Genomic DNA, 288,358 nt, shown 5'->3' on the forward strand with positions numbered 1-288,358 from the left:
GCACATGCACAAGGCTGGCTTCAGCCTTTCTGCTTACGGTGGCTCTGCCTCTCGTGCAAGGCAGGGGTGCACAAGGGAGCCCTTTGAGCACAGGTGCCCTTCCGGATGGGGGTGGGAGCCAGCATGGCTAGTGCCTTCCAGCCTGGGAGCCAAGGATGTCTCTACTGGAAATGGGGCGCATGGAGAGGCAGATGGTTCCCAGTTCTGGCTTGAAAATTGTCACTGGGTCCCAGAGTGCAGGTATTGCTCAATTGGGTGATAAAAACTCTTCTGGGAAGACTGTCTGTCTGACCCCAGATGCTGGAGGGATCCACATTGCACATGTGCGCACGTATATTCTCAGGAGCCATCCTCCACCCTGCTCGGGCAGAGATGGGGACAGGGAAAGTCCCTCGGTGCTGCCGGTGTTTGTGCGAGTGCTCTGTGTGTCTGTCTGTGTTACCTGTGCGGCTGGCAACTTACTGAACTCTACTGTACTGACCAACGTATGTGGTGTATAGGCGTGCTCTGCGGGCACGTGACAGCTGGGAGCACGTGCTCAGCCTCCCTGCTGGTTGGTCCTGGGGGCATGGAGCTGCAGCTGCCTCCCCACCACAAGATTTGGCAACTCCTAACCAGTGTATCCTCTGCTGCACCGGAGACTCATTTCCCACGGCCCCACCCAGTGTGATCCCGAGTGTGTCTGGAGCCGCGGCTTACCAGGACAGAGTTCTCCATTCTGCGGGAACAGGCTGCGTTCATGAACTCTTTGCTGAGAGGCACAGTTAGTAACCTGTGAAGATTTTTCTTGACCAATATCCAGTCATTCTTCTGCCTCCATCTGTTTGTTCCCTCCTTCTGTAATTTGTGCATCATTTGAAGACTGTATCAGTAATTATTTCCCCCAAGACATTCATAACCTCTTTAAATAGCTCAGAGCCAAAACCTGATCCCTGTGAATCAACCTCTGTAGCCACTTAATGAGTCCTGCTTATAATTACACTGAACTATTATTTAGATAACTTTTAACACACTTCATGTACAGTATGTAGGGGTTTTTTATTGTTTCACATTATTTATCAAGATACTGTACCATATCGTCAGAATAGCAATCCAAGAATATTACAGCAATGGTACCTTTATAAGTCTAATTTGTAGATGTCAAAAAATCCCTCCAGTTACTTTGACAGATCTGTTTTCCAGAAACCTGTGTTGATTTGCATTAATTAAATTACTCTCTTTTAATTCTTTATAAACTGAGTCCCATATTAGATGTTTCTTTTTTTTTTCTCAGACTGATTTTATGATGACAAGCTTATAACTAAATAGGTTATTCTATTTATTCCTTTTGAAATATTGGCACAACATTTGTTTTTCTTCCAGAGGTTTCCTGAATGTCCTCCATGTTTCCAATACTTTTGAAAATCAACCTTGACAGTGTAGAGAACTCCTCTGACACTTATGTTATAATTCTTTGATGCAAATTACATAGATACGCTGATGGTACATCCAAGTGAGAGGAAGAAAGTGCTTAACATCCTTCAGAGTAACTTTTGTAATGGAAATTTTTTATCATCTACTATGATGGGACTGTATTATCTGAATGCTTCCCAAAAGAGAAGAGAAATAGTAAAGGAAACCTTTTACTTTGCCCAATGGTAATCATTGTGGATTCATTATTTTTTATTTTATTCCATGTTCAAACACAAAGAAGCCATGCCCCAAGCAGAAAATTAGCCACATATTTTCTTTGCCCATTTGCTACCCTGGAGGCTTTGGGTCCATGACTTAGGACAGTATGTTGAAACATCTTTGCCATGATGGGCATGGATGGGAGGATTCCCAGGAGGCCTCCTGAAGCTCCACAGTCACATTAGCCCACAGCCAACACATAGCAGGGAAAGACACAGAAACATTAATTTCATTAAGCAGCTGAAGAGTTGCAATTACATTCAGCTCATTTCACTGTTTCTTTTTACATTATGGTTGGTCACATTTGCACTGGAACAAAACTGAAAAAGAAGCTGAATCAACAATCTAGACAAAATCCACTAACGGGTGTCTTTACCCTTCTCCATCCACCCTAGACCTGAAGTATGCATTACTCCTATCCACAGTGTGGAAACACAGCTCAACCACATTGCTTCCAGTTACCCTGGATTTACGTAGGGAAAGAGATTTTTTTTTTTTCCTCAGTCTTTAATACTTTTTATTATTCTGAGATGCTAACTTCGTATTGTGTTGATCAGAGGAAGTACACATAGTAATCCCGGGTGATTAAGCTCCATATTTGAAGGGATAAAAGAGAAAGAGGGATAAAGAAAAAAGGGATAAAAGAGAAAGAGGGATAAAGAAAAAAGGGATAAAAGAGCTGTCTCTTCTCTTTTTAAAGAGAATGGACAGCTAGGGATTTACGTGTATTCTAGATTTAGGAGCCATTCTTTCTTTGCTATTACAGGTTTTACTTTATTTTATATTAGCTTTTAGTCTTAATCAGAAGTTTGTCTTTGTAAAATTTACAGCAATAATTACAAAATGAAATTATTTGGAATATGGGTAAAATACAGCGTTTGGGTAAATTTGACATTTTCCTTTCAATGGTCACGAAGTTGTGCAGTTATAGTTACAATATTCCTGACAGCAATGGTCTTTTAAAAAACTAATTACAAACTGCTCACTTAAAATATTACATAATAAAATTAAAGAAAATTTCCTGTCAAAAAAATCCTAATATTTCCTCAATATTTCAAATCCCTGTTTGCATTCTGGCTTACAAGCTTTTATGACACAGATTTATATTTTTTTGGGGTGTGTTTTGTGATTAATTGCATCTGCAAAGCTCATGTCTGCTGATTGTTTACATCTGTAATCAGCTGTGAAATCAGACAACTAAAGGAGTTGAATAACTCAACTAGTTTACATGCACTTCCAAAAAACCCTGCAAGTACAAGAAGGGAAAAGTATCGTGCTATCATTACTGAACTATAATCAGAGTTCATGGCTATGCTTTGGATTTCAGAAAGGGGTATAACTGCGTAACGGTGATGATTCTTACTTCAAGCATTTTGGATGCACAGACAGTTCTGCTTTTCTGGCGCAAGGATCTCTGAGCACTGAAGACGGTTACTGATACCAAAGGGGATTCAGCGAGGTCTGAATTGCCATCTGGCCACTCTGCAGCGATCAGTCAATCACTGATCATAGGCGCATTTTGCTCATCATTGTTGATACCTTTTTCCTGTCTTTCCCCTCAGAGAACATGACTAATAGCAGCTATTTTATCATGTAGAAGCACTTCTAGCATACAATAGTCTAGTTATTCACCCTGACTGCACATGGCAAACGTGGCCCACGCAATGGGTTGGGTTTGTATTTCCAGGAGTCCCAGTGAATTAGTTTTAATCTTCAACACCAAAAGGGATTTGTGTTCAGATCACTAGAGATAACTGTGCCAGCATGCTGGGCTGTAAACCGAGAAATCTGAGGATGAGATTCACTGTAAAACAAAGATCTAGGCAGTGTTTCCCCAAAAGACCCTTTGATGGGGTGAAAAATTTTACCTTTTGACAAATAAATTCAGGATGTTTTTCATTTAATTAGTAGAATGCTCTTTTTCCCTTTTCATATTTGAAATGGCTTGTGTTTTCCCTAGGTACCTTTTAGGTCAGAATCCGATATCAAAGACAAGGTCTCTGTCTAATGCATAAGTGCTAATAACTGTGGTTACTTGGAATCTTTAGTTTTGAATGGATTGTCTAAAATTGTATCAGACATTTCTTTGGACATTTTACTTCCAAAGAGATGAGTTACTGAATAAAACAGATAAGAATAATAAATTTTTACTTTTTATACAGGTACAAACCTCAAATTTAAAAAAAAAATAATAAAAATGAATAATTTGGCAAGACTAGTTGAAACGTTTTTTAATTATCAAGGCAGGTAGGATATTTATCCAGACGAACGAACATCCATATATTTGAAGAGAACATTTATCGTAACACTTTTGATGTAAACCTAACAGAACTGAAAAATACTGTACCAAGAATGATACCTCAGCTGTAGAACCCAAAGGGAAGACGGTATTTAATCACTAGTATTAGAGTCACATACATGTTGATGACTTCTTACCTTCAAAGATGAATTCATATGAGTCATAGTGTTCAATGATGTCAAAAGTATTGACCTACTGTTAGGAATTTAAAATGTATTTTAATCCTTGCATTTAAGTTTTAGCACATGCAAAACCCAAGTGTTTTTATGGGGGAGGGGGAGGGGAAGAAGAATGTAAAAGGGGAGAAAGGGAGACGGGCTAAAAGGAAATTGCCTGCATATACTTGTGTAATGTACAGCCCATTTAACAGAGGATTTTATGAGATGCAATTATGTGTACCTCTCATGAGAGATATTTTTCTTCCATTCCAGCCATCACAGTCAAACAAGAAATGTGTATTGCACTCTTTCAGTCTTATCACTACCACTGAACCAGGTAGGAAGCTGGTATCATGATTTGTCATAAATCATCATAGTCTGCTGTATTGTTTTTAATTTTTTCTACAGAATTGTATGAACAATTCTACAGTACTTGTTAATTTACATCAATTAAATGTTGATGAATTTTGTCTAGCATCATGGCACAAAGCGGATTAGACATTTAGCTATAGAACAAATTCAGTGCAAAACAGTGTTGGAAGTCTTCCAGTAAAACCCAGCCCTCCTGGAGTCAGAGGTTTGTCTAGTCTCTATTCATTTGCCCCTAACCCGAGCTTAGAAACAGCATGGCTGAGAAAATACTTTTACTGGCACTGCGCTGAAGTGACTACTTTGTTCTGCAGTTACTTAACTCTTATAAAAAAAAAATGCAAAAAAACCCAAAACCAAACAGAAAACCAAAACCCAGCCAAACAAGAAAACCCCGAGTTAAAACCAAACTAAACCAAAAAACTAAGACATCTTAATAACAACCAACAAGGCCAATACTGTGCTAGAAACTTTACATGGCTTAATGGAAGGGTGTAAGCAGAAAGGTTTGTAAATTATTGAACTAAAAATGCAGGGAGTTATAAAAATATAAAAATCATAGTCAGACTAGAACTACAATAGCTCCCAATGGTCTTGGTCATGTTTGTGAGAGGGTATCTCAGGTACTTACTATGTAATCGTTCACAGATATACTCTCCCCAAACTGCAGTCTTTTGTATAGTAATCACAGCAATTATGAATTGATATAAATCAAGTCCAGATTATCTACAGAATAGCTAGATTGGGTACTGATGCACAGAAGCACAAAGGCAGCTGTAAATCTTAGACCAATCGGCTTGCTCTGAAAAGAAGCCTGCTTCGTGTTAGGCGCAGTGCTTTGCTAAACATCAGGCTCGGTAATCTACACCTGGTTCAGTGTCACTGGAGAAGGGAATGTTAAGCCTCCCTGTGGGGTGCTTATCCTAAGTGTTCAGTCCTTTAAGCATTCTCTCTCTTTAAAGAAGAATTTACAGCGATACGGCTTTACTTCCATTTCCTGGGGAAGGTCAGTAATCTAAGTAAATGTCACGGAGAAATATCCTGTATTTTTAAAGCCCATGGAGTCTCAGCTTGAAAGGAGAAGAGCCAAACAGATCTCATAATCATAAATGTCTTCCATGTCCGAACTGATGATTCATTTGACTGAGAAGGCTTGAGTCAACTAAGTGGGCAGTGTGCCATTCTGCTCCTCCCTCCCTTCCTTCCTTCCTCCCTTCCTTCCTTTCCGCCTTCCTTCCTTGAGCTACATTTGGCATTTCACTTCCCTTCAGCAAAATTTCACAAAGGTGTGAAAGGCACTGAAGATAAAGCACTCTCTGCTGAGTTTATAAGGAGTATTAATTTCATATCAGATACAGCAATGATTTTAAGAAGTGCACAGATGACAGCTCCTTTCACCCAGATGTCAAGAAGTCCTTCATGTGGGAAGAGGTTTACAAGCTATTCCTAATACAGTTGAGTCTTTACTAGAATATCAGGGCTGAAAGGACCTATGCCCTATATACAATTTCACAAACCACCTTCCTTCAACCATACCCACAAAAAATTAACAATAATTTCATACAATCACCATGGACTGTGTTTAGTACACTCCAGACACATAAATCCACTTCCAGACACAAAATCACAGAATCACAGAAACTTCAGAGTTGGAAGGGACCTCTAGAGATCATCTAGCCCAACTCCCCTGCTAAAGCAGGATTGCCTAGAGCACATCACTCAGGACTGCATCCTGAGTCAAGTCTTGAAAATCTCCAGAGAAGGGGACTCCACAACCTCCCTGGGCAGCCTGTTCCAGTGCTCTGTCACCCTCACCGTAAAGAAGTTTTTCCGTGTATTTGAACAGAACTTCCTATGTTCTAACTTGTGCCCGTTGCCCCTCATCCTGTCACTGGGAACCAATGAAAAGAGTCTGGCACCATCCTCCTTCAGCCCACCCTTTAGATACTTGTATGCCGTAATAAGGTCTCCCCTCAGCCTTCTCTTCTCCAGGCTAGAGAGTCCCAGCTCTCTCAGCCTTTCCTCATAAGGGAGATGCTCCAGTCCCTCAATCATCTTAGTTGCCCTACGCTGGACCTGCTCCAGTAGTTCCCTGTCCCTCTTGAACTGGGGAGCCCAAAACTGGATGCAGTATTCCAGTTGTGGCCTCACCAGTGCAGAGTAGAGGGGCAGAATGACCTCCCTCGACCTACTGGCTACACTCTTCCCTATGCAGCCCAGGATTCCATTGGCCTTTTTGGCAACAAGGGCACATTGTTGGCTCATGGATAATTTACTGTCTACCAGGACCCTCAGATCCTTCTCCTCAGAACTACTTCCCAGCAGGTCCACCCCTAACCTATACTGGTGCTTAGCATTCTTCCTCCCCAGGTGGAGGACCTTGCACTTGCTTTTGTTGAACCTCATTAGGTTCTTCTCTGCCCAGCTCTCCAGCCTGTCCAGGTCAAATTTCACAATGACACAAATTTCAGTTACGTATGTGCTCTGTAACTTTGATAAAATCATTACTAACCAGAGCTACCTAACATAGGCTAAGGAAACATAGGCATGGGATGAAAGTATATGATTAATAAATTTACTTAGAGTAAGACTTGCTTTAGAGAGGGAAAAAATCCACCATATTTTCCTGCCTCATAGTGCACTGAAAAACATAAAGTCAGTTTCCTAATGTGTTTGGTCTGAAGAAAGTGAACGCCACGGGTTTTACAATGTTTCAGATGAAGCCATCAATAAGAACAATGTTGAGGGCCAAAATCAATAAGTTTACAAGGTTGCAGTCATAGGCCACCAGGAAATCCATTTTGACTTAATCAGCTTTCCAATTTTTCAGTTAAAATATAGCACTTTTGGATCATATCCAAGCAACGAAGACACGGTAATAAAATGATTCAATACAGTTTGCACAGTCTTCAAAATTTTTAAATCAAGATGGTATTTTAGCAAAGATTAACACTTGGTTTCCCCCATCTTGTGTACCTCATTCCTCCCCCTTTTTTGGTATTGTAATGAAAGCTGTGCTCTCCCCGCTTCAAACTGTGGCTTATGACACCCATGTCTCTGTGGCTATTCTGCAGCAGGTTAAACATGTGAAATATTCCTGTGTGATGAATCTGTTTGCTGAAATTACATTCTGCTACAGCAAAAAGACATTTCACAAGGCACAACGCTAATGACCGATTTTCAGCATTTTCTGAAAAGGGAGAACATTCCTTTTTTTTTTTTTTTTCTCCCCACCCCCAGCCCAGTGTAGCACTTACCTCTCTTTCTTGAGCTTAACAACCACAGCCCAGTGCTTGAGGTGCCTGGTGTCTCAGCTGACTAAAGAGCATGAGAAGCTGCAGCTGGGGCAACCACTAAGAACTGCCGCGGTACTGGTATGTCACAGAGATGCTTGTTTGCATTTTTGGCCATGTATACCGATAATTTTCTGCAACTGAAGCCTAACTGCATTTCACATATTTTTTGTTTACCTCTAAAGTTCATATGCAATAGAGAAAACTGTGAGAACAGAGACAAAATTTGTGTGTCTGAATTTGTTATGCCAAAGCTCTACTTTGGTTACTAGCTAGAACTTCTCTCCTTTTCTTGGTCTTGGGCACCCTCTAGGAGAATCAAAGGAGGCTCAGAATGGTTGACCTGTGTGTGCCCTCCTCTTGCCCCTGTGCTTTTCTACCCTGCCTTTGGAAAAAGACATTAGGAATAAAACTATTTTATGGAACTATCACATTTACATTCTTCCCCAAAGAAGTTGCATCTTTGTGTGAGAAACCCATGGTGAGTCTGTTTTTCTATCAGTTGTAGATCTACATGATCCCCTACCAAACACTTCCTTCTCTCAGAAAGCAGGAACATGATCTGCACAATGAAACTCTAGTTTGGAGTTCCTAATTCTTTGATTTTATCACTTTTGAGTGTAAGTTAGCAGTTTTACCTGCAGGAATACAAAGATTTGGATTGGATACTGCTACTATTAGACACATTGCCCACATCCTAGGTATGTAGGTAGTAGTAATCAATTAAATAAATAGCAAGACATCCAGATGAGGCAGTGGAAACTGCTTTGTCAAATCTACTGGAACTTAATTAAATCTTTGTTCTCCAACTTCCAAATTTCTCTAAATGAGGGGGAGTTGCTGGCTATATAGTGTTATTGCTCTGAGAAATTAGGAGTAAATGACACCACGACGGTACACTTCTGTAAAGTAACCATGATATCAGACAAAAGACAGCTAAAAGTACATTTCCAATATCCCTTTCTATGAGCAAATTGCTCTAGTTGCCATAGGGGTGGTGTTGACTTCAAAGAAATTAAGAGTTCACTCCATCAATATGCAGTTTGAGATAAAGATGATGGAGAAAACTAGTATGCAGCAGTTTTTTCCAATTGCCTTCAAGATGATGACATGCTCTTCCAGTTTTGTAGTTGTAGCTTTGTAGTTGTTCAACAAATTCAGAATTTTGAAGTCAAAACTAAAACAATTTCACAATCTTACCATCATCTGAAGTGAGGCATCCACTGATATACTTTCTACTTTTATTTGTGCTCTGAGGCTCATCAAAGGTGATTTACACATCTTCTTTGATTCTGGATCCCAACTGCTTCATTTGCTTTAGACCTTAAGAAACATGCTTCAGAAGGTTGACTCTTACCTCTATAAATCCCAGTGCCTCATAACACAATGTCTTTGAATATGTTTTTGACCTGGGTTTTCCTTCTCTTAATGCAAAGGTTTTCCTTCCAGAATCACTGGTTTTACATTATTGCTAAGGACAAGTGGAAGACTCTTCTGTTTCCTTTTCCTTCATTTCATTGGAACGTTTGGTTCTACTTTATACCACAGGTTGCTTCCTTGTCTCCAGCTCCTTTCTTCTACCATTTTGTTTTTCTACATTAAATAATGCCCTCTCTGCTATCTTCTGAATCAAAGAAACCTTTGATATTGACAACAATCCTGTTAATATCCTACTTCATGCACCAGTTTCACATTGCAGATATTCTGGGGAAAGAGCTGCAAAGAGAGGGGTGAGAGCTGAAACGCTTCTCCCTGCTGACACTTCTTTTAATCACGAGAGTGAGCCAGCTCACAAAATTTTGAATATGATGGCTTAGAGCCCATAGGTCACCGGGCCAAAGAACAGAAGAGACCAACAGCCTTCCTTATGCTATCCCTCGCCATCTAAAATACATTATTTTTGTTGTAACTGAGCTACCCGGTGCAGACGCGGCCACCAGCACTCAGTGAGCCCTGCTGCCAGGGCAGGAGCCTCAGCTCTTGGAAGTTCTGGTAAGGGCTTTAGTTTGAGTTCTCATCTTCCATTTGTTCTCCACTTTAATAAGGCAATTACACCCACAATTTGTGAAGCGTCAGACAAAGGGAAGGTTAACATAAAGCGTGGATGACAGTCATGTTTCTCTTGGGACAGAGATGTGTTCTGAGAGAGCTCCTTTTCCTTCACTCCAGTCTTTCCATTTATTTCCACTGGCTTGGCAAAAAACCAGTTCCACCATCTCAATGTCAAAATACAGGAAGCTTGGTGAAGTTACAAAGTGGTAAAGTAGAAAAAAATAAATGGAAACAAATAAATTGGAAAAAAGGTTTCATATTTTTTTATTTTATTACTGTTTAATATATTTCTAATATTAAAACATTAGAATTCTAATATGAAAATATTAGAAACAAATTTTTCATATAGTCTATGGAATTATGGAATTTAGTGCCTAGCTAGCGTTTTTGGTGTCTAAATTTATCAAGATTAAAAAAAAAAAAAAGTGGATTTCTGTACGGATAACCAATATCTAGAGCTAGTAATAAAGCAGAAAATTTCAAACTGCATTCTCTAACTGGTAAAGATACGGATGAATCTAATACAGTGGAACATTACTTCATTTCTTCTTACTATGAAATTTCTTGCACCTTTGTCTGATTTATCTAGTTTAGCTTCTGCTGAAGACATTTTTTGAAATATACGCCACATGAGCTTGATTCTGGGCAGAGGTTTCTATGGTTTAACTATAGCATTCCTTAGAAAGACATCTAACCCAAATGAACATCTCAGCTTTTTCTGATCTTTATTGTAGAGGGCAAATGCCACGCTTCACAGCAGTCAGACTGCATTTTGAAACTAATCCTGTACCAACGCAACGAAGTTTCACCTGAATATATTCGATGAAACTCCTGTTTATGTATATCTTTGCAACCTGGAAATTCTAATCCCAGTGGAGATCCAGTAAAATGTAAAACCTAATTTACTTGTGAGGCAGAAAGGAGTTTAAGTTCCAGTACAACACTTCATACACAACTAACTTGCCTTTTCTTCCTTTCCCTCCCCACCCCACCCCCCCCAATATCTGTATTTTCATGGCTGAATTTAGCTCCATCTTACTGCACTGATCCTATTTTCCAACAGTAAAAACTTGGTCATAAAGTTTTGCCTTTATTTTGTGGAGGCTGGAATTCTTCTCAGGATATGCCTGAAGCACATGTTCCATATTAAGCCAAATAAAACTAAACATATCCTTAAAATTAAGCTGGTGCTTACTTTCTATGCTTAATAAAAATGAATTAAGCACGCGCTTCAGTATTTGTTGGGATTGAAGTCTGCTTGCTGAGTTAGGGGACAGAGTTTTTGGATTAGTTTTTAACAGTCCTCTTCATACAAACACAGATGGAGCATTCAAATGTCCTGATTGCTCACATGTCCTCATGATCGGTAGCCAGGATCTGGTATGGATTTTTTTAGTTCAGTTAGAACAGGACTTCATCTGCAAAGCAGCAGATGGAAGGAAGGGATCCAGGTTTTTAATCCTTTTTTTTTTTTTCTTTTTGAACAGATGTTGTTGAGATGATTGAGCTACAGAGCCACAAATCCAACCAAAAAGTGGGTAAAGAAATATATGCAAACATATGTTGATATTTGATATATGGTTAATCAGGCAGGCTACAGTCACCTGCTGCTGACATGAATATCCACCTCATATGATGGAGATGACAGGATTTTTAAGATTACTATAGATGAAGAATTTAATTTTGTGTACTCTTTTATTTCTCATTCAGTCATCAGAAAAGCTAACCACAACACTGACTTACTTCAACAACAGTCAAAGGGTTCAGCACAGGACCAGGAAGTTGGTCAACAGCAAGCAGTAAAGTACGTGGAAGGGAATTTTACTAAAAGGCGAGGAAAGTTATACTGTATGGCCCACGTTCACAGATTCCAATCTGGGGCAACAATCTCACTGACAACTGTCAATTGACTTACTAAACGTATGAAAAAATAAATGTATGAGATAGCATTTACTGTGAAGTGATACTTTTCTGACTATTAATTCTCAGCACAAGGTAAGGCTATTAAATTAGAATTGCAGGGTATGCTGATCTCATCATGGTGGTCATGATGAGTAATCCTGATTTTGTCAGTGATATATTTATTAATGTCTCTACATCTTTATAAAGAAAATTCAAGACTTCGATGACAGTTCCTTCGAAGCAAACTGTAAATGATATGTGCTTTTTTCATTTTTATTTTTTGTAAAACTCCTCAGTTAAATTAAATATATGCAACACTTTGAAAAAGTTACTAATTACAGCTTATTAAAGCTTGTTCTACCTTGTAACTTCCCTGTTGGAATTCAGCAATTATGAACGAAGGGGATCCCAACAGGCACCTGTTTTACACTTGAAAGCTCAGAATTATTGCTCTACAGTAACACTTTATGTTATGTACAGTAACAGGAGTACAGAGATCTTGTTAGGTTATATAGAGAGAAAATTAGGAAGGCAAAAACCCAGCCGGAGCTCAACTTGGCCACTAACATTAAGGACAACAAAAAACGTTTTTATAAATACATCAACAAAAAGAGAACCAGGGAGAATCTCCATCCCTTACTGGATGCAGGGGGGAAAGTTGCAACCAATGACGAGGAGAAGGCTGAGATACTTAATGCCTACTTTGCCTCCGTCTTCAATAGTCACACCAGCTATCCCCAGGGTGTTGAGCCTCCTGAGCTGGAAGATAAGGATGGAGAGCAGAACAACCCACCCATAATCCACGAGGAAGTAGTCAGTGATCTGCTTCTGCACCTAGACGTACATAAGTCTATGGGGCCGGATGGGATTCACCCAAGAGTACTCAGGGAGCTGGCAGCAGAGCTCACCAAGCCTCTCTCCATCATTTATCAACAATCTTGGTCAACAGGGGAGGTACCAGATGACTGGAGGGTGGCTAATGTGACGCCCATCTACAAGAAGGGTCGGAAGGAGGATCCGGGGAACCACAGGCCTGTCAGCCTGACCTCGGTACCAGGAAAGATCATGGAGAGGATCATCTTGAGTGAGCTCTCATGGCAAGCGCAGGGCAGCCAAGGGATCAGGGCCAGCCAGCATGGGTTTAGGAAAGGGAGGTCCCGCTTAACCAACCTGATCTCTTTCTATGACCATGTGACCCGCCTTCTGGATGCAGGGAAGGCTGTGGATGTTGTCTGTCTGGACTTTGGTAAGGCCTTTGACACCATCCCCCACAGCATTCTCCTGGAGAAGCTGGCGAATCATGGCATAGACAAGTGTACTCTTCGCTGGGTTAAAAACTGGCTGGATGGCCGTGCCCACAGAGTTGTGATTAATGGGGTGAAATCCTCTTGGCGGCCGGTCACCAGTGGTGTCCCTCAGGGCTCAGTTTTGGGGCCGGTTTTGTTTAATATCTTTATCAATGATCTGGATGAGGGGATTGAGTGCACCCTCAGCAAGTTTGCAGATGACACCAAACTAGGTGGGAGAGTTGATCTGCTTGAGGGTAGGAAGGCTCTACAGAGGGACCTGGACAGGCTGGATCGATGGGCCAAGGGCAACTGTATGAGGTTTAATAAGGCCAAGTGCCAGGTCCTGCATTTGGGTCACAACAACCCCAAGCAACGCTACAGGCTTGGGGAAGAGTGGCTGGAAAGCTGCCCAGCAGAAAAGGACCTGGGGGTGCTGGTGGACAGCCAGCTTAACAGGAGCCAGCAGTGTGCCCAGGTGGCCAAGAAGGCCAACGGCATTCTGGCTTGTATCAGGAATAGCGTGGCCAGCAGGAGCAGGGAAGTGATCATGCCTCTGTACTCGGCACTGGTGAGGCCTCACCTCGAGTCCTGTGTTCAGTTCTGGGCCCCTCTGTACAAGAGGGACAGTGAAGTGCTGGAGCGTGTCCAGAGGAGAGCTACCAGGCTGGTGAGGGGTCTGGAGACCAGGTCATATGAGGAGAGGCTGAGGGAGCTGGGCATGTTTAGCTTGGAGAAGAGGAGGCTGAGGGGAGACCTCATTGCCCTCTACAACTACCTGAAAGGAGGTTGGAGAGAGGTGAGTGTTGGCCTCTTCTCCCAGGTGAATAATGACAGGACCAGAGGAAGTGGTCTGAAGCTGCGTCAGGGGAGGTTTAGATTAGATATTAGGAAGAATTACTTTCCTGAAAGAGTGGTCAGGCACTGGAACAGCCTGCCCAGGGGGGTGGTTGAGTCACCATCCCTAGAGGTATTTAAGAAACATCTAGATGTGGCACTTCAGGGCATGCTCTAGTGGCAGACATTGTAGGGCTTTTTGTGTGTGTGAATGGTTGGACTCGATGATCTCAAAGGTCCTTTCCAACCATGAAGATTCTATGATTCTATGTAACGTAAGTCAAAGGAGAAATTATACAACAAAATTTCTGTTATCTTGTCTGTAAAGACCAGAAATGGAATTCATATTGGATGGGATGAGTTGTTGTCACTGGAGAAACAGTACTGACTGCACTATCCATTGGCCTAAAGAATTAACATAATATGCAAAATACCTACACTGAAACAGTATTTACCCTTTTTTCAAAAAAATGCTTCCAGATCCTTAGATGAAAAACATTTAACTGTAAACCATTATATTATACATACTAAAAATCTTCTGGTACCACCTAGGTCATATTTGACTGACCATATTGAATAAAATTTTCTTAATTATTACAGGTATGAACAGACTACAGTAACAGAAAATAATAACAGTCTACACAGAAGATGTAAAAGTTTGATTTTCTTTTAATCCAGGAGCAAAGACATGTAACGACACTCACCTTGAATACTGAAGTATCTATGATTTATTAATTTTTTTTCCTGACCAAAAAAACCCTTCTATCTAAAACAGTTAAACACCAGAAATGCCCAGAAAAATTTTGTAAGGAAGATCGAAGATAAACAGACGATATTAGAATAAAAAAATGAGGTCAGAGAAGTATTCTCATAATACATGGAAATTCCCTTATTTGACATAGTTCACGCTTCTTGTCTTTACAGAGTTTAATATTTTACCAAGATTTTGGAGTATTTTATGGACAGTCAACTCAAAACTTTGTTTTTTAAATGCTGAACACAATAATTCACTTTATAAAGCAGTCATAAAACCTACATAATACATAATTTTTCTTCTTTAGACGAAGTAAAAGACATTGCTTCCACCATGTCATACATGTACTCATGGGTTCCACCAAACCATGTCTACGTGTCTATCATTTTCTAAAGAGACCCTTACCCTGGTCTTGATGAGATGTCAGAGACAGACAGAAGTAAGAGGGACAGATGACAACATAAACATTTTGTGGAAATTATGGTAGCCAGGAAAATAAATTTTAAGTACTTAAATAAACCAAAAATACAACTTCTGTATTTTAAAAACAGATAGCAAAACTTTCTGTAGGGAACTTGGTAAAAAAAGGGCTCAAGAGGCAAGAATGGGTAAGTAAGGATGGACAGAGAAAGCCATTGGGATATGAAGGAATTAAGGCCATAACTTTATCAGAATTGAAGCAGGGAGACCGGATGGATTCATTTTACAAGAAAGAAATGGAAGGCTACATGGCAACATGGAAAATGAGAAGAATAAAAGGAAATGAAAGAAGGAAGGTGCAAAGCATTTTCGTTAAACAGCAGGATGAGATAACCTTGTATTGCTCCATGCCATTCACTATGGCATTCACCATGCCAAAAAAGACAATGACAAAATTATAGAATAATGGAGGTTGTAAGGGACCTCTGGAACTTGTCACATTCAACCTCCAAGAAGAAAATAAATTAAGAAAACATAAAAAGCACAACAGAAACCCTGCAAATAACGTCAAAAAAACCCCCCAAAAACAGACCACAGGATACAAAGGGGAACAGAGGGGCAAGTACAGGATGAGGAAATGGATAAACATGTTAATAGCGGTAACTGTATAAAAAAAAAAAAAGTAATGGGATAAAAGCCAATCCAGAACAGATTTCTGGTTAAGATCTAAACAGTAAGCCATTCAAGTGGAAACAGAACAAGGAGCTTCTATGATGTGCAGATATATTGGGTTTGCATGGCAAGGTTTTGGTAATGGGGAAGGCTACGAGGGTGGCTTCTGTGAGAAGCTGCTAGAAGCTTCTCCATATGTCCTATAGAGCCAATGCCAGCTGGCTCCAAGACGGACCTGCTGCTGGCCAAGGCCAAGCCCATCAGTGATGGTGGTAGCGCCTCTAGGATAACGCATTTAAGAAGAGGAAAAAAAAAAGGGCCATAGCAATGGCAGCCGGAGAGAGGAGTGAGAATATGTGAGAGAAACAACTCTGCAGACACCAACGTCAGTGAAGAAGGAGGGGGAGAAGGTGCTCCAGGTGCCAGAGCAGAGATTCCCCTGTAGCCTGTGATGAGGACCATGATGAGACAGGCTGTCCCCCCACAGCCCGTGCAGGTTAACAGTGGAACAGATATTCACCTGCAGCTTGTGAAGGATCCCATGCCAGAGCAGGTGGAGGTGCCTGAAGGAGATTGTGACTCTGTGGAGAGCCTGCGCTGGAGCAGGCTCCTGGCAGGACCTGGCATCCCATGGAGAGAGAAGTCCACACTGCAGCAGGTTTGCTGGCAGGACTTGTGACTCCGTGGGGGACTCATGTTGGAGCAGTCTGTTCCTGAAGGACTGCACCCTGTGGAAAGGACCCAAGCACAAGCAGTTCGTAGAGAACTGTAGCCTACGGGAAGGACCCGTGCTGGAGAAGTTCATGGAGAACCATCTCCCATGGGAGGGACCCCATGCTGGAGCAGGGGAACCATATGAGGAGTCCTCCTTCTGAGGAGGAAGGAGCGGCAGAGACAATGTGTGATGAACTGACTGCAACTCCCATTACCCATCTCCCTGTACTGCTGTGGGGGAGGAGGTATAGAATTTGTGAGCAAAGTTACGCCCGGGAAGAAGGGAGGGGTGGGGGGCAGGTGTTTTAAGATTTAGTTTTTATTTCTCATGATCCTACTCTGATTTGGTTGGTAATAAATTAACTTCCCTAAGTAGAATCTCTTTTGCCTGTGACGGTAACTGGTGAATGATCTCTCACTGTCTTTATCTGAGCCCACGAGCCTTTTGTTACATTTTTTCTCCCCTGCCCAGTTGAGGAGAGTGGCTGTGGGGGGCACCTGGCATCCAGCCAGAGTCAGCCCACCACAGCAGAGAACAAGGCTGGATTCACTTCACAAGACAAAATGCTGCTTTAATTTAGCATTTATCACGAGGACAAATTGTAAACATTCCAGTCAACTTTCAAAGGTACGGTGTGGAAGACTTGGTGTTAACAGGATTCTTGTGCTCTAGTTTTGAAGAAGAAAGGAAAAGATGCAAAACAATCATAAAATCATAACAAAATTTCATTCCACTTTCCTGATCCGCAGTCAAGTGCATGTTCATGGAGATTAGACATTAATCATATGCTGGTAAACCAAACAGTTCTGGTTTGAAATCCTCCATGGAGTTCAGCAGTAGTGTTGCCTCCTTTTTAAGGTCTGGATTTAATTTTTCATCTGGAATCATAACTACTTGCATTCCTGCTGCCAGGGCTCCTTTGACTCCAAGTGGTGCATCTTCAAACACAAGACACTGAGAAACAAGGAGGTGAGGGGAAAAAATTAAAAAATAATGTTACTATGAACTTTTAATGCTTTGATTTAAAAGAGAATGATCCCAAATAAAACTTATTAGGAAAGCTAAATTCAATTCCTGGTTTGACACCCCTAATTAGGACAAGGGCAACCTTCTCAATTTGAACATCTGCATGGTAATTAACCTTAAATTCACTTAAATTCAAAAAACCATCAACACACATACTTAAATCCTAGCAACTGGTTATCCAGATGTTTCTAGGTGATTTGTTTTATAGGGATGGGTTTAAGCACAAGCTTAAAGTTAAGCAAGTGCTTAAATACCTTTATGAGCAGGTAATTTAACTCTTCAAGACCAACTTTACAATCTGCAAAATGACAAAAACAATGCTCTCACTTACAAATGTGGCGTTTTCTACATACACAAGAGAGGGAAGATTACATTGCCTAGGTCAATATTAGGACTTTGGATGAGTGGAGAGTAAGACAGAAGATACTTGTCAGAATTCTTGCTCTATTTGCTTAATTCTTCCAAAGCAATGGTGAAAAGAAAATGAGCAATTATATTGGAAGGTTACTTTTAGAGAAAAGACAGTTCAGTCGGGTAAAAGTTCCATGGCTTACAACAGTCACAATCATTCAAGAGTGCAGTTTGGAAGCAAAGTTGTTAAAAACAATCAATAAATTGTTTATGTGAATTTTGTAGCTTAACATCAAAATATTAAATAATAAATATATAAATATATAACAAATCACCTAGTCTGAACTTTTATATAATATTAGATAATGCTTTAGAACATACATAATAAAACATCTCTTCCTGACATTACCCCGTCTTGAGTTTGAATTTCTGGTCATGGACAATCCAAAGCAACCTTCGGCATCTAACCATCCGAAAAATTCTGACCTACGCTCATGAGTGGTTTCTAACACTTCTGCAATTCAGACCATTTATTATCAATATTATTAGCACTGCTACGACTACAAATACCAAAATTACTGCCACAAATAATTTCAGTAATTCAACATAGGTGTTGGGATGGTTACTGCAGTTTTCTCCACACCCTTCAGACAGTGCAACTCTGCCTTATCACAAATTTCTCTCTCGTGCATTACGCCCCTCTCTACTGTCATTACTGATTTACCAAATCCATTCCTACATACACAGGATGGATTTTCTTCACAATACAATAGGCTGTGGCAACTAACACTGAATGGGTAAAAGTAATGTTTTGCTAAACTTAAAAGTTTAACTTTTGACTGAATCCAGATATGACGCACTGGGAGAACATACAATATCATACTGCATCTTTTAGGCTCTCTAACGCACAACTATTTCACTAGGGAAGATTAGGGATGCACAACATTTGTCTGTTCTGGCTGTGCTCTAAGAGAACCAAGTTGCAACCTGGAAAAACTTTACTATGTTCAAAGAAAACATTTGTGCAAGATGTATTAAATGTTTGCTCTGTATATACCCATCTGTATCAGAGACTGTGGAAGAGGAAGAGGGAATGAACCTTTTCTCTCTGCTTTCTTTTCTTTCTAAAGTACTGATTCTTGCCTGTCAACGTGCCAGCAAACACTTGTGAGTCTGCCAAGAGAAGGTAAGAGGTGCTTTCTACCTTGCACGTAATAAAGTAAAACTTAATTAATGATTTTTAGTAAGCCAATGGAATCGCACCAATCTCTTTTGTGCTCACTTCCTTTATACAGTCACCGAATTCCAGTTTGAACAATGTGATATTTTCAAATGTTGATCAATATCACTATTACTAATTACAAATATGTAACCAGCTGATCCTGCATAGCTTGGAACAATTGCTCTTAGAACAAAAGCATGGACCTGCCTCTAGGTTTTGTTCTTAAAAGTATCTTAGTTTGTGACCCTAGGCACTGTAAGGACAGTAAATGAAACCCTGACAGGCTTTGCCTGTTGAAGAGTAAGCTTAAATGTTGCACAGAACAGCATTATTAAGGCCTTTCAGAAACCTTTTCTAATCCAGCCCACACAAAGAAATGTACTTCACTGCTCTTCCTTGAAAGACCTAATTGACTTCCATGATGTCACTAAGCTTACCGTATGAGAGGAGCCGATGATTATGGAAGGCAATATGCATAACGAAAAGCTTAACTAATTCCCTGGAACTAGAAGCAATTAAAACTCTTAATTACCAAAGAAGCCAGGCAAATGACCCATAATTACAGTGGCTCTAATGTTACAGGAAGTAAGTGTACTAGGTCTTCCTCCAGCCTTTCTTGCTACTGACACTTACTGTCAACAGCACAGCAACATTTTTAATGGATGATGGAAGGTTTACAGAGGTTCACATACAAAATGGATTTATTAACTTTGCTGCACAGAGATGTTATAAACTGTTCACTGTCCTGGCCCACCCACATACTAAATTCAGAGATATGAAAGCAGCCAAGTTCTCCCCCATTTTGCCTAAGTATTGCAATATCAGCATCACTCCAGCTGAGAGAGACAGATGAGATTTATACAGACTTCAGCTGAGATTCTGGCTGCTTCTCTGCATTATTTCTAAAACTTGTGTCACTGATCAATACTACTGCTATGAGATCTCGCAAAAGGTCATACTAATATAGGACAGTGTTCACTTTGGAATGAACTAGATGCTTAAAAAAGTAAAGTAGTAAAGCATACTAATTTATATTTCACTCTGTGAATCTAGAAAAGAGAAATTAATCACTTAACCAAAGGAAGAAATAATAAAATCACTGCAGCACCTCATTACCTCATCTTCCGACATGAAATTTAAAAATATAAGAAAAGAGTGCTTGCTAGATTCTTGGTATGTACTTTAGACCCTCGCCAACCTATATAGTGTAAATGTCTGGACGGAATATTTATGTAACTAACAGGGATATCCATAAGTGTTATTGTTATTAGTGATAACCAAGAAGTCTGGAAGGACAAAAGATTAAAATCAGTTTTGAAATTAAGAATTTGAAAAACCTGTGTAGGTGATATATACACATGGGGAGTGCTTATCAAACGAATATCCTTGACCACATATGACACTACCTGTATCAATTCCAAAGCAGAATGATGAGATTAAAGATGGCGTAATTGATAACATAGAACTCATCTGCAAATTAAACACTACCATCTATCGTTCTATAAATTAAAAATGAAAAGAAATTTTCACTGTCTTTAAAATGGGTAAATATAGCCTCAAATTCTTTCATATTATAGTAGAATCACAGAACGGTTTGGGTTGGAAGGGACCGTAAAGATATCTAGTTCCAACCCCCTTGCCATGGGCAGGGACACCTCCCACTGCACCAGATTATTCAAAGCGCCATCCCACCCGGCCTTGAGCACTTCCAGGGATGAGGCATCCACAACTTCCCTGGGAAAAAGATTTTTCTTAGAAAAATCTTTCGTTTGCTGGTTCTGGTCTGGTCTGCTTAGGCCCTTAATCTCTGTGAAACATGCAGACATGGCGACTAAACCACCACATTTTAGCACTTTGTCTTCGAACCAGAGTCTTACTGGTGACAGTACTGAGTATTTAATTCCCTTTGATAAATAGAATGAGAAGAAAAGGAACAGAGTATATGTTTGTTCCTTTTCTTCCCTTTCTTTTAATATATTATTATTTTTACATTGTATTCTCCATATGCTCCATGAGAAACACATACTATGTAATTAATGAGAAAATATTAAACTCCAGTTTTCATTTTTTTTCTGTTACCACTGTTACATTTTCCCTGTGGTCTGTTCAAACTGAAGCCAACATGGTTAAGGCCTCCACTGGGCAAAATATACTTAAAAAAAACTTCAGTCCTTTTAAGTCTTACACAGAGCTAAGTTAAAACTACCCTGTCTTCTGAGGAACTACTGACAGAATCACTGTCCCACCATACATAAAACCCCATTTCAAACCCACTGCATTTATGTACTCTGACTTTAAAAAAACAAATTAAGAAAATAATCAACAGGCATTCTGGGGAAAAAGTCATCAAAAATTAAAGACTAATAATTAACGTTATTCCTCCCCCCTGCAAAAGGAGAAGAGAGTGTAATTTTGAGGTTTCAAATCACAGTTTCAAAAAGGGCTGGTAAGAACTCTGAGAGACTATCCCTATGTTCATTCTCCAACTTCTGTGCTTGGTTAGCAGGGATAGTAGAATATTATTGTATCTTCTGTCCTCAAATGACAGAGAAACATGACATACTATGTTTGGGATTTCTTACGGATTGCATATTGTACTTCTGTAACTTCTTTATTTATCATTGATTTTTTGCCATGTTCAAATCCACTGGTCAAAAGTGTGACGTGTTATTTGTAAAATTTGCACTCTGGAAACATTTGGTAACCTTATATATTAAATTACGTATGTATACATGCACAATGCAGTCTTCTATAAGCATTTAAGGCCTAATTCAAATTCCATCATAGCACTAAAAAAATCTCCATTGATTTCAAAGGGCATCAGAGTGAGCCTCAAAACACGCTGCAGGAGGAAATCCACTGAGTACAGCCTGCTCATGTTGATTTCAGAACAAGATTGTTCATCTCTGCAAACCAGAAGGCGGTCAGACCTTTCATTTCTACAGGTACCTTGTTGACTGCTCACTTCCAAAAGTATTTTTACTTTCCTCATTGTGAAAAACTAGCTAATACTCTGTGGTCATAATTCAAACCTAAGTAGTATCTAAGAAATAAATTATCAGTCTGAAAAATACTACTACTGCAATCATGGTTTTTGTTTTGTTCAAGAACTTTTATCTCTTTTTCCTTGAGGACTCAAATTTTCAGATTTTCAAAATAATTCCACTACTGACAAACTGTGTTATTAGTGTGAGTTACCCAGGAATTTTCAAGAACCACAACATAATTCAGAATATAACACAGACCCATCTATATACACCTTGCAAAATGTTGGGATGCTGAAAAGATGCTGTTTATCATTTATGGGAGGTTGTGGAAAGTCACAAAAAGAGAGGAAACACCATCAACTTTACTAACATGTCATAATACAGATGCTGGGCTATTTTTTTTTTTTTTTTAGGTACCTTGTGTTTTCTTTTTTCTATGCTTTGATATACAAAGTATCTAGGAACAAGGGGAAAATATATTTCTGGGTCATACATTAACCACCAGAGTTACTTAAACATTATTGAATAAATGCATTTTAAGCAGCTACAGTATTTGCAATTCTGACCTCCCACTGTGTTAACTCTCTGAAGAATTAACAAAACCCAATAATTAAATAACTTGATTAATGTATCTCTCCTAATGTTTGGACTTACACTCTTTCCAGAAATAGTTGTGAAAAGTCTCAGTAGCAATAGTGAATTACACTTCATTTTATTTTAAGGATATATGCCAATTTGACTAGCCGGGGATAACAGAGTCATATTAAACATGCTGTTTAAGAAAGTCATGCAGCTTCCATGCTCCATGACTTACTTCCATTAAGGAAAATGAGAAGTAAGCCAAGATGGTTTTAAATGCTATAACAAACGAACAAACAAGCTGGAAACTTATAATCAAATGAATTAAGCATCAGAGTATCCAGAATACTAACTACCAGCCACGATTCTTTATGATTTGATGATTCATATGAGAACTGTTTGGAAATTATACACACACATGCTTTTTAATTCAGATTTTTATTAACTTGCTACTAGGAGGACGTTGCAGACCCGAAGACTTATAAGATAAAACCAAAAATCATTAGCATAATTTAAAAAAAAAGGAAAAAATAAGGAAGCATGTTACATCTGCATGTAATTAGATCACTCTGCATTTCCAGCTCTTGCATAAATGCCACTTTACATTTCAGCCTACAGCAGCAGCTACTCTCTCACAAGCCAGTTCACAGGATGTTATCTTAAGGTGGGCCAGAAGGAGTAAAACGGTTTGGATGGGGAAGAAGAAGAAGAAATTTCAAATTTCTTGCTTGTTTTCAAGATTCGATCAAGTGAAAGAAAGTGCTTCTGTGAGTGACAGTCGGACCCAGACACAGTGGCTCTGTGAAGCAGGGAGAAGGTCACATTTACATGAGGGGTTACTCTGATCATTCCGGATGGCTGGAGCACTCTTTTCACAGAGGACTGTGTGTTTAGAGGACCGCACACTGGAACTTTGAATGGCAACTTGTGTTACAGGCCTCAAGAAATTCCCAGGCGTTTCTGAAACAGTGTCCAATTATCCTGGCAGCAGATATCTAACTCAATCAACTGCAGCTTGGATTAGCCATAGAAGAGTACTGTTCTTTTAACGAGGACATAGTGCAAATACTCAAGATGCTTTCTACTGAGACTACTCACACTACGTAACATGCTGGGTTTTTATGCCCCTTATCTCTAAAAGTGGCCTAAAAAGGAATTCTGTGCAATGAAATAGTTAATTTGTGCTGCCTTCCCTTCCACGCAGAAGTACCTTTACTAAAACTACTGACTTTCTTGACATGTAATACACAACATATTCAAGTAACTGCACCTTGCACGCAGAGCTCGGAACTGTAGGATAGTTTACACTGGAAGGGATCCCTGGATCCCTCTCTAAGGCCACTTAGAGACACACCTGCTCAATGCACATCCAGCCAGAGCAGGCTGCTCAGGGCCTTCACCAGGTGAGCTCTGAGTATCTTCAAGGATGGAGATTCCACACGCTTCCTGGGCAACCTGTTCCCATATTTCATCACCCCTACGGTGAAAACGGTTTGATGAGCATCTAGCAGGAGTTTCTTGTGTTCCAGCTTGTGCCTGTTGTCTACTGCACTATCACTCTGCACCTCAGAGAAGCAGGCAGCCGATTCTCATGGAGCCATCCAATTTTTTCAAGCAGTGTAATTTTTTTGGCAATAGTTTCTTTTTGTTCTATAATGTCTCCTTGAGCAGTGTTATTTTTCCATCCAGAAAGACCAGCCTGCATACTGAAATGTACCTTAATCTGTTTCATCATCATCTTAATTATTGTACAATCTTTGAAAGAAGTATTAATAACAACCCACATATGCTTCAAACATAAAGTCATTTCCTAATTTCTTCAGTAAAGAAAGAAATGGTGAGAAAAGGCATTCACCTTTAAACAGGTTTTCATTGGGAGTGAAAACAAGTCATGTAAAAGGTCTTTTTTTTTTCTATTCAGAATAAGTTTCTCATCGAACTGTACACGACACTGTGTCACCGGTCTGGAGTGACTTGGTGAGATGTAGCTTTAACTCTTTCTGATCAGGAAGAAAGCGGTTTTCTTTCAAACTTCAAACAGATGAAAGCTATCTTTTAGAGAATATTTAATATTATTGGCATAAAACTCCAAGCACAAAGCCACAAACTAACACCTTTAAGTAAACCAAACAAGACACTAAAAAAATTTTAATTTTCTACATATCTGAACTACAGGAAACAAATACTTATATTAAAAATGACAATTTTCTGTTCTCGATATAGATTTTCTAAGAGGAAGGTGGACAAAAAATGAAAAAGTAAGCTGGAAAAAATATTAATTCCATACTTGTTGAATTTGTGTATTTCAATCAGAAATAATGTCCAGCTGTCAACAGGGTATAAAGCTGACAGATGGCAGACTAATTTAAAAGGAAAACTACCACCTATCTGCCTGTAAATTGACCTCTCATGCGCAAAGTCCTCCAAACACTGCAACAGGCCATATGCTTAAGTGTAAACTACTTGCTCATTCAACACAATAATCATTTTATATAAAGAGTAAGAATCACCACTTACCTAATGAATCCACTGATACGAAGTATCCTGCATTTGCTCACCTTCAACAGTTTGAGTGAGGCTTTGGAAAAGGGATGAGGGTTGATTTCCCATTTAAGCTAAACGTCCATTTCTCTGTGACTGTTGGAATACTCTAAAGCTCTAAAGCTTGCTGCCATGTTACTGTGCCACTGCCTTACGGATTACAGATGCCCACACATAATATACATACACATTCACACAGAAAATAAGCAAATGCTACATAAATTTCATATGGACTCACAGAATCACAGGATCCCAGGATGACTGAGGTTGGAAGGGATCTCTGCAGGTCACCTGGTCCACCCCCCTGCTCAAGCAGGCACATCTACATCCAGTTGCCCAGGACCAGGTCCGGACAGCGTTTGAATATTTCCAAAGATGGACACTCCACCATCTCTCTGGGCATTCTCCACCAGCGCTCAGTCATCCTCATGATAAAGAAGTGTTTCCTGATGTTCAGAGGGAATGTCCTGTGTTTCAGTTTGTGCCCATTGCCTCTGGTCCTGTCACTGGACACCACTGAGAAGAACCTGGCCCCGCCCTCTTTGCACCCTCCCTTCAGGTATTTAGATACATTGCTAAGATACACGATGAGCCTTTTCTTCTCCAGGCTAAACAGTCCCAGCTCTCTCAGCCTTTCCTCATAAGGGAGATGCTCCAATCCCTCAATCATCTTTGTTGCCCTCTGCTGGACTCTCTCCAGTAGTTCCCTGCTCTCTTGAACTGGGGAGCCCAGAGCTGGACACAGTATTCCAGGTATGGTCTCACCAGTGTTGAGTAGAGGGGCAGGATCACCTCCCTCCACCTGCTGGCAACACTCCTCATCATCAGCGCCTTTGCCGCCATGGCACATCGATGGGTCATGGTCAACCTGGTGTCCAGCAGCCATCATAATTATCTTTTTTTTCTGAGAATATGAAATCAATTTGCTTGTCTTTCCTGTTAAAAGTGTGCAGCCACTCACTGGTCCAGAGACAGCCGGTACTGTAATGGAACTTCTAAATTTAAAGGTTTGAATGACAAATGTGCAAAAAATACAGACAAAACATATTGCTAAGTGACCATTACAGAACCTATGATAAGAATATAAAACAATCCATTAGGAAGTGTTTCAGTCACCCCAATACTGACATAAACACAATTCTTCACAGTTAAGTCAAAGGCAAACTGCCTTCTCTACAAATGCTTGCAGTCAACTTACAAACAAGCACCTGAATTACATTACGCATCCTTGTTTTGTGTAAAAAACTAAGTTGACTCTGCCTAAGCACAGGCCACCCCTTTTTTCTTCTTTTTAAAATCAAATTGTTTATATTTATATATTAGTTTATATATTAGTAGGACTACCATGGCATACCGCAAACAGTGATTTTACATTGCTCTAATCATGACAACACATGACCTGAAAGAAACCACCTCTAATACAGCAACACGATCAGTTCAGAAATAGACACTGCCACAGGTATTGCCAAGAATCTGGATAAATTGACAAGCAGCTGAGTGCTACAAGCAGCATTTTGCTGATGACTTGGAAGCTTTAGCTCCCAGACAGTATATAAGGATTCCCTGGGGAAACAAGACTGCAGCAGGTATGTCAAGGTGACAAAGTATCACTGCCACACAATCCACTGAAAGATATGTTCTGGCTACCAGGTAAAATATGCTGTGACTCAAAAAAAACCCCAAAAAATGGAGGACAGGTTGTCAAGTGAAGAAGTAAAAGAGAATCTCAAACACCATGATTCAGTATACAGGAAATATCTCAAGTGATTTTTCCCTCATTTTTTTTCTGATTAGATGGCACAGTGTTTTCTTTCTATTATATTAAAAAACTTTGCTAATTGATTTCCACTACTTCTAGTCAGACACAAGTAAGATGCATTATTGAATAGAGAAAATTTATAAATCAGATGGCAAATAAGACTAAAAAGTGAGGACTGAAATTTCTCATCCATACATAAAGATTGTCTTGAGGATATATGTTCTGTGTTTGCAGGTCTTGAAGGTGTAGCTAAACACATCTGTTTCATATTCTTCAAAGGTTTGTAAACTCTAGTCTTCACAAGGAAAACAATGTGAGAAAAGACACTGAAGCTTCTCTTTGCTCCATTGACACTGCATCTGCAGATAAAACACTTCAGTATTTTCAAAGTCATAGAGAAGAGTCTCCTCATTGACAAGTAAATTAGTAATTTAACAAGTAGTTCTATGGAATATCAAGAGATAATGGGTTAATAACAGAACGAAACAATTACTCTATCTAGAACTACTGTTGTTATAATCTCAACCAGGTCAAGTTTTAACTTTGTTACTAAATAAAACAGGAGGAAAATCTTACAATTGTCATTTTGAGCTTCTTCAAATTATCAGCATCTTGCATCTAGACAGAGAGCAAAGACATTGCTCATGACACTTTAAATGCTTTTCCTCAATCAGATGTTCTTGTGCTCAGCAGTGGCAGTGCTGCAGGCTTCCAGCCAAAGTTCTTCACTCCTACATGTTCTCCTACTTCCCTATCAACTAAAAAAGTTTTTCTCTATGCTTTGGGTACCTTCCTAACTACCCTCCCTGGAGAAAAGGAGGGCAGCTTAGACAGTTTTTAATTAGTAAGAATCTTTCCTTCCAAATTTTCTGTGGTTATGAAACATCACATTACTAGTCAGTCCAAAGAGCATTTATGTACCATTAGCAGTTAAAATCGATGATACCAAACTGGGAGGGGTGGCTGACACCCCAGAGGGCCATGCTGCCATCCAGCGTGACCTGGACAGGCTGGAGAGCTGGGCAGAGAAGAACCTAATGAGGTTCAACAAAAGCAAGTGCAAGGTCCTCCACCTGGGGAGGAAGAATGCTAAGCATCAGTATAGGTTAGGGGTGGACCTGCTGGGAAGTAGTTCTGAGGAGAAGGATCTGAGGGTCCTGGTAGACAGTAAATTATCCATGAGCGAACAATGTGCCCTTGTTGCCAAAAAGGCCAATGGAATCCTGGGCTGCATAGGGAAGAGTGTAGCCAGTAGGTCAAGGGAGGTCATTCTGCCCCTCTACTCTGCACTGGTGAGGCCACAACTGGAATACTGCATCCAGTTTTGGGCTCCCCAGTTCAAGAGGGACAGGGAACTACTGGAGCAGGTCCAGCGTAGGGCAACTAAGATGATTGAGGGACTGGAGCACCTCCCTTATGAGGAAAGGCTGAAAGAGCTGGGACTCTTTAGCCTGGAGAAGAGAAGGCTGAGGGGAGACCTTATTATGGCATACAAGTATCTAAAGGGTGGGTTGAAGGAGGATGGTGCCTGACTCTTTTCATTGGTTCCCAGTGACAGGACGAGGGGCAATGGACACAAGCTGGAACACAGGAAGTTCTGTTCAAATACACGGAAAAACTTCTTTACGGTGAGGGTGACAGAGCACTGGAACAGGCTGCCCAGGGAGGTTGTGGAGTCCCCTTCTCTGGAGATTTTCAAGACTCGACTCAGGATGCAGTCCTGAGTGATGTGCTCTAGGCAATCCTGCTTTAGCAGGGGAGTTGGACTAGATGATCTCTAGAGGTCCCTTCCAACTCTGAAGTTTCTGTGATTCTGTGAAAATTGCATAGTATGTTTCTACAGAGAGAGATCTGTATATTTTCATGTCTAGAAATACATATATATATGCACACATATACACAGACGTTAGTTTATGTGATACAAATGCTCATCTTTTCACACTGGAAGAAGGTTTGTCACTGCATTGTCTACACTATGAACGTGCATACGTATTGAAGAAACACAGCATTTTTAACTTTTTGCCAATTAATGTGATTTTTGTTTATTCTCTCCACAAAAAACCACCAAAATAAACTGTGTGGAAGACCCATAAAGAAAGGAATTTACATATAGAATAAGAGCCACACTCAACTGGAATAGTACTGAGCCCTTTGCTGTATTCATAAAGAAATGCAAGAAAGTGGTTGGTTTCTTTGGTTTTGTCAGGCAACACAAGCTTTTAATATCTCTAGTCATTCAGAGCTTCGATTGAGATTTATTAACCTGTCAAACAAAAGCAATTTTACAACACATACAATTGCAGTTCATTTCAGAACATTTATTGCTCTGTAAACAGAAAATCCAGATTCTCCTTAAACAATCTGTCCCTTTTCTTCTCCTTGAAGAAAGAAAGAAGGCATGGCAGAGAAAGAAATTCTAAGTGAAACAGAAGTATTCATGAACTTATTCACAGAAACATATAAAAAGCATAAAGTTAGCAATTAAAACAGACTTTTACTGTGACTACCTCTATTGAAAAAAATCTTTGGTGCCAGTAACTTAGATGAAACAAAATCAAATAGGGGCACAGTAATGAGAAAGAATTTAAATTAAAGGCGGTCACAATACTGTAGGAGGATGGCCTCTGCCCAGGAGATGATGTAGAACTCCCCCCACATTTGGGCAATATGAATGAGGGGAAGGGAAAACAGAACAGCTCCATGTTTACTTTGGTATGTTGTGCTATGCAACTCCCCAGCCATGAGTTAAAGCTAAAAGAAATGTCAGGTTTCTGTATGCTCTTCAAATCTTTAAGTACAGAACAAAACAACTTCTCCAAGGAAATTAAATAATTGTGGAAGGCTATTCGGCTCATAATTTAAGTCAATAGTATCTGTTAAGTAGAAGCCCGACTATGAAATTCTGTTACTATTTAGTATCATAATTCTCAAATATGCAAGGATTATGTTTGAAAAGTTCGTTAGTCATTAAAATCAGGAAAGAAGAAAACAGAAGGATGATAAAAAACTTCAGGAAGCCCAGCAGGGAGCCACCAAGATGGTTGGGGTTGTAGCAAATTGCCTTATGAAGAAATGCTGAAGGAGACCTTGGCTTGTTCAGACCAGAGAAGACTTCAGGAAGGCCAAACAGCAGCTGCCCGATATTTCTGAGGACATTACTATAAAGATGGGAGACAGACTCTTTACAAAGGTGCATAGTATGAACATGAGATGATGGTCCTCAGCTGAAATAGGAGAGCTTCTGTCTGACTAGATGTAACGAGAGAAGGGGGGGGGGGAAAAAAAAAAAAGAAAAAAAATCCCAGCAAGAATTAAGCACTGGAAAATGTTGTCCACAGAAGCTGCATGGTCTTCACCCTCGGAGGCTTTTAAGACCTGACTGGACAAGCCCTGAGCGATCTGATCTGAATTCACTCTTGACCTGCTCTCAGAAGGTTGGGTTAGTTACTTTGCAAGGTTCATTCCAACTGGAATGACTCTACGGAATAATTAAAACAAAGTATTAAGTATCATTAAGCACTCCTCTGCTTCAGTTTTCAATCCTTCAAAGCATTAAAAATACTACCAGTACACTGGACGCTGACCTTTTGTACCTACTGCATGTTAGAGCAATTATTACCTAAAAGAAGCCCTTCCTGCCAGGCCAAAGGGAAATATTTTCTACCTCATACATTCCACTTCCTGGCATCTCTGCAATACAAAGCAAAACCAACAGATAACTGAACAACTGAAAGATTTTTCCTATCATAAACCAAGATGATTCAATGATAATATAATCAATATTAACTTTAGTCATTTTTTGCTCTCTTCGTCTATGTCTAGTCACGGGGTGGGGAAAGTAGGTAGAATAAGGTGATGCGCCCAGATGGGAACGCCCAGAATGGGGCAAGACTTGTCCCAGCAAAGCTGCAACAGAAAGTATAGGAGAAGATATGATACTACAGATCTACTGTAGATTCTACAGTAGAAACTAGGAAACTAGGGTGGAATAGCTCAAACAACTCAGAGATGTTTTGAAAGGAGGGGTTTTATTAGGTGTGCGAAAGAGAAGGACTAAGATACCTACCTGGACCGTGTACACCTGAAGTGGTTATCTAGTCTTCCTTTATGGAGAGAAACATGTGATCCTAGGGAACAGGGTTACTGCTGTTTGGGAACAGGATCTAATTCAGTAGCCTGACAGAGGGGAGGCAGCTGCAGCTGCGTGCCCCCTGGTCCAAACAGTAGCAAGGCTGAGCATGTATCCACAGCAGGCACATGCGCACAAACACATACATAAACATATATATATATATATATACACACACACACTTGCACTCAGCACTCACATGAACCCATGGGCTCGTTCAGCTGGCTCTTCACTAGCACTCACACGCACTTGCCTGCACTCAGTCCGGCCACTGGCGCTGCAGATACATGGGCCAGGCCCCTGTGGCCCGCAGTCCCATGCCAGGGGCTGGCACTTGGTTTCGTCCAGCAGCCGGTATCCAGACCCTCGCTCGCTCCAGCTGCTGGCACCATGGACACATGGGCCTCTGCCCAGGGTCTAACTCCAGTTGCTGGCCACATGCACACAGACAGAGAGAACAGATGTCCTTCAACCGGGAGAAGAGTTTGAAGTGGAATTTGATAAGATAGGACAGACTGCACTGGTCAGGAGCAGGCGTGCCCCGACAAGCGTGTCACCTATTTACACACATCCAGCCCTTTTTATCCCCTTATCCCTCTATTTCCCTGTAATACATTCTGTGCAATCCCAAAATACTCTTCCTCTGCATCACATACTGTGTGCCATGCCCCAGGCAGCGTCTTCCCTCAGTCCAAAAGGGGATCCAGTGTTGATTCATGTTGATGGGTCTCATGGCTGCATGATTCACCTTGATGGCTTTCCTGGGACAGCCTTCGGAGAGCCCAGACAGGCCATCCCTCCCTCCAAGTCCTTTATCTGGGCTCCCATCTGCCTTCAGGACCCTGTGCTCCCCTGGGCTTGTGGAGATGGGCCTCTGATGGGCTGATGGCTCCTGTGGTGGGCCTGGGAGCAGCCAGGCAAGGTGTGATTTGGGATCCCCCACCTGCCATTGCCTCTCTGATCTTTTATCACACAACCTAACGGCTGCATCCTGTGGTGGATCTTCCTCAGGATCTATCCAATTCTGTGAAAATTTATGCATCACATGCTGCTTGATTCCTAACAAGCAAGACCAGGAATCCAAGTAGTTTCTTTCACAGGTCTTTATAACTAGGCCCTGGCACACCATACACTATGCTAAATATAGAAATCAACAGGAGAAAAAGAGATGCTCAAATCAGACATCCTATTTTTCCTTTCTTCTCAATGCCACTATTATTCCAATGTTCAGTCTGATCCTAAAGCAATACAGCACAGCATGTCACAAGCATTATTATGTCTTCATACTGCTGAGTAACTGAAATCCTTTTATTAAAATACAGCATTCTGTGATGGATTTTTTCATCCTTGGACTGACATTGAGCCTGAAGCTCTTACTAGTAATCACTTTACACAAAGCCAGATCACATACCCAACTCAGACAGAGAAGCTAAGGAATCAATTCACAGATTTTTAAAAATGGTGTGAAAGCTGGTGATACTGAATTGTTCCTGCAAAGAATGGATACATTTCAAAATTCTGAGAGAATCTACACTGAAGGCCTTTTCTGAATAATCTGAATTACGGAACGTTTTATTCATCCCTCATTACCATTGTATTATTAAAACAAAATTAGTTCCCCAAAACATCAGAGAAAACAAGAAAAAAGTTATTTTACTGAATATTAATCATCTTAAAGAAATTTAAGGCTGTCATGTACCAACACCACAGCTGTAAAGAGCTGTAAATAGTAAGGTATCAGTAAAACAGCCTTCCACCAGCCTACTCGAAGTCAACAATCATCTTTCAAGCATACTTCCTCTTCAACAGATTGCTAAGATAAGAAAAAATCAAGTGACAGGAGAAAGGGACAATAATAAATTGTCCAAATGCTAAGATAAGAAAAAAATCAAGCGACAGGAGAAAGGGACAGCAATAAATTGTCCTAATGCCTTAGAACTACTAGTTAATGCAAGACAGAATAGAAGATGAAACTTTGACATCAGTGTTTCTAAAGAAAACCTCTTTGCTTTGAGAGACATGCCAAAACATACATTTGCAGCTGACTCTTCTTTCCACCGTCTTTATGAGATTTTAAATTTAGACATGTAGCATCCTAAATGTTTGAAGAGTTTCTGCTGTAATGTTAGCCCTGTCACATCATCTACCAATCCTCTTGAGACAGAATGCTTAGCCACAAAAAAGCAAATGCTTTTACTATTTCAGTATATACATCATTAACTTATCTACTGTTTCCTGACTTTTCATCTACACTCCCTAAAAAACGTTGGGAAAGCGTTAAGGACAAATGGGCTACTGCACACTATTAACTCTTCATAATTTATAATGAAGCTATATAGATTATTTAATGCAGTCACAAATTCAAGTTTTCATTTTCACCTTCAAGGCCCTATACTATCTTACCCACAATTACTGCATGTCTTGCTTTTATTTCCTTCTACTCCCTAGACATCTTCTATCCTTTCACTTAATTGCATTCTTTATCTCTTTCTCCCACTTTCAGCTGTATGTCTTATATCATGCTGACCTCTGTGCCTTGTACAATCTCCATGCCTACACTCTTCATCTTTCTTCAGCAGCATCTTTAAAAGTACACTCTTTCAGGAATCACTGGTACATTCTCTTCCTCCTCCCCTTCTATTGCTGAGCTATTAACTGAAATTTGTCTCGCTTAAACCACTTTTGCTCCTTTCTGGACCAGGGCAGCAGAGAATACAGCTGAAAGCTATTACAGAGCTCTCTGATTCACTTCTTAATTCTATCAGAAATCACCTCTGGTAACTCTTCAACTCTGAGGAAAATTGAGGGACAATACTTGCTTGTCATCTAAAATAGGAACTTGGAAATCTGTTCACTAAAAAAGCACAACATTCATTAAATAAATGCCAACCTGTGTGTGTGTGTAGGGCTGATCAGTTTCTACAAGCTACTTCTTATAGTCTTAGATAAACCCATAGGGTTTAACGTGTACTTAAATGTAACACACACAAACATCAGGAAACTCAGGAGCATTTCCAGGTCTAGTAATGATCATAGTATGTTAGAGACATAGCATTATTCCTGACTCCTAGAACACGTGACTGCAGGACTCTCAGCTTCCCAAAATTCAAACACCTCCTTTACAAAATATAACTCTTCATGGAAGTTATCATATGACCATTGCACCAGTTATTACTATAATTAGAAAATATTATTATCTTCTAAGGAAAACATTAAAATAATTGCAAACACTTTTTGCTGAAGTTTAAGAAAAAAAATCTCAATGAAATTTTTCTGCCTGAAAAGTTGAACACTCACAACTGAAAGCAGTCTTCAAAGCATACATTATAGCTGATCTTAAAACTGGAAATGCATTCTACCTAAGATACATGATCATTCGTCGTAGAATAATAGGTTCTGTTGGCATTCTCTTGGGATAACTGCATTATTGAAAGTGGAATGCAGTAAGATACGTTACATACTATTATGCTTTCTGCCCATGGCACTTTTTTTGAATCAGTAATATTTTGAGTCTGTACCAACTTTGAAGACAATGACAATAGGCTGCAACCTCTAATGTTTCCACTCTTTAGTCTCAAGCTGCAGAATGCAAAAATGTGTTCTGGACACAGCAACTGAATGGATCACCGTGACCACGTAGAAAAGGGGACAATTTCCTGATGGAGTAAAACATGTTCTGTAACAGAAGATATTTTCAGTAATGGATGAAATGTCATCAGCTAGTCTCTGCTAGTCAGCAAGACCCTCGGGCTCTGAAGCAGTTACTATGAAGTGAAGCAGTTACTAACATTAAAACCCATTTCTCATTACCATGCTACTATTTTAGAAAGTAGTTGTAGAAAGTAATTTTAAAAGAATTCTGGTGTTACTGGTGACTAGTAAGCCTTACCTCTATACTTGGTAAAATCTGCTGATGACATAAAGGTAGGTTAGCTGAGATAAGAAACATCTGTAAGAAACTTGGTGTGACAAGGTAGTCTACTGGGCAATCAAGTGTCAAATGAAATAAAATGGTCAAGAAGTGTAAGCAATACACATCAGCTGGAAAAAAATAAATGACATGTACATCTTGTAACATTCAGTTTAAGTACTGGACATCACTGTAGACAGCTCAGTGAAAACTTGGAGCTTGGGTGACACTGTGTATATTCATAGACATATATAATGCTGTCTCATCTGGAATAGTCTATGTACTGTATGCCACAGACATTATTCTATGTTAAAATGTTTTTGATAGGAAGGATCTGAAGAAATGCAATGGGAATGCTTATGAAGATAAAAATAAAACAAAACAAACCCACCACCCCTCACCACCCCCCAAAAAATCCTAAACAAAACATGTTCAGATGGTAAGAGTCTGAACAGACTGTAAAGTGATTTACTTAGGGAGCAAGAAGTAAAAAGGAACATCAGGAGTAGTACTTAAAATACTGAGTGGCAGATCAATTACTTCTTAACTTTCTCACTCATAACGTAAAAAAAGCTGACATTCAATGAAGTTAAAAGGTGAGAAATTCAGAACATATGCAAAAGATTTACAGAATTCACTGTCCCAGGTAGTAATCATCAGCAAGAAAAAAAAAATACCATGAAAGAGTTACTAAACTCTCCCCCATTTTATTTCCTTTTGTTAAAAAAAGGGCCTTCAATTACTTGATATGGGAGCAACAGAATTTAAGTGGATAAATTAACCCCCTTCTAGCTAAAAGGAGATTATATTGAGCCTCTGGTGTTAGCTGTCATCAGAGATGCTACTGAATAAGATGAACACTGAATCTGAGCATGAACAGCAATTCCTGTATTCAGTACTATTTAGAGAAAAATGAAAAGCTTTCTTTGATGGAATAGCAGGACAGCATTTCTACCACTGCTTGGAATTGTTTTCTACTTTAAATCAGAATCACTTCAGTCTTACTGAAGCTTAACTTGAACCATTTCCTTCTTGGCTTTGAATCACACCATTATTCTAAGATAAAGAGATGCTGGAATGGAAATGTTAAGCATCCTTTTCTAGCAGATAAAGCTGCCACTTCTTCAGCTCTTGTGTGTGCTACAAGGTCTTTTATCTTTATACCACCAGTCTATCACAATAATAATAAAAAAAAAATTCTCAAACATTGCTTTATGGAGTACACTTTGTAATCATCTTGTAAGTGCACTTATTTTGTGATACAGCAATCAGCCTGAGCAAAATGCTTTGCCCTGTTTAGACTATAAACCATTTGTCAGTGTTAATTGATGGTCCTGTATGTAGGTTTTCTGCAACCGTGCCAAAAAGAGACTCTGACAAATTCCTTACAACACAACAGAACAAGCAGAACCCTACCAGGAATACCAGCTCTCTGAAAATTACCTACCACTGCATCGCAACAAAGAGCAAGTAATTTAAAAAAAAAATAAATAAAAAAAAATAAAAAAAGCAAACGAACTCTCCTTCCCCCAGCCTTAGTGCATTAAAACAACTAAACCAACACATAGTTGACCTTAGTCTTTCAAAGGTTTCTGGAGGTCTCCCCATGACCATAATTTACAAAGAAGCAACCAAAAAATACTGCTAACAATGCAATTCCTTGTTTCAGTCTTCATTCTTTGTCCTGAAACTGTTGAAAAACATTGTTACAACAAGCTCTGGGGTGATTACAAGGGTAACTTGAGATACAGAGAGGATCAGAGCACTAGATCTTTTTAAAAGAGGATTTATTCATGCTTGCTATAACCCAAAAGACATTAAAAACATTTTTTGTGAAAATTCTTGTTAATTAAAATCTAATTATTCAATGACTGCTCTGTTTCGCATTTCCAAAAAACGCTCAAGGTCTTGAAAGAAAGAAAAGATAACTCAGTGAGCAATTTATCATAAAAGGAGGATTCCCCCCCACACTTTTTTACTACTTATCATGCATAATTAATATGTGATAATACCCATAATGAGTTCCCTAAAACAATTAGCAACGCATCTCCAGTGACCTGCTAATCTGAATATAATGCTTTTAGAATTTGGAGGTGTACCAGTCTTTGTGCTTACACACTCACCTCACGTAGAAGCAAAGAAGGCTACAGAACATAATTTATTATTCTGCATCACATTTCATCAAGTCCCTTAGCAGCTACTTGATACATTATCAAGACAAATGCAAGGAAAAAAAAATTATTTCTGCCTCCCCACCCCCAACTCAGAGTACCCCAAAGACTAAGAACAAATTATAATCCTTCTTTCCTTTTCCAATCAGATACATTAAGTGAAAGCAAACCTTGACCAGGTTATTTTTTGCATGGAATTTCAACTACTTTTTTCATCTCCATAAGACAAATACATCCATAAATAAACATGCACTGCAGTAACAAGGGCAACGTCTGGAACACTTAAGAGCTAAATTACTTTCAAGCTATGCAACATCTCATTTTTCTTCCACAAATATATAATAAAGACGGCCAGCATGGCGGGGGTTGGGGGGGTGTGCACAAGCAAGCACACACGCCTCAGGAGAAGGAGGAGGAAGAAAACCAGCCATGTGAACTGAGAGCATGATAATTGAAAACAAAACAATAAAAATAATTTTATAACTGTCTCCTTCCTTTAATTGTCTTGTAAACACAAAATAGTGGCCTATTATGGATTTAGGGAAAAGGTGTGTGCGTAGAGCAGATCTTCAGAAATCCTGGATTGCTAGATATGGTGAAATATCTCACAATCTTCTCTCTACAGCCATGTCCGTTACACTTAAGAAGCTGGAAGCTGAACTTCATAATCACAGACTTCATCATCCATCGCAGGAGACACAAATAAGGGCTACATGCTTAGACGATTTAGAAACTGAGGAAGGTGCATGATTCAGCCAACAGACTGTCCAGCAGCGTATCACATAAAAAGCACATTCCACTACAGTACTCTGATCTTTGCATCCCAAGATGTAAGCTTCTAGCAGTATTTCCAGATGGAGGTCTTAACACATAAAACTCTAGATTGTTCAATACCTACTTACTCAATTGCCTACTAGGCAATTTAAAGGTATCATTTATTAATAATTTATTCCTTTATGTTTCTCCTGTGTCTGTCTGAAATCAATAGCTCTCCAGCAGCGGGGGAAGAAAGGTAAAAAAAAAAAACAAAACAAAAAAACCCAAAAAAGTTATTCTGTTTATTATTTTGCAGTGCCCCATAGTAGCGGGAATTCAAGAGCTAGGCCAGCAACACATACTAAACACTGAAATCACTACTAGGAATAAGTCTTCAGTCACACTGCAGAGCAAGAAAAGTAAAGGCTTTATGAATTAAGGAAAAGTCAAGACCCTTCCTGAGCAAACAGCTGGTGTACCGTGTGGTAACTAGGACAATCCCCAAGGAAACCCCAAATATGGAAGACTGAATGCCTCAGGCCGAAGTGTGCTCAAAAAGCTGTTTTCCCCAATTTCTTGAGGAAGTATTCCTCAAGACAAGATAAGGGCAACCCTCTCTTCTTATTTGCTTTAAAAAGAAAACAGAAGTCCCAGATTATTGTTATGTTCTCCATGGAACCAATTTTTCTTGGTATTTTAGGAATGCGCTGGGACTACTTTTGCAATTATGCTTTACAAAAGATTAACTGCAAGATATGGTTAGTTCTTGAGAAACAGACACAAGCTGTTGAGATTGGGTGATTTTGGATGCGCACATGAAAGCAAAAAACTCATTTCGCAAAAAACTGTAAAGTCAGAAAGGGAGGTTCCTACTGAACTTGGCATTTCATCTTGGTTAGAAGGCAGACTGTTGGATATGTCCTGTTCTCAAGACAATAGATATATACCCTTTCAGATTTCACTTGCTATCCGCTCTCAACACTTAAGGGTATGTCTGCATGGAACAGTTAAACTAATCTGAGTACACACAAATGATGCGACATACTTCATTCACCTCCCAATCACCCCACATGCAGTAACAGTAAAAATATGTAACCTAAATTCATCAAGGGAGTGAACTCTGCTTTTGTTGCAAACTTAAGCACGCCATCTGTACGCAGGAGCAGGTGTTTCAAGCTCTCGTGGCACTGAACCAGTTGCTCAGCAGCCCCACCACCTCCCAGGGAGCACCACCTCCACCACACAACATGCTTCTGCCAAGGGAGGGTCTTCTCTGCACTGTTTGGAAGCTGGCCACTGCACAGCACAGGAGGCGAGGCTAACGGGAACGCTCAGGGAGCACAACCTTGAAGATAAGGGACACACCAAAGGAGCACTCTGTGCAAGCAGTGAGGAAATTATCCCCCAAAAGGCCCAACAAGAAAATCTACACACCAGAAACACTCAAAACCCCCAGACCTTCAGTCAGTGTACTAACAGCCTGGCTACACAGGCATTGGTACCAACAAATCAGATGACACATGAAGTTCTTTCTTGACTCTAACCCATCAACTGCTTAACTTGAATTAATGAATGAATTGTAATTACATCCGTACAAACAAGAAAGTCAAGCGGCTTCCGGAAAGAAAGCCCAAATTCTGTCTTGTACCTCGAAACACACCGGCAGCTGGAAAGAGTTGTGGAGCAACGCTGACCCCTCTTCAGGCAGTAAGTGGCTGCCGGCACATGCTGTATCTGCCTCTGTACAGACGGCAGCGTATGTGAACAACGGCCATCTGCTACGGACTCTTCTTCATCTCTCCCTCTGACTGCAGCTAACACTTTAAAAGTCATGTGTACTATGAGTGCTACGATTGCAGGCTATACCACTGGGAGAAGCAAATATTTAGCAATATGCTAAAATAACTGGTAAAAATTGTGAGTCCAAGCAGATAAGACAGCAGAGCATGGGTAAATCAGACCAGTTTATACCATGAACAGCTGCTTAGAAGAGTGTTTCAGCTGAGGAAAAACTGGAAATGTTGGCCTATTCAAAGGACAGGCTAGAGCCAAGGTTGAAGAGACAGTCATTGATGTAGGTTTGAACTAAGTTGAAAAATTTCTATGTATTTTTACATTTAATGATTTTGTTATTTCTAACACAAAATGTCAGATTTGTGCATCGTAAACATTCAGTAAAGACTGCAAGTCAATTTATTTATAAAATGGAAAAAGGGCAGATTTATGATAACTGAAACACATGATTTCAACAGCAGGGATTCCAATTTACAGCTCAGTACACCACCTAGAACAGCTGTTCATGCCTTCGTAATTTCTGTACCTTATTTAAAGTACTCCTCAAACTCTGGTCACTAATAAAATAATTCCTTACCTGAAAACCATAGTAAGTGAAATACATCCACTACACGCATACACTAAAAGTAGTGCAATTGAAGGGGGGAAAAAAAAAAAAAGTAGGAAAAGGAATAAAATGAGGGGGCAATAAGAAATAAAAAATAGATTTTGGCATCCTTTTTACACAACCTCATAATAATGATGGTCACATTAAGTGCTAAATCAGCCTTCTTCACCCTTTGTTTTCCTCATACAATATAGACTAAAATTACAAAATGTTCACAATGTTCTGAATCTCTGTTACTCTTTCACTACATCTTTTGTAGCAAAAAAGTCTCAGAAAATTTCCCTTTGAACTTCTCTTTTCTATGACATAAAAAGTCCACTGAGACTCATAAATCGTAATGCCATTTAATCAGTCTAAAAAATTTTAATGAGCTCTCACTAGATTTGGTACAGAGATTATTCGTAACTATGGGATCAATTAATTAATTAGAAATGGAAGAAACTGCACAGAAATAGTGTTTTAAATTAAGGTGATGATTTACATCACTTGGAACTTCTTAAATAGAACAGATTGAATCTTCATAAGAGAGTTACGATAATTTGTATTACTACAACCTTTTCCTCTTTTTAAACAATGGATATAAACGGTAATTGTTTGTTTTTAAATTACATTACTACTAAGATCCTGTATCTTATAGAAAAGCTACAGGCAAAACAACCAAAATACTGGAAAGAAATGCCTTGACCTGACACATTCTACAGTAGGTAAATAATTAATTCATGTGTTTTTAATGGCATAAGTATATTGGAAGTATGTATAAATGTTTGCATGGGAAGTTTGAGTCATATTTAAAATAAATTCAGTAGCATAACATTTTTGTTACTACAAAACAAAATTGCTTCAAGATAACACTGGAAGCTATAGTTGATATATATATATATATATATCTTATATAAAAATACACAGAGAAACACACAAACAGCAAGGTTTCTATGAACTTTTTTAAAGCAAAAGTTAATATTCTAATATTTATAAATTCCAAAATCATGATTTTAAATCATTTGAGCCCTTTAAATCAAAATGGAACTGAAAAACATTGTTTAGCAAAAGCACTTCTGTTTCTTCATTTTTTTTTCCCAGATCAAATCTGAGAAGTGTATCACTGAATCACTGAATAATTGAGGTTGGAAGGGACCTCTGGAGCTCATCTGGTCCAACTTCCCTGCTCAACCAGGGCCACCTACAACCTGCTGCCCACCACCATGTCCAGATACCTTTTGAACATCTCCAACGTGGGACTCTCCACCACCTCTCTGGGCAATCTCTGCCAGTGCTCGGTCACCCTCTGTCATGGTTTAGGCCAGACTGGCCACTGAAACACCCTCAAAGTAAAAAACTGTTTTCTTGTGCTTAGACAGAATCTCCTATGATTGTTCGTGCCCATGTCCTCTGGTTCTGTCACTATGCACCGCTGAAAAGAGCCTGTCTCTGTCTCCTTTACACTCTCCCTTCAGATATTTATACACATTAATAAGATCCCCCTGAGCATTCTCTTCTCTTCATCAGCAAACTGACCCATCAACCAGATCACTAATGAAGATGTTAAACAGAACTGGACCCAGTACTGACCCCTGGGGCACACCACTAGTCACTAGCATCCAACTAGACTTTGCGCTGGTGATCACCACTCTCTGGGCTCAGCGCTTCAGACACTTTTCAACCCACCTCACTGCTGATCCGTCACGTACATCAACAGCTTCTCTATGAGAGAGCATCAGAGGCCTTACTCTAGTCCAGGTAGACAACAGCCACTGCCCTCCCCTCATCTGCCAGGCCAGTGATTTCATCAAGTTGGTCAAGCAAGACGTCCCCTTGGTGAAGCCATGCTGACTACTACTCCTGATGATTTGTGTGCCCTTACTGTGCCTGTTTTTCAGGATTAGTTGCTCCATCACCTTTTGGGGGATTGAGGTGAGGCTGAGCAGCCTATAGTTCCCTGTGTCCTCCTTCTTGCCCTTCTTTAATTTGACATTTGCTTTCCTCCAGTCTTCAGGCACTTCTCCCAATGGCCATGATCAATCAAAGATTATCAAGAATGGCCTCACAATGACAACTGCCGGCTGCATCAGCATTTGAAGCTAAATCCCCTCACGGCCCATGAACTTATTCATGTCCAGTTTGCTTATGTATTCCCTGACCTGATCCTCTTCCACCAAAAGCACGTCTTCCTTGCTCCAACACTTCCTCCTGGTCTCTGGGACCTGGCATTCCTGACTGGCTACATTCAGTACTTCAGCCTTTTTTATGTCGTGAGTAACCAAGTCCCCCATCTCATTCAGCAATGGGCCCACATGTTCCCTGGTCTTCCTTTGTGTCCTATGTACTTATAGAAGACCTTCTTGTTGTCTTTTACATCCCTTGGCATACATAGCTGAATTTACCAAATTCCACAGTACCGTCATTAATGAAACTCTGATTTTGCCTCTGCAGCACATTTTAAAGGTTCCCTTAAAAAGAATTCCCTTTACGGATTTTGTAAAAATTTGAAACAGTAAAATACTATGTAACTAATTCTAGAAAAATATGAAACAACCCATTTCCCAAATTAGGATCACACGAAGATAGGAAAATAATAAAAAAAACCCAAACAAAAACAATACTTAGAAACTTTTTTTTCTAATTGTCTAAATAAAATGTATGGAAAAGAACACAGTGTTTTGAACACTGTGGCCTGAAATTTCCACAATATTCAAGCACACAGTTTCTACATATGTACAGCTCCAGCTGGTTTTCATACAAGTTGCATCTCTGTATTTGAGAGCAGAATTTGGCATATATTTAAAAAAAAAAAAACAAACTGAATTTTAGTAAAAGACAAAATTTCTAGTATTCAATCTGCAGATCAGTTTTATCACCTGACTAATTTAATGAATTACTCATATGATAGTGCATTGTTATTAGTGTTGGAAGTTCACATGAAACTTCATGCATCACAAGATGGTAAGACCTAGGCTGAATTTGCAGGGTGTATCTTTGAAATTCCTGTGCTGCGGTTTCATCATTATGCTTATTAAGTTCCTAGTTAACCAAAGACTGCAAACAAAAAGGTCAACATTTACGAGATTCCCAGATGGACAGTTATGACATCCTTCAATGACAGTAAAGCAGACATCATATCCAGTTTAAGATCATTTTAGAACTGCCTACTTGTAGAAGTACGCCTGCACAGCAACAGTCACGGGCAAGTATGCCACGACAGCTAAATTCCAGATTTGGCCTTCTATGGCTACATTGTATTTTTCACTTGGGGCGGCAGTGAAGTTTTGAAGTAAATCTGACAGTCCTCAGTTGCTACTAAGTAGTTTTGGTGTGCAGTAGGTGCACACTAAGGGAACTCTGAATGCTCTTAAACTTCATATAAAGGAAATGCATGCGTTCAAACAGTTGTGCTCTTCTTCATAGAATCATAAAATCATAGAATCATAGAATCTTCATGGTTGGAAAGGACCTTTGAGATCATCGAGTCCAACCAAACAACCTACAATCTCTGCCACTAGAGCATGCCCTGAAGTGCCACATCTAGACATTTCTTTAACACCTCTAGGGATGGTGACTCAACCACCTCCCTGGGCAGGCTGTTCCAGTGCCTGACCGCTCTTTCAGGAAAGTAATTCTTCCTAATATCTAATCTAAACCTCCCCTGCCACAGCTTCAGACCATTTCCTCTGGTCCTGTCATTATTCACCTGGGAGAAGAGGCCAACACTCACCTCTCCACAACCTCCTTTCAGGTAGTTGTAGAGGGCAATGAGGTCTCCCCTCAGCCTCCTCTTCTCCAAGCTAAACATGCCCAGCTCCCTCAGCCTCTCCTCATATGACCTGGTCTCCAGACCCCTCACCAGCCTGGCAGCTCTCCTCTTCAAAGTAAGGTTAAAGAAAATAACTGTATAAAACTACAATGAGCACTCTGAAATTTTGTTTGTCTAACATATCTTTAAAGTTTAAAATTAAGTGTAATACAAATGCTACTATTATCTTCAAATATTTTTTTTCATTGTTACCACAGCTAAGGCTGTTGTTTGGCTTTGATTTGTTTTTTGTTTTTGTCTTTTTTGTATGTTTTTATCCTTTTTAATTATTATCACCTTCTGACTTTTCTGAAATAGAGCCAAATAAACTAAGAGGTTTGGGAAAGCTCTTCCTCTGCATATTGCTATTAGGCTTCTCATGTGAAATAACAGTTTAATTTGTCATTAACACAGCTGACATTCAATCTCCTTACCTCCCCTTCAGATATAATACCAGTTACAACCCAGCTTTATATAAATTCTCAATACTTTCTGCTCTTCTACTTTCAGAATTACAGAATAGTTGACAGCCACACCTCCATCCAATTGAAAAGCATGCATTACACATCTCTCATTGTTTCACAAAACGCACACTACACAACATTACAGAGACATACCCTGATTTTTTGTTCCCTAAACATATAGTTAAGCAAGAAAGAATAATTTTACATGAAAGCAACATTAAGCTGTGATTTAAGCTTGTTTTCAACCTCACTCTCTTACTCCCTCCAAAATGTTGGGCTGCTTCCCAATATTTGCTTTCAATTGAGTATTAATATGTTGAAAATTCACAGCTACTTGACTCTAAGGTGAAATTTACAGCCTTATTGCTCAGATTCTTTAACATTTGGAACGTATTATACATACAAAGCCTACTCACACAAGTACCTAACACGTCCATACAACTGCCATCTGTATGAACACGATCATTTACATTTGCTGTATCTTTCCTCAACATCTAAGTTTTCAAATGAAGTTGATGCACACACACAGAATGTCAACAGAACTTGCAACAGAATTAAAAAAAAGAAAAAAACCACAACAAAACAACAAACCAAAAACCCGTTTGGTTAACACTGTTCATAGTATGCCACACTGCATCGAACTTATTTCACTTTGTATTCCCAGGCAACACTAATACCATTTAGACTGTGGGTGGGAACGTGAAGTATGAAAGACTGAAGAATCTTAACTAATCATTCTGTATGTACTTGTGTAAGCACTTTTTCCTCAATAATCCTACTGAGAAAAGTCACCATAGTCAAATCCACCTAAAGTTGTTCCCTAAAAAATAGTACATAAAGCATTTTTCTGCAGTTATGAAACTCCAAAACTTCAGAACTTAGGTTCCACTCAGGACAGACAAGAAGTGAGGAAAATATTTTAAGGAGAAAGGCAATTTAATTTAAAATAAAAGAGAAGACATTATTTTAACTAATTCTCAATATATCTTTCAAATATTCTCCCTACACATTTCTATTTCAGAATTGAGTTTGGATAGTTATATATAAGAGAGAGAAAGTAAACACCTCTACTGTTTGAAAAAGATTGCTCAAACTGATCAGTTTTAAATCAGAAAACAAGAAATATGATCTCAGAGATTTAGAATGCAAGAGGAAAGAGATGGCTTAGGAAAATATATGCCCTCTTTACAAAGAAGTATCTTTAACGTTTAGACACTTAAGAGGTAAATCAGCCATGAATGTATGAAAAATAAACCGATCTATGTTTAAATAACTGTTCCAAAACTTTGAGCAGTGAAGTTAAGATTGCAGATTTATGCACAGAGTGTAAAATCATTACACTTTCCTATTACTGCACACTACCATGTAGTAAATCAGAGCAATCTGCATTACTAACATTATATGTAGTAGGGTAAAATCATGCTTTACAACTATCTCTTGCTTCAACAGCATAAACTTCTTTGAAAACAGGTTGTTGATTTTTATAGCATTTATATTAAATATTAATCTAAGTATTTATCATGCTAAAAAAAAAATTACAAAATCCAAATATAGCCCAAACCGAATATTCCTAACTTTTCAGTTAATTTGTTCCCTCTCCTTCTTACCTTTTCTGGAGGTGCAGGAGGGTGAAATCTCTTTGCACAGACTAGAAATGCATCAGGCTCTGGCTTGCCACGCTTCACCTCCGGGTCATCTCCCAACACAATATGATGAAAAAGACTAAAGAAGTCTTTGTGTCTGGCTGTTTTCATCTGAAATGTCACTTCAGCTGAGCTGGTGGCAACAGCTATGGGTATGTTGTGCTTGTGTAAATGACGGATCAGCTTATCAGCCCCTGCAAGACAAATATATACATTTTATATTTCATATATGCATATATGTAGGCAGATGTATTAATATTTATGCCTACTTGCAATACATTTAGCAGTATTTCAACAAAGTTCTCTTACTGAATGTAACAACCTACTTCAACCAGTTAACGTAGAAGAAAATTCTTGCTATGTCTGAAACGTTCCTTCTCCACACAAAAATCATGGAACATTCCTCAAGGTATATACTCGTTCTGTCACCAGATAATGTTTTTCTCAGAATATGGCAAAAATAAGTTCAACATCATTATGAAGTACACCCACCACAAGCTCATTAAGTAACATCTCCAACATTATATGTTTATTATTTCAAACTCTCTATGAGAGAAAAGCACACAGGGGAATATTTTCTTTTATACACTGAATCAAAAAATCAAAATAAAAGTCAAAGAAATATACTCTTCTCACTGAATGGTATAGTTTTAATTTCTGAAGCAGGTACCCAACTGGCTTAAACCAGCCCCTAAGAGAGCTTTGTTTCTCACTTTTGCAATCACTAAAGCAAGTAACACTGGGCAGAGGAGAAGAGCTGTCAGTCACAGTTGTTAATACCAGAGCTTCATCTATTGATGCTGTGACCCCAGAGTAATGAACACCTCAAGCCTAATGGGTAGAAACTTCAATCCGATCCAGTCCTCTAGGGAAGGTTAATGCAGGGAACGGTGAAAACATAGCACTCTGTGTAAGAGGGAAACATACTTCCTTATTCTGTGCAAGTTCTGAGTTTCTTTTGCAGAGGTTTCAACGCTCCTTTGCTGCAGCATTCTAAATGCTGGATGCTTCTACCAGACAAAACAATTAGCAGTGTCTAATGGAGAATGAGAGTGAAAGTCTGGTCTTTACCAATTCACAAGAGAAAATCCCTCCATATCTGTAAAATCATTTCAGCTCTGCTTCTTGGCATGAATCCAAACTGTGCTGGACAAAGGATACTAGTTTCAGGTAGATAAGCCTCCAGTTGACTTCTGGCTCTTTGAACCAACTTGAGAGCAATTCTTTGTTTTCATCTTCCAACTGCATGAATTCTTATCCTACTTTTCACGCCTGGCTATACTAACGTAATCTTATTTCCTTCCTCTTGATTCACTGTCATACTTATTCCTGGTCTCTGCTCCCTCAAAACACTCCTACTCCTCATGTCCATTCAGTTCTTTCCTTTGACACCCCAGCATCTCTGATTTGCATTTCCCGTGTGATCCAGCCTTTCTGCTCCATTGCTCCATTTTCACCATTCTATAAACAGCAGTCTTATCTGCAATACATTTTTCCCAAGTATAATCATATGCCCAACTTTGAGAAGTTATAATTACTACTGATAATAAAGCATGTACTTAATAGGTGCATTAACTAACCCATCTATCTGGAAATATGACCTGTAGATGTGACCCTCCACAGATTTCTTCTCTATTCTCCAGAATCTAATTAACCAATTAATAACTGTCATTTCCAGCTCCATGCTTGTATTTAAAGACAGCCTTTAAATAAATGCACTTCTGTAACGTTCGATCCCAGTTGTACAGAAATGTGTTATTCCTCCTCCAATGACAATGCATCACCCATTTAAAAGCCTTTCTATAACCCCTTAAATGGATATACTAATAATAAGCAAGTTCATTTTTCCCCAAATGATGCTACTTTGTCCTCTCATTGAAATATGATGCTAAATACAAGTTAACTTTTTATTCCAGATACAGTCATGTCTTCATATGTCAACACGTGAAGTAAATCCATATTGAATTAACGGAAGTACTAAGATCTCTTAATATAAAGCAGTAGACTAAATGTCTCTTTTTTAAAATAAAATGCATTCACTCAAAGGAATTTATTCAAAATAATGTGCAACATTTAGCAAGGCTAGCATACCATGTATGTAATAATATAAAGAAGTCTAAAGATTACAAAGTAGAAGATTTTTCCAACCTCCTACGCTCTTGCTATGATATAATTAGTTCTCTCTGAAGTTGTGCTCTTTTCAAATAGCTAATTTTCTTCAGTCCCACTGCATCACAACTTCTGTTCATCTGTCACAGGGTATGTTTATTCTACATTTCTATTGGAGGTAGCCAGCCACAGAAATGCACTGTTGCAGAAAGGTTATTTCTTCATTGTATTCTCCCAGCACGTCACAGTTTTGGTCTGTAAATGTGTGTGTGTGTGTGTGTTTACTTTTTATTTTTGGCTTCCCTTGCTACACGGGAGCTAAAAGGCAGCTGCCCCTAATAGCTCCAGAGAGCGAAGATTTACATTGTTCAGAAAATACACTTTAATAAAAAATATGCCGTTTAAAACATTATTATTTGCATATGTGTAAACATAGCAAGATAGATTAGAAAAAAATACAAGGGGAAAATCATCTGTGTGGAAAAAAATTAAACTGCATATGGAAGAATAGCTAGGATAACTTAAGAAGCTGAAGACAATATTTTTATTCCAGGTTTGTCATTTCTTTGTAAAAGCTATAGATCAACAAAATCCTTTTGTTTGCCTCAATTACCAATGGTATAGCTCTAGACACTTTGCCACCACATCAAATCACTGACACAAATATTATACTAATTCAGCATATAATTCTTCATTAGGAAGATAATGCCTTTCATAGTATCTATCTTCTGCTTTTTTTACAGAAAACATCAACAGAAGGGGAAGTGGGGAACTGCTTTAAAGATCTGTAAGAAACTTCCTCTGGCATATACTTTGTCATTATATTCCCCTATAGATACACAGATTTTTCAATCAAATGAAGACTTCAGTTATGTCAAAACCAACCAATTAAAACTCAATGGCTATGGAGAAGTATGGTGAAAATTCCTGTGAACTCGCTAACTTCTACCTTACTTGTAGCTACCATGTAAGGAATGGAGGCTCATCCATCACAGACAGACCTATCTGCTAGGCTTCCTGGGACCATCTTCCACCCCTCCTACTGAAAGCTTAGCCACATGCAGCAAGTTCTTTTTTTTTTCTTTTTTCTTTTAGTGTCTTTGATTAAAAACAAAAAATAAAGAAAGATCAAAAGAAATAAACATCTCCATTTTTCCAGCATAAGGAAACCACTTTCCATTTTCCAGCATAAGGTACCACTCCTAATGTGGTACACATGCAGTAACAATCTTAGGCAGTACAACATAAATTCTTCAAGTGATCATAAAAAAATCAGGAATAAATATCCTACCTTCCTATGCTTTATTTCCAAATGTACTCTTTCATTACAAATAATCAAAAAGGTAAGTGCTGTTTCTTTCCTCTTTAAATATTAAATTTTAGAACAGATACAGAAGCTTACTATATTCTAAATGTAATAGTTAAACACCAGTGACTATTGGAAAGAAAAAAAGCAGAAAAGAACTGTAAGCTGAATTTAGTTGAAGAAGAAGGATCAACTTTAAATGTCAGCATCTTTAAAACCTGATTAATCACAAATGTCAATGAAGTTAACAACTGTGTGAAAAGAAAAAAAAAAACGAACTAAACCAACAAAAGAGAGTTATTTTTTTCTGAGACCACAGACACATTTTAAAGGAAGAGATTAGCACTTTTGCTCTGAGAGCTGCAGAAAAATGTATACAAAATATATATATATATATTTTTTTTTTAAGGAAGTATTATTCCTCCATTAGACTCCAAATGTGGTGTTTGTACTCTTTAGATTCAGCTGGAACCACAGTGACTAATATATTGGATCAACTGACAAACTAAAATTAAGACTTATACTGAACAACAAAACCCTTGGGCTAACTTGCATTCTTCCTTTTCATTGACTAAAACAAACATGTACAGCAAGAGTTCAAGAAACCAAATAATGCTACACTAAAATGATCTAATGGTAGTTCCTATCTAATTATTTATAAGCTATTACAACACTGTTTTCTACAAGATTTTTTCAGTTATCGCACTTTATAATCAAATGGCTTTATTCATTATGAAGTGAAAATTAACAAGACGTAACTCCTGAGAGCTAATTCAAATTGATGTAAAACAAAGGGAATTTTTATTTTCCTTTTAGCTTTATATACACGAGCTGTGTCGTATAGAATACTTCAGAACAGTGAACACATAAATTTTTGCTACATTTCATTCGATATACTTTAAAATTTTCGTAGTATCCCTTCTCTTGTGTTTGTTTACCACTGAACAGAACACTGTTCTTAACTTACATCACTTCTGGAACTCCAGATTCAGACCCATTTCTTGTGAAATGCCTCTCCAGACAAAAAAGGGAGATAATCTTAGCATCATAGAATGGTTTGGGTTTGGTTTGGAAGGGACCTTAAAGATCATCTAGTTCCAAATCCCCTGCCGTGGGCAGGGTCACCTCCCACTAGACCAGGTTACTCAAAGCCCCATCCAACCTGGTCTTGAACACTTCCAGGGATGGGACATCCACAAGTTCTCTGGGCAACCTGTTCCAGTGTCTCACCACTCTCATAGTGAAAAATTTCTTCCTAGTATCTAATCAAAATCTGACCTCTTTCAGTTTAAAACTGGTACCCCTCATCCTATCGCAACATTCCCTGATAAAGAGTCCCTCCCCACCTTTCCTGTAGCCCCCCTTTAAGTACTGGAAGTCTGCAATAAGATCTCCTTGGAGCCTTCTCCAGGCTGAACAACCCGAACTCTCTCAGCCTGTCCTCATAGAAGAGGTGCTCCAGCTCTCTGATAATCTCCGTGGCCCTCCTCTGGACTCGCTACAACAAGTTCATATCCTTTTTATGTTGGGGGCTCCAGAGCTGGACACAATACTCTAGGTGGCGTCTCAGCAGAGTGGAATAGACGGGTAGAATCACCTCTGCTGACTTGCTAGTCATGCTTCTTTTGATGCAGCCCAAGATGTGGTTGGCTTTCTGGGCTGCGAGTGCACATTGCCGACTCATGTTGAGCTCCTTATCAATTAGCACCCCCAAGTCCTTCTCGGCAGGGCTGCTCTCAATCCATTCCCTGCCGAACCTTTATTTATACTTGGGATTGCCCTGACCCACATGCAGGACCTCACACTTGGCCTTGTTGAACTTCATGAGGTTTACACAGGCCCACTTCTCAAGCCTGTCCAAGTCCCTCTGGATGGCATCCCTTCCCTCCAGCATGTCAACCATGCCACACAGCTTGGTGTCATTGGCAAACTTGCTAAGGATGCACTCAATCCCACTGTCCATGTCACCAACAAAGATGTTAAACAGCACTGATCCCAGTACCGACTCCTGAGGAACACCACTCATCACTGGTATCCACTTGGGACATTGAGCCGTTGACCACAACCCTTTGAGTGTGGCCATCCAACCAGTTACTTACCCACCAAGTATTCCACCCATCAAATCCATGCCTCCAATTTAAAGGCACGTGATGCAGGACAGTGTCAAGCGCTTTGCATAAGTCCAGGTAAATGGCATCTGTTGCTCTCCCCTTATGCACCATCACTGTAACACCATTGTAGAAGGCCAGCAAATTTGTCAGGCATGACTTGCCCTTGGTGAAGCCATGTTGGCTGTCACCAATCACCTCTTTATCTTCCACGTGCCTTAGTAGAGTTTCCAGGAGGATCTGCTCCATGATCTTGCCAGGCACAGAGGTGAGACTGACTGGCCTGTAGTTCCCCACTCTTCCTTTTTTCCCTTTTTGAAAATGGAGCTTATGTTTCCCCTCTTCCAGTCAGTGGGAACTTCAATAGACTGCCACGACTTCCCAAATATAATGGAAAGTGGCTTAGCAACTTCATCTGCCAGTTCCCTCAGGACCCGTGGATGTATTTCATCAGGTCCCATGGACTTCCGTACCTTCAGGTTCCTTAGATGGTCTCGTACTTGATCTTCTCCTATAGCAGGTGATTCTTCATTTTCGTAGCCCCTGGTTTTGCCTTCTGCGACTTGGGCATTGTGGTTAGAGCAGTTGCCAGTGAAGAGCAAGGCGAAAAAGTCATTTAGTACCTCAGCCTTCTCCATACCCTGGGTGATCAGGTCTCCTGTTTCCTTCCAGAGAGGGCCCGCATCTTCCCTAGTCGTCTTTTATCTCTGACATACTTACAGAAGTAAAATGAACAGAGTGCAGGAACAAGGACACAAAAATGCCCAGGCCTACACAGGCAGTCCCACTGTCTCTTCTAATGTCCTAATTCTAAAAAGATGAATGTAAGCTATGAAAGAAAAAGCCCTTGAAAAATGAACAGAACTCCCCAAGGCCTTCTCTTAAGCAAAAGCATACATTTTAAATAGGACCACAAGAAGTTAATAACCTAAAATTTACAAGGTAGCTTTTATGAAAGTTAAGCTTCAAAATTACTTCAAAATTAACTTCAAAATTACAGGAGCTCCTACCTGACTGAGATGGCCTCAAATAAACAAACAGTGGCATTTCCAGTAGCAAATCCTTTCATGAACCATAACTCTCTTGCACTTCTGTACTCCTTCCTGGGGTGCTACCTACGTACTAATTACATTTAATTTCTAATTAATAGTATTTTAATCATTATGCAATCCCAGAAAAATGAAACAGGAAATCAGTGGGCAATAAAGAAGACAGTGCGTGTGTGTTATGTCTTTGTTTAAAATTTGTTTTTAGAAAGCTAATATCTTCTACTAGGAAGGACATTTAGCAGACACATCCCCATTTTTCCCACCCTCAAACAAAATGCAAAGAGCTCACAGGGGTTTCAGTTCTGCATCAACCATCACAGATAGTATTTCTTTATAGATTCTAAATAGTTTAGCTATGCTGTTAACCACTTTAAGAACATTTCGAGAAAGCTGGAACAGAGAGCCATCAAATAAATTAATAACTGATAATCTTCCAAGTGAGTGTTGTCTTTATTCAAACATTTACAGTGTCAGATATCTAATAATCAGAGAATAGAAATCAGAGAAAGGTTTACTTCAGTTCAAGATAGCAAATAATGAAAAAAACCCAACAAAACAAATAAAACACCATAAATACAACATATTCCTTATACTAATTAAACGAAAGTATCAGGTAATCAATGAAATCAGGTTATATTGTGGAGTTTACGTAGATTCTGCCTGTTCTTTTTCAGATTCAAGTGAAAGCTCAAGCTAAAGTACTACAGAAAAATGAAGGCTACATGTGCAGAAATTCTAAAAGCTTTGGATAGACTTAAAATTATTATTTTGTGTCTTCCTCTTCATAGCTGCTTTTTTAGAAAGCAAGCACATGTGAACTCTTAAAAAAATCCAAAATAGCAAATGGGCATTTTAAGACTGATATGAAGATGACTTTCTATGCCCAAAAGCTTCTCCACAGTTCAGTTATTTTAATGAAAGATATTATTTCTCATTTAAAACTTTCTCTCACGAGTCTCAAATCATTGTGATTATAGTAACAATACTACTGCTTTCTATAACTGCTGTGTATCCTTTGATATAGTTTTGGGGACTACAGAGTTTATTTAGGTCATTTTACATATTAAATTGTCTTATCCCCCTCCCCAGTTAGTTACTGGTTATTTGATTATTTATCTAGTTAAATTCCCAGGCTATTCTTATTTTTTGTCTGTATTTTGTAATCACAATATTTAATTTTGTCTCCAATTAATTTTAATTGTTGAAAAGATAGTCATTCTTCTTGCTTCAATAAGCTATAGAAGTCACTCTCCTTTGGCAATTTAATCTTGTTACTAGTTACTACTAGTTACATTTATTTTATTGTCAACTGTAATTAGAAGCCAAAGGAATGATCCTCTCCCTAAACTTTTTGATAAAAAATGTGCTTCTGTGAAAAATGACATGGGGTATTGAAATATGCTACAAAGTTATTTTTAAGTGAGAAAAAAATGTATTTCATGGTCAATCAAATATTTTCCTATACATTTTATTGTATCGATCTATGCTTAAGTTTTCCTGGACTTTTTTTTTAAATCTTACAAAAAAATATTCATTTTTGTTTCCCTTTTCATATCATGTTTGATCAGTCTACTACTTCTTTTACCACGTTTCCCATTTCCTTCGGTGCTGTATGTGTATGTTTCATTTCTCTTTCCCTGATATACTTTTAGAGGTCATCTACACTATGTAGCCTGTGCTAATATAATTAAACTTGATACATCTTGTAGCTGAGATGCAGCCTATTCTGCAGAAGAAACAATATGGCTACAGGCTTTTTTAAAGAATACTGTCCTGATCAACAGACTTTTTCGCTGTACATTGAAATTTTTGTTGGAAGAACTATACTGGTCAAGAAGTGCTATCTTCACATAGCTCGCACACAAATTATGAGCCCAAATACAATTTCACACTCTTTTTGCAGACTTTCAGCATACCCTCTAAGAAGATCTTCACATACATCTATCACAGAATTGCTCCTCATTCATCGCTGCGTAGATACAGTTAGCTTTCTACTCATATTAACAGCATGAGAACAGAGAAAACCTGACCTCTGGGGCACGAAAATCAAGGCTCTTTAAAGACCCTTATTCAAGTCCACTTCATTTTGCTGTAACGTTACACACAAAACAAGTTGTCTGAGAACAGTTCAGTGTGTATTTGGGAGAAAAGATTTATTGCTGAGAAAAAGACTAAAAGAAACCAAAGTGCTCCATGCCGTGTTTAAATTAACTGTGTACATGCATTATGCATGCCTTGTATGATTTATATCCAGTTGTGCACAAATGGAAATCTTAAGGATAAATATAGCCACTGTATGAAAAGACAGCTCTTCTTTTTCAAAATCATTTACAGTTCCTACATTGAATGTGATATCAGACCAAACTTAAAGCTCTTCAAGATTTTATCACTCTCTTTAATCAAAGAAAAGCTAACATTACCATTCAGAGCTTTGTCAAGTTGATTACATTTCTAGCCAATTCGATGATAATTCTTTAAGTTCATAAAAGTGCTTCTACAGTAAAAACATCAGCAGTGTCTGAACTAAAAGGTGGGGTCTCACGAGAGTGGAGTATAGGGACAAAGAAAAAAACCACAATAACCTCACGTAGCACAGGAAGAAGCCGTCTGTTTACTTAAGTAACAAACTGATTAAAAAAATGTTTTTAATGTAGTTTGGTGTGCTAGAACAGTTGCGAGCCTATCAGCAGAGTGCTATTCATTATCTACACTTGCTCTCAATCCTGAAGTAAATCAGCATTGCTGCTGTGAAGGTGACAGTGTGACAGAGGTGGGGCTATCTGACACTTGGTGTAATTGCCATGAATCTGATGAGACTACGGGAATGTTAACTCTCAGATTCACCTGTTTCTTTTTTTGGTTCTGAGATATTAGAAATGCTATCTGCAATGGTATATTCTGCTTTCACTGACCTACAAAAGTGGAGGTGGAAACTAATAACCTACTTCCCAATTTAGAAGGTGTCCTGGTTTCAGCTGGGAAAGAGTTAATTTTCTTTCTAGTGATTGCTGTGGAAGGAATGTCAACAATACATATTGTTTTAGTTGTTGCTAGGTAATTGGCTATTACTAAAGAATTCTATCCTCTCATCTTATTGCTCTCTGAGAAGTACCAGAGATCCTTCTGGTGGCAGACTCCCTATTCACTAAATCGATAATCTCATTTTAGTCTGTATATACTAACACATGCATGCCCATGGAAAAAATAAAAGTACTAAATTTTACACAATTCAGAACTTCTGCCAAGTGTGTTGCTGACTTACTGGTAAAAGCATTTTTGGGTTGCAGTCATTTAGGATGTAATGCAAAGGCCAAATATTTGAAATCAGCCAAACAATCAGCATCATTCAAAGTTTGCAGCTAATTGACTGATCTCTAGGGGTTACAGGCTCACTGAGCCCAGCACGGACTCACTAGAGTTTCCTACCATTAAAACAATAATAGCAAGGAAAAGAAAAGATAACGTGGTAGGAAGTCTGTTTAACTGTTAAGGGCACAACATGAATCAAGAAAACAATAGCTAAGCAAACTAGACTGCTGGTTGAATGGAACTGTTCAAGAAAAACAAAAAAGACTTTAGAGTGAGCTGCCATTGGAACTTGAACTGTTTTTCTTTATTCTCTTTTTGTGATTTCTGACTGGCTTCATTTAGTACTAAAACTGAGCTATGAAATTACCTCCTCATGTCTGCGAAAGACAGTCAACTATACTTGAACTGGAAAATAGTTTGCACATCACATTCTGCACTGGCTGAACAGGAGCTGCAACAAAGAAATCCCAGTTATCATGAAAACGATCCAGGAGTGGAAAATGTCTGAAAAAGGTATGCACAACCACACAATCCTTAAGGATCTCTGCTTTGTGATGATGACACAGAAAAAGAGATTGCTATGGCATTAATTTCATAACCCTGACATGATTATAGTAACTGTTGGCAGCTGTGTAACTTAGAGTTAGGATTTTCTGGCTCTATGTATATTCTGGGTTTATGTTAAGCAAAAGCACACCTATAGATGTATAGGTAAATGTACATATGCATGGTTTTCTTCTGCTGCACTTGTCACTCCCCATTTTTCTGACAATCCATTTCCCTGCAACGTAGTACTGCATTTGCAGAAACAGAAGGCCTACTATGTTACTCTTGCAGATAAAAATGTCTGTACTCTGACAGAAATACTTAGAAAAGCAGCACAAGTGGCAGCCCTGTCATTTTGTCAGCATTGTCTTGGATTAATTCCTTTCTCCACTGAACTAGCCTTCCTAAGATTCTTACAGAACTAAAAATAAATGTAACTCTGAAAAACTCTCAAATAGTTATCAGAAAATTCCACATTAGAATCTGTATTTTGACCACAGCCTGATGTATTGAAGCTTGTCAATCAGTTCAGCCATACTGAAATAGTCAAAATTCTGTCTTCAACCACTAATGCCTCAGAATTGTTGAGCATTAAGCGGCATGGCTGTGATATAGCCTGTCAGGCAAAGAACTGCTTTGCCAATCGTTTATTTGTACAACTTCCACACCATCCTTAACCATCACTGATATATCTGTCAATTACTTGATTTGGGAATTAATAGCGTTATCATTGTTGGCGCAAACATGAGCATAGCTCATCGTATGTCCAGGAACAAGTGCTGCTTTGATTGAGTCACTTTTTCAAACGCTGTTGGTCATCATTCAGCACTGCTTTCCACCAAACCAAATTTGAATCTTATTTTTTGGAAAACCTGTAGAAATTGATTGAAAAAATAGAACCTCACCTGCCTATTAACTGCCAAGAGATGATCAGAGACTCAGCATGTCAGACTCATCTTACACCACTAATAAATATGACAATTAACTTTCACTTTCCTGTATTTACCTGTAACTATCTGAAAGATCTCTTAGTCAGAGAACATTGTAAATTCAAAATGTCACCACAGTCTTACATCTTACACCTGCATGAAGTCCATCCTTAATTAAAGAACATTAACAGGCTGTAGAATAAATCCACAAGGATTACATTAATAAATATCCTCAGAAGATACAAAAGGACAGAAGAAAAGTATCAGATTAGAACAATCCAGCTATCAGATTAAAGACCACTTCAATCCTTAAATAGGCAGCTGGAGCTCCTTCTTTCTAGATTATTAGCTGATATCAACCTGGTTTTCTCAAATATATGACAATTCAGCTTGTATCTCATACGTTGCTACCAACTAAAGTACAGATTCCATTAATTCAGTGACCAAGGCTGCCTTTGCTCCCCACAATGGCTAGTAACCATAAAGTATTTAAGTTCCTTCACATAAGTTCTGCTTTAGAAAATAGCCTGAAGAAAGTTATTGTATGTATTTAGTTGAACTGAAAAAGTAATCAGTTGAACAATTCCAGTGATGATAAAAATGTTTACTTGCTTGTCCCAGTAAGAATTTTGCTTCTTTCGACTATAATAGCCCAGCTTCAGCAAGCCCAGAATTCACTTTTTGAAGGAAGGAACAGCACAAAACTTCATGTTTCCTTCATCTAATCTGTTCCATCACCTCTCTGCAACTCTGCTTAAGCCAGCTCAGCCACATTATCACAATCCCCAGCAGGCACAGAACATCCCCTTAATGGCATCTATTACCTGTGCTGTTACATCACAGCGACTCTTCTCTGTGCATCCTAACATTTCGCCCAGACTACAGATTTTTTCATTTGTCTTGCAAAAGATATAGCTGCAAAGTTAGTTCCAGAAGTTTGACGTGAAAAATTTAAAACACATCTCTCTCTCTTTCCTGTTTTCCTGGAGAGTTTAACCAGGCTTGCAGTTCTAGGCAGATCTATAAGTGAGAAAGATGCAATTTGAAAAATGTTGCATATAAAAGACATTGGTGAGATAACTAAATAAGTTAGCTGCACAAAATACTCAAGTTTTTAAGCTGCCTAAAAAAACTGCATCTTTTTATTTTTGCTGCTTCTTATTTATTCCTAAGATATCACGTTTTTTTACTTACGTCCTCTTAATGCATTATGGAACTAGGTATAAAAATGTATCTAAAAATTAAAACATCATTAATGTGATGTAGAGATCGTCAGAACAAACAAGCATATATTTAAAGAGAAAAAATTGTAACAGACTTGTTATAGTGACATGTAGTTATTTCACTTTTAATACTGTTTTTTTATTCCTCATCCTTTTTTTTTTTCTTTCTTTATAAATTATTGATATTTGCTCCAGGAAGTTTAACATTGCACAAAAAGTTAACAGCAATCCTAGCTTTAGGTATTGCTCGTCTTGCATGGCTGAGGATTTTTTTCTAAGTATTCCAGGTGTAAATGTAATGGAATATAAAAGTCTGAGTTTACACCACAGATAAGATTCATCCTCTTGCTTATCTTGAGGTACCTGGTTTAAGGTACCCATTGGGGCTTACTGCACAATCACTGGTAAAAGACATGTCTTAGGATAACCTGAGAAACCCTCCCTCTCCTTTGGCACACAGCTGGCTCCGATGCCATGCTTCAATTTCAATGTTAAGGTTGGGCGAGATGAATCCCAGCTGAAAGAACCCACAGACTCATACACTTGCCTGCACATTTAAAAGTGTATTTGTGCTTAATAAAGTAGGACTATGCTTACAGCCAGAGAAAACTAACTTGATGAGTTACACAGCTGCCAGCAACAACTGTAAAAAATACCTGGCTTACAAAATAGAAATCATGCACATGTTTTCTTCTTTTAAAACATATAGAAAAAAACTGTTCTCCAAGTAAACAAGAAGAATAAGTTTTCAGTACTTTTTAACATTAAAAATATCTCTTCAACAGGTAAATAAGAGGTAGTTTTGAGTAAAACTTGTTAAAACAAGAGTGATGAAACTGAATCTGTAAGACCAACTGTTTTGTGGAAGGCAGATCAAAAACTGCCTTGGTTAGCATTTAAGTAATTCCATAAACAGTTTATAAATATTGAAGAGAAACATACCTGGCATCAATTCAGCAGTATGGAATATCTTCTCCTGCTTCATTTTACTTTCATGTAATAACTCTTCTTTGGTTATTGGAAGATCTAGAACATCTCGAATAATCTGCGCTCCTTCTAGGGCTTTCTTACCCATGACCAAGGATTTCAAATCCCATGTATAGGTCTTTCCAAAACGCCCACAGATCTCTTCGAACACCATTGTATAGAGGCGCTCAGTATCTGCCAAAAAAATAGTTAAAAAAAAAAAAAAAGAAAGATTAAAACCCTGTACGGATAGCTGAGCAGCCAATCTTACAAGGAATACCACATAAATGGTCATAGTGAACTGCCAGGAGCCAGAAAGTGTATCAAAGTGGACAAAATTACCTCCCTTTCTTTACAGAGGGGAAGCCAGACTTCTAAGATCACCTCAGAGGTACCTAGGTTTTTCAAGTTCACTTCTGTGACTGAGGGTCACAACAAAGAACTATCTGGACCAGCTCCTTCATCACATTGCTTTACTATACAGGTTAGCAAGCAGTGTCTTAATTAAAATACTCTTATTTATTCTTTGCATGAGAACAAAAAAGGAAGGAAGGAAATCTGGTACTTGGGGGATGTCATTACATATTCCATGTAAATTGAAAAAATAAAAAAATATTTAATTATTTAAGAGTATCTTTGAACGGAAGCTTCAGAGTGCCTTCAAAGACACTACAGTCATTATTACAGCGCTGCTGGCACCTCTGCATTTACATGTGATTACTCAAGCAGAACACACCCACTTGTATTTCCCGGGGGTTTCTGGCAAGACTAAACTCCAGGCTGAATTTTGTCAGTGAAATTATCAGCTTCTTATGTCAAAGGTGTTTTTAGTTTTCAAACTGATGTTGTGTTGGGTTTTTTTAAATACAAACAAACAATCCTTCCTGTCTTTCTCCCTAGACAAATCTTTGAAAAAGAAGGTCGATAAGATTTAATTTAACACCAAAACAGGGAAGAAAAGTCCTTTCAATTCTTGACTTCTTTTCAGCAAAGATCCTGAACAGTGGCTTTTCTACTAGTCCGTTTATCTTTTTAAGTAGTCTCCTCTGAAAGGCCAGCTACTGCTGCTAACTATGCTTTAATTTCCTTCTCATGCATGTCTTTGCCTTCTGTATCTCTAAAGGTCTGTTTATTATTATCACTTTAGAAATGAAAGACAAAAGCAAGGAAAGAAAGTGGTTGCTCTTATTTAGAGAAATTAGAGACGTGACTTAGGAATGTGTCCTTTACCATGTAAAAATATTTTTAGAGGGGTAATAAAATAGTGAATTTATTCATGCACACATTGCCTCACTTTCTGAATATATAGGAAGTATGCAACAGAGTTTAAGCTTTAACATAGATACTATGAAGAAGACAGACTGAAGAAAGAAAAGCAGAGCCCATGACTACAATACATAGATCTTCCCTGCAGTCTGACAAATGCCTGCCGCTTAACCACAGTAATCTGCTTGTCCTGAGATCAGCAGATGATTCCGATCTGAAATCAAATGAGAAACAGGGGCCATTTCCCATCATCGCACCTATCATCATGTGAACACACAGCAGTTCAGAAGACAGGCTCTGCTGGCTGCCAGAGAGCTCTGCTCCATGTTCCCCTTCAGTAACTAGAAGGGACATCGAGCTATGAGATCAGCTAAAGACCAAACGTACTTGTCTGTGCAGGGCAGCAAATGGCTCACAAAAACCTCATAGCTTAAAAATTAAAGAAAAAAAACCAGCACCTGTACTAATCTTTGCAAATGCTTCTTAAACAACGACACTTAGAGAAAAAAGTTGAGAGTAATGCTGGAAACCCATAGAACACACAGGAAAGGTATCACAATACCATTTTGAATCAGCAGAAACACAAGCAACTGTGTTAAGCTGGCTAGCACCAGGAAGGAAGAAAAAACAAACAAACAAACAAAAAATCTTGATACTGCCAGGTGATACTCTCTGCAAGGTGAGAAGATTAATTAGGAACACAGTTTTTAAAATTTCACAGTTCTCTCTTTCCTTTTTTTTTTTTTTGAGGCACTCATTTTTCTTCTATATCTCAGACTCACCAGGTGAAGAACATAAAATTCTTATCCTAAATTTAAAATTGAAACTGAAAATTAATCCCCATCCTATTAAGTAATACAGAGCAAACTAAGCAGAAATAAAACAAGGAATTAAAAAGTATAACTGTAGAACATTTAAGCAAGTGAATCCAGCCCTCCCCGCTAGCTCCCATCAGGAATACAAGCTGAGAACACAGCAGGATACACATGGCAGTGGCCTGTTCTAACAGGGGGAAGGAAATGCAAGACTTCTTAATTCCTGCAATTTGCAGTACAACCTCAGCTTCATTCTCTTCTGCCTTTCAAAATACTCTTTATCTTTCTAGCTCTTGTCCCTTGATATATCTTTTACATGGCCATTATCAGCATGACGTACTGTCCATCCACTCGCGAAATTTCACTGTGATTGAGTGATATTCATTCCCTAGCCACATATCTTCTTCTAGTCATTTTTATAGCAACCCTTCTTCTACATAAAAAGCACAGTCAACTCCACTGGTGCTGTTTACAATGTGTAAAAGCCAGTCACAATAAATACAAATCAAGTGACAAGAATGACAGAAGCACTGGATTACTCAATTTGTGATCTGGCACAAAAATATGCCGACGCATACTCAGAGAAACCTACAGGTCACCTGGCATCCGACCACGGCGCATAACTGGAGCGTATGATCTGCTCAAATCACTGCAGAGTCAGAATTAGAAGTGCAGATCTACCCAGGGTAGGGGTACAGCAACCATCAATGCAGTATCTAAACCTCAGCTTTATCAACCGCTTCTTACACATGAAGACAGAAGACTGACTTCATGAATGAATATGAAACTTCATTTTTTCAAAAGGTTATACACCTTCTGAATTTATTAAAATTATGTTATTGTAACTCTAAAATAGTCTCTAGTTTATCAAGGATATGAGGTTAGTAGGCATGTAAGCTCATCTTAGCTGTAGTCAATCTTAACTATTGGTTCTGAGTTCTTTGTTTGAATAATCCATCCCATCTTTGCATCAAGCTTCCCAGATGAAATACACCTACGATTTATTCTTCCACTAGAAGTCTGACCAGAATTCTAGTTGTGTACATTCAATATATTCTAGTAAGTCGAAATCAGATCCTGGACACCTAAACCCTGCAAGATTTTTATTCTGATAGGGGACAGACAAATGGTTAAAGGGAAGAATTTTAATTCAAGTGGTAGGTTTCTTGCGTCTATACCTGTGAGACAGATTTCTGTTCATATGTAGAAGAGAACCATCTTCAGTATTCAATTTAGCCAAATTCAAACACAATTAGTCATTTTTACCAAGATTTTTGCCCCAGATTGAGAAAACCTCATTAGATTTTGTCACCATCAATACTGAATGAACACACAGGTGATTATGATTTTGCTCTCCTATCAGTCTTTCACAATATTCCTTTAGTCTCTTTAGGGCATGCAACCGTCTAAGAAGCCATGCAAATTACTGAAATGCTCATCTGGGGTACAAGAGATAAATATAATTATAAACCAGAATATAATTATAGAAGTGGAAATTTTTGCTTTGCTTTTTGCAACTCAATTGGTGGCATTTAGCACAGTATGAAGTGTTAACTTGCAAATAAATCATCCAATTGCTGAAGTGGTGAGGGGAAATCAACATTCCAGACAGTATTAGCTATTTCTTCTACTCATAGAGTAATAGTAATGACACTTACATTTTCTCTTCTTTTCGGATTTAAATGTAACACAGGCCTTAGTGTGTTTATTCTCCCACTATATCAACTGAACGGTGTTAAAGGACCCAGGATTTAAACACAGTAAAGGCAAAGCCAAAATAGCGACAGATTTCCTATCAGAAAGACTAACTTTGTCAAGTCTTGAATATCACATGCGTAACTTGGCCAATGGTCCTTGTTCCCACCCACTTCAACACCAGCAAAATGATAAACTCACATTCCCTTCCCTCCCTCTCCAACATACAAAGCATGGCTGATCAGCTCACCGATCAGTTGTGTCAAGCCTGTGAGACTCAGGAGTATAACAAATGCTGCAGCACTTCATGAAAGCCAGGGAATGGATGTCACTTAGTAAGGCTCTGTGCTCTAAAGAGATCTGTCATCAAGTCTGCCGGTCTACAACCCCTCACCCCACAGGCTGTACATGCTTTTAGCTTGTTCAGTTACACAAGTGAACCAATTCTTAAAATATCCATATAACTGAGGATATCAGTATCAAACACTGGTACATTCACCACATTTCCAAATGGTATACAGACTATCACAGAGTTTAGGAAACACCACTGTCAAGATAAAACCCACATAACCACCCACAAACTTTCCTGCTGGTGGTTTTGGTGAGCAGGAAAAAAGAAAACAGTGGGAAAACAACGGCCTCTCAACAGCAAACTTAGAATGGAACAAGGAACATTCTCTCAACCCAAAGAATAATTCAAGATATTACTATCCACAGTTTATCAGTTACAGCTCCATCTCAAAAAAAATTAAGAAGAAATAATAGATTATGACAAAGTACTGAAACATAAATATACAACAGCATTATAAGAACTGGTCACTGAGGGAGCAATAGACTATGCCACTGAATAAAACATAGTGCATAATTCATTTCCCATTCTTTTTCTATCCTTACCATTTGTTTCAGTGGGAATCTGAGACTTTCCCTGTAAGATATCATCAGTCAAACAAGACAGACAAAACCAGTATACGCAATGCAAAAAAAATAGCAACTATACAACTGTCACTGGAACAGGTCTGAAATTGCAAAAATCAGTTTAAACCACCCAGACCCACTGAAGAATTAGTGCTGAAGGCTCATGAGTTAGCAAAACAACCAGAAAAAAAGGAAAGAAGAATTTGAAATTATTTTTTTAATAAAATAAACAATCTTCAGTAGACAACTACCTTGGAATTTGTGTCAAAAGGTCAGTCTTGCAGTTCCCTCCCAACATCCTTCCATTCACACTTTCACTACTGTGAAAGGTAGTTTAAAAATGCATGACTATGGTTACCCATGATGGCTGAGAGGAGAAAAAAAACAGCAGTTTAACAGCTGACCTCAAAATCATTTACAGCAGCTTAACAAGAGTAGGGATGAGGAAGACAGACAACAGTAATTATTTTTTACACAATAGCCTAAGTGTTACAGCACTAGTCCAGAAAATGAGACTCAGCCTTTCAATATACCCTGAGGGGCTGAGCCTACTTCTCTAATGTCCCATGAGATTTTTTTAATGCTATTATGCTATTTTTATATATATATATATACACACACACAATACATACAAACCATTTATATGCTTGTGTATATATACTTATAAAGCATATAAACATATATTTTTACATATACACATATATATTGTGTGTATATATAGTATTGTGTTTTAAAGGCAAAAGCTGCTTTTTGAAGAATAAAACTCAGATGAGCGCTAGCCACTGAATACAAATCAACCTGGAACCTGTTGACTTAAGGGCTCATTAAAGGGATGTCGGTTCAAACCCCTTAGCAAAGGGGACCTCCTGGGGAAATGAGGAACAGAAATGTTCTATACTTTGCTGTAGTATTCCTCCCATTCCTTCCAAATGCTTATGAAGAAAAATAAAATCTAAATTTATCACCTTATAGAGACAACCCCTTCAGTCACTGTCACAGGAGGAAATACACACTGCTTTTATGCATGCTCAACCAAAGTGTTTGAGCCATGCCTAAATTTCAAGGCATGTGCTGCTGATGTTTTACGTGATTGATAAACCATAACTTACAAAGATAAAGAAAAAATAATGACTATAATTGCCAAAAATTAAAATTACTGCTTCCAATTTAATTGAGTAATGATTTGCAAATCATTATATTTTTGATTAGCACTTAGAAAAATTCACTGAAATGATCCATTATTCATTTTAGTAGGGAGCAGGTAGAATTCTGTTCTGGAGGTTTAATTTTTGCATATCTATTTCTTTTTTTCTGTTGTACTAGAATATTAATGTAAGTACACTCCAAGATATGCTACACGGTGATTACTTCACTACGTCCAGAGAAATACACTGCCACTGGCTAACTCACTCAGAGTGCTGTCAGTCTGTTTGCCCTTCTCTGATTGAGACATCCTACTGTGAATTCAAGTTATTGCTAACAGGTTTAAAAAGAAAGTAAGTTTGGTGCCCAAAAAATATTAGCTGCATAGAACTGTGCCCAAATGAGTATCACATATTTGCCCCTCTGGGCTTATATTACTGGGAGAACTATTCAACAGCAGCTACAGAGGAAGCCAATTTCTCATCTTATATGCAAAGAAACATTTTACTTTTATGGGGAGGGGAAGAAGCTTCTGAACAAATTCAAAAGGCTTTTAGTTTACAATAATACAGCAGACACATCTTAATGCTATCTTGTATTCACATATGCACCTTATGCTTCTTTTTAATGCCACAGGGAAGTGAAAGAAACAGTTCACGAGTAAACCATGCAAACACTCTTCTGATGTGGCACTGTAAACAAATACTCCACCAGCAATACAAAATTGCACATGAAAAAGTAAAGAGAAGTCTGCATTTCAATTCCGGAGCATGAGGCAACCCGACTTCAAAATAGCAGGCAACGTATAGGACCTAATTCAAAACATTCTAAACTGTACTTATTAAACATCAACTATGTGACAGCATCTCATTAGTTTAAAAATAGAATAGCTATTGATTCATAGAAACTGCCTGATATGCTTTCTTAGGCATTCACACAGGCCCTTAACCATTAAAAATAGAAGTATGCAACCAGTGCCTACACAATCCTGCTTGTTGAGCCGAAACCCCTGGCTGACAGAAACATAGCTCCTTCAAATGTGTATGACAAGGCCCAAGTCGGGTAACAGTTACACTGTCATTAGCATATGAGCCACTATAACAAGGCAACAGTATTATACAAGGACCATTGTCATCCAGAGGAGCAATTATTAGCTCTGGGAAGACCAACCTATCCATATTCACAAGGAAGTTAGCCTTTCACCAAGGGGGTATCTTCTTCTCAATACAGTGCTGACAACACGGCAGCAGTTCACTGACCTGAGGAATGCAAAACAGGGGTTAAAAAGTTGTTTTGCAATTAGATGTTCCAAGGCACTTGGATAAAATTACCACACAAGATAGATGAAATCAAAAGGGTCACTATGTTATCAAAGTCAGCAGAAGAATAATCAAATATATAATCTTAATTAAGATACATTTTCTCCAGGAAAAGCTATAAGAAACATAACCTTCCCTGAACAGACATTCTAGAGCTGTTCTGTTTAACCCAGAACCTAAAACAGCAACAATAGAAGAAAGAAGTCAAGAGAACGGAAGAAAAAAAGTCAGAAAACTTTATTCCTCCCTCAAAAAACCCCAACAAAATGAAACCAAAGAGGATTCTCTTCAGCAAGCTACAGTTCTCTTCTAATACCAATTTCCTTATTTTCAGAAAGCTTTTGCTTGCTCAGGAGACTACATAAAGACTTAGGCGAGTTGCAAATTCAAGTTCTTTGGCTTTCAGTGTTACATGTCTCTATCATCAGAAATCACTTTCTGTAATACCGTCCAAAAAGTCAGTTTCCTAAACAGTGGAAATATTTCAAAAGACAGAGTGACTTTAATAGAAAAGAAAAATATTATTTTTCCAGTGTGGCCTTGGACAATGTTCTAAACTTAATTGCAGCAATGTGTCAAACATAGTACCACAAAGGAAGCGTAAAGAACTACAGATTAATAAAGCTGACCTCTTCCGTCCACTCCAGAGTGCCTACAATTTTTGAAGTAAACCTGCTGATGGAGTAATTTCTCTGTGGTGGTAACACTAAGAGGAGAAAACCAAACATCATCAATGTGTTTGATTTTCCAAGAGAAAGGACGTTTCATCATGGCTGACTGCCTACAGTCAAGAGGAAAGTGTCAGAAATACCGTGAGACCTGATCACAGTATCTCTTTAATAGTCGTATACCAAGAACTCCTAATCTTAACAAGAATCTAAAATACAAAAAAGAATCAGACCTTTGATATTCATGTGGCAACTGTGATAGACAGAACTGAAAATTATGTTTTATGAGCTATAATCACTGTTTGTTTGAAAAATGTGGATGAAACCTCAAAACCATGGTACAGATAACAACTTAAGGGACTTCCACCACCGCATGATAAGTGCACGAGTCTTATGAGGAACAGCTGAGGGAACCACAATTGTTTAGCCTGGAGAAAAGGAGGCTGAGGGGAGACCTCATCGCTCTCTACAACTACCTGAAAGGCGGTTATAGCGAGGTGGGGGTTGGTCACTTCTCCCAATAACAGGTGACAGGAAAAGAGGAAATGGCAAGAGGAAAACCCTTCACCAAAAGTGTTATCAAGCATTGGAACAGGCTGCCCAGGGAAGGGGCTGAGTTGACAATCCTGGTGGTATTCAAAAGACATGTAGATGTGGTGCTGAGGGACAGGGTTCAGCGGTGGACTTGGCAGTGCCAGGTTAATGTTCTTCATGTTCTTAAAGGTCTTTTCCAACCTAAACGATTCTGTGATTTTATAACTTCTACCCGTGTGAGTGTTGTAGAAGAGTCATAGATCACTCAGACAGATCTGAACTAGTAGTTTATTGAGTTCTAATCAGTAAATTTATGTATCTAAAATATTTAATAAGTACAGATGGACTGGTGGTCAATACTATTTACTACACTTAAAGTTAGCATGGGACACAAAGATTATCACTTAAGCTTACTATATGTGTCTTAAATGTCACATGCATGCAAAAAATGTGACTTACTAACCCATCGAAGTCTGGTGTCAGGCAAGGGATCTCTCAGCCTCAAGGGGAACCTTGAGCGGTGTCCCTGTTCAAGGGATCACCATCATGCACCCAGCCGCTATGGATGGAGAGCTCAACGGGCCCTGATGGCTGCAGATATTTATAACATAGAGTGGTTGATTTTTAGTCAGCTTTTCTGCTGTGTCAACGCAGTTCTGGCTGCTTATCATCCCAGTCTCCTTCCAAACCATTTTTTTTTTGGTTTGTGTGTTGACAATCGTCTTATCAATACAGGCTGGAGGATGACATGATAGAGAGCAGCCCTGCGGAAAAGGACTTGGGGATACTGGTGAATGAAAAGCTAGACATGAGCCAACAATGTCCACTTGCAGCCCAGAAGGCCAATTGCATTCAGAGGTGCATCAAAAGAACTGTGGCCAGCAAATCCAGAGAGGTGATTCTCCCCCTCTACTCTGCTCTGGTGAGACCCCACCTGGAGTACTGCATCCGGCTCTGGTGCCCTCAGCACAAGAAGGACATGGACCTGTTGGAGCGGGTCCAGAGGAGGGCCACAAAGATGATCCAAGGGCTGGAGCACCTCTCGTATGTAGACAGGCTGAGAGAGTTGGGGTTGTTCAGCCTGGAGAAGAGAAGGCTCCGGGGAGACCTTATAGCAACCTTCCAGTATCTGAAGGGGGCCTACAGGAAAGCTGGGGAGGGGCTGTTTTCAAGGGCATGTAGCGATAGGACGAGGGGCAATGGTTTTAAACTAGAGTAGAGGGTAGGTTTAGGTTAGACATTTGGAAGAAGTTCTTTACAATGAGGGTGGTGAGGCACTGGAACAGGTTGCCCAGGGAGGTGGTGGAGGCCCCATCCCTGGAGACATTCAAGGCCAGGCTTGATGAGGCCCTGAGAAACCTGATCTAGTTGAAGATGTCCCTGCTTACTGCAGAAGGGTTGGACTAAATGACCTTTAAAGGTCCCTTCCAATCCAATACATTCTATGATTCTGTGATTCTATGATTATGATACAAGGTCGTGTGATCTGCTCAAGAACTCTACCTCTCATCATACAAAGTCTCTACTTAATATGTCAGATGCAGACTGATTAAGAAGCCTGAAAAACAAATGCAAATACAGGGCATCAACTACAGTTCCTGTGAGATGTGTAGGAGACATTTCAAAATTAAACATTCAATGCAAAAATACCTGTGAAAGGGTTTCAAACCACCTTAGTTTGAAACCACCACAAGGACCTCCATCTGGAGGAAAAAAAACCATCAATCTCCCATTGCGCACAAAAATTATTTTATGTTAGTAGAAGTGCTATAGAGGTGCACACATCAGGTACCTAAAGGTGGATGTACTGGACCCACTCCCAACTTTCAAGTAAAATATTATAGCTTTTAAAGCTTTTCTAAGAGTGGCATTTCCTGGCAGAGGGGAGGCAACTGAGAACAGATCCACATCTTAAAACCTGTGCTTGCATCAAACTGACCTAGTATTATTTTAGCACATTATGACTATTCTAAACTAGCACAAGGTCAAAACTCATTTAACCTAAACTATACTATCTCTTTTTTAAAACAGGGGAAAAATAACAAAACAGGACCATGGTTGTCTTATAAAAAGATGTAAAACTTACACACACTATAATCCTGGAAGAATGAAGTGATTACAAAAAAGTTCAGAGAATCTCACTAACACATCAGTGAACCCAATTCATATGAGGACTACAGGAGAAATAGAAAGCTGGAAGAAGACTCTCTGACAATAGCTATGAAGGTTATGCTTTCAGCTATCTCAAAGGGGAGAGGGTGAAAATTATTTTGCTAGAGTGTGGTTCTGAGTATAATGGAAATGTTATGTTATGATTCTGTTTTGAGTGTGACAGCTTAGAGTTGCAAGAAACACTGCTGTGTACCCTACTAAATGAAATAAAAAACCCCATGTGTTCAGAGACTCAAAGAGTGCAAAAAACTTTAGTCCATCATTTCATTCTTCCATATGATTAATGTGCTAAAAATAAAAACCAGATATTGTGATCCGAACTAGGAGTCATTCCACTTTCACTCAATCTTTCTTCCTTTCTACCTCAGTTCTGCAAGCCGAGGTCAAAGTTTATATCTTGAGACATAAGCAGCTTCACTCTCCTGTGGCTGAAATTTAATAAGCCTGACACAGGAGTTACTTCACTGGGGTGTGCTCAGTTCTACTGCAACAGGGCTTGCAAAAGACAGACTGGCAAAGTATACGCTCAATAAGCGGGTAAGAGGAGATTTTTTTACTTTCTTTCCAAAAATAACCCCAACTTCCTTCCCTCCATCCACAAACTAAAGAAGAAAGAAAAAAAAAAAAAAACAAAACAGAAAAACAGTAGCCTTTCTCTCACTACCCAGAATTAGGTCCAAATCTACTGAAATCAATTAAGTCACAATGGTACAAGCAAGAGACAATCAAGCTCACAGTTTCTGCATATAAATACGCTAGATAAGGTACACATTTCCAATTCCACAGTAACTAACCTGAAATTAGATTTACAAAAAAGAATTCTTTGCTCCATCGCAACAATTTGCTATAATTCTACCTGTAAATGTGAAAATTGGTTTTGAAGGTGCATTGCAGGCAGCCTCACGGTTAGAAAGGGGTGAGAAGTTTAAGGAAATTAGGAAAAAAATAGTGTCTCTGATTAACACCTGACAAGGCGTGTCAAAAATAACAGCTAGAAACTATTAATATAAGCATCACTTACACAACTATACATAGTAACTGTGAAAATGATTATGGACAGCCATATTCAGCAGTATCCAAACAGATCTGATGCACAAAATCTAGAATGGAGTGCAGAAGTTAGTAACACCTGAATATGAAATAACTCTGAAAAATGTCATTTTTAACAGGCACTGTCAATAAATAGGTTCCCTGACCCATTGCAGAAATTTCCTTTTGCTTGATCTAAAAAATCAAGCTTACAAGCAGCAAAATGAAGTGTGTCTGCTTCATTTGCTGAATACACTGAACTGAGCCACTTGAACTTAAATGACTTTCAGACAAAAAGATTAAGTCCTAAGGCTACACCTTTTGATCCATTATGTTTTGAAGCTGTTACAAGGATTACCATGTTCTAGGCATACAGTTAAAGCAGCATATCCAGTTAAACAGGGTAACTTACATGTCTCCTAAACGTAAGGAAAAAAAACCCTAGAAGGTATAAAAGTTGCAATAATAAAAAAACCAGCTGGTCACTAAAGACCTTTCTCTTCTGGAAACAGGCAAATGCATAATAGGCCACATCTTTCTAATAGACTGTGGATAGTAGTTTTCAAAGAGACAGAAAACTGCACAAATGCAAATCTGGTATTCCATCAACAAGCTGAAAAGCCTTTTGTTTTTTTCTGTTGTCTGAAGAGCAAATCTAACTACCAATATAAGAATCCAATTGTATGAAATGTTGCAATCAAAGAAAACACAGCTGAACACTGTTGAACATTGCTCCAGTCTACTCTCTACAATGTAAAGGGCAGTTTTAGTCACTGAGCTTGTCATAAACAAAGAGGTTGGAAGTTTTTTTCTTGTGTTAGGTTGACACAGTTCACGGTGGTATTGCTACAGGGCTGTCGGCCTGTCATCACTTCTGTTATGGACTTGTATTTTCTAGAGCTTTAAAACTTTGCCGGTTAAAAACAAATAAAATGAAATTATACAAGAATTAAAGCTTTTTTCTTTAGGAAAGGGATTTCTTCTGACAGTAACCTCTACCTTATTGTTGTTATTCATAGCATCACAGCAAAGTTTGTGTTGGAAGGGACCTTTAAAGGTCATCTAGTCCAACGTCCACTGCAATGAGCAGGGACTTCTTCAACTTGATCAGGTTTCTCAGGGCCTCATCCAACCTGACCTTGAACACTTCCAGGGATGGGGCATCTACCACCTCTCCGGGCAACCTGTTCCAGTGCTTCACCAACCTCACTGTAAAACATTTCTTCCTTATATTTACTCGGAATTTACCCTCTTTTAGTTTAAAACCATTACCTCTTGTCTTATCGCAACAGAGACTGCTAAAAAGTTTGTCCCCATCTTTCTTATAAGCCCCCTTTAAGCATTGAAAGGCTGCAATAAGGTCTCCCTGGAGCCTTCTCTTCTCCAGGCTGAACAACCACAACTTTCTCAGCTTGTTCTCATAGGAAAGGTGCTCCAGCCCTCTGATCATCTTCATGGCCCTCCTCTGGACACGCTACAACAAGTTCATGTCCTTTTTACGTAGGGGGCTCCAGAGCTGGACATAGTACTCCATGTGGGGTTGGAGCAGAGGGGCAGAATCCACCCTTGACCTGCTGTCCATGCTTCTTTTGATGCAGCCCAGGATACGGTTGGCTTTTGGGGCTGCCAGCACACATCATTGGCTCTTGTCCAGCTCTTCATTCACCAGTAATCCCAAATCCTTCTCTGCACAGCTACTCTCAATCCCTTCATCCCCCAGCCTCTATTGATACCAGGGGTTGCCCCAACCGACCCAAGTCTAGTTCGCTAGTCTGCCCAGGTCCCTGTGGATGGCATGACCTCCCTCAGGCCTTTCAACCACACCATTCAGCTTGGTGTCGTCTGCAAACTTCCTGAGGGTGCACTTGATACCACTGTCTACGTCAATGATGAAGATATTAAACTATACTGGTCCCAATACAGACCCACAAGGGACACCACTTGCCACTGATCTCCATCTGAACATTGAACCACTGACCACTACCCTCCGGATGTGACCATCCAAACAATTCCTCATCCACTAAACAGTCCACCCATCAAATCTGTATCTCTCCAATTTAGAGAGCAGGATGCTGTGGGGGACTGTGTCAAAGGCCTTACAGAATTCCAGATGGATGACATCCATAGCTCTTCCTTGTCCACTGATGTCATCACTCCATCATAGAAGGCCACTAGGTTGGGTCAGGCAGGACTTGCCCTTGGGAAAGTCATGCTGGTTGTCTCAAATCACCTCCCCGTCCTCCACGTGCCTTAGCGTAACTTCTAGGAGGATCTGCTCCATGATCTTCCCAGGCAGAGAGGCGAGGCTGACAGACCGGTAGTTCCCGGGATCCTTGTTTCTATCCTTTTTAAAAACAGGTGCAATGTTTCCCTTTTTCCAGTCACTGGGGACTTCACCTGACTGCCATGACTTTTCATATATCATGGAGAGTAGCTTGGCAATGACACCAGCCAGTTCCCTCAGGACTCTGGGATGCATCTTGTCAGGTGCCATCGACTTCTATATGTTCATGTTCCTAACATGGTCATGAACCTGATCTTCTCTTGCAGTTGGAAGGACTATGCTCCCCCAGTCCCTGCCTTGTGGTCCCATCCACTCAAGAGGTGTGGGGCGTACTTCTTATTAATTATAGAAAATCTAGCATGTCTCTTGAGAATTTAACTCCCTCCCATGGACTGTGGGAGGAGTTTCAGTAGGTCTTGAATCGGAAATGGGAAGCATCTGCATTGTCAGTACTGAAGCCATTGAAATACATCATCATCATTCTAAAAAAATAATTTCCTCAGTAGTCTATTATTGTCTCAAAGGCTCCATTATAGACAATTCAAGTGGGTAATACATTTTTCAAATTTAGATTATCATTAAGTACAGTTATAGAGTACCTGTAATCATTGATCTTTGTGAACTATTTGGTTGAATATTTGATTTACATTTATGGGCCTGTATTATCAATAAAAACTTCACAGCTTGGAGGAAAGGAGTAGGTACTATTATTTAAACAGAATTGTAGGACTTCGTAACATCTGTTACCTTTCTATCCAAGGAAAGAGCAATATTGGTAAGGTACACCATACTACATCTCTGATAAGGTACAACACCTATGTACTGGGCACCTTGTAATCACTCATGAATACAAATTTAATCTTTCCGAATTATGTATTTCCATGCTGTGCTCATCTCTAGAAAAAAAGAATGGCATGAAAAAACAAGGTTTTGGGGAAAAGTTATTGATAAGCACTACCATATATGCTGAAGAAGACTCAGATAAGATGAGGATTTCAAGACTTTAGTGAGAACAACTTCTAGGAAAATCAGATCAAATCTCAGCTGGCCTAAACTTACAGAGTGTGTTTTTCGACAGCAAGCCTGTTTTTAATTCACAGCACAAGACAACTACTTTTAAAGAAACAGGAGGAGAGAAGAAATGTAAATGTAGGATCCAACCCAGAAAGAATGAATGGGTATTGGAAGTATTTTCCTTATTGTAAATCTTTTGAGATATACTTAGGAATAATGTTAGAACATTATGAAATGTAATTTCTTGTACATACAATTAGAATATAAAGCACAGAACTCAAGCTCCCGATTTCAGTATGCAAGACATTATGAAGAGAAAGGTAAACTAAATATCTATTGAAGAGTACACAGAGGAAAAAAAGTGCTCTGCCTTCCTTTTCTTTTTATACAAATACAGAAACATTTGGGTCAAACAGGAATATTTGTTTTAGTCCCTTGAAAGCTGCAATTATAACAGCAGGAAGAAAAAGAAAACAGGAATCTATTCCATGTTGAGCTACAGTATTAGAAAAGGGAATGGATGAAGAGGGGAATGACTTCCATGGTTTTGCTATAAATCTTAGAATGTAGCTTTTCGTTTTTCCGTTAGCAGTAACTTCTAAGAACATATAGCCATTTCTCAATTAACCAAGGCAATGAGGAGAGGAAAAAATCAAGCTAACACACAATTTAATCATCTTGCACTATTGCCTGGGGGAGAGGCAGGGGGAAACACAGAAAGATTTATGTAGATAGCAGCTTTAACCAGTGTAATGCAGACAGGCACCAGCTACAGATCCCAAAACGCCAACTCTTAAAGCCAAGAGCTTTGATTAGGGAAAAACAAGGCCTAGTTCATCCATAAACCATATAACCCAGCTATATTGTTAACTCGCCATTATGCAAAGAGACTTCTTCAAGAAAATTTTGACACGTTTTTAAGGCATTTTTCTTTGACAACTTCAGAGGTACTGAAAAGCCACTCATTATCTTAATAGTTATTTTAAATGGAAGAAATTCTCTCCTTTGCATACATACCCACACACAAAAAGGCATGCCCTGTATCTCTAAAGCTTTATCCAGGAATTGCAGGGATTTATAGAGCACCAGAAATTTCCAAACTGAAAGAATATTATTTGAAAGATTCTGAAGTCTGTAAAACAAACAGATACCTAGAAAAAATAATACTACCATATACAGAAAGCTTAATACTGTGATGAACACTTCACAGGCTTTCTTCTATTTATGAAATATTTTTGAGATAAAAGCAATATACAGACATAATATATCCAAGGAACGATAACTGCAGAATTTAGAGCATAGGCTAAGAAAAACCTTAACAACAAAAATAAACATAAAAGAAGAAAATTCATAATGTTATGACACTTCCCTCCCATGATGCCATCAAAATTCGTAAGTTTTCTCAGAGACGAAGATGTCACATAAAGACTGCTATACAAAGTATATTCACAATACGTGTATATATGCATAAGTATTGGTATAAACTCTTATGTTGTTAACACTGCCATCAATAAGTACACTTACTTCTGTAGGTCCATTTTGGAACTCATAGGCTATTTTTAAACCCTGGGACCTGGAAGCACTCAGGCCATATGTTATTTCAAATCTTGTCCCAGCTTATGTGTAGACTGCCTTCTCTCCCTACCATCCTGCTTTTCGTAGGAAAAGAATGGTCTGGATAGCAAGCAGTAATAGTGCCACAGCAGACACCAGAAAGCTCTCCTCTCAGGGCAGTTCAGGGACTATCCTGGACAGGTGAGGTTGCATGTGACGGATCACAGCCACACAGAAATTTTGTGGTGGTATAGCGTGAGGTTTTTTAGGAGACACAGTTGTTTCCAAAGGTATGAAGACTTGGTAATAGACAGCTAAAAAACACTCCAAAAGCTTTTTAAAACTTTGAATACTATTAGCAGGTAAAATCAAAAAACCTGTTTGTTTGTTTTTTTTAAAATCTGTAAAAGAAAACTATCTTTTTTAACGAAAAAAAAAGGTAGAACTGGCATTAGTACGACAAGTGATATAAAGATGAAAAACTTTTTTTTTTTTTTTTAAAACTAACCCTTAGAACCTAGAACTTCAATTTTATCTTGTTATTCTACAGTGTTCCAAGTGCACAAGCTAATTACCTGCTCTCTGTAACAAGTTCCAAAAGACGGAACAGGAATAGTTTACTTCCATTTTGAAAAAGGCAAAGCCATGTTAAACAGTAAACTATGCAAAGTCAAGGGTGAGTCAAACATTTTAAGAAACTAAATTTTACAATACTATACAATTTGCCATATAAAGTGCCACATAAAAAGTTTAAAGTTCTAGAACATACAAAACCAGAACAGTAACACTAATTCTTGCTCTTTACTCTTAGATGTCTTCATTCATGGAAAATGAAGGCATTGAAATTAAAAATGAGAGAAGGACAAATATCATAAAAATATGATCTACAACAATAATAACAATGCAAGTTATTAGGCAGACGAGTAGCAATTAACTACAATACCTTAGTGGCCCAAATACTTTCATTTTCCTGAGATACGTTCCCCATGAAAAACTGTTCTTAATTTTTAAAGGCTAGAAATGTATTGCATTGTGATACGCTCTTTGTGGCTCCATCTCCCCTGAGCCACAAAGCAAAGAAGGTTTTGCTAGTCCAATAATAATATAATGCTATAGAGAGGATTCTGTCCTATCATAAAAAGATCCACCATTTCACATGGTGTAATTTTTTGCAGTAATGGTTTTGTAGCAGAATGATGATGTTATCCAAGGTTATGTCACTTTACAGGCATGCACGGGTCTACTCTTCTGCGCTGAAAATACAGGTTAAAGAAGCTTTCTGGGTGTAAATTACAAAACCAAAAAAAAATCTTTACCATAGAACGATTTATTCAAATGAAATTATGTCTCAGTGTACCCATGCTCCACCTTAAACCCATTAAGTTCTCCCTCTTCAGCCCTTCTGATACACTATAATCCCAATTTTTTCATTAAAACACACATTATCTTTCATTCCATTCTTCTTCCAGTATTAGCGCAAATTTTTTCCTCTTCATTAGAAGTGTTTCCAAACGAACAGTACCAGCGTCAAACTCATAAAACATCCCAATCCAACAAAGACACTTCCTCTTATGACTGGTCAGTAATCAAACAGCGGTCTATTAGTTTGAATATGTACTCTATGGCAGTTTACATTACGCCCCAATGGGCAGATTAAAGCAGAACACAATTTTAAAGCCATAATGTTCAGAAAGATGCCCCAACGCGAGCAGGCAATTTGCAGTATATGGCGACACTGTGAAAAAGAACCTGAGCGAACTAATATGTATGCACAGCAGACAATCAATGCCCAGGAGGGAACAAGAGGGCTGAGCTGCTTGGCAGCAAACCCAATCAGTTCAGCACCCGCAAGCACAGAACTGCTGCAAAGGACTAGCACGCATCTATCCTTCAGAGAGCAAAGGTTACAGAGGGGCTGCTGGAACTATTACACCAGGTCAGAGAACGTGTATTAATGAGCTGGGAGAACGAGACACTGTATAACGCTGTACATATTATACAATAACAAAGGTCATGAGCAAATTCCTATGGATGTTAGACAGAAAGAATGGGCTGACAAATAATAAACTGGGCTTTCAGTTGTGTTGTGTTATCCTGAGACAAACCGAACATGAAACTTGTCCAAAAGAAGCACACATGGGCACAGCAGAGGCGAAAACTAACAGCAGAGGGAAAAAGTAATATATGGAGTGCTCATACATAACTGGTGCCCAAAGGAAAGCTTTCAAGTACCAGAAATAAACCGGTTTCAGAGACACACAGTCTATTAGAAGTAGGACTTATTTGATGAATTTTACAAAAATATACCTCAAAAGGGAAGGGGGAAGAAAAGTAAGAATACATTTTTTAAAAGAAATCAGCTATTACATATAATAACAGCAAAACCTACTTGGAAAAGAGCAGTGTTCACTTAGATGCAAGTTCTTCCAAATTACAGCATTAGATTTACTACCAAACTACTATGGAAAATGGTACTTAGTATAAGATGAATTTAAAATTATTAAAAGCTGCACAAGAACAGAAAGCATACATAGAGACAGTGAACATTGATACTGTCAATAGGTGTGCAAAATTTTGCCAAAAAAAAAAGAAAAGGGAAAAGAAAAAAGTTGTCAGGCGTCAAAAAAAGAGCCTCAAGAAACAGAGACAAGCATTCCTTACTGGTTATTGAAGGAGAGGAAGTAAAAGTGAGATAAATAAAACAGGATGGTTTTCTCCTAAGTACCAAGGAAAATCTTGATAAAGGTTGGCAGTACTTCAATGAACTTTGGGTCGGAACACTGATTTTATTATTATTGTAAAGGGGAAGGAAAAGGATAAATCAAGGTCAGGAGACACTGCTAGAATCATAAGATATGGAAACGATTTTGGTTAAATATTTCTCAATAGTCTTGTGAAAGAAATGAGAATCAATAGAGAGAGGTACAGAAACTCGTAACAGAAGCAGCAACAATCATGAGAAGTCTCCACATCATGCAAAAGAAAATCAGTTGTCCATACTCAAAGCAACAGATATGATGTTTGAAGGGAGAAGATATTTAGCTTAATTGCTTTTGTGTTGTTAGTTAACACAGTTTCTGGTCTTTAAAAGAGCAATGATCATATTCTGAAAATTGTCGTCACCATTAAGATCTGTTGCCAATTAAAAACAATTTAAGAAAATTAAGAAAACAGTTAAACAACTAACACCCACCCACCCCAATATTAGAAGTATAAATGCAAGTATTCAAGAATAAGATTGTCTCTCAGAGAAAAATATATCAGCAGAACTCACAGAGCAGAATTTTACTGGTAAGCTGTCATACCCAGACAAATTAAGGTGTCCTTAAAAATTCTCCTCTCAAGAGTTCAATTATCCAACTCACAACAAGGCTACATGAATGAATTACGTCTACTAAGAACAAGAGCTGCACAGTTAGACCCAAGATGGCATACAGTGTAACCACTGCCAGTATGCAGAAAAATAAATCCAGGGTTGTTAGTGTTATTTTTCTTTTTAAGTAAAAAGAAAATTGGAATGCAGCAGCTGGAAATAGCATTATTATAAGCAAAAACTCTATGAACCTTTTCTTTGTGTGAAATTCTGTTCCTTTTATGACACCTTATTATTTACTTTCAAAGAAAAGTAATTGGAACTTTATACACAAAACAGTGCATGTAGCCAACAAATATAAAACCTTATCATCAACAAACAGATTGGAAAATCTGTATTTAGGCACAGAAAGAGAGTAATTTTTATAAATGATCAAACTGCTGTGTGCATCCTTAAAATCACTAAACAGAGCCTTTAGACTCCTAGCAACTTCAAAACATACCTCCCCACTTACTAAAGGCCCTCTTCACAATTGAATGTATGTAACAGTCAAAGCTAAAGCCACATTATTAATAGTGGAAATTTGAAATCTCTTGGGATTATTTACTATGTTTGGTGTTTTTTTTCTTTTAGAACTAAGTGTTTTGAGTCTGGTGCAACTAATAAATAAATAAATAAGCACCAAAAATGCACTGCATCTGTGTGTAATTTATGTGCAATATTAAGATAAAATCATGGATCTTTCAGCTTGGGAGCATTCCTCTCTTAATTCTCCAGGGAGGTAAAAAGATCATTGCTAACACTGCCCATGGCATTTTGAAATGCAGTAGCCATTACAGAAATGAAAAAAACCTGTTCTACAGATGCTAAACTAAACTCTGATTCTTGATTATTCTAACCACAAACAACAGGCAACCATGTGGATGGACAATTTGCAAATCAATCAGGGGAATAACAGAAGTTAGACTCTAGGTTAGTATATTTGTTGTGTCCTTGCCAAAATTTTCCTTGCTGCTAAATTAAAATGTTAGCTTTCAAGCATATGACAAATCTTATTTACTCTATTTATGGTTAGTTAACTCTTAATGAGGAGCTGTTTTACTTATCTCCAAAATTTGCTTGTGAAGCATCTATGAGGTATTTTAATCTAATAATATCCTTAATCTCTTTGTTTTTGCAACAAGATACAAGTACGAAAACACAAGGGCAAGACAGTATTTTTGTTTCCTTCTTTGTTCCCCGAAATCAGATGGAAATGGAGAATGGCAAGAAAGAAAGTTTCCACCACCTAGAAGCAGAAAATAGGCTTACAAGATTGCCAGTTTATAGCCTAAGAAGATTAATTCCTGCACTTAAGCCGTAACAGAGGACAATCTAGAGAGGACTGATGTTTAGTTGAATTGGTGCTATTTGCTCTGATGCAGAAGAAATAGGAAGCTGTTTTAACCTCCCATTCACACTGTAAAATAAAAGACAGCATGTGCATAAGCAAACTCCAGCATGGAATTCCTACCAGTTTTCTTGTAACAGCAATCTCCTAGGCAACTTGTGCAATGAAATGAAAGGAAGAGTACATTTTTGACTTCTGACCTTGTGACAATCGGTAGGTAACACTGGGGAGAAAGAAAACATGCCAAAACTCTTGCGAATCTCACAGCACTGCAATTAATTTAACTGCAAATTAATTTCTCCTACACTATAGACAAGAGATTACCTGTATGACCAGCCATGCAGGAGTTGCTTAGAAGTGAAACACAAGAATCCAGCAGTCTTCTCCACACAAAGGAGACCGCGGCTGCAAAAGCATCAACTTCTGATTCCACCTGCCTAAACTACTTCTTGCCCCCCTGTGAATGGTCAGAACAAGCTGCTATATCTGTGCCTGTACAGTCCGACACGACTTTGAGTTATGGCAAAGGTATCTCGCAAAACTAAGCTGCTTTAGAAACCATCTCTCTTTTAGATCTACTTGAATATGCTGAATTATGTTATGTAAAGATGCCGTTTCACAACACTAAAGGATACCGGCAAGGATAATAATTTACATAAAACGATCACTACTCTTAACAAAAATTTAAACAAAAATAAATACATGACTAAACTTTCTATACTAAAGTGTCATGTTCTCTGCATGTTAATTTAGCTTTAGTTCAGCTTTAAGCACAATGCTAAGAAGCATCGTATCTTTGCCACAGTCTTCCTACATTCATTTGTCAGTTAGGAAAGGTTAATATTATACATGCAGCTTGTAGAGAATATAATTTCTAATTTAAAGTATTTTCAGCCCCCTACAAGTTTAGGCACAGATCAAAGGCAACATTCAATCCTGTCTGTGTTCTGGTGGTGGGGTAGCTGTTGGCCACAGTTACGTAACAAAACTTGTCATAGCTGAAAATGCAACCTATACAGTAAGTTGAGAAGATAGATCCTAGGGGGCATGACTCTAGCTGTATATTTTGTACAAATTCAATAGATTTTTTTCTTCTGTATCTTCAGCTTTGGTTTTATATGTTTTTATAGTATGCTAAAACGCCAGGATAGGATATTAAACACTACAACTGCAACAAAAGTATTTCTTTAGGTATCAAAGATCTGTAGCTTCTGTTCTCTTTTTCAGCTTTTTATTTTAGCCAGCTAACCCTGCACTCTGTGTGTCAGATAAGTGCACACATAAGTAGGTTTAATAGTTCTAATTATACTACATTCTAGCTCTTAGAACAGCAGTCTTCTGTAGGAAAAGACTAAAGTATTTTAAGAAAGAGCAATCTACTGTACAAGTTCTGAGCGTTTATTGTTAGGATTTGCTGTAGGCAAGCATGAAGAAATTTAACACTACAAGAGTTCGGGGGTTTTTGGTTTTTTTTAAAGTACAGTAAAAAATAAAATTTAATTATTCCTTTTCCACTCATTTATACTATACAGTGAAGTGAGCACCACTTATAAACTATGTTAACTAAATCTTGCTGTATATGTATAATAAAGCAGGATGCAGCTGTAGAACAATAGCACAAAGGCTGTTTTTTTCTATTACAGATGGAGTTTCTTACAAATAAGAGTCCTTCAATTAATTTTACTTATTAAATAAAAAGCTGTCTAGAGGTGCTGTTCACATGTTTTACTTTCTAAATTAGAGCACTATTTTCCATTGTGCTAATTTCCTGGCAACTGGAATGACAGACAAAAAACCTAAGATGTCACTCAACAGCTCAAAGGGAAAGAGAAGCTACTCCAACAGAAGAAAACTCCAGAAGATGGGTGAACCGCATTGATCGTAAATGCTGAAAAAAGTGTGTTAAATGACACTTCACATAATGATACAGAAGGACTCTAAACAAAAGGGATGAAGTACTTCCAGTGGTAGTTCAGGGGCAAGAACTTCCCTGTTGAAGGTTAGCTGATATATCAAGGTGGGACTCAAGGACAACTTAATCAGTGTCAATTATGTTAAAGAGGTGGGGGGAGGTAAAGTCACAGAAGACCAGACTCAGCAGCACTCTCATATAACCTAGCGTTAGCCACTAAAATATATGGATGCAGGTTCTGTGGTGTAACACTTGTATTGTCTCCAAATTCAAGAACCTTGTAAGTGCCTCAGACCTCATTTAACGATTTTACACTCACAGTTATGAAGTATTCACGAATATTTTTGAAATCTTCCTATCATTAGATATTCTACCTTCCTTAACCAGAAGTAGGTATGTCAGCTATAGAAAGCAAGTTCATGCCACATTACATTAGATCAATTTAATGTTCAATGTTTCATCATTTATAGATCAATTAATATTTGGTCTATAAAATTGCCATTGTTTAGGTGAAAACTTCCAAAAACAGTAACATACATTTTCAGACACTACTTCATTGTGAAAATTATTGCAAAACCTAAGCTTCAGATTCTGAAAAATGCAGTCAGCTATCGAGGTACTTAAAAAAGTTACAAAAGTGTAGTTACAGATATCCAATACCGAAAATTTTGTCTGTGCTCTTTCAAAGAAGGTAATTTTATGCAGATTTCTATAGATTCTAGAAATATGTATGTAATTCATTTTACCATTTTCAACGTGACACATGTGACATCAAAAAATTCATAGGAAAATTAAAGGGGGAAAAGGGATCTTAAATTTCTCACCTAGGTTTACATCAACATAACAATTTCTCTTATTCAGCAGATTTACAGCAGACCGGTTGGGCAGAAAGCATGTAGCCTGTATGCCCTGTATTTCATTCCTTCCCCAAATTATTCCAGATTTCTTGAAACAATTAGGAATCTTGGGGAAGTCAAGCAGTCTCCTGACTGCCTGTTTGCCTCATAAGGGTCACAAGTCATCGTGAAACAAAAATTACATTAAAGTTGTGACAGAAATCAAAGTATTTAGAGGCTGAAACATACTATAAGTCCTCTGAAAGGAAATGTACATTATGAAAATCATCCAGGTGGTGTACCTTTTATGCCTCTATACTGGAAGACACTTAAGAGTATTTTCAGTTTAATTTTGTACATAATTATGGCTTTCATCACACCTGAAAGATACCCAAATTACAAAACATTCTTTCTACACAACTTTTTTAAATAGAAGAAATCACATCCATGTTGTAGCGTAACAGTAACTAGGGGAATGGAAGCACAACACAACAAAATATTTATCAATGCAAAGGATGCCTCGCATATAGGGATAAAAATAAATTATATCAGCATGCATAAACTCTTCACATATTTTATATACAAGCACACAAAATGCCATAATTTACTTCTGCTATTTTATTTGAACCCAGAAAGTGACAAAGTATTTCTCTGGAGCCGTACTGTATAACAGATAAATTTAAAAACAATAAGGAGTAGGTTTATACCTCAAGTGTCTCTATCTTGGCAAACCTAGGCCCAAGAATTATGGATCCTTTATAATTACTTTCCCAGTATGAGGTGCAATTCATAATCTAGAGTATTTTTTATGCTTCTTCACTGTATGAACCCCAGAAGTTTGGAGAACTAAACATGACTCAGAACCTCAATTTATATTGGTTTTACCCATTTGGAATGTTACAGAAAGGCAATTTCTAAATACAGACAGGATAGCATCTGAGAAAAACGTCTTTAGTTCCTAGAATATTGTCCAAAGCTAAAGCATCTACTCTGTAAATACCTGTGCATAATAAACTCACTTAAAACTAATACAGCTATCTATCCATATCAATGATTAAACACTCATTGCTTACCTAGACTGTCTTGGTCAGGTGAGTATTCTGTGTGAAGCACATTTTCAATTTCTGCTAAAAAGCAGTAGTAACTAAAAAAGCTTTCCTGAAAGTTCTAAATAAGAATGAAGTTAAAATAATTGGTTCTGGATTAAAAAAAAAAAAAAAACACCAAAAAAAACCAAACACCATCAAACAAACAAAACCCCACATAACCCCAGGCTATTTGAGACTCCAGTGGTGAAATTGAAAATGAAACTAAACCAAATCATCTTAATCACTGTTCTGCATAGCTTATGGTGAGCGCAGATGAAACAAACAGAAACAAACCAAATGCTGCAAACTATTCGTGTTACTGCAAGTACAGCCGGTTTTGTTTTAAACCACGATAACAGAATTGCCTTCAACTGTTACAGGCGCCAAGGAGGTGAAAGTGCACGTTTCTTGGAAACAGAATAGCTCATTAGAGTTCACTGCAGCCTTTCCAGAAACTGCAACAGTTTGGGTTCTGCAGAAGGAAGGCACATGCCTCCAAGTTCCCACTTTCTAAGAATTCACCTACATCCCAAGCTGCTTCCTGTGCAATAATCCACATAGACTACCTCAAAAACCAAGTCACGTACAAAAATATTCCATTATTTTACAGGAGACGTGCAGCAGAAGGCCCTGATTCAGCAAATAGTTAAGACCAAACTTAAACAGTGTTCCAATCACACTGAATATTCATTCAAACCTCAAGATCCAATCTCAACGTAGCGGGACAGATTTTAGAATAACCCTGCAAAGATGAAAGTCTATCGACACAAAAATTGGGAGATGACTACCACAGTGGTTTCCAGGCTTTTCAGGTGAGGACTCTGCAGCTCTAAATGCTGAAAAATGCTCTCCTGTACCCCGCGCAGCACAAGCCAAACCCCAGGGTAAGGGACTGGCTATTCTCAGCCACCTCCTGCGGACCCCCGGCCCTTGGGCTCCTCCGGCTCTGCAAACTGGAAAGCCGTCCTCCGCACCCGCTTTCCCAGCACCTTAACCCCAACCGACCCCTCACCTCTCTCCCCACAGCCACCCTAACCTCATTTGGCCCTCTGCCCTCAGGCGAAACTTGCCCACAGAAAGGCAGGGGGTGGCGGGGAAGAGGAAATAAACCGTTTCCTGTTACTTTACTCTCTGCAGCCGGGTTTAAGCAACGCCGGCCGGGGCAGCTCGGCTGCCCGCCCGCAGCGGGGAGCCCCCCGACGAGCGGCCGCGAGGGGCCGGCCCGGTCTCGGGAGGCGCCTGAGCGGAGGGGCGGCGCGGCGTGAAGGGAGCTGCCCACCGCCAGCCACGGCCCCTCGCCGCCCGGACGGCCAGGCCGGGTCGGGCCTTGCGGCGCAGTGGGACCGGCCAGCACGGAGTTGGGGGGGGACAGGCAGGGGATAGGGCCGAAGGCTACACACCCAGCAGCAGGCCGTCCATGTCAAAGATCAGGTGAGTGACCGGCCGCAGCGCGGCGGAGGAGGAAGAGGGAGCGGACATGGCGAGGCCAGAGCAGCCGCGGGGGGGGCCCTCCTGCTGGCGGCGGCGGCGCAAGCGCGCTCCGCCACGGCGGCTGGAGCCAAGGGGGAGCGGTGCCACTGCCGCCGCCGCGGGGCGAGGCTGGGCCAGGTAGGGTGGGTCGGAGCCGTGTGTCGGTTGGTGCCGGGAGCGCCGTTGGGTGGGCGGGGGGTGGAAGAGCACCCTCCCTCCTCCCCCCCCCTTTTTTTTTTCTTTTCTTTTCTTTTTTTCTTCTTCTTTTCTTGGAAAACCACTGACCAGTTTTCTTCGTGGGCCTCTTTGTGGAGCTCGTTTCCTCGCAAACTTTTGCGTGCCTGTGTAGGGATTTTAAAAAGGGCGATGTTACCGCTGGGTCGCAACGGGAGCCATAAACAAAAAAGCGCAAGTCTGTAAAACTGTAAGAAAAGAGTAAGGTAACAGTGTGTAAACCCATTTCTTAAGGGCTGCTGATGCGAGCTGTGGGTTGGTTTGTGTGGTTTTGTTTTGTTTTTTGTTTGTTTGTTTGTTTTTCTGAAACATTCAAGAAGTTTTGAGGCACAGGAAACACGTTCTTGAGATGAAGCAAAATCTTCCTGAGTGGACACATCACCTGGTTTTGACTGGGCACTTGTGAGGGAAAGAGGTGACTTTTCCTCATCAGTCTTCCCTTTTCTGTTCTTTTCATGCAGGTAACCCGCCGTTGGGCATAGAGACTGTTGAAATACCAGTTGCAGAAGCAGATATGAGAAGAGCTGTACCAGGCTCCCCAGGTGACATACTTGGCTTGAAGATTTGTACTGCTTCACAGTCCTGCGAGAAGGCGATGGTTAGTGGCGGCTTCGCAATAAGGGAAGTCCTGTCTCTTTTGTCTGTAGGTACGCCTCTCAGCAATTCACGTTTTCTCTGACAGAGCCTTCACCATTTTAGCAAATTGGTCGTGTTTTTTAAAGCCCTAACTGTAGGTGTCATACAAGCATCTTTGAATTTTAATTTAGCCCCCTTACGCATTTTACCTACCCCCAAAATTTATCCCTTAAAAGAACCGTTACCCGCTGTTTGTGAGAAATATCATTAACACAAAGTCCTCATAACTCCTCCTATCTTGGAAATAAGAAGACAAATAAAATATCCTTGGCCTTTAGTTTTACCTTTTTAATAATAAAAATTTACTTTCAAACAAAGTTTTTTGACTTTTGGGTTGGCTGTCTGTTTCTTTTCTTTTTTTTTAACTTGTCACATTTTGTAATGATTATGTTTGATAACACTGCTTAGGCCTTGTCTGTGTCGGCTAGGAAGAGACTGCACAGTGTCTTAAATGTGTTTTAAAAATGTCATGCGTAGTCGTGAAGTGCATCTGTTAGTTCTTGCATAGGTTCAAGAAAATAGGTCCTGTGCTTCCAGATTAAATTTTTCTTTGTAACCTTACAATATGAGTGTTAAGAATGCACACAGCTCTTGTGTTCCTGCAATAAACACTGTACAATTACTCAGTGCTTCAACTTCGTTTCAGACAACACATGTGTTAGTTTCCTTAGTTGTCCACTTAGGTGGAACCATAGCTAGCATGAAAAGAAAGGCCAAATCCTAAATATGATACGTCCAAAAAAATGTTAATCTGTTAAAAAGGAAAAAAAAAATTATTATAGTAATCTCAATACTTGTAATATTCTGCTGTTCTAAGGAAGAATGTGTTTCTGCTGTAAGACTGTACGCTGTTGTGGCAAAAACTTCAGGAGGGTGAGTAATGAGGTTGTGTATGGCAGTTGTACCTGAGGTGGATTCATTCACTTTCTAATTATCAAGTATTCTAAAAAACCCACATTAATTGTATTTGTTGGCATAGTAACACCTCTACTTGTTCACAAAAAAGCTACATCAGTCGGGTATCTTGAGTCACTGTTCTAATTGGAGAAAAAGCATAAGTATTTTGATTACAACTCCACCTTCCCCTTTGCCCTCCCCAAAAGGGGAAATACTATTTTTAGTGTGTAAGCCACCAGTTCATGTCATAAAACATAAGGTTTATGCCAAACTTTAAAGTGCAAATCCTAAAGACAACATACTTGAAAAAAACCCACAAGTGATGAACCTTTTTAGGGTTAAGTGGTCTGTGATACAAATCTTACTGTGCACATTTCAAGACAGTCAGGTTACCTGACATGCTGACAACCTCAATTGGCTTTGCTTTATTCTGGCTCATCAGTGATAATCAACATAATGTTAGCTTACTTGATTCTTCAAAGCTACATTCAAACACAGGAAAATCTTCCCGATGTACACAAACTGTTTAGGTTTATTCAGCGTGACTAAGTCTTGTCTAACAGAATAAAATGGGATGGAAGTCCAAGCAAACTTGTAATTTGTCATGGACCATAGTTTTCTAGATGCAAAAAGAAGTGAAAATGCTGACCTAATTTTTATTTGAGCGTCTTAAATACTTCTCAGCAGTAGTAGGTTTTTGTTGTTGTTTTTTTTTAAGAAGGAGTGAAAAGAAGTTGAGATTAAGAATTGTGCAGTTGATTTTTTTGTTTGCTGCTTCTTTTTTTCTTATTTATTTTAAGTATGTTTCAAGTGAAGAAGACTTTAGTAACTTTTGAGTTGTGGGAAGCATACTGTGATGGAGGTACAGTAACTATGAAAACTGATAGTTAATTATATGATTACTAACTTGATGTCTCCTTATTGAGAAGGCTGACCTTGGGTTACTGAGATGCAGTTGTGCAAGTAGACTTGAATCATGCAAAGTCTGAGGAACACGGTTAACTTCATGTACATTTTTAAATGAATTTAGCTTGCTATTTGGGCACATACCAAAGCAGACAAATAAATCTTTGCCAAGTTTTACATTTTATGGTGTTACATGGTACATATACAGGTTTTTAAACGGCTGTAAATTAGCTGCCTATAGGTGTTCCTTCTTATCCCAAACAAGTCTATTTTCTTTGGCTTTGTAATAATATTAAAATCACTTTGGTCTTGTTGTTCTTCCATATGAGATGAGGTGAAAATACTCAGGTGTGTATTCACATGGGGTTATTAAGTACGCAGCACAATGTTTATGTACGCAATCCTCCTAACCTTTTCTTTAATGTTTGTATTGTTTTTTGGGGTTTTCTTTACCTTAAAACTAAAAAGTTTTCCACATCACTGGAATACTTGTGACTTAAGTTCTTTTCCAGGCAAGTAAAAGCTTCAGAATACGCTTAAGTGTTTTCTTGGGTAATACACTTGACTCAAAAATTGCAGTTTCCTATTTCGCTACTTCATATTGTGCTTGAAACATGAATTCAGTTACAATTTTTTTATAACATTGATAGGAGCATCATGCATTATGTTTCACATGGAAATGACTGACTATTTTTCTTGTTCTGCAGGCGCCTTGGCAAAGAGGATAAACAGATTATAATCCATTTGAATTTGAATATTAAAAAAGGATCTAAAGACTTGAATAAATCCAGTAATTTAAAAGCTTTCACAATGATTTACATGAACAGCTGTTAAACCCACTATTAGTAACAAATTACTTGGAATGACTTAGAGTTAAATGTAATTTAATTCAGGTATCAGCTGAGATTCACAACAGTTGCTATAGTTGAGCCTGTAAGCCCTCAGAAAGTGAAACCCCTCCCAGTGCTGGATGTCACTAAACAAGAGCTTTTCCCCCAAACAATATGAATTAAGTGAGATTTCTTGTTTCAGTTCATGTTTTTATGGTTGCAGAAGGGAAAATGGGCACGTATCTTAAGGCTATGAAATAATACCCTACACCTGCTGATCTAAGTCATGTTTTATTGATTACATAAGTCAAAAGGGAGTATATCCTCTTTAATGAATCGTCTTACAGCCAAACAAGTAGGGGGAGGAGAGCTGTCCATTTTCTGGATTTTGATATTTACCACCAATTACAAGTGAGTTAGTTACAAAGGCAAGAAAGATGATGTGTTATGCTTCAGGAGAACAAAGTGAAGAAGATAAATGTTGGTCATCTGTGAATGTAGACGAAGCACTATCAAAAGGTGCTTAAGCAGCAGTAAGGGGTGAAATTTTCTCAAAGCCAACCAAGCACACGAGGAAAAAAGGGGTCTACGATATTTTTAGATGTCAATTGTTGTATTTATTGATGGGATTGTACAACAGAACGAACAGTTTCTGAAGCTGGGAAATGAAGGCTTAATGCCATACTTCAAGCCCATTTTGCTTTCCATTGAAATCAGTGAGAGTCATTTTCTTCTATGGTTTATGAATTAGTTTTTAACATCATTTTTGGTCATCCAGTAAAATACTTGCTACATGGAGGCAAAGTGTTCAGGTGATTAGCAGTGTTATTGTAATCGAAATCCTGAAGTGCTTAATAGGTGGGTCCCCTTTAGCCCTAAACTATCAGAAGGATTAGGGCAGAAGGGAATGCATCCCCAGATAAGATCTGGAGTGTTGTATCTTTTGCTTTTCCTATGTGATGTGGGCTTCCTCTGCAGGATCATTTGCAACTTTATTTATCTAGCTTTCCATTGTGGCAAGAGCATAAAATATTATTTATGCTTTTAGTTTCCATGTCTTCATGTGAATTTTATGGCTGTATTTTTTCGTCTTACTACAGTTCAATTGTTACAAATTATAGGAAATCTTTTGTATTTGTAGTGCCATGTGGAATACACGTTCTGTCAGCCTTCCTGAGCAAGACATCTATCACTTGATAGAACTGAATGCAGTTCCCCTTCCAGTGGTCCCTTTTAGTCTTGTGTTCCTAAGCTCAACCTCTTCAAAGGCTGCCGTAATTACATCTTCAGATGGAAAAGAGAGAGAAGGAACTGTGATTCTCTGGGTCACGAGGTCTCTAAGCCACTGATGTAGAATGCTCCAGATTCAAGTTTTATATGCATGTTCCCCACTCAGCATGCAGCAAGCTGTGGAGTTGACTCTCTGGAGCTCAGACGTTCTTCCCTTGTGGGTACATGCCCTTACAATTTTTTACCTACCCAGAAGGGTCGAGCAGAGATAAATGAGCTCACTGACACTCAGCCCAGAATGTCTACGTGATCAGGGTAGGCATGCTATCAGTCTAGGTAGTGCAGGGAGGCTGATGGAGGTCAGCTATTGTACAGTACCACAACCTTTCCATTTTTGCAGTGGTTCTAGCAGTCTGAGTGTCTAGATCTGTCTAGCCAGAGAAGTTGTCGCACCGTGCTGGAACATATGAAGTACCAACTCTGATCAGGAAGCAGAAATGATGGGAAGGGAGAGGAGAGGGGGCAGTACCAAGCAGAGTTAACCAGCTGCTTTTTCAATCCCTGACTAAGGGAGTTAGGACTTTTCCGTGGCTGCAGTAGTTAGTGTACCCCCCATCAAGTCATAACTCCCTTTGGGGAATTCTTCCCTCCTGAAGCTGCTGCCTTCTCTTCCTCGCTACATGTGCAGAAGGGCAAACACTGGTAGTATACTTCAGAACATGCTGTTGTGGACAGCCAATGTCAAATATGCTTTGTGAGCACTAGCATATAGGGCACCGACTAATTTTTGTGTGAGGAAATAGTTCCTTCATTAGGTTGTCTGCCTACTTTAAGTTAAGCATATGTTTACATGCCTTGGGGAATTAGGTTCAGTGTGTTGTAACAAAACGTGTGAGAAAATAATGTAGCCTTATTTCTTATTTTACACTTTTGAACTAAAATTTTCTTAGCAGAAGATCAGTAACAGATACTTGTTTTCATAAAACATTTGTAAAACCAAGAAACACCACTTGTAAATACTGATACAGTTATATGTTAGGGCTACCTACAAGGAAGCATTGTCGTCCCAGTGCTGTCAAGCTAGCGAGAACCTGATTATTATTTTTGTTTCCTGAGACAGCTAACACCATCTACTAAGTGCATTTCAAACATTTCACCTTGGGTTCTGTAAGGTGAATGATTGCTCACAGTGACACTGCAGGATTCAAAGATTCCTAAATTTCCATTTCACGCACTTATAGGTAAGACCACAAGAGATGTTCAAGATTGAGATGAATTCTTTGCATTGAGACAGAACTGTATACGCTTAAAATGTCTGTCCGGACATTATGCGGAAAATTTTCCTAAATCTGTCAGTGAATCTTTTGCTCTACTAGGATATCCCATGTTCTTCCTCTACTTGTTTTCTTTTTTTCTTTATTTAACAAACTTCATTCCTTTAACCTTTCCTCATAAGTTAAGCTTTCTGAAGTTTTTAGCATTTTGATTGCTCTTCAGGTTTCTAGTTTTTCTGTATCCTTAGAGAAGTCCAGCACTCAGGTAAATTTTTGTAGCTGTGGGTTTTATAAGTGACAAATATGAAGGCCATCTTCTACTAACAAACTGCTTTCTTAATCTCAGATACAGAATTCCTTTGAATTAACATAAAAACTGAATTACCATTTTTGCCATAGTTTTATTTTGTTCACTAATTAATGGTTTGTAATTCTTACAAGTATTTTTTACTATTTCTGCTTTGTCAGGTTGTTCCCCATTTTGTACCAAGCCAAAAGCTGAAAACTTTTGTTGCAACTTGTCCAATTTAAAATTGTCTTTATGGATGACTTCTAGCTGTGTCCTCATTAATTAAAGACAGTCAGTATTATACTTCACTGAAAGAGATCGGTGGCAACATATCTAGCCCATGAAGAGCTTAATACCTCTTCATACAATTTGAAAGATTTTTCTGCAGTTTTTAAATATGAAGAATGATTATCGTGCAAGCCTGATGAGGCAGCTATCTGCAAGAAGCTGTGTTGCAGAATGAATTGTTGTATTATTATCATTGCCCTCTACAACTGCCTGAAAGAAGGTTGTAGAGAGGTGGGTGTTGGCCTCTTCTCCCAGGTGAATAATGACAGGACCAGAGGAAATGGTCTGAAGCTGTGGCAGGGGAGGTTTAGATTAGATATTAGGAAGAATTACTTTACTGAAAGAGTGGTCAGGCACTGGAACAGCCTGCCCAGGGGGGTGGTTGAGTCACCATCCCTAGAGGTGTTTAAGAAACATCTAGATGTGGCACTTCAGGGCATGCTCTAGTGGCAGAGATTGTAGGGGTTTTTTTTGTGTGTGTATGGTTGGACTCGATGATCTCAAAGGTTCTTTCCAACCATGAAGATTCTATGATTACTGTTCAAAAAATGTTGCATGTATCATTTAGACCAGTGGCTGCTGCAAGCAACAGAGAATGAGTATTATATTACTGACCACATTTGACAACCTGGCTCCATAGTCTGTTTTTCACTGACTTCTCTTTTTTTCGGCCAACAATTATGTTCTCATCTGGAAAAATTAGACTAATGCAATTTTCCAAAAGTGATTAACAAGACTTCTAGTATTAAGATAGCTGTGTATCCTAATTAAGTGGGACATGCCATCCAGAAACTAGCCACCTTGTGTTGTGGTCATGAAATGAGGTAGGTTTAGGCTGTATTCTTGAGTTGCTGAGCTCGGAGGAAAGCCTGGGTGCCTCAGGAAGCATCGAGCTTCACTCAGTAGGTGGCAGTCTTGTCGCTGAATCGCTACCAGTGTCTTCCGGGGTGGTGTCTGCACTAAAGCTTTTTAAAGTTGGTGGAAATATAGTAAACTCTTGCCCACTTGCAGTGTTGGAATATTTTTAGCTGGGTGATAATTGCTTCTTGAAGGACCTTGGAGGATAGGGACCTGCATGTTCATTTGCTTTTTCCGACTTCATCACATCCAGGAAATGCAATAAAATACATTATCTAGTAGATCCAATGAAGTATTTTTTTCCTGTCTGTTCAAGCCCATCTTTCTCTAAAGGTCCTGTTCTGTGTGTGACTTGAGATAGCTTAGACAAGTATTATTTGATAGTCAGAAGCTATGGCTATAGTGACTACAAAACCTGGAGCTTTATTCTTACATGGCATAGCTGATATGTTCTTCCAGCTGAACTCCTATGTAACTCTTAACTATGGTTAAGCACAACCATGACAAAAAAAAAATACCAGAATCAATAGACAATGTAACTGAGTTCCAGATATAAAAGCCATTGTGACTTCCACAGAACTATACAAAGTCCCTCTGTAGTCCACAGATTTCACAAGTTCATATAAGGATTCCTCTACATTCTTCAGGATGACTATGTGGCTACAGAATTTTTAGAGTGAAACTTGTCACTGGTATTTTTGGATTAAACTGAAGAATGAAGTTTAAAAATCTTTTTTTTCACTGAAGATTTGTTGCAGAATAAATATCCTCAAACATCCAATAATCCAATTTGTACAAAGTCCCTAGAAATAGTGCTGTATCTTTTATTTCTGGATATGTGTGACTTTCAACAATATCTTCTGAAATTAGCTAAGTTCCTTGGGTTTTACTATGATAAGAGAAGTTAACAAATATCCTTTGTTCAATTTTTAGCTCTGTTATTGGTGTATTTTATTTGAATCCCTGTTAAATACAAATTTGTATTAACTGATTTATGTATAAGCATAAGCATTTAGATGTGGATGAGCGTTCAGACAATCTAAGACAGCAGTGCATCATGTTTTGTTTTTACAAAAATATATGTACTGTACCTGGTAGATGAACACTTAGTGGTGTGATTAAGTTTGTTCCTAAACTTTTAAAGCTTTGTCAGAGATGTTTTGATGAATTGAGACAAAAGGTCTGCCTCACTGCAGCTCTGCACTTCCACTAAATTCTAATAAATCCAGTCATGCATCCTTCTATCTCCTTTTCTTCCCAAATACTATTTAAAAATGATTTATTTTACCAGTTCAGCTAATTGAACTCTATTATATGTGTGTATATATATGTATGTTCATATATATGTTCATATATAAATGACTAGGTACTGTCTGCTACTTGGTGACCATTTGTTTCTAACAAATTATGAAAGAAAAAACAAAGTTGGACTCTGTTCATGTCCACGTGGAAAAAAAAAAACAAACAACACCAAACCACAAAATCAGATAATCTAATCCATTAAAGAACATTCCATATCATTGGAGAATACTTTACTAGTTAATGTAGTACCCTATTTACCATAGCCTAAATGCAGCCTCCCTTTAGCATTTCAGTTTTCAGTCCTACTTAAGCTTTGAAGTCATTGAGTAATTGTCACTTTAGCACCCTTTAGTGATTTCTAATCAAACATGGAGAAGAAACACAAACAAAGAAAACCCCTCCATTCAGTCTTCATTCAGTGCTCGGATTTGGATAGGGGAGGGGGAGGATGTTTATTTTTTCCACTCACTAACTCATCGAAATTTTCTGCATGCTCTTTTAGTTAGAGTGAATAGATCTTTTTACACTGCATTTTGGTTTTCCATATCAAATGCCTTGAATTGTCACATTAATTGCCACAGACAAGCCTGCTTTTCATTCAATCCATCTATATTTTGGCATACATATCCTTATTTTATCACTGCTTTCTTCTAATTTACATGATCACAAGTTTTTGAATTAATGTTGCTTAATAATAATTTGGTTTAATAAAATTTATTGTAAGTAAATAGTTATTATTATACGTTACTGAAGGGTTGCAGTGTATGTACATAAGAAACTTGGTGAAGTACAAATATTTTTGTGTTTTGCCAGGGAATGTTGCATCTCATCTCTTGTACCTCTTATAGTGCTTCTTATGAAGGATTTTTTCTCAGTACCTACTAAAATATGATTTATCTAAACGTATAATTAATGAAAGGGATTAAAAACTAGTTGGTTATTTATTTTATGGAGATTGACAAGGTTTTTAAAACTTGTCCTTGTTTTCACTTGTTAATGCTTTCAACAACTGTAAGACAATAGGTGCAGAGTTTTTCAAGGATTTAAGGCAGAGCTAGTATTTCCTATTTGTATTTGAGACAGAGAAAAGGTTAATAATTTAAAACTGTTTCAAAATTGTTACAGTACAATGTTATTTTAACATAAAGGGAGGGAAAAACACAGAAGAAAAGCTCTGAACAAGCTGTACTGATTTCTTGAACCACAGAAAAACATAATTTAAACTTTGCACTTAGGCAGCTGTTCAGAAACATTCATTCACTTTGATTTCTCCCAGTCATTGTTACCTTCAATGTTTTTCCTGGGATTAAAGTAAAATTTTATATTTGGAATGTAAGGCTTGTATTCTGTTAATTTTCAGTGGCACACATCTTTGGACATAAATCTTTCTATTCCTGATCAAGTTTCCTTACGAAAAATACATAAATTGGGGTGGAGGAAGGAGAATAATATGTAAACTAGCTAGTTTAATGAATGATTTTTCATTTTAGGGTCCTTGGAGTAGTCATTTTCTGGGGTCATATTCAGTTTCTAAGAGACTGCATAGTGAGGAAGCCAGGATGGGCGATGGTGTACAGTATTTATGTAGAGAGAATTTCTAAATAGTTCTGTGCCTCAAATGGAAAAGTTTGAAAACCACTGATCTGAAATTATACTTTAAAAGGTGTTTTAATGCAGTTTCTCAGAAGTTGCTATGTAGATATTCTGCAGGAATGCTTACAACGTGTACTGAAAGGAAATGTACCTGAGATTCTGGCATTGCCCTCGTTTTCCAAAAGTACGATGCAAAGTTACTAGCACTTGAAAAGCCTAACAGAAGATCTTCAGCAACAAACTAAACCAAGTGTCTTGGTTAGGCGTGTGTATATAGGCATTATGAAACCATGTTGAGATCGTTTCCTACTGGTGAAGTTGTGTCTTATCAAGAAATATTGTGTTGGCGTTTTATAACAAGAAGCTGTCTTTTTCAGTGTTGTCCTCTTTTCCCCGCCACCCTTCTCTTTCAGTTCACGTGACTGGACTTTGTACCCATTTACTGATAATAAGCGCGCAGCCATCTTGTTTGAAAACTAGAGGCAGAAACTGAAACAAATCCATGCTGCAAGGTAAAATAGCCCTCCTGCCCCAAAGTCTATCATTTATATATAGTTTCATTGTAAACATTGAGGTCTCATATAGTTGGAGTTCATATTCTTTCATAGCTGGCAGGAAATTCTTTATGGCAGGAAATTAGCAATTATGAGAAGTAATAATTTATGCAGTGTTGTCTTCTTAACGCGATGTATTTTATATAAGAAAAAAAAAGATGTTAATGCTGTCTATTCTTGTCTGTAAGATACTACCAACTACAGTGGCAAATTATTTTGTAACAAAATGCACTTTGTTATTAGGTATTGCAGTAGAGTAGAACATTCCCTGCTTACAATGGGTTAAGAAGAGTATAAGCTTTACTTGAATTGTGAAAGCATTTTGAACAAAAAAGAAAGCAGGGTGTTGGTGAACTAGAACGTTTTCCATCTGTGCAACAGTGGTTTTTCTCTTACCACTTAAGCTCTGGTTGTTTAAAAAGTAATGTTAAAAGTGTATGTAATTTTGATTACAGACTCTGTTTCGAGCATCAAATGGAAATGAATTGTTAAATAGTTTTGGAGGGGGTTAGGTTCTGAAATAAGCTTGTAGTTTTGAAGTGACTCTGGTTTGTGTGCAGTGTATGTAATCTGACTAAATCTTTGATTCAAGGGTGTAAGCATGCAAGACTTAACTGTAACTTTTTAAGTGATATTAAATAAAACTAATCTCTTCCTTTGTAATCTCATACACATCCAACCTGCTAACTGGGGGTAAACACAGCTACTGAGGGGACAGTATCTGTAAGAGGAATCACTGAGACGGAGGGGATGGCAAAGAATTAATAGAGAAAGAGAAAAAGTAAGGAAAAAATCATCACTTTTGAGTACGTTGTGTCTGCCAGGCTTAAATGGAAAGACTACATTCGGGCAACCACACTGAAGCAAGAAGAAGGAAGATGAAAAAGGAGAAGCCTGTTTAACAATCGTTGAACACAATCTGACCACACATAATGCTTGCTATGCAGTTTTGTAGTTAATAGTATGTATGTTAATAGTAGCTAATAGTATGGATTCCATACATTCTTTTTTCTCACAAACATGTTTTTTGCTTCTGCCCTTAGGGTTGTCTCTAGGTGGAAGTTAGTAAGTGCAGACCTGTGTTAAATCCCTGTCAGACCAGCCGCCCAGGCTGCTTTAATACCAGGAGAGCCACAGTCGCCAACAGGGAGCACTGTCTGCTGCGGGCTGGTGGAAGAGCTTGTGTTGTGGGGAGAGAAGACATAGAGGAGGCAAGCAGGGAGACACAGCAGCATCAAGAGTAGTAATGGTAGAGTGGCAGTGATAATAGCAGTACCTGGGCAAGCAGGATTGGAGGAGTTGAGCAGCTGCATCCGAGAGGTATTTAGACTGAATTTAGATCAATGGCACATTTATACTGGATTCTTGAGTTGGAAGGGATTTGGAATAGGGTACAGCGTGGTTTAGAAAGGTGTCTTCTTGATTGTGTCAGAGGAAGTTTGGGGATGAGGAGGAATGAAATAAAGTTCGTTTAGAGTGAGAAGAAGGACAGGACAACGGGACATTTGAGATGGATTGTTAAGTGCTTAACAAGAATTACGGCTATGGCACTCTGGGCTGTGAACATACAAGTTTGAACTGCTTTAGGTTCACGATGACAGTGATCTTGGGTTTTTCGCATCCTTGACAAATGTTTTAAATTAAAAGGTAATTGTGTAAAAATGGCATCTTCTTTTTTTTCTGCCATGCTAAAGAATCAGTTGATCAGCCATACTTATAAGGAAATCTTAGGGTACAGAGATCAGACAGACCTGTTTTCCTCTGACATTTGTCTTAAACTGGCCAGGTTGGTGGTTGTACAGTATTATATGCGAACATGCTTTCTGCAGGGATCGCTAGTGTTATAAAATTTATTTAATTAGAAGTCAAAGTCAGTAAGTTAGAAGACTACTTTATCCTCTATTTTTATTTTTTTTTGTTGGTGGTGTTTATATTCTGCACTGCTGACAGAACTGGCAACTATAATGAAGAAAATTAAAAGCTGTTGACATGGATTAGTCATTTACAAAAGTTACTCTTAGCTACGTATGAAGTGTCACGTCTCCAGTTCATATAAGTTATTATAATAGACAACTGGATATATTGTCTATTATAGCAGTTGCCTAATAATAACAGTAAAGTATCAGTCCTGAAAAAAATGCAAGTTGGACAGAGAGAGTGATATGTTCTTTTTCACTGATGAACAGAATCCGTCCTTTAAAAACTTAAGGTGATATTGTTACCAAGAGGCACAAAGGAAAATGTCCTTTCTTAAAAACTTTTTAAAAGACATTATGATAACGATTGAAAAAATATGTTATTCACTTCAAACAAAGTTGCAGCATGCTCCAGTCCAGGCCAAAAGATAATGAGACCCCTGGAGCTATAATTGAGAAACTGTTCAAATGTTAAAAGGAAGTTAATACTGGTATAGCACAAGAAAATGTGTACCACAAGAGATTGGAAAAATGCCTTTTTGGAATACTTTTTGTATTTATTTATGCTCTTAAAATGTCACGCAAAATAAGGTGAAAATGAAATGAATTGCTGTAGTCTTGAGCTAATGATAATTTTCATTTTGTCTGGTTGGGATTTTGCCTCTCAGCTCCTATGTGCAAAGTGATGTTGTTCTATTTGAATAGCAAGAATTTAGAAGTTTCCTAGAGTCCCTATGAAAGAGAGAGAGAAAGAAAGAACTAGAGAAAAGAAAGAGAAGGGGAGGGAGAGGGAAGGAGGAGAGGAGAGAAGGAGCAAGATTTTTCTACTCACCCAGGGCAGAAGGAACCTTGACAACTTGTGGCTTAAATTGTTGTTTTTCCTGTATTGCTGTAATATGATATATGCCCTTCTACACTGTTTGTTAAAGATTTTTTTTTTTTCTGTCAGACTGTAAGGACCCACTTCCTCTTCTTGTATTGTAGGCAGATATTTTTAGTCTTAGATTATTTGCTGTTTCAGATATCCTTCATTTTAAGACCTTCATTCTAATTGTGGCCTAATCCTATGATATTTAAATTCTGTCCCTCAAATATTTTGCCAAGCTAAGTATATTCACAATTTTTATCTTTTTTTCCTTGATTGTGGAGTAAGTCAGTTATTCCTTTGTATGCTTACTGAAATTAGTAAATGATCAAATCTTTGGAACTGGCATAAAAAGTTGGCTAACGTATATGCTTTATTTTGCAAATGTCTTTGCCCTTTGGCGTACATATTTTTTAGAAGATTCTGATCTATGTAGTTTGCAGTTAGGCAGCTATATAACCACTATGCAGCTATGAATCCTTCTTTTCCTAGTTGTACAAGTTTTCTTTCCAGGATAAATATTTTCCTGGGAAGTAAGACCTCCTATTTTCATGATCCTTGTCTTTTGTTTTCAAATCTGTCTTCCAATAATGATATTTGATTTTAAAGCTATTTTGTACTTTTAGTGTTTACAATGACTAATGCTGGTGGAGTGTCTCTGCATTAGAGCTGGTTAGAAAATGACGTACCATCTTACTCCCCCCCCCCCCCCTTCCTGAAGCTTTTTTTTCACCAGGTTAATTGTGGGAAAATAAAAATTATTAATCAATAATTCTATTCTCTTTGTTCTAATTTTGCATTAGGTCATGAAAAATAGGTGATTTTGGTGTGAATCTTCTAACCCTGTTCAAAATAACATAGTAAAAATATCTTCCGGCCCAAAAGAACAACAGAAGTGGTTTGGTTTCACCTTGTGAATGCTAAACAGGCTACTTTTCTAGATGTAAAAGTAATGGAGAACAATTTCATTTTTAAATTGCTACATTTTAAAAAACTTTTTTTTTTCCCTTAAAATTCCTTTTTTTCCCCATTAGAAAGGTTTTTATCCAAAAAAATCCAAACAGTTTGTCATGTGTTCGTGACTATTTACAGAATGAGGACATACCATTCCCTGAATATTAGTTGTATGACAGAAGTAATATAAACCATTTTTCCCTTTCTTTCAGAAACGGTAGAGAAGGAACTTGGTCTTCAATAAGCAGCTACACTTGTTTATTTTAAATGTCTGGTACCTGTACAAATTAAGAGGAAGAAGAAGCTATTCGTTTATGTCTTGTGAGCCTCGTTCTTACACCAGCAACACCGTAAGTCAGTTGATCTCAAATTTAATTGTTTTTTACTTAAAATGCTTTGCCATTTCTCTCCTTGGTAAAAGGTTCACTTTTAGAATCTAGATGGATCGGATCACAGCAAAAAAACTTTTGGCTAATGATAATCAATGAAAGTAATTTGCCACTGGATCCATTATCCCTTTTCATTTTAAATGTGGTGGGTTGACCTTGGCTAACAGCCAAGCACCCACACAGCTGCTCACTCACTTCGTTCCTTCCCTCCCCTCCCCAGTGAGATGGGGGAGGAACAGGAGTGCGAGACTCATGGGTTGAAAGAAAGACAGGGGAATCACTTACCAGGTACTGTTGTGGTCAAAACAACTTGGGAAATTTAAGTTATTGCCAGCTAGCATAAATGTTTAATTACTGATTGGAGTATTGGGAAACAACAAAAAAATGGCAAACATTTAAACATGCAGGAAAACCACCTTTCCTAACACTTTCCCTGGCTTAGCTTCAGATTCCTCTCTTCCACCTTCCTAGTCTCCACTTCACACCTTCCCTCCAGACATCTCCTCCTGCCATGTTACTAGTGCAGGTTGCACTTAATCCCTTCAGTGAAGCAATGGGTGGCACAGGAGGACAAAGTCAGTGTTCAGCCATTTCCCTCTGCCACTTGTTGTTGCTCACTTTTTGCCTGTCCTCTGGTGTGGGCCCTCCACGGACTGCAGTCCCTTTGGGCACATACTTGCTCCAGTGCGGAGCAGCTCCTACTGCTCTGGTCTTGTTGCCTCCTTCTCTGTCTCCGCCCCTCACCACCCTTCTGTCTGTGTTCCTTCCCCCCAGGGCGTTTTTTCTCCTTCTTAAATACATTTCCCCAAGGTGCCACCAGCTTGGCTGATGGGCTCAGCTGTGTCCTGCCGTGGGTCCATTGCAGAGCTGCCTGGAATGACTCTGTTCAGCCCAGGGCGGCCCCTGCTCTCTTCCTGTAGAGGCTCCCTCTGCAGCTACCAACATATTGACACCTGCATTCCAATACATTGCCATGAAAAAGTGGTGTTGGTTTCAGTAGCTCGGTAAATTGAGATAGTCCGAATGCAGATACAAGTGATACTTTGTTTTGATAAACATGGGAAGCGTGTTTTTTTATTATACTCTAATGCTTTTTTCTAACACATGTTCTGGGAAAGAATGCAGAGGTCGGATATAAGTAATAGTCCAGACACAACCATTTCCTCTCAATTAGTTTACGTACCTTCTAATACGGCTGTGCTCAGTCTCTGCAATGGGTCAGATTGAGCAGCTCCTTGTGGACAAGTGAAGAGGGCTGCTTGTGGTACCCCTTTCTCCATCAAATTGAGTATATCATATATATATATATGTATTATAAGTACACCATTACTCGCTGTTCTCCTACCCCTTATGTGACAGGACAAGCCTGTGTATCACTGTCCTGTGATGAGAATGAATTTGTCCCTTGTGCTGTGATGGAGGTCAGGAGAACACGTGTGATACTTGAGCATGTGAGTAGGTGAAAAGGACCTCGTGAAAGAAGGTAACAGGATCCAGCAATGACTGGCCAGTCACAGGCTGTTTTGGTTGTCTTCTGTGTGTGTAGCCCTTAGGCAAGAGGGCAGCACACTGTCAGGCTGAGCTCACAGTCTGTTGTCAGTCACCTCTGACAACACTTTCCTTGAAATATCATCTGGCTCAAGTAACTATCAGAACTCTGTCAGAGATGAGGTTTATTTGTCTGATCAGACGTGATTGTAACCTTAAATACAGGCTTGACTATAGCTGACTTCAATCAGAGAATTACCGATACTCCTATAAAATAATCCTTGCTGTTGTATGTAATCACTGTTATATCAAATATCTTTTGTTTGAGAGTAATGAAAGAATAAAATATTTAAGATGGAATATTCATCAGATTGCTATGCACTCTGGAAAGGAAAAACACTTACATGCATCCCTTGGAGCAAAATTTTGCAACTAAAACTCATGAAGAGTTGTCCCTGTTTCTCAGATTTCAGTGGAATTACTCACAGACGAAGAAACTGTTACACCAGTAAGGTTGGTAGAGCACATTATACTAATTGAAAAACGTAGTGGTTGTTTATTACACAAAGTTGTTTTTTCATATTTTATGCTGAGTGCATAACACAGGCAACCCACCGTCAAGGTGGGATTTGTTTCATGTAAGTTTATTCCTTTTGTATACGTCTAGTCTAAACTAGTTGTTCAGGCTCTCTTTCTAGCCTGTGGAAGAAGATCGTGAGCATCACTTCCAACGTTTCATTATACCAATCTTAAGGAGAGATGAATCATCCTCTTAAGGTGCCTCTCTCTTCCTATTAATTAGAGAGAAAGCCTAGATAATTAGCTCAGATAATAAATGTGTAACTTTAAGATGAATAAATTCAGATGGATTGGTTTCACGAGTGCATATGCCCCATTGCATATGGGCCATCTAGGCATTTAACTTCTACGTGAGTACAATGAGTATTGTCTGAATGCAGCCTTTTCTCAAGTTTTGTGTCTGATACAATCAGCTGTATTGAGAGCCCTTGAGTGTTATCATAATGCAAGTATAAATAACAATAGAGTTCTTTTAAACATAATAATCCCACACTTTGAGAACAAATTAATGCAAATGCAACTTCTCTTTTCTTTAAATGAAACAACCTTTTGGAAATAGTGTAACATACTGGATCATTTTATTGATGTGCTACTTGCTAGCTTTATGTAGCAAAGAAAAATTAACTGGCCATTTCACTGCAGTTTCTCTGGTAAACCGCTTTGACTAGACAAGTGGTTGTAGATAGAGGAAAATGCAGTGATATTGTGTTATAAAATCCAAAACTTTGATCTTCACAGACTCCAGAGGATGCCAGTGGAGAGAGATGGTTTTGGGGGTGTTTTGAGATGTTTTGGTTTTTTTCTTCTGTTAGGTTTCATGTTTTCCTCTGATAGCTGATAGGCATTTTAAAACTGCCATTTCAATGAAGACAGCTTGGAAACTGCTTTCAAATTGAATGAAATTGAAATCTAGTGTTAAGTGGTTGGCCATTTGTCATACTGTCCCTCCAAAGACTTACAGCGGAACTTAGACCTTCACATCTGTGGACTATCCTTGTGAAGGCAGTGAAGTTTAGTGTCTTAGTCCAATATTACATGTAATTAGACTTTTTTTTTTTTTTACTTTTTAAACATTTTGTGAATTATTATATTGTATATGAATGGAAACTCTGAAGAGACCAGCTTGGCTATAGTTAGGTGAAGAGTCTGCAACCAGTCAATGAGATGAAGCTACAGTTTACATGTTGGTCCAATTCAAATAGACATAATGAAACTCTTTTGTTAATTCCATGTGTAAGACTCACAGTCTCGTAGAGGTATACAGTCTTTATCTGCTTGCGTATCATAAAAATAGAAGTACAAAGTTTTAGTCTCAGAAGTTGTTCTTCATGTCCATTTGACACTCTTGAAAAAGGCAGTATCAAAAATAGTCATTTCACACATTATCTAGCTCTGGTATATTAAAAAAAAACCTGTCTTGACAGCTTTCAAAACTATTAATTAAGCTAGATATCATGGATGGGTTTAGCTGAGCCCTCAAAGTATGTAAGCAAGTGTCATGTTACATTCGTTAATATAGTATTACAAAGTTCTTGTTCAAATAGGCATACACATTAAAACAGATACTTAATAATAGCGTATGTCAACAGCTTTACACATGTCGGTAAGCATCATGTAATATTTACTGAAGGTGATACGGATTTGAGAAGTGAAGCTTTCTCATCTTTTTTTTTTCATCAACATTCAATGGTAATTTATTATATATTTACACTGAACACAAAATGTATGCAGAGAGATACGGACCTAAAATCCTTGTGAAGTGGTGAGCAGAGTAGCATCCTTCATACATGCTCATTGCATGTGTAATTACTGAATTGGAAAGATTTCTTTTAATTGTTTATAACACTTGCCTCTGATTCCATGACACAGTCACTAGTGGTTACTCATTATTAGCTTTTTTTTTCATAGAATCATAGAATCGTTTAGGTTGGAAAAGACCTTTAAGATCATCATGTCCAATTGCAAATCTAACACTGACAAGTCCACCACTAAACCATGTCCCTAAATGCCACATCTACATGTCTTTTAAATACCTCCAGGGATGGTGAGTCAACCACTTCCTTGGTCAGCCTTTGCCAGTGCTTGACAACCCTTTCAGTGAAGACATTTTTCCTAATATCCAATCTAAACCTCCCCTGGTGCAATTTGAGGCCATTTCCTCTCATCAGTTTTTTTTTAAATGAAAAGATTTTTCTCTTTCAGTATGGTGCATAATGGGCAAATAGGATGACATCCTGTGTTATCTTGTGATTCTCCTTTATTATGTTGCTGACCAGAGCCCATATTTAAAATTAGTTTTAATGAGCATTTGGCTAACAGAAGGAATATTGTGAAACAGCAATCATGGAAAAGAGTATATGCTCTAATATGTGTATGTAATTATAAGGGTGTTTTCTTACAAATAAAATAATGGCATTATATCACCGAAGATAATCTTATCTTCCATTCAGGTTATAATTTACTACCAGAAATAATGTTTATTATTTATTCATACTGCCATTAAGTTCTGTAATTTATTTGAGATGAAACTAGTAAGTTCTTGAGAGACCACTTTAAAAAGACACTTAAATTGAACTTATATCTGGTGGAGGCTGTGTGGCTTCATCCCAATTTGATTCAGAGCCAGTTATTAATCATACTTGAACAAGAAACATGATCATTTCTTCTGGTGTTTTTCCCAGCTTGTGTTAAGTGATATTTCTGTCTTAGAATGAGACAACTTTTAATAAATTAAATACAGATTTTCATTTGTGTCCATAGTTACCTGAAGGCGCATATTGAAATCTATTGGCACTTTTCAGAAAAGCATTCCAGCTTTTTCACAGGCGCAGATATCAGTTTACAGATACAGACAGACCCAGCCCTTTTTGCCCACACCATGAGAGGGCTGAATGCAAATCAGTTCCAACCTGGAAAACAAATAGTCGTCCTAATCTGGCACTGAATCTGAAGTGCCTAACCAATAGGTAGGATGGAAGATTCCTGTGTCACTTAGGCTTTTCCAGAAAAAAACCCAAACACAACAACTAAAAAGCACATCAAATGTGCTTGGACCTGAGGAAACAGGAGGAGCACATCTGGGTCTGAGGGCTGGAGAAGACTCTGAGAAGGTATCTGACCAGGGAGGAGGAGAAATAGCACAATACTGAAAAATCAGCATTAAGAAATAGTGAGTTTACACTGTTAACAAAAATCAAATATTAGAAGCAATCGTGTTACTGAGATTGAGTTACCGGTGATCAATTAGGATGCCGTACCTGACTTTTTGCATGGTCTTAGCTTGTTGCAAATGCAAAGTAATGTTTGTTTGTCTAAATGAATTAGCAGTAGGAGCAGGCCAAAAGCATATGGTTTTATTTCTCTTTACATAGTCCTATGACATAAAAGATGCAACAGATATGACCGACTTGTAAGAGAAGAATTAATTGAGAGATTGGAACAAATCTTAAGCTGATATCAGAAAATTATTAGTAGTAATTTTAGTATATTACTTTAACATTTGTTAAAATTTAAAAACTTACTTTTTTGTTTCTCATGAAGCTGAGGAATTTTCTCTTTACAGAATCTTATGGAGGGCAGGGTTTTCTTCTAGTTTGTTTATTTACAGTATGATTTTTATGACTCTTAGGGAAATTTTTGGAGTTCTGCCATTCAGTTAAGCAAGGAAAGATATTTTTTTTTTTGCATACTGCTTAAGGATAGCACAGCATTTTTTAATGAGGTGAATATCTTTAAATGTTGCTTATTTCATCAGAAGATACTGTACCTTCAAGGATAAAGTATATTAAGCATTTTCTCAAAGGATTCTGTTAAAAGAGTAGTTTAGAGATAAATTGCTTAATCAAACTGAATAAAAATGCTGGGATGATTGAGTTGGGGGTTTGAAAGTTTCATATCGTCATTCTTGTAAGAGATGCATCTGTCTGTAGTAATCAGGATAAGGGTGCAACAACTAGCGATATCTTGAGCCATTTATCCCTGGGGGGAGGAGGCCAACTCATTGGCTTCTATATGATCTGCCAACATTTTTTAATGTAGAAAACTGAAACTTAAAAGAAATGTTTGGTAAATCCATATGAAATATCAACAAATAGTGGATTATAAGAATTATTTGTTTTCATCCGTTTGTTCTTACACTTTTATCATAGAATCATCGAATCATTTACACTTAATTTGTTTTAATACAAATAAAAAAAAATGTATTGGAATCACAATAATGTAATTTTATGGTATGTAGAAAAGGTAGTATGTGTGTGTATGTTCACCCATATGCATGTGCAGATGTGTATATTGACACATCTATGTATGTATATATATGTTCATATGCAATTATTAAAGTATAGTAGTTTGAAATAGCATGTATGAAATTCAAATTCCTATATGGCTCATTGTAGCAAATTAAGCACTTTCTTAAATCTATTCAACTTAGGAGCAACCTTGTGAAGAAAGAAGGTACTATTAGGCCTATTATTCACAGGGAAAGTGAAGCAGGGATTAAAATTATAGTAGAAGAATATACTTGCCAGGTTTCTTACGTTCTTTCCTTAAACGTTTGGATTGGCTGCTGTTGGAGACGAAATACTAGGTTAAGTGAGAGCTTCATCTGATTTGGTGCAATCATTTTCATGTTAGGTCTGCACATGTCTGTCTTTTCGCGATTAAAAACCCTGGAGTGACACACATGAGCCTCAGCATTCTCAGAGCTTCATTCTTCTCACGTTCTTCCCTTTTTACTCCTCCAGATTTCTTTGCTGTTGTCTGTTCCACTCAATTTCATCCATCCAATTTTTCTTGCTTTCCAAGCACATCCCTTCAAGATGCATGAAAGTCTGCTACAGAGAGAGAGTACACCAGAGAAATCAGAGTTGTTGAGATTAATTTTTTTTTCCTGTTTCCATGTTGATTTCACTTCAGGGACGTGATATCAGGTGGAGGCAAATTGCCCAATGCGTGAGAGTGTCTACAGATACTCCTTCAGACTAGAGGAGTATCCAGCAATATTGTGTCAGAGACATCTTTCAATAACATTTTTTTGTTGTTGATTTGAAAATTGAGCAATGGAGGTGCTAAAGGAGGCTAACTTCTCCAGGAGTAGATGCAGACAATAAGAGATGTTCAGCCACTTTGCAAATGACAACGATCCAGTTGATACTGGGCATAACTATTTTTAACTTTGCTGTGGAAATTTATTTAAATATATTATACGAAGTCGGTATATAACATAAACAGCAGAAGATTTTAAGTTTTGACCAAGGTGATTAATTTTCTTCGGTATTTTGTTGAATAGGTTATTTTCCTGCTGATCTCTACACAGACTTGAAATTACTTTAGAATTCAGATAAATTGTAGTCAGTTCATTTCTAAGATATTTCACTGGTTTTTTTAGATTTCATTCATTCTGGAAAATAACAGTAACTTTCCAACAGTAACTTTACTCAGTAAAAGGAAAATTAGTTTGCTTTGTTCATGAGTGGCTAAAGATCTCACGCATACTCGGAAAGACTACTCTCCATAGCTCCATACCTTCTAATTAAAACACAGGGTGTTTTGGTTGGGACAGTTGAATTAAACCTTGGCATTACTGTTTGTAAAACTTGCAAAACAGCTAACCTTGTGCCTTTAAAATGATGGGTTTGTTAGTGGCAAGTGTATATATTTCTAGGTTTTATTCAGACAACGTGAAGCCTACAGCAAAAAGTAAAGTAATTCTGTGAAATAAATGTGCAGGTCCTGTGAGCATCCATGCAACTCTCTATATAGAATGTCACCAACATATATGTCACCCTTTTCAACATCCCTATTACCACGGGCCTTGAGACCCTCGCAGTCTGAAGAGTGGAGCAGGAACATAAGATACGGTAGCAGGTTTTTCCCATCCATTGGAGTCAGTGCGTTAGCTGTTCTCTTGCAACGCGTGCGAAGCAATTGGAGCGTGTTTATCCTTTCAGGGAAGAAAGGTAGATCTGTTGCGCAGATTAAAAGTCTGCACAGTGGCAGGCGCTACACAGCTTCATTGGTATGGTAATTTGCTAAAGGGTTGGTTAGATGCATCCCACCAAGCAGAACTGTGTTTAGTGTTTCTTAAACTACCATTTCTCCTCATTTCAACCTGCAGTTCTCATTCCAGCTGGGTCTCAAGCTTCCCTTCTTGCTCTTTATTCAAGTCAGTGCAAGTTCTTCCAGTTCTGACTGCTTCCTCTTGTCTACGCTTTTATCCACCACACCTCACTAATTTATGAATCCGTCTCCCTTGATGTCTAGTCTCTTTGTACCAGCTCTTCCAGTTCTGGCTTCTTTATCTTCTCTCAATTTACTTTTATCTACCATAACTCACTGATTTACAGTTTTTTTTCTTTCTTGCCCTGCTGTCCCCATTCTCTCTGGAAATCCTTGATTCTACTCCCTTTTCCTACTCTTTCATATTTCTACATCAGTTTTAGTTTTCTCTGCTTTCCTTCTTGTCCCAGCATAATCCAGAATGCAGGTGTGACTCATGCCTCGTCTGCAGGGTGCTGCCTGCCTCCAGAAAAAATGGGAATATTACCTGGGGCAAAAGAAGCAGTCTCTCTTCTTTTTTGATGTGTGTAGCTGGCACAGTCCGTCACAGCTTAGAGGCGCTCAATTTCAGCCAGAGCATAGTCAATGCAGTTTAAAACAGAGATATAGCAAGTTCCTGTTTAGGTAGAATAGCATTTATAGCATGTGCATCTGCAAATAGACTGTGCTTTAATCATAAAACCATGTGATGGTATGTAGTATTGTGTACAATACATTCTTCTTCCCATTTTAAGTTGGATATAGCATGAACATTGTTTATAGAACATTGTGATACGATATCAAATATTTTTACATAATTTTGCTATAGGTCCTGACATTTAAAACATTTTTGAAAAGCTTTTTCTTAAACATTCCTTTCAATAATTTGGTAGTGCATCTCTTCACCCCCTTTGCCATAATACTTATTACTGTGAAGAAACTAAAACAGAATTTTTTTTTCCCCTTTCTGAAGAGAAATTCAGTCATTTAATTCAGTAGTAGAATTGATTGACTTTTTTTCTGCAGTGAACCTTGGAAATTTTGGTCCTAAGTGATTTCAGTTTCTGTGTTCCTCAAATCATATTTATACCTAAAGAAAAAAACAAACAAGCCTTATTTGCACTCATGATTTACTGCTGTGTAGTGCATCTATGGATGCAAAAGTATTGTCACTGACATTTTCACTAGTTCTTTGTTCATCATTATTTAAAGGTTTCATCTGTGTAAGGGTGTGGAAGGAAAGCTATATACTAAAAGATGCATTTTTATTTTTTAAAAAAATATGACAGAGAAAATAATGTAAAAGAAAACAACCCGTAAGAAAAAAAACAAATAAAAATATACAATCTGATTTTCTCTTCTACTATACAATCAAGGGCAATAGTAGGTCTAAATTAAATTAACAGTGAAATTATGTTTTCCACCTGTTCTTACACTCCAGGAAGAAGATGAGACTCCTTTTATTTTTAATAATGTGCGAGTGTGCCATAAACAGTGTCAATAGCCACCATGTTTCAAAGCCCAATGTTGTTTTACTGATGGCTGATGATCTTGGTATTGGAGACCTGGGATGTTATGGGAACAGAACCTTAAGGTATGATGATATATTTGGGGGAGTCATAGCTTTATATTTTTATTTATTTATTTATATTTAATTTTTTATATTTTAGGTTTTTAGATTTGTAAAGTTAAAACCCAAAAAACATTGAGACATTTGATTAGGTTCTTTATAAGTAACCAAAGTTCATAACCTTTCCAGAGAATAGAATATTCGATCTTTGTTTTCTTTTCTTAATTAGAAAAAAAGACTTATCTGATGTATTTATCCTGGTGAAAAGTTGCATCATAAACAGAGAATTGAGCAACCAACCACATAAGGGTAGGTCTAGAGAAGCAAAGTATAATCAACAATTTTCTTTTAAAATATGCATGATGCAAATACTATGAATTAAGTGAATTTTGAAGCACTTGTGATTTGAGACAAGCTTGTCACTAACCAATTGGAAATAAAGTACTGATTTTTTTCCTTTGTTGTTCTTTATGCTGTAGTCAATAAATTCATTAAAACAAATGTTAATATAACTGAGTAATTCAGCAGTGTTCCCCAGTATGATCCTTACTACAAGCTTGGGTATGATGGTTGTGTAAACAGCACCAGTTGTACCTAGTCATTGTGTTTCCATGGTGCAAAGTCTTTGATCAAGTTAAAATTCAGATTAATAGCACTGTCCTATCAAACGTTAAATACTCTTGTTCCTAATTAAGTTAGTTAGAAGTGGAAACTCCTCATAACTCAAACTCAACCGAAATCACTCAAGTTACAGCTTCTAGTTTTAAACAGGAAAAGTCCTATGCTTGGATCACTGCCCTCCCAAGGACCAGAACTGTTTCAGGAACGATGTTCTCTGATGCGACAATTCAGAAGTAGATCTTTGGAGTATGAGGAAATTTCATCATACTGCTTGTTATCAGTAGGTGATATTAGAGATAGCAGAGTAGTCTGTTGGAAAATTAATGTTTCTTACTATTCAAACTTAGATGATTGGAGTACTACTGTGCCTTGAGGTCATGGTCATTAATCTCCCAGGTCAGGGGTGTATTAGAGCATGCTGCAGCTCCTGGACAGTCTGCATTCCTAGTTTCCCTTCTGCAGTACCAAAGGCACAGAATTTCTTCCTGCAGGAACCAATTTTCATGTGCATGATGATCCAGGTCACAGACAAGTTTCCCATGGGGATATGGAAACTTGAATATGCCCCTGGATCTAATATTGCAGACATAATCATGTCAGATATGTAAACATTGTTAATATAGAGCCTGACACAATCATGACCGTTTGAATCTCTCCTAATAACTGATAACCACTACACAACATTACCCCTAGCCAAAAAACTTTTGCTGGGGAAAGAGAGAAGTGACACCAAGTAGGGGGTAGGGAAGCACAGCCTTTCTCCAGTCTCTCCTCTCCCCATGGCTGAAGCAGAAAGGCTGTGTAAGTAGCAGTTACAGTTCTGGGTCAAGGAATGCGTTTAAAAGGGTTGCAATATAACATGTCCAGGTGTCACACTTTAGTACTGGCCATGAAGAGTAGATGAAAGTGGAGAAAAAGATTTTCGGCACAGTGCCGCAGTGTCTCAGTTCAGTGTTGACAGCTAGTGTAAAAATATTTGACGCAATAGTATTTGGAATTGCACCACCACTATGGTTTTGATAATTTGCATACAGTAAGTCTCAATTTGATTTTCCTGATAGTTTTTGCCTCGGATGCCTTGATCTCACCATATCCGTTTCCAAATAATCATCTTTTTGTACTTTTTTTTCCGCAACATATATTTTTCTAGAACCCCTAATATTGACAGGCTTGCAGAGGAAGGAGTGACACTTACTCAGCATATAGCAGCATCTCCACTTTGTACTCCAAGCAGGGCAGCTTTCCTGACAGGGCGATATCCTATCAGATCAGGTAAAATCTCATTACTTTATATATAAATATCATCTTTTATTTGCAGTAAACTGCATGCATTTTTTTCTCTGGCCTTTCTTGATATTTGTATCATTACCAGGTTAGGTACTCATTTCAGTAAGTAATCAAGCTCAGCAGAGTTGGTCAACATTTGAAATCTTCCATATATATGGGAATTTCTCACATTTCAGAAGTGTTAACATAATAATAAAGATTTTTTTTTATTGAGAAAAATTTTGTTTTTTTTTTTTTTAAATACCAAATAAAAAATCTGATTGTGGTTATTTAATGGAAGGTGCATCCAAATTCCATCGACTTCCTTCACTGTCCACATGACACAGTGGCCTCTTGCCTGCCTCCCCAGTTGCATTCAGGCTGCTCCCAGGGCGTTTGTTGGTGGGCAGCCTGAGTGTTGAGCATCACAGAGATGCACCTAGAAAGACACAACGGAAGAACGCAGTGTAAATTCTTCTGCTCAGACATTTCTGTTTCTACGAAGCCATTTGGTTTAGACAAATAGTTATTTTTTCAGGGGAGGGGGGGAAGGACAGTTCATTAAGGTATTCCAGCAGCCCTTAAAGCTGGGAAGAAGTAAAAAATCTCCCTTTTCTAAGTATTTTTGTTCCATATCTGCCCATACACAGTGTTAAGTATACTATGAATACATGCATTTAACAACTTCTCTTAAAGTACCTGATCCAAAGCCCATTTGAGTCAGTAAAGATCCAGTCTGTTTATTTTAGTGTGCTGGGACTGAGCCCCTCAGTGCTTAGCCATGCAACTTTAACGTTCCCTTAACATCATTTTTAGCAAGGATCATTATACATTAATCAGATCACTTGTTCATTAGTGATAAAACATCCTGTCCTTGCTTCTGGGAATGAAAGCAAAGCAAGACTCTGGAGCCTACTTGATACGTTTGTGCTCATTCAAATCAAGTAACAAGCTTCTGCAAAAGTGCCAGCTAATATAGCTTGCTAAATTTTCCATTACATTCAGCTGCAAAGGAAAATTTTGTATACCTGCTACAGTTATATTGCTATTAATATTTACTGTAGGTAAAGCCACAGGTCACTTTCCATTATGATCCTTGGTCTTATTTCTGAAAAATTAGGATTTGAACTGATTTTTTTCTTAACTGGTCTGCTCTCAGTCGTACCTGATCATTTCCCTATAGGTGCAAAAACTGAACTTTGTCTTAATTAAATTATGAAATTTCTAAATATGAACTACTCCCAAACATCAGTGGAGAACTAGTAAAGAATCATTATGGAAGATGCTAGAATCACGATGTGGAAAAAAAAAGTTAGAAATTTAAAACTCCTGCTAACAGAGCTGAAAAAATATATTCAAAAATGCAGTGTTTGATGAGACACAAGCTCAGAGAAAAGTAATGATGAAAAAAAAAAAAAAGGTTCTGTACTTTCATTCTGGCAATTTAAGGGAATTACACTGATTTCAGTTACAAGACATCGAAGTACATAAAAATAAGTATAAATAAATATATAATAAATAATATATATAGAGAGAGATGACTAAAACTACCTAAAGTGTTCATCAATAAAGCTGGTGTGAAAAACTGAAGTCAACATTTGAAGGGTAGGTTGAGCTCTCTTTAATAAACCAGTCTAACGAATCTTTTTCTCATCTAACCACAGGGGATACCTGAGGGAAGATTCTGGTTGTCTTCATCAGTCATGTAACTTTGGCACTGCAATCATCCAGTTGCATAATTCAGACTTCCTGGAGATACATCTGCACAGATTTGCATAGATATTCTGTGTTCTGTCTATCTATAGTCGGAGCCAGCTCTCGTCTGGAATCCTAGTAATCTAATTTTCATGAACCTGAAATCTCAAGTTCCTCATCCTTAGAGTAGTTGATAAGCTCAAGTTTGTGTTCCTCAGACTCTGAGTGCATAGAATTTACTGTGCCTTATTTGGATGTTGTCTCGTTAGCTGATACCTGATGCTGCTTTAATGCACTGTGTGTACTTTGAGTCATGTTGTCTTCCTGCCATTGGAGCACTGGTCCTCTCCCATCAAAGCCGAGTGCCCTAGTTACTCTGTTTCCAGAATCAGACTCTCTCTTGCTCTTTTTTAACCTCATGATGTTTACGTGCCCAGCTGTAAGACTGCCCTGCTTCAACTCCCTTCTCTCAAATAACCTTAAAGGCTTGTAGAAAACCACGTATGAGGAAAGTGGAAGTTCTGAGAGTAGAATTTGGGAGTAATCTTGCTTACTCCTTTGCTCCATTCCTTCCCCGTGTACAAGAAAAATAAATTATGCAAGCTCAAATTCTTTCAAATATGCTATACCTTAGAACAACTACAGAAGGGGCTGCAACAGTTTATTTGATGGCTGACCCCACAGTTATAAGCAGAAAATTTTTTCACCACTTCTCAATTTATAGTGTCTATACAGAAAAGACCTTGCTCAGCTAAATGGATGATTGTATCTGCCACTTGCAACATTTAGTGTCTGGTGGTAATAGGTCATTTAAGTGATTACACCTAAAGCAAAAAACTGCGTGCAGAAAGAATGAATGGAATTTTTTTCACTATATTATTCAAATCTCATTCATTTTCATTGTATTTAGGAATGGCTGCCTTCTCACGAGTTGGTGTCTTCTTATTTTCTGCCTCTTCTGGGGGACTTCCTTCTGAAGAAATAACTTTTTCCGAACTCCTGAAGCAGAGAGGTTATACAACAGCTCTGATAGGTAAAATTGCATACATACACAGCATTCTTTTTCACTCATTTCAATCAAAAGAACATTAGCTTCCCATATAAGCTGTTAAGGGTCTGCATTAAGCTTTTTCCCCCCACAGCATAATGAGTTTATTTTTCTGGCACAAAGCTGAGCATATTCCCATGCATATGTGTAACACTAATCAGGTAAGTACATCTAATTCACTTGTGTAGTTATAGTCTCATTGAGCAACGTACTGAAGAAACATGATGAACAAATTGAAAATCAGTCAAGCTCTTAAAAAGTTTTCAGTATAAATAGGAGTTTGATTACAACAGAGAGACAATGAAGGATTGATCTCAGGGTACAAGTCAGCACAGTGGTGGGATTCATTTCACCAGTTTTCAATTATCCATAAAGTAGATAATGTAGTACCTGGGCTATCCATCTGGATTCTCTTCTTGGTCATCAGACAGAAATGGACATCTCTAGGAAATTTTTCTCATCCTGCAGTAGATGTTTAATACAAAAATGTGTTTCTCTCTCATTATAAAGACAGACAACTAACTGCATCATAAATACCAAGTGATGGGTAAAAGAAATCCCATCAGATGAATATTAAACAGAATTTGAATGAATATCATAAAGATATAGCATTTGAATAACGTGGGGCTTTTTTTTTCCTAATATGGCCACTGGCTTATTCCACACTGCTAACATTTTAGAAGATTTTTATGAAATACAACTTGTATTACATAATATACACGTCTGTACTGGAATTTCCAGCAAGTAGTTGTTTAGAGAACATCATACTGCAATGTTACTACATTCTTTTAGAGGCTTGATGCACTCAGTTTGATTTTAAAATGTAACAAAAGCTTTCAATTTAGGGAGTAATTTTTGTTTAAAAATCAGGCTGTTTATCAAGGCCAACAATTCACACCACTGTTCAAAACAACCCCGGTATTACGTAAGTAACCAGTGTTGATGATCCTAACTAAAAAGTCCTACATGGCTATAGCCCAGTCTTAGAAAGTATAAAATACCTTAATGTCCTGACAGATTCAAAACAGAAAAGAAGAAAATCTAACAGAATTATATTTAGTGCAGGTGTATTTGAACTGTAGTGCAAAAAAAACCCATTCATAATTTGTCATTTTCATAATGGAGTTAATTCCTATTGCTCCATATTCAATTAAAGACTGCAAAAAAATCATTTTTCTGTTTGTAATAAGTACTGTAATACAAATACTCATTTTCTGGGGCTGACCTAGTTAATGTTCTTTTTTTAACTACTTTCACTGCAACATGACAGCTTGCCACTTAGATCTCCAGAAGTTATCTCCATGATGCTTAATGAACAATTCTTCCAAGTGGCCTGAATGATAGCTATGAAACCATAAGATGTTATATTACCATATCCTTAGAGTATAATGAAGGCTTCCAAAAATCAAGCATTGCATTAAAATTACGGATAAAGTATATGTAAATGACAAAAAGAAAAATTATGTAGATTTGAAGACTAGATAGACAGACTCTGATTCCCAGCCAGCCCATTTGCTGCCTCTGCTGGTATTCTTATCACATCATATTGGTCGAGGTCAGGGAGTCTTTGCTTGGTTCAGTCTAACTCAGCAGTTCCCAAACAATTAATTGTCAAATCCTGCACCAGTGATGGATTGGCATAAGGGTAATTTGAAGCCTTTCAGTTTCTCAAGCCTGTACTGTCACTTCCTGTTTTTGCCAAGTTTCTCTTCTCTTTACTCTGTAAGGACATTTTTTTCTTTCTTAAATGCATTTTCCTTTCTTTTTTAATTTTTTTCCCTCCTGTGAATATATACTTCCTCTTGCTTGATACATCCCTAAATATATTTTAGGTATAAATCTATTTTATGTATAGACTTTTTTACCTCATTGTTTTTCCCTTGTGGCACAAGGTGACATCCAATAGATCTGGCAGGAAGAGACACAGTCTGAAGATCTGCAACAAAACCAAGTTTTCTCAGAAAAGGCAGCTGCATTGAATATGTAATATTTCACCAGATAAGGATTCTGGAGTGTAGCAAGAAATGCTGATGTTTTTAGGAAATAGCTATTCATAATGCAAAAATTCCACTGAAAGTAGATAGGTATTATTTTAACTACCGGGATACTCAACTACAATTGAGTAAAGGTGAACTTTTACTCATTACTGTTGTCCAGAGTGTTGTGTGGCATCCAGAGAAGTTTAAAATACACCTGTGTATCTTATCTCCAAAGTTTAAAATACTTATGGATAAATTGGGATTGGTATCTTTCCTCTGGAATGAAGTGTTGTAGTATTTGGACACGCTCTCACAGTAGCAAGAAATACAAGATTGGCTGAGTCTATGAGATAGGATTAATAGAACAGTTATTAATAGAACTGCTTAAAATGTGACCATATTAATAATAGATGCATATATACTTTATATTATTATTTCTATGTGTATCTTGTATAAATATATTTCTTGGAGCACATAAATATTTCTGTTTGCATCTTGCTCTGCATCTTGCATCTTACCATTTACCTGAAGAGCACAAAACCGTACCAAATGAAATACATCTGTATTACTCAGTCTTCAGATTGCTCCTTTTCAACTGTCTGAGGGAAAAGCAGAGGGAAAACATGGATTTTTGCAGCCTTTCCATCATTCTGGGTTCTGTAAAGCTGAGTTCCAGATGAAGTTTCTTGGCTGAATAAGACTTGCCTCTCACTTCCGCTTGCCCTTCATTGCATTGCTTTTGCTCTGCAGAAATCTTAATTGTGGCCAAAGGAGAGGGGAAAAAAGTCTAGGTCTCAAACTATCTGGGTGCTCATAATTTACGATTAGCAGCATAAATTTCACTGAAAAGCTTGGTAGAATTTGCTGAAACGTGTATGATGGTTCTGTGAAGTGTCCATAGTACAAAGTTTCACTTGGCAAAGAGGTGAGAGCATTTTGCAATGCTCTCAGATTCAGAAGGGCCTCAGAGTGTAAAGCACATTACAATAATTTGTTCAAAGGCTAGTTCAAGGCAGGGGTTATTGTCACAAGCAATGAAACAAAACAAGTATTGTGGTCCCAGTCATCCCTTGCTTTTTCAGAGTAGTGCAGGATCTATCAAATCCCTCAGTCTCGTCGGCTGTGTGAGAATGACAATTGTGGCTTTCAGTCACAGCTGCCAATATAATTTGACCCAGTGTTTCTGTTGCTTTTCCCAGCTAACCTGCTCTCTGATTTGTTTGGCTTAAGTTGCTTCTGAACAAATCTTTTTTTGAGGCCCAAGTTCATCTTGACATTGAACAATTTGTTGTGCTTGCTGAAACCCTTTCGATAAAAATAGATCCTATATTTTCCCCTGTCCTAATTTGTTCGTGCAAGATTCTTCTGTTCTGGCTTGCAATGTCTAGTTTTATTGAGATCCAGTTTAAACAAACTTCTTTATATCATAATAAATGACCCTGAAAGTATCTTTTTCATATTTTTTTTCATTTTTTTTTCTTTTTCCTATTTTTTTACTGAACTATAGGTGCTTTGAGATTGACAAATAAAAAAAAAAATGTTAAAAATTAAAGCTTTAAGATCAATTATATTCATGATTATAAGCCTTTACCTTTATTTCAGTTATCTAACTTGATGACAGTTTTTTCATGCTCACCTTGCTACACATCTGGCTTTATGACTATTCCGTAAAGACAGTCATATAAGCCTAAGAGAAAACATTGAAGCATTTATTTTCCAAAACCTGTGTTTATGCTTGCTGGGAAGGAAATTCAGAGTTGCAGTCTTAGGTAGCCCTTTATTGGCACCATTATATCATCTAAAAATTCAGTATAGTGGTTTGCATTGCTGTTTTTGTAATTGGCCACAATAATATTCACTGGACCACGTCAAGAGTAGTGAGTAGGGCCATTCTGCTTGCGGAAAGCGGAACAGTGCCTCAAGTGAGGGGCCATCTGATAGTAAGGGGGTAAACTTCTGATGGGATGAGAGAGCTGTAGAGCCTTCCATTTCACTGGCAAATAAGCAGACCTGAAAATGCTTTTATACCTGCTTCTGTGATATACAGAAAATGTTTCTAACATAAGGCCATCAAGAGATGTGTGACGAGAACTGGACTCTCAACTAAGCATTCAGTTAGGGTCAAGATTTCTGTGGTATTTTTCTCCACCTTTGCTGACTGGTGAACTTAGGCACACGACATTCCCATCCCATACCTTAGTTCTGTCATTTGTGAAAGAGAAATAATGACATCGAGCCCATTTGTTGGGTACTATTTCAAAAAATCAGAACTAACCCCATGTTCGCCCTCGTTGGTACTGCAGTAGCTGCATTTGTCATTGCCAAAGCCAGAAGTGCAGGATGGATATGCTGTTCTCTAGACCCAGCAGATGCTCAGGACTGCCTGCAAAGCTGGGATGGTTCAGGAAAGGGGAAGATTCTATATAAGCTTTATTTCTTTCATGTACTGACACTTATATCTTGAAGTCTTTAGAACAAAATATTTCACATTTTTTTGGGCTAGGTTATGGGGTTGAGGACTTACTGGGTTTGTGGGATTTTTTGTTTATTTCTTTTAAGATCACAACCACTGAATTATGCTGGTCGTGTTTAGGTATTTGGTTCAGAAAAAATAAATTAAACTTGGCCTGGCAATATATATTTGTTTTGTCATCTGTTTTGTCAAGGGTGAAATTTTTTGTCAGATATTCAACACATTTCTTTTCTGAGACCTAAGAGCGTAGCACTAGCCATAATTTATGTCAATAGGCTTAACTGAATTTGATTTTTTTTTTAATTATGCATTTGAATTTAAATAACAGCTACCAAACAGTTAGGTCTGTTGCACTAAGTGATGCAACAGACCTGAGTTGTACCTGAGTCATAGAATGAATTATCTAGATAGTTATTGCAATCAGCATGGATATAGATTATGCTGCTATAAGGCAAATCAGACTCTCTATTTTCTTGTATCAGTCAGTGTCCAACTTTATTGCAGAGTTGGTATAATTTCCAGTGAGACAAAATGCTGTGAGAGGTAGTATTTGGCGGTAATTCACTGGTTACTGTTGTTTCTTTTTTGTTTGCAGATATGAAATATATATTAAAAAAAAAATCTCCCTCATTATATACATAAGTACATAGTGAGGGAGATCGGCAATTTCAGAGATTTGCAATCATTTAAATAATAAATGCCTTGGTAATTTCACTATTCTTGACTTATTTCCAGTTTGTTACTTTTTTTTTTTTTAATTAAACTTGTCAAATGTGAATGATTTGCCAGAAAAATTTCAGAAAGGATGTGTCGTAAGTTCATGTTGGCTCTTCCTAAGAAACCTGTAGATGCTACCAAATGGTATTTTCTTATGACTACTTAACTACGCATGCACAAAGGCTTCATTTTCAAAGTTAACTATCTGTTAGGTCTCTGTTGCTCTTCAGTGACCTGCTAGCCCACTCAGAATTTAATGGTCTCCATCAGGAGCTGTGCCAAACTAGTTCTAACTAAAACGATGAGGCAGACATCAAACTCTTTGATGAAGGCATAAAGAAAGATTAGATTAGATAGAAAATAGGGATCCACACAATAAATGCTGGTGGTGGGGGGATATCAGTCAGATAGTGACAGTTTCATGTTTGAAATAGCACACATTATAAGTCTGATGATTTAACTACGAAAACACTCCCTGTCCTTTTCTCTTTGTAGGAAAGTGGCATCTTGGGATGAACTGTGAAAGCAGTAATGACTTCTGTCATCACCCCCTCAGTCATGGATTTGATTACTTTTATGGGCTTACTGTGACCAATTTTAGAGACTGCAAACCTGGCCAAGGCAGCGTATTTTTAAAAGGGGTTCAGAAGTCCCTTGTCGTCCCAATCCAAATCGCTGGAATTGCCCTGGTCTCTTTGGCAATAGTACAGTACATTGGCCTCCTCAAAGTTCCTTTCCAAGCATTGGGTTATTTCATGTTAATAACTGCAATTTCACTTGCAGTTTTGATTTTTTTCTTTTATCATTTTCGACATCTGAACTGCTTCTTAATGAGGGACCATCAGATTATCCAGCAACCACTATCGTATGAGAACCTTACTCAGAGACTGACAAAGGAAGCCATGCAGTTTATAGGAAGGTAGGTTTCTAACTGTGTTATAAGTTAATACTGGCATTTCACAATGATGATGTTTCTGAAAAAGCAGAAAAAAAATGTTAACTAGTGGGCACGAGGAATATGTCATATATTATTATCATTTTTTTCCTTTAAAAGATCACTGAAGTTAAACTTTTTTTGTAAAAGTGACTGCTTTTTTATAACTATATTTACATGCTTCAGAAAAAAAATTTCAAGAAACATCTAACTTTTTTAGGACTTTCATTCTTGAGAATTTCATGTAACTTGAAATATGAAAAATCTTTTGTGATGTGACTTAATTATGTGAACGTACAATGCAGAGTCATAATCTATGACTTTTCTAGAGTGGGAAACTCTTCTTCGTCATTGATTTGAAGCATCCATTATTTGGCTTTCATAAGGCCAATTTTTTTAAGATATTGTCATTTTAGATACCTCTACTTCTATACCTCTTTCAATTTGAAAAGATCTGATTTACAGAAGTTAGGAAAGAAATGTTTTTTTGAAAGCAATGATTTTGTAATAGACATCACATTGGGTCACCTAAACATTGGATATACAAAATCATCCTAAGTCATTCTTCTTTTTTGCAAAGTTAGCTTTATTTTGGAATAATTACCACCACAGGGCTTTTAATGGGATCAAATCACAAAAGTGTTTGTATACTCTGAAATGTAAATCAATATATTTGGAGAAAAAATATTTCATCCAGTTAACTTCTTGAAAAATATGCCGAAGTATTTTTCTCTGTCACTTTTGAAACAGATCACACCATTTCTAAAAATAGTTAGTCATAAGTAAAAACATGTTCTAAGACACAATACGTATCTTAATTACTGAAAAGTATGTATCGGGTAGTTACTGTGAAAACATTGACATGGTGTCATTGCTGAATGAAAACTTATACCAAAGAATCAGAAGCTAAGTTTTCTAGACTTAATGACTGCATGCAGTAGTCATCAAGACTGTTAGCAAGAAAAGATGTTTATCTAAAATCTTGATCTCATACTGAAATTTTTATATCCTTTCTATCATTATAAATATTTGATGTGGCCATGTCAACTCATCATACCAAAATAAAATGGTTTTTATAACAAATTTCTTTAAGTAAGTCTTCCCATCAACATTCTCATGAGTATTTATAAACAAACTAAAGCATCTTTATTTCCTCTTGGCAATGGTGATAGATATAAAGATGCCTTCTCATCTAGATTCTAATTAACTTAACATTGAAGTACTTTGTTTATTACAAACATGCACATATAACCCCCTTTGAAAATTGTTCAGAAGTTATTTGCTTAGTGACCAAGCTTTTGGTGATTTTAAAAGGCTTTTGAGTACATTAACTGTATGTTGGCAGATTTTTCCGCGATTTACAAGTATGTAATATGCCTCTAGCGATTCATAATATTTTGAGTATCTTTGAATGTTTCATTGATTTCAATGCAATGACAATAAATTGGTAGCCCCAAAACAGGTGAGTTCAAGATGCTACAGAACTAGTAACTCTTTTAACTTTATTAATATTCAGAATGTGCACAATGTTATTGTATAGCTTAGTCAGTGTTTAGAGCTGGCAAAACAATGTATCATCTAAATCAGCATAGCTTTGTTGACTCAGCTGGAGGTAAGTTGCTTTACATCAGCTGGGCACTTGGCCCCAGTTCTCAATGTAGTTTCCAGACAAAATTGATGTTAAATTGAAGTCAAGGTTAAGAGCACATAGTCATAATTTACAATAAACTTTGTTACAGGAATGCTGCAGTTATAGTGAGAATTATAACCCAGACGGTTCAGAGTCAATGGTAAATTAAAGAATATCCAAGCACATGAATGTATTGAGAAGCAGTTAGGGCATTCGAGCAATCTTAACTGTTGCCCTGTAGTGAATTCACATGCAAAGTATATGACCACAAAACTTGCTCTTGGGGATAGGAGTAATTAGATTAATATTCACTGAACTGATCCGTCCCATGTATTAGTGGGAGCAACAAAATCAATATTTGCTTTGACACACCGGTTCTGACATTATATAGTTCATACCTGTGAACTCCAGTGCGCCAGTAGACCATTGCTTTTATGACTAGTCTACTGACTTTGGCCATTTGCACGGCAACAGCTGTCAAGGGGCAACCAGGTAGCAGCAGCAGTCAGACATCTGGCATTCATAAGTGAAGGGCCACCAGGTTTCTGGAAGCCACGGTTGCTCCACAGCATTCTTGTTGTTCCACTTCTTTCAGCGATCAGTCTTCCTCACCCCTCCTTTAGTCACACGTTTGACTCAGCACTTGGGTTGTCATACAGGCTTCTTTTGTTCAAATAACACAATAAGTAACAAGCTCAGTCCTTTACATCAGAAATCCCTGTGCACAAGTATACTAGAGTACAAACAATCCTGAATTTGAGAATTCATTCACCTCTACTGATTCTTAATACATTTTAACATCAAACTAAAAATCATCAGCTATCATGCATGTTTTAGTTGTATAATTATCTTTACAATAAATACATGATGAAGCTCCAATCTTCAACAGCACTGGTACTTCCTTTTATGCTATATTTATATTTAATATATATGAATGTATATATAGTTATATATATAAAAATTTCAATATAATTTTTTTATCTATATAAGTTTATTATGCCTATTACCTGTATTACCTCTTTAAGTTCTTCAGAGTTCAGACAATGGATTTCCTCGCGTTATTCTCTTTTCTAGCTGTTTCTCAGTCATCTTGTCATCTTTATAACTTCTTGCCATGTATATAATCATTAGATTTTGTGTTTTTCAAATCTTCTTATGGTATCTTCATCGCATATACCTGTGTGCTGTTATACTTACTTTGGTCTGGTATTTTGAGAGGTGATATTGTATTTGTTCTTCCTTAGTCTAGGATATGTGTATTACTTTTCATTTGTTCCTAGGGAGATTGAAAGAGACCAAATACAATAGTCAATGCTCAGAAATGGCACTGGAGAAGAGTGTATACAATATACAAGTGTCAGATCCAGTGCGTGAAAACAAATACTAATTCAGTTGCTCACCCTAATTGTAAGTGGGCAGGTAAGCTCAGTATATGCTAATTCTAATTACTTTTTCCCAAGAGCAAGTGTGTAATATTGTAAACCTATCAGAACACTCTCTAGACATGACAGTATATTTGAAAATCAAATGGATTCTAATTATTTCATGTGAAGTTCAATGTGGTTGTCACTCATGTATCTTCAGCATGCCCTTTAATGACCAGCTGCACAGACAATCCAGATTTGGAAAGTGCCTGAGACCTGTTTTTAACGTATCAGAAAATAACAAGACAAAAGTACTACTCTGCGATACAGAATACCTCTCTGACAATTTTGGATAGCTGATCACAATTAATAATTATTAAAATAAAAATCCTAATGAAATTAACTTCTGGAAAACAGTATTTGCATTTGCATGCAAACATGTTTATATTCAAAAGCTATGGTGAAGATGATGTCGAACAACTTTTGTGCAGATTTATTTTTTCTGTCATAGATTGCATAGCCATAATATTCAAGATTTTGTTATGATAGTTAATATTTGTTTATTTTCTTTTTATCTAGTCTATTTCAGTCCTTAAATCATTGTTACAACACATATTCAAATTTATTTTCATCTAATCTAGCAGATTGTGGTTTAGAGTTTTTCCATATATCACCAGGTCTTAAGATCAGGCAGTTGGCATGTTGTACTAGAGTTAGTTCTGAAATCAACTCTTTTTATGGATCCTACAAGAAGATTCTTTATATTTTACAGTAAAATACAAATTATAGAGGAGAATTTGTGTATCTTTGTATACACATGATGTATATGTGCACGTATATTAAAAAAGGGTAGTAACTTATAAGCCATAACAACTCTGCTGGATCTTCATCCTTTTTCTCAGCCCTCTGCTTGTTCCTTTTGAGCAGCAGAGCTAACATATTTATTTATATACTTCAGGGTCATCTGAAAATGTCAGTTTTTAGTCATTTAAGAATGATTAAAGACCTAACTAGTTCTGCGATGAGTGTTAAGACTGCATTGTAAATGCAACATTTCTAAAAATCAGTAGATCTGTAAACTGGGCTCCAAAATGTTGCGGGCGAGAGGGATTTAGTAATGAATATAATCTGTAGTAGGTAAGAAATTTCTTTTTTTCCCCATGCTTATGAGAATGTACTTTTGGAAGGGGAGGAAAAAGGTTATATATAAAGGACATAAAAGCATATATGAATTGTTTACCTTAAGCGTTTAAAGGATGAAATAGGCATGAAATTAGAGATGTATCTTGGCTATTTGCATGGAAGAATCATTTCACAAATGCAGATATAGTAGAAACTCATCCCACTTTTAATATCTTCCTGAAGGAGTCATATTTTCCATATTTTTATGTTTTTTCCCTTTCTCACTCCATTTTTAATGCCCTTTCTGGTTTTGATAAGTTGCTCTCAAGTGGCCTGGAGTTTTCTTTTCTGATTTTGAAAAATTTTGAAAAGATGAGATTTGTGGTTTAAAGGGCGTCTTGCAAAAGGGTAAGACAGGAATATTCATTCATGGATTCAGTCGTGCTAACAAGGATTTTAGCACTGTTGGCGGTCAGAACAAAAGAAGATCCAGCTTGTAGGACAAAGTCCTGCTTTGATAAAACTAAGCCAAGGTTTACCTTTTCCTTCTGCAGGAACAAGGATTAATGAAGTGCATTCAGCCAGTTCAGTCACAAAGAGCACTGTCTAATCGGTGATCTAATTTGGGAGTAGAGGAGGGAGCCATGGGGAATAAGCACTGAATGAATTTATCCACTGGGAGGGATATTGAATAACAAGAATATTAAAGAGGAGGTACAGGAGAGCAAACGTTAGGTTTGCATCTGCCTGTATCGACACGTGGTTACATATTTGTGCTGAAAATATATCCTCAGATTATATACTTCAACATTTTTGTTTTCTTTCATTTTATCTGTGTCTCTGGTGCACCGTGACTATGTGAAAATGACACATTCTCATTCAATAAGTCTTATTAAATTGTATGCACTTATCCTTATAAGAAGTAATATATTTTACCCCTGTATCTATTTCAAATAGTTCTTTGCACACTATTTCGGTCTTATGGGTGGATTAGGTGGAATGTATAAGATTTTGGAGATTACAGAAACAAATTTTAACCCAATTCTAACACAGCATAGTGTAGCCCAGCTCCGGCAAAGCCAAATATATCTGCTCTTGTAGTCATCCGCTGTGTATCATAGCACCTTCAATGGTATAGAGGGTGGAGTAGTCTAACGGATTAAAAATATGTACTTTAGGACAGACTAAGATGATAATTTCACATCTGGCAAAAAAAAATGTTGTTCAGAAAGATCATACCTGTCCATCATATTAAAGGTTAATTTAGAATTTATTGCAAAAAAATAAAACTGAGCCCATGTTCCTCTCTTATTTCCTGTATAGAATCATACTTGAAATCTTAGTTTGATTTGACAGCTGCAGGCCATCAAATTCAGAGCCCCACCTGTTGCTGTGCTGCAGTGGTCTTAGATCGACATCAATGCACGGAAAAGCAAACAAAAAGTACCCAGGGAGTCTTCAATGTGGAAAATATTTAGAGCAAAATTGCAGGAAAAAAGTTAAAAGACCCACATGTGAAGCACAAAGTCAGATTAGTTATAACTTGCTCTCTCACCCACTTTAAAGCTGTGTTTTACAGCCCAAGCCTGAACTAAATCCTTGAGCAATGTAAAAACTACTCACACTAAATAAGAACCCAGTACTGTGCAATGAAGAGGAGTCACCAGCAAGGCGCTGCATTTAGAGGTTTTCAAGATCGGTTAAGCACACATTAAAGAGTGTCTTGTGTCAAATGTGTGTAATCCTTCTGGCTGCTCAGTAAATTGAAAAGACTGTGTGATTCACGTTGGATAAAAATTTTTACTGTATTTGAGTAAGTGAATCTCAGATCTTTTGAAACTGAAGTTCCCGGTGTTTAAACTGTGTAAAAGATAGTGGCAATACATTTTTGAAGGAGCTGTTTACTGAAGAGGTTCAGGAGTTAAGCTGTTATTGTCAAATTACTCCCCTGCCTACTAGCCGATATTGTCATTCCATTTTCAAGGTCAGAGTAAGGGTAGTCAGTTATGATTCTCCTCAAAGAGTTCTGGCAGGAGATAAATAGCTCCCTGTGATCTTTTATAGGATATTAATAGGTGAGACACTTCTCCACCTGACAGTGAGCTGTCAATCAGAACCTGTCAATTTGAGTTGCAAAGAAGAGAATGATTTAGTGCCCTTCCATATCAATCGTTGATTCGATGACTCTTTGTGAAATTTAGATCTTTGTGTCAGTTCCATTTAAAAAAACAAACAACAAAACACCACATCGAACCTGGGTTATTATCGTTTGAAAATAACATTTAAAGTGGAGGCTTTTGATACTCCCTTTTAGCAACATGGATAAGCATTTAGAAGTATGCGCTGTCTCTGTGACATTAGAGCAAGGCAGTTTGCACGAAGAGTAAATTGTACTTACACCATTATAAGTATAAAGTAGATTTTTTGTGGTGTTTTCCCCTAGAATTTGTATATTGGTCTAAATTCAGTGAACTGTGCTTAAGGAAAAAGTCAAAGATAATACCATGCAGTAAAATATGCATGTTGTAAACCAAAAATCATCTGCCTTGCAGAAATGTTCTTTAATAAAAGGTCAGTGTTACATTAATATACATATGAAGTATTAAACTTATAAGTATACATGTTTTTTTACTTGAAGTGCTGAAGTTTTCAGTCTTTTTAATTGACTCAGAAGTCTCGTGTTATTTGTTGCTATAGTAGAAAGGTTCTCACATATATGACCTCTCAGATAGTAACAAACACAACTTCATGGAAAGTGTATCTTTTATCAAAAATACTGTATTTCCTTTTTTTTTTTTTGAACCTGTTATGATACTAAAGTAAAACAGGATACACGCACAAATATTTGGAGGGAATTCAAATAATTTTGTTTCCATTTTCCACATGAAAAAATGTTCTCTTTATTCTGTCATTTTTTTTTTAAAAAGGATAAACTTTTTATGAGATAAAGTCCCAGTCAGGAACACACTTATCAAGTGAGTAATCTGGATAAAATTTCCCATTTTGAGTTTATGTACTGCTGCCTATGCCAGTAAAAAAGAAAGCTGTAACCATGCAACTTGTGCAAAATCAGATCCAAACAACAAGAGAGGAAAAATGCATCCTCAATATACTAGATTAAGCCTGCTTATTTTTCCTTAAGAGTAAAGTATTGATATTGCATATATCCCTTTTATTAAAAGACTTTGTTTTCAGGTTCTAGAGGTTTGGGGTATTTTTTTTCATTTTAAAGAAACAGTTTGTATGTGCATGTCTGTATAGTTCCTTCCCTCTTTAAAAGGTGGATGAATTAACTGCATGAGGAAATATATAGTCTCCCTTTGGTGTTGATGTGAATCACAGGTATTACCCACAACAGATTGGGCAGGGAAAATATGGTAAATAAAGCCAAAAATACTCTGTAATCACCTGTGTGCTTTAAGGTGAGATCCAGACAAGTTTTCTGGGTAATGCTTTTCTGATTCAACTGATATTTACAATATGCATCATACTACAAATGCTGTTATGGCGTATAGCAGTAAATTTGGCTAGTACTGCAGGATTTTAAGTAAAATTCTATAAATAATGCATAAGAAAAGTTCTTACTCGAGTTGTGCGTTCACAACATACTGGAACTGATCATAAATATCGTGTTTACAGATCACAGGAACAGCAAAATTTACAGAGAGTCTGTTGCAGTTCAGGAAATAGACTAGTTGAGGAAAAAGACAGTGGAGACACTTCATTACTCTCAGAGGAAAAATATTTCTCTGTATTAGTATGTACTTTAAGATTACTTATTTTTTGGTGCAACACATTTGTAGTATTATTTACTGATCACATGCATACACACACAGAACATTAAATGGCAAGAGACGATTCGGTCATATACCTTAGTCCAGGATAATGAAGGAGGAAGAATACTAGTATACTTGATTTAACATAGTCAATGTTATTATGGTATGTTTGACCCTGGTCCTCATAACAGTCTAGTTGATCAGCTTCCATATGACCTCGTGAGGAAGATAATTGTGTTTCACATATATATGTGGTTATGGAGGTATGTTTTTGAACAGCGGTTGTATTCAGGCTTTTAAATATGTACTTGTAAAGTGAAGAGAGGTGCTTGTAGCCAGAAACTGCTAGGTTCTTGGCTTTAAACAAGTCCCTTTTCAATATATGTAGCAAACAGTAATTAGATTTTGTTGTTCATTTTTGCTTCCAATTCAGTATACAGTTAAGGATGACATTTTTACTCTGTGTATGTGTATTCAGGATTACCCTGTAATCAGTAACAGTACTCATTTTCCTCCCCCCCCCTTTTTTTTTTTGAGCTCCACTGCAGAAAGATTTCTTTGTATAAATTTTGTTATAAAATATGCTAAGGATTTGGGGGTTTGTTTTATTTTGTTTTTCCAGGAACACAAATGCACCATTTCTTCTTGTCCTGTCTTATCTTCATGTCCATACTGCTCTATATGCTTCAAAAAATTTCAGCGGAAAGAGCAAGCATGGTTTATATGGGGACGCAGTGGAGGAAATGGACTGGAGTGTAGGTATGTTGCATGTGCTTCTAATATCACTGGAGAAAATTCATGCCCACCAAATGCAGACTTCAGCAATTTGCATATCTAAGTCTATCTGACATACTTGTCCTTTATACTTAGGGGAAAGAAACAGTAATTTAAAAGGCACAGTAATCTGATCTCTTGTAATATCTAATTTATGATTAAATTTATTGTGTCCTACAAATGCCTGCTCTCTTCTTTGACTATGAAGGTAGTCCATACAGTACGGACTTAGCAGAGCAATGGACACCTTAACTGTGGACATTTGAAATAGTTGAATCCAACCCCATGAGCTTCTGGGTACGATATGGCTTCTGCAGGTTGTCCTCATAAAACAATATGCTAACTCAAAAAGTGACCACATGATATTGATATAAAAATATTTTCAAATAAAGTGACTACAATATACCTATTAGCAAAAGTAATTTGCTAATTATTTTAATGAGTTGTCTGAATGAGTGAAATCACTTAGGTGAGGTCCACTTCTGTTCATGAAGAATAGTCAAACCCAAACAATTTGCCATTCAGAGCGTTCCATTCTCTCTGAGGCTGGAGAGCAGTTGTCTTTCAACAAGATTCCCTTATCTCTAGATATATTGGAATGACTCTCTGATTCCAGAGATAATCACCTGTGAAAACAACTAACGGGTCATATTTGAAAAGAATCATATTGGAGAATAGCAGTATTAGGCGCTAAAGATGAGCTTACATTCCTCCTTCCAATACACCCCAAGTCAATTCTGTTCTCAGTACAACTCCGTGCAAATTGGCTTCCTTCAAGAAAATCTTACTTCCTTATTAAGTTGCTATGAACAGATATTCAGCTTTGGTGCATACATATTTTTAAACTGTGCAGTGAAACATAATGTAAATTCGCTTGCATATTTTGTATCAAGAAGTCTAGTTGCAGCAGCTAGGGGAAAAAAGGCGTCACAGCACATTTAGTGATTTGTAATGTATTTATTTACAAAAACGGAGAAAACCCTTGTGAGAAACTATGATACGCTTATTGGGAAGGGTTTTCAATGTGGAAGGTAACTGGATTAAACAGAAAAAACCTCTGTTATAAATCGGGTTTTGTAACAAAAGTGGCTTTCATTCCAGTTGTACTACACCCTGTATCTTTATCATCTCTGTCAATGGCCACCAGCATTTGGTCAATCAAGTACTTTCATTAGATAAAAGTATGCATGTCTTGTTGCTTCTACTTGCATCCACGTTGCAGTAAGCTACTGGGCATTAGCTGGTCTTACCGTCTGTGTTTGATTTTACTATTTCTTTTTCTGTTCCATGATAGTTAGCTTATCCCAGCCTTGTTGGTCATTTGCTGCTGCCATTGCATTTTGCTCCCTCCTTCAGGAGAGCGGGACCAGGGTTTAAACAGCCATTTGAAAAGCAAGGCAGCTGACATGCTGCTCATTCAGGCTATTTAATGATGCAGAGGTGGTAACAGATTGAAAACCGCTATTCTCATCCAGAATGACCACAGGCTCTTAGGAGATGTGTCAAAGAAACTGAACTCTAGGACAGAAACATCTAGTTAATAAAACTTGGGATAAATCAGAAATAGAAATTCAGTGGTGATAACATAGGAACTTTGAACAAACTGAGAGAGGAGATGGATGAGTTTCCTCATGTATTGTCCTTTACGATCCATTGCGGGTGCATCAGGAGCAGCGGGCTAGCTTAATTAATCAGGAAACAGATCTTTATCTGTCATAAACTTGTATACAGGCATCAAATTTTGTTTCAGTTAGAGGTCTGGTTACTTGGTTTTGCTTATGTCTTGTGAGACTCCTGTTGACAGATTGTGTATTTGCTCCAAGAGGTAGAAAATATGTTTATTTCCTCTGTTACTTTCTCCTCTGTTATTAGGATGATGAAAAAAAGCTATGGCTGACATTTCCAAGAGTGTGAAGGAATAATATAGCTTTTTTCTTTTTTTTTTTTTCTTCAACTGAAGGGAGTACTTATTTCCATTAACCTCCACTGAAAATTCCAGTCTTAATGCACCAACTAGGTCAGACAGAGTAGATTTATTCACTGTACGGCTGATGTCAGTAACCAGTATTTTCTTGGAATGCCTCTGAAGATGTTACAGTAGAAAAGTCAAACAAAATTGTCTGGAAAAACTGAAAAAGTGAAAACTGTAAGCTTTCCACAAAGGGAGGTTTCATCATTCACTAGACAGAAATTATATTTATGCATAGATGAATGTAACTTGCAAAAGCAATAAGAACAAAATAGCCCAGATATAACAATATCCTGCAAAACCTCACAGGAAGAAAAAATGAGTGTATGGAAAACTTCATTATAGTACAACATTAGAAATGTTTGGCATCTGATAGGAAAAATGAACACAAACTTCAACTCGATTCTAAAAGAAACTTACATCGTATTATGTGCTGAGTGGGAAGTATTGTGGAAAAACCCTTGGGGATGACTGAAAAAAAGCAAAACTAAGAGTAGAAGAGAAGTAGAAGTTCAGACTGTCAGGTACCAGTGATGAAAAGAATAGACCATGAAATGCAAATGAAATATTGTTCCTGATTTGAAAGATCAGCTGGAATCAGAAATAAGTCTTTAGCTGCCATTTGCAAGAGAAAAAGCAACAACCTTTCTAGTAAGACAGAGAATTTCACTCAGACTGAGAATTCTGAATAGAAGACAATTACTCCATTTTCATTTGTTTACTTATTGAGAATCAATTACCTAATTGGACTATAATTCAATTATAAGGCAATCTCCATGCTAGGAGGAGAAAAACCGATAATACACATGAATAAAATACTCCTTTGAATATTTCATGTTTGTGACTTGTTAAACCAATACTGTATGATTACAGTCCATGTCAAAAATACGAAATACAAAGTCTCTGGATAAGCTTTGGGACCATGTATGTCTACTGCATTTGCATACTGATGTGTGTGTAACAGAATTGAATGTATAAAGCATTCACAGTTATAATGTCACTGCATGTGACATGCCTTAGAGAGTCATTCTCTGGCTAATAACATTAATTTTCTTTCAATGTAGGCTAAGCACCTTATTAATGCTATTAATTATAATTCATATGAGAACAGATGAAATAATCTTACAGTCTAAAAATGGAAAAAGAAATGATGAATGAATTAATGCAATATTATCCTTTTCTTCCTTCCTCCCTTCTTCCCTTCCTTCATTCCTTCATTCCTGATTGAGTATAGGAAGAGAAATGGACATGTTCAGAAATTGTTTTTGATGTAAATTGCATTACACTAATTTAATCCAAAGCAGATCACTGCAAAGAGTTTTGGAGCCCCCTGTAGACTTGCATGCAAGCTCTGTGAAGACATACTAATTCAGCACCACTTTTGTAAATGGCTGTTTATTCTTCTGTCAACAGTAGCAAAGCTACATATCAGTTCTTAATCCTTTGTGGAACAGTCACAACTGAGTGGCTTAAGTGTAAAAAAGTCTCAGAAATTTTAGTCTGGTGCAAGCTAGGTAACTGTAGAGTGGGGGCCTTGTCTGGATATCCTTATTAGGTGAATGCCCTGCAAGCTGAAAAAAATTAACTGCCTCTCTGCCATGATCTTTTCACCTGTCTTAGGGTGAAGTTATACCAAGAAAATATTACCACCATCCGATGTTATTTAATGAGAAGAAAAGGAGTGGAAGTAAATCCCAATGCATCTTACACGTAGCCTGTGTTTGAAATACCTTAGACGGTTTGGCAGAGTTATATATGAAGAGAGCAGCTCTGTATCTCCCCAGTACAAGTGGGTTATGGAGCTACAGTACAGTGTCACAAAGATGATTAAGGAACTCGAGCATCTCTCCTATGAGGAAGGGCTGAGACAGCTGGGAGCTCTGTTCAGCCTGGAGAAGAGAAGGCTGAGGGAGTATCTTATTAATGTATACAAATACCTAAAGGAAGAGCACAAAGAGGATGGGGCCAGGCTCTTCTCATTGGTGCCCAGTGACAAGAAGCAATGGCCACAAACTGAAACACAGGAGGTTCCCTCTGAACATCAGGAAAAACTTTTTTACTCTGACGTAACTAAACACCGGCACAGGTTGCTGACAGTAGTGGTAGAGTCTCCCTTCTTGGAGATATTCAGAAGCCATCTGGATGTGGTACTGGGCTCCAAGTGACCCTGCTTGAACAGGGGAAGTTGGACAAAGTGAAATCCAGCCTCCTAGTCCGTTCCGACCTCAACTATTCCATGATCCTGTGAGATGCTGAAGAAAAAAGGTATTCACTGAAGTCCATTCATATTTTGAAGCAAATTCAGACATAACTTTTAAAAGTCAGTCTAGACGGACCAGAGATCTCTTCACTGAAGCAAACAGAAACAAGATACTCTCATGATACTCTCCTCCTGTATTCCTCTCTTGTGAGACCCCACCTGGGTACTGCTCTGGAGTCCCCAGCACAAGAAAGAGATGGACCTGTTAAAGCAGGTCCAAAGGAGAGCCACAAAAATGGTCACGGGACTGGAACACGTCTCCTCTGGAGATAGGCTGAAAGACTTGAGGTTGTTCAACCTAGAGAAGAGAAGGCTCCAGGGAGACCTTATTGCCGCCTTTCAATATATAAAGTGGGCTTATAAGAAAGATGGAGAGAGCCTTGTTACCAGGGTGTGTAGTGACAGGACAAGGGGCAACATTTTTAAAATGAGAGAGGGTAGGTTTAGATTAGATATTAGGAAGAAATTGTTTACGATGAGGGTGGTGAAACACTGGAACAGGTTGCCCAGAGAAGTTGTGGATGCCCCATCCCTAGAATCATTCAAGGTCAGGTTGGATGGGGCAACCTGATCTAATGAAAGATGTGCTTTCCCATAGCAGGGGGGTTGGACTACACAAACTTTAAAGGTCTCTTCCAACCCAAACCATTCTGTGATTTTGTGTTACTACAGTGATGACAAATTTTGAAGATGCTAATGATATCTTAAATAGGTTTTCCTTACAAGGAAATCTTGGGTTTCCTTACAGTGCCTATTTTTTTTTTAACTGAAAGTACTTACACAATTAAAACCTTGGATATCTGAATAAATTGAACCTTACCTGAGGAACACTTATGACTTGTCAAAGCATTTGTGATACTCTGCTACACAACTCTCTGGGGCGGTATGTGGCCTCTAATGAAATACCACAAGGCAGAAATAAAGTATAATTCTGTGAGAAAGGCCAGGTAGGGTTCAGTCTAGTACGACTAACTGAAAATCAAACCACTTTTCATGCTGTTTTTCTTTGATTCAGCTATTATCATGATTAAGAATTGTCCATAAATGTGTATCATCACACAGTGCTTTCAGAGAGGAAGGGTAGGGCAAAAGCTCTGCTGAATCAACTCCAGATGTTGTGGAAACATCTAATTTACTCGTTCCATAACTAGATTTCCCAAGGTTGTAAAAAAGATTATGTCAATACATATGTGTAGGATTATGCTGTGGCTCTTAATTCCTGCAGTGCCCAAATGTGAGATAATAAAAACTAAATGCTTACATGCCTTCTATCTGATGAATGTGTGCATGTTTAAGAGATGTATGTGGATTGATCACATCCTCTACTTTTAACTTCTATTCAACTCTGGAGTGATGTGAATCAAGGGTCTAAGTGGAACCCATTCTAATTTAATATAAACCATTGTTATTGACCCCTGTGGCATTTTTCTCTGTTTTAGTAACAGATGTACCACTGCGTTAATAATAGATGGAAAGAATGCTTTCAGAAACAAAACAAAAGCTACTTTTGGAAAATTGTAAAATATTTAGGAGACAGAAAACTGAACTATGCCCACAAGACTTTTTGTAAAATTCTTGCTGTGATGAAGGTATCATAGTCTAAAGCATTCACAAAACAAAAAGAAGGGTCTAAATGTGACAGCCAAAGAATTTTTGAGGTTGCGAAGGATGTTACATTCCCTCATTTTTTCTGTTTTTATGTGGCTTCATAATAGCATGTGATCTGTCTTCAGTTTCTTAGTAAAAGCATTTACTTTTTAATTTTAAAATAATTATTTTAAATTACCAGCCTATGAGATCTTAAACTTGACTTATTATTTTTATTACAAAGAAATTAAAATAGAATTTTAATATTTATTTCAAGTTGTTCTGCCCTGAAACTGTATTCCTAGATTTATTTTTTTTTTAATATTCTTTCCTATATTGAGCAGTAACTATTCTCCTTCTGGGAAACAGTATAGTATTGTTAAGTTTCATCTGAAATCTATGCCTCTTCTTTTAAATATAATTGTTAGTGGCTGTTATTGTGAATTCTTACATCTTTATTTTACATTACAGTGTTTGTATGCTTTCAACCTCTATTTAGAATCCTCTTCTGTTAGGATAAATCTAAAAATGTACCATAAATCTTCTGAGAATTCTGAATTATGCTAAAAATCAAAATAATCATTAATAATATGAAAGAAAAAAAAAAGATTCCTATTGCTTTGAGAAAAAATGAATGAGCTATCCTTATTTTTTTTTTCTATTTTGATTTTTTTCATAAAAAGCCTTGTATGCAGAGATAAGCCTGATTTATCATGGCTTTTCACCTGATGTAGTCCTTTGTAACAGTGCAAAGTCGATTTAAAAGATAAGCAAAGCAGAATGGTGCCACATAATCAGAAGTGGTGGATAAGCATGCTCAGATAATTTTATGCTCAGATATTATGAATGTCACATAAACTTAGCTGAGCCTGAAAACTTCAAGGTAGAACTAAAACTATGGAGAGTGACGCCTGATGCTAATGGTACACTCCTTGACCTTGCTTTCCTAAATTTATACGGGTGTAAGTCTTAAGTCTAGAAGGTTTATTTTTAAGTTGTTTTTGTTATCATGAAAGGTGTTCCACTGGCTTCTCTGAGGAAGAAGATATTCAGGCAATACAGGTGCTCTGTGACTAGACAGAATGTTCCCACCCATTCTGCCATCCTGCTCTTGCCCTAACATTAAGAGACGGTTTCGTCAGCTAAGACAGTAGTTAAGCTCTTGAAGCGCATTCACTCCTTAGGTCAGATCTGGGAAAATTGTCAGTAAGGGTGCAGATTAAAGGCATTTGTGGTTCTGCTTTTTATGATGTGGATACTTTCCAGTTACGATCTGGGCTAAAACCCAAAATCATTTTGTATGTCACTAAGCAGCAATGACTTTCAGTCACTACTGAATGGGACTGAATTTAAGAGGTGACTAAGTGATGAAAGACTCACATTTCCACTATGATAAGCCTCCTGAGCTACCTAATCCTCTTTAAGTACAGTTTCCTCTTTCTTTATTGCATCTTTGTACACAGAAAAGCTCCTTCTTAGAACATTATTTACAAGATTACAAAGCACATCTTAAGCAGCCATTCCTATAGCATTTTTTAATCAGTCAAGTTTAAATAATGTCTTAGTAACGCACACTCCATGATGGAAAACTTCAGTGTAATGCAGCTTGTGGGACTAGTGCTGTCGTGTTCAAAATTTGCTGCCAGCTGCTCAGCAGATTTTGTTTGCATCTGACATTGCAGGAGTTAAATTGTCAGCACAAGATGTGTTAGTACATTGCACATTTTACTTTACAAAAATGTAATCATATAACTTTCAAAATTTGAAAGGCTTTCTATTAGTTATGAACCTCTGAAAACTGGGTCTAATACAAAAACAGTGAAATGACAGTTAACGTTGTGATCAAAATACTCTAATCAGTGAAAAAATTAGGATTTCTCAGAAGTTCCAACCACTGGTAATACCAACCATTTGTCTAACCTTTGCCTGTAAAGCTTAATTTCACATATAAATGATTTTGGTTGGATTTTGCTCCTTGCTTAAAGTGGGTTGGGAAAGTCATTTTCAGTGAGATTAAGAACACAGTAAAGATTTACACCAAAATTGACCTGCAAGAATACAGTGATTTCTATGTATACTTGGATGAAGGTTGCAACGAGGAAACTGAATGGGGCTAACTTTATCCAAATTGTAGATAATCTGCAAAATAAAGAGCAAGAAAGCAGTTTAAAGGAAGATATTAAGATTTTGCTGGTGGAGTTCGTCTGGATAGCAACCTTTTTAGCACAGATACTGTGAAGCTATTAAGAGGAGTTGCATTTGCCTTGTCCCAGGGAAACTCTAAAGGAATTTAGTAAGTCTGTCACCCAGAGCAAGAAATCAGGATGGCAGAGAGAGACATGATTTACAGCACCCTTTGCTCGCTTTGGTGAAAGCGTCCCTTTCAGCACTCACTTACGTACATGATTTTGCCATCATTTTTCTTCAACACTTGGACACTGAAAGCAATTTCTGTCTAGGTATTTATAGAGCTTGTTATCATGGTTTTAATAAAGGACGCAACTGAGCTAGTAGGTGAAGGATGTTGCTGGTAGAAGTTACATCTCTATGAAAGAAGCCTAAGCGTGAAACAAAGGATTAGAGAAACTAAAAATGTTCAGGATTTTTCATCTGGGCACTTAAACCTTCCTGCCCACACACCTTCCTTATACCTTCACATAGTTTTGTAGTGAATTACCCAGTGCCTTAATATAACTGATACAGTCTGTGAATAATTACACATTCATATGATCATGCAGAAGGCACAAGTGAACGTTGTAAGGCTATGAAGTCAAGTACTCAAGGATAGGAAAAATCAATCTTCCTATGATTGTGTCTTATGGTACAGTTTTTAAACATATGTTTACATGCCATTTATTTTCCCGTTGGAACCGTGTCTACTCATCACAGAGTGCCTTCTTAATGAGCAGCTACTTAACAGTAGGTGTATTCCTCATTGTTAAATATGAATTCTCATGTTTTATTTAACATGCACTATTGAAGTTCTGTTTTGAAGACAGATTTCTTTGACATCTCTCATCTTTTCTGTGTCATTACTTCGCTAGAGTATATAACAGATGCACAAACAAGCATTTCCACAAAGTCTTTGTAAGACAGGGGGATCTCATTAATCTGTTTCCCAGAAGAAAAACTGAGGCACAGAGATGGTGTTCAGATTTACCTACTGAGGTATAGCTTTGCTGCCAGTCACTCACTAATCCAGCTCTTGATCTAGAGTAAAGCACAAGGACTTTAATTTAGCTAGCATGGGAATGGGGAAGGGGGGAAAGCAAGCCATTTATCCTTCCAGGTCTTGATCCATGTTGGAGGTGGGAAATGGTTAGAATGTGCACCGAGACTCAGGAACTCAGGTTTTCTTCTGCTCTTGGGGATTAAGTGGTATTTTTTAAGGATAATTAAATACCTTCACCAACATATGAACTAGAATGATATGAACAGTTTCTGTGATGACTCATAAAATGTCTTCCAGCCTTTTACTTTTTTTTTTTATAGCTGACTGCATCTCAGTTGTAGAAAAAACCTAAAACTGACCATGTGCATTTCAGTTTCAGTGATGATACTGAGAATCCTAGAGGTTCTTTTAAAATCATCCCTGCTGTTTCTTGGAGAAAGACATGGAACTTTATAATGCTTCTTTTGAAATGTATGTTAATTATTTTGAGACCATACTGTTAAAAAAGAGAACTAATTCTCAGTGAAAACAGTAATCATACGATAAAGTTTATGACACTATTGATTCTGTGTTGTAAACTATTGTTTATCGGCAGGCTGGTTCTTGTGAATGAATTGCCGTGCAGAAATTTCACACTGCTCAATCACAAGGCTGAAATTCCAGGTGGTAATAAGCTCTTATTGATGGGGTTGGTAGAACTGCCTTTTTATTGACTATGACTGGTTTTTTTCCAATGGTACATCTGACTGCTAAAACAACGACACTATATAATAGGCAGGCTGGTAATACTTACAAAGATCATTATTCTTCTAGAAATCAGTTTTGTATTTTACATTACATAAAGCTTTTTATTGCACCAGCAGATAAATAATGAAATTTTTAAGGTTAGGGAAAGCACTAGAGTAATGATGCTGTGAATAGTGAAAGGCGGGCAGATGAAGTTTTAACTTTACTGTTCTCCAGCTTTTTCCCTCACTACTTGATTCTAAAATAAGGCATTTATGTTTCATTTTAGGGTCCTGTTTAAGAAAAACTGGCACTGAATCTTTATTATGCTTTCTTACCTGTTATTTTTTAATGTTACTGTTTGGTTTTGTTTTTTTTTTTAATTTCATTTAGTGTACTGAAGGTATTTTTTACTATTTTGAATGCTTTCTTTTTGTTTTCTCTTTCTTTTGGCTTAGTTCTTGTACTTTGTATGCACTTCTGTCTTTTTAAATCATTCCCTCTTCCTACCCACCAGTGGAACTTTCCTTATAACATTTCCTCATGAAAGAGCATGTTGTAGTAACCCTGAGAACACCCAACAGATTTTATGTTACAGTAGTAAGCTTAATATCCAAAGGAACACCTGACCCCTAAGGGCTGAGTTGCTTGCTTGAGATGATGAAAATGAGACTTCAGGATAATCAAATCCCTACCTTAGACCAGCACGAAGTATGGCTTCAATGGATCTTGCAGCTTGCTGCTACCAAAGAGGGGAGGCAGAGCACCCTTCCCTCCTTTCCCTCCTTTTTCCTAACCACCTTCCAGGGAAAGCAGAAAGGAGGAGAAAGAGAAGAAGAATATTCCTTTTTCCAGAAAGCACCCTTTTAGCAAACTACTAGATGGACTCATCTATAATTAGGCAAATTTAGTTTGCCTAAAATTATGTGTGATTAACTTGGCCCTTAGGTGCTTCGGTTTACTTGGTTTTAAAGTACTGCAAACATTTCTGTGTTATGAGGATAAAGGATATAGGCACCGTAGGCTCTTGTATTTTAGTGCATGAGATATTTGTAGGTTAGAAATGATTTTACCGCCATTTCTGATTCATACTTGCATTTAAAAACAAGGCAGGCAAACAAGAAATAACACAATCATAGAATCATAGAATGTCTTGGGCTGGAACGGACGTTTAAAGGTCATCTAGTCCAACCCCCCTGCAGTAAGCAGGGACGTCTTCAACTAAATCAGGTTGCTCAGAGCCTCATCAAGCCTGGCCTTGAATGTCTCCAGGGATGGGGCCTCCACCACCTCCCTGGGCAACCTGTTCCAGTGTCTCACCACCCTCATTGTAAAGAACTTCTTCCTAATGTCTAATCTAAACGTACCCTGCTCTAGTTTAAAACCATTGCCCCTCGTCCTATCGCTACATCCCCTTGCAAACAGCCCCTCCCCATCTCTCCTGTAGGCCCCCTTCCGGTACTGGAAAGCTGCTATAAGGTCTCCCCGGAGCCTTCTTTTCTCCAGGCTGAACAACCCTAACTCTCTCAGCCTGTCTTCACAGGAGAGGTGCTCCAGCCCTCTTTGTGGCCATCTTTGTGGCCCTCTTCTGGACCCACTCCAACAGGTGCAACACAAACATAAGTGTGCTTTAATCTTAAAGAAAAGAATGGCCTGGCCCAGAAAAGCAAGATGGATTTTGTCTTCCTGCAAACCCAAAGATAACTTAGTTCTAGATATTTGAAATAAATGAGTAGCTCAGGATGTCTCAGCACTTTTAGCTTCAGTTTTCATGGAAGATACTATTTCTGCCAGCGTGAAAAGTATAGCTGTGTGTATAGTATATAGCTATGTGAAAGGTATCAAAGTGTTTCTGGCACCACAAAAGAGCAAAGCAAACATTAAGCAAGGAATAATAAGGGGTTTTTTTCTTTATTTACAATTTGGACGGATATAATTTATCTGTTCAATTTGGTGGATGAAAAATTGGACATGAGATGGCAATGTGTGCTTGCAGTCCAGAAGCGAATCATATCCTGGGCTGCACAAAAAGAAGCATGGCCAGCAGATCGAGTGAGGTGATTCTCCCCTCTGCTCTGATGACACCCCACGTGCAGTGCTGTGTCCAGCTCTGGGGTCCCCAGCACAAGAAGGAGATGGACCTGTTGGAGTGGGTCCAGAGGAGGGCCACAAAAATGATCAGAGAGCTGGAACATCTCTTTGAAGAAAGGCTGAAAGAGTTGAGGCTGTTCACCTTGGAGAAGAGAAAGCTCCAGGGAGAGCTTATTGCAACCTCCCAATATATAAAGGGGGCTTATAAGAAAGATGGAGAGAGACTTTTTACCAGGGCCTTAGATTAGATATTAGGAAGAAATTTTTTACAGTGGGGGTGGTGAGCCACTGGAACAGGTTTCCTAGAGAAGTTGTGGATGCCCCATCCCAGGGTTGAAAGCGGCTTTGAGTAACCTGGTTTAGTGGAAGGTGTCTCTGCCCATGGCAGGGGGGTTGGAGGTCTATGATCTTTAAGGTCCCTTTAACCCAAACTATTCTATGTTTCTCTGAGTCTATGATCATACTGAAACTTTCAGAATAATTTAATAACATGTAATGTCAAAAAGTATAAAAAAAGCCATTGTCATTACATTTTTTCAGATGATAATTTTTTAACAATTCTGGGACTTCTTAGCTCTGAAGTTTGTAAAACTGAATTTAGAATTTCTTTTGTCAGCTAAGGAAGTCTGTGATTCGCATTCTTGCTGACAAGTTTTGTCGATAAGAAACCTTTAATGAATGTATTTAGAAGTTTGCTGTAAGTGTTAAATAGTAAATTGCATTTTCTTTAAAAAAGAAACAAGGGGTAAAAAATAAAATAAAATACCTTGAGAATATCAGAAACTTTGATAAATGATGTTTGAAAACTTGCCTGTTCTGTTTATAAAACTCTTTCCATACATAATCAAGCTACTTCAGTGTCAGCCTCAGGAAATGGATTTTAACAAAATGCCTGTGGTAGGTCTGTTAGCATCTCTGAAGATGAGACTTCCTTCCCTTTTGTTAGATTCTTTTCTTTCTCTAGATATCAAAAGAGATCTTGGCCCATCCAGTAGTATACATATAGAAATATGGTTATGATGTAGTGGTCTAAAAACAGAGCCATAACATCAGGTTCTTCTCTCCCATGTTCATATGAACAGTTCCATCAAATGAAGTAGCCAGGGTACCTTTAATATATTTATGTATATGCAGTACTAGTTTTATCTTCCTTTAAATATGTTTTTATTTCCTGAAGTGAGAGGTGCACTTTCATCTAAGAGTCAAATCTGGCCTTCTTTTCTTGTCAGCTCCTCATATACCACAGGCACATAGTTTATTCCTTTTTACTCTTTGCAGTTACTCTTTGCTAGCTCTTCCCAGTGGATTGTCACAGGAGATCACACTGTATTTTTTTTCCCTCCATGTGGCTGCTTTTCATTACTTGGCATCTGTTACAGTGATCAGTCCCTATTGATAATAGCTTATCGGAACATCATTATTCAAGCAGTTCTGGGAAGACTAGGTTTTAAGGAGGAACAAAAATGTCACACAACTGAGATAAAAAGGGTGATAACAATTTGACATACTTTAATACTACATCTCCTTTTTGGAAGGTGTCTCTTTTTAGATGAGATAACAGAACTGTTTTATTTGATTTAACCTTTCCTTTTATATATAAACATTTCTCAGTTCCATGCAAATCATGTGTTAGTTATTCTTCCCCAAGAGTTGAAGACGGTATCTTCCTAAATCCAAAGAGAATGAGATTGAATAAAGGAGACAGGGTCTTTATGTAGCAATTTAGAAGTGTTTCTAGTTGGCAGATACGCAGGTCCCTCAAACTAGTTTCGTTTTTTAAAAAGGCATTTTTTAGGGACTTGGTTGGAAAAGAAGAAAGTGGTTACTTCACTAAGCAAGGTGATAAATACCCTGATAAATATCTGTTCTTTTTAACCATGTCGGGGTAGGTCTTCTGTTTGCATAGGTTGATGTAACTGCACCAAAGTCAGTCGAAATGGGTTGACTTGAAGTCAACAACTATAGATGCTTTATGAAAAGTTTGTAGTTCTTTAAAAAAAATTTGGTATCACAACCTTCCAAAAACCTGTATTTTCTGTTGATTTGTTTTTAATAAAAAGAAGAAAGAATAAGAAAAAAGAGGTGAAACCCCTGTAATGGAAGTGTATACTTAGTTTCAAACTTCAACCATAATGTCAGAAAGGTAGTGAGCAAATGGTCCACCTTACTAATATGTGCAAGACAGTGCTAAGTATGTGGCTAGCAATAGGTGGCAAAGCACAGGAGGAAAGCAGAGGTGGCTGCCAGAAACTTGCAGGCAGGGAGCAGCACCATACAAGTGTCAAATGTCCGTTAACAGGAAAGTAGAGAGAAAACCAAAGCCAAAGGTAAGGATGATGTCTGTGCAGCTCAAAGTGGGCTGAAATGTCCCATCTGTCTCATGACGTCCTGACTTCATGAAAGTCGGGGCCAAAGTTTCCAATAACATAAAATGATGTGATTCAGGGCAGAGTAAAACATAACATAGGTTCCTCTGTATCAATCATAATACATCCTACAGGATGAACTTTTGAACATTTTAGCATGATGTTAAGGGCAAAGTGCTGCTATGATGGCTGCTTTACCAATATTATTTTAATAGGGCACAAAATTGGCAGATGTCCTTATAAAAATACCTAAGACATTTCTATGGGACAAATCCTAAATGTTCTTGCCAACTTGTAGCTGAGGTAGTCAAGCCCCATATCCCAAATTTATCAGTCCATTCACATTTGAACTTTAGTGTGGTTCTGCTGTAGTTCATCAAACAGTTGTTGCAATAACCCCCAGGTGTTGCTCATAAAAAGTAGATGGCCAAGTTGAAGAGAGCTTTGAGGACTTTCTTGGCAAAAAATACAAGAGAATTGTATCACATTTCTCTCTCAGAATGTAAACTGGTTTTCTGATGTGACATTTAATTACTTCCCTTGTTCCATATTAAGTTTAGGAACACATAGTAAGAGAGTAGAAAATAATTATTTTAAATAGGAGGCACTGGTGTAATAAATACACTATCAGGAAACGTATGCAGACGTTCTATCCTACTGTTGTCATATTTAATTGTTAAATCTGGATAACGGTAGTCAGTTGCTAGGTATAGCTAGCCATGCTTTTCCAGTGCCTTTGAGAGCAGAAGTCTATTCTCTGTTGTGTACTTCTCTCTGTATGTATAGTGAAACACCAGTCTGGTATGGAACTATTCATGTGAAAAGTGGAGATTTCAAACCTGTTCAAGGATGTCTGTCTGTATACAACATCAATAGATTTGATGTTAATAAGTTTAGAAAGAACTAGTTCTTAAAAAAAAATAATACATTAATAGGTAGGGACTAAGCCTGTACCTGCCTCTTTATCCATAGGAATAGTGGTATTCCCATAACGAAGAAATGTGCTGGTTGGGACCTTCCAGTGCTTATTTGCCATCTGTGCTTTGGGGAGTTTACCTTGGCAATAACCCGTCTCTTTTGCAAATACTGTCTATTTACAGTTAGTTTAATTTTTTCCTTGTATCTATGCTAATATTTCAGTGATATTGCTGTGTCAATGTTCCTTTCTCATCTCAAATTTAGCCTTCAGATTTATCCTAAAAACCACATCTCATTGTGATCCTTGTATGCAAAGCAGAGCCCTCCAGAAATCTGTCTGGCCTTCAACAAGGAAGTCTCATAACTCCTTTTTTGTAACTTCCCATTACAAACAAAATGACACATAGCATTCATATTGTTGTAAACTTAGATTACTAACTGTATTAGTAATTTCACATGACACATATTTGCTTTATTCATGGGTAAGAATTAGGTAGAGAAAAGGCAAAGAAATGGGTCTGATGCTCTCAGGGCCCTCCATGATCCTGTGCCCCCACCATGTCTTGGGGGCATCAAATACACCTTGGCCTAAGCAGAGACCTCAAATATTTCCAAACCAATTTAAAATGTGAGTGACATTTCTCTTTCTAGGGCTCAGACCAAAAAAAAGTAGACATCTCCCGTGCTATTGAATACTACTATGAAACTTCAACAAAAGCTCTTTCCAAATAGTCTGGGAACATTTTTTCAAGACAATGAAATGACGGTGATGAATTAAGGAATCAAAGTCCCATTTCATAAGATAGTGAGCAATCTTCTGAGCTAGTCATCTATGATCAATGAGGATGACCTGAAAAATGATTTGCCTTCCCTTCTGAAAGGACCCTCTGGCGTTTAAATCAGCATAGATACTGTGATATTGAACACACACACATACCAGAAGAAAGAAAAAAAAAAGGAGAATAAGTTGGGAAAAAAAAAAAAGCTGAATCATAAAGAAAGATTTGTGGCCTTCAGTTTGTTTGGGTTTGTTTGTTGTTTTTTTTTCTCCTAAGTTCAGAATGTCATCTAGAAAAGACAGATCGGAGTTTACATTCATTAGTGGAAAATTCCCTTGAGGACAATTTTCACAGTCAGGCTTACTTTCTTACTGGTATTAACAGTGTCTGTACAGAGATTCATTCACAGCTAGCATGGTTTGGAGATGGTGATTGCACAGTAGGCTTCAGGTGTCTAGTGGTACTTACCCATAAAAGCCACTGAGTTGCCCAAAAGCAATTAGACAAGTAGGTGAATGAGCAAGTGTGCATGGTGATGGTCATGTCAAGGGGAAAAGAAAGCATCTTCTGTTTTGGGGGTGAGTTAATGCACAGTTAATCTTTCATGTAAGATTAGACTTGCACAATTAAAATCAGAAAACTGGGAAATGAAAAGGGTTAAGATTTCATGAGGAGCATTAATTCCATCTTGATAAAACTCCTCTTAACATTATGGTATATGATTTATAGCAAAAGTTTAAAACCTGCTCACAAATTCACCAAAGATTAAAAAGTTTGGCTGTTAAAAGACAATAAATGTTTAGGCTCTAATATCAACCAGTTTTATCACGGTTCCATTTTTATTTAATAAAAGTCAGAAAAATGAAACAAACACACTGAAAAATACTTCAGAATTTTCAGAAAAGTGTAAAGGATTCAAATGTAGGGTTAAATTACTTGTCCTGTTTTGTATTAATCTTAACTCTTCATACTTTAATCTGGCAAAAGGTTGGCATTATACATTTGGATCTAAGAGCATATACATACTCAGTTTAAAACTGTGTCTGATATTAACTGAGTTAATAAATGTTTAAACCTTTGAAGATGTAGAGAAGAGTTTCGTTTATCGCTCCACAATTATTGAATCAATCACCATCAGCATATACTGGAATGATCAAATAGCTGAAGCCTTAACTGCACCTGACAGTTTAATTCAAAATGAATAGCATCCTTTGGTTGTCATTACAGGTTGCGTAGGTCCTACCTAGAGAAATCCCTTCCAAAATTTGAAAGAAAACATGGGAGACTTCGAAGTGGGGAACTAGACAGTGTCTTTTGCATTGTGCATCTTAGTTGTATGTGTGAAATAGTATCTTATTCTCAGATGTGTGCAGAATGAAGATGCAAATTTACACAAAAAGTTATCGTCACAGCTGTCATGCAAAATGCAAATGCAATGGACCCTCCTAAAATTGCATGACCATCTCTCATATTTTAGCATTTTAAGCAGGCTAAAAATTAAGATTTACATTAGAAATACATAGCCTTATGTTGAACAGATGTAAGGTCTAAAAGTGGAATTCAAGCAGTGCATTTATTAGCTAATTTAAATACTAGTAAGGAGATAGCCACGGAGTAGTTAATACTTTTGACCTTTAATGATCCATCATTAGTGTGTCGTACTGATGTAAATATGAAAACTTTTCCATACTGCATTGTCTATATTGATGACAGGTCTTCACAACTTTCATAACCACATCTTAACTCTGCTTTATTATCCATGTGTATTTGGATATATCTAAAATATCATTCCAACTTTCACATTTACAAAATAATTTGAACCCTATATGAGTAAGAGAAATAAGAGATCTGGTACTCATTTCTAGGAAAAATTTATGCATAATTCTAAGTCAAAATTTGGTTGATTTATTCATAGCTGCTAAGCAGTGCATACCTAATCTGCTGTGCGCTATGCTGAAAATTTATCCTGAGGGTCTGAAAGACACATTATACTTATAAGATTGTATAAACAGTCACAAGTCAATTACAAGTTTACAATTACATGGCAATCAAAACAGAAGGCAAATTCATGCTGATAGCTTAAATGATCCCACACCAAAGTTGCTTTGTTATTTTTTTTAAAAAAGACTGCCCTCTCTGAGCCCTTACACTGATTTCACTTGTCTCACCTTGAGTCTAGGGGAATCCAACAGAAAAATGTTTGATGTTCTACAGACTATCTGGACCTAACAACTACTGATTTGAATGGTAATTTTAGATGGTTAAATCTGGGGCATTTGCCTCACTTTACCTCATTGTGAAAAGAATTCAGAATTTTGGGGACCAAATTCATTCAAGATAGGTGAGCTGTGTAAGAAACTGCTTCTTTTGCTTCACTGACTTTAAAAAATGTTTATAGTACCTGTGTCAGATGTAGATGTGTACGCTGTATGTAAATCCTGCCCTCTATGTGTCTACAGTATGCACAGGTGGAGCTTGATTGTGCTAGCACCAGAGCTTCAGTGTAGGATTCATCAGTCCTACCACGTTTTGAACTGCCAGTAGCAGCAGGTCTGAACTGTCTTCCAAGATGGAGAAAAACTGTCCAGCAGAGCTAAGAAATCCAGCTCTACTGTAGTCCCATAGACTGAATGCCCAGCAGTTGTGCGAGTGCCTTAGGTGCCTTCCTGGAGTCCATCCTTGGTTTTAGTTTAATTTGAAAGGAATTGAGGTCACAAAATCTAAGAAGGCTTTGCTATGCAACTAGAAATATATTAACTGTCCATGATTGGATTTACTGTAGATGTGCACTCCTGATCTGAATTAAAACACTAATATAGATGCGCTTTTTCAGAACGAGATGCTACGAGATGTTGACATAGAAGATCCCACTAAGCTATCGTAGTAGGAACTTAGCACATTTGAGACTCTGGCTTTGTGCTTTGGAGAAGACTTCATTGTGTCTGTTTCCGTAGCATAACTTTAAAAATAATGGTATCACAGTAGAACTGCTTCAAAATATACCTCTGAATTTACACTCCACTTTCTGCAGGAATTAGTAAATATTTTGTCATTAGTTATGAATTTATTTTCTGTTCTATTCAAACAATTACATTAACTAGTATTCACTCTCACCTTTGATGTTCATATGCTGGTGCTTCCTTTATGCAGACTCACTCATCTTCTTAGTTGGATGTGTTCTGTTGACTGGCTAGGTAATACGCCGTAACATCAACCTATTGCTTCATCCCAGAATTTCCACTTTCCAGTGGTTGTGTTCTAGCTCTGCATGTTAAACAAGTTGCATGCAGAGTTTATGTACTGTTCACCATATGTGCAGCCACTTCTTCTGTTGCTGTCAATGGTTTTATTATTTTCCATCTTTACCTCAAGTGTTGTGCTCAATGACTAGGTCTGAAAGTGATAATTACTTCCCCACTGCAGAGACAAACTGATTTACATATTTATCAAGGGGAAACTGGATGGCTCTGAGCATACCACAGAAACATTTGCATATTTATAACCTGAAACGTACAAAAGCTAAAATTAAGATAGGGGTGTCTCGGTCTTAGTTACTAAGCTTGTCTTTATACAAAGGTTTTAGTCAGTGGATTTTGTAATCAGATCAGTGCATTAAAGAGTGAAGCATCTTTTTTCATCACACAAAATCAACATAGAGATTAAAATGATTGTTATCTTGTGAATGATGGTGTACAGAAGTTGCAAGATGAAATCTTAGCCTTTGAGCTCTGAAGAGGTGATGAACTCTGGATTTACCTTAATTTAACTCCTGTAGCAGGAAGAGGGCCCCAAGAGGTTTACTATGTAGTGGCTATAGAGTTGAGTGGCATAAATATCTTTTCTGGGAGAAATATAAACTTCCAGATACTTATGCACGTAGGGTTAATTTATAGGATTTTATACATGTATTCAAAGCACTTGCACTCCTCGCTCGCCACTCACAGAGACGAACCCCTTCAGCTGGCTACAAGTTAGTTGTGATTCAGGTTAATGATGCTATTCTGAATATGCTTTAGGAAACATGTCTTTTCCGAGAGGGTGGTCAAACACTGGAACAGGCTTCCTAGAGAGGTGGCCAATGCCCCAAGCCTGTCAGTGTTTAGGAGACATTTGGACAGTGCCCTTAACAACATGCTTTAACTTTTGGTCAGTCCTGAAGTGGTCAGGCGGTTGGACTAGATGATCATTGCATATCCCTTCCAACTGAAATAGACTATTGTATTCTATCAGTATCAGTAGGGAATTCTGAAATAGCAAATATGAAAAAAACTGAAAAACCAAACTGTATCTTCTAGGCAGAGACGCGATGGCTGATCTTCCCACATCACTTTGTCCAATACTTGTCTCAAGCTCACTGTAATCTTCTGGATACAACAGAGGCACATGAAAGTCTGCTGGGTCAAGAATGTTATATTTGCAGGAATTCTGTTTATCTTGTCTTGTCTTGGCCTGAGACAGATGCTTAGCCCTCCTTCTGAATCCTGTTGTTTCTTCAAATCTGTCAAACTGCTTTAAAGCTTTCCTGAGGAGTAGAGGGACTATTTTGTCCTAATGCCTAGATTACACAGAGATATTTTGTATTCTAGAGCCTTTTATTCATAATTTAAGAAAGACTCAAAATTATTTTGAATTAATACAAATAACATTTCTGTCCTATTGACTTTAAACGACAGTAATTTATGAATCAAATGCATTTGTTCATATGCTTGCTTGACTAAAAACATTTGAACAATTTTCCAAATCACTAACACATTTGTAAACACATTATTGCTTTTCAATATTTTTACCTTGTTTTCAAATGAACAGTCATTTTTTATAAACCCTTTATCTTAATGTAGGTGAGTACAGTAGGAGTTTTACACGGTTCAAAACTCCAGAAATTACGTTCAGCGTTGGAGAGGCTGGTTCAGCTACCGTTCATGCTGTGTGAGGGAAGTTGAATAGTGGCATGGCACTCTCAGTTTCCTTCTAAAGAATACAGTCAATTGCACTATCATTTTCACATGGCTATCACTGCATTGAAATCGGCATTTTGACTTTTAGAATGAAACAACTCTTTTTAATTCAGCAGAGCTTGAAGCAAGAGTGGACAGCAGCATGTAGAGGGCAGTCCTCAGTATATTTTGGAAAAGCTTTGCTTAAATTTTGGAACACTGACGTACTAATTAAAACAAGTAACGTTTTAATGCTGTCCTTAATCTGTTTTGTATCTTAAAAAATACAAATGAAAGAAAAATGTCCAATGATCTAGTGGCTTTGCTTGCTACAATGTTAGCCACCTATAGTGGGGTATACATTCCTAGAATGGCAATAGTAGGAAAAAATTGATCTGAACTTCTAGTTGCTAAATAGCTTCAGAAATTATGCAGCTCCTTCAGTGCTAGATTGATTTTGTTGTTCAGAAATGTTGTCTTTCCAAATCTGTTCTGTTCAAATCAGAAAAAACATAAAAACAGTAGCATCCACAGAGATCAGTGCAGCTGTTAATTTTTTAGAACATGGCTTTCAAGTGAGCCTTTTAAGTCAAGAATCCTTCCATTTTTATTGATAATTTCCTACACTAGGGATAGAAAGTTATTGTTGCTTGAACAGAGCTACAGATTTCCCAGGCTTATTTATCCTACAGTTTCACATTCTGTATCAACTCTTTACATCCAAAAAGTCTTTTAACATTTGTATTGCTTTCTGCAACCAACAAGGTGACTCAAAGGGAATACTAAACCAGCTGAAGCCCCATTCTTGTAATTCAAGACCACATGACGTATGATACCCTTCCAGTCCTATTGGAGGAGGTAGGCTAGATGAAACTCCTCCTTGTTCATTAACTGTCATCGCCTGGGAATGTTTATACATCAGTCTGAAGTCTCTGTGACATCTACATTCTAAAGTCTCTGTGAAATCTACAGAAATAATAAGAGTGGAGGAGTTAGAGTAAAAAAGAAATTAAATTGTTATAAGAAAACAGTAAAGGATGTATTTTTCCTGCTTTGTAGTGTGTGCTTCCAAAATTGGTGTTACTGCACGTGAAAGATATCTGTTCGTAGAGATCCACAATACATTCTTTACATTTTTCTTCTGTATTGGTTACCATTTAGAAATGCTAATAAGTGAATGTATTGCTTCTGTTAACAGTAGCCACATCATTCAAATGCACTTTAATGAGGCTTATCTCCTGGTAGCACACACTTTATTGCTTATTTATAGTTTCCATTCTAGAAGGTGTCAGCGTTCAAGATGAAAACAGAAATGGAAGTTTTGCTTCATTTCTGCGAGTGCATTGTGATTGCCATTCTCTGACAATAGTGTCATTTGAATTACCACTCTTAGTCCATCCGTACTGAAAAATCGTGTTGCTAAAATAAATCGTCATTTTGGCATTTGTTAATTAACCCTAATGTAGCCAATCTTCTTTGTGTTTAAAAATCCAAATGAAGGAAATGGAAGTTGTACTGTTGAGGTCAACAAGCTTTGGATGAGACTTCATTTTATTGGGATATTTTTCCTGAAATGGGTAACATCTGAGTGTCAGAATTATATTTTTTCAGGCTAAGTCAAGCTTCTCAACCTCATTTTGAAAAAAAAAAAAAGGTCATCATGATGATGACTGCTTTATTTAATTAATTGTGGTAGCAAGCCATTTTTCATTGCATCTCATTTTTTCCCAGATTAATTAGGAAATCAAAATGGCCATTATTGAATGACAGCAGATGTCTCTGATCACCAGAGATCATTTAATGGGGTAGACTGGGTGGAATTCTTGTTTTATTTTCATTTTCTTTTATATACAGGGTGAATTTGAACATTTCATTAAGGAAAACTGTGTAGGTAAAAAAACGCATTTGTGCATGTCATTGCGCATATACTTCTTTGTGCGATCTCATTTGTTATTATTATCATAGAATCATAAAATCATGGATTGATACAGGTTGGAAGGGAATTCTGGAGGTCATGTGACAGAATATCCACACATAATGTCCTAACTTATCTATATGCTCCACTTCTTTGTCATCATTGCCACCTTTCCAAGGGATATTATAATTACTTAGCCAGCACATTCTCAAAACAGTCTCAGAAGCCAATGGGAAGTTGCCTCTTTCTTTCCTGGCACTAAATCCACCTCCTGCAGCAAGCGAATGGCATGTCAGATGGATCTACATGATTTTCCCTCAACCCACCAACTTTAAAATGTCAGCCTTTGTAACAGATTTTCCTCAGCTCTGTTGGGAAATTTCAACTCCCACAAGGTTTCAAAATTTGCATAAACAAATTCTCCTACTCTTACATTTCTTCTTTGCTCCTAGTTTACAAACAAGACCAACAGGTATCTCTTATTTAACTGCTGATGTTCCTTTATTCATGACACAGTCATTTGAGCTGATGAGAAATGAAGACAGTCAACTTTTTAACAAGGCAGTTTTAGAATGCTATAACCTTAAAAGACAAGTAGAAATAGTAGCAATAAGGTAGGGCAACTACTCCTTATCCAGCAGAAGAGCGTATCAACAGAAATGATGTTCTGAAAATTGTTAAAGAGGGCTCTGTATTTCAAAATTCTTATCTCATCCTCTCTGACACAATAATTGGGCATCAGCTGTTGAATTAATTCTTACTGGACAGGTAAGCAAATCAAAATTAACATTCAAATTGGAGCATTCATGGATGTTTAAGTAAAAAGAATAAAGATAAAATGGTTGGGAAGACAGAATTATCTTTATATGCTCTGAGATCCCTAAAGGACAAGGTTAAAGCTCATTGCCAGGCTGATGTGAAGAAGTATATTCTTAATCTTTGGTCAGTTTCCAGGACCAATTATTTTAGATTCCTAATCAGTATAAAATTCACTGGAGCAAGTTACAAAGAGTGGCTTCACTTCCATTCATACAGAAACCCTCTTTAAAAACTCAGTCTAAATAGGTATGAATGCAATTTATATGCACTGCAAGACTTTTCACAGTGCCAAGGTAACGTGAGGAGCCCTTTGTGAAAATGAAACATGAGCCCATGGTGCCTTGGAGTTTCAGAGCATATCCATGTGGATTCTTCTTTTAAATATTTTCACGTGTGTGTTCGTATTATCTTGCACATTTTGAGTTTAGTCAATGTCTGTACTTATATGATGACAAGTTAGGGACTAATTAGCAAATTTGAGAGTCATAGCATCATAGAAACATAGAATGGTTAGACCCTAAAGGGACCTTAAAATTATCATCTGTTTCCAACCCCCTGCCATGGGCAGAGACACCTCCCAGACCCTGAAGACTTACAGGCTTGTAACTGATAATAGTTGCATGCTGAGGTTAAGTGAAACTTGCAAAATTTTCCAGCTCTCTAGTCTGTCTTTAAAGAACATGGACTCATTCACTTTCTCGGATGTTATCCTAAGTATAGGGAATGAACTGTAGCTATAGGATACTTCTAACTTCTTTGCTGCTAGGCAAAATTCTGCAATGTTTTGAATTAAATATTTGAAATAATTGCTTCTCCAGGAAAAAAAAAAAGAAAAAAGCAATGCATTATATTTCTGCTTTACTTGTGTTCATTTTTGCATACTAAATGTCACTTACTAGTAGCTGAAACAGTGACTGTGGGTGGGCACTGAGATTAGCTGTAAAGAGCTAGCTGTGGTGGGAGGCTAGGAGGCAATAATACTCTAGAGCAGTAGTACAATGCACTTTGAACTTATCAGTTGCTTCATATAGAGCTTCCTGATCAGAAGAGAACCCAACCGTGCTCATTTTTCCACATGAGTACCCACAGCAATGCGGATAGCATCAGGTGTGTACAGCTGTAATGCAAGCACATTTGTCTCTATACAACAATAACACATGGGAGAGAGATAAACAGGGGCAAAGCTTTAGCTGACTGCAACAAATATCTTTACAAATATGATTGCATTGTCTACATGGAAAAGGCATTTTTGAAGATCTGAGACTGGACAAGTAAGAAAAAGAAGGTGTTGAGCACTGCCAGGGGACTGCTGTGGGTTTGGGGTGAAAAGGACCTTAAGGATCATCTAGTTCCAACCCCCCTGCGACAGGCAGGGACACCTTCCATTAGACCAGGTTACTCAAAGCCCCATCCAGCCTGGCCTTAGACACTTCCAGGGATGGGGCATCCACAGCTTCTCTGGGCAACCTGTTCCAGTGTCTCACCACCCTCACAGTGAAAAATTTCTTCCTGATATCTAATCAAAATCTGCCCTCTTTCAGTTTAAAACTGTTACCCCTTGTCCTGTTGCTAGGCTCCCTGATAAAGAGTCCCTCTCCACCTTTTCTGTAGGCCCCCTATAAGTACTGGACGACTGCTGTAAGGTCTCCCCAGAGCCTTCTCTTCTCCAGGCTGAACAACACAGCTCTCTCAGCCTGTCCTCATAGGACAGGTGCTCCAGCCCTCTTTGTGGCCCTCCTCTGGACTTGCTACAACAGGTCCATTTCCTCCTTATGTTTGGGGCCCCAGAGCTGGATGCAGACATCCAGGTGAGGTCTCATGAGAACGGAGTAGAGGGGGAGCATCACCTCCCTCGACCTGCTGGCCACACTTCTTTTGATGCAGCCCAGGATACAGTTAGCTTTCTGGGCTGTGAGCTCATGTTGAGCTTCTCATTGACCAACACCTCCAAGTCCTTCTCAGCAGGGCTGCTCTTAATCCATTCTCTGCCCGGTCTGTATTTGTGCTTGGAATTGCACTGACCCATGTGCAGGATCTTGCACTTGACCTTGTTGAACTTCATGATGTTCGCACAGGACCACCTCTCAAGCCCGTCCAGGTCCCTCCGGATGATGTCCCTTCCCTCCAGCATTGTCAACCATGCCACACAGCTTGATGTCATTGTCAAACTTGCTGAGGATGCACTCAATCCCACTGTCCATGTCACCAACAAGGATGTTAAACAGTACCTGTCCCAATACCGACCCCTGATGAACACCACTCGTCAGTGGTTGCCACTTGGACATTGACCGCAGATCTTTGAGTGCGACCATTCAGCCAGCTCCTTATCCACTTATCCATCCATCAAATCCATGTCTCTCCGATTTAGAGACAAGGATGCCATGCAGGACAGTGTCAAATGCCTTGCAGAAGTCCAGGTAGATGGCATCAGTTGCTCTTCTCTTCTCCACCGACAGCCTCCAGAGGTACTCCATACATTAACTTTTTTTTTCTTAGAATGTCTTATTCTAACACTCACACTGAGATTTTTGCCATGCTGCCTCTATAGGTTGCTAGGCAGCAAAGCTTTAGCCCCAGACTGTTAGCTCTATTCTGCATGCTGAGACTCTTTCAAACATCCTCTGTGGTTTGAATCTTCCTGCTGAGGGGCCTCCTTGATTGAGAGCAACTGCTTTCAAAGGTCACTGACTCTTGTGGATCAGCCTTTTTCTCTGATGTGCACAAATCTTCACATTTTATACTTCAAGAAACCCTGCAGCAATTGAACCATGGTCCTGATTGCAACAAGCCTTGTGTAATTGTCCCCTACTGTATGTTGAATGGTGCCAATTGCTATGTATAATAATGTTTTTATGGAAAGTGATCTTGAAAAGGCATAAGAACAAAAATATTTGTATGTGCTAATGAAAAAGCTACTTGAAGACATTAAGACTGTCTTTTTTTTGTTTTGTTTTTGTTTTTTTTTTACAGGGCAGGTTCTGGATGTGCTGGAGAAATATAATCTGAGTGATAATACTCTTGTATACTTTACGTCTGACCAAGGGGCTCATGTTGAAGAAATCTCCAGTTCTGGAGAAGTCCATGGAGGATACAATGGCATATATAAAGGTGAACATTCTCTGATTATTTTTAAAAATTTTGTCAGAAACTATATCTCCTTGGTTTTGCTCCAAAACTGTAATGTACTCTATGGCCAAGAAGGTCAAAACTTGATTCCATAATAGTAAGCTTTTCATGACTTTCATTTTAAATTAGGCAGTAAATAGGCAGTAAATATATGGGCTTTACTTGTCAAATACTGCATGTCAACCGGAGTACTTTCTCAACTCTGTGGAGTTTTAAGACTAGCAAATATACTCTTGAACTGGTGAGAGATACAGCTTTGGAAGGGTCATCGTACTCACAGTACTTTACTGTCATGGCTGGATAGTAGAATAGAAAGGGAAAAAAGGTGGTTTTTTGAGCCATCAGAAATCATGAATGAGAGCTAAATACCATGGAGTGAGCAGGATCACATGAGGAGAAGATATGGAGAAGATGGGAGAACGAGCAACAGAGTCCAGTGTATTCATTACAGAAAAAGTAGAAAAGGGAAGTTAGGTTTAAAACGAAAAAGGAGAAACTGGATTGAGTTTGGGATGGGCAAGTTCCGCAACAGCCAGAAGAAGACAAGATTTGAAGCAGAAAAGTCTGAATTGGAGGAGAGAGTTTTGAAAATAATGCATAATAGACTTATTGAATTGAATTCTGATTTGGAAACAGAGAGACTTTAGTTAAAAGGACAGAGTTGAGTTGTATTCTTTTAGTGCAGGTCTTGAGAAGATTAATAGTCCAAAATCTGTTTATTCTGTGGAGACGTAAAAAGTGTTTAAAGTCTACCTCATTGTAATATACTTTCTCCTGGTGATATCACACAACAATACTGAAAGATGCTGCCTTTTTTTGCAATAAAAAGCAAAAAATTCCAGCTTAGGAATCGGCCTTCCTCATTTTGTCCATTCCATATCCCTGGCATGGCGATCCCTTCAATCACCAGGAATTTAATACAGCACTGGATAACAGACAGCATTGTCAAATATGAAATAAAGGATTCTCTCTGACAAAGAACAGAAAGCAGTGTTTTCCAGCATGCAAGTGGTAGACACACAGCATCAGGAAAACGAATGTCAAAATGTTTTTAAAAATGTTCAATCGTGTTGAAATGGGGTAAGAATGCTTGGTTTTATTATTTTTCATGAGATGCAGTGAATATTTTTGTCCCTTTACCAGAAAGAAAGTTCTTTTCATTCTTTCACTAAGAAGTGGCTGTGTAATTTGTTTTCCCCTCATATTTCAGGGGACAAAAATCAAAGAAATCCAGCAGTTTTTGGAAAGTCATTTACCAAACCTGAAACTTTTAATTGAAGAGAGGAAGAAGTAAATTGCCTTTAGGTATGATTTTTTAAAACACTAGTGTTGCAGAATTACAAAATCACATCTGGAAGGCACCTCCCAAGGTCTCCAGTTCTAGCCCTTGCAGAGCAGGGTCAGATAGAGCAGGTTGCTCAGGGCTGTGTCCAATCAAGTTATGAAAATCTCCAGTGATGGAGACTCCACAGCCTCTCTGTCCAACTCACTCCAGTGTTTAATCACCCTCACCATAAAAAAGCCTTTTCTTAAGTTAAAATGGGATTTCTGGTGTTTCAGTTTGTGCCCTTTACCTCTTGTCCTGTCACTGGGCACCACTGAAAAGAGCCTGGTTCTGTTCTCTTTACTCATGTAAGTCCATGTATCCATAGACAGATACACATGAGCCTTTTCTTCTCTCTTAGCCTCTCTCATATGTCAAATACTACAACCACTTAACAATTTTCATAGCCCTCCTTTGAACTCAATCCAGTATGTCCATGTCTCTCTCATACTGGGGAGCTCTGAACTTGGACCCAGCACTCCAGATGTGTCTTACCAGTGCTGAGCAGAGGATAACGATAACCTCCCTTGACTTGCTGGAAAAATTCTTGCTAATGTAGCCCAGGATGGTCTTGGCCTTCCTTGCCACAGGGACAAATTGCTAGTTCATGTTTGGGTATTTGTCCACCAGGACCCCCAGGTCCTTCTCTGCAGAGCTGCTTTCTGCCAGTCAGCCCCTAGCCTGTGCTGGTGCTAGAGGTTATTCCTCTGCAGATAAAGGACTTGGTATTTCCCTTTGCTGAACTTCATGAGGTTCCTTTTGGCCCATTTCTCCAGCCTGTTGCGGTCCCTCTGAATGGTAGCATGACCATCAGTGGATTAGCTACGCCTCTCAGTTTTGTATCACCTGCAAAACTGCAAAAAAGAATAAAGATAGACATATACAGTAAACAGTAACAATACGGTGAGGTTTTCAAGTGAGCAGGCTCTGCAGTTTTTAGTCAGTAGGTATCTGTTTGAGAAATTACCCTTATATTTTAAGAGAGCTATGAAGGAAATGCTTCACAAGCAAAACAAACAATGCTGAAGTCATGAGGTTACAAACTATCAGATGCGTCCCCTTGGACTAACACCAGAGTGAAATGTGTCTTGCATGTTAGCACTTAGGCCTTACATAGTGATTTAAGTAATTAAGGAACCATACGGTTACATATCTGTAGCTGTAGGCACAGCCTGAGGTGTTTTAGAAGCTCTAAAAAATATTTGCTTTCTAGAATGCCAGACAAAAGATACAGGATAAATGAAGAGGAGGAAAAAGAAGACAAATACACTGGGGAATATGCCTTCCTGGAGAACTCTGAATGAAGTCTTTTTTATCAAGCCTTGCAGAATTTTGTATTCATACTTACAGAATGGAGAACAATTTGAAATAGATCTTACCTGAATTAATAAAAAATCTGATTGATAGGGTTAATTGGGGAATGATGGGGCTTCTTATTTTCAAAATGAATTGTGTGGTTTGCAGTTACCACCTATGCTATGCTGGCAAAATGTTGTAATATACTATGGGACAGAAAATAATCACCATATAAGAAAAAAATAATTATTATATGAGAGACACCCTTAATAAGTTTAAAAAAAATTAAAAGACCTATGCAATCAATTGAGTACAGTTTTACCATTTAATAATACTATGAAATCTGTTTTGTCTTCCTTCTCTCCATCTCCATATCAGTCCTCAATTTAACATATATATTTTTGCATCATTTTAAAAAAGACCAGAAATGGAAGTGATCAATTAATGGCATAATTAGCAATTTTCATACATAAAAAATTATTCATATTAACAGTCATGTATAATGAGATATGTTATTGGTATGTACATCTCTGGCAGATTTAATGAAAACAGACCCGTGAAGCCCTAAGTCAAAAAGCAAAAGAATGATCTTTACGCTGCTTGTGCTCATGTGTGCCTGCACTAGGAATTTGCTTCATCAGATGGGTAGTTCACAGAACTAGGAGACATGCATGTACTTTCTCCCTGTCTCTGCTAGACAATCTCTGCTACTTACCTTTTTGTATATGAGCACTGCACGAATGAGAATATGAATCAAGCCACTTAACCTTCTTGTCAGAGCTGGAGCAGTATGCTCAGCAATAATTGGTTCTGCTCTAAAATCAAAAGCTCTCAACAGATCTCCACAATTTGAACTCACTAATTTGTCTTGATATCCAGCCAAATGAGCACCAATAATAAATTTACAAGGAGTTTAGAGAGTTAGGCTAGCACTGCAAGCCTGAACACAAAAAGGGGAAATTGCTGTTTGAAGGTTTTATTACTCTTGATTTTGACTGTGGAACAGTCACCATAAATTTGAAATTAGAAACCAGAGCTAACATAGTGTTTAACTAGTTGCTGTCATACACAGTCTGGTTTATCTCTTCAGTACCTTTTTTTAGAAGACATTACATAGTAATATTACACGCTACACTTTCTGCTTGACTAACCTGATCTCCTTCTATCACAAGGTGATCCACTTAGTGGATGAGGAAAAGGATGTGGATATTTTCTACCTAGACTTTAGTAAAGCCTTTGACACCATTTCCCACAGCATTCTCCTGGAGAAACTGTCTGTTCATGGCCTGGATGTGGGTACTCTTTGCTGGGTAAAAAACTAGCTGGATGGCCAGGCCAAAGAGTGGTGGTGAATCCAGTTGATGGTTGACACAAGTGGTGTTTCTCAGGGCTCAGTACTGGGGCAAGTTCTCTTTAATAACTTTAACAATAATCTGGATGAGGGGATCAAGCGTACCCTCAGTAAGTTTGCAGACCACACCTTGCAGACCTTTACAGGAGTTGATCTGCTTGAGGAAGGGAAAGCTCTATAGAGGGATCTGGACAGGCCAGATCAATGGCCTGAGGCCAATGGTATGAGGTTCAACAAGGCCAAGTGCCGGGTCCTGCACTTGGGTCACAACAACCCCATGCAGCGCTACAGGATTGGGGAAGAGTGACTGGAAAGCTGCCTGGCAGAAAAGGACCTCGGGGTGTTGGTCGACTGCTAGCTGAATATGAGCCAGCAGTGTGCCCAGGTGGCCAAGAAGGCCAACAGCATCCTGGCCTGTATGAGAAATAGTGTGGCCAGCAGGACTAGGGAAGTGATCATCCCCCTGTACTTGGCACTGCTGAGGCCCCACCTCAAGTACTGTGTCCAGTTTTGAGCCCCTCACTACAAGAAAGACATTGAGGTGCTGGAGCATGTCCAGAGAATGGCAGTGAAGCTGGTAAAGGATCTACAGCACAAGTCTTATGAGGAGGGGCTGAGAGAACTGGATTTGTTTAGCCTGGAGAAAAGGAGCCTGAGGAAAGACATTGTCACACTCTACAGTTACCTGAAAGGAGGTTGTAGGGAAGTGGGGGTCGGTCTCTTCTCCCAGGTAACAGGTGATAGGACAAGAGGAAATGTCCTCAAGTTGCACCAGGGGAGGTTTATATTAGATATTAGGAAAAATTTCTTCACTGAGAGGATTATCAAGCATTGGAACAGGCTGCTCAGGGAAGTGATTGAGTCCCCATCCCTGGAGATATTTAAAAGACGTGTAGGTGTGGCACTTAGGGACATGGTTTAGTGGTGGACTTGGTAGCATTAGGTTTAAGGATGGACTTGATGATCTTAAAGGTCTTTTGCAACAATTCTGTGATTCTGTGAATATTGAAGCGGTGGATCAAAATCGTGGCCTCTTTTTCCAGTGGCCTTTTTCTGACAGTTAGCAGGATCATAAGCCTAGGAGGAAGATGCAGGAGCTGTGTAGTGAATAAAGAAGATGAAGATCCCTTAGAGCTCTTCCTAATCCGAGATAGTATGACCTTGGTTTAAGATGTGAATCCTGACAATTTAGATTCTACAAAGAGTTTTAGTATTAGTTATGTAAATCTTCATCATATAAAGATGAAAATCCACTTTGAGTCTTTCTAAATTCTTAGTGTAGCCTAAATCCTTCAGCAATGAAATCCACAATATAGAGAACACAGTGCTTTCATGTACTATTTTGAAATAGGGCAGTTGCAAATTTCATGGAACATGTCCTGGAAGTTTAATAGTTTCCTCACTGATATAGGATAAAGGAGGGAAAACTTATTATACCATCCCCATCTTACCTTTGTTTTGCATATTTTTATTGTGCCTATTTCCCATTAATACTTAGTTCAGAAATAATTGTCTTGTCAGTGTCTTGCATCAATCTTAACTGATGAGTTTTTTCTTGTCCCTAATTTCTTGTTATTTTCTTCTGTGAACTATTTCTAATTGTGCAATATGTTCTTTTAAGATAGCTCTGCAAATGTTGCCTTTTGGGTTTTTCCATGAAGTATCACTACTTGTTTATATACTTTCTTCTTAATATTATCCATTTCATCCTGTAGAAAACTTTTGCCTATGCATCTTACTGATTACAGATGTGCATTAAGCATTAGTCTTTGCATAGGTCCTTTTTCTTAAGTATGCAATGAATCACAGAATCCCAGAATCCCAGAGTGGTAGGAGTTGGAAGGGACCTCTGGAGATCATCTAGTCCAACCCCCCTGCCAGAGCAGGGTCACCTAGAGCAGGCTGCACAGGAACATGTCCAGGTGGGTTTGGAATGTCTCCAGAGATGGAGACTCCACCACCTCTCTGGGCAGCCTGTTCCAGTGCTCTGCCACCCTCAAAGCAAAGAAGTTCCTCCTCATGTTTAGGTGGAACTTCCTATGCTCAAGTTTGTGCCCATTACCTCTTGTCCTGTCGCTGGGCACCACTGAAAAAAGCCTGGCCCCATCCTCCTGACACCCACCCTCTAAGTATTTAGAAGTGTTGATAAGGTCCCCCCTCAGTCGTCTTTTTTCCAGACTAAAAATACCCAAATCCCTCAGCTTTTCTTCATAAGAGAGGTGTTCACATGCCCTAATCATCTTGGTAGCCCTTTGCTGCACCCTCTCCAGCAGTTCCCTGTCCTTCTTGAATCAGGGAGCCCAGAACTGGGCACAGGACTCCAGGTGCAGCCTCACCAAGGCAGAGTAGAGGGGGAGGATGACCTCCCTCGACCTGCTGGCCACACTCTTCTTGATGCACCCCAGGATGCCATTGGCCTTACTGGCCACAAGGGCACATTGCTGCCTCATGGTCATCCTGTTGTCCACCAGGACTCCCAGGTCTCTTTCCACCGAGCTGCTCTCCAGCAGGTCAGCCCCCAACCTGTCCTGGTGCATGGGGTTATTCCTCCCCAGGTGCAGCACCCTACACTTGCCCTTGTTGAATTTCATAAGGTTCCTCTCTGCCCAAATCTTCAGCCTGTCTCTCTATATGGCAGCACAGCCTTCTGGTGTGTCAGCCACCCCTCCCAGCTTTGTGTCATCGACAAACTTGCTGAGGGTGCACTCTATCCCCTCATCCAGGTCATTGATGAATATATTGAAGAGGACTGGACCCAGTACTGACCCCTGGGGAACACCAGTCATCACTCACCTCCAACTAGACTCTGTGCCCCTAGTCATGACCCTCTGAGCTCTGTCTTTCAGTCAGTTATCTATCCACCTTACTGTCCATTCATCAAGCCCACTCTTCCTAAGCTTCCCTATGAGGATGCTGTGGGAGACTGTGTCGAATGCCTTGCTTAAGTCAAGGTAGACACCATCCACCGCCCTCCCCTCATCTATCGATCAGTGAAGGTTATGGTTTGTATAGCTAAGACCACAGACCCTAGTTAAGTTACTTTTTCTCTAATCTTTATTGTACTGCAAATATTTTTACAGAATTTGAACTTGAATCCTGTTTCCTGTTCATCCAACTTGGTGTGAAGTCTATTATCTGTTCTTTTGAATTTGATCAACCTGTGATACTTAGTGTCATACATTAATTTTTCCATTCTGGAGCTCACTACCCTTCCAAAATTGAAGTAAATATATTAAAATAACAAGGAACTTCAATACAGAGTAGCATCAAAGTAGCTTACTATTGACATTTTTGCAAAGTGTCATAGGCTGTTTGTTTTATCTCTTTGTTTCCTGCCTGTTAGTCAGATTTTGATTCATGACAACCTTTTGTCTCCTAACCCGTGATTAATGTTCCAGAAACTTTTCCTGAAGGTCCTTGTCAAAGATCTTTCAAAGGTTTAAATCTAATTCCAGCCTCTAAACCAAGAAATCAGTGGCTATTTTAGTAAGAATTTCTTCCCAACAACTCAAGACCTTCCCACCTGAACTCCTGAAGTATTTCTAGGTGCATACAGGATAATATATTTTTCCTGGCTACTTAGTGTTTTGATCAGAAACTGCTCAGAGAAATGGTCAGTTTCTCTCAGAAACCTAGTAATTCTTGTGGACTTACTGGGCCAATGGGTCCTTTTTGTCCTTTGGGCCTATTAGTTCCTTTGGAAACTGACAGTTCATGATATATTTTTATGAAAAATCTTTCTGTCAATGTATTTTCCTATTTAGCTCATTATTGTTCGTACTGGATCATCCATGCTTTTTCATCTATTGGCATATAAGTCATATATGATGCATCATTTATAAACTCTAAGTTATTTATAACATATATGTTATTATGACTTATAACATATGAATTACGGTCCTTTTTATCCTGTTACTGTTAACATTTTCACATTGAAATATGGAAACTATTGTGTTTAACTGAAGTCTCTTCTTAAAACTTTCTATGTAATTTCTCCAGCAATTTTTTTCTCTGTTCTGTGACATTTCTCTGTTAAAATGTATGGAATTTTGAGATACTGTTTTTGTATGTGATATCCAGGATATCTGCGCTGACATCTACTTAGGTGTTTTTAGGTATTCTCTCAATTGAATAATCAAGCAGCTTAAAATGACTGGTCTAAACAATGCCATTATATTCTTCTTTGGTACCGTGAGATATTGAATCTGATTATTTTTTGGTAATTTTTATTTAGTTGCTTAGTGACTCATTTCTTGAATTAGCTTCAGTGTGTTATAAAATATGTTTCTCCCGTTACATATTTTATAACAGTAAATAGTGAAGGCATTAAAAGTGTTTCTCCACATTTTTTCTTATTATACTATTTCACGGGTACACGTGCAAACAGTGAAATTCCTCCCTCATTATCACTTGTTGATACCTATCCCACTCTGTTACATATGGGATTTTCTATGGAGTCTCCTTGCATCTCTTAATACTCTTACTGTCAGCTTCTTTTGGATATGTAACTAAATATATTTTGCCTGTACTTTGGAACTGCACATTGGAAACATTGTCTTTCTTTGTATTTATGAAGCATTTAGGACAATAGGTACAGGCACTTGGCTACTGTCATCCTACTAGATTGGGTCATGAGTTCTGCTGCTAATGGAAATGGAGTCAAACACTGATAATGGGAAACCATTTGAACAACATTCATTTTAAGTGCTCTGTGCCTTAGAAATAGGTATATGCATGTTCACTTTGTTAATATCCGTGAAAAATAATGATGAATGTTTCTTAAGGATTTAGACCCTGCTTTTTCTAAATCTATTACAGACCTGTAAGAGCTAAACAAGGACTGGAGGAATCAGTTACCCAGTATTTTATTGAAGTTTATTATTTTTAGACAATTTCGTATAGTGCAGTGTTCGTTCAGCAGTGTTTCTTGAAGCTATTAGTAGATCATTTCCTATCTGTATGCCACAGAGAAATAAAGCTGAACATTACTTTGGCCTCAGTAACTCTGCCATTGCATATTTAGTGATATTAGTTGAAGTTTCACTTTTGACTTTAATGAGAGCAGGAACTGACCTTTTTTTCAAAAGTACTATATTTTTATATTCTCTCTGAAGTGATACAGGTTTTTTAAATAATCAACCCTTCTTGTAATTTTGACTGAAACAGAAAATATCCTAAGAGACCGTTTTACTTGATTGGAAGAAAGATCAGATGAAAAGATGTTCAAATGAGCTATGTCTATTATGTTCACCTGTACAAGAACGGCTCAGGTTTAAAATTAACAAAAGCAGTACATGGAACAGATTAAAAATCAGTAAAATAAAGAGTGAGCTTGCTATTGAAAATAAATTGTTGTTTGATCATTTTATAAGGTAAGCAATAGTAAACAGTTTTGGTTGTTGATATTTGTAACATAAAGTCCACTGCAGATGGGTAGAATAATTAATTTCCTATAGTTGTCTATCATTCAAGAGAATAAATTGGGTTTCGAAGCTTTGTTTTTTGAAGAATATAAGAAGGAACGAAAGGGTAGTATAGTTATAATCCAAGTGATGTAAGAAAGTTATTTTAAATAGTTTTCATCATTCAAAATATTAATAGTGATATACCACAGAGTTCCCCTTTATATATCATCCTTTGTAAAATCTCTATTCCCAGAGTTAGATAATAACAGTCAATTTAAATCAGAGGGATAAAAAAAAAAGATGTTCTTTTAGCTAAGACTTGAAATGAGGTTAAAATGGAAATTTGACATCATGTTGTGGATGACAGCAGAGAGCTATGTCTGTACTTTGCCTGCTCTTGCAGATTTTTCAGGAAAGGTGAATGGAGGCTATTGTTCAATATAACACTGAAGGGTGCAACTACTCAGAAAGCAGAGATAGCTAAGCATGAAAATACAGCCTGGGGTGTTTTATGCTGTTTTAAAAACATTTTTAGAAGAATATAAGAGAACAAAGATAATATATAGCTAGGCTGCCTGGAGTTACAGGCATGCAGACTACTAGGTTGCTGCCTTTTCTCTGTTTCAGTGTTGTCAAGTCCAAGTGAAATACAAAAGTAAGGAGTCAGATCCTGAAATACCAAGAGATTTTATTTTTTAAATAATGGCCTTCTGTGGATTTTTTGTTTTCCTTCTAATTATAACTTTATTTCCGACGTTTGCTTCATGTTTCAAGCATTGGTAGTGAAACCTTGATTTATTTTTTAAGGAAAAAAGAATGCAGGTAGCTTGAACAACACTTAACTGCTAGAGTTTTAAAGACAACGTATATCAAGGGGTTTGTAATCATATAACAGCATTAAGCAACTTTAGTGATGTCACTAAACGCTGTTCTAATAAAGATGAACACCACGTAGGCATAGATAATAGAAGACAGTCTTCCGCAATGACCTGTAATTCCTGCCCTGGTTCCCTGCTATTCCTAACCTCCAGAGATATCAAAAAATTATGCTCCAATTAGTCTTTTGAAAGGAAAACAGCAGTCACTTCTTCATAGACCTAAGTGAGGAGCTAGCCCTGCTGTGAAGTCCATTTTGCTTTTTGTACCTCCCAGCAGGGAGGCAGAGTTTGCTGAGCGCTCCCTTTGTGCTCAGGTAATGTGCAAGTTTTCTGTCCTGTTCTGTAGCCATTCAAGAAAATTGTACTGTGAACCTAGGAGCTGTGAAAGTGATCCAATATCTAGGTTGTAAGAATTGCAACATGTCTGGGAATGGGATTCACCACTTACCTTGAAATTGCTCTGTCTTCACATTACACAGGAGGCAACAGTAAAACGAGAATTTATTTAAACAGTCCAATCTAGCTAGCACAGTTACTGGTTCAAACAGGTATACAGAAAGAAAAGGAACCTCACACTTAAAGCTACCTATGGTATAGATCAGCTGTTAAAAGTTTTCTGTCTGTCCATACAGTCCAGCCAACAAACTGCTGTGATGTGTACACAGAACTGGGATCCGGCTCATGCACTAAATCATGTCCCTGTCGTAACTGTTCACTGAAAAATATCTTAATTTGAGGATATCTGTAATGTTATGTTCTTATTATTGTATTTTTATTCAGATTTAACTACTCCCTCTCTACAGGTTTTTCTGTGAACCATAGTTCAGTCAGGATATTTATCTTAACACTTTCCTGCTTCATAACACATAATTCCCACCAAACTTTTAAAATCCTGGTGACTGTTGTACATGGATAGAGTCATCTTTTCTACAGAAGATGCACACAGTCTATTGACATCTACACCACTCTCAAGCCAACAGTATTAACAACTGATCAGCATACTGTTGGGTGAACACGTCTTTCTGATAGGTGACAGGTGTTTTAAGCCTCACCAAGTAACACCTTTGTAAACTTAATCTACATTTTTGTTTTGAAAATCATATTTCTTACAAGAATGTAAACAAAAATAATCCATGCATCTCATTCCTGAGTTTTAGAATAGGTAGCCACGTGCTTTATGGAATTGCATTTGCTGCAGTGACAAGAGTAAAGTTTTAAGACTGCTCTAAAAGACAGTTTTCTTGAGATCTGAACTTCGCACTGCCTTCCAAAAGCAACTTAAGCAAAGATTGTTGCTTGATGTAGCGTTGGATATTAGAAAGTGTAAGTTTTCTGATGTCAGACTAGATAATGATGTGTCCCGGACTATTCAATATTATGCATTCTGATAAAGCTTATGAAAATAGTAAGCAAAAATGTGATATAACAAAGAATCATGAGCTAAATTTTTTTCAGCTACAAGGCTGTGTATATATATATGTATTTTATATATATATATATATATATATAAAAAATGGATAAAGATCTATGCAAAAGTGAGTTTTCTATCTTGAAGTTGCCACTCACATTTATCAACAGTCAAAAACCTGGAGAAAACCTTATTGAGCAGTGAAAAATCTGCAGACAAACCGGTGGGTTCTGAATCCCCCAGTGCTGAAATAGAAAAGATCATTGAGGAGTAAGATAGACAGTACGTATGGCAAGACCTCGGCTTGACACCGAAGAGACTAACATCTATATGGTGTTTTGAAGGTCTAAGGGGCTGAGGAGACAGAAATCTTGACATATTTTTTTCTAATAGGTTATATTTTTGTTTGCTTTTTTACTTGAAAAAGGGAGATACAGGAAATATATGTTCATAGGAGTTTTGTTTAAACCATGAAGTGCTGTTTGATTCAGTTAATGGCAGGGATTCAACACACGTATTCCTTTTGTTTCAGACATTTCTATTATATAAAACAATATCAATTTAGTTGTAGATGGCTGGCCCAGACCATGCTTAACCAGATCCCAACCCCACCTGTTTACCAGAAATATATTTTTCCAAATGAGATATTAATTTCAAACATCAACCTGAAGTGCTGTACATAGTCACATGACTCTGTAAGACATTAATAGCAGTACTTGTGATAGCTCTTTTTACAGAGTTGTGTCAATCACATATTAAGTAAAGGTAGAAATATTGCCATAGAATAAACATTGCCCTTCTGCAAAGATATCGGGAGGACTGGGCAGTGATGGATGTTCTAGAAACGAAAGAAGTGTCTGCAGTGTAGTGTTGAAAGCAATCAGTTGATAGTGCATTTGATGCAACTGTGTTGGTTTAGAAGTCAAAAAGGTCTTCACAGCATCCTGAGATCTACCACCACTGCAGCAAATTTCTTCCTAGTGCATTGAATTGGAGAATTTGGTAACATACTTATATTAGTTCTTTCTTCTATCTAAAGTTATTAAGCACCATTTTTAATAAAATATCATACATCTTCTTTGGGTTTACACCTCAGACAGCCTAGCATACTTCAATTTATTTTTGATTCCTGCTTTTTTTTGGTTGTATCTTCACATAGCTATGTGGCATGCTATCTAGACCAAATTCTATATGAAGATTCCTGCAAGGTGCCTTTTTATCTCCTACAGCTGTTATTTAATTTTGTTTGTAAATGAAATACATTTTATAAGCTCTGTCTAATACATATTACTAGGTTTACTGTGAGAAAGGTACTGATTGTAGGTGGACAATCTAAACCTAGCAAGTTAAAAATAAGATAAATTTAATTAAAAGATTCTAGCTAGACAGAATGTTTAATATTTGGAAATCGAATCTTGTGGGGGGGTATTTTTCTAAGAAGGAATTGATTTCTTAGCAAACAAAACTTCCATTTTTCAGGTGGAAAATCAATGAACTGGGAAGGAGGTATTCGTGTGCCAGGGCTTCTCCGTTGGCCTGGAGTGATACAGGCTGGCGCCTATATGGATGAGCCAACAAGTAACATGGATATATTTCCTACCATAGTCAAACTTGCCGAGGCACAGTTACCCTCTGACAGGTATGCTATGTAGTTATCTTTGTTTTAGAGGAAGTCTCATGAGCGTTTTATACGTTCTGCTGATGTCTATCAAGTTACAAGTGAGAAGGGAAAGAAAAAACTAGATTTTAAAAGCACCTTTTTGTCATTACTTACAGTAGTATTTTGTCTCTTTTCATATTGACATACTGATATATTTTACAGAAATGTTGTATGTAAATACAGCTTAACTTGCAGAACAAGCACCAAGGAACAAGAAAATAAGAGAATACCACCAAGAACAGCATCATGTCAAATTGAACTATTGGCCTAGAATTATTCAGTAAAAGAAAAAATTAATTTATCGAAAAAGGCTCTGTTCTGCATGAGTGAGTGTGGTAGAAAAAGGAACTGCAAGGGTAAATTATTTTAAACTTTACGAGCTCAACCTCGGCCTGCTTAGTATAAGAAAACACTTCAAAATGCCAGGTAGGCTTTTCTCACAGGTTTTTTACCAAGTGGGTACAAATACTCTCTGACAGAGTTTTGCAGCCTGATAAGAAAACCCACTGGACTTTGAAAATTCATAAGATGCTTTACTGACACTCCTACATACCTGTGCTTTGTCTTGCTCAGCAGATAAGCAGTCTCAGCAGCAAGGTGTCTCCACCTACACTCTGTTGCCGTCCAATAAGTGGAGAAACCTGCTGATATGCATATGCTTTGAACACATCTACCATACACAAACAGCTTTTGAGCACAAAGCATCCAGAATCCACGTGGGAAAAACCAGTGGTGAGCAGAGACACTCTGCTAATGATGATTCATTGAGTGCTTGAAGGAAATGGCAGGGCAGGGCATGTGTAAGACATGAAAAATTAGTCAGGCTGGTCCCGAGAGATCCCCTACAAGCAGTAACTCTGTTGAACCTGAGCTGTTCAGATTGTTCTTAAAGTGAGCAGTTCTTATGCACTTTGTTTCCATATTGCTTGAGTGAAAACTAAGCACCAATGTTTTATTTTGATCTGTCTGATAGAAATCCCAATAAACTTCCACTTGCAAGTTGTTCCACTCTGATTCTTCTGTGTAGACTAGATACCATAATTACTGCTTGATGGTACGTCACGGACTAGCTTGAAGCATTTTTGATCCAGCTGTTGAATTCCTATCACTCCACTGAATTCTTCCTGAGAAATAAGAGGAAGGACTGCAATTAGGATTCAGTCACTGTGAGGCAGCAGGTTAAAATAGAAAGGAGGTGGTACTTCCTTAAAGAAGAAAAATAAGTTATCAGAAAGAAGTCTCATATAGCCAGCAATGTGCCCTTGTGGCCAAGAAGGCCAATGGCATCCTGGGGTGCATCAAGAAGAGTGTGGCCAGCAGGTGGAGGGAGGTCATCCTCCCCCTCTACTCTGCTCTGGTGAGGCCACATCTGGAGTGCTGTGTCCAGTTCCGGGCTCCCCAGTTCAAGAGGGACAGGGAACTGCTGGAGAGGGTGCAGCAAAGGGCTACCAAGATGATTAGGGCATGTGAACACCTCTCTTATGAAGAAAGGCTGAGGGATTTGGGTATTTTTAGTCTGGAAAAAAGACGGCTGAGGGGGGACCTTATCAACACTTCTAAATACTTAGAGGGTGGGTGTCAGAAGGATGGGGCCAGGCTCTTTTCAGTGGTGCCCGGCAACAGGACAAGAGGTAACGGGCATAAATTTGAACATAGGAAGTTCCATCTCAACATGAGGAGGAACTTCTTTACTTTGAGGGTGGCAGAGCACTGGAACAGGCGACCCAGAGAGGTGGTGGAGTCTCCGTCTCTGGAGACATTCCAAACCCACCTGGACGCGTTCCTGTGCAACCTGCTCTAGGTGACCCTGCTCTGGCAGGGGGGTTGGACTAGATGATCTCCAGAGGTCCCTTCTAACCCCGATCATTCTGTTATTTCTGTGATATCCCCCTGAAACCAGTAGTTGTGCGAATGCGAGGGTACTGGAGATATATTACTGGAGACACCCGTTTCCCCATCAACAGGGGTGAGACCAGTGCATTACTCAGGCAGAAAACACAACAAACTGAAAGTGGGAAAGATTCTAAATCAACAGACCCCCACAGCCAGGGATGCACCCAGAAAGCAGAGTTATTGGACAACATAGCTTTAGGAATTCTAGGATGGTTTCCTGCCCATCCTTTCTGAAGAGTCCTACTCAGAATGGTGATCCCAAACAGCTTGAGCAGATATACCTGGAGGACTGTGTTGTAACAATTTATTCACATATGTCTGGTCACTTTCTCAGAAAAAAAAAAAAAAAAAGAGAGAAAAGGTAAAAATGTATTTAGGATACAACCATTCCTAATGGCAAAGCATAAAATTAATGTTTCCTTAAATTATGTAAAAATCAAAGGGAAGAGCACCTAAAGGTTTTTCTCTGAATTGACCAACTGGAGGTGGCCATTCAGAATATTTTTTTTTAAGTAGAAGAAATGCAGAGTTATAATATCGTCTCAGTAAAGTGAGGTTTGTGTTATTGTTCTGACTTTGAAATGATATCTTACTCAGAATTATTGATGGACATGATCTGATGCCCTTACTTCAAGGAAAAGTTACCCGATCCAAGCATGAATTTCTCTTCCACTACTGTAATGCATATTTAAATGCAGTGCGCTGGCATCCCAGAAACAGTAAGTAAACTTGCCTGTTCGCATTTTAAATATTTCGTATAATTCTTATTGCAGCTTAAAAAGAATCAGGAAGAAGCCTTGGGCTATAGTAACAAAGAAATTGTTTAAAATATCTACCCTTTTTCCTTCTTTTTCACTTTTCTTTTTGCTAGAATGCACCTATTCACCATTTTACTCTTTGACATTACTTTGTTGCTATGCATTAATATTACGTATTGGTACAATACTGAGATCTATGGTATCTGAAACTTTTTTATAAAAAATTGCCTGAGAGAGAGTCTGTGTTACAGGATGAAGTAGTCAAGGTTAAGTGTTACATCTTCCTAAAAATGCACAGGTAATAGGATGTCTTGCTGAGTAACAGCACAAGTATGATGTCAGCCTGGCCATTTTTATTATTGGAATAGCAACAAATAGGAGCATCACTGAGTCAAAGTCACAATTATCCCATAAATGAATACAGTATTAAAGGGTCTCTTTTCATGCTTTCTATGAACAATAGAATTCCACTTTGTAAGCCAAGGAAAAAAGCATTTCCCACTGATTTGCTCATTTTTAACTAACAGCTTGCTGTTTCTGGTAGCAACTTCCACATTAACCAAGCCTGTTTCCCTTTCTATAAAAACCTCTGTGCTGAATGAAGTGAAACACACATTTGTCTACTCTCAGTTGACACTCAAAGTGATGACTTGTATTACAGCTTCAATACGATGATCCAAGACAAGACTTGGTGTACCATTTTAAGTACCTTGCAAAAGGACTTGCTTAATAGTTGATGTGCAAACTTAAAATGAGTTGGAAACTTTGTCTTCTTGGTCATCTTTAGGTTGACTCTCTACCTGTCTTGGACTTTAAACTAAGAAAAGGGAAAATAATACATATAACATTTATTTACCACTACTTTGCCTATATATCTTGCATTTGATAAATAATCATAAGGAAGAACCAGGCAATAGGAAGTTGTGGATACCTAGTACCATTTTGTATCTGAGTTTGGATTAAATTATGCCACATCATGATGAGGAGAGAAGTAGGCAGAGCTCCAGGCAGGCAGAGAATCTGTTTTTCTCAAACATACACCTTTGCAAGATGAAGTACCCCTTGTCCGAGGAAAGGGTCAGTTTTGTTGTACACTGAAGGGAAGTTTAATGGGAAATGAATGGGAGCAAAGATGAGGGACTAGTCCAGTGTATTTACCTGAGGGACAACACTGTAGATTGTGATTTGTATAGAAGGGTTTTTGCTATACTGCCTTGTCAGTCTACATTGCAGTGTGACAGTAGGTAAAGCACAAATACAGGCTGGGCAGAAACTGGATTGAGAGCAGCCCCGAGGAGGACTTGAGGTTACTGGTGGATGAGAAGCTCAACATGAGCCAGAAATGTGTGCTCACAGCCCAGAAAGCTAACTGTATCCTGGGCTGCATCAAAAGAAGTGTGGCCAGCAGGTCGAGGGAGGTGATGCTCCCCCTCTACTCCGTTCTCATGAGACCTCACCTGGATGTCTGCATCCAGCTCTGGGGCCCCAAACATAAGGAGGAAATGGACCTGTTGTAGCAAGTCCAGAGGAGGGCCACAAAGAGGGCTGGAGCACCTGTCCTATGAGGACAGGCTGAGAGAGCTGTGTTGTTCAGCCTGGAGAAGAGAAGGCTCTGGGGAGACCTTACAGCAGTCGTCCAGTACTTATAGGGGGCCTACAGAAAAGGTGGAGAGGGACTCTTTATCAGGGAGCCTAGCAACAGGACAAGGGGTAACAGTTTTAAACTGAAAGAGGGCAGATTTTGATTAGATATCAGGAAGAAATTTTTCACTGTGAGGGTGGTGAGACACTGGAACAGGTTGCCCAGAGAAGCTGTGGATGCCCCATCCCTGGAAGTGTCTAAGGCCAGGCTGGATGGGGCTTTGAGTAACCTGGTCTAATGGAAGGTGTCCCTGCCTGTCGCAGGGGGGTTGGAACTAGATGATCCTTAAGGTCCTTTTCACCCCAAACCCACAGCAGTCCCCTGGCAGTGCTCAACACCTTCTTTTTCTTACTTGTCCAGTCTCAGATCTTCAAAAATGCCTTTTCCATGTAGACAATGCAATCATATTTGTAAAGATATTTGTTGCAGTCAGCTAAAGCTTTTCCCCTGTTTATCTCTCTCCCATGTGTTATTGTTGTATAGAGACAAATGTGCTTGCATTACAGCTGTACACACCTGATGCTATCCGCATTGCTGTGGGTACTCCTGTGGAAAAATGAGCACGGTTGGGTTCTCTTCTGATATCTCAGGAGCTCTATATGAAGCAACTGATAAGTTCAAGGTGCATTGTACTACTGCTCTAGAGTATTATTGCCTCCTAGCCTCCCACCACAGCTAGCTCTTTACAGCTAATCTCAGTGCCCACCCACAGTCACTGTTTCAGCTACTAGTAAGTGACATTTAGTATGCAAAAATGAACACAAGTAAAGCAGAAATATAACGCATTGTTTTTTTCTTTTTTTTTCCTGGAGAAGCAATTATTTCAAATATTTAATTCAAAACATTGCAGAATTTTGCCTAGCAGCAAAGAAGTTAGAAGTATCTTATAGCAACAGTTCATTCCCTATACTTAGGATAACATCCGAGAAAGTGAATGAGTCCATGTTCTTTAAAGACAGACTAGAGAGCTGGAAAATTTTGCAAGTTTCACTTAACCTCAGCATGCTACTGTTATCAGTTACAAGCCTGTAAGTCTTCAGGGTCTGAGTGTAGACTGATCACCATTCCTAACTCTACATGTATTCCATGTCCAACATGCTTTGTGGCCTAAGTATCACGTTCCTCCATGAGCACACACATTTTCCAGTATGCAGAAATGACTGTAGGATCTCTAATATTTTAGTTGCACCTTGCCAATGACTGTAGTCAGGCAAATAGCATTTAATTCACAGAAAACTTCAGAAGCGTATAGTTAACATTCTTAAGGATAGTCTTGAAGAGGCGATATTCCTTATCTAAGAAAAATCAGGACATTCTTTAAAAAAATGCCATCAGGAAACAGTTGTCTCTTTCTGTGTACTTTAAATGATCTTTTAGACCAGGAAAGCCTTGTGTTGTTCTTGATCTGTGTCCCCCAGATAGTTAACTAGGTTGACTACAGGTGCTTTGGAATTGTGTAAAACCATAACCACCTGAAGATTATGCCTGTACATGCAGGCCAAATGCTGACCATCTCTGCCTCCCACTACACCTGAGGCTTAGCAGAAGAAACGGTGGTGGTGTGAAATTAATAACCCCAGCCATGTTCAGCATCTTCTGCACTGCTCTGGTGATGGGCCCTTATTAGAAGGACCCAGTTGTGGAACTTGTCTGAGACTAAATTATAGATTGCTGACCCCTTCATTAAACTTGCAATTTCTATTCATTTTAAAGATACACTTTTTGAAGAACAAAGCAGCAACAGCTAGAGATTCATAGAAGCTTATAACAGCTAAGGAAAATTTTTCTTCTTTATTTATTTATTAACTAAAGTACATTCCATTCTAAATAAAGGGTAAAGGTGCATATATTGCATATATGCACTTATTAATGCATATATTCTCATATTTCTTACTTTGTTTATTTTCTGGGAAATCTTAGTTTGTATGTTAGCTTCAGCTTGTGTATTCCACTTTTTTTCTTAGATACTCAAAGTTTAGAATTACCTTTGATCCTAGGGAAAAATGCATATATCTGGAAACGAGAGGGAAGCTAAAGTTTTGCTTAGCCATTTGGTATCTTGTTGCCTCCATCAGTTCCCTTAGTAACTATCTTTGCCATTGATAGATTTCCACTGTGCTTCAGTCTGAAGAAAAAAAAAAAAAGGTTTAATTTTTCAGTCTTAGACTATATATATGAAACAGGCACATTTAGTGTATGAAAAATTTATAGTATTTGCACACCTTTCCCCTGCTTGCAAGTTTCTAAAGACTGACTTAGAGGTGTGTTTCTCACATCGTCCAGGGAAGGTCAGTAACTTCAGAGTAAACAATTACCATTTTACATTTATATATTTAGAGGCTAAGTAGTCCTCATAACCAAATCAATACACATCTTCATTAAGACATATTAGTTAGGTCAGTTACTGCATTCACAATATACTTTCCCCTTCATCAGCCTGTTGAAGGAGTGTTTAGAAGATGTGTGCTATGTAATGCTCTTCTCAACCAACACTTCAAAATTTAAGCCTCATCCTTTCTAGAGAGATGTGAGAAAAAGAATCTCTTTTTCCTCTACACCTTTTCTTTCTCAGACATAGAAAATAAGCTAACACCATTTTCTTCTTCATTTCTCTTTGATTCACTTACATTTTGCCTGATACTAAAAAATAATGCACATTAATCTTCACATCCTGAATTAAAAAAGGAATGAAATATTAGGCAATTTTCATTGCTCATGATTCATGTCTCGCTCTCACAGACTCATGCATGCTGACACTTGTTATCAGTGCCTTGGAAACAGCAATGACATACAGTCCTAGTCCTTGGAGGATGATTTCCTGTTATTTTGAAACTTTATAAATATGTGCAATTTAATTGATCTGTTAAAAATACCGAGAAGAAGACATGCTAAAACAGAGTCAACAAAGTGCTGTGATTTGCCGTTATCAATCCTTATTCTCCACAGCTGCCTGGTGTACCATATAAGTACCAATATATGAAAGCAACACCTTTGGGAAAAAAAAAAATCCCAAACTTTTTCGTTCTGACTAGTAAGGTGCAATCATTTAGGGTTTTTTAATCATTAAAAATTTACATTTAAAACAAAGCAGGTGTAGGATTTGCCTTTACTTTCTTGAGATGAGTCACCCGAAGTTTTATGCAGCTTTCTGTTAGATGTGTGTGCCAGGTTATGCTTTGGCCTAATTTAACTCTGATCACATGTTCTGATAGTGCAAGTAGACCAGTACTTTTGTATTTGCTAAAGTTATAATTTAGCATAACTGAATACTAAAAAACTAGAAAGAGCTCTGTCTCCAGAACATTACTGGCATATGAATCAATACTATTAAAAATGCATTGCTATGACAACTTAATTATAAGGAGAGAATTCATCAGATACAGAGCAAATCTACAGTTGAATGGAACTACTGCATCTTTCAGGCTCTTCTCATTGCGCGCAAAATTTTCATTTGATAAGGAGGGAATATATTGTAATCCTGTGCAATAAACATTGACAAATGTAATGCAATACAGTCTGTACCAGAAAGAAATAATAATCTTCACAGTATTTTGGTACTACTAATAAAAAATACTAATGTTCTTGATAAATGCTAGAGTGACTTTACTAGCAGCACTTCACCTTTTCTATTTCAAAATGGATTTCATTATGCAGTGGAAAATATCATTCAGTAAACAAAAGAAAGAGACTTGCTATGGCAAGTTAAATTGAAGCACAGTAGACAATAGAATCAAACTAGCTTATCATGCAAATATAATGACTTTTAAAGACAGTAGAAGTTCACTGGAAAACTTCACATAGAAATTTTCCACTTTGCCTCACTTAACAAATAGGATACATTTCAGTTAGTATGTATTCTGAGTTTCCTGTATGTTGTGATCTTCTGCAATTACTGAAAATAGTTCAATCAAATTCACCAACAAGGGGTTATTTTCTATATTATTGTAGAATTCATAGCTATTGTGATTCCTGACTGTTGCAATGTCCTCCAGCATCCAACGGTATACGGTATTTCATGAGAGATACTTTGTTCTTTGACTAGGGATGAGGGGATCTCGTTAGTCATGCATTTAACCTTTTCTACATTATCAGCTATTACGGGTTAAAAAAAACCAAGAGAATGAGAAAGAAATATTTCCTGGTTTGTAGCTTTCAGACTGTGTGTGCAGGCTAAATTTATAGAATAGGTGTTTTCTTTGAGATGTTCCTCCAGGTTCTGTTTGACTAAAGACATTGGAGTCATGATGAAGAGAGAACAAGGCAGAAAAAATCTGCTCAGAAGGGCCATTTTGTAGCAGCTTCTGGTTTGGACAGGTATAGCCTTTCTTATGAAATGGAATTAAAATGTGACGTATTTCTGAAGAAATGGAAGTACAAAGAATACTTTGCACTTTTCCTTAGCTCTCAAAAGGACTATGATATGCATACCTTAAGAGGTAATAAGGGTTACCTTATTAAGAGGGCTTGCGTTATTTACAGTGCCATTCTTAGCTTAATTTTTGGTAAAATCACATTGAGTCTTAATAGTTAAAAAATGTAAACTGAATGCATATGCTTAAGGAATGTTAATTTGTGAACACAAGATTGTCCTGAGGAAGAGGGATTGAAGGAGACAGAGTCTAGGCAGGTGGCAAAAACTATGAAACCTCTATGAAACCCTACAGAATCAGATTAAAAATCTTTTTTTTTTTTCTACAGTCAAGTTCTCAGTGTGAGGCTAGTGTCTGTCAGTAGCAAATGGATATGCATTAATTTGTATGTCAGAGATACTTTGGAGTATAAGTTGTGTCAATATACTTCTGTTTGAAAATGCCAACACTTTCTTGTTCAGTCTTCTTAGAGCATTTAAGAAACATAATCATTCAGGCATCCATGAAGTAAAGTAGCAGTTCTGTTTTCTCTAAAGTAGAAAGTATTGGAGATATTGCTAAATATTTGGTATGTTAGAAATATCTCTTAATATTTCTTCTACTTTCTCTAATATAAAAAAGAAATTTCAATTCACACGTTCTCTGAAGCCTCGTAAGTGGGTTTCCCACCCTCCTTCTCGTTACTTTCTTAGTAATAGGAGAGCAATTTCTTCATTGTATTCTTTGCCATACGGTGAATGAATGCTATGGTAACTTCGTATGTAATCTGTGGGATGTGCTTGTCATACCCAGTAGACCCATTGGCAGAACCCATGCTCTTACCTAGTTTTTTCCTTTTCTTTTGCTTGCGTCCCTGAGGAGCTTTTTCCATTTACGGTTTACTTGCTTTCTCTGAGGTGAGCAAAGTACATAGAGGATGCTGTTACAGATTAGGAAGCATTCACATTGACCCTGAGAATGCCAGCAATTATAGTTACTTGCTTGCATTCCTTAGTAATACAAAGGAAGGCAAATTTAATAGAAGTTGGATCCAAGATCATCTTCTTTTGCAAAAGACAGATAATACTACCATGTAACTATAACTGCTGTCAAGGAAACATTTTGTTTTCTTACAAAGAAATATCTTTTTTTAATCAAATCTTCTTGCACCAACCTCATCCCTTTTTTTCAGAAAAGAACAGATGGGAAAGGATAAGAAAGAAAAAATAAACATTTGAAGGAGTAAGATTTTCCTATTGTCACAAAAATTTTTGCTTTCTAGCTAGAAAGAACAGACTTATTTAGTCATAGTAAAATTGATGCATTAATACTTTTGTCTCAGAGAGCCATTCCCCTAGTGAAAGACCGTGGTAAATGTCCTTTGGCATTGACATACACACAGATTTTCAGCGATCATATCATAGTGCTTTTTTTTCATATAAAAATAGCAACCATAACATACTAGTCTATTGAATCCAAGACATCCTGACCTAAATTGGTAATGTTCTTAGTGAACAGAGAAAAGTTGACAGGTTTCAGTGATCATATAAAGGCAAAGGCATTTGAAGTACCTAATTCAGTATTATTTAAACTTCAGCTTGAATGGCTTGCTGTCAGGTATTGTGTCATGCACTTGTGAGAGTACAAAAAAAAAATCTTATAGATTTTTTTTTTCTATATACTCCACTGCTAACAGTTAAATAGAAAAAAAATCTGAGTTAGAACAATTGTCTAATAATTTTTTATCTATTTATAGTTATCAGTAGTCAAAGCAAATATAAATAGCAACTATGTAAAAGAATAGATAAAAATGCACTGCAACTTTCAAAGATGAATTTAAGCTCAGACAAGTAACATAAAAAGTGGATCTTTAACAATTTCTGGAGCATTACACTTCCAAAAATATCTCCAGTTCACTGTTGGACTTGAGCCTGCAGCATTCTGCATGTTACATTCAGGACATAGCGCTGATTCATCCTAATTTTAAAATCGGATTCAAATGGCATATGTTGTCTTAGGCAATGTTCTTCAAGGGAAGTAGTTAATGCATGCACAAACCCACATAGGGTATTTTGAGTGCCACAGCCTCTGACATCCTGTTACTCCTAGAAAATAAAGCAAAGTGTTTGTTTGTTAGAGAAATTCCCTGGAAACCTGATTATCAAGAGCAAGATGACTTCTCAGTATGCTATAAAAGACCGTGACATGAAAGGCACTAGAAATAATTATAGAAGAAAACAGTGGGGGTTTGGAGGGTGGGTGCACTTGGACAGTATTATGCTGGAGGCCAGTGTGCATCTGTGGATGATGTGCACTCTCTACTGTGTAGGTCCTTCTGAATGTAAGTCCTCATCAGTACTTTGGAAAGCCAACACAACCAGAAATATTGAATTGTAAGTGATGGGCAATGGGACAGGAGGAAATGCCCTCAAGTTGCACCAGGGAGGTTTGGGATCAGTTTTGGGAAAAATTTCTTCACAGAAGGGGTTATCAGACATTGGAGTAGGCTGCCCAGGGAGGTGGTTGAGTCACCATCCCTGGAGCTATTTAAAAGACAGGTAGACATGGTGCTTGGGGACATTGTTTAGTGGTGGTTTTGGCAGTGTTAGGTTAATGGTTGAACTCAATGGGAAGGGACTCAAAGTCCCTTCCAACCTAGACAATTCTATGATTCTAGGATTCTAAATGTCCTCTGTCTGAGAAAAGCTCGTGTCTCAGTACAAACAGTGACTTCCCTGTTGATTTCAGACCAATTTTTATTTGGTCTCAAACTATTAGAGGACACATAATGCATTACAATATTCAAGTAACTTTTGTTAAAACATCCAGACTTTCTTAAAACTGAAAGGCAGAAAAACCCACAGTTTTTTAAATTTGTTTCTAGTTTTGTTGTTCTTAGTAGAGAAATTTTGTGGATGGATTTGTGTAAAAGCTCGTTGACTCCATTGTCTCCTAGATGGGGAACTCTAATGCAAACATGTATGAGACTCACTCACTCACTCACTCACTTCTTTTCAACATCATTGGCATTTTAAAGCAAAATAGGTTTCCAGCATTCATAGTAGGAGAGGGAAGTTAGAAATAATGGTGCAGTCACAACATTAAAAGTCAACAAGACCATAAAAAAACCCATAAAGATCATGATACTTCGAATTAGCACTAGGGTAATAAAGAAAGGCTGACCCTTTTAGCATTAGGAAATGTTAGTCCTCCATAAGATAATTTTAACATTACCAAGGGTGTGCTAATTTTTCATGTACAACCTGTTACCTGTCTGTTATACCTTAATTTTTAAATGGTATGATATCACGGAAGCAAACTTCTCAATCATCTCACTTGCTAGTGAGAAGAGTAAAGTCTTTAAGACTCAATAGAGTCTTCAAGATTAACTTAATTATATTATCTAGGCTTTCTTCAATGACATCGTATGATGTACCAGAGTATCACTCTGTAGCTCAGATTCATCCATATGGTCCTGTTCGGTGGCAAGTGGAGGCTGAATCTCAGTCCTAAAAGCATTGTAGTTACCTTAGCAACAGTGCATATCCTCATAGCAAAACTACTTAGCCAGCCAAGCTTTATAGTTTGGGCTCAACAATGTCTTGATCTACTGTGCTGCTGATGATTCCAAACCAAATGTAATTCTCTACTCTAGCCTTTCCTTATAGAATTGTAATTTTAGAAGGTTTGAGTTGATTCACACCTTTTTCTTCTTTTTCTGAACAGAAACACAGAACAGAAACAGTGCCACCCCTAATTCCAAACTTTAAATACTTTATATCTTCCAAAAGCCACACAGTTAATTAACCATTTGGTGGACCTTCTAAAACACTACCATGATACATATACACAAAGTTAAGTAGAGAGAGGGAACAGCAAAGTATGGTCTCATGAAGATTTTGCTACTGCCAATTTTATAAATAGATAAAAATATTATCAGACAATTGTTCTAACTAAAATAGTCTGATGAAGATTTTGAGCCTAGCTCTACAAAAGTATGAGGTAGAAATGCTAAACAAGACATTGTGATTAAATAAATCTACCTGTGTGAAGAATTACTTTTCTCTAAAAATTACTTTTTCTCTCAACACTCCGTGGAGGTTTTTTTGAATACTTTTTTTCTCCAATTCTACAAGGCTCTGGAAAACAAAATTAGGACTCATTAGTTCCTCATGGCCACAGTGTCTTAGAACTGAACATGCTTTAGTCCAACTGGGGTCTAGGTCCATTGTTTTTCCTACAGCTGTCCATGGAGGCACTTTCATGCCCTTTCTTTACTTCTCCATCTCTCAAATTATCCCAACATTCAGCTTAGCAGCTGTTACTTTTTAGCCACAGACATGGTTATGTTGTATTAAGGGAAAATGCAATTCCTGTCTACAGTATGTAGACTGTGGATATTAAGGCATTTATATAAAAATGGAATTTGCTGTAGCATTTCCCTGTCTGTGTTATACAGCATCCCCAACTTAGAAGCTAAAACAATGCTTTTTGCGTGAAAGCTCCTCCCATTTTTTTATTTGCATTAGGTGTACTATGCAATAACATGTTTTTATTGTCTGATTACTCAAAGCCTAATCCCCAAACTTAATTTTGATCCAGAAGTATTGTATAAAAGTTTAAAGTTATGAGTTACACCTGTAGAGGATGATACTGACAGTTTTATAATACTGAGTGGTAAATTGCATGTCATATTTATAGTTGACAATGATTTTTGGATAGTGAAAACAATGCAGTTGCTACTAAAGCCAATTTTCAGCTGTAGCCAAAGGCTCTAAGAGCATCTACCTTTATGATTCAGAAACAACTGTAGCCCATGTGTGTTCAGGTCAGTTTTCAAAAAGCAACTTAGAAGGCGGCCAAAGATAAACAAAACTTTTTTTTCCAGAGAAAATCAGTTTCATCAGTAAGGACTATTTGTATGTCTGCCATGAAGGCATGGGCTTATGCATGAGGATGTGGAGAAACATGTTTCACAGAAGTGAAGATGGTTTGGATTGTGCTGAGAGAGGGACGTTTTACCATAAAGGCTTGGAATTTCCTAAAAAAAAATTATCTGCAAGAATTCATCCTAACAGAGCTGGTCAACGTAAGACGACTAAGGTTAGAATCAAGTGAATGAGGGAGAGAAGAAAATGTAGCTGTTGTGTCATGCTGAAATTGAGGGTTTGAATAGCTGACCTTTTTTTTTTTTTTTAAACAAATATAGAAAGCACATAGAATTCTGTTTGGAGTCCTGTTTGCAATGGTCACTTTTAAACTTCAAAGGAAAACTTCGAGACTTCATGCATTGTTTTGATTTTCATTCTCAAGTTTTATCTTTTTAGTTTGGATAAAAGGTTAGTAATCTTTAGTTTATCTTTAGTTGTAGAAAATGCATTACAATACTTAAAACATGGATTATAGTAAAATGAAATACATGATGAAAAATGGATTATGATACTTGAAATACTTGGATTATGACATTTATCTAAATCAGCAACATTTACAGGTTTTTTTACAACTAAAATTATTCTATTGAATATCATACTTTGACAGTTTGCAGGTTTATCCTTCTGAAAATCTTGCAAAGTCCAGTAATGGCCTTATTTTAGCACAAGAGTAAGTACTGAACACAAATGTCTGAGTTTAGTTTCACGGTCAACGGTAACATAATCAGTCGGTGGATAGAAAAGCAACTGGGAATTGCAAACAATTGTACAAGAATACAGGTTGTTCGTTCATGTGCTTCAGTTCATTCAGCTCTGCCCTAGCAGAGCTTCTAGGTCATTTAGAAGTTCTGTGGATCTCAAGAATGCCAAGTAGCTGCAAACATCTTGGACTTGTAGTGACAAGAAAAGGCCGTCTTAGAAAACAATGGTGGTGTTCACAATGAGGCTGTAATAATCAAGAAAAAGTGCTGAGAAAGGCTTTAACTGGATTTTGGAACTTGATAATAAATACAATGCCTGTAGCTCCTGAGTATTATCAAAGTCCTTTTTTTTTTCCCCTTTCATATGTCAAAATTTTTCAGGTCTATAGTTAGGAAGTGTTTTAATTTCTGCCAGTGCTTTTAAATACTTACGGTATACTGAGTTTTGGCAAAAAAAAAATAAATAGGAAGAAGTTCTGAGAAGTATATCTGAATGTTTAGCAACTGGCAGGTTGAAATAAAGAAAAGTAAATATACCACTCATATTTGACAGAATATTTTTGAGTACATGTTTTCAAAGCATTTAATCCAATTTTAAGTAACTATGAGAAGTGTTCATATTTTGAAGATCGAAAAATATGCAAAAGCCAACATATTCCTATGTCTCTTTAACATAGTTTAACATGAAAAACTTTATAAATTGTTATCTTGTAATCAAATGAAAAATTTAAGTATAAATTATTTGAATGCTGCAAATGATTATTCCATTAGTAGGTAGTCCTCAAACTTAGGATGCTGGCGAATGATTACAACTAGCAAGGATAGTGTCTACATGCAAAACTGACTTGAGTATTCCCTGATAAGTATTTCTTCGTGTTGTCAAGCTTGATATATAAATACTAATTATTTCATACAGAAGGGTTATTGCTGTGGCATGAAAGAGCCAGCAACAGGTTTGTACCTCATCAACAGGTGAACCTCAGTGCTTGGCTGAGCCCAGCAGAGAAGTCCCTGGCTTGACACACAAGAAGACGTTCCCATGGCAATTATACTTGGTCTTTCCTAACCAATTTCAAGCTATTTTTTCACTTTGTGGACCAAATTGACCTCAGATATATCTTTACCACTATTCGTTGTTAGATTTTGTATTTCAATCGCTACATATTCTGGCAAAGTGTATGAGAACGCATTGTGTCTCAGGCAGGAAGAGCACCTTTAGGAAGGCTAGAATCACCTTTGTTGTTTGGTCATACGAGGATCTACATGGCTGTGTAGGGGCATCTTATTTCTCTGATAAATTTTGATCTGTTTGTGGGGAGATGGTTGTGGAGGCAGACAGCCTTTTTTACATTTAAGTTTTTGGTATTTTTATTTAGATAGACAAGAAGAAAGTAGTGATCCAAACTTATGAAGTTAAAACTAGGCAGACCTTTGAGATTCATCAAGACAGGAAAATCTTTCAAAGTGAAGGTGAGGATATGGGTGACAGGAAAATTGTTTACCGAGTCCATTCACCTGGCTTTATCTCCATTTGAATGCACTTTTATTGGGAGATTTCCTAATCTCTAATCCTAACTGAATTTCAGGTTCCTTTTTACGTCTACACAGACTAAGTGCCAGGACCTCGGTTAGGAATACTGACTCAGTATCAGTAAAGAAACAGAGTTTAAGCTTGGACATGCTCAGCATGAATGCCAGACACTTAGAGACATCTTTGGTAGTGTAAGAGAAAGTTAAGCACCTGTGTAAACATTGCCTGAATTTGAGTTTCAAGTAATGACTAGACTGAGGTTTTGATAAACGTCTGTCAGTGTGCAATGCACTAAAGTATGAAGCAGAATGGATTACTGCTGAAAGCTGAAGTAAACCTGTTTTACTGCTGAAAATCATGTATGTAGTTAATTTTCTTTTCCATTGCAACAGATGAGGAATGTGTGTATGGTTGCATGCCTTGTGGAGAATAGCATAAAAATGCATAGAAGGAGCCACAGTAGCGAATACAATAGGAAAACATTTCCTGGTGTTTCCTGCTACCACTACTATTGTCACAGATCTTTACAGAGTATTTTGACAAATAAACCAGCTAAAATTTACAGATGAAGGCTGAGTTTGCAGAACTGTGAATTAAAAATTGAATGTAAGATTCAAAAGCCAAAAAACAACTACCAGTATGCAGATGTTTGTATTTCACAATATCCTTTGAGTGCTGTCATCACTCTTAACTGCAGTGAGGAGGGAGGACATATATAAAATTTATATCTTGTCATGTAATGCCAAAAGCACTTTCAGTAGTTTTGAGGAAGTACAATGTGTCACTGAGTGACTTTAGGTTGCAAGCTGGCTTATATTTATTTATATTACTTCCTAAAATATTGGGTCAAAGCCATTAAACTAAACAGTAATCTATGGGAATATACTCTTAGGCTGGTTAAAGGTGTAGGATTTCATGCTCAAGGATGAGGCTTTGTTTAACTCATCTTTGTAACTGTCTTGCATAACAGATCTGTAATGGTGCCACAATAAATAATAATAAATGTTGGATTAAGTTTGTGACATAAATGCCCTCTTCAAAGATATATTGAGGCATGCTAGAATTACTACATTGAATTATGCAGTTAGTTAAAAATAAGAGATCAAGCCAAAGGGAACGAACATTGTCTCTGCCACCTCATTCACAGCAATGGTCTACATACCCTCCTTCAACTGTGCTTCAGAGATTGGAGGGGGAAAAAAAAAAAGAGAATTAATTTTGCCACTCGTGTATTATGGGAAGTAAACAAAAAAAGCCCACCCTTTGTGATCCATGAAAATGACTGGCTAGAATTTTTAAGTTAGAATCTGGTTTATAGTCATTTTTAGGAGAGAAATCAAACACTGCCTTAAATCCTAGCAATTTTGTCTTTTTTTTTACACATAAAAGTGTAAAGAGATATGATGCAGAGAGTGAAAGACAATAACTGGAGTTTCCCAGCTCCATTGCTGCTTTCTTCTAGCTTGAGATGAACTCACTCCAGGGCTGATGACATCTCAGTTGAGCACGATGGACATTGTGTAGGACTGTTCTATGCTGCTGAATCTCTCCAGCAGGCTTGAGGTGGGAAGGACATTGTTCAAATACTGCACGCAGGTCCATGCACCACACAGCTCAGAACCACCTGGACTTACCTGGACATACCAGGTAATATGTCATATATGCATATTCATGTACGTGCCAGAAGAAGAAAAGGCAACCAGATTTTACCAATGGGAACTTGAGTAACTGAGGAATTTATGTCTGGAGTTAGAGGATGTTGCTAAGCAGACATGAATTTAATCTTCAGGGAGCTAGGATCTAAATGCTGAACACTGATTTTTCTACAAGCTAAGTTGTCTAGTGAACAAGACACTTGGTAAAACTCGATTCAGGTTTCTTCTTCCTGTAGGCCTTGGGGCAATATTAAGTAAATCACTCACGGTGTATCCATCAGTATCAGTGTAGCAAAGAAATAAAACAGTTTTTATTAACTGTTTTATTAAGCAACAACACAGGCAGCTGAAAAAATAATTTACTCAATTATTTTTTTCTCAAATAGTTTGAAGTAGGAGATTTGATGGGAGTTGAGGAGCATATGTAGATCCTTGCTTAAAGAATTAGATGACCACACAGCAGCTTCAGTCACAGATTACATTGTACTTTGCTGAATTTAAGCATGAGGTTATTATTTGTATTTTTAAGTTAAGATAGAAATACTCTGTTGAACTGAAGGCAAACAAGATGAAATCATCCTCTCAGTAAATTCACAGGGATTTTATCATTCATTTCAGTGGAGCACAACTCTATAAAAGGTGTAGAAATGAAATTTACAATAGACAATGCAACAGGTAATTGAGGGATGGGGCAACCTGAATGAACCTGGTGGATGCCCCATCCCTGGCATTGTTCCAGGCCAGGCTGGATGGGGCTTTGAGCAGCCTGGTCTAGTGGGAGGTGTCCCTGCCCATGGTAGGGGGCTTAGAACTAGATGATCTTTAAGGTCCTTTCCAACTCTAACCATTCTATGATTCTGTGATTCTATGAAGTCTGAGACAATCATCTGCACCAAAACCTTTATTTAAACTCCAGCAAAAGTTTGTGAAGGATTTGTATTTGAAAAAGTTAGTAGATAGAACACTAAGTGAAAAGAGTGTGCCAATAAAATGTCTTTGTCTTCCGCAATAAAGGAAATGAATGATAGTAGCACAAAAGTTACAATAGAAGACACCATCCATCAAGAGAGCTCTTAAAAAATACATTGTAGGGAACAATTGTGCAGTGGCAGGGGGATGAATTAGATGACAAAAAGAAAATTCATTTGAAATATCAGAAATAAGCTTTTGTTCTTATTTGCTACAACTGGAACAGAGGAAACTGCATACAGTGATATGATAAAGATACAGACGCGTAAGCAGAGTCAATGCAGATGTACTGTAGCTAGTGATCGTATATCAAAGGTCGTTGACTGATTGTTAATGATGAGTAAGACATTAAAAAAAAGTATACAGAAGTAACATATATGAACAAGGAAGGCAAAACCTCTGGCCACATCAGGTAAATATGTAGGTTTTCCACATACTTGAGAGGAGATGTTTAACCCACTATCTATGGACACTGTGTGATCTTTCATAAGCAGCTGCACCTTGTAGATAGATATTTGATCTTAGAAAGCAAAATTAAAGATGGACTGGAGAATGCTGGAGAGATAAGAAGTTCAACTCTCTAACTTGGGGTGATGCTTCACTCTAAAAGTGACTCCAACAAAACTGTAAGTGACCCCAGCACTTGTAGTGCTTTTACTGAAAAAGCAACGACTTCCAGCACCCAAGCAGAGCGAGCAGAGCTGAGTGCTGATAACAGAGTCCATCACTAGTCTCCAACCTAGGCAAAGTGGTGATTCGGGTTCAAGGTCTATCCAGGAAGTCCAGTCAGGAACAGGAGGAGATGGGAGCATCACAGAGCTGGAAGAAAGGCTACTACCTAGGGCCATCCAGAGACAGGGCTGGGAACTGGCACTCCTGCAGCACCACTCAGGCAGGGACTGATGGCCTCAGGCTGAGCTGAAATGGGAATCCTGGTCCATGGGCAGGGGATGCGTGGATGGGGGTCCACCCTAGGGCTGGTCAGGGCCAGTGAGGCTCTTTAGTGCCCTCAAGGCTCTTGACACCTCAGAGTTTTGGCAAATTATGAGGTTGGCAATGACAACATGTAGATGTCTACAGTGTAAACACCTACAGCTGAGCTAACCTGAGCTGATCAGTCTCATCAAAAGAAAAACAAGCTTCTCTCACAAGCTGCTTCTCAGCCTGAAGCAGGCCTCTAACAAAGGTAAGAAGCAGATCAGTATAGGCTGGTAACTAGCTTACGTAAAGACCTCCACTTTGCAGCGATCCGAAATTAGGTGAGGTGACCAGGTTGTCAGATTGCATACTAAGAAGCAGCATGGTGATGAGCAATAAATCCTACTCAGTACCTTGAATTTAAAATTAGAAATGCCTTGCCACCTTTTGCACAATGTGAAAGACGTTAATATTTTGCTAAGTGTCAGGAATGGCATTATGGGAGTCTCTTGAGATTGACTGGGAATTTTAAGATTGTCTCATTTAATTAATGTAATTTTTCTTTTAAATTAGCAGAGGTTCAAATAAGGGCCTGTCTACAAATACGCAATACATAAGATAGCCAAGTTAGACTGTGTAGTAAAACACAAAGAGTGAATTATAGTAGAGAATGGCATTTTATCCATGCATCAGTGTTGTGAAAGAAGTGAAAAGAATGGCCAGAAAAGAAAAATATGGATGAGATACAGATCCTGATTTGAGTTACAGTGACATAAAGATCTTTAAAATCTAATTAAGAAAGTGCCACTTGCTTTCCTTTTAACACAAGACTAAACCAGTCATTTACCTTGTCTGTCAGCTATCAGCTCTCTGAGAAGCTTTTTATTCTTTCTTACAGGTAAATGTTGTTGGTTATTGGGGCAGCTCTTAATGTGGAGGCATAGATGTCCTTCCCCCAAATGACTTTATAAACTCCATTAAGTCTCATTAAACCTCATTCCTTGTCACCAGTCTTTGTCTTAATAGCAACATTCAGTGGCAATGTAATATACTCTATCAGCGAAATTGTACAGAAACTTGTAACACCTGGAATACTGTGTTTAGTTTTGGGCCCCTCACTACAAGGAAGACATTGAGGTGCTGGAGCGTGTCCAAAGAAGGGAAATGAAGCTGGTGAGGGGTCTCGAGCACAGAGCTTATGAGGAGGGGCTGAGGGAGCTGGGGTTGTTTAGCCTGGAGAAAAGGAGCTCTAATGTAGAGACATTATCTCTACAGCTACCCAAAAGGAGGTTGTAGAGAAGTGGGGGTCAGTCTCTTCTCCCAGGTCACAAGCAGAAATAGCCTCAGGTTGCACAGGGGAGGTTTAGATTGGATATTAGGAAAAATGTCTTCACTGAAAGGGTTATCAAGCATTGGAACAGGCTGCCCAGGGAAGGGGTTGAATCGCCATCCCTGGAGGTATTTAAAAGAAGTATAGATGTGGTGGTGCTTGGGGACATGGTTTAGTGGTCGACTTGTTAGTGCTAGGTTAACGGTTGGACTCGATGAGCAAAACTTTTCCTTGAGATTTCCTCAACAGTCGAAGGCAAGTGGTGCAGACCACTTTTCTAGTTTTGAGGGTCATCATGAAGTGTCAGTGTGATGTGGATTTATGTCTGTTCTCCACTGGTTCAGCTGCACAATCCCATGAAAGAGTTAAATGACATCAATTATCTAATTGATGGTAGAAAACTTACTTTTCCTTCAGTAATAACCCATGAGTCTTCAGATTACTTACATCACATTTTTGTTGGATAAAGAGCAGCCCTTTTCTCCTCTCTGAACTATGTCCTTTTACCCTGTTTTCATCCTTTCCCCATCTGTTTATTCCCCTTTCTGTCCCCATTTCTGAGCTTCCATTCTCACTGGTAGTGAAACTCCTTGTGATCCTCGTAATTGATCACACCCTTGTGTGAATCTTTCCCTTCTGCAACTGCAGAAGCTGTAATAAACACTGACCCTCATGAGGCATTTCCTGTCATTTGCCTTTTCTGTTTTTCAGTCTCATAAGTTCCCTCACTTCCACTGTTCTCTAGAGAAGTGTGTTATCTTACAAGTGTTTTTTTTGGTTTTTTGCTTGTTTATTTTTTTGGGGGGGGTTAAGTTCTTTTTGCCTTCTTTCTTTGCTCATGGTTTTCTTCTTTGATAATGTAAAGAAGGCATACCTTTTTGCACCGTATCAAACATCTGAATCACTCATTACTGTTTTTCGATGAAGTCCATTATGATCTTTTCATCTACTTGATTATTGAACGTATTTTGTTTTGCCTGCTTCCTAACTTGCTTTGTGAGCATCATCTTCACTCTTCATTTGCACCCTTGGTTGGTTTTTCTTTTCCTCTGTCTACCTGATCTTGCCCATTTCATGGAGGCATCCCAAATGGTCTCCCAAATCCCTAGTTTGTGTTCAGTGTTTCAACCACAACAGCTGGAAAAAGCAGAACAAGCATCAAGTGTCATTTGCCTAAACCATCTCATTAAGTATTTTAATTTGCTATCTTGATCCTCATATCAGCGCAGTTGCAGCTGAATTTGGGTGACACAGTATGGGTATATCATTTGGTAAGTGTGAAATAATGGAACGGCCGAAGGGAAGAAGAGCATTTCTAGCTTGAACAGACATCACAAAACTGTTTATATCAAGCTCAAGAAAATTGACCCAATCAACCGATACACATTTCTGCTAACAATATTTTAGGTAGGAAAGTGCTTCTCCTGACAATCATGACAAATACTGTTACAGCATTTTCTTGCCTCTGCTCTGCTCTGTGACAGTGGCAGCAGACTTATTGTTAGGCTCAGGCAGAGCTATTTGTACCTTGGGATTTGCAGTGCTCCACTCCGCACCAGCACGCCCCTACTTGCCCTGGGAGACAGACACAGACAAAGGGGAAAAAAAAATTAAATCCCCACCTGTTTTTTTAAATATTTACGCTATTCCTAATCATAGTAAGAACATAAACCCAGCTTCCCAGTCCAGTTGGTTAAATTGAAATGAAATAAGATGAAATAAGAGACCTTCTTTCTGTTTTGTTTTTGTGGTTTGGTTTGGTTTGGTTTTTTTTTCCCCCTTATTTGCACTTCCCTTGTTCCTGGTTTAGATCGCAAACTAAAGGGCAGGAACGGCTGCGGCATGGAAGGCACAAGCCAAACCTCCTATACACCAATGCAATGAACCATTAAAAACCCAAACAAACCAAAAAACTCCAATCAAACAAAGCCCAAAAAACCCTTTGATTATTTTGTTTACTTCGTGCATGACTGAACAGAGTTCACAAGCCAAAGTTATTTTGTATTGAGTGACAGTTCTGAAGTAACCTTTCATCAAAACAATTCTGACCTCTCCATTTAAGTCCTATATAAGGAACAGTTAAAATGTATTCATCTCATCTGGAGCCCCAGGAGACCCTTCTCTGTTCTCGTTTTAAGTAGGAAAGAGATTTTAGCAGGTTATAGCACTTCAGAAGGATAAAGCCTGTTTTTCACTATGCTGCACAAATGCATTCCTTAAGTCTGGAAATTGGGAGGAGAGAGTCAAGGTTCTTTCCCTTTTCCATCACTTACTGTCATCTGGAGGTGATCTGAAGATCTCTGCATCCATCTCGCATACCACCAAGATGAGAAAATATTCCCATTGCTTTCCTAAAACTCTTCTCTTCAAACTCAAGCATTCGTGCTGACTGGAGAACTGTGAAATGAAGTTTGGTTTTTGCATAGAGGTCCACACTGGCAAATTACTGTATTTCTCTGAAATACCTTAACCTTGAGCAGGTCTGAAAACAGAAAATAAAAATAGACTTCTAGAAATTTTCTTAGGAATAAACTTATATAAGAATCCCTGCAGATCATCTTTGAGAGAACATCCTGTGATATGTACTTTTGGTGTTTAGGTTTAATTCAGGATTTTGAGGGATTTTTACATTGTTTGAACATATGCTCATTAGTCACATTAATCTGCATCACAGACCTTCAGAAAACTTGTACTTTCCATTTCTTCAAATGTGTTAGTTCCAAATTATAGGCTCATAAGAACCTTAATGAAATAGGTTTAAACTTCTCAATATCCCTCAAGACTCAATTTCCAGCTGAAACACTGGTATTATAACATCCCCAAGCTATCAGGTAATACCCTTTTTTAGTTCTATTTGTCTTAATACCTGCACAATTTTTCCAGCTTTTCTTTCTAAGGACGCAAATTCCTATTTACTTTCAGCTGTTCTCCCCAAAGTTTAACACCATTTGTAATGTTTTGCTGGTTTTAGATTCTGGCAAACACGTGCATTTTCTAACAGTGGGACAGAAACTATTGTCACATATTTCAGATACTAAACTACACATACTATAGTCTTTACAATAAAACGAAAATTCAGTCATTCACAGTCTTTTATTTTTTATGCTTAGGGCTCACTTATACTGAGATTTTTGCACCATATCACTTAGAAATGGTTGCTTTCTTTAACTCATTTTTTTTTACTCTGACAAAGGGAACCCCTTTTTATGTAATTTATGCTTAACTGATGCAATTTTCAAAATAAAACAAAAAATATTTTCCTAGAAGATTTCCCAAGTATCCTAGTAGCTTTCTAAAAGTAAAAATAAATAAGTATTTAGCTGAAATACCTGAAATAGCTGTAAGGAAGCATAATTCACCTTTGTCCTCAACTTTTTAAAACAAAACAAATAAGTATTCAGTATTCTTTGGCAGAGCACAAAATTCTAGGCTACTATTTCTACTTTTAACTTTTAAAGTGACTTTGCATGGTTATTTCTTTGGTTTTAGATATTCTTCTTGCTATTTAAAGGTTAAACCCACTATCAGTTTTCAGATTAATGATTTGAAATACTTCATTAGCATTTTGTGCATCAAAGGATTTTTTGACATCCAAATTTTGAAAAAGGTCTGGAGAAAATAACTTACAAACAAATTCCTGGGGATGGTTTTGGTTGTTTCAAACTTGTCTGAAAATATTTGCAGAAGTTTCTTTGGACTTCTTTGCATCTTTGTCTCGTACGTTTGCTCAGTATCAGGAAAATTGCTGTCTGAATCTTGCAGATCTGTTCATTTCACTCAGAATGATTGCATCCACTTTATGTAAGAGCATAATGATTGCCCTCAATTTATTTTCTGTTAATAAAATGCATTTTTGAAGGACAGAAAGAACAAAAGGCAAAACACAATTCCGAATAGGTTTCTCTGTTTTTTGCCATCTTTGTTTTTTAAGTGTGTTGCTCTCTTGGTTCTTAACTGTATCTCTTAATGACTCCAACGGAAAACCAGTACATACAAATTAATACTATTTCTCTCACAAGCAATAAAGTAAGGCTTTTCTGTTTTCAAGGACTTTTGAATATAGGTTGGAAATGACCGGTAATTTTTTTGTGTGCCAACATTATCTTCTGTCTTCAGCATGGCATCGACTGCTGCTTGGATGAACGGAAAATTACATGGACCATTCAGCAAGTAAATAGAGTCTTCAAATAGATCTTTAACAAGTGTCTGGATTTTGTGCATCACATTACTGCGGATGGAATTTTTTTCCAGGGCAACTTGTATTCTTCCATGTTGCTGTTAATGAAGACTTCCAAATATGAGGCATAACATTGCATTATAGCACTTCCTGTTTTAGCAGCATAGTTTCTATACCCACAGATTCTTCCCATATGGGACTTTCTTCAAGAAGAAAGGAGAACACTGTAAATGATCAATCAATTCTTTTTGAAGATGATGATGAAAAATTCAGGAAAATAATTCTTTGTTAGCTGCTACCGTTCAGCAGATAGTCTTGACTTTTGAACAGAATTCAGTGGAATTTCTTGTACCACAGCACTTTAGATAATAAGTCATGAGATTTCGGTCTTGACTCCAGCAGCCTGAGTGTGATTTCACTATATCTTATATTTTTCCTCCAGCAGTTGTTCAGTTATTACCAGTTGTCCACCAACATGCAATCCTTTCTGTTTTCACTTAACATGCAACGTGCCATATGCTCTGTATATAGGCAAACCTGAACAGTTCCTTATCACAGTTTCTATCCTTAAGATTTTAAAATCCCTGCTACTACTGTCTTTTTTCATGGTTTTACCTCAAATACCGCATGTTCTGGGCAGTTCTTTATGCAAGCCTCTTCTAGCAACAACTGGTTCTCATAAACTAACATTATGTCTTTGAATATCACTCAGTTATTCTCCACCTACACTGGGACATAATGTGCTGTCTTCTGACTGATGTAACAATATAACATCGTAAGAGACACAGATACTTAAAAGAAGTATCTAAAAAAATACAAATTTTCACTGAAAGAGCAATAAAGTTACAAATTTTAAAACTCAAATAGCAAATTTTTATTAGCTGTTTGAGGAATGCACGAAGTCATGAAAATAATATGTATGTTTTCTTTATTGTAACCAAATAGTGTTCTCTATGTGCTATACATAGTTCTACAAGAATTTAGCTACTGAAACCTTTTCTAAATTGTTACATTATTGAAGAGCTGAATATATACATATAAGTGATATCAACTTTATGTAACATTACCAGAGAACCTAACAATTCTAAATGAATAGGGAAGCGGGAAGAAAGGATTCAGTCAAACAATAACAAGAGTTATCTTGAAAAATGTCATTTTCAAGTGACTTGCAGCTTTAGTCTGCTTCTCTGTATAAATGAAGAAGAGCTGGCGTGAGTTAGAGCGTGGGAGCTGACAATGGCTACAGAGCACACTCAGGATTCAGGAAAAGCCTGTGGGCAGTTTGCACTGGTACACTACACCCCACTGGTTATGCTCAAAGGCATCTGAAGTGAAGGAGAGACCAGCTCCTCAGTTTACAGTGAAGAACAGACTTGTTTAACTTGTTCTTCTACAGAAAGAAGAAGCAAAATAATATAAACAAAAGAGAAGGCAGTAGCAGCAAATCTATAAAGATAATGTCATAGATTAAATGCAGCAAAAATGAAGTCCAGGCAATAACACAGCAATAGCTTCTATTCACTTCAAGAACCGTTTATCAGAAAACACCATTTAGCCATCCGTGATTAAGAACAGTGCTATTATAGGAGAAATGACATCCATATCCAGTGTGTCACTTCATCTTGGAAATATTAATATAACTTACTGAGACACTTTTATTTAATCTCACGGTTGCTACCTGTCTGTGGGAGCTACGGTTGACTGTATGAGAGGATAAACATACGGGTGAAGGATAATAAAACAGAAGAGGAGTCTGTTAGGGAGATCGAACTCTGAACAATTACGTTCAGAGCAGATTTCCTTGAACTAATTGCAACCTATTTTAATTTGAGACTATTTATATGTACAACTAGCTTTTGTTTTTCTCAAAGGAAAGAGTTGTTCTGAGAGCTGAATAGGTGAAACTGTTGGACAATTCAGAGAGCTGGAGAATTGCAGAAAAAATGGACGCCAAATGAAGTAGCTGTGAAGTGTTGGGACAGGATCTTGAAGGGTCCTGCAGGCTTGGGGCTTGCCTGCTGTTTTAGAAAGGACCTGATATACTTGACTGTGGGGGAGCCCTGACAATTTTGCTACTCACTTCACTGAGGAAGAGATATATAGTTATCTTTTTATATAAAGAGAGTTTACTATCCAGATGCTTCGCAGAACAAAGGTATCGTTAATTACTCAGAGATTAATTTGATCCTTGTAGTTAACCCTCTGACAAAATGAGGTTTTATGTCAGCCAGGAGAGACTGGGAGAGAGCTCTCTCTTTCTAATACCGAGCCTTATACAGTTCATCAGCTTTACAGGTCTGACAGCTCTTTGTGTCTCCTAGTATATTACACTGGCTGCTCCACAGTCACAGACACTGACAGATATGCTGTTGTTTTTATAATGCTTAGGAAATCGGTGGTTAAAGCCTGTGCTGCTGCTCCTCCAGCACCACATGAAGTTCCAGATCCTCGCTGAAACATCCCTGCAGTCCAACAGACAAACATTGCACAATAACAGGCTTTGCGCTCCCAGAGCGGAGTGTTATGCGCAGTATGGCCATGACATTATATAGCTGCATAGCTCATAAAGTAGCATCAGCTCTTCAAAACACTAGCGAGGTGATTCAGACGTGATGTGGCGTCACACACGCCCTGTCCCTGACCCCACGCGTGATTTTGCAACATGCCGTATGCTCTGTATATAGGCAAACCTGAACGGTTCCTTATTCTGTGGGGAAAATAAATCCCGGTATAACTTCCTTTCTTTTCCCCATGTCTTACCTATCAGAGCTGCTTGTACTGACTTGCATTAATTCAGAATCCCCAACTTTATATTGCTATCTGCAAGTCCTTGAACTGGCCTGGTGCTACGGTGCCCAACACCAAAAAAGGCTGGCTAAAATTTCTTTTCAACGTAATTCAGCACAAAGATAGATGCATGGTAAGACAGCCTGGCCACAAAGTTCTCGTATGCATGGCCTTACTGGAGCTTCTTTTAGTTCACATTTTAATAGCTATATAAATTTTTTCTGCTCTTCTTCTATCAAGGTGTTGAATGCCCCGAATCAAATTCTCAGGTGGGGCAAATGTTGCATGGTCTACAGAGGACATGGTGCACTGATTAATAACACCTTTTGGCTTTTTCTGTTCTTCATTGTCCAACGTGCCAATTAAACACTTTCAAACATCCCGAAGGAATGCTTAGTATAGAATTACATACCTCCCCAGAGTGTAAATTCTAAATCTCAGTAAATGAGAGGCATGTTTCTGCTCTGGGAAATTTTCCATGCATAAGTTCAAAGAATTTTAAAGGGGGTGTCTTAGATTTTGTTTGTTTATTTTAATTCTGAGGAAAGAGCAAAAAGTTCAAGTACCAAACCAACCTTTCAAAATGTTATTGGAAACATAGATGGAGGAATGCTGCCTTGCCTTGCCTTCCCTTTCCCTTCCCTTTTCCCCAGTAAGACTGTGCCACGGCTGCTGTCACAGCCAGAGCCTTTTAAAGCCTGCCAAGTCCTATTGTCTGTGCCAGCAAGTCACTCTCGGCCTTTAGAGCTCCTTCCCCTTTGCTGACTTCCAAGCAGCGTTCAGAAGGTTCTCCCAGTCTAATGTGTGTAACAACCACCACCCCTCCGACCCTTCTAAGTGCAGACTAAGTGAACTGGAAGTCTCCAGGCTCTGTCATTGAATTGGTTCCTAAAGGTAAAATCTCTTATAAGGTGAAAAATACTGTGGGATAGAAGAAGCTGTAAAGGATCTTAAGGTCACCTACTGTCCTTTAAATTCATGATATAGACTAGAACTGCAGCCTGTGACTCTTTAGTCCACTGAAACATTTCTTTCTTTAAGCCTGTTTTTATCTTTAAAAATTGAGTGTGATGTAGTTACAGCATAGCATGTAGCAGCCCATCTCTGCCCTTCCCACAATTTTTAGTGCTTTCGATTTTATTGAATTGATGAATTGATTAATGAATATTAACCACCGTAGCACACATAAATCTGTGACAATCTGTTACTAGATTAACAAGCTTTCTGTGAACTTAACAAAATTCAACAAAATACCAAAAAGAGTTTTTCCCCAAGTATTTAAAAAAATGAGTTGATACAAAAAATGTTTTTCATAATAGGGTGCTGAGTAATTACTGATGAATATGTATTTCTGATGTCTGTATACACTCAAACGGGTAGGTAGTCTGACATCACAGACCTCAGCTGTTTAGTATCCTACTGTTGTTAAGAACAGAGTACAGATTTTTTACTCTAATTAATTATTCTCTTCTCCATTTCTGGAGAACTGTAATCTTCCCTGGCTGTGGGAAGACAGTGTGCTTCCCTGGAAGTGCCTGTCTGTTCCTACCCTACCTGTCTCATCTGTGATACTTGTGGAAAACAGGAGCCATTTTTTGTTTACTCCTTTCCTGTAAGTATTTACAGATTTTCCAGTGTACCTTCTGATCAAGAGTGCTTCTTGAAGGAACTAACTGATATCTGCTTGTTCTTAATTGATGAAATAATTAGTATTTCTAAACAGTGAACATACTGACTGAAGTTACACTAGTGCAGACAGTTCAGTTTCTGTACACAGCAGATTAAGTTGAGAGAGAATGACCCACCTATAAATTAAGACCTGTGGTTCCCATTTTACAAAGCAGAATGTCATGTAAAAATTGCACTGCCGTAACAGTTACTTATTTCTGGAAAAAAAAAAAATCTAGAGGCCTAAGACAGGAATGTAGCATCCATTATACTTTTTCATGTCATCCCATTTAATAAAATGAGAAACGCTGTCTCCAGGTGTTTGCAGTGAAAGCATGTGGCAGAGGGTAATGGGTTAATGCAACAAAGAGAGGAAGAGAGAAAAAAGTAAAAATGAAATTATTTTGAGTAGCAAAATGAGAAGCAGGCATGGCCCAACAGTGTCTGGTTATGGTCAAGGAGCAAAGGTACATTTTAATAAGTCTTGAAGAAGACAGTACAATGGCTTAGTAAATATTTATGCAAATCTTCTTAGAACTGTTTATGTAAAAACGTAAAGTTCTTTTAAGTCTTCTATGATTTAGTTAATCAGAATTCTTCCAAGGGAATGAAATGATCATAATTTTTCCATAAATATGTGTAGCATGAAAATTGCCATGTTTTGCTTATTTTTGTTTTGCTCAATTTTGTTTTACTCTTTCATTATATTGCAGTTCCTGTACAGAGTGAGATTATACCAAAAGACTGATTTACTGTGGTGAAAATTAGAGTTTTGTAAGAGTAGGGAACTTTTAGTTTGTCATTTTACCACCAGCTGTTTTGTGTCTGTAAATTGCAGGCGAATCTGTCTGGAAAGTCTTCTTCTTCACTCCAAACTTTAGTCCTGAAGACTCCAATGGTTGCTACGATTCCCATGTTTGCTTCTGCCATGGAGGATTCATCACACGACATGATCCCCCACTGCTCTTCGATCTTTCCAGAGACCCTGAAGAGAAAGTCCCACTGACTCCAGAAACGGAGAGCCGTTTCTACGAAATTCTCAGAGTCATACACGTAGCAGTAGACAACCACACCAGACTCCTGCATGCTGTCCCTGACCAGCTGTCATGGGACAACCTTTTCTGGAAGCCATGGCTCCAGCTGTGCTGCTCCTCTCTCTTTCAGTCTTGCTACTGTGACTATGACTCAGAAGGGAGCCTGCCGGAGGTGCATTCAGGGTAAACAAGCTGCAATTCCCTTTCAGAAACTGAAGTGTGGGTAGCTGACTTCCACCACTGGGGTAATATCCTTCAGAAGGTTTTGTTGTGCAAAAGGACCTGTCTTTAAATACATCATTGCAGTAGAAGGGAGTTTCAGTCAATAAAATGTGCCAAGAGAAGGAGGGCAAGACATAACCTTTTCTGTCTTTATGATACAAGAATCAGTATGAAGCACATGTTGCCGTCCTCATCTACAAATGGGTAGGCTGTAGGCATCTTCCAGATGAGATCATTTTCTAGATCTTCAGCTTCAGCTTTTTTCTTACACAGCAAGGAATTTATCTATAGTTTCTGTGAATTACAACCACTAAGTGCACACTTCCCTGTCCTTTTTACTAAGTATTATCAACCATTAATAGAACATAGCACCGAGTAATTAAAAATAGAGAGATAATTGTGGAGAGGTCCACCCGTGACTATAATTTGATAACTGATACATAGGTAAAGAGTAGACCTGTAACAGCGTCACCATCAACAAGCATCACAGATATGAAATAAACAGATTGCCAGCAATCTAACATTGCATGTGCCATAAAAATGTAGAGAGTGATGTAGCGGAAGACCTTGTGTCCACATCAAAATTGTGCTCCCTAGCTAGTGTTCTGTTGCATGGCAGCAACCTTAGTTTCAAAAGGAAACCACTTCAAGTGCACCAGTTGTGTGCTTGAGTGTGTACCATAATTCTCTCTATATATATGCAAGCCAAATTCGTAACCCCCAAAACCCCCCCAAATCCTTCAGTCCCTGATATAGACACACGCTTATGGTCATAGCCCAATTGCTAAAATGAAAGACTTGGTCCGTACTTGATAACTGAGTTACAAATTCACATGCTACTACAAAGATATCTTTCACTGTCTACCATGCCTATTCTTACACCTGTTCTTGATGAACGTAGTGTGCACCAGCAAATAAATAAAATTTGGTCTTCCTTTAAATATCTTTGCTGTCGTTTAAGCTCTCTGAATAGGATCTATCATTTTCTGAGGAGAAACTTGGGCTTGAGCACTTAAAGCCAAATATTATTGTCTCTGAGTTTTTAGCAAGGCCTTGGGAAATCTACGGTGCTCCAGGGCTAATTTCTGTATCCATTTTTATCTGCATCTTATTCAGGCACATTTTCTTTCCACTCTACAGGCAGGCAAACTATTTTCTTTGGCAGATTGTACCAGAGGAGAACATATCAGCAAAATACTAAAGTGATTTGATGTCTGATAATAGAAGGTGACTTGCTTCTTATCAGAAAACACCGGTTAATTCCAACATTATAATGTATTAAAATCCGTTTGGTGGTATTAGCACATCACTAATGCAAAAGTGATCTGTGATGATAGTAATGCAATAGCTTCAGTCAGCCAACATTAAGGTTGTGACCTGGTTCTTGGGAGCTGTTGAAGCCTGTCCTATAAAAATGTGTTGTGATATATGGTATATTTCTCTGTCTGTAAAACCTAGGCTTTATTTGATTTTTCTGATGCAGTTTCCTTCAAAATTTCATTCTCCACAATATCCAGATGCCTGTCCCGGGAAATGTTGTACATTTCCCTTGAAGTCCTATTTTTGATATTTCACTTTGTGTTCGTGATTGTGTATCTTAAATATGTGCTCTGCAAGTTCTCTGTAGGTAGCAAAGTCCTGTGTATGCTGATACAGTTAGTCTGTTCAGGTATTTCCCCTCAGGACTGTTTATATTGTACCTGGAAAGTCGTCAGATGGCCATTCGTGTGGCGTAATTCCCAGTTTGCTTTATTTAATCACTGAATGTACTACATGAACTTAGGAAGGAAGATGCCTGCAGTTTGAATACAAATACTGTTCTGCACTGATCAGTGGCTGTCTCTCAACACCACGGCAGGATGCATACATCCCAAATTTTTGGTCCTCACCATGTGGCCCAAGAACCCCTTGGGGCTCAGCGCTGGTGCCTGCGTGCCTCCCCCTGCAGTGGGTGGGCAGCCTGGCTGTGGGGGGATGCTCTCTCCAGCTCTTGCCACTCTGCTGCAGCTCACACAAAACTTTTCAAGCAAATATGCCTACTGAAGCGTGTGGGAGAAAATGTTGTATGTGAGGTATACAGCAGTAATGCAGACAAGGTGTTTGATGTCATTGGATCTGTTTTGTTCCCACGATTGCTGGGCTGTGACCTTAACAGGGATCTCAATTTATATTCTTAAGGACATCCACGTCTACTTCTTTCCATTGGGAAGATGCTATGTGGCTATTATTTCTTTTCTTTCTGCAGGTGCAAGAATTGTTTGTTCTGTTAGGCATAGCAGATGTGCTGTGCTGCCTGACAGGTATTAAAAATTATAATTTTTCTACTGCTCTGATTTCTTCTTGGCTGAATATGGCCTTCATTTTATGCCCTCCTTTCTTAAAACATTCACACCCCTCAAATACTTTTCCACCTATTTATTTGCCACTCAGTCCTCCCATTTGCTTGTCATATTGATTGTGGTGGCTATTTTGCTCTAATCAATCAGAAAATTAAAAGTCATCTTTGTGAAAAGATTTGACTTTTAGGTCTCCTTGCCTCTGCTAACCTCCTACTTATTTAAGGTCTAACAAGGACTAACTTTGTGTTATGAAATCTAAGAAATTAAAACACACCTAAGACACCCTGAATAATAAAAGTTATTTCTTGTTTGTGGCACAAGCTTTGTATTTTTCAAAATATGATTTAGTACAACATTTAATATTTTGACTTAAGCAGTAAAATCTGAAATCCATTTTTACAATTGTTCCTTCAAGAAAGATTCTATTAAGAATAGGGCAGTATTTTTCATACTCTATGTTAATGCCATTTCATTTAATGTCTAAAATAAACCATCGCTGTATTGCAAATGTATTATGCCTTTCAGTACTGTACCTTCTGTTCTGGAGACGGCGTGTCAGATCATGGTAATTAAAGTAGTCTTGTTTGTTTGCAAAATAAAACAAGAAGCACAATATACCTTTTTTGTAATGGCACTGTCTGATCTAACAAGGAAAAGTTTTGTTTTTTCACAACAGGTTATTGATGGGATATACGTGATTCACAATTTATTAAGAATGAAGGCTCAAGGAGGATGTGCTGCACTGGTACTTTGAGACTGACTTTCAATCTATCATTTAACGAGCATTGGTATTGTAACATGGTGCCTGGTTGTAGAATATGTCAGTGTAAACTGGGAGTTGAGCTTCAGAGGGAAGTGTCCTCCTCTACAGTATTATTCAACAGTGTCACATCTTAGTTTGTCGCAGAGTCCCTGTATGGCTCAGAGCAAGTCATTCAGCTCTGTTTCTCAGTTCCTTCTCTGTGCCCAGAGAAGGATACAGTATTTCTCTAACCGTTGCAAATGCTGAAAGAATAAAAAATACTGAAAGTGGTAATCTGGCAAAGGTGCACTTTCTAGTCCCTAAGGCACTAAAAAGTGCTGGAAAACTAGGATCCAGATGTCCCTATACTAGGAGGTATAAGATACCCTTAGCTTCAGGTTTGCAGATAGGTCCTGTGCTTACTGTTTAGCACGTGTGGGATCAGGGCCTGGAGGAGAGAGAATAGATGGCTAAAAAAGATGCACACTGGGGATTCAGAGAAAGACACTAGTCAGATTTTTCTAATTATATTTATTCTCTCTTTTAGCAGACATAGGAGACTACATGGAATTATTGAAATAATATTTCCCCCTTGTCGACTGGGTGTCACCGGTACCTGGCTCTTAAAAATGGAGATGTCCTGACTTGCCTCAAATTGCTGTGTCAGAAAAGGGAAAAAAAAAAAAGGGGGGAATATGAGCCTTTGGAGATAGGTGTCAGCTCACTGAAATCCAACTGAAAGTTTGCAAAGAACTAAGTGAATATGGTCCATATTCCTTCACAGCTCAGTAAGAATCATCACTTGCCAGCAATAGTTTATTTCACATTGTAGTAATGTGAGATCTGGGTGTTCAGATGTGTGGACAATGTAGAAAAGTTCACATGAGATTTCACCTGATATAGGAAGAAATGGAAAAAGAAAGAAAAAGAGGGCAAGCATAGCTACAAAAATCCTATGTTCTGATAGAGTACATATATTAAAACATAGGGGGTTTTGACTTACATTAGTGTCGTTTCAGTCGGGACGGACAAACGACAAGACTCTCCTTGAAGGGTTAAGTTAAGCTCTCTCTTTATTACAAACTTGGCTTTCTTATATATCTAATCTTTTGTTCACGCTCCGTTCACGCGTTCATTCTATACTTTCAATTGTATAGGTTACATAGCACACGCGCTCGTAGCTACAATACGATTGGTTATTGAAATCCTGTTCACATTGCTCAAAATCTGGCTTTCTCACAGCCTAACTCTCCTTGTTCTCTGAAGCGATCTTCTTCTTTCTCCTTTTTGTTACATTGTCCTTATATGATGCAACTCGCAGCCTTCTTATGGGTACACTGCAATCTCTATGTCTTCTGACAAGGGGTCTACGGGCCCGCCGTATCCCCCAACACATTAGGACACGATAGTTCTGTGCATAACACAGACCTTTTCATCTTTTCTGTCATTTCCCTTTCCTCTGGCATTGCCTGCGCAGCATCTGAAATATGTTCTGAGGATCTCACTTTCAAGCGGAATACACCCTGCCCGAGTACACTACGAGCAGAGTGGCCGGCCGTGTGGGCAAGAGGAAAGGCTGGCATAGAAACCTCTGCCCTGGGAACCTCCAGGGAGCAAACGGTTTCTGGGGGTTATCTCCAACCTGAAGACAGAGGCCTTCGAATTGCTGGTTCCTCTGGGTCTGTCAGGGACTGCAGGTGACCAGGAGGAACGAGGACACCTCTGCAGCCGACCAAACTGCAGTGTATTCTGCAGCAGCATCCTTCAGTGTCAGATTGTCAGATGGAAATTTGCTGGGGGCCCACAGGATGGAGGACCCTTTGCCTGTCAGTAAACACCCCAAGCAGGCTACTCCTGAATCATTATTCAGGAGGTGACAGCTCTTAATCCGGAGCTCTGGGTCTAAGACAGCAACAGTCATGCATTTGACTGAGCTGTGGACCAGAAGACCTGAGCCAGGCTCTAGGGACTCTCAGTTTTACAGGCTGATGAAACTGCAAATAATTCATGGAGTCCTGATAGATCATATCCTTTTCCAAAACACTTTGGTGTTCTTGATAGCTTTTATTTACATCAAAACCAATAAAAATCTGCCTAAAACTTCATGTGTAGAGTAAACAAAGGATGCTGCAAATTGTTCTCAAAACTACACCCAATAGTTTTAACTTGCTGGTTCAGTACTGAGAGCAGTGAGCTCGTGCCAACAAAAGGTTCGTTGACTGAAGGTTTCTTGTGCATATGAAAAGGTGCTGAACTCCAGAATCCCACTGAAGTTTGCAGTATGCTGGCTAGTAAGATAAAAACTGGCTTGATTATCCTCACGTCTCTAATAGTACTGTCAAAGTTAGGAAACATTGCAGACCTTGCAAGATGTGGACTATAAGCCCTGCAATGCTTATAAAGCAGCTCCTGAATACTTAAAAAGCATTCCTTTAATATAAATCATGCTAGATTCCCTATGTAGATTCCCTAGTAGATTAATGTTAGTCTTTTTTATAAAAGAACGGTGCCACAGGTATTCTCCTTGAGAAAGAAAACTATTTTTGAAGAGAACAGATTCACCATGTATGGTCAGATCAGTTACAAAAAAAACACCCTCCATCATCATTTATTCTACAGTTATCAAATAATAAAACATTTTATCCGAATAGTATTTTATTGTACCTGATGTATGTAAAAATACTGTGAAGTAGTTGAAATTATAAGGCAGAGCTCTTCATTGTGACACTTATTTTAAGAGAATTTGATATGAATTTGCTTTGGGTAGCAATATTTGTTACAAAAGATTAGAACAAAGCATCTCAAAAGCCTTCTGGACTCAAGTTGGGCTGCAAGAGAATAACTTTGGTTTAATGTGCTCTTCATTGCTTACAAATGAAAAACCAAGCTATGAAGGAAAAAAATCCCAACTTTAAAAATGGTTTGCCTGTCCTGATAGTGATAAAAAGAATACTAGAAGTTTGTACCATGTGTGAGAACTTCTTTGATTTTTTTTCTTATTTTATCTCTTATGGTATATCTCCTCCTGCGAAAAGGCAAAATATTCAGGTTTAGGAAAATGTACTGATTGGTTTGTAATTGTCATCCTTACACTGTCATATGTAATGCATTGGGAAGTAACTGATTAATACCACTGTTCAGATAATTGTTTAAGCTCCAGGGAGATTGTTAGAATAGGAATTTTAGATCCTAACACCTTCCAGTGTGATACACATGAAAAGCACAGTCATCCAGTGGGATGTCATCACTCACCAAGCTTTTAAAAAGCATATTATTCTGCAAAAAGAGCTGCTTCATGCCCCATCCTTCTCCTCTATGATACTTACTAAAAATAAAGGGAAATCCTCTCTGAAACTAAGATTTATGCTACTGAATGACAACCCTCTTTGATTACCTTTCAACAAAATTAGGTCAGAAGAGGCCATCCCTAGAAGCTAGATCGTATTCTGCCTGTTCTGGAAATTAATGACAATGAAAAAAGTCTTTTGCCAGAGCTCAGGCAGCTGCATTAATGTACAGTAAATGAATGCTGCAGACACAGATGTGCAGGCATGTCAGTTTTTAAGCACTCAGTACCAGACTGTGTAGAGGGATGTCATCTTCGCATTTTAAACCCATGCTCAGTTTCAGGTATCTCCTGTGTTTCTCCAAACTCATATTGGGGAATGCAGTTTCTCTTTAAAAAGTTGGCTTGGCAGATTTACCTTACTGCTTTATGAAAGTGTAAATCCTTTCTTAGCATGAAAGATTCTTACACCATAATATGAATCAAGGTGATCATCCATTGAGATCCAGACTCTGCCCTTCACAGATTAAAGCCAAGGTCCACATCTTAATAAACGATCACCTTGATCTAATGGTATAACAACCTCTTTTCATGCAAAGAAACGGTTTGCATCCATAAAACTGTCTTAGGTAAACCCGTACAAAGGCAGCAATGTTGTAGGAGCCTCTTGAGGAATTGTATGTCATTAAGCCAAGGCTCCTCTTATGTCTTGAAAGCAATGCAAACTGGAGCAGAATTTTTGCTATTCATTGAAATCTTGCCACCAGTAAATCTCTTCTGATCAGAGACTCTTAAGGCACCAACTCTCTAATACAAGCTGTGGCTTAAACTTTTATCCAATTGATTCTCAGAGCACTGAAGCTTCAGCTTTCCTGAAAGAAGCCTGACAAAGCCAAAGGAATACATAATCAGGAAAGAGGTAGAGTAAGGAAGCTTTTCAAGAGACGCAGAGTATGTTTGCAGAATGGGACTTCGGGCATGCTTTCCATCTTCTGACACTGGCTATAGGCCCCAGCCATGATCTCATTCCGTACTGACTGGCCTTGCTCTGCTAGAAGAGAAGGTACACAGTCCGTGGACCAAATGGACATAGGCAAACCCACATAGTGCCTAATTTATTTTTTTTTACTTTTTTTTTTTTAAAAGAAGACTGTGAAGTTCATCACAGCATGCATCTACAAGCCAGTTTAGAGGAGGCAAGAATGTTATCAGGAGGGTGAGAGATGAAATCAAGATCTAGGAAAGTGTACAGGCTGGGAATGAAAAAAATCACTCTTCATCTTCTGGTTGAAACCGTGGCACTGAGTAGTAACAATTTTAAATCCAAGGAATCAGGAAGAGGGTAATATTCCCTAGCGGTAAGGGCACTCACCTGGGTTGTGATGACAGCTTTGCTATGGAACTTCAAGACTGATTAAGTATTTTTAGTCACATGAGGTACATAGATTGCCTCTGGAGCAGAGAGGGACATACCTTATGGCTATGAAGTCACTTTCTGTCACTGTTACTCGCTCCCTGACCCGGTGAGTCCAGGAGTCTTTCCTGAAGAGCGGCAAAGCTTGTACAGGAAGGGCAGAAAGTGTTTCGTGTTTCTCCTTGCCCACCCTCTTCTCACACCCAGCCAGCTGCTTAGGAATGCTTTGTTTTAACTGCATTTCCCATCTAGAAAAATATCGAGGAGGGAAGGCTTGAAAGAATTATCTGTCTTCTTTGATCCCAGGGTTTGAAAGAAAACAGTGCTTGTGCAGGAAGAACCTCATTCTTGCATTGCCTGGAGTCCTCTGAAAGTAGGATCAGAGTCCTTAGATGTCAAAGGGAAGATGTATTCCCTGGCTCCAGAAGGATTTAGAAATCACTGTAGGTAGAAGCGTAGTTGTAGGTCTGAGATTTATGTAATTTAAGTTCATACACTTACAATGAAGATATCTACACTTGAGCTTGCCTCCATTTCTACCTAGGGGAGAGAAAAACAAGATGTGTCTAGCCTAGCTTGTATGGCTAGGTGAAGACTATAGCAGTCATGCCTAAGAATATTCTTTTTTTGCTTTTTCATAGATGAAAAAAAAGTCAGGATAACCAGTATAAACAGCATAAATCTCAAGACATCTGTGTTTAGAGAGTTGAATCCCACTCCTGTCTCCTGGAATCTTTAAAATCTTTTTTAAAAAGGGAGGCATGTATGAAATTTTCAGCAGTACCCAAACAGAGATTTTCACAATCAGAATTTTGCAACTAAATGCCTTAAAGCACTTTTTTAAAGGCTAACCGTCTTTGTTTGCTTGTTTATTTGTTTGGGTTTTGGCTCTGACTTTCAGGTCTTCTTGTCTCTACCATGCTTTGCAAATCAGTGAAGAAATATCCTATTGAAAATATTTAAAAGAAGTATCATCGTTACACAGGTCAAGCAATTTGTTTTTAAGGTCATATTAATCATTTCGTATGCCAACATTTTAATTATTCTACTAGGGTAAGATATTTCAATTAAAATAGAGTTTTGCAACAGTAAATTAAGATCTTTTCCAATTTACATTTTCTGTTAACATCAATTATGATTGTGTTGAAAGAACTCAACTCATAGAATACTGTTCAACGTCTGGAAAAAAGTCATGACATTTAATATACAACTGTCAATCTCTACTTTAGTGAATGTTTACTTGCCATGCTAAAAAGTTTCCATTGTTATATGCATACTGTACATTTTCCATCTTCTTGTATCTTCAGAAATAATTCCTAGCCAAGCAAACAAATAAACTGCTCTGAATTATGCATGAAGAATTATTTCGGGGCTCCATCTGCTAAGTATTGTTTAGTTTGTTTCTTAAGTTAAAAATGTTTACCATGCATTACATTGGTACAAAACTAGTTGCAGCACCTTAATGGATTTTATTTCTTAATATTCTGTATTATCACATGACTAACTACATATCTAATAAGAATACGAGCAGAAAGATCCTAGTTCAGCAAGGCATTTGAATACAGGCTTGCAATTTAGCTATCTTCATCATCCCACTATGTTCAGGAACTTTGCTGAGTGAGATTCTTCACCAGATCAGTCTCACTGACTGAGTCATGTGCAATATTTCACTCTCACTGTCAATATTTTTAATTTACTCTAAACCAAAAATGTTGTATGTGTTTTAAATGCCGGGTGTTTCCAGCCTTTCCTATTCCATGATTTCAGGCTGTGTCCATCAGATATTTGTAAGCTTGCCTCCAGCCTTGCTTTTTGTTAGAAATACAATGCAAGCTAATATTTTTTTTAGTTCAACAGCCAATTACTTCTGTTACTAGGATACTGTTTACCATAAAGATCATGATGTAGAATGTACTGGCTAAAAAATAATAAAAAACTAACAGAACAATGAAAAGCTTTCAGAGGGGATAAATCCAAAGGCACTGAGGGTCAACTACTATCCAGCTATAAAATGTGCCTTTTTACATGGGTCACAAGAAGCAACACTGAATCTGTTAGATTCCACTGTTAAAAACAGAGGACAAAAAAATATTTAAATGAGAGAAAGAAGCGTTTTTCACACAGAGCTAGAAACGAGCTAAGCCCAGCGTTAACTACCATTGCATTGGCTTATGGCTGTATAGAAATAAAACGCTGTTGGCAGGACAGGAAATAAATTGAAAGACAGAAAAACTGGATTCAACATGAAGTATGTGAACCAGACAAGTAACCAGAGAAAGATATAAAAAAAAAAAAAAAATGTACGCCGCTCCACTGACCTTCATAAGCAGAACAGAGAGGAAAACATGAAATTAAAAAATCTAGACCAGAATAAGAAAGCATGTTTACAATTATTACTGTGGGTGCTACATTAGGGAGAAACATTTCTCATTGAAATGAGTAGGGAAAGACAGATGCCTGGCTTATCCTGTAATCTTATACTTGGATGGGAAAAGATCTGTTAAATTTAGACACCTATGAAGCAGTTATTGGGTGCAGAGTGGAGGAAGTCCCTCTAAATGCATACTTTTCAGACATATATTTAGTGCAGAAATGTGCTAGAACCTTCGAATGTTTCTAGAGGAAGGCCATATTTGTGTTAATTGTAAGCAACGAAATTAAACACACAGGTTCCCCCTCCAGAAGCACTGAAATAGAAGTTTTCAAGGCTAATTTTAGAGGAAAAAGCAATCCAGAAGTAGTGGTTTTGAAGTTGTTGGAGATCTGGAACAGAGGATATCTTCCAGTGCCACCAATAGCATTAATGGTTAGTCTTTTTTTATTCCCTGAATAAAATGAAATAAACATTTAGGTGTGATTTCACCAGAGTATTTTGGTCAACGTTATAATAGGCCAAATAATTAGACAGACAAAATAAATATTGGGGCAGATAAAACATGTTAATTTAAGAAACATGATGACTGTCTGGGGAGATGAAGAAATTATTCTTTACTTCATCTGTGTTCAAAATATTTTTTGTTTGGACAAGTCTCTTATTTTCATTTGTTTCTATCTTTTCTGAATGCAAGACCTTAACGATGTTGTATTAATAGGCAAAGTAGTTTTGGCAGAAGATAAACCCCCTTGCGTTCTAACACTCCTCACCGAGGTGGGAGCCTAGGTGCAGCTAGGTTTAAATTCTGAGTGATGCCCAATTCACCACCATCAGTCCAGTCGCGTTTAATATGTACTAAACTGTTATGATTTGGATACACTAATAGTGGACTGCACCTTCAGTCTAGTCGTGCTCAGGAACTAGCACGGCCATTCTTGAGTCTTTGGTTGCATTCAGTGAGAAACCGGAACAACTAGCGACTTAAACAGTGCAGTTTATTTAAACAACAGATATACAGGCTCTTATGATTGCCAGCGATAAATACACTGTCTGCAAAGCACGTGCAAAAAAAGTACTGTTAAATATACAAAATGCGCAACAAAGTCATAAACAATACAGCCTGGCTATAAATGCAGGAAAGAGACTCTCTAGAGAGATTTTTAAGTTTCCCGAGGAAGCACTCGGTATAGTCTAAGTCTTACACAAAGGCGTCCCTATGAAGGGGAAGAAAGGCTCAGCCCCTCTACTCGTCCCGGAAGTCAAAGGCAGTGTGTGATGGAGTTCTCCTTGACTTGTTCACGATGGTGTCTTCCCTGATATCCCCCCTTTCTTGGGATATTTTTATACTATTTTTTACCTTCAAGGTGGAGTTTGAGTGACTTTAGTCATAAACACCATTATTATGATTGGTGTAAAATTCTCTCACTTGACATTTAAAGGTATAGTTTACGAAAAATTCAGAGTGCAGACTCAAGAGGAGTGGTCACACCTTGGAGGCAGGTAGCCTTTGGGATGGAGGTGTGTTTTGGTATTATAAAGACATTATAATGAGCAAAGTTCGCACAAAGGACAGCATTTTGTCAAAATTTAACAAACTGTTGGCTCAGGGTAGTAAGTATGCAGCTTATCATTTCCATAGTACCATCTCATTCTTGTATCTGCTGTATTATCACAGGGCTGGGCCGTGGATTTTCCATCCCACTCCCCTCCCCGTGTTGCTTTGCAGGCAATATTGTACAGGGATTCGCAGATGTAGTGGATTCTTCGCATACCAGCTGCGGCTGTATTCTACCCTAGAAGCTTTTTGATTTTATACCTTTCCTTAATTTGTGAACAATGCTGTATTTTTGATCATTTTAGTAATTATTCCACAAACGGGAACCAACTCAGATTTGTTGGACTAAATGCTCTGATCTGAAAATTTAATATATACATGTATTTTCAATTTTGTTTAAAACATATCTATGTTTAGGGACATGTAAGTTTGTTTCGGTATGAATCACTAAGTCATTAATTCTGCATTCTCCTTTCTCTCCCCCACTTTAACTGTGCTTTTTACCTGCTTCCATGACAATGTAACATCATGATCCTAAGTATGGCCAAATGACATGTCAGTATAATGCCAAAGAAAATACAAATACTAATAATTACTATTACTAGAACTATTACCAGTACTACTACTAGTAAATAAAATTCTAAAGCCTCTTAAAATGTACCTTCCAAAAGGAATAGTGAATAACATTGCTTAGCAGCACAAATTAACCCTTGCTTAATTCTCTGCTGACAAGGTTAAACTGCTAACCAGCAGCTGGGTAAGCTCAGTAAAAATGCTTTCTGTCTACATTAGCTACAGTGAAATCTGAAGTACAGCCATATCCCAAACTGAAGTAATTTGATGTTGGCAAATTATCTGATTCAGACCTTGTCGCGGACGGAGTGAATAACTTCACTTGTAAGAGGGTAGTGAAATGTTTATTAACATAAACCAGTGATTTAACAAAGTTAGTAGTGAATGCGACAGTGTTTTACGAGATTCGATGCCAGGGTACTTGATTATTTACTGCATAGAGGCCAGGGTCAGACAAGCTCTCAGGGAGACCCTCCCGTTGAGTCACGATGTTCAGAAAGGACCCCCTTGCTTTCTAAACTCCTTCTCAGAAAGGAGTCTCGGTGCGGCTGGATCCAGTCCTAGCCCCAGACTTGGTCAACGGTTTATGCCTAAAGGATTATATATGCGCAATCAATCCTTAGATCACGTAGCTAAGATTTCAAAGTTTAGCATGCTATTAGTCACTTACCGAGAATCTGTTGTGGCAAGGAATCTCTCAACCTCGAGGAGAAGAACATTAAGCGAGCGTCCCCACTCAAGGGGAGATCCTGTCGTGCAGGCCGCTGCCGTGCAGGAGAGCTCAAAGGGCTCTTGGGCTGTCCACCATTTATGGAGTACGATAATTGACCTATAGTCATATTCTCATGGGAGCAAGATACCTAGGTCCCCACTCCAGACAGTGTTTTGGTTATGTTGCCAGCCATCTCCCACAGTTCAAGTGCAAGTCACAACAGCTCCCGCTGATGGCCATGGCTTGAGCAGGAGCCGGCAGGGGAAAAGGGGAGAGCACACCACCACAGACCTATAGCACACACTTTTCTCTTTGTGTGAATATTATAAGCATACATTTCCCCACATATTTTTATGAGTTATTGGCATTGTCTCTACTACAGAGAACAGACAATGTAGTAAGATAGAATATATCCAAGAAATAATATATCCAAAGGATGATGCAGATTTCCTCTGATGGAAAGGACAGATAACTGTCTCAATGGGCTACAATCCAGATTGTTCGTTTCTGTTTCTAACAATTCCTAATTCACAGAAGAACACAATACAGAAATTAGCACGGCATCCTCCAGAAAACAATAAGAGAAAGAGATATATCTGAAGATTCTACTGTGTGAAATTTTCTGGAACATAAAGTAGTAAAAAATAAAGAGTTCAGAGTTGAAGCAGCAGACTCTCAATCCTTATGCATTATTAATTGTCTTAACAAAAGTAGCATGTACATGTCAACATTCATTAGAAAATTCAAAGCATTTTAATCTATTTAGGGACTGTCATATTATGAAGCCTACCCAATGTAACTGATTGTTTAGGGGAGATAATTTGCAATTTTTAGTGGACTGTCTGCAAGTTCCACTAATCACCTTAGATGAAAATCATGCCTAGACAATGAGTATGGTTCCTTTATCCATGTTTGAATATTCATTTGCATTTATTTTTGCGTAATTGAAATAAATTGGAATAAATGTGTGTCAAATAGTTAAGAAGTCAGTAACCTGATTTCAGGAGAAAGATTAATTTCAGTTTCACAGAAATGTCTGTCTGTATTCTTCTTCTATTTTTGTCCTGTGATCTCATTTTACAGCATATGACAGCCATCATCTTCTCATAAACCATCATTGTGAAAGCCTAGAATATATCAAATAGACTATTTGTTCAAATTTTGTGTTAAAATAACAAAAGGGATTAACATAATACTTATTAATGTAAATGATTCATAGCTGACCAGTTCATGGACACATACCATTGCCCGTACATTAGATGGCATGTATTAAGCATTGGGACAGGCTGCCCAGGGAAATGGTTGATGCACCATCCCTACAGGTATATAAAAGACAGGTAGACACGGTGCTTAGAGATATGGTTTAGTGATGGTTTTTGTCAGAGTTAGGTTAATGGTTGGACTAGATGATCTGAAAGGTCCCTTCCAACCTAGGCGATTCTATGATTCTATGAAGATGCTGTCATTTGAAAGGTGGCCATGATATTTACAGAAAGCACTTTGCTAGTTCACCACACACCACATGACCTATAGGATTTCTGAGTATCTCTCTGTCTGGTTGCTAATTCACACACAAGAAAGCACTTCGGGTAAGTGTCCCAAAACTCCAACAATTCGTTTTTATTTGGGGACATAATGCAATATCTAATACCACTTATTTCTGCAATGAATAATAACCAGTGGTGAAACATGCACAGGCTGATGCAAAGGACAGCACTGTACAGGGATTATGGTACTGTTTAGCAATTTCCCTCCTCCTGTAGTACAGTCAGCAGCACTCTAAAAGTTAGTGAAGCAGCTGGCAGAAACATTCAGTCCCAGCAGTGCTGCTTTCAATGTACTTGGTCACTTCTGCAAACCTGATTGTTTAAATTAGTAATTATTTGATTTTGGTGTTGAGATCGTTCTGTTCTTTTTTTCTCCTCTCCTTTTTTTTTTTTTTCCCCCAGAATCCTAAAGTTCTAAGGACCAACACTAATCCAGAAGCAGTTTTCAAGTTCGTATCTTCCATGTTCAGATTCTTACCCGGACACGAACAATGCAGATGATTGATATATCTTGAAGTGAAGAGCTTTTTTGTCATTGTCACTTTGATTGGCCAGAAATGATTCCTAAGTGCAGTATATGAAAGGACTCTCAGTCCTCAAAGGGAAGTGTAGGAAAGTGTAAGAATGGTGTGACAGAAAAGTTTTCCATGTAAAAAATATCCATCAAGTTTTTGTCCTCTTTATGCCATTGCGATTTTGTTCATTTTTATCATCAATGAGAAGCAGCATTTTCTAAAGAAGATATGAACACAGTTACCAACTTTAAGTGATTAACAGGGGGTATTCAGAGTGGAAATTCAGGGAAGTGGGGGAAATGAGGTTCCGGAGTAAGGTTTAATTACTGCTTTAAAAAATACACCCATGCAATTAAGTGAATTTGCAGGTCTCTCCTCTCCTCTCCTCTCCTCTCCTCTCCTCTCCTCTCCTCTCCTCTCCTCTCCTCTCCTCTCCTCTCCTCTCCTCTCCTCTCCTCTCCTCTCCTCTCCTCTCCTCTCCTCTCCTCTCCTCTCCTCTCCTCTCCTCTCCTCTCCTCTCCTCTCCTCTCCTCTCCTCTCCTCTCCTCTCCTCTCCTCTCCTCTCCTCTCCTCTCCTCTTTTTTTTCCAAGTAAACTTTAATCAGGTGAAGTACTGCCAAGCTCACAGCTGTGCAGTGATATTGATTGATTTTAAATCTTCCACTACACTGTCATTCCTCTACAAATATCTCTCAGACCTAAGAGAAGGAAAGTAAGAAAGCTAAGGTGGAAGTGGCAAAGGGCGTAAGTGCAGAGGAGGGGGCTGGATAGCCATCACTAGAGAGGCAGCATACAAGCTGAGTGAGGAGAAGACCTACCAGATAAGGTGTTGAAGGTGAGGGGAAGAAAGACTTGAAGGTATGATCAAAGCACCATAACAAAATAGCAAATGCACCAGAGAAACAAAGCCATAGTATCAACAAAGATACTCTTTTCACCAAATGAGAAAGCAGAGTAGTATCTCAGTCCTAAAAAGTAAAGTGAATATTTCTGTCAGTCCTTTGAATGACACTTTTTATTAATAGACTTGGACTACATGGTTTCCCTGGCTACATTCAGGAGTATATCATTCAAGGGCATATGATGAAAATATGTAGTGGTTCATGATGACTGTATTCAATGAGAGACACTAAACATGAAAAAATTTGGAGGAAAGGCTCTAGAGCTTTCCATACAATAAGGATTGTCTAATTTAGTTAAACTAATTTACTATTTGGAGCCCTTTGAAAGCAGGTACTGAATCCATTGTGTGATGCTGCCTATTCAACTACATTGTCTGTTCTCATCTTTTCCTCAGTGTCCTTGAATCAGTAAGATTAAATAATACTGACAGTTAAAAAGCCTTGGTTTAACTTGCATAGATGTATCTGGAAATCCATGCCAGACTTGAGTTCATTTAGAGATGTTGCTTGACAACCTGATCCTTTGAACTCAATCTGTACTTGATCTTGCACCTCTACGTTGCCATGGCGCCCAGATAAAACAAAGTAAGTATTTTACCCTAAAGGCACACCAACAACTAACATACTGCAAAAAGGTCTCCTTGGCTGTGCTTTCAGTTCTGCAGTGCTGGTGCACAAACTCTCTTCATGCACAATCATGCACATCATTAAGTTTCCTTTATAAACCTTCAGAATATTCTTTGGGGAAAAAAAAAAAGGAAAAAAAAAAAAAGAAAAAGGATATAACTTGAATCTCTAAAACTCCATTAAAATGATTGTTATGATCTCTACCCTGTTAACCTTTATGATCTCATTTTCCACAGTTGCCGTTAAATTGCTTCCTGCAAAGTGCCAGAACAGGTGACATTGACAATATGTTCTTTATTTTACCCATGGTATCAATGGGTAAAAATGATTCTAATAAGTCTTCGCCAATAATTATGATCCTCTAAGAAAATATTGCACCTATCTTCCTGTAAAAGATAAGAATGGTAAAGTGCATACCAGTGTCACACAGAATGAAGTGCTCTTTGGAATATCTTAAACAAAATACAACATAAAATGAAAATGTATGTTATGAGTTAGGAATCTAGGAACATAAATGGGTTCTTAATGTAAGCAGTTTTTCTTCACAGAAAAAAAAGGGAATTTAAAATGTAGCAGAAAAACATTTTTCTATGAAAGGCTGGAGCTGCAGGAGGTGATTGAAAGCTTTGCAATGTCGTGTGGTACTTGTAAAGTCATGATTGCTAGTTATAGAATATTCATTTTAAATTATTTTTCAAATGTTTATCACACTAGTTGAGATTCAAACTGTGAGATATGTATTCATGGTGGCAAATATTTCCCAGCAATCACAATATTTTCAAAGAACTATCTGTACTGAAACAGAATATTCATCTGAAGGTGGGCAAGATATGAATATGGTACTAGGGGGTTGACTTAGTGAATTTTATTTTTATTATGAAACATTTGGTTGTGTAATTATAGAGGAAAACAAGATTAAATAGAACTGGTTGCACTTTTTTTAATCTTAAATTAAATATTTTGACAAACTTATTTTTCTTTCTCAAGCTATTCCTTCCCATTTTTCTTCCTTTTCCCTTCTTTTTTTTTTTGTTGAGAGATTTTTTTTAAAGGTTATGCAAATGTAGGCTTTTTTTTCATCTCTTTCCTTTTTTGAGACAAACATGAACATATTTTAATGAAGACTATGTTTTGACAAAAAAGTTATCATCCATTACTGGAAAATATAAGAACAATTTTGCTGGTAAGTCACTGTTGTCATTCCCCTATTTTCTGTAAGGCACTGCTCTTGTGTATGCCCTGAAAGCATTATTGCAAGTTAAAAGGAAGGATGCACATCTGATGTCTACAATCAGGGATATAAATCCATATATCAACTCATAAATAGAAGGAGATAATTTTTCAAATACTAAGTAGTCCCAGCTATCTGTGATTTAACTCTGAGAGCTAGATATGATATGTTTTGCTACCAGATATAACATTTTGTTGTGATTGCAAATGTTGTTTCTCAGCCAGTTTAGATTTTTCTTCTCCAGGGAATACAAAGTTTTGTCTCAACTAAAGGGTGAGGGTTTTTTTGTGATTTTTTTTACTGCTCTGCGAGTATTCCCTGCTCTCTGCCCATCACTTCTAGAAGCATATTGTGGTCTTTGAAGTGTACATTATTTCAGTGCTCAAGACACGTTATCATTTCAGTCAACACTTCAGTAGGGCACTCTGTTACCGCCAGAGCACAGATAGGTCCCATTCAGCTCAGTGTTAGATAACAGATTCTTGAACAAGATTACAGAAGCAGAGCAAAACCATATGGCTAAGAAATTAGTCTCTATCATATGTAGTACTTTTACCACATCCATATCGTTGAATTTATAGGGTGTGCAACAGCCTCTCACATAAAAGGTACAAGATAACAACCGACTGTATTCTTCATCCTGGAGAAGTTCATCAGATATAGTACTGATTCCTAATGATGAGAAAGAAGGGACTGTGGGGGAAGTTTTTTCTTAGGTTTCTGATGTTTTTTCCCTGTGTTGGAATGCAAGTCTTTTGGCTACAATGCTGAAACAATAAAGATGAAGTTCCTAATTGAACTGTAACTATTCTGCATTACTATGATACATGTGATCTTGCAAAGACCTGAAATTCAATTGTTTATCAGTCTGTGTGAGTTCCTTGCATCCATTTCATTCTGATTTTCATATTTTGGTTGTTGATATAGTTTAAAACAGTTTATTATGTGTAATCTACTGCCCACATCAATACTGATAAACTTAGCATTAATCTTATGCATTGTCTTGCAAGAGCTCTGACTCTCCTGCCCCCTCACTGCAAGCTTGTTTGCCATCAATCAAATCATCATGACATATTACTTATATTTTTCCATTACTTCAGGCCTGATGCACAGGGTAGGCACCCCTTATAAATGCAGCAGCAGTAAATCTAGAACTGCCAACCCCAGCACCTGGTTTCCCCAAAAGGAGAGAAACCTCTTCTTTCCCAGCCCAGCCTTAAAGGCTTAAAAAACAAATAAATAAGAGAAAGTTATAGGTCTTTTTTTTCTCTCTCTTTTTTTTTCCTTTTCTTTTTTTAATTTAAAAAAAAAATAACCAAACCAAAACCAAACAGCTGGCTCTGGGACAAGTGGAATTGCCATCTCTTTCATGTGGTTAAGAGGTAGGGTAGGGAAGGAGAAGGTCTTTCATTGGCTATGTATTGCCTACATACTGCAGAGACACCAAAATATTTCTCACTCTCAGGTTCCTAAAGTACCGTAGGCTGAATTTTTCCCATCACATGGAGCAGGCCAGCAGAAGATAGGCAAATTGAATTATTCCTTGTAATCACCCCCCAAGAACTGGTGACTATGAAGTGCCGTGTTATACCAAGCAGACCTGGTATATATTCTAGAGGGTATTTGTGTTGCTTTATAAAACTTTGATCCTATATTTGAAGGGAGATCAACCAAGTTAACCAAAGTACAAAAGAAACCTGAAAATGAGTAAAGGAAAAGTAGGAAATGACTTAAATATAACCAAGAGGGAATAAAGAAAGAGTACTTGCTGAGGAAGACAAGAAACATAAGAGTATAAAATGCTGGCTGGAATTTATTTCCAAAGGAGCAGAATGAATTCAGACAGTAAGGGTATCGACCCCAGGCCTGTGGTGGGTCAGGAACCCTGTACAGCAGCTAGGTGTTGTGTTTAACTCCCCTTTCCTCAAAAGGACAGTGTGGAATGGAATCTGTGAGAATGAGAACTTTAATTAGTAATTCTTTCTTATTTCAGTGGGATGCACTCAGCGCGTTACACTGGGACAACTGTGTTGTGACAGTCGTAATTGCACTGGTGGTAAGCTTAACATGGGGGGAATCTGGATTTTCTGATAAAAGATGCCAGGCAGAGAAGAATAATTTTCCAGCTGTCTGAGGGGAGACCTGACTTTTCTGCATTGCCGCATTTCCTTCTCAGTGCAAAATCAGTTTCTTTTTTACAAAAAAAAAGCTTTTAAGAATCTCCAAATGAGAACACAGATCTTGCTAATAGTGAAGACTGGTTTGAATGATAAAACAAAAGAATTGGTGCCATATGGTGTTCCCTGCCATAGTTCCGTTTGTCTATCATAGTTCTAGTTCATGTTTGTCTATCACTCTATTTTAAAAAGAGTGACAAAACCCTGGGTTTAGTATTGCTCAAAATAATACTTAACATATTTTGATTTCCCTCCAGCAGATATTCTATTCTGTATGCAAAATGTGGCTTTTCTGGGTGTGTGTTTGTTTGTTTGTTGTTGCTGTTTTTCAGTCGAGGGAGCACCCATCTGCAATAATATGATTTTTGCCTGTGTGCTTGGATTTCAAATTACAAAACTGATATTTTGAGATATCTGACAGCTTTTCCATACCGTCCAAAGCTCTGTCTCCTTTCTTATCCCATATGGCAAATTAATACCAAATCCTTTACTTAGATGTATGTAACTCAAATAAACTTGATGTGAGAATCTTCCTTTAATTATGTCAGCTATATCCAATATTCTCAAACTAGGTGGTAGGATACAGGATACTAACTTAAAATAAAAACTCAAAGTATTCTTCTGATGAATGAATATTGACTGCAAATTAAAAACAGATTAAATCTTTCTTATGAATTGTTAAATAGATATTAATGTTGGTCTGCATGGACATGCTCATCTAATCATGGTAATACATGATTACATACACATACAATGCAATCCTTACAAGACAGAAAAAGTGTCCCAGAATCCTGTGGTCTTTTGGACCCAGATACAGTAAAAATTGAAGAAAAAGTGTGTTGTACTACATTTTTAGCTGACACTTTTCACTGCTCTTTCTTGTTTTTGTGCTTATCTAATATTTTTTCTAGTATCACAGCTCTGGTTTTGTCTTTACATCATTCAAAGAAAGTTATAAGCAAGCTGCCTTATTTGAAAGAAAATATGAATATAAAACTGTGTGTACATTGGCTGAATTGATTTGATTTTAAGTTATCCTTTTGTTAGTATTTGTATATATTTTGGAGGGGTAGTAAGAAGAAAAAATCGATTCAAAAACCAGTTTTAATTTTGGTAGTTTTACAGAATGCAAAGTCAGTCATACAGTTCAAGAAAAAAAGAGCTATACCAAGGCAACTATGTAGTGATGGAATTTTCCTGTTTGACATGTTCCCTGTTGAAGACAGAGGACCAAATATCTCAGAGAGGTTTAGGCACTGAAAAATCAGTTAATTTCAATTTAATCATAATTTCATCAATTGCAGTCCATGGAACTTCAGCATCTAAATGCCTTTGGGGATATGGCTCGAAGAGACTCAACATATTTAATATCTACATTCATCCACACGGATTAACACCTATAAAATGTCTCTGGGATAAATTTACTCAACTGCAAAGGAGTCATAATTTTGCTTTATGGCATTACTATGGAAGTGATGTATCCTAAGTAAAGAGAAAACTTCATAGATTTTTATTTTGATCATATACGATTTGATGATGCTATCACAGAATCACAGACTGGTTGAGGTGGGAAGGGGCCTCTGGAGGTCATCTGGTCCAAACCCTTGCTCAAGCAGGACCACGTAGATCTGGTTGCTCAGGACCATGTCCAGATGGCTTTTGAATATCTCCAAGGAGGGAGACTCCACAACCTTCCGGGCAACCTGTGCCAGTCCTCGGTCACCCTCACAGGAAAAAAATGTTTTCTGCTGCTCAGACGGAGCCTGTGTTTCAGTTTGTGCCTGTTGCCTCTGGTTCTGTCACTGGACACCACTGAAATGGGCCTGGCTCCTATCTGCCTATACACATATATTCTTACACATGCAAATGTACTTTTAAAGACACACATCTATCCAGAATTATTATTCTCAGACTTATGCCTCTTGCTACATATGTTGTTTGGCGTATCACTGTAATTGATACAGTGGTCTTAACTGGATATTTTAGAGGTTTTGTTATGGCAAGTGTAAATAAAAAATGGTTCTGATTTTATTCTTATGTGCTTCATGTTTCCCATTTTCTCTAAGTAATTTTTTCCAATATGACATTGATTCTGGTTCTGCAGGTGTGCCCTGGAATTTGAGTTGTTTCGCCCCAAATGTAAAAGATATATACTGCTATTGTAGAGTTCAGTTTGCCTAAATAGGTGCCAGCTGAAGAGATGCATCACCTCTGCTTTAGGACCTCTGTTTGATTCCTGGATAAGAAAGAACAATTCAAGCTAGATTGTTTAATGCAGCTTCTGTATTCCTTGTGTAGATAGTGGAATGAGAGTCAGGTGCCTCTAAAAGACTGCACATAAATTCTTTCTCTTCCTTGAGATACCAAAACCATAAAATTTTTTTTACCACTAGATCCTATCTCTGTATATTTTTTTGTCTCATGTACATGTGACTGTAACAGTTAGATTCCTGCTAGGAAATAACCATAGCCATTTTTTCTGCATCTTGCCATGTCCTGATCTCTATAGGCATTTGTACCTCTGTTTATAGTAATGGTTCCTGTGTGCACTAGCTTTTGTCTGTGCTGGATTTTATGGAACAAACTGTTGGTCGAAACATGCACCAGCTGAATTTCCATAAAGTGTCAATTTATACTTATATCTTTTTCATAAACATCACTCATGCCAGGGATTAATTTGTAGTATATTGCACGTTATGACTTTGAGATGTTTGTTCTATATTTACCCTTACAGATTTCTCTTCTACTTTTCGTTGGTCATGCATTTAGAAGAATGAACTGTAGCACATAGTAAACAGCAACAGCTGCAATGGCAACAGTGGCAACAACAACAATGCAATTTTACTAGCCATGCCTATAATAATCTATAAGATTGACACAGATGTGTTACTTGCAAAGTGCCAGCTGCTGGCACTTCTTTTCTTGTTGACTATAAGCAAACGAAAAAGAAATAAAACAGATTATTTCTGTGACACACCACTTACTTCATAGATATTTCAGCAAATGTAAGGGCACATTTCACAGCTGAATATATTTTACCCTTGGATACATTCAATTTGTATTCATTTTAGAATTTATTCTGTTAATTAGAAAAGGTTATAAGATTAATAAGTAGTCATCGCTAATGTATGCAATGGACTATAAGCTTCAGTTGATGTTTTTTCCCAGAGAGGCATTAGAGATTAGTTCATACAAATCATAGTGAGCTGTATATCCTATCTTTCAAAGCTGGTCTTTATCGCTATGTTGCTTTATAATCTCTGAATCATTTCTAAAATCCCTGCCAGAAAAGCCAACAAAAACCCAGCAAACCCTACTCTACCAACATAAAATGATACATTGCAATTTCAAACACTTTTATAGAAGAATTGATTTTCAAGGAATCCTTTGTAGATGTAAAATAAGATATCTTAGAAACACACAGAGAATACTACAGCTTGTGAAAAGATCCTTATTTATTAAGAAAATGTATCAGTGAGCAGTCTACTTTCCTGGTTTCCAGGGCATTAGACTGGGCATTGGCATGTGCTCCAACCCCAGCCTACATAATTTTTGAGATTCATGATGATGGTGCAGAAGGGCAAGACCCTCTTTCCACTTGAGCAAGATCACAGTGCCCAAACTACAGCTGACAAGAAAGAAGGTCAGCCAGTGTCCTCTTCTTTGTGGTCACCCAGAGCAGGGGTTCACTGCAGTGCTGTGTCAGGTTGGCCTCTAGATAGGTGGCTAGTGAAGTTACTCTTCCTCTCTTGGACAGGTTTCCTTATCCGATCACTCTAAGGCTACTGAGGTCAAGCATTTCTTGATGCTGGAAAGTGAAGCATCCACTACACCCTATATGCCTAATCATTTTATTACTGACTTACTGAGCTAATCACTCTTCCTTCTGTATTGACCTTTCCCCCACTGAAATTTGGAGGAAAATACTCCAAGGTGATGCAGAGTAGCCAGATATTCTTAACACATAATCTGTGTCTAAGGACATTAATACATCCAGACCTCCTCTGCCAAGATCTCATCTCCTCACCTCCAGTGCAGCTGGAGGAGAAAGAATAAAATTTTGTCATCCACCCTCTTTTGCTATGGACAGAAGGGACAGGTCAGATTTTAGGTAGACCTGGAATCTTCTCACATGTCAGTCATAGTTCAGTCACTTGAGTTTATCATGACATTTTCTTAGGCTGCCATTGTTGGAAAAAAATCACAACTTTTCTCAGTCTATAAATACAAAGCTGGAAAAGAGCTCAGAAGATCAGCAGCTCTCTCTGCTACTTGTAAAATATCTAAAGGATTTCCTCTGACATTTTTTAAAACTGAAAAGAATTATCTAAGCCTATCCTTTCCCCTCAAACATCTTGATTTCTAAATATAGACTTTTTTCAGATTTTTAAAAAATGGAAATATCCACAAGCAGACACTTAAACGTAGGTGTCATAGATAAGATGAATCCCAACTTGCAGATCAGCTACTTCAGGAAATAAAATATATACAGATATGTCCTTTTGTACTCTCCCTCAAAGCTTTGGTGAGTTTGTTACTGTTGAGAGAGTGTCTAAAGGGCACCTCAAGAATTATGAGTATTCCATGATTCAGGATTAAATTTTAGACGAATTTTTCAATTTTAAAAAGTTGTAGTAATTTTTTGAATGTTTGCAATACATATCTTGCACAATAATATGGAAACTGTAGGATTTCAATTGCAGAAAATGTAGGAGCTTTTTATTTAAAAATCATTTTTGAAGGGAAAAGTCTGTAAGAGTCTTAGGAAAATATATTCAGCCAAAAAATTATTTTCTATGTAACTCAGAGTCACCTTTAATCCTTTTAGTGCTTTGATATCATGGAGTTAACTCAGTTAAGGAAATTAACATTATTGATAACAAAGTAAAACAAATATTTATGTAATAAATGGCATTTGATACATAATTTAGTTCCTGTAATTGGTATACTTTATATTTAATATTAGTAAATACAAGGAATATTGAAGGCAAGGGAAAAATTCTGTGTAAAGCAATTGAAAGACTTTGCAGAGCAATAGTTAAATTAAAGTCAGAAACAATTTTATTTGCACATTCACCCATCTTTTAGTCTGATTATTGTCTTTTCTTACTGATGATAAAAACTGTATTTTTCCATACTTTTTCTTTCCATACTTTTTTTGTATTCTTGTACTTTTTTGTGCAGTGTTGTGATGAAATATAAGCTCAGAAATGTTTGAACATATTTTCAGAAATTCAGGCAATGATCCACGTATACTTCTCTGCCCCTTTTAAACAAAACACTGTCCATCTTTTGAAGGCATGAAAATGTACATGCATTGTGATCCCTTAAGTATACCCACAACTTAATGCGTAAAAATAGCCTATATTACAAATATGTCATAGTTCTTTATTATACTATAACATCTTACTGCTTTGTATAAATACAGATGATAAAACTGTTATATTAGAAATTAAATATTAATACAGAATATGCTTTCAAAACACAAGCCTCAAAATGCAGTTCATGTTTCACTTTTAGTGCTCAGATGAAAATCTTCATGATTTTTCAAAATAAATCTGAACAGCTACTAGACATTTTTGTTTATGACTAAGTCTATCCACATTAGTCTGTGATGACAAAACAGTTAATAGACAGATTTTGCAATATAGTTTTGAAGCATCCAAAACTATTTTGATATGGTTTATCCCTCTGAAGTGCTATGTCACTGGGAATATTTAATGAACAAGGAAAAGGAGCTTTTTAATTGTGGTCTAAACTTCCACAGATTTCAGTGGGAACATATGAATAAGATCAGTTAGAAGGTATTTTATGCAATGCTTAAAGGTTTATTTGTACATTTGATTGCAATGTAGTTACACGGTCATTTAAATAAAAACTTTCCACTTTGTATTGCAACACATCTTAAATCATCTAACTAGAATATTAGCTAGTTTTCTAGCAGTTGAGACACGTGAAGTTATTAAGTTTTTCACAGTTATGAGTGATAATAAAATTCTGTCCCCAACTTTGATTGTTTAATTGTTTTTAAGAACCTTTATTTGCAGTAGACACCTCATATTCTTGTGTTACCTTTGCTTCATTTCCCTTTTCTACTCATACTCCCTTAATTATTAGTGTCCACTTACTTTTTTTATCAGATGCCTTCTCTTGTTTCCTGCTGGATTACCTACCCTACAACAGGCGTATCCCTACCTCCTTCCTCTTCACAGCTGCCAAATCAGCAAGAGAGCTGTAAATTGTCACCAGAGTAAACCCCAAAATTCTCACAAAAGCAAAGTTGCAGAAAAAAGCATGCATTTATTGAGCTCAAAATGTTAAAATAAAAGAAATAAAAAGAAAAGGTCTTGGGTTCAGAGAACCTTCTCTGTTTTTAAGGCAGAGCTGCAAAGGAGGGTCACTCACTGGGACTATTGGCACTTCTGGCTGGGAGCAGTGGGTTGGGGAGCCCCTGTCAGCTGCTAAGTGCTATTGATGGCCTTGTCAAATCTACAAGTGGAATTAGTGGAAAACAACATCCATTTTAGAGGATGGCTGTGGCGGTATCAAGAAAGTTTCTGCCTTGCTAGAAATTTGTGAATGTTTCCTAAATATGGAGCTGGGTGGATGACATTTTTTCCGTGTATCTTGTATGGCGTGAATAAACCTACCTCAGTCATTTTCACTTCAGACTTTCAGTTTTCTTCCCAGCATCCTGCCTGAAAATATGCTTAAAAATTGTAAGCTGTTTTCTGTTTGAATATTTCACATGGCCTCATGAACTGTCTAACATAAATTAGACCTAGTCTAATTGACCTGATCTGTATATGTAATACCCAGCGGGCATATTCCAGATGTTTTCCTGTCTATCTCTTACAGTGGACACAGGACAAACCTAATACTCTGATGTATTTCTTCTCTGTTTCTCAATTACATTGGTTTTACTGTAAAATTATGTTTGGAAAAGACCTGACAGGCTATTGAGCTCTCATGCAGGTTCTAGGAGGAGCCTAGAGAATGGACATCTACTTAATCATCAGCTTTAATCAGTGTCAGTGTCTGGTCAGGTGAAAATTGTTTTCACTGCAATGGTGGACCCACTTTATTCGTCTTTCACAAATAGGCTATGAAGAACAGCATTATCAGGTGTCCATTTTTCCAGATGTTAATGGTCAGTATCACCACAAGCCATGCAGCTACAGAGGATTAAATTATCATCCCAGATTATTTTAAAGAATCAGCAAGCCACAATATCTTGCTGAATGGTCAAGCTTGAAAATTAACATGTTTTACAAAAGCTCTGATAATAGCGCTCTGAAAACAGAAATTCAAGTTAGTGGATAACTGCCTGAACATACACACAAATGTACTGATTATTTTCAGTGCTTATGAGCCACACACAAAAGAACCCAGTCCTTACAATGTGATCCTCCTTTCTGGAGATTATGCATACATGTAGTGTCATCTGATGAAGACAGATGCTTTCTCTCTAGTTGGACAAGTTTTTTATTTTTATTTTTTTAAACCACATCTCTGGAGAAGGACAACTATTCTGGGACATTATGAAGAGTAAAATGAGCTCCCATCACTTGTTCCATTGACAGGAAAAGGGGAAAAAATAAAGCAGAAACCAGGACTGTGCAACTCGTTCCTCCATCATCAATCTGTCTGACAGCAACAAGAGAGATCCTTAACTACCCAGATCCCGAATAAATGCTCATATACAGAGACTCTGCAAAAGCAGAAAGAGGACTGAGGCACAGACCAGCATCCCTACCTTAGGAATGATGTTAAAGAATCCCAGAAGCTACGTGAGAAACACAGTCAAGGGAGGAACAGAATTACTGGGTTCACACTGGAAAGAACAATATTGATCCTGAGATTTAGGGGCAGAATTAACTGTTGGTCGAGGAATGAACAGATGTGGGTTTGTTAAAGATTTCTGTCTCTCTTTTGCTCACACATACATACACACGTTTTCAGTTTAGGTACTAATTATTTCTATTTCACAAAGCTATTTGTTTTGCTCTTGCCCCAGCAGATGTTTAAGATTATGAAACATGGGAATTTGATCTTCTGTTTAGATGAGCTCGCTGAATCTTAATGTCTCATATTTTCATGTGATTACAGAATAGTTCTGATCGAAGAGAGTTCATCTCTGGGAAAGATATAAAAAAAAACCCCCTGCATTAGCTGTCTTTATAAAACAGAAAACCACTGCGTATACATTTAAATGTATAAAATCTTTCTGCCAGAGGCATTTAAAATTATTATTTGTTCTTCTTTTTAATTTCATAAAAATCTTCGCATGCAGACTTATTATAGGCTTGTAAGTAGAACGAGAATGAAGGCTTGATTTGGTCCACCATGAGGCAGTGTGCTCCAGCGAGTGTACTTGTTCTTGGGAATCTATAAATGTCAAGTCTGTTAACTATTTCACTGTTCATCAAAGCATGTCAGAAAAGAGAGAGTTTTGTTCTCTGAAGAGGTGCTCAATCAAATGTGAGTGGCAGCTCCTTTTCGTGACATGAATTTATGGGTTTGGGAAGTGTACTTTATTTACTTTTTTTCCACAGGAGTGGAAGGAGCCCAGCAGTTCTCTGCACGGCTTCTGGCAGGGTATGCCTCTGTTGTAGTGAGGGCAGGTTTCAGACTCCCTCACTCAAGGTGTTGCCCACTTGAGTTCAAACATAGACATGTGCTGCCCCTCAGGAGACACACATCTGGAGCTGGACAGATGTTCATCTGCGGTAGCCCACAGCTGGCTGGGGTGGTTAGGCCCACCCTTGCATTTTTGGATGTAACTATGCTTCTTTTGGCGGAAGCCCTGACGGGTAGGAAGCTTAACAAGGCAACACAGTTTTCTGATATCAGTTTCAGGTATTTCGATTTAGGACAAGTCAAGACTCAAGAGCCAAGACAGAGCATATAAACATTTTTTCAGATACTGCTGCAGTCCTCAGCCAGACATTTCTGATAAGAGTGGTTTGTGACTAATAAATGCCTGTTGCCTTCATTTAGTAACTGTGCTAAACCAAAGTGCTAAGGTCTGAAAAATATGATAGCTAAGTACTTTGAAAATGTGACTATCAAATAGCTGGAGAGCAATCTAATGAGCAGGTTGTTGTAATTTATCAAAAGACTGGCAAAGCTCTACACAAGATTCTTATGGTGCTTTATGGAGGAAAATGTTCAAATGTGTCATTAAGAGACATACAATGTGTACTGAATAATGTGCTACTAACGTCTGTAGCTTATGCACATACTCAGCATACAAACCGTATAATTAACTAATCAGAAAATGCGTGTTAGAATATGACAACCAATGTGAAATGAATAGCGTACTGCATAAAGGACTGCGTACTTGTGTGAAGAGGAATTGTAGTCCCAATTATTTATATTTGACTGCTGACCAAGGAGATCCAATTTTGTGCTGTTTCATCACAATGCTATGTATAGGTTTGTTAACCACCGTAAATGCCCCCAGTTAAAGAACTCTGACTGACAAAAGCAATATCAAGCTGACAGAGCACTAAATGAATGTGTTCCCTTAAGATAGAGTTAGATGTAAACTCTGGACCAGACGACTGTGGGCAGGGGAAAAACATCTGCGCCTGGTACAGCGTGAGTAGGGCAGAGCTGTGGAAATGTCCTGGAGATCTGATAGCGGCCAGTGGGGCAGAGCAGCCACTAGCTGTTCGGAGAAGACGGCCCTGTAAGGACTGACCAACAGTAACAATTTACATGTCGTCTTTTTTTTTGTTCTTAAGTGGCCTTTCCTTTCCTCATGAGCAAACAACATACCCTTATACCAAGAGGCCATGGCCTCTTATGGCCCTTCTTACTGAGCCATGCCCATGGCATCACACACTGATCCTCTGGAGCAGAAAGAGTAAAGTCATTCTGGCCCCATCCATGCTCCTACAAGTGCCCGGTTCTTCCTTCTGGCGATGTACCAGGAAACTGCATCGTTCAACTTTAAACAGGCCAAATGCTAGTGCTTCTTGCTGGAGGGTGCTGCACAGCTTTCTACAAGCTTTATCTGGGAGCATTCACACTGGCCAGCATTCCCATTTTGTCTTTTCTATGCCCAGCCCCACAACGATTCCTGCGACACACCTTTTGCATAGTGCCACCCAGGCCAAACAACCCCCTTATGCAACTGAAAGTATTGTTTCATCTTCAGTTTCTTTCTTTGCCAGGGGCCATGAGAGAATATTAGGAACAGGTGGCTGTAGCCAAAGTCCTAGATTTTGCTTTATTATTTGTGTGCATTTACAGCCTTCCTATGTGACAGTCTCATTTAGTCGGTGCTACAGGCAATCTCTGTCTGTACCTAAAAATATCTTTAACAGCTGCACGTAGGGAACAATCACGGGGGAAGGAAAAGAAGCATACAAAAGCAAAAGGCAACTTAGAAAGGAATTGGAACCAGAGGAATTGAAGACTGGGGTTCTTTTATTACCTAAAAGGACACTTATTTTGAGGAGCATGCAGAGTTTGCTTTTACTGGTTCTATTTTTGTTGATATTTTGTCCGTTGCCATTGTTTGCTTAAAATAACTTCTCAGGAGATACCTGGCAGCTGCAGGCAGCAAATTTTAGCAAAGTAGCTCTGAAAGTGAAAAATTGGATTATTCTCTACAGAAGACAACTACTTTATGCGAGCACAAAGAAATATCTGTGAATCTTGGCATTATATATCGGGATGTGTGACAAGTTCCTATAAACTCACAGACACAACCAAGAAATAGTGTGACGAAAATATTTTTCTCTCTCTTCAAACCTTCATCTGGAAAGACTGGGGGGTAATATCTTTTATCTCTTTTTCTAGTGCTCACTGGAACATTCACATTTAAAAGTTCTTTTCTGTCCTTTCTTCCCAAAGTCCTTGTAGCACTTATTATCTCACAAACTTTACCTTATCCCTTTCCTGCCACCCCGTCACCACTTCAAAAATTGTTAAGCCAGGGCTAAGAAAAATCATTCTCTATTTGTAATCCCAAAGTGGAGACCTTAAACTGGCAAACAGAAACCAATTTATACTCCTTTACGAATTATCCCTCCCTCTGCTTCCTTCCTTTTCCTTAGGTTTTCATCTTCCTTATAAGTGTTTTGGCAGAATGATTAGACAGAAACTGCAGTATAGACCAGTTTGTCATCGGACCCCCCATCACGGCAACCTGACACCCCAGGTCATCCTGCCTGTTTCAGATTCTTGTCTAAATCCTGATTAATTTCTTCCTTTCCCACCCCCACCCCACAGCTTTGAGATCATAATAGGTGCAGGTTTCAGGATGTCCTAGTTTCCTGAGGGATAAAATTAAACATTTTCCTCATCCCAGAAGAGTGTAGGATGGTGAGTAGGTTATAAGATTCACGTTGTCTCCACTTGCAAGGTGTTTTTACTTGTTCAACATATTGGCTCCCTGAGGAACTCTAATTGGAAGCGTATTAGAAAGAAAGACCTACTCAGGGATGGAGAAAATGATGTGGTGTTCCTCATATCCAGTATAAGAAAAATTCTTTCATATTATCCAATGTACAAATAGATAAGCACTCTTTTCCTAGACCTTTTAGTCTCATGTTACGAGGAAAGAATAGCAGAAATCAATGCAGTGGGTCCCTGATACCAATGCAAGAGTGTCCACATGTACCCACATATTTTTCTCATCTTTTCCAAGTATATTTTACCTGAATTATAAGAGGCTTTTGCTTTCTCTGTCCCTCAATTTATTCTGGAAAAAAATATTTATCTACCCTGTCATTTAATCCTTCAGTAACTGGGATTCTACAACATGTCTTAAACACTCTTTTCTGGCGCTTCACAAAATATTCTTAATTTAAATAACTTCCCACTAAATCCAAATAGAATAAAAAATAAGACAAAACACCCACACAGACTCCATTGCTTCCAAGCAATTTTTATTTAACCCATCTTCTTCTAACCCTCATTTAGCTGCCCATCATATGAATATCTAAAGTTGAACTGACTCTCATTGGCTACTTCTATCGTCAATGAAGAAAAGGAGGCATTTTTAGACTTCTATTCATCTGATCTATTTTAGCTAATTAGTAAGTTTAATCATGACCTGGAAGTTCCTACTTGAACCACTTAGCTAGACAGCAACCTTAAACAAAGTAAGTGATAGAACTTGAGTTTTACATTTATTCTGGTAAATCCCACCTAGAGAACACAAGAACAAAGCTACCTCTAAAGCCTTATGAATTATTTCTTAATGAAATCTTACCTATGGTGCCCAGAATCAACCAATAGCATAATAATAGCTGTTCAAACATCTGAGATTAATCTGGTATCTCACAGTCAGTTCAAAAAAAAAATGTGAAGACGAGCAAAAAATAAATGAACATAAATTAAAGCTGCCCAAGGGTTCTTTACAAATACATTAAGACAATAGATATTATGAGACCAGAGAGCAGATGCATTAAAAAGTGCGGTGGTGAATGAAAATATTCATGATTCATACAATATATGTGATAATGAACTCCTTTTAAAGAACCTAAGATTTAATTAAAAACTGAACTAAACTGAACTAAACTAAACTAAAGGGCTTCTAGCTGATATAATAAATGTGGAGGAAACTTTCCAAACATGAACAGAATGTTTTCAGAGACTCAACAGTGATATGAGTGCTTCTGAAGTAAATGTCTACCCCCTTTGATTTACCCTTGACCTCTACTCATCTCACTGTGCAGCAGTAACACAAAGAGTTCAAGCCATCAGAAAATAATGTGAAGACTTCAATCAAGTCAGCCCTTGGGGAAGATTCAAGCCAATGACTGAAAGAAATAAGGAAAAGTAAACAACTTGCTCATAAGTTTCCATTCCATGTTAAGATAAATTTGCTCACATATTTGCAAGAACACAAAGCAAAGCTAAAAAAAAAGTTATAGCTGCTAGTCATGAAGTCAAGTATTCAAAGTTTTTCCTTTTTTTACGTGAGAATTACTAGATTTTATACCTATTTTTTAGTTTTTCAAATTTCTGTTTTTCCTAGAAGCCTGTCTTACTCAATACAAAAGAAATAAGTTACAGACAGAACTAGCGGATTTTCAACATTTTTCTTTTAACTGAGTTGTTGAAATTGTGATTCACTGAAGAAGACAACAGCTGCACCTATAGTCTGGTAAAGATCTCATGATCTCATAGTGAGGTGGAACACGCGTGAAGACAAAAATCCATAGTCTTCAAACAAGGTTAGAAGCGAAGAATAGAAAAGTACATGTTAGGGATACAAGAATAATTGGGTTTGATTTTTCCTCACACTTTTCTGCTAAAGCACCAGAAAGCAGAAAAATGACTACATTCTTTGAAAGGCAATGAGGTCTTCAAAGATGCAACCTGCTCTTTAGTTCACAAAAATGCATCAAGTTCTTACAGACAGACTGGAGCTGACCATCGAGGGTCTGTGAGGGCCAGTTGCCCCACGGGAGGAAGCTGAGGGTGGCCATGAGGCTGGCAGCGCCATGCCCTCACGAAGCAGGGACCCATCCCACAGTATCCAGTAAGGGAGCAGGACCAGGTTGGGGACAGTGACTTGGGCCAGCCCAGAGCCCACAACTTGCTGGCAAGACCGCAGTGATGGGGTGGACTGAGGTCTGGTCAGGAGTGAGCCTGAAGGTCCGGTCCAGAGCATGGGCAGCCAGGTGGGCCCTGGGGTCGTGGGAAGGCCCCTGGCACATAAGCCACCATTTTTTCACTGGTGTGGACAAAGTACTTCAGTATTACTGCAAGAGATCCTGGCTGCCACCATCTTCATTTTCAACCATAAAATCATAGGTTGGAAGGAACCTCAAGGATCATCTGATACAACCTTCCTTGCCAAAAGCATGGTCTAGCACCCTATCCAGCTGCATCTTAAAAGCGTCCGATGTTAGGAAATCCACCACTTCCCTGGGGAAATTATTCCAATGGCTGATTGGTCTCACTGTGAAAAATTTTACTCTTGTGTCTCATCAGAATCTCCCCAGGAGTAACTTGTACCCATCACCTCTCGTCTTTTCCAAGTGACTCCTTGTAAAAAGGAAGTCTCCATCTTCTTTGTAGCCACCCTTTAAATACTGGAACATGGTGATAAGGTCTGCTCTAAACCTTCTTTTCTCAAAGCTAAATGAGCTCAATTCTCTCAGCCTTTCCTCATATGACAGGCTTCCCAGTCTTTTAATCATCTTGGTGGCCCTTCTCTGGACCCTCTCCAGCCTGTCCACATCTTTTGTGTATAGCGGGGATCAAAACTGAACGCAGCATTCCAGGTGTGGCGTGACAAGTGCTGAGTAGAGTGGGATAATGACTTCTTTGTCTCTGCTGGCGATGCCCTTGATGCAACCCAGCATCCTGTTGGCTTGCTTTACAGCAGCAGCACACTGTTCACTCATATTGAGCTTGCTGTCCAAGGACCCTCAGGTCCCTTTCCATAGAGTTGTTCCCCAGAAGGGTAGATCCCAGCCTGTGCTGCATTCCTGGATTATGTTTTTTAACAGGTGCAAGACCTTAATGTTGTCAACAAGTCCTTGTTGAACTTCATAAGGTTCTTGTAAGCCCACTCTTCCAGCCTATCCAGCTCTTCCTGCAGGGTGGCTCTCCCTTCTGAAGTGTCCACTTCACCACTCCGTTTGGTGTCATCTGCAAACTTCATCAGGGTACATGTGATCCCTTCATCCAGATCACTTATGAAGATACTAAACAGTGTTGGGCCTAATGTGGATCCCCTGGGGACCCCACTTGTGACAGGTTGCCAGTTTGAAAAGGAGCTATTTACCACCACCCTCTGGGTGGGGCCTGTCAGCCAGTTCCCTGCCCACTGCACAGACCACTTGTCTAGACCATAACACAGCAGTTTCTCTAAGAGGAGGCTGTGGGAAACCATATCAAAATCCTTGAAGAAATACAGGTAGACAATGTCCACCCTTCATCCCACACCAGCCAAGCAGGTTACTTTGTTGTAGAAGTTGATTAGGTTTGTCAAGCATGGTTTGCTCTTGGTGAATCCGTGCTGGCTTTTCCCAATCACATGCTTCATTTGACTTGTGATAGGAGGATTTGTTCCGTAACTTTCCCAAGGACTGAAGTAAGACTGATAGGCCTATAAATTCCTGTTTTCAAGCTTGTCCAGGTCCCTCTCAGTGGTATCGCATCCCTCAGCCATATCAACCACACCACTCAGCTTGGTGTTTGCAAACTTGCTGAGGGTGCACTCAGTCCCACAGACTATGTAATTCATGAAGATATTAAACTGTACTGGTCCCAGTACAGAACCCTGAGGGATGCCACTTCTCACTGACCTCCATCTGGACATTGAGCCACTGGGCACTACCCTCTGGATGTGACCATGCAACCAGTTCCTCATCCACCAAACAGGTCACCCATCAAATCTGTATCTCTCCAATTTAGAGAAGGATGTTGGGGGGCACACTGTATCAAAGGACTTACAGAAGTTCAGATAGACAACATCCATAGTTTTTCCCTTGTCCACTGATGTCATCATTCCATCATAGAAGGCCACTAGGTCGGTCAGGCAAGACTGTCCCTTGGTGAAGCCATGCTGGCTGTCTTGAATCACCTCCCTGTCCTCCGTGTGTCTTAGCATAGCTTCTAGGAGGATCTGTTCCATGATCTTCGCAGGCACAGAAGTGAGGCTGACAGGTCAGTAGTTCCCAGGATCCTTGTTTCTACCCTTTTTAAAAACAGGTGCAATGTTTCCCCTTTTCCAGTCACTGGGGACTTCACCTGACTGCCATGACTTTTCAAATATCATGGAGAGTGTCTTGGCAACTACATCAGCCAATTCCTTCGGGACTCTGGGATGCATCTTGCCAGGTGCCATCGACTTCTGTATGTTCATGTTCCTAACATGGTCATGAACCTGATCTTCTCTTATAGTGGGAGGGACTTTTCTCCTCCAGTCCCTGCCTTGTGGTCCATCCACTTCAGAGATGTGGGGAGAGATATTGTTAGTGAAGACTGAGGCAAAAAAGTTGTTCAGTACATTAGACTTCTCTTCATCTGATGTTACTAGTTTGCCAGTCTTGCTTATCGGGCTGGTACACTGGTTTTGACCTTCCTTTTCTAACTGTCATACCTATAGAAGCCCTTCTTGTTATTCTTTGTGTCCCTTGACAAGTTCAGCTCCAGCCATGCCTTGGACTTCCTGAACCCTTGGCAAAGCCCTGTATGATCTGATTGCACTTTGAAGGAGAGGTTTTATTTCTAGAGAGCTTCTAGCCAACATTTCTATGATTATTTTCAGTACAGACCTTGTAGCACTTGCTGAGGTTCGAGAATGAGAAGTAGAGAACTTGTGCAGCGTCTTCAGAAAAACTTAGAACAATTTTTTTCACCGGGTAAAACTAAAACTGAAACGCACTAATCAAGACAGGGAGATAATGTCAGATGCTTGCATCTGATCTAGGCTAACTACAAGTACTTTTTCCTTTTTGTGACTGCCGGATTCATGCAACTTCACAACTGCAAGGTTTGATTTACTAGGTTTTAGTCAAAGGGGTCTGAGGAGCACTAGGTTAGGTTATTTTCTTTTTCCTACATCTAAAGGAGAAATAAGTAAACACAAAAGAGAAATAAAGGTAGATAAGCCATACACTTAGCAGAATTGGCTTAATGATACATCTTGTTGGGTTACTGAAAATGGACACTTTTTAATGTGAAATCCTGGCTGCATATTTCTGCAGCTCTTAGTGCTGAGAGGCACTGAGGCATCCTTGAGGCTGACTATGGGGAGTTCTGGAGTATAAAAATAACTGGAGAATTGCACATTCGATTAACAAAAATAAACACCTCAGTAACTTCTGAACTGTGAATCAACAAATGAACACTACTTAGCTGTAAAAGATTGAGTTCTAAATGAAAAATATTTGCTGAATTTCTCATTGCCCAGAAGAAATTTGCATTGCAAATACAGGAAACTTTGAAAGGGTCATATCACTTTTTGCATGTGTTTCAACACTGCTGAGGCTTAATTTATGTACTGTCATTGAAGAGAGGGAAGTATAATGGATTTTTAATTATTCCAAGTTACAAAGAGCAAATGGAAGGTAGTCCAGTTTCTAGACAAAGCAGGAAGAGAATTAGGAGTTATACAGAGCAAATTACACAGTCATGCCCTATTAAAGTTTTCTTGGGAACGTGGCATATTTTAAAACGTTTACATTTATTTCTTGATTCTCTCTCAGGGTACAATGCTTTATCATATTTTTAAAATGGTTAACATGGTATGGCATGGTTTGGTGCATGGCATGCACCAAATTAACTCTGGTTTATTTATGTTCACACATACTACTTTGATTTTGAGTAAGTAGGTTGATGTACCACACAAAGGCAACAAATTCCTGCTGATAGACTTAATTTTTCTGGCTTTTCCAGTTCCTCGACTTGAGAAAGTGGAAAGTTATTTACATACTTTCATAAAGTTCTTCATTCTCAGACCATATAATAAAGTACACCATTAATGGGACTTTCAAGTTTAAGTTCTCTCAGTAATTGCTAGCACTCAGGATGAGAAGTTAAAGGGGCAAACATCTGATTCCCTGGTTTTGGTGAATTTCACTATTGGTGCATTTTTGGATCTTAAACACTTTTTTTCAGTCATAGCTGATTACAAGGCAGATGGATAGTAGTACTTTTCTAGATCTCTTTCTATTTTTCCCTGTTCACTAAGAATGTGATCCAGCACCTCTTAAAATCACCAAAAGTCTTAATAATTTCAGCATACATTTAAACCACCACAACAGAGACCATTTTTCCTCCCTATACCTGCCAGAACTTGCTCACTAAAACTAAGTTTCAGCATCCCCACACACATCTTTCCAAGTCTTCCATGTCTCATTTTTTCTCTTTTCATCCTCGTTGACGCTGAAAACACACATTTGACATGGGTTTTCATTAAACTGGGTAAAATTATAAAAGTTCTCTGTCTTACCATTCATCTAAATATAGTAATTTTTGTTGAGTAGACAAAGTTCAGCTGATCTCTTTGAACAGTTTGAGTTTTAGAACAAATCCAGAGATCTTATAAGAGATTTTCTTGGGAAATTTAGAACTGTTTTGCTTTTGGTTCTGAAATACTACAAGAAACCATGTTGGTGTTTCATCATTTGCAGTTCCATCTGGAACCCAGAAGGAAAATTTGCATACATAAAAATAAAATATTATCTGAATATTTCAGACCTTCATTAAAGGTTTGGTTTAATTTCTGGTCTAATCACAGATGAAACTCAAGTGGTGTTGGGGGACACTTAGATTTGGACTGGTTTATATCTCATTTTCATCCTCAGGATAACTCCCTTCTCTTGAGAAAATGCAATAATTAAAAACTCTGCTGCTTTTTGTCAAGACTGTCTTTATGGGAAAGTGTTATGGGAAGTAAATGGATTGGATTCAAACACCTGTGATGCCTTTTAATAGGCTACAAGGAATGAAAGGTAAGAATTCAAAGCTGAAAAGTTTGCATGCACCTACTGTCAATAATTTATATGATTTAGTGCAGAAATTTCTCTACTAGAACATAAGACTGCTTATGGACCTCCATATTGAGTCTCTGTATGGCACTGACACTATGCTAGAGCCATAAAGGAAATGAAATGTATTTTTATTACTGTGTTAAAAATTTCACAATAGATTGGTTTCATTGTTTTTTTAGAACATTACTTTATTGTGTTTCACAGCAGAAAAATTCACAAAGGGACCTTTTGAAGACCCCTGGTGTCTGGAAAGCTTGGGCACAATTTAGAGGGCTTGCAACAGAGCAGTCTGTGATTCCACAGAAGGAAACCTACTACTTCCATTATTTTGAGTTATTAGTGTTTTGTTCCTTTATTTTTCTAATACATACACAATGTGTGAGGCAGTTGGTTTCTTTTCTCAAATTAGATTTAATAGTAAATGATAGCAGTTTCACCAAAAATGTCTCATATACCACAGAGACTGTGGCCGTGTCTGCTATCAATAACATAAAGTAATATCTGAGACACTCCAGGGGCTACTAAAAGAGGAAACAACATATACCATATCAAGTTCTTAAGCCAGAAAAATCTAAAATGGCACCATCATAAAATCTACCTCTGTGAGTAATGACAGACATGGATAGAAGTCTCAGGCCCAGCCTTAAATGTAATATATTACTTCTGCTGCTGCCATTCCCTGGTGACTGCTACTGCTCTCTGCCGGATGGAGCATGCAAGGTACCAAAAATATGTGTTTGCTACTGTTGGCAGACTGTCTGTGAGAGCAATAAATAAAAACGGAAACCGGGCATGTGCCATCTGCTCCTGTGGGAATTTTCCAGGAGGTATTTCAACCTGCAAACAGGGATTCCACCTTCCCAAGTGCCCTTTCACAATAGGTACGAGGATCTGCAAGATGGTTGATCTAGGTTGAAGGTGTCACCAAGGTTAAGTTGGTCTATGCCCTGCAACAAAACCGCTTCCATAAAGAAAAAAATACAGGTTATTGACACAGGGTGCTCTCTCCTGAGGGAAACAGAAGGCCTAATATGCAGACTGAGTGCACTTCTTAGGGAAGTCTGCTGCCTCCCCGGGGCCTGGGTTAAAGATGTGAAGAGAAAACTTCCTACCTTGGTATGGCCATCAGATTATTATGCATTATTGATTTTTCAGGTAGGCAGCAATGAAGTTGCAACAGAAAGTCCAAGGGCAATCAAGGGAGACTCAGGGCCTTGGGATGACTGGTTAAGGGATCAGGAGCACAAGTACTGTTCACCTCTATTCTTCCAGTTGCAGTGAATGATGAGGAAAAAAACAAGAAGAGCCAGCAGATCAATACCTGGCTCTGAGCCTGGTATCAACATGAAAATTTGGGTTTTTTTGATCCCAAACCATTCTACACAACACCAGACCTGCTGGTGACAGATGGGGTACACCTGTCTCAAAGGGGGAAAAGGATCTTTGCTGAGAAGTTGGCAAGGCTCATTGAAAGAGCTTTAAACTAGATTTGAAGAGGGAAAGGGATAAAACCAGGCTCATTAGAGACAAGCCTGGGGGCAGAACACCAATGTATGAGGGATGGTGTGCTAGTGAGCTCCTTTGGCCTCCTATGTCAGTGGAGGTAGGAGGTGAAGATCCACACAGCAGCAAAGACGCTAAAGTTATTGACGTGTTAGAAACCATGGAAGCGCCTGAGAACAGTTACATAGGAATTAGAACTTCTCCCCCCAAGAAGGTGTGGGTTCAATAGCCCATCTGACGTGTATCTACACCTATGCATGCAGCATAGGCAACAAACAGGAGGAGCTGGAAGCCATTTTGCATCTGGAAAACTATGATACAGTCGCCATCACCGAAACATGGTGGGATGACTCACACAACTGGAGTGCTGCAATGGATGGCTATAAACTCTTCAGAAGGGATAGACAAGGAAGGAGAGTACATTAGGGAATGTTTTGACTGTCTGGAGCTTGGTGGTGATGAAAGGGTTGAGCGGTTATGGGTAAGAATCAGGGGAAAGGCAAACAAGGCAGATATCATGGTGGAAGTCTGTTATAGACCACCGAACCAGGATGAAGAGACAGATGAAATATTCTATAAGCAGCTGGGAGAAGTCTCACTATCACTAGCCCTTATTCTCATGGGAGACTTATCAGATGTCTGCTAGAAATACAATACAGCAGAGAGGAAACAGTCTAGGAGGTTCCTGGAGTGTGTCAGTAATAATTTCCTGACACAGTTGGTGAGTGAACCAACTAGGGAAGACACCTTGCTGGACCTGTTTTTATGAACAGAGAAGGACTTGTGGGTGGTGTGATGGTTGGAAGCCATCTTGGGCATAATGATGGTGAAATGATAGAGTTTTTGATTCAGAGAAATAAAGAGGGAGGTCAGCAGAACTGCCACCTTGGACTTCCAGAGGGCAAACTTTGACCTGTTTAGGAGACTGGTTGTCAGAGTCTCTTGGGAGGCATTCCTTAAAGACAAAGGAGTCCAGGAAGGCTGGACATTCTTCAAGAAGGAATCCATAAAGGTGCAGGAGCAGGCCATCCCAATGTGCCAAAAGATGAGTTGGTGGGGAAGACTGACCTGGTTAAACCGAGAGCTTTGGCTGGAACTCAGGAATAAAAAGAGCGTTTAAGAACTTTGGAACAAGGGGGAGGCCACTCAGGACTAAAAGGACATCATGAAGTTATGCAGGGAGAAAATTAGAAGGACCAAAACCCAACTAGAACTTAATCCGGCTACTTCCATAAAAGACAATAAAAAAATGTTTCTATAAATACATTAGCAACAAAAGGAGGGCTAAGGAGAATCTCCATCCTTTGTTGGGTGCAAGGGGAAACATAGTGACCAAGGACAGGGAAAAGGATGAGGTCTTTAATGTCTTCTTTGCCTCAGTCTTTAGTATTAAGACCAATTACTACCCCCCTGAGCTGGAAGATAGGGACAGGATGAAGCCCCCATAATCCAAGGGGAAAAAGTTAGCAACCTGCTGCACCACTTAGACACACACAAATCTATGGAGCTGGATGGGGTCCACCCAAGGATACTGAGAGAGATGGCGGAAGTACTCACCAAGCCACTTTCAATCATTTATCAAGCAGTTCTGGCTATTTGAAGAGGTCCCAGTTGACTGGAGGCTAACAACTGTGACGCCCATCTACAAGAAGGGCTGGAAGGAGGATCCAGGGAGCTACAGGCCTGTTAGTCTGACCTCGATGCCTGGGAATGTTATGGAGCAGATCATCTTGAGCACCATCACATAGCACATACAGGACAGCCAGGCCATCAGGTCCAGTCAGATGGGTTTACGAAAGGCGAGTCCTGCTTGACTAACATGATGTCCTTCTATGACAAGGTGACCCACTTAGTGGAAGAGGGAAAGACTGTGGATGTTGTCTACCTGGACTTTAGTAAAGCCTTTGACACCATTTTGCACATCATTCTCCTGGAGAAAATGGGTGCCCATGGCTTGGATGCGAGTATTCTTCACTAGGTAAAAAGCTGGCTAGATGTCAGGGCCCAAAGAATTGTAGTCGGCAGCTGGTCAGAAGTGGTGACCTCCAGGGCCCGGTACTAGGGCCAGTTCTCTTTAATATCTTTAACAAAGATCTGCAGGAAGGGATTCAGTGCACCCTCAGTAAGTCTGCAGACAACACCAAGTTGGGTGGGAGTGCTGACCTGCTTGAGGGTTGAAAAGCTTTGCAGAGGAATCTGGACAGGCTGGATTGATGGTGTGAGGCCAATGGTATGAGGTTCAACAAGGCCAGGTGCTGGGTCCTGCACTTGGGTCACAACAACCCCATGCAGAGCTAGAGGCTTGGGGAAGAGTGGCTACAGAGCTGCCTGGTTGAAAGGACGTTGGGGTGTTGGTCAACTGCTGGCTGCATATGAGCCAGCAGTGTGCCCAGGTGGCCAAGAAGGCCAACAGCATCCTGGCCTGTATCAGGAATAGCGTGGTGATCACTAGGGAAGTGATTGTTCCTGTGTACTTGGCACTGGTGAGGCCCCACCTCGAGTACTGTGTTCAGGTTTGCGCCCCTCACTACATGAAAGACGTTGAGGTGCTGGAGCATGTCCAAAGAAGGGAAACGAATCTGGTGAGGGGTCTAGGGCACAGATCTTATGAGGAGAGGCTGAGGGAGCTGGGAATGCTTAGCCTGGAGAAAAGGAGGCTGAGGGGAGACCTTATCGCTCTCTACAACGACCTGAAAGGAGGTTGTAGCAAGGTTGGGGTCAGTCTCTTCTCGCAAGTGACAGGTGATAGGACAAGAGGAGATCACCTCAAGTTGTACCAGAGGGGATTTAAATTGGATATTAGGAAAAATTTATTCACTGAAAGTGTTGTCAAGCATTGGAAGAGGCTGCCCAGAGAAGTGGTTGAGTCACCATCCCTGGAGGTATTTAAAAGATCTGTAGATTTGGTGCTTAGGGACATGGTTTAGTGGTGGACTTGGCAGTGTTAGGTTTCAATTGGACTCAATCTTAAAGGTCTTTTCCGAGCTAAATGATTCTGTGATTCCCTGCTCTGAGGAAAAATGTGGGATGACATTTGCCTATTTAGGAAATAGTGCTGGATGTTGGGCCTTGTGAAGATCTTTGGGAATAAAGAAAAAGAAAATTTTTTTCTTCTAAGGTTCAAGATGATAATAGGTAAGTGTAGAGAGAAGAATTCATGAGAACATTTATGCACATTAGTAAAAAATGACCTTTTAGTCAAAATGAATATTTTTTATCAGCTTGAATTGTTTCAAGCAAACCCACAGAATCTGAAGGTTAATGTATTTATCCTCACTTCTGAAAATTTTTGTCATTTCCTGCGGCATCAAAAGTAAAAAAGATAACAATGAAAGACATAAAACAAAAACAAAGAAAAAGAATAAAAATCCAGAAAACCGAAAGCAAACAAACCTCCCAGGGGAGCATGAAAATTCATCAGCCTTTATAGTGAGTTTTGAGAAAAAAATAAAATTGCTCCAGGAAAATGCTTTATGATGTTATTTTTAACACTACTAAATTGGAATATCTTCTGGAACTGTATTGCAGTCATATTATATTCCTGTCAGCTGAAGACCTACTGTTACTAAATGTGGCAAGCATTTACCTTGCAGGTGCAGAGACTAGAAAAATAAGGACCAGACTAATGCAGTCAATATGGAGTTTTAAAACCAGTATCACCTTGCACACACATTGCAGCTAACCTCATGGAGGTGAAAATTGTCTTTCCTTATACAAATATTTGTTACTACAGAAATAAATCTGGGAAAGATCTGTGAAGTAGATTACCAGCATCCGCCAGTTTTAAAATAAAAGCACTGGTGAATAATGAACAAGTTCTCTCAAGTCCTCGCTTGAAAAACCTGACCTTCTCTGATGCAAAAAATGAAAAGGACAGCCATTTAAAAATGATCCCACAAAAGCATACAAACAGACACTGTAAGTGCTGAATACTGTTCCCAGTGAAGAGACTTAGCTGGCTTGCAAACATGGGGCTACTCTATATGCAAAGGAGTTGCCAGTGAGAATTAGACATTTGTAATCAAGATTAAGCAGGTTTCCTGGAGCTATGTCAGTGTGGTGGACATGTATTTTCACCTTATTCCAATATCCTTTTCTGATCTGTTGTTTCCCAGGGGGTATATAATGCCTTGGTTATTGTTTTTTCAGGAGTAAGGCTCTCCTTCTTCATAAACTTTGATGGGAAAAAGGTCTTTTGGTACAGCTCTTCCACACCCTATAGATACACTTGATTTACTGGGTGTTGACTACTGAAGACTCATGCCACTTATAATCAGAAATCATCCAGTCCGGACCTGAGAATGTCTTCAGTGAAAGCAAGTCCAATTCCATTGACAGGTGTAGTTGTGACAAATCAGTGTCACCACTGCTGGTCTTTGGTGTTACATCACTGTCATGAGGAGTGCAATTTTTTTTTCAGCAGATTGACAAGATTTATTCTCCTTTAACTATTCTCAAGCTAGTTATGCTACTTTAACTAATAACCAAGGGTTTTCTTACTGATCTCAAGAAAATTGATGCAAATTACATAAGGGGAACATAAATCAAATTGTAGTTTAAGTGCTTGTGCCAGTTAGATCAGCAACAGGGTTGCTATCAACTATAGCAGGGTTGAAATGTCCTGCTTTAAAAAAATACAAGTTATGGAAAGAAGTCAAATAAAAAATATATCTTAATCTATTTTTTTGCATCACTGGAATATTAACCAAAAGCACCAGAGAGCCTTATGACATACGACTGACAAAGTTTTTGTCTTTCTGCCTACACTATTAGGAAAAACAATCAAATGAATGTGTTAAGTCTGTTGCCTTTTGGCAAAATTTACAACATGATCTAAAAGAGCATTTATTAAATAACCAAGAAGATACAATTTGCTGACCAGATTTGCTGACCACGTTCCATGTCCCTGCCTGGATTCTTTTGCAATTCTGATCATGACAGAGAAACAGACATAGGGATCAAGAAGCCATCATATCAAAGCTGTTTTCAGTGTGTTGTAATTACAAAATAAATTGTGATGAATTACAGGGTCCCAGTAGATTATATTTAATCAATTGTATATCATGGTATGAACAGAGAACAAGCCTTAAAAATCTGCTAACTGAAAACTTAGATCTAAAAATATCTACAAAAATATTTATAACCAAAAATGCAGACAGAATGCCTACCAACTTAATGTGATCAAAACTTCACAAACAAAAATCCACAAGAAATTTACTAACTCACACCAGAAATGTGATAATGCACACTGAAAGATGGGATTACGTTGACTAAATCGCCTTAGGAACTCCTTTCTTCTTTCTCTACAGCCTTGGGGTGATTTTACGCATTTGGGTACCACTTGTTACCAGGTCTGCAAGATGGATAGCACTTTCTCTTTTGCAGCACTGTATGTATGATACTACTATAGAAAAGGAGCTAAAGCAAGAAAATGACCCTCCTTGCAGCTCAGAAGGCAGGGTGGTACCCGCCCTGTGGTGGTGTACTAGCTTCAAAACCTACCACCTCTGCTGCTGCTCTACACACATTAGGCTGATCCAATAGTAGTTCATGGACTACTGTTGGATCAGGACATCCTGATGTCCTGCTGGACAGCAGGACATGACCCTGCTGTCAGTAAAATCTGTTCCTGTTTCCACTAAGTAAAACTTTATGGTCTGGGGACAGCAAAAAGATCTATAGAACAGATTTCCAGGTGTTTTGACTCTTCCGCCTTTTCAATGGTGCTCTCGGTGGATGAGAGAGGTGTAGATTCTGTTACATTTCTTTCATTGAGGTTAGAGTGTGACACTAACTAAAGGACTACATGGAGGTGGCAACATCATGCTTTCACTGAAGGAACTCCATGAAAAACATATGGCTGAGAAAAGAGGGCTTAGTACAATGAAAATTCAAAATTATATGACAGTGAAGTATATTTAATGCAAAAAGTCTCTAAGAAGTTTCTTAGAATCAGAAAGCAACACATTTCCGTTGTTTTAACATAATCTGACAATAAAATTCTGCATTAGACTGAAAAATAGAAGAATTAATCTAAGATATTAACAGAAACCTGGTTCTTGACAGTCAGCTGTGATTAAATAGATGTTAGGGAGTAAAGTCTTTGGCAAATACCACTGACAGCTAATTATTATTTTCCTTAAAAGTTTCCTTTTTCAAAACAAGGTTAATGCAGGCAGATATGTGAAAATGAGTAAAAAGAATGAGCTGTCATTTTACAAATTTTTTTGCTGTAATATTAACAATACAAATTTATGTCAAGCATCTTGGTTCATTTCATGTTAAAGATTACAACATAAGTGTCCACCACCAAGTCCTAGGCCATAACCTGCAACCAGAAGTAGTATTTATGTACTTTAGAATGTGGAATGAATAGGACTAATATGGTAATACATAGCCTAATAGACAAAAGTGTTTTTAGACACTGGTTATTTATGTTGTTGACATTGTATATGATAAAAATATTAAAAGATTCTCATCAGCCCAATAGTCATATTTTAAGTGATTCAAAGAAAGGGAATACATATTTTACTTTTCCTTAGGTCTTTAAAATTATATATGCACACACGCACACACAATTCCTCCCAAATACATGGTTTTAATTCTATATTCTACAAAACCATTAACTATTTTTCACTTGTATCTCAGTGTATATATAAATGAATAAATCAGGTCAACTTTTACCCATAGATTGTATACACTTTTCATCATCACCCTGAAGAAAAGAACAATGCTATTAGTAAGAGTCAGAATTGGAATTATGTAATTTTTGTGAAATTTTGTGTTATTGTTAAATGCTGTAAAGGGAAATATAATTATTACTCCTATTAACATAAAAGATTTTGTATGAATGCCAACAAACAAGATTTGGCAAGAATTCTCCTTCTCATGGATTGAAACTATGTCTGCTCTTCCCATTAACCCTTTTGATTTAACAAGTGAAGATGTGCTATACATAATCTCAACCCATCAATGACAAAAAGGTTGTCACCTTAAAAATGTTATTTAAAAAACATGGCAAAGTAGAAATTAAGCCCTTTGAATCCTTTAAAATTGCATGCCTGACAAATACTTCTTCATCTGGTGCAAAAAAAAAAAAAAAAAAAAAAATTCAAACTAAGCATGATAAAAATTGATTAGTTTCACTAAATATTTATGGCATCATATTATACAGAAATGTCAGAATGAATGGTTAAATATGTCCTACTTATGAATAAAGATATTAGCTGCTGACCCACTGAACTAGCACATCTACAAAGAGCTGAAGTCTTTTGGCATTGAAATTTTGTCTGATATTCAGAGTGGCAACACCTCACTTACCTTAAGGTGCCTCCAGCATAGGTGTAACATTTAAGCTAAGCTATCTAGACCTTCATGTCATTCTATTGAGACCTACTCAGTGACATCCATAACCTCCAGAGGTTTATTCATTCCACTGTGATGAGGAATATACATTTGATCAGATAATTGCATCCTAACCTCATGTGACTAGCTAATCTGCTGTAATGGAGACCTAGATGTATTACTGACATGTAGAGGTCTATTTTGTAAATGCCTAAGGCTAATGGACCTGCTGTCCTTAAAGTAGGTATTGCAAAATCCTCCAAGAAGGGAGAACTGGAATGTAGAGCAGACTAGCCTTCTTTCCTTTGTGGCCAAACATCATTATATACGATTAGTCATCATAAGAGTGACAATTGAAAAAAATGAAAATACAGATGTCATTTTGTTTTAGCGTTAGTATACATCAACCTATTAAAGTAGGTCAACACCATCACTCACACTTCAGGCATGAATATAAGGAGGAGAATGAAATGAACTCTGGATCTTGACGGAAAAAAAATACTTTCAACAGAGAGAGCATAAGGAGAAATTTCAGTGTAAAGCTATATAAAATAATTATTATCTAAAGCTCTTTTCAAGTAGTTTTTCTTGGAGAGCTTTGAACGGTGAACTTTCTTGTCTTTAAGTAGTGGAAATGTTAAATTTAAGATAATACTTCGCATTTCAGACAAAACACAACTGATCTTGTCAACCAAAACAATAAGAGTCCAGGGGTATAAAGGTCTGTCTCAGGAATAGCAAGCAATTGGCTTTTGTGTTTGCTGCTTTGAGCTTAAAATAAAGGATAGTGCTAGATTATAATGTTACATTTTTAAACAAATGCAAAAATGATCTGACTTAAAAGCAGAGCAAATATAATGGATTGGGGTAGTATTAAATGAATGGTTATCCTGCAGGAAGAATTACACTGAAAGTTGCATAGTATCTCTCTTTCTAAAAACCATTGTTTTGAGAAAATCTATAGTTTTAAATATAAAGAAATCAGTAATAAACAAAAGAGAATATGAAAAAAAGAGACCATATCAAAAAGCATTACTAACATATCTAGGAAACAAGGTATTTAGTACTGAAACACAATCACGTATTGTACATGTTTTATGTCGAATTAAACATATATGTGTGTTTATGTGTGTGCATACTTATTCCTCTTTGGGATGAACCCAAAAAAATGTCATCCTTTTGTTTTAAATGATATGAAAGACAGATAATGGAAGGAAGAAAGGAAATACATACATTCGTGGAAGAAAATTAAGCAATGACTACACTAAGTCATAGTTCTTTTTGTCGAGACAATAGTTTTCCCAATGGAGAAAAAACATCTGGTACTTAAGTAGCAGGGTTCTTGATGTTAGCATACTTCTTCAGATACCTCTAAATGACAGAAAATGAGCAGAAGTGACAGACTATTCAGGATCAATACATACTGTGTGCAGTGAAAGCCAACAAAAATGAAATAGAAGCACCCCTGCTACAGAGAACCCAAAGAAAACTCCATTGAAGAAGTAATTGCAGGCTTTAATGTTCACATTTGCATTTTGTCCACTCATACAAAATATCCTCCTGGCATCCTATTTAGTCTCTGGCTGGAAAAACACTGATGATTTTGGGGCAGAAGCTGGGTTCCATAGTTTAAAAGTATAATTTGCTTCCTGAGGAAAGAAGACTCCTGGTAAACATAAGTACATAGGACAGATCTACAGTTGTGCTTCTTTGGTGCTCGTCTCTGGTGTAAGCAGAGCATCAGAGAGGGAGAGGAGCAAGTAGAATTCTCAGTCCTGAAAGTTGTCTCCCATTATGATTATTAAAGATGTCTTATAAAGAATGATTTGTGAACTGTAAGGTTACATCTATACCATTTAACTAAACAATAAGATTGTTGTACTATTGTTCTGTTCTGTTATATCCTATTCTAGGAATTGTATCAAAATAGGGAAGTATTTTGGTCTGAGGCAGTTAGAAGAGGAGAAAAATTCCAGTACAGTGAAACAATGGAAGTCTTTCACAGCGAAAGGCTACAGCTACTCTAGTAAATTGCAGGTCACTCAGACCGTTGACTGACAGAGAGTCCAATGATTCATGGAATAGTCCATATCTATGCTAAACTCTTGTAGCCCCCAAAACAGGGTAGCCACAACCCAGCTGACTGTGGTGAGTGAGCTCCAGGCCATGTCAGCTATGAACCATGACTAGGAATTGTTTAGGAGACCATTAGTGGGCAGTGTCTTTCAGGGACTAGAACGGACCCAGCTTCCCAGGTTTGGTGAGGAAACTATTCCAGGGACTATTCACACAGGCATACCTGGAGACAGCTTTCAGGACTTGGGAGTCTGCTCTGTTTGCCTTGTCACAGTCCCCCAGTCTGCTGTTGCTGCCTTTTAGACCTTTCTTCTATCATCTGGCTTACACATACTCTTTGTGCATCTTCTCTCCTCTTCAGCTCTTCTGCAATGTTTTTTTACTTTTCCTGTTGCCTCTTCACCCTCTCTATGTGACTGTAACATTACTTCTGCTGATACTGCTTGCTGTCACTTGCCACTGATTTTTGTTGTTCGTTCTTATCAGAATTGCACCACCATGTTGGGACCTGGATGATCCTGTCCTGAGCTGCTCCTGTGTCTACACAAGTAGACCAAAGGGAATAAATGCTCTACCTGGCCTTGTGTGAAACCGCCTGTTTTTGATCTATTAGCTGAGACTATCTGGGGCAATTTCATGTTACATTACACTTCACGTCATGGCTGGCAGGGATGCACCTCACTGGAAACCTCTGTCCTGGGAGATTATTAAAAAAATAAACGTTACAGTTCAAAGCAGTCTAAATAAGCTGGATATTTGAGCAAACCTAACAAATGGAGTGCTTTAACAGTCATAGATAAAAACCAAAAATCTCATTTCTGTGTTGCATAGATTTTGGCAGGAAATAGTCCCCTAAGTCAGCTCAGCCATAAGCAGAGGGTTGATAAGCATGCCATGCAGCACAGTTGTAGCTATTATCTGAAACTTCACATGCTGTAATCAGTTGATATTTTCTTGAGATGGTCTGTGAGGTCTCTAAATTCCACCTAAATGGACCTTTGTGATCCTCATTTTTTCACTGAAAGCAGTCATATTACTGCGGTGCAGCGATTTATCCTATACCATAAAGAACCAATGCTCACAGTCAGCAGCAAAGCACGAGGTAAAATACATAGACTTAGAATTCAGTTATTTTCTCAGCCTTAGATCTTATTTGTGGACTTATCCAGCAGCCTGGTTCATCAGGATCTAAGTTTTTCTTTTTGATTTCAGTAGATTTTGTTCTGTGTTTAAACTGTTAGATCTGCCATTTCATGTTATGGTCTTATGCGAGTTAGAAATGGTAGCAGAGAAAAACAACAACAAAATCTTCAAAAAAGCTCCTTCAGATTGTACCAGTGAACCTAAACTATACCAGGGATGCTCTTGAAATACACTGTCATCTTTGCTCTACCTTCAACAAAAATGAAGGCTTAAAATGAAAATGTGTTCTTCGAATAACATACAGAATAATTTGCATGCAATGACATGTTTTTTCTTATCCACATAAGCCCATCTGTGCAATAGAGAATATGACAGAAATAGAAATTGGAAGGCAATGGAGGAAAGATATCTATCTAGCACATCAATGCTCATATAGGAGGCCAACTAAAGTAGCGTACAAGCAATATAAAATTCTGCCTACTAGCTGCCTGGAAGGGACTAATTGATTTGCATGAGTGACCAAAATCTCATTATTCTTCTCAATGGTGAGGGTGGCTGAACATGTTCTGTGCCTTGGCTGGTCCATTTCTTCTTTGATTTTGAAGTAGTATCGCAGTTGTGTGCTGGTCATATTTAAGCTGCACTGTAAACCAGGCCCCTGGTTTCTTTAATACAGCTTATCCCATAGCATACCAATATGGACATAGGAAAATAAAATTAGAGGGGCCCCTTCAAAGCAGCTTTGTTCAATTAATTGCAGTTACATCCTAGAAAGCCATAAGAAATCTGTCTACTGAGTTCTGATAGCCCAGACTGGCACTAAACCATAGTGTTTGTGGTTATCCAGGTGCATATCCTTAGAGAAAGCCTGAGGAGCTCTCCTTTGTTAAAACACAAAGGTTTGTGGTATCATTTTTTACCTGGCAAACTCCATAAATCCAATACCTCTCTTTCCTTTGATTTGCCTTTCCAACCTATTATGGGAGTCTCTGAGTTTCACTCATTGCAGGACTAGCACATGGATCCTTTTTTATGTGATCTGCAAGTGGCTGGAAACAGGAGAAGGCAGACCAAATGGTAAATTTGCATAAAAGCTTTTGGCTTTAATGGACCATTTAGTTCTGCAGGTCAAAATACAAATATTTTTTTCCTGTGTGTTACAAAATGTTCTCTGACCTCTAGGGTACAGGTAATTGCATTCCCAGAAGTAAAACTGCATAGTAGCAGCCATTCACCAATTCATAGCAAAAAGCATACAGTTGTTGGAACTGGATGTAATTCTCATAGAACTGCTAGTTTTGTTTGTTGTGGTTTTTTTTTCCATGCATATACAGTATATATGATCATTCTTAACTGTTTAGAAACAGACAAAGGATTATTGAAGTTACAGGATCCTCCACTGTTCCTACTGTAGTAGCAGCTTATACTTTGATTTTTACTTGAAATAAGCATTTCTTTTTGAGCTTGGAAACTGAATAAAAAGTTGTGATTTTTTTTTTTCCTGCTGTGACTAGTTACCATGCCAATCCCCTGTACTTTACTCTGACATCAAATGGAGACCTTACATCTAAACTACCTGATTTCCTAGGAAACTTGTTGTATTTCATAATGTGAGTGCTTTCAAATCGCCACGGAAGAGCTATAGTTTGTACAATTTAGATTTTTGGAAAGTCTTGTGACCTTGAGGCAAGCAACTTTTAAATGCCCTAAATTCTAAGAAAAAAAAGTCTTACATTTTAGTAATGCTCTAGTGTTTTCTTTACTATAGTTAAATACATGCAAACAGATTTGGGTTTTTTTTCCAGGTAACTGAATGTTTGGGTTTTTTTAACTTAAGTGTTGTTCTCATCAACTCTGTTTTAGCAAAACAAATGTAACCTGATAATGGAACAAAACAAGGGTGAGACAATAGTGTGGACTTTGTTGTTATTTTCTGTGTAATGTATTACATTCTACAGTACCAGAACAATATACTACCTAAAACCCAGAAATGTTTCTTTCTTCTAAAAAACTCACAGAATCCAGAAACTCATTGTGAAATATCAAATAGTAAGCCATGTTTTGGTTATACCTGTGCCTTTTTTTCTCTTTTTTGAAAGTAATAGCAGATGAGGTTACTTTGAATAATAACTTGTGCCTGAGAAACCCATCCATTAGTTTATTTATAGATGAGTATGCCTACCTACCTCTCGCTTAGTTATTTCTTTATAAACCACTATGAGATAACACTTCCCATTTATTTAATTTTTAAATAATAAAAATTAAAAGTTAATAATCTCATCCTCACAAAAGAGAAATGTGGTTCTGTATAACTGCCTAAAGATCTTAAGAAAAATAAGGATCATGTTTTACTCTGAAATAATTTTGTATGTAGCCATTGAGAATCTGAACGGTTGTCCCCACAGAAGAGATTCAGATAAAATATCTTGGTTTGTTCCAGTTTCTCATGCTAAATATTGTCTTGGGACCAGTTCTTTCAGGTTACAAAAATCAACCCTTTACGTATGCAAGAAACAAACAAAAACAGTTCCCTGGATATAAATTGAAATGCTAAGAGTTTCTCTTAAGTAAGAGCATAGTCATAGAGTTAATCATAGATAATTAACCTGAGACAGTTACTCAGTTAATTGTAAGTGCATAAGAGCCTTGAGAAGTGGACTCCACTTCAAGGCTTTAAAAAAATCTCCTTGTGTTTTGTTTACCGTTTCATAAAATCCATCTTGAAAACTGCAAGGACAATTTTTAGTTGAAAAGACGGTCCCAGCAACATTGCTTTTGATGAGACTTCATCCTTAGCATAGGCAAGTTTTCTTTCAGTAATATTTGGTATAGATGTAGGTAAAAAAATTCACCAACAAAAGAGGTACCCTTAAAAGCTATTTGAAAATTAATCTTTGACTGAAACAAAGGCGAGAAGAAAAATTACTACTGAAAGTTTCCAGTAGCATTTAGATTTCTGAAGACTGATTTATTTGGAAAAAAAAAACATTTTGGTGTTACCCCTGTTAGCAGTTAAACAGTATACATAACTGCTCCTTTGATTCCTTTCCATTTTGTGTAAATTTCTGAGCTCTTGAGATATCATATTTTATAATGCGTTATCTAGTAGCATACTAAAAATTTAACGCCTAACCTTACCAGATTCCCTAAGGAAGACAGCTACAACTGACTTTCTTCTTGGGCTTGAGGAAACCTACACATATTGCCTTGATGTCAAAACTCTGTCTGAATAATCAGCTGTCCACAATCTACATTTATCCAAACTATCTACAGTATCATAAAAACATATTATGCTCACTCATATTATGGGACAAGATGAACCCAGGAAAAGACTTCAGCTAAAGTTAAATCTCTCTAGAGAGGTGGCACCTTATGCCGTATTATTCTTGTAGTTGTTTCTTGATGGTAAGAACTACATATTCTCTAAGTCCTCTGCTGTCTGTATGACAGTACCAACCGATATGAAACAAGCAAATATACCTACTTGTTTTGCAGAGGAAAAGAAAGGTTTACTTTTTTTTACAGGTGTTCTTGCCATGCCAGGAATTTTGCTCGCCTGTTTGTTGGTTTGTGGTTTTGTTTTTCTTTTTTAATATTTCTTATTTCATTATAGCTGCAAAAATGAAATAGTGAGTAATGCCTGTTAGCTAAGAGATAGAGAAACATCAGGATAGGTACCATGATGCATAAACAAAAATTTCCTTAATTTAATGGGAAGAATGTTATTGGCCAAGATTTTCCATGCAATATTTTCAGTACTTAATTATTACTATGTAGTTGAGTGCATTCTTTAAATTAAAATCTAAAGAATATGAGCTTCCGCTCCTAAACACTGTGGCAGTCTTTTCTGACTACAGTTTATAGGACTCAACTTCCTAGAGCATTGGGAATCTCTTTTGGGGGTTTCTTTCTGTGTAAATCTCCAATGAATTTAGTTGATGTTCATGTTTCATACTTCACTACACAGTACAAGCGTCAAGTGGATTAATTTTCTATGTGTTGCTGGGTGGCCTTGTTCAAGGAAAGAAAAGCCTTGTTAGACAAGTTTTGCTGTTTGTTGTTGGAATCAGGGAGTGGGATTGAAAGGCATATGAAAGTCAAAATTTGGTTTTTACAGGGACCTGTATGCAATTGAACTAGAACCAACATTTCTTTGAGGATAGTTCTCACTTAAAAGTCACTTTATTTTCTTTTGTTGTAGTCATTACATTAGTCAGTCACTGAAAAGTGCCAATAAACCGTGATAGAGTTAGGAATAGATTACAGAAAAATTCTTGAGTGACAGAATGCTTTGCTTCAACTGGTCAAAGTACTATTTAGTTAAATAAATCTTGACAGTCTGGGAAAAATATATTGAGGAAGCAGCAAAGTTTTTGAGACTGGAACAAAGCTAGTTTGGCTAATAAAATTTTATGTGATTATAAATGTGCTCAGATTTTACGTGCCAGGTAGTTTTTGTTGAGAAATAACTTTTTATTGGAAAGACTCAGTAAACAATCATGCAAATTTTTGTTTTGAACTGCAAATCTGGACTGCATTAAAAACAGGAGCTAAAATAAGAACTAATGTTTGGAGGTACTTACATGTATAGCTGTCAATTATGCTGGTAAATTACATCTTATTTTAATCCTAGTTTTAGGGTCAGAAGGCCATATGACCATTTACTTGAAATGCTTTAAATAATCATTTGTTAAAAACATCTCTGCTATACGCTTCCTCAATTTTTATAAGACGAAATAGCTTCTTCTGTGTGCATATACCTTCTGATTTATGTCTTTCAATCATATGCACCATATTCTCTGTATAGAACATTTACCTTCATAAGACAAAGTCTGCATTTGTTAGGTGTATTAAAACAGAAAAGTCTTTTGCAGCTTCAAAGCCTCATTGTGTTCTTTAAAATATCATCCAGAATTATGCTTATCGCAAAACAAACATGTGAAATATAATTAGGAAAATACTCCAAAGCTCTCCTCTGCTCAGTTGTCATGGTTGATTACTTTAAAGGAATAATCGTCTGGATGGAAGAACTGGCTTCACTGAAGTCAATAGCAAACATCCTCTTGACAGGGCTATGACCAAGATTTCCACAGAGAAAACTGTATTGATGTAAAATAGGACTTTTTTGAACCAGCCTTGACCCCCAAACTGCATGCTTTTGTCTAGTCAACAAACCAAATCTGACAACTTTGAAAATCTCATCCGTAAATCACAACTGCAACACAAACCTGGCAAACATATAAACACATTTAAGTGAAGGTCTCCAAGTGAAGACAGAACCAACCCCAAGTTAAAAAGGAATGAAAACCTGTCAGTGCTTAATAATGTCTAACTTTTAGGCCCACTCTCTAGCTTTGAGGCCTAGACATCTCCAGTAGTTCTCATAAAAATTAGTCCCAGTTACATAAACTAGAGCCTGTTAAGGTAACTAACTGAAAATGCTGTGGGATAAATGTCCCTCCCTTGTACCTCAGCACTTTATTAAGCCTCAGAAAGGATCCTTTACACTCGGGGTTTACAGCCTGGAATTTCTCAAAACCTTTCTTTGAAAATGGAGACAGATGAAGCCTAGGAATCTCCTACACTTTATTAACACCTTATTAATAAAACATGTCTCAGTCTAAAGCACTAGATTTGAATAGAGGGAAAACATGTACACTTCCCTCCGTTGCCCTCATCTTAGCTTTCCCTTCATTGTATAGCACCAAAAATCACAAGCTGGAGCCCATTCAGAGTGAAGGGATGTTGTTAATTCTATGTCCTTCCTTTGAAACCATTCCACTCTGCAAAACAGTACAAAATATTGAATGTGTCAGAGATCAAGAGCATGTGCAAGATTGACTAGAACAACAATTAGGGCATTTACCTGTCAAGGGAAATTCAAAGGTTCTGGTTTATGGTCTCACACTTTTATCGTTCATCTGTACAGTCTTTCAGAATTAGGGATAATAGGACAGGACTTGTTTAACCCAGGAGAAATTATAGCAATTTTACAGTCTCTATCAAGTTAACATTAGCAAATTGTGAGCATATCAAATGTTTATGAGATTAAATACATTGTTCAGTTAATGATCGTTGTTGGCAGCAGACCCAGAATGAAGACTGCTTAATGGGTGTAGGTAACTCCTGCTGACCAGCTCCGTGAAAGATATGTGGTGATGACAACCCTCAAGTGCAAATGGACACATGCATAATTTTTAGGACCTAAAATGCCTAATGGGGAACCACACCAGAGAGGATAATTCTCACAATTATAAACCTGTTATGTGAACTTTGCATAAGCAAACCTGAGAGACATAAAAGCACTTATTAGGAAGATTCTGTTAATAAACAGTGGCAATGGCTATGGTTAAATGTCTTTCTCCCTCTTCTTGTTTTAACTTTTTCTAGCAGGAGCCATCTAATGATGTATGTTTTATATGTTTTGCTAAGACACTTCACAGTATAATTGATAGTCTATGTTTCAGCATCACAATAATTGGCACTGCTCTTAAACTCAGTGTCCTTTATGGTGTCCTAGATGTCCTACTATTTAAAATGCCATACTAAGTCTATTTCATAAAATCAGAATCATAGAATCATAGAATGTTTTGGATGGGAATGAACCTTTAAAGATCTTCTAGTCCAACTCCCCTGACATGGGTAGGGACATCTTTCACTAGATCAAATTGTTCAAAGGCCCCATCCAGCCTGGCCTTGAACACTTCCAGAGATGGGGCATCCACAGCTTCTCTGGGCAACCTGTCCCAGTGTCTCACCACTCTCATTGTAAAAAATATCTTCCTTATATCTAGTCTAAATCTACCCTCTTTTAGTTTAATAGTGTTGCCCCTCTTTACACCTCTACAGGGCCTAGTAAAAAAGTCTCTATCCGTCTTTCTTCTAAGCCCCCTTTAGATATTGAAAGGCTGTAATAAGATCTCCCTGGAACCTTCTCTTCTGCAGGCTAAACACCACAACTCTCTCAGCCTTTCTTCAGAGAAAGAGAAGTGTTCCAGCTATCTAATAATTTTTGTGACCCTACTCTGAACTCATTCTAACAGGTCCGTGACTTTGTTGTGCTGGGGACCCCAGACCTGCAGTACTCCAGGTGGGGTCTCATGAGAGTAGAGAAAAGGGGGAGAATAACTTCCCTCAAACTACCTGCCACGCTTCTTTATATACAGACCAGGATATGAGTGGCTTTCTGGGCTTTGAGCGCGCATTGCTTTCTCATGTCCAAGTTTTCATCCACTAGCATCCCTAAGTCATTCTCTATAGGGCTGCTCTCAATCACTTCGTGCCCCAGCCTGTATTGATATTGACAATTGCCCTATCCAGGTGTATGTCCTTGCATTTGGTCTTGTTGAACTTCATGAGTTTCACATGGGCCCACTCCTGAAGCCTGTCAAGGTCCCTCTAGATGGTATCCCATTCTTCAAGCTTATGAAATACAGCACTCAGCTTGGTATCATCTGCAAACTTGCTGAAGGTGCACTCAATCCCACTCTCTATGTCATTAATAAAGATACTGAACAGTACCAGTCCCAATACAGCTCCCTGAGGGATATCAGTTCTTACTCATCTCCATTTGGACGTTGAGCTGTTGACTGAAACTCTTTGGATGTGGACATCCAGCCAATTGTTTATTCTTAACCTCTATTTCTCATAAAGTTTTGGAGAGACTTGAGAACCTGGGTATGCAGAGAGGGAAATCTAGGTCATCAAGATTAATGAACCTCATTCAGGATGAGGGAGTAAAGCCAACTGGTTAATCCAATTAAATGTTTTGAATATTTTAACTGCAGAGAATGCAAAAGCATGTTTCCCTGAAATGATATTTATAAACAGTCATATTATATATACACATAGTGTGTGTGATCACGAGAATGTATATATATAGAGAGGGAGAGAGAGGGAGACAGGGACACAGTGAAAGAATTACGTTTAACTGCTTTTTTTGTCTCATCACTTCTGTCTATTGATCAGGCCTGTGAAGAGTGGAAATAGATCATTGTCTACTTCACTGAATTGCTTTTTGAGAAGGTGAGGGTAAGGAAAATTAGGGACCCTTTTACCTCACTCTATCTGTCCAATTCAGGGAAAAACATATTACTTCTGAGGAAAGAACTTGAGTATTTGAGCTCAGGATGTAATTGGTGCTTAAATATTTGCAGAAATTTATTGTGAAATTGAGATGCGAACATAAAAGTGGCATTTTGAAGCATGTGTGGGAATGCTTTGTGTCAGCTTCATCATTCAAATGCATTTTTAAAATGTAAACGCTGTTGTACATTTTTAGTATGTTTCATTTTGTGTTTTGCATCTTTATGTATGACAGTCAAGATCTGATGTAACAGGATCTTGAAGTTAGGATGCAGAATTTATGTTTAGGCTCTTAAGAACTAGTCGTGGTTTTCAAGAAACATTGATTAAACAGAAACTAATAGATACTGGCTCCTCACACCAAATATGTAGGAATCTAAGTAGCACTTTATGTAAAGTATTTGTAGAACATTTTATGTAAAGTAAATTTTAGAAGATTGCCCCTCTTAGAACTACAAAATGAGTTGTATACTTAAATCAGCCTTAGATTCAACTGTTTAAAAACAATAAGCTAAGAAAATCAAAGCTAGGTAATGCCTATATCAGGATGCTTGTGCACTGTGAAGAAGTTGTAATAATGTGATCATAAGCTGTATTTAGAGCAGCTTGTCTATATTTTCCACCCTCTATATTCAACATATGTTTCCACCCCTTATTCTATGGGACCTTAATCAAAATTTGCTTCTGGATTTTCCTTCAGCACCTGTCACTACTGATTTGAGAATTAAAACATTTTTAATGTATTACCCTAACTTTTCTGTCAAAAAAGGAGTTCCATTTTGCCACTGGAAGACAAGAACAGATAAGATAGATGTGAAAATGTTCTGCAAGATCAGGTCCCTAATTTGACATTTCTAGTACCTGTTATTTGCAGAACACTTAGTACTGAATGGCATTTCTTATGTCCAAAACTTATCTCCCACTCATTGCTGTTTGTTACTGTGACTGAGTAGCATGTCCATCAATTAGATATCATGTCATCAAGCTGAGCATTCTGAAAATAAGAAACAAATAATAGTGACCATCTGTGAAGAGACAGATTAACTGACTTGGCGTTGGAATTTTCCATAGAATCATTCGTTTGCTTTGACTAATGAGACCTTTTCTCTCTGCTTGCAATCACATTAGTCACTCGGTACGCTCTTTCTAAATTCAGCAACAAGCAAGAATCCTGCAATCAACAGCTTTCTTCACCACATAATGCTGAGTTTTTAACATAGGAGATCTACTCTGCACATCCAAAGGAAAAGGAAAGGGAAAAATAGGATGTGATCATGTAAAGGAAACCTCAATTCTGTCATATTTTAACAGATTGTATTATCTTGACAGATTTTAACAGAGTGATGGCTGCAAATCTCTACTTTTATGTACTTTGCATGAGTAAACAACATTTCTTAGTCTTCCTAGAAAGTAAGCTGGAAAAACACAATTGTGATCAAATTGGTACCTATTTTTAGGCACAGAAGTTAGGAGATATGAATCACCTTTCACAGGTTTCTGTAGCCTCTCCCTCTCTCTCTTACTTAGGCAGGTTGGAGAAGCTGGCTTCTAACTTTAGTGCCATGGTTAAGTCACTGAAGAGAAATAAAAAAAAAAAAAGAACAGAGAAAAATATTTTGATCCTATATTTTGATAATGCCATTTGTGTACAGCCGTTATAACGAATGTTTTAATTGTCTATTTATGCTGTGATTTCTGCTATTCATGTGGCAAAATGATACAGCTTCAGTATGCAGTTAATTGATAACAATTTGCCCATAAGTATTGTTTTTCTTATATACAGTGCACATTGCAAGATAATTCATAGACTTTGATAGTTTTCGTTTTTTGAAAGCTGATACATCTGTACACTCTTCTGTCACAGAACTGATGAGACAGGATACATCTAAAAATGAGACATCTAAATAATACAGTATGTTCAAGCACATACTTGTCTCCCACAGAGCCCCACTAATCTTATTTGCCAAAAGCTTTCACGCTCTTGTCCAAACAATGAGCACTGTCTCAGAGCTTGATCTCACCAGGCGAAAATGCAATGCAGAGAAGGAAAAGAAATCCAGTCTGGTATGAAATGTAAGGATAGTTGGATGTAAGAGGGAAGTCAGATAATGAGATCTTGGCAAACTATGGCAAATATCCCATGGAAAAAAAAATCTTGCATTACAAGGAGATAAAAAATTCTTTTCTCTGAGCCTATATGATCCCAGAGAGAAACAGTTCTCATTACAAACAGGTCTCATTACACACAGGTCTCATTACACAGTCTCAGCCCAGGCTATCCTAAGACAAAAGTATCTGACTCTGAAAACATATGGAGAAAAACATAAGCATAAAATAATTTAGCTCGTAATACAGTCACTTCTTTCTTGCTTCCTTGTGAATAACTTCACAGTAGAGCGCATATAAACATGACTCTGAAGCACATATAAACAAACTCCTTTTATTCAGAGAGAGTCTCTCCTATTAAGTAACAGCCAGGGCAGAAGCCCATTTTTATTTCAGAGATAAGATGGAGGAATCTCAGAGCAAGGTTTACACCTGATTATGTTCAGGCTGAATAAATCCTTGAGGAAGCCCAGGCTTTCAGCCCTGGTGTTCAGAGAGTATCACAGCAGCCTGTAGGTCTGGGGGCCAACAACAGGAACGATTGGGCTGTGCGATCTCCTCCTGAAACCCATCCCTTTGTGCATTGGGGTTGGTGCAACTCACTAGTGAAATTCAGGCAGAAATTCTGGAAAGACCAAAGTGAGAGCCAGTGTCTGGGTGAGGGGGCCAGGACCTGGGCATAGAGATCCAATGGATCTAGGGCCTCAGCTCATATTTAAGGGGCCTGTGAATCTGTGGGTGTTGCAATCACAGAAAGCAAGAGTGTGTGCACATCAACGGTGAGCCTCAGGCAGAGAGGAGCAGCGAGACTGGGCTGTGTGTGTTCTTCTCAGTGCTGTGGGGTTTTATGTGATACTGGTAAAGGCACCTGTGCTGGTCCATGTGTCTGGCTGTGTTAGCATCTTCTGTGTGTTGTGTGAATTGTGTGTATCTACCTCTTGGAGTTCATCTTCTCCATCGCTGCTGGCTGGACTTGCAAAGGCAGGGTAGCAGCAGCACACATCAGGCTGGCAGAGGTAAGACCTCCGACTCTGCAAGTATACCAGATTCGGTTCTCTTGGGCCAGGAAGGAGGAACCCATGAAGTCCTGAACAGCACTGGATTCAGCTACTCCTTAACAAAGACAGCTGGTAAGGGTGCCAGGGAATGAACGGGATGCTGGTCTGTAGGCTGGTAATTCCCACAGTGATGTCCATAGCATAAGAAGAAAGGTTGTTTAGTCTCTATGGTTTCTGGAAAATGTTTATTGTGTTTCCAAAAAAGGCACACTCTGAGCAGTGAGTGTTTTGAGGACTGTTCCTGTCATCACATCAATTCTGTTACCTGTTGAGGAAGATTCCGTTCTCAGATGCAATGAGTCTGCCAAAGTTTGTCTGCTTGTTCACTATGGATAGCCTGCAAAAGGATGCCCAGATGGATGAAGCCATGTGTTTTTCCTTTTCCTAAATGTTTTCATGAAGACTTTGAAACAGAAGAAGGCTGGTTGAAAAAAAGAATCATTATGCACAAGAATTCATGCAGCCTGCTGATGAAATGCAGAAACACAGTTACCATTGGAAACAAATATTCCACTTCAAATTCTTTATACCAGCTCTTCAATAAGCAGCACTGAGATACTTCCTAAACGTGAGACTATCAACTAAAATCCATAACTCTAGTGGTTACTAAAATCACATATATAATAGATGTATTTTCTTACAACCGATTATAATTTCCTGATGATACCTACTGATGACAAAAGTCATAATAAATCTATCTCTCTCAGTTTCACTGAGGCTTACGACTTCAACCAATGTATTTAACCAATGTATGTAATCATAATTAGATTTTATTAAGAGTAAGATTGTATATTACAAATTTAGCCTTTTGTTACACTTTATCAGACTTGACAGAAAGACAGAGTTTAAAAGCTTGCCAATTTTTCTAGGAATATCAGCTGGTCCAATGAAAGATGGCATCTAACTCTATAAAACTCACCAGGACTTTAGAACATCCATCTGTTACAGTCTTGATAATTTTTCACATTTGGCTACGAATTTCCTCATACTTGGGCATGCTTCTTAAACCTCAACCTATGGCTTTGTGGGAATCTTAATATTTATCTGAAAGACAAAGTTTAGCCTTCATCAAAATGTTCCCCAAAACAGGATTTTAAAAAGACACCTCATTAACAATCTATGGAAGATGTCCTGAATTTTTAATTTGTGTTTTGTAGCTGTGCTGTTATGATACTCACTGTCTAAGAGTTACAACACACTTCCTCAGGTGCAATACTCGGGACCAAGACACCCATGGTTTAGTTCCGCCTTCAATAAATCTCATAACCTGCACATTCAAATGTCTGTGGTAGGCTCTGAGTCATCCGTTTTCCCCTTGGTAAATATGACAATCATTTTGCTTCTGCAGTAGAGAAATAATTATGTTTAGACCTGGTAACTGTTGCCTGTGGGTTTTTTTGATGCCTTTGTTCACTGCCTTTGGAGTTAACAGGCCACGTGGCTGATTACATCTCCTCAGAAGCAAAAAAAATCTCTTGTGGAAAGGCTGTGGGCTGCTTCTAGAAGACCATCATTTATTGTTATGTATGTTTATGGAGGCTTTTGTAGGTGAATGGGAGCCAGTTATGCTTAAATTTTGAGCTGACTGGAAGTGGTATGGATACATTACAGCGCGGCTGAACCTACTGTCTTTTCAGCAGGATTTAGCACTACACCAAGCACTATGGTAACTGCATAGTATAAACATCCATCTGCCTGGACTAAACAAGCATTTTGTAAAACAACCCAGGGATTCAGTTATTCAGTTATTACAGATTTGTGTCTGTAAATGTGAACAAAGTCAGTTCACATTTATCCACTCATAAATTTATTTCTGTTGCTAATTTTTCATCTGCTTGTGGGAATTACATATACCAGTATAATCAGTGGTCCAAGGTCTTGATTTCAATGCATTCCTATATCACAGTTTTTTAATGTGGTCTTAGTCAAGTCACTACCTTTAATTTCCTCTAGAAAACGGAGAAAGTAATTGGATTCTGCTTCTCAAGGAGGAATACAATTTAGTTTTTGTGTAGGTTTCAGATACTAATGTGAGGGAATTCTTCTAATCACTTAATAGACTTTTATGCACTTTTTTTAGTATCCTTCTGAAGATTGTATATTTCAGGCTGCCAAAAGTAATGGAAAGGAAGAGAGAATAAACTAATGTTAAATAAATCTACAGGAAAAAGTGAGCGATCATGATAGTAAAGTGTATAAAGGTGTCTCAGCAGGGGACTCCATCCTCATATACAGGGACAAGCAGGCACATGGCCAAGGCGGGGTGATGTGGTACAAATATGTGTGATGCATCAGACCGCAGGGAAGTGGTGGGAGGACAGAGGTTGAAATTCCTTGGCTCCTTTCACTCAGTACAGTGTATGCAAGCTTCCTCCTGGGGGGAAGCAGTGTAGGACAAAATGCTCATCTAATACAACTTTACCACTTCTTTTGTATTATATTGGATATTGCTAAACATCATTGTATTGCACACATCACATTGCCTTTTTTTTAAAAATTCCCTTAGTTCATTTTTTTCCCATAATTGTTGCCTGTATGATTCTCACTGTCTGTTAGTTTGAAAGCATTCCTACTTAATCCATCCTCTGTATTATTTCTAAATATATGGAAAATTCTAATGTATGGAAATTATTTCTTAAGGATAACACTTTAATCCAGACACTCCGTTGAAGTACAACTGATTATTAATCACAACTTACTGTTTTTAATTTTTTCTTGCATCCATGAAAATGGTAGAATCTAGGTTTTTTGTTACATAGACGAGTTAGATGCAATATCTTACAAAATTGAATGTAATTGGTGCACGTTCTGTCCTTTTAAGACTCTCAAATGCACAGTGTACCTGTCAGACACAGTCTGTGATTTGTGAAGTAGGCTAATTTTATTTCTCATTAATGGATTTTCTTCGGTTGTTAATTTAAATTCCCTAATTACTGTCTTCATTTTTTTTTCTCACGGAAAAATAATATTAAAAAAAAATCTTGGGAATTTCGTAAGATAAGTTTTATCTCCTCTTTGGTTTGTGGCAAATAAGGTGATACTTTTTTCACCTGCTCCTTTGAACAATGCCTTTTTGCCACTTCAGATCCATTTTCTCCCTTCTGTCTCTTCTCCTTTTACCCTGTGTTTTATTCGCTATCTGTGTACTCCTGCTAAGACTTCTTCATCTTTGTTACTAGGTCATCCATCACAGCTGCCAGCTATTCCACCTTTTTTTGGCAGCTGGCCTCCATCTCCTCTTTCTATTATTAGATACTTTTCCCTTCTCAAGTGCCAGGCACTCTCCATATCTAATAGCTAATGTACTCAGCAGAAGAAAACATTATTATGGCTTAGATTATTTTCCCAAAAAACAAAATAAGCGTTCTAAACCCCAGAAATTCCTGTTTATTGCCTTAGCTGAATTTCTACCATAAATTAACAGAAATATTGTTATTAACAGAATTATTAACAGAATTAACAGTTATTAACAGAAATAAATAAATAATTGAATACAGTATATTTTTGAGAAAATTAAAAATATCAAACCCTAAGAACAGAGGCACTGGCACCTATTCAGGTACGGTTATCTTTGGGCAAATAGTTACTTGCATTCCCACAAGCAGAATAACAATTCTCTTTGTCATCCAACCAAATCTTGTCATTAGATGGGGGGAGACCTTATAGCGGCCTTCCAGTACCTGAAGGGGGCCTATAAGAAAGCTGGGGCGGGGCTGTTTGCAAGGGCATGAAGCAATAGGACGAGGGGCAATGGTTTTAAACTAGAGGGTAGGTTTAGATTAGACATTAGGAAGAAGTTCTTTACAAAGAGGGTAGTGAGACACTGGAACAGGTTGCCCAGAGAGGTGGTAGAGGCCCCATCCCTGGAGACATTCAAGGCCAGACTTGTTGAGGCTCTGAGCAATCTCATCTAAGTAAGGATGTCCCTGCTTACTGCAGGGGCGTTGGCCTAGATGACTTTTAAAGGTCCCTTCCAACTCAACACATTCTATGATTCTATGCTGAATCCCAAATCAAAATCTTCAATACAATTAATAGAAGAAAGTTATTTTAAAACAGAAAGAACAGAAGTGAGATTTTTCTTTGGCAGACAGACACTCAAATTCAAAGCTCAAAGAGTCATCATTTGAAAATGTAGCACTGTTCAGAAGCTGCTATAACTCAGTCTGCCTTGCAGCGCGTGGCTAGCTGTCGGTTATCATATTGCACCACAGGTTAAAAATCCACTTTTATCAACATTCCCTCCCCCAAAAAACCCTGAAAAAAATAATCAGGAATATTTCCATTCACTTTACATCCTTTTGGCTGTCAGCCTCAAGAAACTGGCGTCTCTTACAAAGTGTATCCTACCCAGCAAATGAAATATGCACTTTATCATCTGCCAGCAGACCTCAAGACCTTTACTACTCTTCCATATACATCAGGGGAAAAAGGGAAAAAGAAAAAACAAATCCTTCAGAGAAATTCTTGTTGGGTGTCCATTTTGTTCTGCAAATGAAGAGAGATAAATAAAAACGTATGAATCACTGCTCTAAGAGAAAAGCATTGGGAAGCTTTGATAAGATATAGGCTCTACATTGTCACTCAGGTAATCTAAGAAAATGAGTGTCAATGATCTTTATTGCCATAATTTACATATTTTCAAAATTTCCCCTCTAGCTCCCCATGGCTTATTATAATCAGTTTTAGCTGAAGTCTGACGTTATTCAGGGTGCTGCTGCTAAAACTGAGATGAAAATTCCTTTGGCAATCCTGCAGGTTTTTGGTTTTGTCCACTGGTGGAAGATCAGGGAAGATATAATTGCATTGCTAGTATTATTGTTCTGCTTCTGATTTACCAGCTATTTAACTGTGTCCATTTTTTCATTAACTTTATTAATGTTTTTTAAAGAGCAAACAAGGAAAGAAACACTGCGAAGAGTATTGCCAATATTTCTTACCTTTTCATCACAGTTAACCTCTTTATGTGACTATGTTATTTGTCATTATTCTTTTATGAATGTATAGAGCCACAGGAATATATTATCCTATCAAATTTTAGGTAGTAATATTTTTCTTTCAGCATCGCTTTTCATAGGTTTGCTTATACCAAGAAATAAAAAGTAATGCATGTCCTCTCAAACACGTCTGCATTAATCTTAAACATGAGGAAAGCTCAAAATGAAAACAAATCTTAGCAAAATTTATGTTCCTGATGGCAAGCTTGGAAAGACTATTACAAAACCAACACCTAAAGGAGTGTGCAACATATCTGAACCAAATCTTTCCCAGGTCATATTTAAGCTTTCTCTAGGACACTTTTTTCAGCCCTGAACTGTTCAACAATAGCAGATGCCTACAGTGTTGCCTTTAGAGATAGGACAAGTTTTGGGGCTCTCTTATCCCAATTTTAACATCGTTGTGATGTCACTGTATGCAAATAAGTCTTCAGAACAATTCCTGGAGATTTCTATCTGCTCCTACCTGTCTTCTAACCTCAGTGATACATGTAGGCTACTTCATAGAATCATAGAACAGTAGAATCATAGAATGGTTTGGGTTGGAAGGGACCTTAAAGACCATCTAGTTCCAACCCCCCTGCCCTGGGTAGGGACACCTCCCACTAGACCAGGCTGCTCAAAGCCCCATCCAGCCTGGTCTTAAGCACTTCCGGGGATGTGTTCATCATATTACTTCTTTGATTATCTCTGGTACTTACAAGAATCCAGGTTAAAATACAGTTTCAAGTTTATCCAGAATTACACAAAGATTTCTCAATATGTTAATATTGAAATATGTTCAATATTTATCAGCTTAGATTTGTTATGCAGTTTAAGCAATCTATTGATTTAACACATTACCTGACTTTTTCCTTCCTGCATGATATGATCTGTATTGAGAAGTGTTTCCTAGTCTCATAAGAATTCACAAACTATTCTCATAAAAAGTATCAATGAGACAAAATAGCTGATAATATCACAATTTATATAATTGTAAGGAAAATGGTAAATCGTGGATAATATTGCAATATTATACTCTGCGGAGATTACTCAAAAGAACTCTTTGCAATGTAAGAATAAGATTGTTGATTGATTTAGGATTTGGAGCATCCTTTTTCCTTCACAACTTTTTCATCTTTATAGGTTTAGCCTGCCACAGAATGCTGTAAAGGCAAAAAGGTTCAGAGCCTGTCATTTCCAAACTATTTTCAGTTTGCAGTGTCTGGGTGCCTGTGCAAGTTTAGCCTGATAAGATCTAACAGATAGCCTTTTATCACTCTTTTCGGTTAAATTAGCTTTGGGGTTGAAAATAAGTTGGACACCTCTTTACAATAAAACTGCCTGTACACTGTCATTGTAGCTATTAGTACATATTTCATATTAATCTGGCAAAGGCAAAGTTGAATTGCATGAACAGTAATAGAAAACAGTTGCAAGGCACTCCAGTGGACTGTTAAAAATTAAACATTCATGAAGTATTCCTCCAGATACCACGTATTCCTTGTATATACCAATCCTATATCAAGGTATCCTGGGTCCAGTGAAAAGAAATCAATGATTCATGAAACTTGTAAGCTGATATTCAGAACAATGAGCAATGCTTCTCTCGCTTTTCTCTGTGGAGACAGAAAAAGGCTGAATCAGGCACTGCAATACCTTTGAACTGAATCTACTCAGAGTGCTGATGCATGGGCTGAAGAAGTTCTGCAAGGCACAACAAAGATAACAACACCTAGGAAATTAAGACTTTTATTATACTCACAGTGTGTGTAAACATATGGCTATATATGTGTGTGTGTGCATATTGTATGTGTAAACGAAGGTGCATTTTCTTTGCTTGTGGCACTCCGGGGTCTGTAACAGAAGAATTTTTAGGCTGCTCTGACAGAAGTCAATAAGTGGTTTGGGGTTTAATTTGATGTAGTATCTATAGAGATAACATCATTTAAACTCTGGCAGTTCACTAACTTTCTCTTAAGACTCATGTGAAAACATTTTCCTCCTCTCTGCCTCTCTCACATGTTTGGCATGATAAAATAATGCATAGCTTTGTTATTTAAGGTTTTAGTACAGCAGTGTAAATCGCCTTGTTAGCAAATACATGAAGCTGCTTGACTGTCTCATTCAAGAATTCTTTGAGCAACAACATTAAACTAGGAGCTTAAGGCTATCAATGGCTTGCGCAGTTCTGTGGCACAGATATATTAACATTGCTACCGGTAATTTTCTGAGACCTCTCACTGTGGCATTTTTGTGGAGATCTAAATTGCTCATATATTCTTCTTTTTACTGTATGTTCTTAAAGTAAATTTCACTCTCTGTGAAAGCAGCCAGATTGGAACACACGGACCCCTTTTTTTTAATAAAATCTGATAAGTAATAAAAGGAAATAAAATTCTCACATCTGACCTACTGTCATGATTTGCCCTGATGATGAGACCCTCTGAAGGATGAAAGCAAATTGCTTTTCAGTCCCACTCTGTGTTCTTTTCCTTTTGTGCTGAGAAAGCCAACCAAGTTGTTAACAAATGCAAACCGTTACAGTATTTTCTTTTATTTTTTATTCCTTTTCTGATGTAGAAAATTGGGCCACTAGAAACCAGACTGTGATCAATGCATTTCAACATGAAGCATTAAGCAGCCTTCTGAAATTAATATCTCCTATTTGACAGTTTGAGCTTAGTAATGGAAAGCTGATGTCTATGTTTAGAAATCTGACCACTACCCTTGAAGCAGTCATGAAATCTCTGATTTTAGACATAAAAACATTTCCAGATGTAAAGATTGACAAGAAGCAGCCTAAACATATGTGACACAGCTGATGCCGAGTCTCTGACCACCATTTAGAATAGAGTTACATTCGTAATGTGTCACTACTTCTTAAAAGAGGGAGCTGGTGAAAGGACTCTTTTCTTCTCAACTTGTAATATCTATTCTTGTCCTTCACTGAAAAATTAGATAAGAATTCATTAAACATGATTAAATACTATCCTCCTGCCAGAGAGCCCATTGCCAGTTGCTTATCCATTCTCCAGATGTGAGGCACAGAGTGGATGTTTCTCCTGGATCAGACTGACAAAGCCTGCAGGGATTATTTTTTTGAAGAAGTCTGCCTTTCTTTGCAGTGTTATATTTCCTAGAATCATCTAAGAACCTGGCTGTGAAGCAGATGGTCTTCAATCTCTCCTATTCTTTTTTCCAGGGCACGTTTTGACTTTGGGTTTTGCTCTTTTGTGGTAGGGCTTCTGTTTACTACAGGAGAGGAGAAGCTCCCTGGCCCAAGGACTGTGAAACACTTACTCCAACAACCTGTGGTCAGCGATCACAGAGGACTAGAGTCACTGTTTTAGGATGGCACCTCCCAGGCCTGTGTTCCTAGTTATATAAATAATAAAGCTCTGTGATTTTCTTGCACCCTCAGCAAGTTTGTCAATAACACAAAGCTGTGGGGGGTGGCTGACACCAGTGGGCGTGTGCCGCCATATAGAGAGACAGGCTGAAGATTTGGGCAGAGAGGAACCTTATGAAATTCAACAAGGGCAAGTGTAGGGTGCTGCACCTGGGGAGGAATAACCCCATGCACCAGTACAGGCTGGGGGCTGACCTGCTGGAGAGCAGCTCTGAGGAAAAAGACCTGGGAGTCCTGGTGGACAACGGGATGACCATGAGGCAGCAACGTGCCCTTGTGGCCAAGAAGGCCAATGGCATCCTGGGGTGCATCAAGAAGAGTGTGGGCAGCAGGTCGAGGGAGGTCATCCTCCCCTTCTACTCTGCCCTGGTGAGGCTGCACCTGGAGTCCTGTGCCCAGTTCTGGGCTCCCTGGTTCAAAAAGGACAGGGAACTGCTGGAGAGGGTGCAGCAAAGGGCTACCAAGATGATTAGGGGATGTGAACATCTCTCTTATGAAAAAAGCCTGAAGGATTTGGGTCTCTTCAGTCTGGAAAAAAAGACGGCTGAGGGGGGACCTTATCAACACTTCTAAATACTTAGAGGGTGGGTGTCAGGAGGATGGGGCCAGGCTCTTTTCAGTGGTGCCTGGCAACAGGACAAGAGGTAATGGGCACAAACTTGAGCATAGGAAGTTCCACCTAAACATGAGGAGGAACTTCTTTACTTTGAGGGTGGCAGAGCACAGGCACAGGCTGCCCAGAGAGGTGGTGGAGTCTCCGTCTCTGGAGACATTCAAAACCCGCCTGGACACGTTCCTGTGCAACCTGCTTTAGGTGACCCTGCTCTGGCAGGGGGATTGGACTAGATGATCTCCAGAGGTCCCTTCCAACCCAATTCTGTGATTCTGTGATTCTGAGCTCTGTGAAGATTTAAAAACTTTGTGTAGATGCTGGGGTGTTATGTGCTCAGAGAAACTACTGGGGTGGAATCAGTGCTCTGTCCTTCACTGATTTCCATTTTTATGGACTATTTTATCATCTTTTTATTAGAAAGTGATTTCGATGTTGCCCTTTCATATCTGCTACCCTGAGGACAGCAAGATGAAAAATACTCAATGTTATCCTTTCTTCTTAATAAAAGAAATTGGATATTTTGTTTGTAAGTGAGAAACAATCTCAGTCCCAGGTTTCATTTTGCTGTGCAACAGAAAATGTGGTTTGATATGTAATAGAAAGCACATCTACTTTTACTATTTTCCCATGAAATGATAAAATATATGATTTGATTCTTTGGGAGGTTTTGAACTGGTGACAGTCTTAATCTGGATTTTAAGGTTCATAACTGAGATCTGTAGTGTCTAGAAAGATTAAAAGAAAGAAAACTGTATTGAAATATAGATAACATTTGGTTGGCTAGAAATTATTTGCATTCACCTCCTGAAGTGATTTATAATTTAAGGTTGCCATAATTCACTTTTTTTCAGTAGCAATGGGTTTTAGTGGTATGTTCTTTTCTAATGCCCAAACTAAGTAGTGTACCTTTCCAGTGCAAAATGACTTACCAATGTGAATTATTTTCTTGTAAGTGGTATCAGCTTTGAGAAAACATGCAAGCCATCTTAACCTATAGATAATAGCATATACAACAGAAATATTACAGACTATAATGCAATAAATGCCTGTTATCACTCATTGCAAGCAAGCAGGATTTAGCTGTCATGCTTCTGTGATTCTCAAGGCTAGTTGTAGGACACTTACTAAACTGTCTCCACAGTGTCTGTGGAAAATTTCATCTTAATCACCAATTTTGCTCCCTGGATGTACAGACCTACCAGGACTTGTGCATCGCAACTTGCACACTTAATCACTTGTTTTCCATCCCGTCTCATCTACTTGTGTGCCAGGTGCCTTTCCAAGGCGCCTTAGAGCTGCGGCCCTATTCTGTTCATGGTGAATTACCAAGTCAGGTCTTTACATGCTGCATGCAAGTGGTGGGATTTGGACAGGTACTTTCTGTGCTATAAGAAGCTATGGCTGCACAGAAATCACTTTAAGAAATCCAGCTTTAGCTTTTGAACAGCACACCATGAATTTTTGTCCAAATAGTATATGTCACAAGACTATCTAAGCAACAAGTGAAAAATCTATTATTGATAACTTACTTCATCTTTCCCTTAAATATCCATAGTAAGTTGAGTGATTGTGGTTTTTAGACCTTTTTTTGGTTTGCTTGAAGGATGAAAGCCTTAACCATACAATAGCCTTAAAGAGCATACCCCCAACTACTGTAAAATGTTTCAAGTTCCCCTTCCTGTCTGAGTCTTTCACGAGCATCTAAGAGAGAAGTGGATGGGAGAGAGAGTGGAAGTGCTATTGAAAGCATTTAAACTTCAATTAAAGGTGACACTAGATTCCATTCCTGAGAGGAGTATGCTGTTGTGTGAACATAAGCATAAAGATTTTGCAAATATTAGCAATCTCTGGGCTTGAAAAATTCACTTTACTTTATGGCCACAGCATAATAGCACGTTTGCACAGCTGGCTCTGACCTCTAGACAGCTGCATATCTGAGGAATCAATGTAGTTAAGAAAGAAAAACACAAAAATAAAACAGACCATGCTAGTGATATGCTAAATAAGTATATTTTCAGGACCTAGTTCTTAGCTGGCTAAAAAAAAAAAAAAACCAAACCAAAAAAAACCCAGCAAAAACCCCAGCTCTATGTGCCATAAACCCAACAATATTATTTCAGGATCTTAGCTCAATTCAAGTTATAGACCAGTTGTTGAACCCCTCTGTCTTTACATTCTTCTCTCATTCTCACGTACGCAACTACATCGAATAAAATAGGGTCATGTGGGCATATTTTCTGTTCACAGAGTCTAAATGTATGAGTAGAGAATAAAACATCTCAGTGCATTTGAGGACAAATCTAGGCTGTAGGATCTTTATTGTCTGCTGGTTCTTCATGTAGTACTTATGGCCTGGAATCTTGGGATTTCTTTCTGTTTAACTACATTCACTTCATTTTATTTCAATTCATGTATCCACAAAATCTTTTCAAGATTATGTGGTGACCTCCAAAGGCAAAAATTCTGAAGGCTAAAGCTAGACTAAACCCATGGAAGACACAGAAAAAAAAAAGTGTTATTTTTTATTTTAAGGGAAAAAGAATTCTGACCACAGTAGGCTAAAGTTATAAATTTTCAGGTATGTTAATACATTCAGGTGATGAAGACAGTTGGTAGTGATGCCTCAATACAAAAGATCATGTACCAAAAGATGGTAGGTATGATCATGATGTTGAAGATTTTCTACATTTTCCTTGATCTTTAAAAGGTTGTTCTACTTTACAAGTCGGTAAAGATAAATTTAACATCTACCTTATCTGTTGATCTTTACGTATTAATTTCTTTTTGTCTAATAAAATGTTATAATCTGACCAATGTTCCAGTGAATGAAAGTTACTGATGTTAAAGTACTTTTTACTACAGTCTCTGAATTTAGTAGTTTATAACATGCTGTTCATTATCACTTCATGACTGCTGAACTGCATGAGACAGACTTTTTATTGCTTCTGCTATTGACAAAAATGCACTACAGATGCCTTATATTTTAATGGTGTTTTAATGATGGTTATAATAGTTAGCATGCCATGAATTTATGTCCAACACAGATTACCTCAGCAGTATAATTAATAAGCACACAAATATAGTTGGGGAAGAGACTTTCAGACTCCCACAGAAACGGTCACTTACAAATTGCAGCATGCTAAACCAGAACTTCCTCACTTCTGCTTGTCGTACACGGAACAGAGTTTTCATAACAAACTTCAAGTCAGTTTCAATTCCAGTTCAATCTCTCCCTATCTTACATTTATCAAGCTTCCTTAGTGTGCTTTTTACCATAGAGTCAATTTTAAATGCACGAAAGCAGACCCCTGCCTTTGCCATGGAACTTTTTACAAAACTGACGTATAAGACTCCTACAAAGTCCAGTGTATCACAGCCCAGTTTCCTCTGCAGGCTACACACAGAGAGCAGCTTTGGTCCCATGTTATGAGATTGGACTGCCTGACCTCCAGAGGTCCTGCACCATTTTTGGGGCAGGATTTTGTGAAATACCAGAACACTAATATATAAGTGTTCTCAGGAGTGTGATAAAGAATTAAATTCAAATTCCTACAGTTTTTTTATTTGGTTCATAAACTTTGATTAATGCTTTCCTATGGCTGGGGCATCTGTATGATCTTTTCTCCATGTGAGCTCACTGAGTTGTTCAACAACATGAGAATTTCCACTGTAATGTCTCCCTCAGAGCAAGCAGAGGAGATGTGTTTCCTCAGCATGACTGCCTATTTCATGAGATGTTTCTCAGTGTAATTCCCAATGTGAAGCTTCTGTTGAGCTTGTTTGGATGCTATCAGGTTCAACGGCTGGCCCACCCAAAGATGCATCAACTTCCTCCCTCTTCCCCTGAAACGCTGACCTCTCCTGACCACGTACACCTCATTCTCTTGGGAAGCCTGGATAAAAATGAAAAGGAATAAGAGAATGTATTCAAAAGTATCTTCAATTAATTAGTCTTAAGAAAGGTGCTGTCTATGTTGCATTTTGTTGCCTACTGCACCTCATGCCTAGGAACGGGAACTTAAAAACTTAAAATTTCTAAGGATTGCCTTATTAATTGTCAAGCATGTGGCAATGGAGTAGAACAGTTTATGTTTTGTTATAGCTCTAATCAATGGTTAATTTGAATGAATTTGGGGCAGGAGAGAAGACCCATTGTTTGTGGTTAACGTTTGATTAACTGTTTTTGCTTGGTTCTCGTTTGGTGCTTTAATTTTCCATAATCAGAGCACTTAGCTGTCAGGATGACAGGTGGTTATAGAAACTAGAAAATTAAATAATGAAACCAGTCACTTGGGCTTACCTGTGCATCTCTGGGATATCTGGCCTCAGAAAGTATTCCCTTGTCCAGCACAAAGAACCTGGAGAGATGAAGCAGTCCAGAACAGACACAGTACACGTTGTTTCTCAGACTTACTGTTTCACACTACCTGCAAAATCTGCTTTATCTTTACCCAAAGTTTGAAGCTGTTCATTAAAATAACAACTGGCCAAGTAACTTAATGAAAATGAACTTAATGAGAATGAAAATGAAAGACAGGATTCTCATGTAGTCCAGACTTTTCACCTGCAGAATTTCTTCATTTTCTACAAAATAGGCTTTTTACAACCTCAGCAAGTCAGGGATTTTTTATTATAAAGGAAGGAAGAAGAGGACTTTTGTTTCTCAAAGACCTTCATTTTAGTGGAAGGGGGAAAAATACTTTCAATACAGCTTCTGAATGGAAATGTAAACATTGTTGAGGAATTATGAAGACTGAAAAATCTATGCCAACAAGTCCTTAGAGTTTATTGAATTTGAATAGTCTCAGTGAAATGTTTTCAATTTCCTGAATGATAAGGACCCTGTCTCAGAATTGGGTTTGGTACATTCTACATTTGGTACATTTTACACTGTTCTTATCAGATGGATGTTCTCTTTGTTCTAAGATTTTGAAGGACAGGAAAAAATTTAGTACTAGGTACACTAGGTATAAGGCAGTGTAATTGTTGACTAAGTAGACTATATTGAAGAAAAATGTATTTTCTCCATCCATATGCTCATACAGGTATTTGCATTCATATTGCAGTGACATTTATAGAGAATGGGACACCGATGTGTTACATGGCACAAGTGCACATATTTAGAGGCATCATTTTATAAGACAAGAAGAAACCATTTACAGTAGTATTAATACAGTATTACAGGAAATGACTTATTTTGCTTCTGAGATGGCCACCTCAGCAGAAGTGTATCAGAAAGAACAGATATGAACACGTATACAACCTTTCTGGAATCTGACCAAACCAAAGTATAAATCACCACCTCCCTGCAGACTGAACTCATCTGTTACCTTTCTACTTACATAGAACGGTACCTGCTGTTGGGTTACACTTCATCCTGATTCGGTTCCCTTCGATCTGTCATCTTTGCTCAGATTTCCCTGTAAAGCAGACGCAGTGCATTTTCGTCATGCCCTCTGTGGCAAAGCCTCTATCTGCAAAATGGTCAGGTATACTGTTGTGAAACATGCAGCAGTCATCCTAGGCTACATTAGGTTTGCTAAGCTTTTACAAGAAATCTGGTAAACTGTTTCCATGGCAGTTTTTTTTCCTGGATGTCATCTATATTCTGTAGTCCCTCTAAAATGAGATCCTCAAGACTCTTGCATGTCTGTGTTGCTAAAAGAATCCATTTATCCTGATACAATATCATGGAAATAATCTCAGAGGAAGTTTAACATTCAGTAGAAAGCCACTGCCTGTGTCCATGGCTTTTGCTAAGGGTGACTTCGAATATTTTGGTTTCCTAATGAATATGGCACAAGGCACCTGTGCTTGAAGGTGTGATTGTGATAGTACAAGCAAAATAAAGTGACAACAGAAATTCATGTTGTTCATATTGCTGCCAGTAGCTGTTTCTGACAGATGGCTATTTCTGGATATCTGTGTTATGATTATGAAGGTGTTTTTTAATATTTTTTTTGAACTTTTTTGCACTAGCTGTATGAATAAATTTTATCTGTGTTTCTAGTCAAAAAGCTTGCCAGGGGAACATGGAGAATCTGCCCAGGCAACCTCATCTACATATTGGCTGGGCAGAATTAGAGCCCTTTAAAGGTGATCTGAAACTGTTGCTGTAACATCTGAAACTGAAGATGCCAATTTCAATAGAGGGACAACGAAAATGGGCTGACCGAGGCTTTGTCTGCACTGCCTTTGGTACACACTCTTAAACTCAGGCTTGATTTTGGAGAGAAGGATGGCTACAGCAGGCTCTGCCAACAGAGGCATGGGCTGTGCAGGAGTCTTTTCTCTGACCCATCCGCAATGCTCCCCTGCCTAAGTCCCCTCCTGGGCAGCCAGTTCCTTTACTTCACACTTGGTCTGGGCTCAGAGGTAGCTGTGCAGTGCAGGTGGTCAGTGCTCAGCTCCAAGCTAGGGCCATAGAATAGATATAGCCTTGCAGGCAGTTCTGGGCAGAAGAGGGAAGTGTTAACTATTTAATGACCTACAGTGGTCAAATATTATATTAACGATGGATTTTAAAACTAGCCAATGAGGCAGAGGGACAAGTTAGTAAAAATGATTGCATGCCTCTGACTGAGGCATTTGAAGGCTGTGTGATAAAGTAAGCAAGAGGTGGACAGAACTTTACAGCCATTCTGGAAGGACACATCTTCATTTTGTCTTTGGATTTCCAGCTCATCTTTATTTGTACCAGGGTTAGATGGAAGGATGTTTATATTTATCCAGCTTAAATTCTTATTTTTTCTCTTTGGAGCAGGGTGAATTGAATCATACTTCAGAGTTAATTGTAGATGGAAAGTAGGGAAGATAAAGACAGTACATCTAAGACAAATGCAACAGTAAATTCACATATAATGTGTTGCTACTGTAGTTTTCAGGTAAAGGTGAATCCTACAGAATACAAAATTGACTTATACAGTACCATTTCAGGCTGCAGATGATCCACAGATAAAATCCCATTAGTATAAACATGTGACAGAGGGGATACATTAACTCCTAGGTTTTTACTGATAAGATTTCTGCACTGGGAAAATGAGCAAGTGGTAGTCAAAAGCAGATTTAGTGAACAGATTTGTATGACGTAGATTTCGTCAGAAGCATTCTTTCACTAGTAGAATAAATTAGTCCATTAACAAATGCTCACTCACGTTTATTATGTACAAATTGTTATATTATCATCAATGCTCTCTGCACCACGCATTAATCTACATTGTCTTGTTAATAAAAATTCTTCTCCATGGGTATGGTACTACCGATGGCAAGGAACACTCAGTCAGTAGTGATGGTTTACAAATCAGATCTAGTGGGGCAAAGCAGTTTAGCAGTGTGTCTTGTTCCGTGGCATGTAAAATCACCTGCATGCAACACTTGAGCTGCAAACATTTCAGTTTGCCAAGGGTGACGAAAAAAATTCAGTAACATATACAACATATGCTTACTGCATTGCAGTAATACTCAGCACCCTCATGTTTAACTTCACGGCAGTCAATAAGGCATAGCAGTGAAGAAGGAAGATGACATAATTGAAGCGCAAATAGCTGGAACAACTTCCTGCCTGTGTTCTGGAAGGTTGTGGAATATTTTCCAGCCCAGCAAATAACCTCATTAATGCCTTTAAAGGTAGGCTGACCAAAAGTCACGGTTAATGTACAATTGAGAAAACTTCAGAAATAGCTTAATTAGATTATATAGTTCTTTTCTGTTTCAGACTTCTACAGTTTTAGGATATGAAATAAAATTACTGATCTTTTAGTAAAACATTTCAAAATGCATAGCTGCATTTTCCACTACGCAAACCAAAGCTTTAGTACTGGTGCATTCTATTCCAGCTCACTAATTCAGGAACACTTTAATATTAGGAAGGATTCGACTGCCCATCAGTGAAAAGGAAATCCTGTCAACTTTTCCCAGTGGTAGAAAAAGAAATGGATTGCCAATTCTTTTTTTTTTTCTTGTATGGAATGGAATTTTGTATGGAATTTTTTTTTTTTTTTATGTATGGAATCTGCAATTCCATACATAGCCATAAATACTTTCTGGCATGACCCCAGAGAGTTTCCAACGTATATTGATTCTATGATTCTATAGGAGGAAACCCTTCAAATAATGATTGGACATGGCTTCACAATGATGAGGCAATAAAACACATTTGGGATGGTAATCTTTATTTATCACAGTTTTCAATTCGGAATGTGGGGGCAGTTTGCTACATAACTCAATGTTCATTTTGCTGCTCTCTCTCTTTTGTTGAGAGTGTAGGTGTGTAATGGCTGGTGGCTTCCTATAAACCACTGATTTGAAAGAATATCACTCTGTCACATACAAGGATTTTTAGATATTGGAGTATGATGACTCCTTTTGTTCCAGTCTTTTCTTGACTTTCCTAGTTACACAATCACTACTTATGGAGGGCTATACACATGGGGTTTTGTGTCTTCCTGTTTCTACTGATAATTTAGGTACATATTTGAGGCTCTTTCTCTGCTTTGAGCCTTTTACCAAATTGGACTGTGGGAGTAGCAAGCACATATATCCACTTGTTAGAATTTTGTTCATGACAGGTTTTGACTTAATCCAATAGACTTTTGGGAAGGAATTCAACATGCAATTTAGGACATTAATATTTAAGTATTTACAACACGGTGTGAGTCAGTTACTTAATCTTAGGAATCAAGTGTATTTTTAAGATCATGTTTTGGCATCTATAGGCCCACCTGGCCTATAGATACCAAAACAGAAAGCACAGTTCTCCTACGGGTCCTGTGCCACATCTGACAGACTGTGCAGACTTCTTCGTTGGCCCTAGACCCTTATGTTCCAGTCTAGATGTCATTATGTGAGGTAGAAGTTCCCATCATGCCCAGGAGAAATCTGGTAAATACAGTCATTGGATTATAGAAAGTTATTTAGATCATCCTTCCGTAGATGTTCATATTTCAACTGCGTAGCTCTCTTGAGTCTGTTGGATTCAGTTGAGCACAGATGTTACCAGAAAGTAACACTGTTTTGCTTTACGTTATATTAGGGCAGCAGATTTGCAACCCCCTGTTTGTCTTCACATTTTAAAATGGGAAATTTTCATTAGATATTCCTGGTCTCCTGACTTGACATTGCTTTTAATATTTGTTTGTTGCAAACTAATAAGTGGCATTCTGAATCTTCAACAGACTTGCTTTTCCAGCTCTGATTTGAATCCAGTTAGGATGCTGTTTTCTTTTATATGTCTCTTGGAAATACCCTATCCATGCTTTATTAGCCTGAATAGCTGGATTTGCATATTTTTACCAGCTTTGTGTTCTTTGCAAATTTTCTAGATTAAATTAATGCTGGCTCTTCTGTCCTGTGATCCGAGTGTGTTATTCTGGGACACTGATTTGCAGTTTCAAAATGTGTGGTAGTAAACATTGTGTTGTAATATCTTGCAGATGTTTCTAGTTTAAGTTGGAATGTTTTTAATTTATGGCAGGTTTAATTAAAGTGATTTCCTTTGGTCTAATCATTATAAAATTAGTAATTCTAGGGTATTGCTCGACCTCCTGTGCTGTGTTTCACGGACTACTTAGAAATGTATCTTTCCATTTATGGAATGCTGGATTTATATTTTACAGCCAGTTGCCATTTATGATTTTAGAGCTGATGGCTGCTATTAACTCCAGTTTGTCTGTATCATCCTCATCTTCCTTTTTTAATATGGGTTTGTGCAGCTAGAGCACTTTTATGTTTCAGGTGTTTTTCTTCTGACCTCAAAGAATCAATAAACAGTGTTTTCAAGTTAAAGTATGGAAATAATGCTTCAGGCTTCTCTTTAAATGTTTTTTCTTTTTTATTCCTGCTTTAAGAGATGACATATTTGAACATATGTTGCTACTTAATTACTTCTTTTACTTTTATATTTGCTTTCTTTTTGCTTGCTAGCCATAGCTAGTGATTTAAGATGATATATAAGCATTCATAAAGAAAACCAGCCAGCCATTCACTTCCCTACATTCTTTGTGCCCTTCTCAATACATGCAAGCATATCCAGTGCAATGACAAATAAACTGTTTGAAATGGGGGCAGGGCTGGGTTATGCTAGTTTTTCTGCTCCATTACTCAGCTGGCAAAAGGAGAAAAGAGGTATTTATTTACTTCCTGAGTTGCTCTTGATATTGGGGTTTACTCAAAGCCTCCAACAAGTTGGAACCAAATCCATTTCTGTGCTGGAGAGCCCACTTTACAATTATAACCTTGGACTGCCTGGAAGCAAGTTGTTAACCTCTAAAGTTCATATTTCATTTGCCAACAGTAGCGGCATTTGATTTGCTCAAGTAAAGTACTCTGATGAAAAAAAGGGGAGGGGAGAAGCAAAAGGGATTTTTGAAGAGAAAGTGGAGATTATGAGAAGTGAACACAAGGAGAAAACAGCCCTTTCTTGCCCTTGCACTTTTCCAGGCTATATTTAACAATTTTAGGTAGTAATTCTACTTGTAGAAGTTTAGAGAGAACCTGCCTTATGGGATCATAAAGTTCAGGAGTTTATAGTGATTGATTGAATAAAATAGGGTTGATAGTTCATGATGTGCAGTGTGGCATAACTCCAGAAGAGCAGGCTGAGGGGCGGGATGCAATGCAGTGGCTGGGCAATAAGCCAATGCACAGCATCATTGTAATTGCAGATGAAATAATAATTATTTGTGATAGCTTGCTAATCAGTGAAAGCATGGAAAAGGCTGCTGACAAGCGCCATCAAGGTAATTAAGGTGAAGCATTGAATTTGCATAAATTTACACTTTGATCATTGTTCACAAGATACCCTCTCTCAAAATAGACTTGGCTGGTTTCAAGATGAGCACTAAATCAAAGCAAGGGACTGCAATAACGGCACAGCATCAATAATGCTTACAAAATACAGATGCACCTTACATAGGCAATTATCTAAAGAATCTATTGTCCTTAATCAGAGGATGATACTCAAGTTACTTTTTCAAATTACCAAATAGTCCTAGTTAGCATATGCCTTTCTAGTTGTAGCTCTTTCATGAACACAGAAATACCCTTAACGTGAGATCTTTGAAAAATACAACATTTGATTATGTACCTGGCTCAAAAACCCAACCTGTTAAATGAGGACTGCTGAAACTGAAGTGTCATTCCCTGTATTATTTTGACATACTTGTGCAAGATGTCTTGGAAGCATGCATTTAAGCAATTTCTTTGGGAGCTGCGAATATAATACTCTCATGATCTCAGGCTCTAAGTCACCACCTCTGACAGAAGGCTAAGCTGCAGTCCTTGAGGTCTCTGTGCTTGTTTCCTGTAATACTGGTGCTCAGCCCTACAGCCGTAGCTCCATAGTCTGTCTTAGCTCCGGTGCTGAGATTCTTTTCCCTCTGGGAAACAGCAATGGGGTCTCTTGACAGTGCAGCCTGCTAAAGGAAATAACAGTTTGTGTAAAACAAAGGGCTTTGGGGTCTCAAAGCAAGCATGCAAACAACAAAAATCTAGACTGTACATATCTATTCACTCTTCCCTAAGGTTTATTGCTTCCTGGAAAAACCCTACTGAGAATTATGGAGTCCCTCTCTCTGTCATCGTTTCTCTCCAGATAGTTTCTGACAACTCATTCCCCACTCTCCTGCTTACTATGAGTTTTTAAAGCTCTTTACTCTTCCAGTTCTAGTGTGATCATCTTATTGGAAATAGCGATAGGTTTTAAATTAATGATATGGGTACTCATAATTTCTGAGTATTCTTATTTATATTATGTTGCTGTTATCTCTGATTTTGACTACCATCATCCTGTTGGAAACTCCTTTGCCTCCCTTGCTGACCAAGTAATACTCATGATCCTAACTATTCCAGTATCAACATATCATAATATAAAAATGTCATATATGTCATGTGGGTAACTGTATAGGCACATGAAATAATAAATTAGCTGCTAAATAATTTTAGCCACCTATTCTGGGAATTTTTCTCTTGCCTCCTTGTGTTCTCACCTCATCCTCCATCTACAGCAATGCTGCATAAAATTAAGAATCAAAGCTACCATAATTGTAATCTCCTGTATGTTCTTTCACACATTATTTATTTATTGCCTTTTATTTTATTCCTGTCTTATGTATGGTTGTTCCCCAGGGAATTTGTAAATCATGCTGTCATATTTGAGCTTTTTTTTCATTTTATCCATGCAAATTCTTTTGCCTAGATACAAAATTTCAGTAGAAAGAAGAAAATGTATTTGTCTAGTACAGTATGTGCTTGGCATGTTTTTATATTCTACTTATTTAGAAAGATGACCTCTTAAAGCTGTCTCTCTGACACAGACATGCAGCACGTAGAGTTTGCTTTTATGGTATGACAATAAACACATCCACTGAGATACCAGAGATTTTTTACTAAGACCGATCTCTCTAAATGCTGCATTTGTATTCCAGGCAATCTTCATGCAGCAATGTAATTATTTGATTAAGAGCAAATCTCATTATTGTATATACAAGCATTCCCTGCACAGTCCTCCCGGTGATGCACATACTATATATGACTTAAAGGTGTCATATGTTCTGTCATTGATTTTCTCCTGTTTATTAATAAATAAATCAAGCTACTTTACAGAATACTAGATAATTAGGACAGGAGATACATAACAAATGCTGGAGCTGCCTTCCTTATTATAAATCTGATGTTCTTATCACATAAACGTTACTCTGAAGTCACTTAGCTGAAACTAAAAAGTTTTTTAGAAACTTGATAACACTAGAGTGCTTTTGGAAGTTCTGGTTTGAAAACCTGGCCACAGTAAATCAGTAGCAAATGCACACAGATTTCAGTGTGGGCAAAGTTTCACCCGTGTTATTCTGAAGTTTTTCGTAAAAGTTCATTTGGTGTTTTAAACTCAGGGTATCTTGGTCTTCTTTTTCTACTGAAATGATATACAGCACCAAAAAGAGAAGATAGTATAAAATATACATAACAAAAGTATGCATATTTTTCATAGGGATTTTTTAATGAGGGATTAGTTACACAGGAGCTTTAGGGATTAATTAACCAATACCTAATTAAAGCAGGGTTCTAAAATGGATCATGTGTAAATCTGAAAGTCATGCTGAAGGAGAGAAGGTGGATTTTTCATAGCTAACCAATAACGTCAAAAAGAACAGGGAAAAACAGGAAATGTGACTAGAAAAGTGAGACGAGGAGGTTGCTGTTGTCTCTATTCCTTTTGTCTGTAATGGAAAAAAGTCCTAATTTGGCTAGTCCATTTATTCCCCTGAATTCACAAACTGTACTCTGAAAAGTCCTCTGAGCTGTAAGGCTTTCTGTAATACAGACTGAATAAAGACACAGGGTGTCTTGCTATGTTCTTCCTTGATGCGCTCAACAGTGGATATGACTCTCTGAGGTGGATGGAAGCACAGTTACTGAAGTCTACTCTCATCAATTGCCCTTAATTATATTATTGTTCTCTTAGCTGTATTATCCCCATTCTTGTGTCATTTTCTCTGCACTGATATTTTTATTGCATCTTCATTACATATATCCTTTGCACTGGTGGCTTTCTTAGTCTTGAACACAGTCACTTAGAGTTTCACTATACTGAAAACAAGATGTTTTCATAGAAGAATAACATGAAAAACATAATGATTCTCTAAAATAACATCCACTTGTTTTCTGATTTTTTTTTTCCCAAAACGTGTTTTTCATTTGAAAAGCAGCTTCAACAGAAATTCTAAATCCAGATTATAATGTGGGTCCCTTCTTATTTTTTTATTCCTTCCACCAATTTTAAGGCTAAAATGAGCCTTAATGAACTTCTATTTGAAGCTCCTATATAATATCCACTATAAAATTTCACCTTGTAATACCTTCATTGAATCTAATAATTTTTGGATGAATAAGTACAGATTTTACAAAGATAGTCTTAGCTCAAAAATTTTATGAAGGTGCCTCCAGCACTTCTTTAGGGAAATTTTTCAAAAGGTTAATCACTGTTATAATACGTCTTTCTTCTCTTTTGAATTTGTCTATCTTCAATCTTAGCCCTTGAATTTTTTAATGCTTTTGGAAATTCATGGTCAGATAGTTCTGCAGCATGGCGAAACACTAAATCTTTGCAAGGTCATTGCTTCTTCCCAGGATGCAGTTCCCATTCAATAATCTTTTGTCCCTCCATATTTATGTCTTTTCATCTGACTCTAGGAAAAATGGTAGCTGACAGAGCCCATTATTCCTCTTTGACTGTGACCCCTTTAAAAATGGTTTGGCTCAGTTTAAAAATGACCCCTGTTACTATCTATCACTTCACCAGTCCTTGGTTGTCTATAAGCCTTGATTGAGAATGGTTTATATTTTCTTCACATCTCTGATGGAGACATTGAGTTGTATTAGATTGAGGATCAATTCTTGAGGCTATAAATTCATTCTGTGACTTCCTATTAGTGATTACATTTTGATATCCGTCAGTTATCACTTTGCCGTCTATTGACTAGGTACTACATCGATTTTGAATAGTTCTAATTCCTTTAATAAGAACGTTGTGTAGTAAAACTCAGTTTAGTTGACCACACCAATTTTCTAGTTTAAAGCTCAACAAAAAACAATTCTTTTCATCAAAATTGACTAAATCAAAAAAATATATATAGTTTAAAGAAAAATCTGTTGTTCACAACAGTATTTCTCTGATTGTGTAGAACAGTCCCAGGCTCAAGTGTACTGTTTGCACTGAAACAGTAACCAATCCCAACAAAAAGTACCACGATCATGCCACTGTCTAATGTAACATCATTCTGGGATCAAACTGCGTAACTTTACCTGATTAAATATGAGAGGAAAATGGCCAAGCATGAGAATATATTCTATATGACTAAAAATATAGAATGTACAATATAATCTGTATTTCAAAAATAATGCCAGGTGTTCTGTATATCTCCTGTTGTAAAATGTCATAAATAGAAATGAAGTAGTTGCCACTTCAGGGCCCCCAGTGACCTTTTGTTACTGTTATTTCAGAAAAATTGGGTTTTTTAAAAATTTTCTTCCCAGCAGTGCCTTCTGTTGGTGGCATGTGTTTCATGTGCATGAACTATCTTTCTGCAGAGTTGTATCTGAAAGTTAAAGACACAACAATTCTTTTTGTTTTAAACCCCACAAATAAAAGTGACTTCAAACCAGGTTTTGGGTGAAATTTTTGCTTATTTATTTACTTATTATTTTTCTCATTTAGAAGTCTAAGTTAGAAACAGTATTAAGTTTTTCTCCATAGGTCAGATGGTTTGTATTTAGCACATATCAGCGTTAACCATGATTGTTACCTATATGGCTCAGGAGTGTCTCTTTCCTTTCACACCAAATGCAATGTCAGAATTGCTGGTACACTCCAACTATGAATTAACTAAACATGTGATCCTGTTTCCCATACTGTAAATGTGAACTTTAGAACTATATTGAAGTACATTTTGAAGGCAGTGTCAGGACTTGTCTGTGATAAGGTTCCTTAAATCTATACATACTTGACAATGTAATAAGTAGAACTAATTGAAATCAGTAAAACTGGTTGAAAAATAACAGAAAAGTTGGTTTTCAGTGGTATAGAGTAACTAAAAGGAATTGAAATAGTCCATAAGTACGTATAGATTGCATTTCTTTTAATACAGGATTTAGTTTTTAAAAATCTTACCAGAAAGGATAAAATGTGTTACTCATTATTTTGAATTTTTGTTAAACTATTTTATAATTAAAGAAAAAGTCAAAAAAACCCCAAAATTACCATTTCAGATTCACTGAAATAGTCACTATTACAACTGTCAGCATACAACAGAACGAGGCTAAGAGAAGTATTTCCACAAAACTAGGCAACTATCCTCTCTCAGTTCTCTGAACACTTACTGGGGATATATAAGAATTTTATGACTGATTTTTCATCCCACCCTTTAAAGGAGCTCAGTTGTCCCAATTTACTAGAGAAATTTAGAGAACTACTCAAAACTAAAGTTAACCTTTAGGGAATGCTAAATTTCAAACTCCAAGACTTTCTACATAAAAGTTACATTCTTTCCCTCACCCACTCTGGTTAACTACAGTAATCACAATGTTAACTCTGTGTTTGGTTTTGATTTTCACACTCTGGGACCAAACTGGTGACACAGGTCAGTGAAGATCTCCTCTGAAGGCACCTTCTTCTCTGGGGTTCTTCTGAAATGAACATTAGGTTAAGGTGTACAGTGTGTACAAGTGTACATGTATAAGTGACACAGTTAGGCGTTTAAAGTTGATTGGGACAAATGGAGAGTGAAGGACAAACCTGGAGACAGGGTGAAAAAATATGTAACTAAATAGACTAGGAAAATGCTAGCTTTGTATTCTCTTTAATAAAGAGTTCAGGGAAAACCAGTGATGCACTATATATGTATCTGAACAATAGCAAGGGGTTAAATGGAAAACTGTGGTAATGCTGCAATCAACAGGAAGCAGGTCCTTTACCTAGAATAGTAGTTCAAGCAACTGTAAAGCTATTTCTAATTTTAAAATTGATGCCAGTCAAACATATCTAAAAATGACTGTTATCCCTAGAAAATTCAAAAATGACAAGGTGAAAGAAATATTTTTGACATGTGAAGCAAATACTTGCATTCACCTTCCATGGATTTCTGTAGAGAGTTCTGTCACCTCCAGCCTTTGGTAGTATGAGTTGGGGCGACCTGTTGTTGCTTCTGTTCTAGAAGAAAATACCACCTCTAAAATGATCAGTGAGCCAGATTTTTATTTAAGTACAAAACATTCATTGTCTCTAAACTAGCAAAGTACCTTTAAATTACCAACTTGAATAAGTACTTTGCAGA

General features: G+C 38.1%; 2 protein-coding genes across 8 annotated transcripts; one reads left to right on the forward strand and one right to left on the reverse strand.

Annotated features, from left to right (window-relative positions):
• Positions 1–14,540: 14,540 nt before the first annotated feature.
• On the reverse strand, positions 14,541–86,245 carry PUDP (pseudouridine 5'-phosphatase). The gene is made up of 4 exons (XM_063341232.1): positions 86,047–86,245; positions 59,676–59,894; positions 46,119–46,348; positions 14,541–17,382 (listed from the first exon to the last, which is right to left on the reverse strand). The coding sequence occupies exons 1-4, from the start codon at positions 86,123–86,125 to the stop codon at positions 17,206–17,208; spliced, it is 705 nt and encodes a 234-aa protein (XP_063197302.1). The 5' UTR covers positions 86,126–86,245; the 3' UTR covers positions 14,541–17,205.
• Positions 85,392–203,839, forward strand: STS (steroid sulfatase). Of its 7 annotated transcripts, XM_063341164.1 has the most exons (15): positions 85,392–85,458; positions 85,784–86,077; positions 86,812–86,997; positions 96,867–96,965; positions 98,051–98,327; positions 100,955–101,092; positions 110,676–110,828; positions 112,576–112,697; positions 115,297–115,419; positions 121,099–121,522; positions 130,052–130,188; positions 156,710–156,847; positions 170,007–170,166; positions 172,678–172,799; positions 200,335–203,838. In XM_063341164.1, exons 7-15 carry the CDS (start codon positions 110,683–110,685, stop codon positions 200,715–200,717), a joined length of 1,755 nt encoding a protein of 584 aa, XP_063197234.1. In that variant the 5' UTR covers positions 85,392–85,458; positions 85,784–86,077; positions 86,812–86,997; positions 96,867–96,965; positions 98,051–98,327; positions 100,955–101,092; positions 110,676–110,682; the 3' UTR covers positions 200,718–203,838. The 7 variants fall into 7 exon arrangements, with proteins under 7 accessions (XP_063197234.1, XP_063197254.1, XP_063197280.1 ...); XM_063341184.1 differs by lacking the exon at positions 85,392–85,458 and having other exon boundaries at positions 85,707–86,077; positions 86,812–86,993; XM_063341210.1 differs by lacking the exon at positions 85,392–85,458 and having other exon boundaries at positions 85,707–86,077; positions 86,812–86,948.
• The last annotated feature ends 84,519 nt before the right edge of the window (positions 203,840–288,358 follow it).

This window comes from Chroicocephalus ridibundus, chromosome 1, assembly GCF_963924245.1.
Source record: "Chroicocephalus ridibundus chromosome 1, bChrRid1.1, whole genome shotgun sequence".
Taxonomy (NCBI): Eukaryota; Metazoa; Chordata; class Aves; order Charadriiformes; family Laridae; genus Chroicocephalus; species Chroicocephalus ridibundus.

What these genes read in the sequence shown, in the direction of transcription:
- PUDP (XM_063341232.1), bottom strand. Translation starts at nt 86,125, where the DNA reads ATGTCCGCTCCCTCTTCCTCCTCCGCCGCGCTGCGGCCGGTCACTCAC. An exon ending in TACTGCTGAATTGATGCCAG is followed by an intron (nt 46,349 to 59,675) that starts GTATGTTTCTCT and finishes TTTGTCTTGCAG; the next exon opens with GGGCTGATAAGCTGATCCGT. An exon ending in CTCCTGCACCTCCAGAAAAG is followed by an intron (nt 17,383 to 46,118) that starts GTAAGAAGGAGA and finishes CTTGTTTCTCAG; the next exon opens with TGTCTTGTGTTTGAAGATGC.
- STS (XM_063341164.1), top strand. Translation starts at nt 110,683, where the DNA reads ATGAGACTCCTTTTATTTTTAATAATGTGCGAGTGTGCCATAAACAGT. An exon ending in GGAAATGGACTGGAGTGTAG is followed by an intron (nt 130,189 to 156,709) that starts GTATGTTGCATG and finishes TTTTTTTTACAG; the next exon opens with GGCAGGTTCTGGATGTGCTG. An exon ending in ATACAATGGCATATATAAAG is followed by an intron (nt 156,848 to 170,006) that starts GTGAACATTCTC and finishes TCCATTTTTCAG; the next exon opens with GTGGAAAATCAATGAACTGG.